Raw genomic sequence first — 288,358 nt, forward strand, 5'->3', positions numbered from 1 at the left:
TCTTACCCACCCCGGGGGCTAAGCTGGGATCAGCAGCAGAGCCCCACGTGCTTTGCCATCGGGGGCAGGGGTCAAAGGTCGCTTACCTTCTGGGGGGCATATCTTGGCCCCCAGGGTACCGATCTGCACCATTTTCACATCTTCTTGCTCCTGGTGGTGCTCCCCAGCCACTGAGAGTACTCTCCTTCACCCTCGGGGTCTCCAAGAGGGTGCATTCTGCAGGGAGCGGTCCTAACTGGCTCCCTGCACCACTCTTCTCCTTGCCCAGAGGCCTCTGCTTCTGCGCCCCGGTCCTGGGCTCTTCTTCTGGCGCTGTTAGGCAGTCAGGGGGACTCCCCTTCCAACGGCCCATTGCCAGGCTCCAGCACCTTTCGCCTCCACAGGCCACACCCCAGAGAGAGCTTCTCTTCCTGTGCAAGTACTTTTTAAAAGGTGAGTAGGGGGCTGGCAGGAAGTCTCTGTGGGTCGTATCAAACAGTGACACATCACTTAACTGCCCCTGCTCCCTCCTTCTTGTCCAGCTTCTGGGTTGTTCAAAATGGAGTCGTCCAGTGTCTCTGGCCACATGGCCCCCCTTCCCCCAGTGCTGCCTTCACCTTGGTTCAGCTTGGTGCCTGGCACCCAGCGACAGCAGTTTATGGATTGGCTTGTAGCTCCACCTATCTTTTCTCCTTGGAGGGCAGATCTCCGCTCTGGGAAAAAGGGTCATTAATCTAACCTGCCAGGACCACCCCCTGCCAAGGACTCAGAGAAATATGAAATTTCTGAACGACCTAAAAGCAGTACAAATATGACTTTGGACTCTGCAGAATACTTCTTTTCACATCCGCTACAATGGACGTTTGTGCATGTCTGGAATCTGTAGTCCTTGTGGAAGTCACTCTAACCATAGACCCCACATCCCCATAGGGGAATAATGAAGTGAAAACACAGTACACACTGCCTTTCTGTGGCATGCTTCTTTCCAGTGTATGAAGCCTATTTCATGTCACTATCCAATTCTGCAAAAACAACAGGTGATGGACCGAATGAGGATCAATGTCACACATTCAACCCAGTCAAAAGATCTGGGTCATAATCCATCGTTTTTTTGCACTCCACACCACCCTGGGTTAGACAATGGCGATATGCAAATCAGCTCTGACCCTGTGCCCCATGGGAACAGTCCAGTCCGAACTACAAAAGCCATGTCCTTCCCAGAACGGAATCAAGCATCCGAGGACCGGACCGGTTTCGAGGTAACACCTCTCATCAGCCCGGCTAGCTTGACTCCAGTGGTGTGGAGTGCCTGGGACCCACGTCTGGGCATCCCCAGTACACTTATAGCGGAATTGCAAAAACAACAGGTGATGGACCGAATGAGGATCAATGTCACACATTCAACCCAGTCAAAAGATCTGGGTCATAATCCATCGTTTTTTTGCACTCCACACCACCCTGGGTTAGACAATGGCGATATGCAAATCAGCTCTGACCCTGTGCCCCATGGGAACAGTCCAGTCCGAACTACAAAAGCCATGTCCTTCCCAGAACGGAATCAAGCATCCGAGGACCGGACCGGTTTCGAGGTAACACCTCTCATCAGCCCGGCTAGCTTGACTCCAGTGGTGTGGAGTGCCTGGGACCCACGTCTGGGCATCCCCAGTACACTTATAGCGGAATTGCAAAAACAACAGGTGATGGACCGAATGAGGATCAATGTCACACATTCAACCCAGTCAAAAGATCTGGGTCATAATCCATCGTTTTTTTGCACTCCACACCACCCTGGGTTAGACAATGGCGATATGCAAATCAGCTCTGACCCTGTGCCCCATGGGAACAGTCCAGTCCGAACTACAAAAGCCATGTCCTTCCCAGAACGGAATCAAGCATCCGAGGACCGGACCGGTTTCGAGGTAACACCTCTCATCAGCCCGGCTAGCTTGACTCCAGTGGTGTGGAGTGCCTGGGACCCACGTCTGGGCATCCCCAGTACACTTATAGCGGAATTGCAAAAACAACAGGTGATGGACCGAATGAGGATCAATGTCACACATTCAACCCAGTCAAAAGATCTGGGTCATAATCCATCGTTTTTTTGCACTCCACACCACGCTGGGTTAGACAATGGCGATATGCAAATCAGCTCTGACCCTGTGCCCCATGGGAACAGTCCAGTCCGAACTACAAAAGCCATGTCCTTCCCAGAACGGGATCAAGCATCCGAGGACCGGACCGGTTTCGAGGTAACACCTCTCATCAGCCCGGCTAGCTTGACTCCAGTGGTGTGGAGTGCCTGGGACCCACGTCTGGGCATCCCCAGTACACTTATAGCGGAATTGCAAAAACAACAGGTGATGGACCGAATGAGGATCAATGTCACACATTCAACCCAGTCAAAAGATCTGGGTCATAATCCATCGTTTTTTTGCACTCCACACCACCCTGGGTTAGACAATGGCGATATGCAAATCAGCTCTGACCCTGTGCCCCATGGGAACAGTCCAGTCCGAACTACAAAAGCCATGTCCTTCCCAGAACGGAATCAAGCATCCGAGGACCGGACCGGTTTCGAGGTAACACCTCTCATCAGCCCGGCTAGCTTGACTCCAGTGGTGTGGAGTGCCTGGGACCCACGTCTGGGCATCCCCAGTACACTTATACCGAAATTGCAAAAACAACAGGTGATGGACCGAATGAGGATCAATGTCACACATTCAACCCAGTCAAAAGATCTGGGTCATAATCCATCGTTTTTTTGCACTCCACACCACCCTGGGTTAGACAATGGCGATATGCAAATCAGCTCTGACCCTGTGCCCCATGGGAACAGTCCAGTCCGAACTACAAAAGCCATGTCCTTCCCAGAACGGAATTAAGCATCCGAGGACCGGACCGGTTTCGAGGTAACACCTCTCATCAGCCCGGCTAGCTTGACTCCAGTGGTGTGGAGTGCCTGGGACCCACGTCTGGGCATCCCCAGTACACTTATAGCGGAATTGCAAAAACAACAGGTGATGGACCGAATGAGGATCAATGTCACACATTCAACCCAGTCAAAAGATCTGGGTCATAATCCATCGTTTTTTTGCACTCCACACCACCCTGGGTTAGACAATGGCGATATGCAAATCAGCTCTGACCCTGTGCCCCATGGGAACAGTCCAGTCCGAACTACAAAAGCCATGTCCTTCCCAGAACGGAATCAAGCATCCGAGGACCGGACCGGTTTCGAGGTAACACCTCTCATCAGCCCGGCTAGCTTGACTCCAGTGGTGTGGAGTGCCTGGGACCCACGTCTGGGCATCCCCAGCACACTTATAGCGGAATTGCAAAAACAACAGGTGATGGACCGAATGAGGATCAATGTCACACATTCAACCCAGTCAAAAGATCTGGGTCATAATCCATCGTTTTTTTGCACTCCACACCACCCTGGGTTAGACAATGGCGATATGCAAATCAGCTCTGACCCTGTGCCCCATGGGAACAGTCCAGTCCGAACTACAAAAGCCATGTCCTTCCCAGAACGGAATCAAGCATCCGAGGACCGGACCGGTTTCGAGGTAACACCTCTCATCAGCCCGGCTAGCTTGACTCCAGTGGTGTGGAGTGCCTGGGACCCACGTCTGGGCATCCCCAGTACACTTATAGCGGAATTGCAAAAACAACAGGTGATGGACCGAATGAGGATCAATATCACACATTCAACCCAGTCAAAAGATCTGGGTCATAATCCATCGTTTTTTTGCACTCCACACCACCCTGGGTTAGACAATGGCGATATGCAAATCAGCTCTGACCCTGTGCCCCATGGGAACAGTCCAGTCCGAACTACAAAAGCCATGTCCTTCCCAGAACGGAATCAAGCATCCGAGGACCGGACCGGTTTCGAGGTAACACCTCTCATCAGCCCGGCTAGCTTGACTCCAGTGGTGTGGAGTGCCTGGGACCCACGTCTGGGCATCCCCAGTACACTTATAGCGGAATTGCAAAAACAACAGGTGATGGACCGAATGAGGATCAATGTCACACATTCAACCAGTCAAAAGATCTGGGTCATAATCCATCGTTTTTTTGCACTCCACACCACCCTGGGTTAGACAATGGCGATATGCAAATCAGCTCTGACCCTGTGCCCCATGGGAACAGTCAAGTCCAAACTACAAAAGCCATGTCCTTCCCAGAACGGAATCAAGCATCCGAGGACCGGACCGGTTTCGAGGTAACACCTCTCATCAGCCCGGCTAGCTTGACTCCAGTGGTGTGGAGTGCCTGGGACCCACGTCTGGGCATCCCCAGTACACTTATAGCGGAATTGCAAAAACAACAGGTGATGGACCGAATGAGGATCAATGTCACACATTCAACCCAGTCAAAAGATCTGGGTCATAATCCATCGTTTTTTTGCACTTTTTTTGTAGTTCGGACTGGACTGTTCCCATGGGGCACAGGGTCAGAGCTGATTTGCATATCGCCATTGTCTAACCCGGGGTGGTGTGGAGTGCAAAAAAACGATGGATTTGGGCCCAGATCTTTGGACTGGGTTGAGTGTGTGACATTGATCCACATTCGGTCCATCACCTGTTGTTTTTGCAAATTCCGCCCTAAGTGCGCTGGGGATGCCCAGACGTGGGTCCCAGGCACTCCACACCACTGGAATCAAGCTAGCCGGGCTGATGAGAGGTGTTACCTCGAAACCGGTCCGGTCCTCGGATGCTTGATTCCGTTCTGGGAAGGACATGGCTTTTGTAGTTCGGACTGGACTGTTCCCATGGGGCACAGGGTCAGAGCTGATTTGCATATCGCCATTGTCTAACCCGGGGTGGTGTGGAGTGCAAAAAAACGATGGATTTGGGCCCAGATCTTTGGACTGGGTTGAGTGTGTGACATTGATCCACATTCGGTCCATCACCTGTTGTTTTTGCAAATTCCGCCCTAAGTGCGCTGGGGATGCCCAGACGTGGGTCCCAGGCACTCCACACCACTGGAATCAAGCTAGCCGGGCTGATGAGAGGTGTTACCTCGAAACCGGTCCGGTCCTCGGATGCTTGATTCCGTTCTGGGAAGGACATGGCTTTTGTAGTTCGGACTGGACTGTTCCCATGGGGCACAGGGTCAGAGCTGATTTGCATATCGCCATTGTCTAACCCGGGGTGGTGTGGAGTGCAAAAAAACGATGGATTTGGGCCCAGATCTTTGGACTGGGTTGAGTGTGTGACATTGATCCACATTCGGTCCATCACCTGTTGTTTTTGCAAATTCCGCCCTAAGTGCGCTGGGGATGCCCAGACGTGGGTCCCAGGCACTACACACCACTGGAATCAAGCTAGCCGGGCTGATGAGAGGTGTTACCTCGAAACCGGTCCGGTCCTCGGATGCTTGATTCCGTTCTGGGAAGGACATGGCTTTTGTAGTTCGGACTGGACTGTTCCCATGGGGCACAGGGTCAGAGCTGATTTGCATATCGCCATTGTCTAACCCGGGGTGGTGTGGAGTGCAAAAAAACGATGGATTTGGGCCCAGATCTTTGGACTGGGTTGAGTTGTGTGACATTGATCCACATTCGGTCCATCACCTGTTGTTTTTGCAAATTCCGCCCTAAGTGCGCTGGGGATGCCCAGACGTGGGTCCCAGGCACTCCACACCACTGGAATCAAGCTAGCCGGGCTGATGAGAGGTGTTACCTCGAAACCGGTCCGGTCCTCGGATGCTTGATTCCGTTCTGGGAAGGACATGGCTTTTGTAGTTCGGACTGGACTGTTCCCATGGGGCACAGGGTCAGAGCTGATTTGCATATCGCCATTGTCTAACCCGGGGTGGTGTGGAGTGCAAAAAATGGATGGATTAGGGCCCAGATCTTTGGACTGGGTTGAGTGTGTGACATTGATCCACATTCGGTCCATCACCTGTTGTTTTTGCAAATTCCGCCCTAAGTGCGCTGGGGATGCCCAGACGTGGGTCCCAGGCACTCCACACCACTGGAATCAAGCTAGCCGGGCTGATGAGAGGTGTTACCTCGAAACCGGTCCGGTCCTCGAATGCTTGATTCCGTTCTGGGAAGGACATGGCTTTTGTAGTTCGGACTGGACTGTTCCCATGGGGCACAGGGTCAGAGCTGATTTGCATATCGCCATTGTCTAACCCGGGGTGGTGTGGAGTGCAAAAAAACGATGGATTTGGGCCCAGATCTTTGGACTGGGTTGAGTGTGTGACATTGATCCACATTCGGTCCATCACCTGTTGTTTTTGCAAATTCCGCCCTAAGTGCGCTGGGGATGCCCAGACGTGGGTCCCAGGCACTCCACACCACTGGAATCAAGCTAGCCGGGCTGATGAGAGGTGTTACCTCGAAACCGGTCCGGTCCTCGGATGCTTGATTCCGTTCTGGGAAGGACATGGCTTTTGTAGTTCGGACTGGACTGTTCCCATGGGGCACAGGGTCAGAGCTGATTTGCATATCGCCATTGTCTAACCCGGGGTGGTGTGGAGTGCAAAAAAACGATGGATTTGGGCCCAGATCTTTGGACTGGGTTGAGTGTGTGACATTGATCCACATTCGGTCCATCACCTGTTGTTTTTGCAAATTCCGCCCTAAGTGCGCTGGGGATGCCCAGACGTGGGTCCCAGGCACTCCACACCACTGGAATCAAGCTAGCCGGGCTGATGAGAGGTGTTACCTCGAAACCGGTCCGGTCCTCGGATGCTTGATTCCGTTCTGGGAAGGACATGGCTTTTGTAGTTCGGACTGGACTGTTCCCATGGGGCACAGGGTCAGAGCTGATTTGCATATCGCCATTGTCTAACCCGGGGTGGTGTGGAGTGCAAAAAAACGATGGATTTGGGCCCAGATCTTTGGACTGGGTTGAGTGTGTGACATTGATCCACATTCGGTCCATCACCTGTTGTTTTTGCAAATTCCGCCCTAAGTGCGCTGGGGATGCCCAGACGTGGGTCCCAGGCACTCCACACCACTGGAATCAAGCTAGCCGGGCTGATGAGAGGTGTTACCTCGAAACCGGTCCGGTCCTCGGATGCTTGATTCCGTTCTGGGAAGGACATGGCTTTTGTAGTTCGGACTGGACTGTTCCCATGGGGCACAGGGTCAGAGCTGATTTGCATATCGCCATTGTCTAACCCGGGGTGGTGTGGAGTGCAAAAAAACGATGGATTTGGGCCCAGATCTTTGGACTGGGTTGAGTGTGTGACATTGATCCACATTCGGTCCATCACCTGTTGTTTTTGCAAATTCCGCCCTTAGTGCGCTGGGGATGCCCAGACGTGGGTCCCAGGCACTCCACACCACTGGAATCAAGCTAGCCGGGCTGATGAGAGGTGTTACCTCGAAACCGGTCCGGTCCTCGGATGCTTGATTCCGTTCTGGGAAGGACATGGCTTTTGTAGTTCGGACTGGACTGTTCCCATGGGGCACAGGGTCAGAGCTGATTTGCATATCGCCATTGTCTAACCCGGGGTGGTGTGGAGTGCAAAAAAACGATGGATTTGGGCCCAGATCTTTGGACTGGGTTGAGTGTGTGACATTGATCCACATTCGGTCCATCACCTGTTGTTTTTGCAAATTCCGCCCTAAGTGCGCTGGGGATGCCCAGACGTGGGTCCCAGGCACTCCACACCACTGGAATCAAGCTAGCCGGGCTGATGAGAGGTGTTACCTCGAAACCGGTCCGGTCCTCGGATGCTTGATTCCGTTCTGGGAAGGACATGGCTTTTGTAGTTCGGACTGGACTGTTCCCATGGGGCACAGGGTCAGAGCTGATTTGCATATCGCCATTGTCTAACCCGGGGTGGTGTGGAGTGCAAAAAAACGATGGATTTGGGCCCAGATCTTTGGACTGGGTTGAGTGTGTGACATTGATCCACATTCGGTCCATCACCTGTTGTTTTTGCAAATTCCGCCCTAAGTGCGCTGGGGATGCCCAGACGTGGGTCCCAGGCACTCCACACCACTGGAATCAAGCTAGCCGGGCTGATGAGAGGTGTTACCTCGAAACCGGTCCGGTCCTCGAATGCTTGATTCCGTTCTGGGAAGGACATGGCTTTTGTAGTTCGGACTGGACTGTTCCCATGGGGCACAGGGTCAGAGCTGATTTGCATATCGCCATTGTCTAACCCGGGGTGGTGTGGAGTGCAAAAAAACGATGGATTTGGGCCCAGATCTTTGGACTGGGTTGAGTGTGTGACATTGATCCACATTCGGTCCATCACCTGTTGTTTTTGCAAATTCCGCCCTAAGTGCGCTGGGGATGCCCAGACGTGGGTCACAGGCACTCCTCACCACTGGAATCAAGCTAGCCGGGCTGATGAGAGGTGTTACCTCGAAACCGGTCCGGTCCTCGGATGCTTGATTCCGTTCTGGGAAGGACATGGCTTTTGTAGTTCGGACTGGACTGTTCCCATGGGGCACAGGGTCAGAGCTGATTTGCATATCGCCATTGTCTAACCCGGGGTGGTGTGGAGTGCAAAAAAACGATGGATTTGGGCCCAGATCTTTGGACTGGGTTGAGTGTGTGACATTGATCCACATTCGGTCCATCACCTGTTGTTTTTGCAAATTCCGCCCTAAGTGCGCTGGGGATGCCCAGACGTGGGTCCCAGGCACTCCACACCACTGGAATCAAGCTAGCCGGGCTGATGAGAGGTGTTACCTCGAAACCGGTCCGGTCCTCGGATGCTTGATTCCGTTCTGGGAAGGACATGGCTTTTGTAGTTCGGACTGGACTGTTCCCATGGGGCACAGGGTCAGAGCTGATTTGCATATCGCCATTGTCTAACCCGGGGTGGTGTGGAGTGCAAAAAAACGATGGATTTTGGCCCAGATCTTTGGACTGGGTTGAGTGTGTGACATTGATCCACATTCGGTCCATCACCTGTTGTTTTTGCAAATTCCGCCCTAAGTGCGCTGGGGATGCCCAGACGTGGGTCCCAGGCACTCCACACCACTGGAATCAAGCTAGCCGGGCTGATGAGAGGTGTTACCTCGAAACCGGTCCGGTCCTCGGATGCTTGATTCCGTTCTGGGAAGGACATGGCTTTTGTAGTTCGGACTGGACTGTTCCCATGGGGCACAGGGTCAGAGCTGATTTGCATATCGCCATTGTCTAACCCGGGGTGGTGTGGAGTGCAAAAAAACGATGGATTTGGGCCCAGATCTTTGGACTGGGTTGAGTGTGTGACATTGATCCACATTCGGTCCATCACCTGTTGTTTTTGCAAATTCCGCCCTAAGTGCGCTGGGGATGCCCAGACGTGGGTCCCAGGCACTCCACACCACTGGAATCAAGCTAGCCGGGCTGATGAGAGGTGTTACCTCGAAACCGGTCCGGTCCTCGGATGCTTGATTCCGTTCTGGGAAGGACATGGCTTTTGTAGTTCGGACTGGACTGTTCCCATGGGGCACAGGGTCAGAGCTGATTTGCATATCGCCATTGTCTAACCCGGGGTGGTGTGGAGTGCAAAAAAACGATGGATTCGGCCCAGATCTTTGGACTGGGTTGAGTGTGTGACATTGATCCACATTCGGTCCATCACCTGTTGTTTTTGCAAATTCCGCCCTAAGTGCGCTGGGGATGCCCAGACGTGGGTCCCAGGCACTCCACACCACTGGAATCAAGCTAGCCGGGCTGATGAGAGGTGTTACCTCGAAACCGGTCCGGTCCTCGGATGCTTGATTCCGTTCTGGGAAGGACATGGCTTTTGTAGTTCGGACTGGACTGTTCCCATGGGGCACAGGGTCAGAGCTGATTTGCATATCGCCATTGTCTAACCCGGGGTGGTGTGGAGTGCAAAAAAACGATGGATTTGGGCCCAGATCTTTGGACTGGGTTGAGTGTGTGACATTGATCCACATTCGGTCCATCACCTGTTGTTTTTGCAAATTCCGCCCTAAGTGCGCTGGGGATGCCCAGACGTGGGTCCCAGGCACTCCACACCACTGGAATCAAGCTAGCCGGGCTGATGAGAGGTGTTACCTCGAAACCGGTCCGGTCCTCGGATGCTTGATTCCGTTCTGGGAAGGACATGGCTTTTGTAGTTCGGACTGGACTGTTCCCATGGGGCACAGGGTCAGAGCTGATTTGCATATCGCCATTGTCTAACCCGGGGTGGTGTGGAGTGCAAAAAAACGATGGATTTGGGCCCAGATCTTTGGACTGGGTTGAGTGTGTGACATTGATCCACATTCGGTCCATCACCTGTTGTTTTTGCACTATCCAATTCTGCAACACCATTCAATTTGTAGCTGCTCCTGGACTGCGCACGCTAGGAATCTCCCCTGCGCAGCCCCTACACGTGTGTAGGGCTGGGCGTAGTTTACAAAGTAGCGCTTCGCGAAGCTATGCAAAGTGCACTTCGCGAGCTACGCGTAGCACTACGCGAACTGCGTAGTAGCATGTTCACACTGTGCAAGATGCCGTTTTCATTGATTGCACAGTGCGGACAAGCATCCGGCACTGTGCAATCATTGAAAACGGCATCTTGCACAGTGCAAGCTGTAGTTTTCTGCCACTCGAGTAGATTTTTCCTCGAGCCGCAGCTTTCTCAACGCGGACTGGTAGTTTCTCATCACGAGCGGTCGCAAACATACACGACCACTCGCTATGAGAAACCAGACGTCTCACGTTGAGAATCTCGCAGGGAGGTTTATTTTCCACGCATGTTGATAGGTCCAGGAGGATGAGGGCCGCTGTTTCTCCGTTGTCCAGCAGGGACTTGATGTCATCGGTGGCGGCGATGAGGGCAGTCTCGGTGCTGTGGTTGCTACGGAACCTGGACTGGGAAGGGTCCAGGATGTTGTTCTCCTCGAGGTAGCGAGTCAGTTGTTCTTCCTGAGATTCCGAATTTGTCCAAGTAGGAGGGGATGGCACAGATAACCCTTTGGTTGTTTTTGCATGCGATCCTGATTCCCGTGCAGCCCTTATATCTCTTCCATCTATTCTCGGGGAGTCCTGAGCTATTTGTCCAGTGCAGGACAGTCCGAGGGCCAATGTCCCCTTTGTCTTATGCTAAGATGTATGGGTATTTTGGGTTGGGTAAATTCTGGGCATCAATGCTTCACTCGGCGAGTTGTGTAGAATTGTTCAAGATGGCTTGTACGGTTTCATTGTTTTTTCTAGCCCAAAACTGTTGAATTGCCGTGTGTGTCCCCCTTCATGCTCAAGAATCTCTCCCATACTATATCCCCCGTTTGTAGCTGGTCTAGCGCAGCAAGGTGCTTAAAAAGGTGGAGAATGTTGCACCTGTTCAAAATGTCATGCTGTCCCGTGCTATAAAATCTCGGGGGGGAGGACTACCTCGTGAATAGTGGTAAGTGTTCCTGAGGAGTGGGTTGTTTTGTTCCTTCTTAGATCTTGTGCCGCCTTGGTTAGTCCAAGGGTTGGGCTTCCTTGTTTGCTTGTGGTTGGTCCTGCGTTGGGTTTCAGGCCCTGGCCATGTGTGTACCTGATGCTAAGCTGGTGCCCAGGGCTTTGCTGTAGTGGTTTTGGATCGTTCGGCTGTGGCGGTGCTGTTGACCTTGGTTGCGGTGTGGTTTTTCCAGCTGGTGCATGACTTGTGTCCTTTGTTGTTTGGCCCCCTGGAGGTTGTCCTGTTCTAGTTTGCGGCTTTTGACCTGTCACAGGTGGATCACTTAGTATGATTGGTTGTTTTTGTTGTTCTCTAGGGGGCGGGATCGTGTCAAGAGCCTTTTTGCCCCAATTTTTATTTATGAAGATTGAGTAGAGCTGACCCGCTTTGGTGTCCCCTTGTGAGGTTCTGCCATTGGTCTTCCTTGACTGCAATTGCCTTCCTCTTAGCTTAGATTTTTTTCTGTTGTTTCTTAATCTTCTTTTTTTCTCTTATTAATAACGGGCGATCGGACGAACACATTTTGCAGAGATTAGGTTCTTTTAAGTCAGTTTTTCATGATATCTGGGACTTCATTGCGCTCTGTTGGCATACTTTTGGGGTTTTGTATTCCTTGTGCCGTTTTGGCATTGTGGGCAGAGGCCTCGCTCCTTTGTGCTCCTCGATATGGCGATGCGGCATTATCGAGGTCCTTCAGGTTAAAGTCCTCAGCTAGAATTACCTGGTGAGTTTTATATTTATTTAGCAGGTGCATTATTTCCCACGTCAATGCCTCCAACTGATGTTTCATGATGGTTTGTGCCGGGTTGACGTAGCAGTTTATTATTAGGAGGTGCATTGGCTGTAAGATGTGTTTCAGCCTTCGATCTGTAGGGCTTGCAGCCTGGGTGAATTTTGGTTTATTCCTGTCACTACAAGGGAACTATCGTGTTTTATGTAAACTGATAGACCACCAGATGGGCGACCAAAAAGGTTCTTTTTTATTACAGGAACATAATGTTCGTTGATTCAGTCCTGGTGGTGTCATTCAGCCGAGATCGGTTACTTCCATTTGTCTCGCTGCCGGAAGATGGCCGCTTGCTGTAGTCCTGCTGTCTGTATTGCTCGGGAGCCGTGTTTCCCTGCTTCCTGTGACTGTCTTTACTATATAGGCTAGGATCTCGGGGATTAACACCCATTTTTCCATGAGAATTGAGCAGGAACAGGAACAGGAATATCCACCTCGTTTGGATAGCAAGTACTGGTCAATCCTATTTTCCCGCTCTTCCACTCTGGAGCTTATGTTGACTAGGCGGCCAGCAATCGATTTCAGAAGGTATATTTGGGCATCCATTTTGGTGGACTACCACAATAGAGCTTTATTGGTGTCCCTGTTTGATCCCGTCATCTGTGTTTTCCGGAAGTCTGCTTCTGGGCTGTCATAAAAGGTGTAATGATCTACTTTTGCATTGGTTGGCCCATTGAGGTCCTATTTGTCTTGTTTACCCCACCCCAGCAGGTTTGGGGTCAATTCTAATGTTCTCTCAATTTTTTCGCCTAGGTTTTGGAGAAACGAAGGTGTAAGCTCTCCTTCCTCTGAAGAGTCTAGGGGCTGAACAATTGGTTGCTGTCTGGTGCTTGTAGGCCATGGAGCTGGCGCTATGCTCTCCATGCTCTTGCTATCCGAGCTGTGATCGTGATCTGTTAACCAATGGACTTACACCCTTGTCGCTACTGCGTCAGCGGCTTTGTTTGGAGCAGTTGCGTGGTCCTGGTCATTGGTGGCGTCAATAGCTTTATCTGTAAGTGTAAAAAGGTTTTGTGCACTGGGTAGTCCATTTGTTGGTGTGCCTTTGAATTGTTAACAATCTAGGTTGTGTAATATTTATCAAGGACCCCCTGAGTACATGGAAATGAAGTTCCTAGACCAGGGAAAAGCAAATAATTTGATATGTATCAATCTAGGCAACAGAACGTAATAAGTGGTCGAAATGAACTGAGCTAAAACATAGGTTTTTTGTAAAAAAGGGGTAGTTCAATTTTATTCACAAATTTTTAAAAAAACACATTAAAATAATAATACAAATTCACAAATTTTATGCGACATAATAAATTCACAATACACAACAACACTGTTAAGAAGGAGGGACAAATAATCCAACAAATGAAGTTTATATAAAATGAACACAATTTTTAAGAGAGAAAAGTGTGGCTAAAATAATCTCTTCGCGCGTTTCGGCGAACCAGCGCCTTCTTCTGGAGCAGCCACGATAGTATCTAAAAAGGGAAAATTCCATAAACAAAAATATTATGTACAATAATGCATCACTTTTTATTATGTTACACAGAGAAAATTAAAACAAACCAATGTTGTGCTAATAGTCTCAGACTTTCCATTCTATTGTGACCAAACTTATTAATATTACAATATTACTTTAACGGATTTCTTTTCCTTGCCTTAATGATCATCAAGAAAACAATCAAGACGAATAAATTACATCAGTGACTATGGAATATCTATCTGCAAACCTTTATTAAAATAGGTAAAACATTAATATGGACTGTGTAGAAATCATATACTAGACTAAAATAACAATCAATGTTCATGAAATGCTTATGTACTGTTTTTTATGGTCTAGAATATCTTCGTCACATAACCAAAGAAAAGAAACTCTTTGTACAGATAATCCAGATTGAAAACATCAAATAGCATTAATACACTCCGTGTTTTTTAAGTAAGTGACCTTATCTATGATATAAATACATTGTATACCATCATTTAAGTCCCGCGTCGATAGCACGCTGCGAATTGCCACCATTTAGAATATTCCATATTTTCCATCACTAATATCAATTATTTGATTCTTCGCATTTTCCATCCAATGTAAGAACCCTGCTTCTTCACCACCAATACTTGGGAACAATCTACTCGGTATAAGGGTATCCACCCCTTCCCTCCTTTTTGGCCATTATCTCATATAAGAATATATGAGTTAAAAGGATTCACTCCATTTGCTGTTTTCTTGATGATCATTAAGGCAAGGAAAAGAAATCCGTCAAAGTAATATTGTAATATTAATAAGTTTGGTCACAATAGAATGGAAAGTCTGAGACTATTAGCACAACATTGGTTTGTTTTAATTTTCTCTGTGTAACATAATAAAAAGTGATGCATTATTGTACATAATATTTTTGTTTATGGAATTTTCCCTTTTTAGATACTATCGTGGCTGCTCCAGAAGAAGGCGCTGGTTCGCAGAAATGCGCGTAGAGATTATTTTAGCCACACTTTTCTCTCTTAAAAATTGTGTTCATTTTATATAAACTTCATTTGTTGGATTATTTGTCCCTCCTTCTTAACAGTGTTGTTGTGTATTGTGGATTTATTATGTCGCATAAAATTTGTGAATAGGTATTATTATTTTAATGTGTTTTTTTAAAAATTTGTGAATAAAATTGAACTACCCCTTTTTTACAAAAAACCTATGTTTTAGCTCAGTTCATTTCGACCACTTATTACGTTCTGTTGCCTAGATTGATACATATCAAATTAATTAACAATCTAGGTTGGCCATTTCCTGTTTATTACTGAACTCCAGTTGAGGTGGTGTGCCTCTGCTGGGTATGGCAGTGTGAAGTAAAGGTTGTACACTCGGCCTGTAGGGGTTTGTTCTTGCATAATGTACATGCCACCCCCTTCCGTGGTGTGTTCTCGGCTGCCTGCTCCTGCCTGCCCTTGGTAATGCCCTGGCCGATGTTGGCAGCACCCTTTGTCCTGAAGAAGTATCTAATCGACCCCCTTGTTTCTGCATCTTGGGGCATGTCCTTTAAACTTTCCATGAATGATTTGCTCCTGGTGATCCTTTGAATAGGTGGGCGCTTGTTGATAGGGTCCTCGGAGGTCGTGTGTTGTCGGACCTTAGTTTTGGGTCCCATTGTGCTAGGCTTTACTCAAGGAGAAGGTTGATGAAGCTGATGAGGCTTGGCTAGCTTGACTGTTATGTTTGTTCTAATTTGGGACTAGATGCCTAGTGTACAGTAGAACGGGTGATTGGGGAGAGGTGTGTTCGTTGGCTTTGCTTGCTGGATTTGCCCAAGTTTTGAGTCGTGGTCGTGGAGAGTTTTGACAGTCCCCCTCAACTTGTATCAGCTGTAATTGATCCCCTCTTGTTCTGGGCCCTGATAGTGCTTGTGGTTGAAGTTGTTAGCACGGCTGGGTCGAGCTGGGTTGGCTGGGGTGGGACCGATGCCTTAATTCTGTGGTCTAGACCTTGATATGCTTGAGGTGCCCCGGGGAGCCCCTCCAGCTGCCTCGCTAGTCCGCGCCGCCCTCTTCCTGCTTTTCTGCTTTGTGCTTTCCGCTGCCCGCTTCATGTGGCTTTATTTGAATCTGCTGCAGGGGGCCGTGAATAAAACTCTTCTCCACTATATTGTTACTGCTGGGTGTTAGAGGAAGAAGGTCTGTTCACTGTACTCTGCTCCCTATAGGTGTAAGAGGCTGTATCTTACTGGACAGTGGATATCGGATCCTTGGAATGCCTGGGGCAGGATGCGAGGAGCCGGGAGCTTGTGGGAGCTAGTGGGGCGAGCAGGGAGACATAAGGCACGCAGGGTAGTCATAGGCACACCTCCATTATCCCATTGAGGCAGGCCCGGTTCTAGAGGGTGAGCCGGGTGGGCCAGGCCCACCCAAACATGAGCCTGGCCCACCCAAACATGAGTCTTGGCCCGAGGCCTGATGTGAGCCGTTCCCCCTCCCCCCCCCGATTGGTGTTTGGGCTGGCTCTCCTGATCCGAAGTCAAGAGGCCGCTGCAGCCTCTGCGCAGCCCAGCACAGATTATCGCGGCCCATTGTCACATATAGAATGACAATGGACCAAAGCCAGCAGGCACAGCATGTGGTGGGAGCTCCGGCCCTGGCCTTAGGGCACAGGTCTTCAAACAGTGGTGCGCGCCTCCCTGGGAGCCCGTGACTGCATTCCCAGGAGTGCACAACTCCGTCTGCAAGGAAGGAATTGTAAATGAAGATAGCCTGGAAGGGTCGCCGTTTATCTGGTGAGTTCACAGGCTGTCTTCATTTATATGTAGAAGTTAAACAGCATAAAAAGTTTGCACCTGTAATCCTGAGTGTTTCCTGGGGCACTGTCAGTGAGTAGGGAGACGGGGCTCAAGGGTAAACACAATATGCTAATAACTATGTCATTTTTTCATTTTCATATAATTGCATATATAAAAAACGCGCACACACAGTAAATGAAAAAACAAAGCAAATGAAACGAATTTTGGGAAAATATACTCTCTTACGTTATAAACCTCCGTTATCTAAAGCAATCACTGCAGATTTCTGTGTCTGACCAGAGAGCCGCCGATTTGAATCCTGGTTTTCACAGTGGGAAATAGTAACTAGTGTATTTATAGAGCTACACGTTCCATGCCTGTGGTAAAAAGCACTTTGGCATCACATAACACATATATTAGCTCCTCGGCTGCATTTATGTGTGTTGCTTAACCAGTTGCATAGGATTCAGCGTCATGAAAGGCCTATTAAAGCCAGGGTCACATCACTGGAATTATGCGGCAGGGGAGGACCAAATCATGTGGCAGGGTTGACTAAATTATGTGGCAAGAAAAAGAAAATGATGTGGGGTTATACAGAACATTTTGTCATGCATCTACTTTGTTACTTTGTCATTTTTACATTTGGTAAAAACTATCTGGGCATTGATTTCACCTCATTAATGCTGGTTTAATACCCAAATATAGCAAAAAGCAAAAGAAAGGGGACCAGTCAAGCTTTGCGAAGTGCGTATCAATGAGAGATGAGAGCACCTTTACTGCGAAAAGGTGGGGGCAGCACGTTGGAGCTCATGATTTCTAAAAGGGAGGAGTTGTGTCCTAATGGCAAGAGCTTCCAACTTTGGAACCTAATTCAGGTCCTCCTGTCAGCTCAACTCAAATTACTTAACACCTTAGCTGCGTGTAAACATTTCTCCCCAGTGCTGCGCTGTCCATTAGAACTAGTGCTGAATGGACGTTCAATGGTCGTGCGCAGCACTGGGGAGGTAGCGCTGCTGACGACCATTGGCCGTCAGCAGCACTTAAGGGGTTAATAGTCCAGTGCCTAAAATAAAAAAAAATATAATAAATTAATATGAACTTGTATTTGTGTAATGTAAATGGTGTTTATTTAAAGTTTCCCAATGCCCTTGGGCCGGGTCCTCCTTACGTAAAACTAAACAAGGGATGGATAACCTGTTTCAAGATTGGAGAGATAGCCATGGGCGGTAAGTTGTGAAAGAGGCAGAGGAGGTAGGGGGTGACTTAGGGCCTCAGCTATCATTAGGGAAGAAAATAAAATTCCATTCAGGCCCAGGAGTGCGAGGGGCTCACAAGAACCAATTTATTGAGAGAACAGGTTTTTTGTCAATTTCTTGTTATTGTTGGATGATTTTCCCTATCGTATGTTTCACATTTACTGTGGATTATGAGCTACAAAAAAGTATCCATGATATGATCTCAAAAGCTCTGCCTTTGCGCTCAGCCCTGCCTCTCTTGTTTCCCGATCCTTGGAATAAAGTTTTGCAGGGGTCCCGACTTCAAAACATTTTGCTTTGGGGGCTCCATGCAAAAAACTTTGAAGACCACTGCCTTAGAGTATGACGTGAGGCCTCACCACAGGAGATGCTGCTACAGAGGGCCAGAGCTTTCACTCCCCTTGGAACAGGAAGTGATGGAGGCAATAAACAGGGTTTTGTTCCCTCCCTCCTCGCAGTGGATGGCTGGCCCGACTCCAACTCATTATGGCCAGGCAAGGCATCCTCACTGCTCTACCAATCTCCCATCCCAAACTCAGAATTTAACCAGAAACCAACCCCCACCTTACCTATCTCTTTGAGATGTGGCATTTAATGTATAGGCTTTGTAAGCAGATGCCCTTGGCAGCGAGTTTCCTGGGCCCTAGTGCCACCGCAGTGTAACTTTTAAGTTACCTCAGTCAAAGGAGGCCCACCACAGAAACTGTTATGGTTTTTCTGAGAGACCAAATGTTTGATCATGTACTCCTTCCTTGGGAAAAAAATAAAGCCCTTTCAATCAAAACCAGCGAAACTGAAAATGTTTAAGCCATAGTTTATTTGTTCAGACAGCACAGTCATTAACTGCTGCCTGCTGGGTGTATTGATATAACCAGGGCCACTGGAATTATGCACCATTGGGGAGGGAGCCTGGCTGCTTGCATCCTGGGCAGGAGCAGAGAAGACGTGGGACCCGGTAAGCTACATTAAAAAAATATATACTATTAAATTAACCCCCTGTGTGACCCCCCTGCCCCGTCTCCCAATCCCCGCGAGTCATGCCGGACGCAACTAACTCAATGGCCCACCCAAATAAAAATTCCTGGAGCCGGCCTTGCATTGAGGGCGCTGGCGCTTTTGCTTGTGTGTGCTGCTTCACCTGCTGAGAAAACAGGATCTCTAGGACCGGCTCACCCGTGCTCCACTGTGTGCTCCGTGATTGCTGCTCGATACTCCTTGGAGATGGGGGCGAGCTCTTAGGTTGTGGTGCCTTCCTCCGTACACAGTGCACCCTGCTCCGCCTGCTATGTGCTGTCGTTCGTGTGGAGGGGCGGCTGCTGTCCGGGTCGAGTTAGTTGGTGCTTTAGGAGCTTTAGGGCCACGCTGCACCAGACGCCACCGCTGCCCACCTCCCGTTTTTGCAGCTCATATGTGGGGAGGCAGGCGGGTCCGATAAAGCGGGATAAAGTGGGTAGTCTGATTTGCCTGGCTGATTGGGCAGAATAGGTGGAGGTAGCGGTGTCCACCCATAATAGCGGTCCCTCGGCTGAATCGTGGTTAGTACTCTGGTACGACCGTTCAAGCAGCCGTTCTGCCGTGGGAGCCCCGGTGCGCTGGGGGAGAGGGGTCGGAGCCATGGCAGTTTCGGCGTCCTCCTGCTCCGCTCCGCTGCGACCGGCCCAAAGACATGGCTTCTGGATTCTGGATTCACCTCTGCGGTCCGAGGGGAATGCTTGCTCGATCAAGCTCGCTCCTCCCTGATGGTCAGTGTTTACTGCTCGCCATAGATGCTGAGGAAGAGCCCTACCACCCCCACAACAGCATACAGGACAACAACACAATCACACCTATTATCACCACCACCTACACCAGCTGGCCAGATGAGCATGAGCTGAATGTGGCGAACACTTACACACACAAACTAAAGAGTAAGCAAAAAAACACAAACAATAAAAACATGTCATCACACAAAAGGAATGGGCGAAATACACCTGACTAAACATTCCCCAAACAAGGGCAAAGAGTGTGGCATGTAGAAAAAGGTGACTTACACCCCCAACAATCAACCCACATGTAAAGGAAAATAGCTACAAATTTAGAAATAGATGACTGCCACCCATACAGCCACTCCTCATGTAAGGGCAGCAAACTAAACGCATTGCACAGGGTGACTTGTCATACCTCATGTAAGGGTATGAAACGTAAAGTGTAAGGATGGGTGAGTAGCAACTCATACAGGCATCACTCTAGAAAGGGCACGTAACAACCAATGTAGATATGGGTGACGTCCACAGATAAAACCAACCCTCCTGTAAGGGCAGTAGCATGCAATGTAGATATGGGTGACTACCACCCGTATAACCTTCCCTCATTTAAGGGCCTGCGGCTCACAAATGTTGAAATGAGTGACTACTGTGCCTGGGCGGAGTAGACGGAGTTCCGCAACTCTGCCGCGCTACGTGGAGTTCGGCAAGCGGCAGAGTCCATTAGGTTTACGCTGTTCATGGTGATTTTCAGTGCCGGGTGATTGTCTCATGCTGGAAAATCATTGTGACCGACACCATGCGCAATGCAAGAGAGCGCTGCTTTCTTTCTGCTGCTCGGGTAGATCTACCCGAGCAGCAACTTTCTCAATGCGAACTGAAGGTTTCTGAACACAAGAGGTCACAAGCATATGTGAACACTCGCATTGAGAAATCCGCCCGCCCGCGTTGAGGAATCCCATCAGGAGGTTGATTTTCCTTGTTCGCGCTTATCAACTAGATGTTGACTAGCACAAGAGATGAAAAATCTCAGTGGGAAATTCCTCTTTCTCTGTGTGGTGTGCGTTGATGGCAGATTTGAGTGAGTTTCAGGGGTATTGTTGTGGCTCAATCTCATCTGCAGGTGCATCTGGACCAGTGGAAGGCGGGAGTGAACCAGTTGGCCTTCTTGGAGGGTTGTTGCCTGGTCTTTTTTTGAGGGGTGGCAGGGTTTTGGTGCAGTTGGAGATCAATCGGTGGAGGTTGCACGCTGTGGTGTTGGCGTCCCTAAGCGTTGGTGAAATGGTTCTTGGATAGCATTGATCCAGCTGCGTGGCGGGTGTGATGTATACAATGATTGTCGGTCCAGGAAAGTTCAGTTGTGCGGCTGTATCTTTAGTTCATACTGGCGTGGTCAAGCGTGTGTCCGGCCATGTGGGTTGGTGCAGTGACTAGCTGCTTGAGTCCGATGTTGGTGAGGTTCTCCAGGAGGTTCTCCAGGAGAGTGGTGGTGTTTTGGTCACTGGGGTTGTCCAGGTTGAAGTTGAGATCTCCAAGTAGGATGTAGTCAGTGGATATGAGAGCCTGGGGTGTGATGAGGTCTACGATGGCACCAGTGAATGGGGGTTGACGGGTCAGGTGGCCACGGAGAGTGGTGTTCGGGTTGGTCCAGATCTGGGAGTGGAGATTTCCATGGTTGCTGTTGGGTCATTGGAGTGCTTGGGCAGGTGGAGTGTGCCTTTGTAGATGATGGGCTGGGAGGCAAGAGGCGCTGGTGTGTTGATGTGGCAAAAGGTGCGTTTGCAGTTTCGGCAGGCACAGGGTGCAAGGATATTCCTCAGTGATGCTAGATGGCAGTCAGATGGGCATCCAGGGTTGAGTACGAGGAGGATGCTGGTGTTGTAGCGGTGGAGTGTCCGAGAGGCAGGGTTCCTGGTGCTGGGTGCGGTCCAGGGGCCGACGGACGCAGACGGGCTTGCCTGTGGCTTGACTTCGGAGCACCAGCGGTACGCCCGCTGCGCATGGCCACACAGCATCCACCATTAAGTAGTTCTGTGGGGGCCTGGACTGCTGGGAGGCGGGATACCCAGAAAAGGACACTGGAGAGAGCGGGCCACGGTAGATCGCAGTGGCAACAAAGTAGAGGACAGCAAAAAAGAACCTGAAAAAAAGAACAGGAAAAACAAAGCCAAATAAAGCAAAGATAAAAAAATGTAGAAAAGCAATGGTTGAGTGAGGAAGATGGACATGAACAGCAGAAAAAGGGACAGGAGGGCAGTCAAGCTGCATAACAGTGATGCTGTACCATTGGCCACCAGGGATGAGGCACAGGCAGGAGCCTGCAGGTAGAGCAAGGACTCGAACACCTGACCTTCGGGACAGAGGAACCAGCAGCAGCAGTTGGGGACAGCACAGTAGCATCCTCATTGCACAGAGCTGTGGGAAGAGAAAGCCAACGAGGGATAGCACCCTCTACAACCAACAGCAAACTAACAGGGGGCAAGGAAAGGCAGCACCACCCGGATGCCTCTTCCGTTATAACAGTGGTGACCAGATTCCATGTTCCCCTGCTCCCCAGCGAGTAAGGCAAATCAAGCTGCATTCCCAAGGGACTGGGCCCGAACTGGCCGGTGTGCCCCTGGCACCCGCTGCCACTAATGACCGGTCTCACGACTTGAGCCAGCTAGTGGAGTCCCCCACCAGTCTTGTGCAGTGTCCTCTGTGATGTAGGTCTGCCGCAGCGCAGGGATTGCTCAGGGCACGCTGTGCGTCACCCAAAGGCGCTAGGCCTGGGCCTGACCCGACCCCCGGGCCACCCCGCTACTCATCCCACCTTCTCCTCACCTGGACATTGACAGTGGGGCTCACTCCGCTGCCGTCTCTCCAAAATCTGTGCCTCAGGCAGCAGGAGCTTCAGCCAGGTGGGATTTCACAAGCCTAGGTACAGCAGTTGCAACCAAGTCAGCAGGGGACCCTCCCAATGCAGGTGATGCAACAGGGCCCCCTTAGGCGTGAAGTTGCAGCGCTCCTGCCACACAAGTTTGGCGCAGCTAAAGGGCCTCACCCTCCACAGCGTCAGGCCAGCACCACATCTTCTGGCCTGTAATGCAGAGAAGCGCGGCCCACCATTGGTAATCTCCTCCGTGCACCCCCGTGTAGTGGTGGCATGTGTTATGCAATGCAGACCTCCCTACGTTGGTGTGCAGGAGCTCTTCTACCGATCACAGCTCCAAGGGGATCCAGGTGGTCTTCTCACACAGGTCAGCATTGTGTCTCCATGTGACCTGCCAGACGTCACCACCAGGTGAAGACAATCGCTGACGCCTCAATGTCTACCACCAAGGCGCATTGACTCCACAGCAAGTCTGCCTCCCACTCCAGGTCTCAAACGCAGGCCCAGCGAGGACTCCGGGCCCCAGGTACTGTCCATGCTTTCAAGATTTTTGCTGCCATGGTGTTGAAAGGAGGATGCTAGAAAAATGATGCATCACTGGTTCTGACCAGCCTCTTTTAATAAATGTAGCCCTGAATCTGCATTTCCTCTTCCCCTAGGACTCTGACTGGTCATCCTGGCTGTTGGGGGTGTTGTTGGTCTGTGCTGCACTTGGCCCTGGCTGCTGCTTTCTGCATTCCATTATTTTCATTTTATTTTGTTCATTGGAGGTGAAGTTATAGGCTATTTTTGCCTCAAGAGGCAGAAAAGTGAAGGTAGGTTGACTAACGTTAGTTTTGTTGCCACTAATTGGCCTTTCGTCACTTTTCTCTTGCTAACATCAAATTGTTATCTCCCAGACGCTAGTGTTAGTGGCATTTTCACCGCAGCTAGAAGATCCTATCGCCATGTAGTGAGGTATTGTAAATATGTTGGTACCATGGCGATAGTTTTTGGCGATACACGGTGATAAGAACATTGCCTCTAACTGACACTTAAACTACCTAGCGGCAATTCTTGTAAATATATCCCAGAGTGTTTAACTTCCTGAACAGTCAGCCAGACACAGATTAGTAAAGAAAACGGGCAAAATAGCCCCCCAAAAGCACTGGTGCGACATCTCACCCACACTGAATATACGTCTTTGAACAACAGTAAAGTATAAACACACAATAAGCCAGCAAGATTGTAAGATACACAGCAGTAATGTATGACATTGCGAATAACTCTTACACAAATACCATTCATAACGCATATCTACATAGAAATTGTCTTGATGCATGGGATAACCTCAATAGATTTCCATATAATGTAAATATGCGCACTCAGAAAGCCAATGGTAAAATATGGCAGCAGCCCCTGGCACACACAGCAAATCTTTAAGCAGTGACTACCATGCAAAGGCAGAAAAGACATCATGATGAGAAAAAAACACTATTACTGCAAACTATATCCAGATAAGAAACCCCAAAACTCCAGACAGTGATATGTCACTCGAATTGGAGCATAACTTTACTGGTCCAGTCTTACCGGTATCCCCAGTTAGAAAGTTATTTTCGCAACAACTTGAAACAAATGGAGCCTTTAGCTGATCAAGACAAAATCGCCTTGTAAATGTAAATGTAAATGTATAGGCATTTATATAGCGCACTACTTACCCGTAGGGTCCCAAGGCGCTTCGACCGCTGCGAAACCCTTCCTGGTTTCCCTGAGAGATGGTCCCTTAATGGGTATCTCCAGGGTGAGACCAGGCATCCCCGGCGGTCTGGTGGGGCCGTTAGTGAAGATGAGGCAAGCTAATGCCCAGAGTTGCCGAGTGTGATCGCTGATCAGAGTGGGCACCGAGGCGAGAGAATGATCTAGTCCGCTGACCCTGGTCCAGAAACCTGCCGCGCCGGGAATCGAACCCTGGTCCCGGGCCGTCCTCTGCTCTCGGGTCTGCCGCCTCTAACCAGTGAGCCACACTACTTCACTGCAACCTATGATACCACGTGAGGAGAGCTCGCATCACGTCGAGAATACAAAATGCCGAGATATGTTCTTTTGTCTGCCTGCGTCTCTTCTTTGCATGTGCCCTCATGCATTTCCTGACAAGCAAGCACGAGACAGACTTTGTAAAATGACCAAACAACAGAACTTCTCGATGTTCCGCCGCACTGACCAAAGATGGCGGCACGTAAATGAGCCAGTGCCGGGTGGCTCCAGGCGTGTGCCGGCACAAAACGTTAATGTACAGCACGTGCTCCTGGCCTGAATCGCGAAAACCTCACATGGTTTCTTGCTGTACCTACATGTGGCTCCCAGTACACGGTAAGTGGAAGTGCTTGTTATGGCTCAACAACAACTGGCAAAAAAATACCCAACTGCCGCCAAGTCCATAGGAAAGCACATTGACCTTTCTGCGATTTGTGCTCCCCATGGGTGCCGGTCAAAAGTATTGTGATGTCCATATTGTGCCGTACCCACAGGGGGGAACACCAGGAGCTTTGCCAGCAGCGCAAGACGCCATAGAGCGGTGCCGTGAGGGGAACGGCTTGACACACACGGAGACGGGGGCGGACCGGCAGACCAGCTTACCGGACCACACTCCCCAGCAGCCTCTGGGACAGCGCGCCCGTGACGTGCCAGGAGCGCCAGGAGGCGCTAGAAAAAGGCTGACACCCCACTCGCCACGCAAGTCGTGCGCGGGAGCGACCGGGAGAAGCCCGGGACAAGGGCGGGCCCTCTTTGGCCCTCAGTGGCCGGAAGAGGACGGGACGGGCCACGGATCCTGGCCCCAAGGTCCTAGGACAATTAAGGACAACCAAGTAAGACTCTGCACTGTTCACTGTTTATAATTGACTATCGGTCACCCGTGTGTGGTTGGGTAACTGTTGTGGGATATTGGGAAAACACACCCTGTCTGACATTAGCCAACATGCCCACAATTATCACGGACCCAGCAGCATTGGGCATACGAACTATGGATAACTTTTTAGTTAAAAAAATTACGCAAATTAACAATGAGCGTAGGGCTTCATTAGGCAGCAAAAGTGTTCCCCCTGTCATGGATAGCGTGCCTAACAAAATCACGGAATGTCTGGATGGCACCCAAGAACATGCTACACGCTGCACTAAGGACCCCAGCATATCAGTACAGGCACAGGTTCACTCTAACAAGCCCGCGGACCTGTATGTTACCTCAGAGGAAGACTCAGCAGTAGAAGAGCTAGTGGAGGTCCCCTCCACACAAAGACCCGTGAGGAAATGCAGAAAGACCCAGGGGAGGCGTGGGGGGAAGTCTGTAAATACCAGATCTCACACTAATCCTCCGAATAACTTCAAAGGTACTATCAATAATAGCGCAGGTAATCAGGGGTTGGAAAAAACTAACAAAGATAGTAGTAACAACGGGGGAAGTGTGACTTTGTCTGATACAAATTTAGAAGCACTTATAAATACTATTGTGGGAAGACTGGAGGCAAAAATTGTAGATCTAATTACTCCTCTAATGACCAAACTTGATATAATAGCTACTGAGGTAGAAAGACTGGGCAGCTTGGTGACTGGATACATGGCCCCTGCCCCAAGTGCCCCAAGTATGATAACTCCTACAACCGTCCCTGTTGGGGGTGGAAATGAGGCTGTTTGCAGGGGAGAGAGTGGGCAGCAGACACGGCAGCTAAATTCTGGGGCAGTGTTACCTGTAGTGTTACCTGCTGCTCCAGTAAACCAGCCTGCCATACAGGCCCCGGTACCCCCAGATAGCTGTGCAGTGGCCCCACAGAGGCCTAGACTTAGGAATGTAAACCTCCCTCCTGACTGTGTCCCATACGTGGTAGTGCTAACTAATGTTCCACGTTATGAGGAAGTACCAGCCCAGCCATATGGAGAATCCCACGATTCTCTAAAAAACAAAACGGCGGCATGGCTAAACAAAAACTGTGGTTACCCATCCCACTATTATGATCAAATCATATCTACCGAAAGTGTCAATTGGGTGGGACCGTCAAGGAAATCAACCACGGGGGACTGTGTGATTGTCAACTTTCAGCACCCCCAACATGTCGCCACGGTCCTATTACGTGCATCCTCACTGGTTTATAATACAAAAAGTGTCTGTGTGCGACCTCTGGGTTACTTTTATGCGCCTGACCAGAACTCCCCTAAAAATCCCCCTAATAACTTTCGTGGGAACAGATTTATATCACAAGTTCAGATTCCAAGTCCGGGAGTATCTTACATGTACAACAATAATAATACTAATGGGCTGATTGGCTGGCAAACACCGGTAGTAAACGCCAACGGCTGGCGGACACCTGCAGTAAACTTTAATGCTGGTAACCAGATTACTAGAGGGTACAATGTCCCCATACAGAATCGCTTTGAGATGTTCTCAGGGTTGGACGCTTGCGACTGACTGAGGGCCCCGGAGGGGCAGAGTATTGTACAGCCTCCTGTTGTTCAACAGATAGAGGTGATTTCTCCAATTACGTCAAAAAATAATCTTATATGTTGGAAAGTGGCGGGCTTAGAAAATAAAATGCAGGATGAAAGCTGGTTAGCTTACATCAGGAACTTTCAAATCATATGTTTACAACAGACTTGGTCGGTAAAATGTGATATGTATATTGAAGGATATAAGGCATATTATGTACCTGCTATATCAGTAACCCGGGGAAGATCAAAGGGGGGTATGGTGATGTTCATATCAGTAGCATTGAAATGCACAATTGTTAGCAGGCCATCAAGTAATCTTGGCATACAAGGACTAGTTTTATCTGCAGGCAACTGTAAGGTTGGTCTAATCAATTTTTATAACTCTACTAGTGATGTCTCAAGTTACGGTAATTTAGAAACCTTGAGTGACTACATAGGTAGCTCTATGAGGGACTGCTCTCATAACTTGATGATCATGGGCGATTTTAACATTCACCCTTGTGGTGACCCCCTAGGGAAAAACCTTCAGGAAATGCTCTGTCCTAGATTAAACGGGTTACATATGGAACATACCGTGGAGGGGGACTGTTTTAATAACTTACTCAATGAACATGGTCTTACCATTGGAATGGCATTAAGCGATCCCTCAAAGCGTTTCCTTACCCCAACATTTAAAGGGCATGGGAAGGGGACGTTTATTGATTACATGTTACTAACAATGCCTATGCAGGTGTTTGTGCGCTCATTCTCCATAGAAAATAATTTACATAGTGACCATAATCCTCTGACCATACACCTAAGGGGACCCTGGGTGGCTAGAGAAAGTCATAACCTAGGGAAGGGTAAGGTAACACCAACTGACGGGAGACGCCGCCTAAAATGGTCTATGTGTACCCCGGCCCTTATATATCAGAACATTCAAGTTAATTGCAGCGACATCATCGATAGATGTATGCAGGCTGGTTCTGATCCAACCCAGGTTCTGTCGGATTTTCAGACTTTAACTGACAAGATAGCTGTTTCAATGACAGAACCTTCAACCCACAAAGGGAGGGCGGGCCCGAGGTGGTTCAACAAGGAATGCTCCAAGGCAGCTCGTGATCTCAGAGCGGTTTTGTTGCTAAAACCTCGAAATAAGGAATTAGTCCAGAGATCACGCAAAGAGTATAAATCAGTCATTGCTAAGAGAAAGGAGGCACTGAAGAATGATGCCTGGGCTGAGATTCTTGAACCACACACTCTGAACAACAGTGCTAGATTTTGGGCAGTGATTAAGAAACCCTTCCTGGTGAAAGACTCAGGGGAGGGGTTAGAATGTGTCATTACAAAAGAGGAGTGGGTAGCACATTTAAAAAAATTGTATGGGGGATCTGAATTAAGTGTAGTACCTTTTGAATGCACTATAGGGGATCCTAGTTTGAATGTTAGTATAGAAGAGGTGGTGGTAGGAATAGAGGGGCTCACAGGGGGCAAATCACCTGGACCGGATGGGATACCCCCGGATCTTTTAAAATCTGATCCTAATTTTTGGGCCCCGATTATTGTGGCAGTTATCAATGCAGCCGCAAAGGTGGGATGCCCGCTATTTTGGGGGCTCTCTACCATCGTGCCGATATTTAAAAAGGGGGATAGGGATAGTCCCCTTTGTTACAGGCCCATCTCCCTGATTAACTCCATGGCAAAACTTGTGGGGAGAATAGTATTGAGGCGACTTTTAGATTGGACATGGGACAATAACATCATGTCTATCGCCCAATACGGTTTTTGCAGCGTCCGCTCGACCACAACTCAGTGTTTGAACCTCTTCCTAATACTAACTAAATATACTGTTATTCAAAAAGGCACAGTCCACTTGGCCTTCATGGACCTTTCCTCAGCTTTCGTCTGTGTTAACAGGGGGAAGCTGTGGGGGTCCATGAGGGACAAGGGAGTGGACAAGGACATTATACATTTCCTGGTTGATCTCCATAACAACACGAGTGCAAATATAAGGTACTCTCAAGACCTGTCTGTGACTGACGATTTTAGAACTGGGAAGGGGGTACGGCAAGGCTGCATATTAGCCCCTTTCCTTTTTAACTTCTATATAAACGAGCTGGATGGTGTTTTGCGGGAGGTGAAAGCAGATAGTCCTAGAGTGGGGAATAGAAGCATCCCCGTTCTATTATACGCAGATGATGCGGTGTTGTTAGCAAGAACAGAAAAAGGCCTCCAAAAGTTACTTAATGCATTCAAAAAGTTTATGGAAGATAGAGATTTGTTAGTGAACAACTCAAAATCTTTCGTAATGCAGGTGGGGAAACAGCCAAAAAGACAATACACCTTCAAACTAGATAATGTAGCTATACCATTTTCCAGCACATTCTCTTATCTAGGCGTACTTTTTGACTCGAAATTATCTTGGGCCCCGCAACTTGTTAAAAAAAAGTGTGATGTGTCTAAGGTTAATGCCTCCATTTTTAATTTCGCGTCTAAGCTTGGCAAAAAACCCACGGCTGCTATGATCAAATTATATGACGCAAAATCTGTAGCAACCCGAGCATACGGGAGTGAGCTCTGGGGCTATATGGCCGGGGATCAACTTCAGATCACAGAAAATAAGTTTTATAAACGACTTCTGTGTGTTTCGGCCTCTACTTCTAACTTTATGGTACACGAGGAACTAGGAGTGGGGTATTTGAGCGATATCCTGTCCCTACGACCTCTATCATGTTGGCTGAAAATGTGGTTATGTGAAGAAATCCCCCTTACACATTCTGGGGCAGATTTATGTTAACTGGCGCATCCCGAAGGATGCGCCAGTTAACGTGCGCCACAATGCGCCACAGCTACGCCACCCATGGTGCGCCGCATTTATGATGCGGCGCACCATGGGGCAAACACGGCACAGATGCGTCACGCATCTGTGCCGTAAAAGTGACGCATTGCTGGAGTTGCGTCGCAAGCGCGACGCAGCTCCAGCAATGCTCTGGGGGGGGCCTATTCTTTCAATGCTGCCTCAAGCCTTACGCCTGCTTCAAGCAGGCGCAGGGTTTTGACGCAGCATTGCCCTAAAGGTGACTGAGTGAAATCTCATAGATTTCACTCAGCCACTTTCAGGAGGCGTTCCTGCGCAGGAACGCCCCCCTCCTGCGCAGGAACGCCTCCTCATGGCGCAGTGCTGTACAACGTGACGCATCTCCTAGATGCGTCACGTTGTAAATAGGGCGCAGGGATGCGCCACGTTTCCGCGCCGTTGCGTCACGCAACGGCGGCGTAAACGTGGCGCAAGCACTTCATAAATCTGCCCCTCAATTGTTAATGACTTCCTGGCCCTTGAGAACGCATTAGGCACTCCCTGGCTGAAGTACTTAAAAACATGTTTTTCTGAGTTGGGCCGCCCGGATCTATTTGAAAATCCATCAGGAATTGTGAAGGCGGACATTGACCTAGTGAAGCAGGTGTTTACACAGCGCAAGATGGCTGAGTGGGAGGGTGCTGAGATACAAAAAGTCAGCGCGAGGAAATTTATCATGGTCAAAACATGCTTGACAACTGAGCCTTACTTACTTGGCACTTTTAGCACCCATGACAAGTTCTTGCTTACAAGATTTAGATTCAACCAGTTTCAACATCCGATTATAAGATCCAAAAAGGAGAGCTTCTGGAAAAAACCTTCGTCCTGTGGCTGCGACGGAAAGTCTCCACAGGACATGATGCACTTTATGTTTTTTTGTAAATATTATGAATTCCCCCGCAAACGCTTTTTAATTGCCCTTTTAAAAAAAATGAATTTTAAACAGATACGACCAGCCTTTTTATATTTACAATTACTACATAGTGAAAGTGTCCTTCAAGTTCTTGAATTTTTAAAACTGGCTCTTAAACTGCGTCTCTGTCTGGATCAATGAATGAACTAATGTATGTAACTTTTTCCTTATCTGGACTTATAATGAAACTTGATGTATGTACTGTTTGTTTTTAATGTACTTTTATGGTTGAAATACACCGAATAAAGTTTCTTTGAATTTGAATTTACCCAACTGCCGCCAAGTCCATAGGAAAGCACATTGACCTTTCTGCGATTTGTGCTCCCCATGGGTGCCGGTCAAAAGTATCGTGATGTCCATATTGTGCCGTACCCACAGGGCTGTCCAACCTATAACGTAAAATCAGTTAACCCACATTGCCACCAAAGCTGCTGATGCGCCGTGATGAGTCTGCCGGTTAATACTAACCGCACTCACAGCTCTTCGAAGGTAGAGGGTTGTTGTAAACATGCAGCGCATCAGCGATTGGAATTATACGCATGAACTCCCGTTCAGGTTACTAAACAAAAACATGTCCTGGCTGGGCCTTCTGGTGTAGACGACAGTACTCTGTCACTGCACCAGCGCAACTCACCGCAAAGATCAGTCAGACTCGCCAGGTTAATAAACAACACCAGCCGGTTAACTCCAAGTGAAGACTGACAAATACTTCTGTGCTGCACACTGGTGGACATGCTCTGAGCACTGCAAGGTGACACTTACCACACAATTGATCATGAACTTAGCAGACATACACCCTAACTTGGGCCGTCCGATGAACTGGACACTGGTGGGGCTTCCAGGCGTAGTGCTTCAGTCTCACAGCATGTTGCTTGACCTCTAAAGTTTCTTCTGAGTAGTTCTTCAAATGGTTTCTTCGCACATGTAGTTTCTGTACATTCAAGCTCCAAATCATCGCCAAAATGTAATAATAAACATCAGGTAGCTGACATGAGTTTAAGATGATTTATTTAGTCTTAGTTGCAGGTTGGTAAATCCATGTACTGCAGCCCCTCCAGGAGCAGCCTGCCTGCTGCTCAGCCATACTCCAAACGACCTTCCTCACCTCCCAGCCACCCACACCTTCCATTGCATCTTCACCACACCACCGTCCCCCCCAGCACATTCACACTGGCCGAACAGCTAGGGTCAATGCAACAGGGGAGAAACATAAATACATATACAAGATATTACACCACTCAAAGAGCCAAAGAGGAAATTGTGCAAATAAAATACTCCTATGGGCTGATCCAAGATGTGATGACAGAGCCTCAAGCCAATCGCTCAAGGTTCCAGAGCAAAAGGAGGAGACTGACCCAAAGCCCGTTAAATGTTGTATGGATGTAGGTGATATTTGTATAACGTGGCATGCCAGGTGCAGTTTAGCTGGTTGGACCGCCACTGCCGCGTGATGCAATATGTTTGACGTGAACGGTGCAAACGTCAAGTATGTCATACCTAACAACATGGTCAAGTTCACAAACTAGCTTTTAAAACCTTTTTCGAGTAAACATTTTATCCACCTTTGAAAGAAAAATTCCCTATCATCACTGTATCTCTCTGGTAGAGTCATTGTGCACATTCTTCGCAGTTGTATGTTTTCTTTGTGAAGATCTGTTTCTACCTGGGAGGAGTGCATCTGAGACAAGAACACTGTCAGAGATCTATCTTATGCCATATGGAAATTTCTAAAAATCACACTAATAAACAAAGGAGACTCTGTTCTTCATTCATTTGCATCCAAGTGTATTTGTTCAAAGCCACTTCAAATAAAATAGGGCTGCCTACCATTTTCATTGACACCACTGTCCAGATTGGAAGACTCTTTTATGGCACAGAGGCTAAAGCCGGGGATGAGAAGAGAACATCTAACAACAAATTTAAGGCACGACTTGTGATGTAATGGCTTGCGTTGTAACAACGCGGTTGTCATAGCAACAGCGTTGTAAAATCATGCGATGTGACAGATGCAATATTATGGCTGTTTCCCCCTGCCACTAGAATGAATGAATGAATGAGTAAACACGTATAAAGCGCATAGCTACCCTAAGGCATCCCAGCTCTCACCACATCAGTAGACGTGACTCCTCAGGGCTTCCCACAAGGCCCCATGTGTGGGAGACTAGCCTATCTTCAAACTCTGCATGCTTGAGTGGTGTAACCTAAAATACTTATATATTATATCCCTGGTAATTATCCGTGTGTCAACAGGTTCAACAAGACCACATGCAGGTGCAGTTCAGATACGTCAGAATGGAAGCTACAGGCTACTTCAAAGCACACACCGCTCTGCGGTGCATCTCAGCCCTCGCTGCAGTACATTCATTTATTCCAAAAATGCCACATGCACACAGCTCTGCTAGTTCATTGTATCGATAGTGAACTGTGCAAAGAGTTCTGCCGACAGCTCTTTCATTACTAGATCACCCAAACAACTGTGACAGTGCACTCCACCCATGTCTGGAGCACACCCGTTGCACCTCTTTACTGCCAGCTTTGCTTCTTGTAAGCAATGACTATAAGTACAAAGTGCGTGTTTACACACTGCTTGCAGGATTTCAAAACACATAAATAAAAGGCATTACGGAGTCCCTCAGGGCTCGGCCCTGAGCCCTACGCTTTTTAACTTATACATAGCGCCCCTAGCATCTATTATAAAAGAAGCTGGCTTCTCCCCAGCATCATATGCGGATGACACCCAAATCGTGGTGTCCCTAACTAATAGAGTGACAAACCCAGGTGAGGCTTTTATTGCCTGTATGAAGACGGTGAGTGACTGGATGGACGGAAACTGCCTGAAATTGAATGCATCTAAAACTGAGGTTATTATCTCTGGAAAAAAAACATCCCTGTGGACGCCCGACTGGTGGCCGCCAGAACTGGACACAGTCCCGATACCTTCCGCCAAACTAAAGGATCTTGGTACCACCCTAGATAGGGGACTGAAATTTAAAGAACAAATCAGCAAAATAACCTCCGCTCCTTTTGGCTCTATAAAAGTAATCAACAAAGTTTTAAAATATATTCCTGTTGATCTTTTGAAAACAGTATCCATGGCATTGGTCCTAACACAAATTGACTATTGTAATATTCTTCACCTCACCCTCAACTCAGGGCTGGTTAACAGGCTCCAGACCTTGCAAAATGTGGCGGCCCGCCTCATTTTTAAAATTCCCAAAAACACTTCAGCAAGAGAAGCTATAAAAAATCTACATTGGTTGAGGGTCAGACAGAGACGTACGTTTAAAGCACTCTGTCTGCCTTCAAATCACTACAGGGAATTGGGCCAGTACGATTCAGGAATAAACTCAAGTACTACGTTCCAACAAGAACACTTCGGTCAGGCTTGGCCAAAAACCTAGTGGTCACCCCCTTTAAGAAGTCTTCTTGGGGTGGGAAGAGTTTCTTTAGAGCAACAGCACAACTTTGGAATGAATTACCTATTTCCTTACAAACGGCCCCCTCCCTGCTGAGTTTCAGAAAAAGCTTAAAAACCTGGCTATTTACACAAAATGCATAACTCATAAACTATAAACTATTCCTCTGCCGTCTGTCCGTCCTTTGGTGTCTCCTCTGTTATACCTGCCTCCACTCAAACAGTGCCAAGGCGCCTTTGGGCATTAGCTGCGCGTTACAAATCTTATTTACATTACATCAATCAATCAATCAATCAGAGGTTGGTAAAGCGCACTACTCACCCGTGAGGGTCTCAAGGTGCTGAGCGGTTTGGGGGGGGAGGGTAGGGCAGATCAGGTCAGTTGAAGAGTTAAGTGCTTTACATTACATGTAATTACATTACAATGCCAATAGCTCAAACTCTCGCTAATGCAAGACCTATTGCATTGGAAATGCTGGCTCTTCTTTGAATTCTGGGACGTGTAGTCTTTTTTATTCCCGTTTAAAACTAGGCCTACACTCTGCAGTCCCCGAATGGAAAGAAAAAAAAGCTTGACTGGAGCATGCATGGACCTGGGAGACGTGGCAGCTACGCCTCCCTACCCCGCTCCTCACTTCCAAGGTGAGCTTCATGCTGACAAAGAGGACTACCAAGGTGCCGCCGCCCAATGCCTGCAGACCGGTACTGATAGGCAAGAGATCACTGCTAGTGTCACACCATGTCCTCTACAACAACACACGAAGTTTAAATAGAGACAGTAATGCAGCCCCTGATTAAACCTCACTCCTTTATCAGCTCATAAAAAGCAAGGGAACTGAGGTCCTGACTACAATGTTGGTGGGGGTAGAGATGTGGAAAATAAATAACAGATATATAATAATTTTTCTGGAATTTGACTTACAGATAACTCATGAATACAGTTTTATTTTTGGACCCAGCTCACTTTATTCTAATGCCAAGGTTCTGTTTGTTTTCTGGTTTATTAAATATATAATAAATATATTCTGATTGAAACATTTTGAAGCCTAAGATCCCCCAAAAAATCCCTGAAAGAATCATGTTCATCCCTGATTTACATTCAGCGTGGCTTGTTTCAAGAAGCAGCTGCGAGAGGCTCCTAAGCCGGACGCGTGGTATGTGTGCGATCTACTAGGACAGCACTGTTAGAGGCGGAGTGGCATATGTCAATCAATCCACTCCCTGCAGCACAGTCCGGTTGAATGTCTAGTGGTAGGTTCTCCAGGGCTTCTCTCTTGAACCTTTATAGTTTGTTACTTTCCCACCAGCTGGTTTTTCCTGTTCTACATTTTCTCACATTTAGGGCCATATTTACAATGGGAGTTGCTTTGCTCTTGCACCAACCAACATGGTGCAGGCGCGACACAAGCCCAAGATGCGATTTGCGAAGCCCTGCAAGGCCCCCTTGTGAGGCCCTGAGTGGCTTCATAAATCTGGAGTGAGGCAAAAGTGGCGCAAATCGCTGTGTTGCCTTACTCTGCGCCAGGAAGGCATCCCATGGGCGTTACCCTGGTGTTCCCACGCAGGTCCATGGATTTTGATGCATTGCCAGATGGTAGACCTGGGATGCGCCAACAGGTGAGACGCAACAAGGAGAACTATTTTTATTTCTCCATGTTTTTTCCTGTTTCTATGTGGGCTGCCTTCTGCGGCACACAGGGAAAGAGGAAAACGTCTCAGGGGATTGTTTCTGTTCAAGAAAGTGCCCCTTCTTCAACAAACACTATCCTTACAATGCTGTCAGCCTTGGTGCATGATTCAGAAAAAGGGGGTGGTGATGAACAGAGTGTCTGAATTAAGCAGACCACTCTTACCCAGTCCAAAGATCAGGGCTTGATCCATCACCGTTTTTTAGCTCACTGCACCATCCCAGCTCAGAACTTGGCTATATGCAAATTAGTCTGACCCTGGCCCAGTGCATCATGGGAACAGGGCAGACCAAACTACCAAGCCAATTCTTATACTGGGAAGGAAACAAGCTTCCGGGGACCGGTTTCTGGCATTTCAGCCGTCTTCGGCCCGGCTTCCTTGAATCCTGATGGTGCAATGAGCAAGGGACTCACATCTGAGTATACCCTTCCACGCTTATGGTGGGCAAAAATGATTCAGAAAAAGGGGGTGGTGATGAACAGAGTGTCTGAATTAAGCATTGTGGTGCACATGTGCCTGCGTTGGTGCACGGCAGCCTTGCATCGTGGTGTACGTGTGCCTGCGTTGGTGCATGGCAGCCTTGCATTGTGGTGCACGTGTGCCTGCATTGGTGCATGGCAGCCTTGCATCGTGGTGCACGTGTGCCTGCGTTGGTGTATATTAGCCTTCCATTGGGGTGCACGTGTGCCTGCATTGGTGCATGGCAGCCTTGCATCGTGGTGCATGCGTGCCTGCGTTGGTGCATGGCAGCCTTGCATCGTGGTGCATGTGTGCCTGCGTTGGTGCATGGCAGCCTTGCATCATGGTGCACGTGTACCTGCGTTGGTGCATGGCAGCCTTGCATCGTGGTGCACGTGTGCCTGCGTTGGTGCATGGCAGCCTTGCATTGTGGTGCACGTGTGCCTGCGTTGGTGATATTAGCCTTCCATCGGGGTGTACGTGTGCCTGCGTTGGTGCATGGCAGCCTTGCATTGTGGTGCACATGTGCCTGCGTTGGTGCACGGCAGCCTTGCATCGTGGTGTACGTGTGCCTGCATTGGTGCATGGCAGCCTTGCATCGTGGTGCATGTGTGCCTGCGGTGGTGCATGGCAGCCTTGCATCGTGGTGCACGTGTGCCTGCGTTGGTGCATATTAGCCTTCCATTCGGGTGCACGTGTGCCTGCATTGGTGCATGGCAGCCTTGCATCGTGGTGCACGTGTGCCTGCGTTGGTGCATGGCAGCCTTGCATCGTGGTGCATGTGTGCCAGCGTTGGCGCATGGCAGCCTTGCATCGTGGTGCACGTGTACCTGCGTTGGTGCATGGCAGCCTTGCATCGTGGCGCATGTGTGCCTGCATTGGTGCATGGCAGCCTTGCATCGTGGTGCACGTGTGCCTGCGTTGGTGCATGGCAGCCTTGCATCGTGGTGCACGTGTGCCTGTGTTGGTGCATGGCAGCCTTGCATTGTGGTGCACATGTGCCTGTGTTGGTGCACGGCAGCCTTGCATCGTGGTGCACGTGTGCCTGCATTGGTGCATGGCAGCCTTGCATCGTGGTACACGTGTGCCTGCATTGGTGCATGGCAGCCTTGCATCCTGGTGTACATGTGCCTGCGTTGGTGCACGGCAGCCTTGCATCGTGGTGCAAGTGTACCTGCGTTGGTTCATGGCAGCCTTGCATCGTGGTGCATGTGTGCCTGCGTTGGTGCACGGCAGCCTTGCATCGTGGTGTACGTGTGCCTGCGTTGGTGCATGGCAGCCTTGCATTGTGGTGCACGTGTGCCTGCGTTGGTGCATATTAGCCTGCCATCGGGGTGCACGTGTGCCTGTGTTGGTACACTTCAGCCTTGCATCGTGGTGCACGTGTGCCTGCGTTGGTGCATGGCAGCCTTGCATTGTGGTGCACGTGTGCCTGCGTTGGTGTATATTAGCCTTCCATCGTGGCGCAGGTGTGCCTGTGTTGGCACACTTCAGCCTTGCATCGTGGTGCACGCGTGCCTGGTTTGGTGCATGGCAGCCTTGCATCGTGGCGCACGTGTGCCTGCTTTGGTGCATGGCAGCCTTGCATCGTGGTGCACGTGGGCCTGCGTTGGTGCATGGCAGCCTTGCATTGTGGTGCACGTGTGCCTGCGTTGGTGCATATTAGCCTTCCATCGTGGCGCAGGTGTGCCTGTGTTGGTACACTTCAGCCTTGCATCGTGGTGCACGTGTACCTGCGTTGGTGCATGGCAGCCTTGCATCGTGGCGCACGTGTGCCTGCATTGGTGCATGGCAGCCTTGCATCGTGTTGCACATGTGCCTGCGTTGGTGCACGGCAGCCTTGCATCGTGGTACACGTGTGCCTGCGTTGGTGCATGGCAGCCTTGCATTGTGGTGCACGTGTGCCTGCTTTGGTGCATGGCAGCCTTGCATCGTGGTGCACGTGTGCCTGCGTTGATGCATATTAGCCTTCCATCGGGGTGCACATGTGCCTGCGCTGGTGCATGGCAGTCTTCCATCGGGGTGCACGTGTGCCTGCGTTAGTGCATGGCAGCCATGCATCGTGGTGCACGTGTGCCTGCTTTGGTGCATGGCAGCCTTGCATCGTGGCGCACGTGTGCCTGCGTTGGTGCATGGCAGCCTTGCATCGTGTTGTACATGTGCCTGCGTTGGTGCACGGCAGCCTTGCATCGTGGTACACGTGTGCCTGCATTGGTGCATGGCAGCCTTGCATCGTGGCGCACATGTGCCTGCTTTGGTCCATGGCAACCTTGCATCGTGGTGCACGTGTGCCTGCGTTGATGCATATTAGCCTTCCATCAGGGTGCACATGTGCCTGCGCTGGTGCATGGCAGCCTTCCATCGGGGTGCACGTGTGCCTGCGTTAGTGCATGGCAGCCATGCATCGTGGTGCACGTGTGCCTGCGTTAGTGCATGGCAGCCATGCATCGTGGTGCATGTGTGCCTGCTTTGGTGCATGGTAGCCTTGCATCGTGGCGCACATGTGCCTGCTTTGGTGCATGGCAGCCTTGCATCGTGGCGCACATGTGCCTGCTTTGGTGCATGGCAGCCTTGCATCGTGGCGCACATGTGCCTGCTTTGGTGCATGGCAGCCTTGCATCGTGGCGCACATGTGCCTGCTTTGGTGCATGGCAGCCTTGCCTCTTGGTGCGAGGGTGCCTGTGTTGCTGCATGCAGCCCACTGTGCACCAGTGCAGGGAGAAAGGACAACAATGCTCCATATCGGGATAAATACAGCCAGTGGTAGAAGTGGGCGGGAACAGCAGGGCACAGCGTGCCCCTACTTTGACATTTTTTTACAGTCCGTTCCCCTACTTCTTTATTTTTTAAAAGCGTCCCAGGATGGCAGGAATGTTCCTAATTAAAAATGATAACGTTAGCATTCCGCTGTTTCCTCTGTGTGGTACTCATCGAGCAAAGCCTCTGCAGTGCCCACGGCCTCTCCCCCTTCCCCTCTGTATCTGGGGGCAGGGGCCTGCAAAGCAAGCTGAAAGGGCCATCAGTCTTGGTTTAGCACTCAAAAACGGCTACTTCTGATGGCCCTGCCGTGCAGTGATTTACAGCTCATTACTGCCAAGGCTACCTGCTTTCCCCTCACTGTGACCAATATACTGGTCACATCAGGATGCTTTGGTGGCCCCCGCCCTTGAACACCTCTGCCCTTTATTTTTGGGCTCACACAGACTGAGGGACACCTACTGGAAAAGAAGACAAGCATTGAAAATGCAATAGTTTGCGCCTTTGATTAAGTTAAAGCCATTTACCTTGCTAATGGTAATGTATAGCAAAGTAAATGGCTTTAACTTAATAAAAGGCGAACATATTGCATTTTTAATGCTTGTTCAAGGATGTTGTGTAAACTTATTTTTTTTTACAGGCAGCATATTGGTCTTGTGTAGTGCATGATTCGAATTGAGTTGCATCCAAGTGTTTATAACGGGCAAAATTGAATTGTGGCTGAAGGTAGTGTGCATTTCTCTGAATTCCTATCAGGGGCAAAACGGTGTTCAGAAATTGTGGTTGTTGATTCTTCAGCGCTGCTGCAAGGCACACAGAGCAATATTCCGGTATGCCGGTTGCCGTTGTGATTCTATGCAAATGTGTGGGATAGTGGTTCTGAGTACTGTAGAGGAATTTTAGTGTATATGTTTAAACAACGCCCTTAATTAATTTAGGCTTTGACATTTCAGGGACCCCCCCCCTAATTTTTTCTTCCACTTAATGCCCTGGGTGTAGGTGTGTAGTAGACAGACTGCAGAGTAAAGTAATGAGACTGGAACAAAGGGAATGTTTGAGACACTATGAAGACTACCACCCCGTCCGCAGATCTTCAAAGGTTTAATTCACTATATTTTCAAACCTGAACACATTTTCAGTTCTAATTATTCACAACAACATGAAATATCCAATACTGGTTACAAGCATTGGCAAAGCCAATAGGTTTCGCTTGGTTTAGGGGGATGTCTGTTACTGCGTGATAGGCCCTTGACAAAAGCTTAAGAGAAGCACCAAAAAAAATGGTGTGGTGGTAGTATGCCGAGCACATGATTTTACTTTACACGTTTTAGTACTGAGTACAGTAAAACTCAGACAGATACACTTGCCAAAAGACACAGATCCACTTGCCAAAAGCAGGAATTTGACCAAGTAATGGTGGGAAAGCAGTAGCAAGGGGTGCTGTAATTTCGCACTCAGTATGCTTTCCCCATTGTGAGCCAAAAAACGGTATATGCACAGAAGTCACAGGTCATACAAGCTGCAACTGTAATTTCAGGAGGGGTTGGCTTCCCCCCCCCACCATAACAGTGAAAGTCTTAATTAGACCCCTATTTTTCTATATCAGTGTGCACAATAGCACTCACCCCATGACATGCACATACTAACACCCATCAGAACACATCAGAGACACCCCCCACCCCGTCTGTTCAGCAGCAAACAGCGAAACACCCACAACAACAATAATAATGTTCAATAATAATGCCGGACCATTTATCCTCCAAATCAGGTATCTTGTCTCAATCAATCTCAACGAATACAAATGTATTTTCTATTATGTTCTGTTTTTTTCTGTGGCGGATTGTTGAACAAACAGTGAAGTAGTGTGGCTCACTGGTTAGAGGCGGCAGACCCGAGAGCAGAGGACTGCCCGGGACCAGGGTTCGATTCCCGGCGCGGCAGGTTTCTGGACCAGGGTCAGCGGACTCGATAATTCTCTCGCCTCGGTGCCCACTCTGATCAGCGATCACACTCGGCAACTCTGGGCATTAGCTTGCCTCATCTTCACTAACGGCCCCACCAGACCGCCGGGGATGCCTGGTCTCACCCTGGAGATACCCATTAAGAGACCATCTCTCAGGGAAGCCAGGAAGGGTTTCGCAGCGGTCGAAGCGCCTTGGGACCCTACGGGTAAAGTAGTGCGCTATATAAATGCCAATACATACAACAAACATTAAATTGCATAAAAAATAACACCTGCTATATTCCGTGCTTAGAAATGCGGAAGTGCGGTTTGAAGTGCTACCTAAAGACAAGTTATCTTTACTATAGGTCTTATCTGGATGTCCAGCAGTAATTGCCTGTTCTGCATCCGTGTAATGCTAACATGAGAACTTTTCTGTAAATGCTTTTATCAGCTCCGATCCCTCCTAAGAGAGGCAATGCTTAAATTTGCATCAATAAACAAACCCTTGGTTCCTGGCAGCGAACTGGTGGCAGCCAATGGCTTCCATACCACTATTCCCTCCGGTCCTCTGTGAATTTTGTTAATGAGAGAGAGCTCTGCTAATTACCATTAGCTGTAAAAACTCTGGCTAAAGGAAGGAGGTGGGTTGCAAAAGCATAAAACATTGGTTCTCTTAAAGAGATGTACTTGAAACGCGGTCTGGTGGCTCAGTGGGTTAATGCATCCTTTCCAGGGACCCTGGTGGGGCCTCACAGTCACAGGTTCAAATCTCTGACAGAGCCACTCACCCTTTCATCCTTCCTAGGGTGATAAAACGAGCACCACAGAGTTGGGTAAAAAGTGTATTATACTTGCAGGACTAGGTAAGGCATAATCTGACGGAAGAGCCCTATGGAGGAATGCACCCCCCCCCTCCCCCCCCCCCCCACCATGCTCTCTCCATGCTCTCTCCTCCTCCTCGGTTGGAGACAGGCGCCGGGAGGAGTGTAATGAATGATGTGCTCACACCACTGTGGAACAGAATATCAATCAATCGTCTGTCTTCTATAATGTTCATAAAATTGTGGGGCCTCCTGTCATAGAATTTAAACCCGCATTTTTTGTTCAGAAATTTTTAGAAAAAGGGAGTAGAAGTGCTGAAGAAAGAAACTGCGTGGCTCCAAGACAAATGGCTTATGATTCTACTTATAAGTGTATTCTGTGATAGGAAACAAGTCCCACATTACAAATGTATTTCAATGTAAATACCTTCTACATTAAACCTCAAATAAACATGTCTATCCTTTGTTTGAATTAAATAACATTATAAGCTGTAACTGGTCAGTGAAATGCCAAACGTACAAAAAATTGGTATGTTTTGCTATTTCTAGCCACACCCCTGACTTCACCCACTGATTCAATCTTCGGTTATTCCCGCCCCCTGATTCTCCGCCCACAGTTCCCCTACTTTTTTTCCCCACTTCGACCACTGAATACAGCTCATTCCTGCCTTTCCCTGTAACGCAGGGCAGCAAGGTGATAAACGAATCAGTGGAAATGCATTGTTCTGGTGATAAAGCATGTTTGTTTCAAATGATTTCTTCATAAATCTGTGTGTATGACCGGTCGATGCGCGAGGGACAAGTGACTCATGAGGTCCAGCCTGGGCGAGAGAGCGTGGCGAATACCTAGGTAGGTGAACCCATGTGTAAGGCGGGTCACTGTATGCAACAGGCACCGCAGACGGTGCAAAATGACTCAGAAGGAAACATACCAGCACTTTTCACTAGCTTTTCTTCACAAAAGTAGCACACTCGCAGGTAGAGGGCTGTGCTGGGATTTACCTGCCAGCACTAATCCTGATCTGCCTTGGAAAGTGGCCCGTGAGCTGCTTTGTGCCAAGGAGCTGTTTTATAGGTTGTACGTGAGCATTCCCAGGCAAACACCCACGGCTCTGATGCAAAGCCCAGCTACTAAAAAAAAGTAAACAGGACTTTGTGCCAATAAATCTACACTTTCTCGAAGCAGCGGAAACGTTTTGTGAAAATGTGAATGTGTACCTTTCCAATCCAAGCCTATGCTGGACATCAGACGTCCACCCTGGCATTATTACAGAATGAAAATAATATTAAAGCGTCCCTGCAGCCTGGGAGTGCGCCTGCCTTTCCTTTTTCGCTTCAGAGCTCTGCCAATGTGTGTGTTTCCATATATAGGACCCTGCTCGCCAGCAGCGGGCGCTTTGTGTCGGGTCAAAGGAAAGTCCCCAAGCCTGGCCCTGCCCTCCCCAGACATGTACTGTCGGCTGCACCCCTGCTCAGGGGGCACCCAAAGCTGGAGGTGCCCCCGGCTGTGGGCAGGAAGCCGGGCCCGGCTGAACGAGGGACAGTCCCTAAAGATCTGACCCTTGGCAGCGGGCGAGGGACGGGCAGGGCCGGAAACAAATGAGAAATTAATGTTAGCTCTTCAATTACACAGTAATCAGAGCCCCGCCTAAAGGACTTGAGCTGTCATTAAATTGTCCTCAGAGAGGTGAGAGGCGCAGCCGACGACAGCTGATGACACAAGAGGCCGAGCACTGTGTGATCTGAGCACAAGAGACGCAGGGTCTCCAGTGAACACAGGTGAGTGCATGGTGAGCAGAGAGTGAGGTGACTGAAGGGGTGGACAGTGAGTGAGGTGACTGAAGGGGTGAGGAGTGTGAGGTGACTGAAGGGGAGAGTGTGTGAGGTGACTGAAGGGGAGAGTGTGTGAGGTGACTGAAGGGGTGGAGAGTGTGTGAGGTGACTGAAGGGGTGGACAGTGAGTGAGGTGACTGAAGGGGTGGAGAGTGTGTGAGGTGACTCAATGGGGTGGACAGTGAGTGAGGTGACTGAAGGGGAGAGTGTGTGAGGTGACTGAAGGGGTGGAGAGTGTGTGAGGTGACTGAAGGGGTGGAGAGTGTGTGAGGTGACTGAAGGGGTGGACAGTGAGTGAGGTGACTGAAGGGGAGAGTGTGTGAGGTGACTGAAGGGGTGGAGAGTGTGTGAGGTGACTGAAGGGGTGGAGAGTGTGTGAGGTGACTGAAGGGGAGAGTGTGTGAGGTGACTGAAGGGGTGGAGAGTGTGTGAGGTGACTGAAGGGGTGGACAGTGAGTGAGGTGACTGAAGGGGTGGACAGTGAGTGAGGTGACTGAAGGGGAGAGTGTGTGAGGTGACTGAAGGGGTGGAGAGTGTGTGAGGTGACTGAAGGGGTGGACAGTGAGTGAGGTGACTGAAGGGGTGGACAGTGAGTGAGGTGACTGAAGGGGAGAGTGTGTGAGGTGACTGAAGGGGTGGAGAGTGTGTGAGGTGACTGAAGGGGTGGAGAGTGTGTGAGGTGACTGAAGGGGAGAGTGTGTGAGGTGACTGAAGGGGAGAGTGTGTGAGGTGACTGAAGGGGTGGAGAGTGTGAGGTGACTGAAGGGGAGAGTGTGTGAGGTGACTGAAGGGGTGGAGAGTGTGTGAGGTGACTGAAGGGGTGGACAGTGAGTGAGGTGACTGAAGGGGTGGACAGTGAGTGAGGTGACTGAAGGGGTGGAGAGTGTGTGAGGTGACTCAATGGGGTGGTGAGTGTGTGAGGTGAGTCGAGGGGTGAGCTGAGAGTGAGGTGACTGAGGGGGGAGAGTGTGTGAGGTGACTGAAGGGGTGGACAGTGTGTGAGGTGACCGAAGGGGTGGACAGTGTGTGAGGTGACCGAAGGGGTGGACAGTGTGTGAGGTGACTGAAGGGGTGGACAGTGTGTGAGGTGACCGAAGGGGTGGACAGTGTGTGAGGTGACCGAAGGGGTGGACAGTGTGTGAGGTGACCGAAGGGGTGGACAGTGTGTGAGGTGACTGAAGGGGTGGACAGTGTGTGAGGTGAGTCAAGGGGTGAGCAGAGAGTGAGGTGACTGAAGGGGTGGACAGTGTGTGAGGTGACCGAAGGGGTGGACAGTGTGTGAGGTGACTGAAGGGGTGGACAGTGTGTGAGGTGACCGAAGGGGTGGACAGTGTGTGAGGTGACCGAAGGGGTGGACAGTGTGTGAGGTGACCGAAGGGGTGGAGAGTGTGTGAGGTGACTGAAGGGGTGGACAGAGTGTGAGGTGACTGAAGGGGAGAATGTGTGAGGTGACTGAAGGGGTGGACAGTGAGTGAGGTGACTGAAGGGGAGAGTGTGTGAGGTGACTGAGGGGGGAGAGTGTGTGAGGTGAGTCAAGGGGTGAGCAGAGAGTGAGGTGACTGAAGGGGAGAGTGTGTGAGGTGACTGAGGGGGGAGAGTGTGTGAGGTGAGTCAAGGGGTGAGCAGAGAGTGAGGTGACTGAAGGGGAGAGTGTGTGAGGTGACTGAAGGTGTGGACAGAGTGTGAGGTGACTGAAGGGGAGAGTGTGTGAGGTGACTGAAGGGGTGGACAGTGAGTGAGGTGACTGAAGGGGAGAGTGTGTGAGGTGACTGAAGGGGTGGACAGTGAGTGAGGTGACTGAAGGGGAGAGTGTGTGAGGTGACTGAGGGGGGAGAGTGTGTGAGGTGAGTCAAGGGGTGAGCAGAGAGTGAGGTGACTGAAGGGGAGAGTGCGTGAGGTGACTGAAGGGGTGGACAGAGTGTGAGGTGACTGAAGGGGAGAGTGTGTGAGGTGACTGAAGGGGTGGACAGAGTGTGAGGTGACTGAAGGGGAGAGTGTGTGAGGTGACTGAAGGGGTGGACAGTGAGTGAGGTGACTTAAGGGGAGAGTGTGTGAGGTGACTGAAGGGGTGGACAGTGAGTGAGGTGACTGAAGGGGAGAGTGTGTGAGGTGACTGAAGGGGTGGACAGTGAGTGAGGTGACTGAAGGGGAGAGTGTGTGAGGTGACTGAAGGGGTGGACAGAGTGTGAGGTGACTGAAGGGGAGAGTGTGTGAGGTGACTGAAGGGGTGGACAGAGTGTGAGGTGACTGAAGGGGAGAGTGTGTGAGGTGACTGAAGGGGTGGACAGAGTGTGAGGTGACTGAAGGGGAGAGTGAGTGAGGTGACTGAAGGGGTGGACAGTGTGTGAGGTGAGTCAAGGGGTGAGCAGAGAGTGAGGTGACTGAGGGGGTGGACAGTGTGTGAGGTGACTCAATGGGGTGGTGAGTGTGAGGCGAGTCAAGGGGTGAGGAGTGTGTGAAAATGGAGAGGGGGAGTACTATGTGAAGTGAGGGCAGAAGAAGGGTGTATCAGGTGAGTACAGAGGACAGTAGTGTGTGAGGTGAGTGAGGAGGGCAAAGGGTGTATGAAGTGAGTCCAGAGGACAGTAGTATGTGAGGTGAGTAAAGAGGTAAGGAGTGTACGAGGTGGGTCCAGAGGATGAGGAGTGAGGAAGGTGAATGCAGAGGATGAGGTGTGTCAGGAGTGAGTGCAGGAGGTGATGAGTATGTGAAGTGACGGCAAAGGTGGAGTTGTGTGTGAGCCTGAAGGTTATGAGTGAAGGGGTTGAGGAGTGTGTGAACTGAAATCAGTTGGTAAGCAGTTTATGAGGTGAGGGAGACGGTAGGGAGTGTCAAAGTTGAGTGAAAAGGTTGAAGAGTGTGTGGTTAATGCAGCAAGGCAGACAATTGTGAATATGTGAGGTGAGCACAGAGCTGAGCGGTGTGTGGGATGGAACAATGAGAAGAAAAGAGAATTAATACACTGGGTAGAAGGGTGTCAGGTGAAATCAGGGGTGAGAGGATGTGTGAGGTGAGTGCAGAGGTTGATGAGTGTTTGAAAAAGAGTGCTGAGAGTTTGGAAGGTGTGACCTGAATGTTGAGGGTAAGGAGAGTGAGTGCAAACGGTGTGGAGTACATCAGCTGAGTACAGAGGATGAAGAGTGTGTCCAATGACAGCAGAGGACATGAGATTGTGCGGTGAGGCAAGAGGGGGATGGGATGAGTGTGAGTGAACAGGCCGAGGAGCGTGAGGTGAGTGCGGGAGAAGGGTATGTGGGAAGAGTGCAAAAGGTGATGAATGTGCAGCATACGATCAGAGGCTGATGCATGTGTGAGAAGGGAGTGCAGAGTGCCCGGGTGTCTGAGTGGGTACATAGGGTTAGAATAGGGCATTAGTGCAGATGGTGGGGTGTTTGAAGGGTAGGAGGTTTGTGAGGTAAGTATAGTGGATGAGAAATGTTTGAGGTGAGTTCAGAGAGTGAGGAGTGTTTGAGATGAGTGCAGATTGTGAGGAAAACGGTGAGTGCAGAAAGTCATTTGTGCAGAAACGTATTTGTGTGAACTGAGTGCAGAGGCAGATGAGCAATTGAGGTGGGAGCAAAGTGCTGAGGAGGGCCTCATCTTGGTTCAGGGGGTAAGTAGAGGGTTTGAGTTCAGGGTGAAGTTTGAATTTGAGTGAGGAAAGTCTGAGGTGAGGACAGAGGGCTGAGGAGAGTCTCATCTGAGTGCAGAGAGTGCAGAGAGGAGAGGGTTTGTGGTCAGGGTGAAGTTTGAGTTGAGCCCTGAGGATGAGTGTTTGAGGAGAATGCATAAGATGAAGTGTGTTTAAGGTGAGTGCACAGGGTGGGGATTGTATGATCTCATTACAGAGGGTGAGGAGAGGGAGTGAGTGAGGAAAGTGAGAATTGTTTAGGGTGAGTACAAATGTTGAGGATTGTGTGAGGTCAGTTTAGAGACAGGAGGTGAGTGCAGAGGGTCAGCTGTGTGAGTTAAGTGCAAAGTGTCAAGAGAGTGGGTGAGTGGAGAGAGTGAGGAGTGTGAGGTAAGTACACAAGATGTGGGTGGGGGTGAGTGCAGAGGGTGAGCTGTGTGAGCTGAGTGCCAAGTGTGAGGAGAGTAGGTGAGTGCATAGAGTGAAGAGTGTGTTAGGTGAGGGCAGAGAGTAGTGATGAGTGTAAAGGGCAAGTTGTGTGAGCTAAGTACTGAGTATGAGGAGGATGGATGAGTGCACAGAATGAGGAGTGTGTGAGATGAGTGCAGAGGATGGGGATGAGAACAGAGAGAGAACATAGGGGTATAATATCAAGAATGGCGTTAAAATTATCGCCGGTTTTGGGGCAGAAAACTGCAGGTAAAGCTGCGATAATGGGCTTGATAATATGCCCTTGACAATTACAATAGAGCCCATGTTCACACCAGAACATGGGCTCTATTGTAATTCTCAAGGGCATATTATCAAGCCCATTATCGCAGCTTTAGCTGCAGTTTCTTGCCGCTAAACCGACGATAATTTTTAACTCCGTTCTTGATAATATTCCACTGGGTGAGTGAGTTAAGTGTTGAGTATGAGGATAGTGGGTGAGTGCACGGAGGGAGGAGTGTTTGAGGTGAGGGCTGAGGAGGGTCTGATCTAAGTGCAGTGGTTAAAGAGTTCAAGTTCAGTGTGAAGTGGGAGTTAAGTGCGGAGGATGAGGAGCGTTTGAGGTGGGTGCAGAGGCTTTGGCTTGTATGATCTGAGTGCAGAGGTTGAGCTGAGGGAGTAACTGCAGAAGGTGAGAAATGTTTGGGGTGAGTATATTTGGTGAGGAGTGTGTGAGGTGAGTGTAGAGGGTGGGGGTGTGAGTGTGAGTGCAATTGATGAGTTGTATGAGTTAGGTGCTGAGTGTAAGGAGGGTTGGTGAATGTAGTGTGAGCAGAGTATACCATGAGTGCAGGGTCTCAGGGCTCTCCTCAGAGGGGCCTGGTGTTGTTTACCGTGCAAAGAACTAGAGATGTAAGGCACGTGCCCCATCAGGTTTGAATTGAAATCTTTGAAGGATGGGAAGAGAGGTAAAAGGGGCATATTTACAAGCCCCTTTCACGACCAAAATGTCATCCTTTTGGATATTGTGGTGGTGAAAGGCGCTTCACCTTATTTAAAAGGCAGCGTTAAGACACAAAGGTGACTTAACTCTGCCTTGTAAATAAGGCGCCCTTTCACGCTTTATTTAGCGGAAAAGGGGAGGGAAATGGGTGTTGTGTTGGGCGTTACACCGCATCACCCATTGATTTTGACACTGCCCTATATTTACAAGGGTGGAGTGAATATGAGGCAGCGCCAAATTTAAGACCAGGGAAAACCTGGTCTTACCCTGGCTAAACAAGGAGAACTGTTTAACTTCTCCTTGTTTTTGCTGTTTGTACATGTGCTGCGTTGGGAAGCACACATGGAAACATTGAAACTCCATTGGTCGTTCAAGTGCAGAAAGTCCCTGTCTGAACATAAACAATAATTCTTTTTAAAAATGACATTTTGCAACTTCTATGTGTGCTGTAAATGCACGCGACAATGAGAATGCTCTGATTGGCTGGACGCAACCTGAATTGAAAGTTGCGCCTGCCATTTCATCTATCGGGAACAGTTACCGGCTGAAAATCTGAAAGCCCACATAAGACGTCAGAGTAGAGATACTCTAATCCCATGGTAGAGAAATGGAGGTGTTGGTGATAGAAGTTATATGTCTAAAATTGATTTTTTTAACAGCGCAGGATATTTGCGACAAGGCCACAACTGCCTGCGCGGGCCCCCATGTACCATCGCGGGGACATTGCGACTATTAACGTCATTGCAACTATTGGTGAAAATACAAAAAAAATCAATGAATCATCATTAGTACGTATTGTTATAGAGATATTGATAAATGTTTTTGTAGAGTTATTTATATAGTGAGTTCTCTACTGTGTTGGATAGAATTAATTATATAGCTATAATTTTTTAATGTGGTGGTGGCTATTGAATTCCTGCTTTTGCTCTCCGCTTTTACAACATAACCGTGAGGATCTCCGGTCTCACTAGGAAAACAGAAACTAGGTTTTAGAGATGGTTGTTCTAGAAATACACTAGAAAAACATGAGCTTGAAGTGAACAGTAATAAACTTCTAGTGTGTAAAATACTGTAGTGTGTGTGCATTTATGTGTTTTCACTTTATGGAAAAGGCTCAATCATTGCGTTTAACAACGTCATTGTGACGTCCTGAATAACTGCAAAAATTAATAATAGGTCTGCAAGATGGGTTTTAAAGAAACGTAGTGCAAAAATATGAATTTAAACATGATTTTAAGAAGTATGGGGCCGATTTACAAGCCCCATATGCCACATTTGCGCCGCCGTTGCGTCACTTTTGTGACGCAGCGGCGGCGCAAAGCCAGTGCCATGCTGTGGGGTATTTATAACGTGACACATCTAGGGAGATCTGTCACATTGTAAAGCCCTGCGCCGCATGTGGGCGTTCCGGCATGGGGGGGTGTTCCGGCGCTGGAACGTCTCGGAAAAGTGGCTGAGTGAAATCTACAAGATTTCACTCAGTCACTTTTCCGACCCTGCTGCGTCAAAACCTACGCCTGCTTGAAGCAGGAATAAGGAATGACGCAGCACGGCTAGTATAGGGCCCCACGAGCAGTGCTGGAGTTTCATCGCGCTTGCGTCACAACTCCAGCACTGCGTCAACTTTCCGGCATCAGATGCGTCACGCATCTGTTGATACGCTAGGCCCACTCCCACTTCCCAAAGTCCTTTAATAATGATTTAAAAAGGCACTTACCTGTTATTTGCCGCCACTCCTGCCTTTGCGCTCCCCGTACTGCGTCTTGCATCTTCAATAATAGAACAAAACTACAAAATGAGCAGCGACAATTATCCCTCTGGAGTGGCCGGATGACGAAGGGGAGAGGATCTTCCAGGATTTGGTCCAATGCGATTAGTACGTTGAAGGTTAAGAGTAGTGCTTTCCTTAACCCCTTTGCCGTGGCGCAAATTCTGCCACAGTGCAGGGGGGGCGTGGCGCTGTGGTGCTCATGACCGCTTCCGGCCATCATAAATCACGGTTGGCGTGTGCTCATGATGGCCATGAGCCGTCAGTACTCCGCCCACTGATTAATTCTCCAGCACAGGGGGGGAATTAACACCGCATGGGAGGAGCAGCAACGTTCTGATGGCTCCCAGCCGCCATGAGTACACGCCTACCGTGACTCATGATGGCCGGGATCCGTCATGAGCACCGAAGAGGTTAAGACCAACCAGTTTAGGAATATGAATTTAGAGTAACGCAAGCATGTCAGATCCCTCCTCCCCTTCACGGATACCATAAATTCTAAGGTTATTGCACCTAATGGGATTTTCCAAGTCCTCCGTTTGCTGTTTAAGGAGAGCTATTTCCTTGGACATAGCGTCGACCTTAGGAGTCTCATCTTGTACATTGCTAATATTTTGCTCCACCACCGACAATCTAGCCTCAAGACTGGACCATTTCTCCTCTAATCTCTGAAGAGTAGCATTAATGTCAATGACAAAAGGCTTCAAAAGTTTTAACTCCATGAGGTCTTCTATCGTTAAAGGTAAAGGAGATTTTGTGGGAGAGCAAGGCTCCTTCTTTTGTCTTTTGGCGGGAGTATTGGTGGAGTCTTTGCGGAGGGAAGAGATGTTCTCAGAGGTACGCTTTAAAGATCAATCAATCAATCAATCAATCAATCAATCAATCAATCAATCAGTCATTGTTAAGTGCACTACATACCCGCGAGGGTCTCAAGGTGCTGGGGGGGGCAGGTGGGGGCCGCTACTGATCGAACAGCCAGGTCTTTAGTATCCTCCTGAAGGTCAGCTGGTCTTGGGTCTGTTGTAAGCATGGGCTGAAAATCCGTTCCGTTCGCAGAATTTGCGGATTTTCCGCGATTTCGCGAATCTCGCGAAATTGCGGTAAAATCCGCGAATCAGCAGGGACGAATTTTCAGCCAAGCACTTACAGGGTTACAGCAGCAGGTCCAAAAGTTGAAGCAAATTTTTTGTAACCTTTTACAAAAGGGTTACAAAGAAATTAACTTCAACTTGGGCACCTGCTGCTGTAAGCCTGTAAGTGCTTCCTGGCGCCTCGTTGCCTACTTGCAACTATTCTCTGACCCTGCTCTGACCCTTGAAGCAAGGTCAGAGAATAGTTACAAGTAGGCAATGAGGCGCCTGTCACGAAAATTAAACCTCAACAGGAAGCACTGACAGATATAAAAACAAGCATTTGCAATGCAATAGGTCTCACATTAGGAAAGTTTGAGCTATTGGTCTTGTAAATGACAATTTTTTTTATTAATGTGTTGGTTTTGAAAATAGCTAAATTAATAGCTTTGTCATTTACAATGCCAATAGTTATAACTTTCGCAAACGTGACACCTATAGCATTTGTAATGCAACATGTTTTGCATTTACATGACTTAGCTGTATTGATATTACAAATTACAATGGCTTTTAATTTTTTTTAAATAATTAATACTTAAATAAAAGTGATTTTAATTTATAATGGCAATAGGTTAAACTTTTGCAAATAACTTTTGTGAAGATTATGTTCAGTGTATTTTATTGTGATGAAAATCCAAGAACAGAAGTGAAATATTAACATCTTTTTGTGACATTTGTAACAAAGTTTGAAACATTGAAAGAACATATTTGAACCAGTTGTTGAATGGTTGCGCAGATTGATGCTGGGGTGGTGCTGAGTGGTGCTGTGGTGGTGCTGAGTGGTGCTGTGGTGATGCTGAGTGATACTGGGATGGTGCTGAGTGATGCTGGGGTGGTGCTGAGTGGTGCTGTGGTGGTGCTGAGTCAATCAATCAATCAATCATAGCACTTGTATAGCGCGCTACTCACCCGGATGGGTCTCAAGGCGCTTGGGGAAGGGGGACGCTACTGCTCGAGCAACCAGGTCTTGAGTTGTCTCCTGAAGGCGAGGTGGTCCTAGGTCATCCGAAGGTGGATGGGGAGGGAGTTCCATGTCTTGGCTGCCAGGTAGGAGAAGGATCTGCCTCCGGCGGTGGCTCTTCGGATGCGTGGAATGGCGGCGAGGGCGAGGCTAGCTGAACGTAGCTGGCGGGTGGGCGCGTGGAAGGTCAGGCGGTCGTTGAGGTACTTGGGGCCCAGGTTGTGGAGAGACTTGTGTGCGTGGGTGAGGAGCCTGAACGTGATCCTCTTGTTGACGGGGAGCCAGTGCAGGTTCCTCAGGTGGCCGGAGATGTGGCTGCGTCGAGGGATGTCCAGGGTGAGTCGGGCGGAGGCGTTCTGGATGCGTTGTAGTCTTTTCTGTAGCTTGGCTGTGGTTCCGGCGTAGAGGGTGTTTCCGTAGTCCAGCCGGCTGGTGACGAGGGCCTGGGTGACCGTCTTCCTGGTTTCGATCAGGATCCATTGGAAGATCTTGCGGAGCATGCAGAGGGTGTGGAAGCATGAAGAGGAGACGGCGTTGACTTGTCTGGTCATGGAGAGGGAGGACTCTAGGATGAAGCCCAGGTTGTGTGCGTGGTCTGTCGGCTTGGGGCGGTGCCCAGGGCAGGGGGCCACCAGGAGTCGTCCAAGGCGGAGGGTGATGGTCCAAGGATGAGGACTTCCGTCTTGTCTGAGTTCAGTTTCAAGCGGCTGTTCTTCATCCACTCGGCGATGTCTTTCATCCCTTTGTGGAGGCTAGCTCTGGCGGTGTCGGGGTCTCTGGAGAGGGAGAGGATCAGCTGGGGGTTGTCGGTGTAGGAGATGATGTTGAGGTTGTGTTGGCGAGCGATGGCTGCGAGGGGTCTCATGTAGACGTTGAAGAGGGTGGGGCTGAGTGATGATCCTTGCGGGATGCCGCAGATGACTTCGGTGGCCTCAAAACGAAACGGGGGGAGGCGGACTCTCTGTGTTCTTCCCATTAGGAACGAGACGATCCACTTTAGTGCCTTCTTATGGATGCCGGTGTTGCTGAGGCGTTGGACTAGGGTGCGGTGGCAGACAGTGTCGAACGCGGCGGAGAGGTCCAGGAGGATGAGTGCCGCTGTTTCCCCGTTGGGGGCAGGGGTCAGTCGGAGATCCGGAGTGGATGGTGTTCATCGTGCGGGCTGTGTCTTCGGTGGTCACTGCGGTTCAGGTGCGGAGGGTGGCAGTGGGGTGCGTTGGTTCGACGGTAGGGTGCGAGGATGGTGTGTCGAAGCTGTTGTGGATGTCGGCGATGTTGCGGTGGAAGAACGAGGCGAGGGAGTCGCAGAGATCTTGTGAAGGGGTGATGTCGTTGTTGCCGGTGCTGGGGTTGGAGAACTCCTTGACGATGCTGAAGAGTTCCTTGCTGTCGTGGGCGTTGTTGTCCAGACGGTCCTTCAGTGATTTCTTCTTGGTGGTGCGGATGAGCTGGTGGTGCTTGCGGGTCGCGTGTTTGAGGGCGGTCATGTTGTCAGTGGTCCGGTCGAGGAGCCAGGCTTTCTCGAGGGTGCGGCAGGTCTTCTTGGAGTCCTTGAGTTCTTCTGTGAACCAGGGGGCCTTCTTGCTTCTGGGTTTGCTGGGGGGGTTCTTCAGTGGTGCGAGGTCGTCGGCGTAGGCGGTCAGCCAATGCGTGAAGTTGCGGGCTGCTTCGTTGGGGTCCGGTGTGTTGGCAGGTGGGTTCTGGCTGAGGGAGGCGGTGAGCTGGTCGGCGGTGATCTTGTTCCAGCTCCTGTGAGGAACCTGTTGCGGGTGGTGGATTTTCTGAAGCTGAAGTGGACGCAGCTGTGGTCGGTCCAGCGGAGTCCGGTGGAGTGGCTGAAGGTGATGTGCTTGCTGGATGAGAAGACGGGATCAAGCGTGTGGCCGGCGTAGTGAGTGGGGGTGGTGACCAGTTGCTCGAGTCCGAGGTTGGCGAGGTTGTCCAGCAGGGTGACGGTGTTGCAGTCCTTGTTGTTCTCCAGGTGTAAGTTGAGGTCCCCTAGGAGGATGTAGTCGGCGGGGCGGAGGGCGTGTGGGCTGATGAAGTCCATGATGTCTTCGCTGAATTGTGTGCATGGTCCCGGGGGTCTGTAGATGAGGGTTCCTCTGAGGGTCGTCTTTGGGTCGGTGAGGATCTGGAAGTGGAGGTGTTCGGCGGTGGTGTAGGTGTCGTCGGCGTCGGTCGTGATGCGGATGGTGTTCTTGTGGACGATGGCGATGCTTCCTCCGGTCTGGTTGACGCGGTCCTTCCTGATGATCTTGTATCCATCTGGGATGGTGATGGTGATCACCATCCCAGATGTATACAAGATCATCGGGGTCGGGGCTGAGGAGGCGTTCATCCATGTTTCAGTGAGGAAGGCGACGTCTGGGGATGTTGTGTCGAGGAGGTTCCAGAGTTCGACGGCATGTCTGTGGACGAAGCGGGTGTTGAGCAGGATGCACTTGAGGTCGCTGCTGGGATTTGGCTTGGAGGGTGCGGTCCATGTTCGGAGGCAGGTGAACTTGCAGGATGTGCAGGTGAAGGGTCTGTGGAAGCGTTTCGGTGTGGCCTGGCAGCAGGCGGGGTTACGGTCGGCGTTGAGTGCGTGGAGGGCGGCGGCGTCGTAGGTCTGTCAGGTCATCTTGCATCGGTGAGGGCCAGGGGTCCTGGCACTGGACACGGTCCAGGCGCGGACGGGCGCAGACGGGCTTGCCTTTGGCGCGCCTTCGGCACACAATCGGCACGCCCGCTGCGCATGACCGCTTTGCGTACGCGCGGTCGCCATTTATGGCGAAGTGGGAGGGAGGGAGGAGCAGCTGGGAGGCGAGAGCGGGGAGGGCACAAAACAAAGAGGGGGCGTGTCCATTTGCACGGCGGCAGGAAGCGGGGAGCGGGGCGAGAAGGTACAGGGGGGCTGGGAGGCAACACCTAACAACAGCAACGTGCAGGGGGGTACCAGGGACAACAGTACGGGGCAAGGAACACATCGGAGGCAAAACTATTAAACCAGGGACAATAGTGCAGGCAAGAAAACAAAATAGGAGGCAAAAAAGCGATTAGACAGTCAGACAGTCACAATGGAGACATGCAATATGGCGGAGGGGCGAGGCAGGCACAACGAGGTTTCAGACAGCAGCGAGGCGGGGGCACACACACAGCTGGTGGCCGTGCGGCACGGGGGTGTCCTGCGAGCAGGTCATGCTGTGGTGGTGCTGAGTGATGCTGTGGTGGTGCTGAGTGATAATGTGGTGGTGCTGATTGATGCTGTGGTGGTGCTGAGTGATGCTGTGGTGGCGCTGAGTGGTGCTGTGGTGGTGCTGATTGGTGCTGTGGTGGTGCTGAGTGATGCTGTGGTGGTGCTGAGTGATGCTGTGGTGGTGCTGAGTGGTGCTGTGGTGGTGCTCAGTGATAATGTGGTGGCGCTGAGTAATGCTGTGGTGGCACTGAGTGATGCTGTGGTGGTGCTGAGTGGTGCTGTGGTGGTGCTGAGTGGGGCTGAGTGATGCTGTGGTGGGGCTGAGTGATGCTGTGGTGGTGCTGAATGATGCTGTGGTGGTGCTGAGTGGTGCTGTGGCGGTGCTGATTGATAATGTGGTGGCACTGAGTGGTGCTGTGGTGGTGCTGTGGTGGTACTGAGTGATGCTGTGGTGGTGCTGAGTGATGCTTTGGTGGTGCTGAGTGGTGCTGAATGATAATGTGGTGGTGCTGAGTGATGCTGGGGTAGGGCTGAGTGATGATGTGGTGATGCAGAGGGCAGAAAGGCACAAAAAGCAGTCTAACAAAGGGGAGAAGGGCAGAACAACAAGGGAAAAACGAGTCTAACAGAGGGCAGAAGGGCACAAAAAAACAGTCTACCAGAGGACAGAAGGGCAGAAAAACAAGGGAAAAATGAGTCCAACAGAGGGCAGAAGGGCACAAAAAACGAGTCTAACGGGGCAGAAAGGCACAAAAACGAGTCTAACAGAGGGTAGAAGCACAAAAAACGAGTCTAACAGAGGGCAGAAGGGCACAAAAACAAGGGAATAATAGAGGGCAGAAGGGCACAAAAAACGAGTCTAACAGAGGGCAGAAGGGCAGAAAAACAAGGGAAAAATGAGTCTAACAGAGGGCAGAAGGGCACAAAAAACGAGTCTAACTGGGGGCAGAAGGGCAGAAAAATAAGGGAAAAACGAGTCTAACAGAGGGCAGAAGGGCACAAAAAACGAGTCTAATAGGGGGCAGAATGAATCCCGCCCTGCGTGTTTGTCCACGAAGATGCCACCTTTTTGTGCAATACCTCTACTCAACTGGAGTACTTTCTACTGTCTAATCAGTAAGTGCTCCCTCGTTGGCTAAATGTATAGGGGCAGATTTACAATAACTGGCACATCCCCAGGGATGCGCCAGTTATTGTGCGCCGCAGCTCCGCCACCCATGGTGCGCCGCATTTACAATGCAGCGCACCATGTGGCAGAAACGGCACAGATGCGTCACGCATCTGTGCCGTAAAAGCAGCGCATTGCTGGAGCTGCGTCGCGCTTGCAGATTTCACTCAGCCACTTTTAGGAGGCGTTCCTGCGCAGGAACGCCCTCCCCTGTGCCGGAACGCCTCCTGATGGCGCAGGGCTTTACAACGTGACGCATCTCTCAGATGCGTCATGTTGTTAACACCCAGCACCATGGCGCATCTTTTGTGCTGCTGCTGCGTCTCAAAAGGTCTCGGTAGAGGGTGGCAGTGGTGAACCAGAGGGTGGCAGTGATGAACCAGAGCGTGACAGTGATGAACTAGAGGATGGCAGGGGTGAACCAGAGAGTGACAGTGCTGAACCAAAGGGTTGCAGTGCTGAACCAGAGGGTGGCAGGGGTGAACCAGAGGGTGGCAGTGATGAACCAGATGGTGGCAGGGGTGAACCAGAGGGTGGCAGTGGTGAACCAGAGGGTGGCATGGGTGAACCAGAGGGTGGCAGTGGTGAACCAGAGAGTGGCAGTGGTTAACCAGAGGGAGGCAGTGCTGAACCAGAGGGTGACAGTGGTTAACCAGAGGGTGGCAGTCGTGAACCAGAGGGTGGCAGTGATGAACCAGAGGGTGACAGTGCTGAACCAGAGGGTGGCAGGGGTGAACCAGAGGGTGCTGTGATGAACCAGAGGGTGGCAGTGGTGAACCAGAGGGTGCAGGGGTGAACCAGAGGGTGGCAGTGGTGAACCAGAGGGTGGCAGTGGTGAACCAGAGGGTGGCAGTGCTGAACCAGAGGGTGACAGTGGTTAACCAGAGGGTGGCAGTGGTGAACCAGAGGTGCTGTGATGAACCAGAGGGTGACAGGGGTGAACCAGAGAGTGGCAGGAGTGAACCAGAGAGGGGCAGTGCTGAGCCAGAGGGTGGCAGGGGTGAACCAGAGGGTGGCAGGGGTGAACCAGAAGGTGGCAGTGATGAACCAGAAGGTGGCAGTGATGAACCAGAGGGTGGCAGTGATGAACCAGAGGGTGGTAGTGGTGAACCAGAGGGTGACAGTGCTGAACCAGAGGGTGGCAGGGGTGAACCAGAGAGTGGCAGTGCTGAACCAGAGGGTGGCAGTGGTGAACCAGAGGGTGGCAGGGGTGAACCAGAGGGGGGCAGGGGTGAACCAGAGGGTGGCAGTGATGAACCAGAGGGTGGCAGTGGTGAACCAGAGGGTGCTGTGCCCATACACGACCGCATGGGTAACTTCGCCATGCAAGCGGCCCGCGAACACGCAAAAAGCCCCGCGAACACGCAAAAACCCCGCGAACACGCAAAAAAACCTGCAAACACGCAAAAAACTAAAAATCCGCAAATTCGCACTAATTCGCGGATTTTGCGGATTGCAAATTCGATTTCGCACGAATTCGCGGAACGCGAATTCGCAAATTTCGCCCATACTTAGTCTGTTGTAGGCTCAGTGGGAGGGTGTTTCATGTCTTGGCAGCGAGATGGGAGAAGGATCTCCCGCCGGTGGTTGTTCTTTGGATGCGCGGGACAGTGGTGAGTGAGAGGTCGGCAGAGCGAAGCTGGCATAGAAGGATAGCCGTCTGTTGAGGTAGGCTGGGCCAGTCTTGTGGAGTGCCTTGTGTGCTTGCATTAGGAGCTTGAAGGATATCCTCTTGTTGACGGGGAGCCAGTGCAGGTTTCTCAGGTGGGGGGTGATGTGTCCGTGTTGTGGTACATCGAGGATCAGTTGTGCCGAGGCATTTTGGATGAGTTGTAGTCGATTGATCAGCTTGGTCGGGGCTCTCACATAGAGGGTGTTTCCGTAGTCGAGTCTGCTGCTGACGAGGGCCTGGGTGACTGTCTTTCTTGTATCTGTCGGTATCCATCTGTAGATCTTGCGGAGCATGCGGAGGGTGTTGAAGTAGGAGGAGGAGACGGCGTTGACTTGCTTGGTCATTGAGAGCGTTGAGTCGAGGATGATTCCCAGGTTGGGTACATGGTCAGTGGGGGGTCGGGGCTGCCCCTAGTGGATGTATGACGGTACAATGCGTGGTATTACCACACGTACCATTACAATGCAGGTTTTACAACGCAAGTCGTACCGGAGAGGAAGGAGGTGGTCCATTCCAGAGCCGTGCGCGTAGTGTGCGGTCGCAGACGGTGTCGAAGGCAGTGGGGAGGTCTAGGAGGATGAGTGCTGCAGTCTCCCCGTTGTCTAGCAGGGTCCTGATGTCATCGGTGGTGGAGATGAAGGCGGTCTCGGTGCTGTGATTGCTGCGGAACCCTGACTGGGAATGGTCCAGTATTCTGTTCTCTTCGAGGTATCGGGTTAGCTATCTGGTAATGATTTTCTCGATGACCTTGGCCCGGAAGGGGAGCAGAGAGATGGGTCGGAAGTTCTTGATGTCTCTTGGGTCTGCCTTGGGTTTTTTGAGTAGGGCGTTGATCTCGGCGTGTTTCCAGCTCTCTGGGAAGGTCGCGGTCTCAAGGGAGAGATTGATGACGTTGCGTAGGTGGGGTGCGATGGAGCTGCTTGCTTTGTTGAAGACGTGGTGCGGGAATGGGTCTGACGGAGAGCCGGAGTGGATTGTGCTCATGGTCTTGATGGTGTCATCGATGCTCACGCTGGTCCAGGCTAGCAAGGGGACGTGGTCGATGGTGTGCGGAGGGTCTGTTTTCTTGCTGTCTGTTGGGGGTGTCTGGGTGTTGACGCTGTCATGGATGTCTGCTATCTTGCGGTGGAAGAAGGTGCTGAGGGAGTCGCACAGGGCTTGCGACGGCGGGATGTCGTTGGTGTTGGAGCTGGGGTTGGAGAGTTCCTTCACGATGTTGAAGAGCTCCTTGCTGTCATGCGCGTTGTTGTTGAGGCGGTCTTTGAAGGAGGTCTTCTTGGCAGCCCTGATGAGGTGGTGGTGGTTGCGGACGGCATCCTTGTGTGCTGCGTGGCTGCCCGAAGTTTGTTCACTGTGCCATTTCTTCTTGAGTTTCCGGCAGGCTTGCTTGGAATCTAGGAGTTCTGAGGTGAACCAGCTGGCCCTCTTGCTGGTGTCTCTGTGGGGGGTTTCTTTAGCGGGGCGAGGGTGTTGGCGCAGTCCTCAATCCAGCGTTTGAAGTTGTGGGCAGCGTCGTCGGTGTTGGAGGGTTCGGTGGGTGGGCTAAGAGCGAGGTTTGCATGTAATTGGTCTTCGGTGATTTTGCTCCAGCGACGGCGGGGGATCTGTTGGGTGCGGTGGTGTGTGGTGGGTTTCTGGAAGGTGAAGTGGATGCAGCGGTGGTCGGTCCAGAGGAGTTTGGTGGTGTGGCTGACAGAGACGTGTGGGCTTGAGGAGAAGACGGGGTCGAGCTTGTGGCCGACGGAGTGGGTTGGCGTTGTGACGAGTTGTCTCAGTCAGAGGTTGGTGAGGTTATCGATCAGGGTTGTGGAGTTGTTGTCGTTGTTGTTCTCAAGGTGAAAGTCAGGTGTCTGAGGAGGATGTAGTCGTTGGAGGTCAGGGCGTGCGTGCTGGTGAAGTCGGTGATGGAGTCGCTGAACTGGGGGCGGGGTCCGATGGAGGGAGACTCCATGTAAAATGAACACAGGATATGTTGCGTAAAATACCACAGTTACAGAAGAAAAACAGATTTCCAGTGCATATCATAGTACCGAAGAACCAAAGAAAAAAACTGAATCTGAAGAGAAAGCAGCTAAAAACCAATCTAGCAACTATTGTAGAGAAATAGTACATTTGAAAACACTGAGCTGCAAAGAAAAATCAAAAGCAGATGAAGCCCATGAGGGTAACTCATCTAATGGAGCCGCAGGTTGCCAAAATACTAGAAGAGGCAATGCAGGGGTTCAGTTAGCCAGAGGGCTTTTAGAAAGGTAGTGAAAGCCCACTTAAAAACAATTTTATGCCAGAAAAAATAGCCATTGAGGCCCGTGAGCGCCATTCAATGAAGTTCATCACCACATTTCTGTTCAGAGAGCCTAAAATGGCAACTGCAACAGGCAATTAAGAGGTGAGCATTCAAGGGGGGAACAGGTTCAAAAACAGGTTTAATTGAAGCCAAAAAAGCACGCTACCTGAGCCCCTGCGTCTGCGCGTTCAGGAACTCTGCTGCTTAAAGAGTATTGGAAAGAATTGCCGCTCCAAAGAAACAAAGGTCTTTGTCATGGTACGGAGCTTCACCGTGATGAGGCCATCTTGCGGCATGTTAAGCCACACCCCCCGAAAGGGTCCTTTTTCTTCTAACAGACTGCAACTGCGACATACCCATTGAACTGCATTGATTACACGGACATGTATGCTTTTAGCACACGGCTGTCATGGGGTTCCTAGACTCTCACTTGGGGTGGTATTTTGGGTCCCCAACACTTCTGCATCCAATGGACCTGGTCTTGACTAGGGTGGTGGTTCACATTCCACTAATTTTAGGTCTCGTAGCGAAAACACAGCGCGTCAGCGCTGTGTCTCGCTAGAGATCTATTGTTGCCGACTGTGCTTCCCAGGAGACAGTCCCGGCCGCGCGCATCGCCTTGGAGGCGATTTGAAACTGGAACGCGCGCTGTGGCCAGGCGCTGTCTCCTGGGAAGCTCAAGCACCACACACGCATGCGCATACACACACACAAGCACCCATGCACGCATGCACATACATACATACAGAGACACCCCCCCCTCACACATACACACACACGCGCGCACACACACACACAAGTGCACCGAGGCCCCCCCTCCCCCGCCGTCACCGTCGCACACATACATACACACACGAGCATACACGCACACACACACACACAAGTGCACCAAGCCCCTCCAGCCTTTTGGAACTTACCTGGCCAATGTCGGGGACTCTGCTCTCAGCACGCGGCGCCCAACCTCCTGCTGGCGCGGCCCCGGGGCTCCACACCGCTCACAGGAGCCCCGGGCCGCGAGACGCATTGACTCCGCCTGCCTCCTCTTCCGGTCTGGACGTGGCCCCGCCCCCGTCACAGGCGACCGTGCCTGACTTCCGGGGCGGCCGCGGCGGGATTCCGGGGTGTACGGAGAGGTTTTCTGTTTGGCAGGTGTTTGTATTTCCAACAGATACCTCTTTGTTGGACGCCACAGCATTTGCACAGCAGGAGTTCGCATTGGATCAGGACTTTGTGTACAACTTACATCAACTGGAAAACTTGAGGGGCTCCGGCTCTCAGAAATGCTGCCGTTTGTACTCGCGCTGTTTGAAGCCTTAGCCTGTACTTCCTGTTGGGTTAACAATGTCTCACTCTCCGTTCCACAAAAGAACCAAGTCAACATTAAATACGACGATTTCATTGAAGCGCAAGCCTCTCCATGTCAAGTAAACATAAAAAGTGGCGCGCGTCCGGTATCTGTTCTTCAGATACGGCACTTTGTTGGCCCTTTGCACATGGACACTGGGGGTCCGCAAAGAATAGGGCTGCGAAAGAGGGGGCGAAAGGTGTTGTCTAAGAAGGATATAAGGAGAGGAAATTAAGGAGAAACCTTAAGCAGTTTAGAGAAGTAATCGCACCAGATAATGGAGTGTCACACATAGATGCCACGCACCTCACAGGAGATTGCATCACGCAGTCACTTGGGCTGATCCAGTAGGTCAGAGAGCTCCCAGATTCCTTGGGCAGGTTAGTTCATTAAATGTCACCATTAAGAATTCTATAGTGGAACCCCATGTTTTGTCAAAGCACAGTAGTGTATTTGTAATACTCTCTTTTCCATACCTAGCCCCTCCCACATCTTGTGCAGCCAATCCAGTCAAGTCGGGACACTCTCAGCTCCCCATCTGGAAAGCAGAACCTGCTTGGCGGCCCCAGATGGCTGGCTCTCCCTCGGAAGGTTTGAGAGGATAGATTAAGGCATTCGGAATCTCTTATAGTATATAGCTTGGGATCCTAATCTGTGTCATAGGTGTTGTTTATGTCAGACAACATGGCCTCTCAAAACTGTTGAATTTTCGGACAGTGCCAAAACACGCGTGTGCCCTTTTAACCACAGCGGCAGCAGCTCTGTGTGCCCCCCTTCGTTCCAGCAGGCCACCCTAGCCGGGATATAGTACCAATTGAGTGTTATTTTAAGAAACATTCCTTTACCGGCGGGTGCTGCAAAAAGAGGCTCTGGGCCTGTGTACAATATCCTGCCATTCCTTAAAGGAACATTCTTGCTCAAATTCGGACTCCCATCTACGCTGTGCTGGGGATTTGGTGTGGTGTGAGGAGGAAAGAATACATATCGGAGAGCAGGCATTTGTCTGAGTGGCAGGTTATGAACCATTTTTCAAAGTTTGTTAGAGGGAGGCCATTGTGTATGTGGCTGTGGGGCATGTGAGACCCAGTGCCTCCGGGCAATATATTGCCAATAAGCCTCACTAGGGAAACTATAACCAGTCCATCACCCCTTCGGCATCAAAGAAGTCTCCAATTTTCTTACAATTAGCTTCCGGACACTTAATGTAGCAATCGCCGTCTTTAGCCGGTGGGAAGTCCGGGTGGCCTATAAAAGAGGTGAAAGGGGATGTGTGAGTGGAGAGGTGTCGGGACTCCTGCACCGTGTTCCATATTCCCACCGTAGCCTTAAGAATTGGCGAGATATATACCACAGCAGGTCGATTTTTTTTTTTGTACCCAGGGCACCTTCCAGATATGGGTTCCTGTGACTACTCAGTCAATGAAACACTAAGGTTTCCCAGAAGTGAGCCTGTACCATTCAATCATTTAACACAGCTGGACAGCTTGGTAGTATCTCTCTAGGTGTGGGATTCCCAGATCTCCGTCCTTCTGCTGAAAGTCAAATACCAGTTTTTGGCAAAACACGAACCCAGTGAAAGTGTATGTGATAGGGACATGCAGCATTAATTAAATCCCATGGGCCATCAGGCTGTGAAAGCATCTTGGTTGCTTTAGTTTTTTGCAGGGCGTGGGTTCCCTGGCTCCTCCATCTTGGGGGCCTACCACTCGCTGTACCCAAACTATTACCCGAAGTTCCTTGTTGTTGGGGCAGAATGCAAAGACTAATTACCTTTTCACCCCAGACCGTCAACAACTCAATGCTCATCCAGCAAGAGTAATAACAATGATTTTGGTGTAGGGCTGTAAATACCTTCTTTTGATAAAAATACAATCTCTGAATGGGCACTATTCACAAGATCCAAGCTAAAGAAGATATACTATTGTCGGCTTCCCATTCAGAACCACACAGTCTCAACAATCACAAATCACAGTCTTCGATTAAAAAAACTTCCGTTCGGAAAAGTGCACCTTGAAGTTCATTTGGACACCACCACTGCCATGCACACACAGACACCACCACTGCCATGCACACACGGACACCACCACTGCCATGCACACACAGACACCACCACTGCCATGCACACACGGACACCACCACTGCCATGCACACACGGACACCACCACTGGCATGCACACACGGACACCACCCCTGCCATGCACACACGGACACCACCACTGCCATGCACACACGGACACCACCACTGGCATGCAGACACGGACACCACCACTGCCATGCACACACAGACACCACCACTGCCATGCACACACGGACACCACCACTGCCATGCACACACGGACACCACCACTGGCATGCACACACGGACACCACCACTGCCATGCACACACGGACACCACCACTGCCATGCACACACAGACACCACCACTGCCATGCACACACAGACACCACCACTGCCATGCACACACAGACACCACAACTGCCATGCACACACGGACACCACCACTGCCATGCACACACGGACACCACCACTGTCATTCACACATGGACACCATCACTGCCATGCATACACAGACACCACCACTGCCATGCACACACGGACACCACCACTGCCATGCACACACGGACACCACCACTGCCATGCACACACAGACACCACCACTGCCATGCACACACGGACACCACCACTGCCATGCACACACAGACACCACCACTGCCATGCACACACGGACACCACCACTGCCATGCACACACGGACACCACCACTGCCATGCACACACAGACACCACCACTGCCATGCACACACAGACACCACCACTGCCATGCACACACGGACACCACCACTGCCATGCACACACGGACACCACCACTGCCATGCACACACAGACACCACCACTGCCATGCACACACGGACACCACCACTGCCATGCACACACGGACACCACCACTGCCATGCACACACGGACACCACCACTGCCATGCACACACAGACACCACCACTGCCATGCACACACGGACACCACCACTGCCATGCACACACGGACACCACCACTGTCATTCACACATGGACACCATCGCTGCCATGCATACACAGACACCACCACTGCCATGCACACACGGACACCACCATTGCCATGCACACACGGACACCACCGCTGCCATGCACACACAGACACCACCACTGCCATGCACACACAGACACCACCACTGCCATGCACACACGGACACCACCACTGCCATGCACACACGGACACCACCACTGGCATGCACACACAGACACCACCACTGCCATGCACACACAGACACCACCACTGCCATGCACACACAGACACCACCACTGCCATGCACACACGGACACCACCACTGCCATGCACACAGAGACACCACCACTGCCATGCACACACGGACACCACCACTGCCATGCACACACGGACACCACCACTGCCATGCACACACGGACACCACCACTGGCATGCACACACGGACACCACCCCTGCCATGCACACACGGACACCACCACTGTCATTCACACACGGACACCATCACTGCCATGCACACACGGACACCACCACTGCCAAGCACACACAGACACCACCACTGCCATGCACACACGGACACCACCACTGCTATGCACACACAGACACCACCACTGCCATGCACACACGGACACCACCACTGCCATGCACACACGGACACCACCACTGCCATGCACACACAGACACCACCACTGCCATGCACACACAGACACCACCACTGCCATGCACACATGGACACCACCACTGCCATGCACACACGGACACCACCACTGCCATGCACACACAGACACCACCACTGCCATGCACACACGGACACCACCACTGCAATGCACACACAGACACCACCACTGCCATGCACACACGGACACCACCACTGCCATGCACACACGGACACCACCACTGCCATGCACACATGGACACCACCACTGCTATGCACACACAGACACCACCACTGCCATGCACACACGGACACCACCACTGCCATGCACACACGGACACCACCACTGCCATGCACACACAGACACCACCACTGCCATGCACACACAGACACCACCACTGCCATGCACACACAGACACCACCACTGCCATGCACACACGGACACCACCACTGCCATGCACACACAGACACCACCACTGCCATGCACCACATCACTCAGGGGCACCGCCACATCACTCAGGGGCACCGCCACATCACTCAGGGACACCGCCACATCACTCTGGGGGCACCACCACATCACTCTGGGGGCACCACCACATCACTCTGGGGGCACCACCACATCACTCAGGGACACCACCACATCACTCTGGGGACACCACCACATCACTCTGGGACACCACCACATCACTCAGGGACACCACCACATCACTCTGGGGACACCACCACATCACTCGGGAACACCGCCACATCACTCGGGGACACCACCACATCACTTGGGGACACACCACTTCACTCTTGGACACCACCACATCACTCAGGGACACCACCACATCACTCAGGGACACCACCACATCACTCGGGGACACCACCACATCACTCGGGGACACCACCACATCACTCTGGGACACCACCACATCACTTGGGGACACCACCACATCACTCGGGGACACCACCACACCACTCTGGGTCACCACCACATCACTCAGGGGCACCACTCGTCACTCGGGGACACCACCACATCACTCGGGGGCATCACTCGGGGACACCACCACATCACTCGGGACACCACCACATCACTCGGGGACACGACCCACTTCACCCTTCCACCAACTCAATTACAATACCTTTTATTTAAGTATTAAAAAAATGAAAAGCCATTGTTATTTGTAATATCAATACATCTAAGCCATGTAAATTCAACTCATATTGCATTACAAATGCTATAGGTGTCACATTTGCAAATGTTATAGCTATTGGCATTGTCATACACAATGCCAATAACTCAAACTTTAATGCTGCGAGACCTATTGCATTGCAAATGCTTGTTGAAATATGGTTTGGTCTCGCCCTGGGGACTACTGAGTATTGGTGATATTTTACATAGTCTCTAATTGAAGTATTGTGGGCACTGGTTATTGTTAGTAAGTACTGTCATAAATATCTAATTTTTTAAGTACACTGTGTGGCTCTTTTTCTCTTAGCCTCCACTGAAGGGTTAGCCTCTGGCAATCTGAGCTGCTTTGCACTCCTCCTAGAGTAAGCCTGAAGGCTGCTCCCTACAGCTACCACTTGGAGAGCTTTCCAGTGTTATCTAAACCACAGAAATCCCCATAAGGTTTGCCTGGATTGGTAACGTTCTTTTGAACTTGCAGATTGGTTGCCATGGGCTTAGCACACCCTTTCTCCAATCTTAGAAAGTTTAGTTCCCACTTGGTAAGGTAGGTGCCACACCACACTACACCTCGTATGTCGTTAGTTGGAGAAGCCAGTAACTCTCTGTCTTCTAGAAACAGTGCCTTCTAGATACACTGGGTGCCTAGAGCCCTGTTTTCATCTAGAAAACTCAAGAAAGGGGAAAGCGCTAGCACTCAGTGCCTCATAGAGGTTCTGCTGCAGGATGACCTCCAGAAAGCTGGTAGGTCAGGAGAGCTGGAACGTGTGGGTGGGCAGGGGTCAGAAGAAAAGACAGGAGGGGCCCTCCTCCTTGACCTCCATTCCAACCTTGACCAGCAGGAGTCTAACAACTCCCCCCTGGAGACCTCTGATCCCCCTCAGGAAAGTGGAGATGGTACAGATAAGGCCCCTAGAAGTAGGTCCCCCTTTATGCCAGATGGGAGGGTACAGAGTAGACAGAGGAGGGCTAAGTCTGTTTTGACTGACGGACACAGCGCTAATGAAAAGCTTGGCAATAGGAGCGTGTGTACTTAACCATGCAATCCACCTCCCATAGGCAATAATGGTAAGTCTGGTTTTATTCAGGCTTTAGGATCACATGTTAATGGGGGCTTAGCGCGCCTTTTCTCATCGCTACGTGGGTCCGGGGCAGCGTTGATAATACAGCAAAGTTTTTCAATGCAGTAATTGTAAGAAATGCCTACTTTGCATCTCATTAGCGATGTATATCGCTAAGATGCGTAACACTAGAAAACCTGCTGCTAACATGCGCTGATGCATGTTAGCTCCACCTTGTTAATAGGTCGATAATAATATCGCCGCTTTAGCGGCAAAAAGTTCTGCTAAAGCGGCGATACTGCCCTTGATAATATGCCCCATGGTCTCAAGGTGGAGGTGACCAGAAGAAAGATTCTTCCAAGACCCAAGAGAAAGGTGGGAATAAGTCTAAAGAGAAGTCCTCTGAAGGTCCCCAAAGGACTTCCTCTGGGGGTGGGTCCCAGTCCTCTTCATCCCCTGGTAAGAAACCTTACTGCTTCCTCTGCAAGCAGAATGTTCCAAGGAAATTGGATGCTGTTCAAAATGGGATCTCTGGTTGGCTGAGGCTTGCGCCAAAGCCAGGCAGAGACCACTACTCTAGTTAGGGCTTGGGAGTTACCCGTCAAAGATAACCCCTGCTCACCCCCTTGTTGGTTGGCATGAGCAGTCAAGCTTATCCCAGAGGCAATGTGTAAAGCGTTTGCGCAACACACACACACAGCAGCAACACACTAGGCACACCACAAAAAGGAACTCCCCACAAGGTTATATATAAAAATAGCCTTTGTATTACCATAAACACATCAGATCATAATCAAACATATACACTGTGTCAACTGTCACTGGGCAGCATTTACAGGGGATTATTTACACCTGACAGGGTCACGTGGGCCACTGTCAAACTCTTAGTACAAATAGTAGATGTAGCACATGTAATAACTGAAGCACAAAATAATAATTGTAGAGCACAACCAGTAACCACTGGTAACAGGCAGGAACGCACTAAGCAATACTAATCACGATAGTCATAAGTCACGCAGTGAAACATAAACTGACTAGCATAAACCATACTAGGCAAAACAACCTCCTAATCATAAAATACATTTAGAGGTATAGAACAGGCATAAAGGCATTGCACATTACGCATAAATCACATTAGGCATTAGGTAATTCCTGTCATGAACACAGTATGCAATCACCCTGCACAAGAATTTACATTAGATACTGACCCCAGGCCAGCTGGCCTTCCATGGGGCTCAAACGCCCTTTGTCCCAAAAGTCAGGGCTGGCTGCGCACGCAGCAACAAGCAACAACCCAAAAGAACAGGCCTGAACATGGCAGCTGCCCACTACTTGCTGGGCAGCTGTATAATCACCAAGTAGGGCACTGGCACCCTCTGTCCATTGTGGTAAAATCGATTACCAATACATAATTTATAATCAATAATCAATAAGAATAACTCAGAGAAATAAGAGGCAAAATCCGGGATATTGAGGTTAACTCAAAAGGGTTTTATTCCTGTAAAAGGAATTGGGTTATTGGCTCGAGCCAAGGTGGCATAACCATTCCATCACCACGCAGGTTCAGGAAGGGGCAGACAGACAACATATTGTTTACAGAAGTACATATATATAGTCAATGCATTACAATGTATGAGCATGTAGTAGGCGTAACAGCTGGAAAAGAAGAGATAAAACATGGAAACGTCATGAAAAAGGCGTTACAATAGGCGTTACAATAGGCGTGCATGAAGGCGTGTACTAGAAACGTCACTTGTCATGAGGTCACAAGTAGGTGGATCCATAAGAGAATCCTGCAATGTCAGCAGAAATATATGGCAGAGATGCGCGCGCAGCAGCTTGACGTGAGTATGACGTATAACTGGAGGGCGAAGGGGACTTGACATTTAGCACTACAGGGGTAGACATAAGTCGTGTAAGTGTAGACATAAGTCTAGGATGTCAGGTCAACCTAATCCCAAATCATATCTGATAACATATGTTTAAGGAACTGTAATATCTGGAAGGGAAAAGGTCTCTCGGGCGGAGACTACACTATACTGGTTGTGAGTGCGTGTACATGTGTCTACATGTCGGCATGCGGGGTGAGGGGGCATGGACCTACCATGGCAACGGAGTCTATGAATTACTTGCACGGAGACAGAAGACTGGGCCCTCTGCTCCTGCAGCTGGGAGTATGTTTACTTAAGCTACGAGACAGGAATGTATTTTCGAGGAGTGGAGCAGATAATTCGAAGGTTGAATGCAGTCTTGGCAGGCAGAGGCTAGGCTATGCGCCGGAGCCGCGCAAGGAGTAAGGTGGGGGTCACTGGTACAGAGGTAGCCTGGGCTGAGGCCCTCGCAGTCAGGGAGCAGGAAAGAACTCGGAAAAGGCTCAATGGCATAATCTGGGCCTACTTCGCCAGAGCTGAAAAACGTGCAAAGTGCACCACAAAAAGACGGTGGCACGGCATATATAGGAACTGAATATTTAATCCGTTCATGGCGGATCTGAAAGAGGACATTTTAAAGATGGACGCAAATGTATTTGCGTCTTCATAGTTGGCACAGGAGGGAAATTACATGCACTGTAAGCTAGTACATGGAGACGGTGGGGTACTCGCTGGGGAACACTACTCGATCAAAAATTATATTTCCTCATTCCCTCCTTGTTCCCCACGGACCCTTCATGATACATCGATTCTCATTAATTGATCAACTTGTTCACTTAACATCATTTGCTCTTCTTTTACGCGCTTTGAATGGGAACTTGGATGCGGGACACAGGAAGTGGCACACAGGCCGCAAATCGCCGGACCACATTGGAGACACAGGCAACAACTGAATACTACGAGAAAGCCAATACCTAGGAGGGATAGGATCTTCCACCCCCAGGCTGATAACGTTGTCCAGAACCAACCGGACCAAGTCCAGGTGCCTGGAGTCTGATGAATTAAACTTGCAATTTTATGGAGACGTGTAATAGCTTTATACACGGTTGGCGCGTTATTAGGAATGAAAATACAGCAGCTTGACCCGATGACCTTACAAGCTCCACCCCTATCTGCCAAGATGACGTCAATAACAAGACGATTTTGAAGAACAACAACCCGCATAGCGGACTGTTCCTCCGTTAAGTTACCTAGAGCTGAAGTGGTCTCAAGTACCACTGCTTCGAGGGTTCTGGTTAATCTACGAATTAGTTTACTATTTGAAACAGTACCTAGGTAGGGGAAGAAACCTTTATTGAAATCTGTATATTGTTCCCATGTAGTTTCAGTATAATCGACAAGCGGGAGATCTCTTTTGTATCTATGCTTAACCAAGTTGGTGTTTCTATGGTAGTCAGGAGGGGCTAGGAAAACAGGTGGCAGAAGGAATGCAATGTAACAGGTACCATCCCAATCTAGAGGCAAACGGACATATGCAGTATGACCACAAACAAAATAGGAGTGACGTAAGGCCCTAAACGTGGATCTACCATGATCAGTGAAATCGACTACAGTGGTACATTTACTATGACCTAAGTGTACGGAACCATTCTTGCGAACGCAGAGTTCACCAGTAACGGGCAATACTTCCATAGCAGGTAGAACAGGAGCAGCTTCGGATTCAACAGACAAAATCATAAATGTAACTGTGTAATTACCTAATCCATATACTTCATTTTCTAGATCAGTTCCAGTATCTACGGGGAGTCCCTCCTTGTCAGGGTAGCATACCTTAAGCAGGACTAAGTTCAGGTTTCCCCAAACCCAGTTACCTTTGTAAATAGAAGCAGTAGAAACTAGGGAATTGAGCATTTTAAACCATGCACCACACGTGCCATTGTGAGTGAACGGGTATGGGAAAAGGGGCAAAACACCCTTGTTTTCTTGGTAAGGAGGGAGACGACCACATATCCAACAATTAGTAGCATTGGTAGTCTGATGGGAGTGATGTAACATACTAATAAAAGTGTTATTGCGCAGCGCAAGTCTGTAGGACAATTCGTGAGGCGGTAATTCACTAAAAGAATGTTCAGCAGTAACATTATAGGCAGATTGTGCACGCTTGAATATAGGATAGTATATGTGCAGCAGAACACTAGCAGTAATAACCAGCAAACTTAAAAAAAAACATAACAAGTAGTGTCACTATACAGCGACTACGAAGTGATTTGCAATATGCATTTTTCTTATGTTGTCTTTGTCTATCTCTCTCTCTATCTCGATCTAGGGGATACATGTCAGAAACTAATTTAACCGATTCACCTAGGGGAGGACTTAAACAATTAAACTGTCTGACTTGCTAGATCGTAATTTCAGTCTGTAATTTTCTGAAGCAGTTTTCTCAACCAAAGGGAGTTTCGTGTCAGTTTGTGGAGGAGGGCAGGGCTTAGAGTCCAAGTCCGAAGGAAGTCCGAAATATTTTTTAATATGGCTGGAATGCAGCCATCCCTTCCTGCCCTCTATTTTCACAGCTGTCCTCGTCGTGAGCAGAACCAACTTCGGGGATTGCCAGCGGGGCTCCAATGGGCTCTTCCGATCAAAATTCCTGACGAAAACGTAGTCACCAGGAACCACCTCATGGGGCTTCGTCTCGGTGTTGTCGGGAAAGGCTGCAGCTACCTGTGAACGACAAGATTGTAGTGCAGACATCAAGGAGGCAAGGTAATCTGTCAGCATAAGACAATCAACATCAGTTATTTTACGTGGAATAGGCGTCCCCCACATATTCGGTGGCCTACCAAAGACCACTTCGTACGGGGATAGCCCAGAACGGGAATGGACCACCATCCTCATATAGAAGAGGGCGACCGGCAAGGCAACTATCCAGTCTATACCTTTGTCTCTACAGATCTTAGAAAGTCGGATTTTCAGTGTCTGATTATGACGCTCCACGAGACCTGCTGCCTCGGGATGCCGAACACAATGGAACTTCCACTGGTAACCTAACAGGAGTGTAATGTTTTCCACAAGTGCGGATGAGAACGGCTGGCCATTATCTGAGTACACGATACGGGGCAAACCATACCGTGGGAAGTATTCACGAACCAGTTGCTTGGCAGTGGTCGGGGCAGTATAATCGGGAACTGGGTATGCCTCTATCCATCGGGAAAGAGCACACACGACTACGAGGACATACTTAAATCCTCGACAACGTTCCATCTGGATATAATCCATCTGGAGGACTTCAAAAGGGTGATCGGGAGGCTGAAATCCACCTTGCTCTACGGGGATGCTTTTACCTGGATTGAACTGACCACAAATCATGCAAGTACGCACTTTCTGTTTGGCTGCTGCCCGTAAGTTTTTATTGGACCATATGTGTTGAATACTGTCTAGCATTGCCTTCTCTCCTAGGTGTGCTGGACTATGTATTGTGTTAATAATGACTTGTACCATAGAATCGGGGAGAAACCATGTAGATTTTCCCTTCGTCATCCATCCCTGATCTGTTTGGACCCCTCCTAGTTTAGTCCATTCCTTAATTTCATCTGGTGTTGCATGTGACTGTATGTCGATCACATCATGTGCGGGATCCCTAACTGTCATACAATGTGATGGTACCACTATTTGTGTCTGGTCAGTTACATGAGTTCGGTTCTGAGCAATTTGCTTTGCTGTTCGATCTGCCAGGTCGTTACCCTGGGAAATGGTGTCAGTAACCTTGGTATGTGCCTTACATTTCATGATAGAGATTGCAGTGGGTAGATGTATCGCGTCTAATAAAGCTTGAATGAGGGGGCCGTGTTGAATGTTGGCACCGTGAGAAGTTAAGTAACCTCTCTCTCGCCAGAGGACTCCAAAGTCGTGAACGACTCCGAATGCATAACGTGAATCAGTATATATGTTGACTCTCTTATTTTTGGCTTGAATACATGCTTGTGTCAGAGCAATAAGCTCTGCTGCTTGAGCTGACAAAGTGTCAATACAACTAGTTTCAATAACTTCCGTGTCTGTCGTGACAGCGTAAGCCGCCACTAATTCACCGGTCCTTGTTCTCATACATGAACCATCCACATACAGTGTCAGGTCTGGATCCGGTAACGGAACATCTGTCAAGTCTTGTCTAGGCTTTGTTGTGATAGTGATAACTTCAATGCAATCATGTGCCAATGGATCTACCCCATTTACTGGTAATAACGTGGCAGGATTCAATGTGCTGCAGCATCTGATTTCAATATGTGGTTGAAACAATGTCAGTTCGTAACCTGTCAATCTTGCTATAGTCAGGTGTTGGGTCTGAGTGCGATTTAAAAGAACTTCTACAGAATGTGGAACCTGTACTGTCAATGGATGTCCTAACACGATAGAATCACTCTGTCTGATAGCTAAAGCTGTTGCTGCAACTGACTTCAAACATGCTGGAAGGGCTTGGGCTACTGGATCTAATGTGCTAGAAAAGTAAGCACAAGGCTTGTGTGAACCTGCTTGTTCCTGAGTGAGGACTGACAAGGCAGTACCCTCACGTTCTGTGACAAAAAGTGTAAAAGGCTTACTGTAACATGGTGTTGCTAAAACAGGTGCTTGACATAAGGCTTTCTTCAAGTCTTCAAAAGCTTGTGTATGTTCCTGAGTCCAAGGGAGGACGGACGAAGTCGCTGCCTCCTGTGTTGTTAACTGAATGAGTGGCTTTGCTAGAAATGCATATTGGGGAATCCATTGTCTGCAGTATGAAGTGAGGCCTATGAAAGCCCGCACTTCCTTTTGTGTTCTGGGTGGTAACATGTTTACAATTAACTGAATGCGATCGGGTGTGAGCTGTCTCCCCACTTTGGACAGCAAGTGACCCAGGTACACAACTTGCTGAACACAGAATTGTAGCTTCGAAGGAGACACCTTGTGTCCTTTGTCAGCCAGGAAGTTCAAAACAGTCAGTGACGCATTTTCACATTCGGGTTCGCTTCGAGCGGTGATCAGCAGATCATCGACATATTGAAGCAGAGCAGTGTGTACTGGCATGTGGATGCTATCGAGTTGTTTTTTCAGTGCTTGACTATAGATGCTGGGGCTTTCTGTGAACCCTTGAGGTGCACGGGCAAATTTGAAAGATCGTCCATTTAAACTGAATCCGAACAAATATTGGCTTTCCGGATCAATGGGGACACTGAAGAAGGCGTTCTTGAGGTCAATTACAGTGAAGAACGTCGCTTCTGAGTCAATAGCAGTTAGTAATGAAGAGATATCTGGGACCACAGGGTATTGTGGTACAATGCATTTATTCAATTCGCGTAGATCAATAACTAATCGATAAACAGGTGGAGCATTTGGGTCAGTACGTTTAAGAACAGGAATGATAGGAGAATTACACACGTTGGAGTCAGTTTCCACAACCACTCCTTGTGCAATCAGCTCGTCAATGATTCTCAGTAAAGCCACTACAGCATCTGGGGGTAACTTGTATTGTCGGATTCGTGGTAATACCACTCCTGCCTTGAGTGTGACTCGATACGGGGTAATGTGCATGCAACCTACATCAGTGGGGCCCTGCGCCCACAAGTGTGCAGGGACGTTCTGTAACCGGGGATCCATATCTCTCAATACATAATGACCTTTGAAGTCTCGCAAGAATAATCGTACTCCCTCAGGAGAACAACAAATAATAGCTCCTAGAGCTTTCAGTGTTTTTATGCCTAACAGGTTTTCCGGACATGATTTCGTAAGCAATAAATCTGTAGTCCGTGTCAGAGGACCTACTGCAAGAGGGAGGGGTTGTGATACTTCGTTAATAATGGGTTTTCCTGAAAATCCAAGGGACACGTTCTGGGAGCCTGAGAGGGGTGCCCCTGGTACTTCGTTGTGGCTTATCGTGGTTCTGCTTGCCCCTGTATCAATGAGGAACTTTCTGTCTTTCCCTAATACTTGACTATGTACGTAGGGACCATTCTGATCTACAGGAACTTCAATAAGAGGCAAGCGGAATTCCCTCTCTAGGCTGTTTCATGTGTATCGCTGGTAATCAGGGTAATCGTTCTGTGCATACTGATACATTTGCTGTGTTGTGTTTTGTGTTGCGGTAATGGGCTGTTGCTGGGGTATCGCTACGGTCTGTGTGGAGGCTGGCATGGGTGCAATATGTTGTATATTCTGCGGTACCTGTTGTGAAGTCTGGTCTTGTCTAGGAGGACGCGGTCTCTCTTTAGTCTTACCCGTGGCGATATTATGTTTCAAAACTGCACAATCGTTTATATAATGACCTGGCTGTTTGCAATAATTACATACACCCTTTACAGGAACTGTTGAATTCCCGGGATGGGTCGCACCCTTTTTCTGACCGTCGGCAGGAACCGACTGAGCAACTAACATTTTCATTTTTGTATCTTTCATACGTCTTTGTTCATGTTCTTGTTCTTCTCTAAGTCTATTCTGGTGGTACTGTAACATTTGTAACATTTGTGCAGGGGTGTTAGCTTGCCAAGTGCTTTCTACTTTCAATACTCTATTCTTAACTTGGGGTAAGGAATTCTCGACTAGTTTTGTTACAAAAAGATGTGGATATGACTCGCTACTTGCTTTCAAACCGCTATTAATACCAAAACATTTCTCAAATCGTGTATAAAAATCACTAGTATCTTCATCGGGTTTCTGTTTACATGCTGAAATTGCACCCCAATCCTCCTTTTTCGTACTCAATAAGCGTGGCAACACTTGTACTAATAAACCTGGTAACGCTTTAACTTTATCTCCAAGCCCTAGGCCTGGAACTTGGGTATCTTCTTCATTTTGTAATCCAGCCCAATCAATCTTTGCATTTCCCACCTCCCACTCTTTTTCTTTGAGTTTCTCGTATATGCCTGGAGGTAGTAGTACTTTCAGTATTTTCATAAGGTCGGGATAAGTGTAATCGCCCATTAATAACATGTCTTTTATTTCACGGTGAAAACCTGCAGGGTCTTTATCATGACTGGGTACTAGTTTGTTCATCTCTAACAATTCAATTTTAGTTATAGGTGTATACACAAACACGCGTCTAAGCGTGTTGTCTGCGTTCTGTACGGGGTGCACTTCTCGCAACGGATTCTGTCTATCCATGTAATACATGGTCCTTCGTTCCATAACGGGTGCTGAGTTGATCTGCGGACATAGGAACGCACTATACTTGTGACGGTGTTCTAGAATTACTTTAATGAGGTCAGTACTTAGACCTATCCATCTGTTCGTGACCAGTTCAATTAGTATATCAGGCAGTGGGCCTGGATCAGAATGTTGGCTTTTATACAATAAGAGCAGATGCTGTATCATGTACATACCAGCTAAACGCTGTTCACTCGGTGTCAAGTTCAAGAACGTATGTGCTAGCGCATCATCACCATATTTCTCAGAGCTGTCAGCCCATTGCACGGCTGACCTGGCTAATTCTTGTTCATCCATGGAATCGAGTACATGGTACCCCATGCGCTCTTGAAGTACTCTGTCAGTAGCTTGGAATAAGTGTTCGGGGGTTCTAGGATTACACATGGCTTCCTGATATATTCTTTTACTTTCCGGGCGCACTGGGCGCATTGAATTATTAAATGGTCTTCCTTTACCTACGTAAGCCACCATTTCTCTAGCTGGCAACTGGGTTTGTTCTGGTGTCTCGGCTTCCTCCTCCGCCTCCTCCTCCGTGGATTCCTGTTTGTCTGAATCTATTTCCGGTACGGGCTGCCTTTTCTCATGCATCTTAATTATTGACTTTCTGATTCTTCGGTACATATTATCTATACAGGCATCTTTGTCATGCTGTCCATCCGCTATATGCTGACCCCATTTGTGGAGTGCTTTTACGTCCTCCGGGTTCATACCCGGCCTATCCACTTCTCTAATAAAGCAGTTTATAAGAAACCGCAATAACTTGCCTTTAGTATCCACTTTCTGATAGGCCATGGCCTCTTTAATACTTTCAGGCCCTACTCCTGTCTGAACAAACGTATATATTCTATCTAAGTGATCTGTCATTCCAGGTAACGTCATCAGGAAGTTCGTGACTCGCCGTAAACGTACTGATGCGAGTAACATTCTCTCGTCGTTCTTTCTACCAGGTACTGGATCATATCTACAGTCTGCAAGGCGATCTCCATAAATTGTAATGTCTGTTCTAGGTGTACGCTGTTGCGCTATTTCTCTAAAGCTCAGACGTTGGGCTTGGGGCGGAGTCTGGAAACCTATCCCTCCGGACGCGCCTCCTGAGGCACCAGCTCCGAAAGGGTTAGTCGGGTTCGTATCAAGGGAAGTAGGAGGAGGTGGAAGAGGAGGAGGAGGGATCCGGGGAGGAGTAGCCTGCCGAGGAGGAAGAGCATAATTGTCCTGACCGTCCTGACCGTCAGGTGCAGGCACTGGTGGCAATGCGGTATTAACATATGTGGGAGCCACATCGTCTAAATAGGAAGAAAGGAAAATGTCCTTTGCTGTCCTCTGGTGTGTTTTAGTCGAGAGCAATGGGGGTGGTAGGTCCTTCGGTACTTCTGGAGAGGCCTTAGGCAGGCCTTTTGACAAGATAGGGTACATGCCATTCATAAGTGTATTTCGCTGTCTGTCTACTTGTTCTAATTTTACTCTGATACCTTCCTCAACTAATGCGTTTTCTTGGGCCTTGTCAGGCTCCTCCTTACTCTTTTCTTCTAGTCTGTGAGCTTTTTCTGTGCGTCTATGTGACTCTTTACGCCATAACTCGATGGCATCTTTCTGTGACTGTCTGGCTTTCTTTTTCCATAATGCTTCTTCTACTCTCATGATGCAATCTGCATCCCATGTCCCTGCAGCGGGCCATCTCTGATTCTCTGACAAGTCTTTAGTGTAGTCTACCCATAAGTCGAGAAATAAAACAGCATCTAGGCCGTGTTTATGGTACATAAAGTACCCTGGAGTGTCCCTAGGTGGAATGGGAACAGCTTCTTCTAGAACCCCTTTACGGGTTTTTATTTGTCTTAGTTTGGAAAACAACGGCATTCTGAAATCTGGCTACTTGGTTCTTCCTTCAGATATGAACATGAACACATAAGACACGTTTAAGCACAGTAATGAAGATCGAACATTCACTCATACCACGACATTTGAATGACACATCAAAACATTTCAAAAACGAACCACATTAATTACAATGACAAACCTACCAACCTAGTGCAACAGGATGTACCGCTAAACGGCACAGATACACCTTTTACAGGTGCAAACTAGATATACTGCTATACAGTACAGATACACTGCTGAACAGTGCAGAACAGGCTCGTGTACCCGAACCCGTCTTGACCGGCACAAACTAATGCGCACGTCAGGATGCGTCCCTAGCAACGGTACTCACCAGGAAGCACGGAAACAGAAGGCCTCGGAAACCCTGGACTGGACTGGGCTCGGACTGGATTCGGACTCGACGCAGATACTTCGGAATCTGGTGGGCCTCGGTATACCACGGATCTTGCTCTCTCAGCTAGGCTCAGGCCGGGATCCTCCGCACTCCTCACCGCCTCGTCTGGGTGTCGATCGCAGCCTCAGTCACCTCCGTTGGCCTGAGGGAGATACGGGAAATCCTGCGGGTACGCGTGATTGTCCGTCCGGCTGTGGCAGGGGGCTAGGCCTGCAACGCACCTCCGGCGCGTGGGGTGGGGGAGGGGTCCCTATTCGGGCGCCAAAAACTGTGGTAAAATCGATTACCAATACATAATTTATAATCAATAATCAATAAGAATAACTCAGAGAAATAAGAGGCAAAATCCGGGATATTGAGGTTAACTCAAAAGGGTTTTATTCCTGTAAAAGGAATTGGGTTATTGGCTCGAGCCAAGGTGGCATAACCATTCCATCACCACGCAGGTTCAGGAAGGGGCAGACAGACAACATATTGTTTACAGAAGTACATATATATAGTCAATGCATTACAATGTATGAGCATGTAGTAGGCGTAACAGCTGGAAAAGAAGAGATAAAACATGGAAACGTCATGAAAAAGGCGTTACAATAGGCGTTACAATAGGCGTGCATGAAGGCGTGTACTAGAAACGTCACTTGTCATGAGGTCACAAGTAGGTGGATCCATAAGAGAATCCTGCAATGTCAGCAGAAATATATGGCAGAGATGCGCGCGCAGCAGCTTGACGTGAGTATGACGTATAACTGGAGGGCGAAGGGGACTTGACATTTAGCACTACAGGGGTAGACATAAGTCGTGTAAGTGTAGACATAAGTCTAGGATGTCAGGTCAACCTAATCCCAAATCATATCTGATATCATATGTTTAAGGAACTGTAATATCTGGAAGGGAAAAGGTCTCTCGGGCGGAGACTACACTATACTGGTTGTGAGTGCGTGTACATGTGTCTACATGTCGGCATGCGGGGTGAGGGGGCATGGACCTACCATGGCAACGGAGTCTATGAATTACTTGCACGGAGACAGAAGACTGGGCCCTCTGCTCCTGCAGCTGGGAGTATGTTTACTTAAGCTACGAGACAGGAATGTATTTTCGAGGAGTGGAGCAGATAATTCGAAGGTTGAATGCAGTCTTGGCAGGCAGAGGCTAGGCTATGCGCCGGAGCCGCGCAAGGAGTAAGGTGGGGGTCACTGGTACAGAGGTAGCCTGGGCTGAGGCCCTCGCAGTCAGGGAGCAGGAAAGAACTCGGAAAAGGCTCAATGGCATAATCTGGGCCTACTTCGCCAGAGCTGAAAAACGTGCAAAGTGCACCACAAAAAGACGGTGGCACGGCATATATAGGAACTGAATATTTAATCCGTTCATGGCGGATCTGAAAGAGGACATGTTAAAGATGGACGCAAATGTATTTGCGTCTTCATAGTTGGCACAGGAGGGAAATTACATGCACTGTAAGCTAGTACATGGAGACGGTGGGGTACTCGCTGGGGAACACTACTCGATCAAAAATTATATTTCCTCACCATCAACAGTCAGGGTGCGCTGCCTAGGCAGCTAAAGGAAAGAGGACAGGTGCACAGCCTAAACGTTGTAGCTGCCCACTAAGTGCTGGGCAGCTGTGGCAGGGAGCATGGGCACCAGCGTGCCCCCCTGACCCTCTGGCTGGGACTCAAAATAAGCAAAAGCCTCCCACGTCCACCTCTGGGACTGTAAAACCTAGGGCCTCTCAACTGGCCCTAAGGCAGACTTGGCAGCACTCCTACTACACGTTAATGCGCTGGGGCTTGGGGGAGTGTAACTCACCTCCCTCCTCATCAGGAAACCGACCTGATGCTCCGGAGCCCCGCTCTAGGGCTCTTCCACCCGAATTTTCCCCCAACGTCACTCTGAGGTGGAAGAATGCGGGGAGAAGAGTTGGCTCCCATTAGGCACCCTTGTGGACAACTTTACAATACATCCCCTGGCCGTAAAACCCAGAGCGTGGCCGGGACACTCCATCCACAAAAATCACTTACCCGCTGTCACTGGGGTGTTCTCTTCTTGGATGGGAGAGTGTAGAGCACTGCTTTCCCTCATCCGGTGGAGCAACCCAGAAGCTCCTCATGGTTTTGGCTGGGAATGGCTCCCCTCGCTTACATGGGAGCCCTGATTTGAGGCGGGCAATCGTTTTTTGTGTCACGCTCTTCTCTGGGCACCACGGGGCTCTCCCTCGCTCTCGGGGACCCCGGGTGAAGGCGCAGCCTTCTTTCCTCAGAGCCGGGCACCTCCTTTAGTGTACAGGAGCACGGGTGGGCTCCCGTCCGCTTCCTGTTTCTCCCCTTTACTTCTGGGTCGCCGAAGGCAGAGCGGCGGCCCTCAGGGTTTCACTGCTTGGTGTCTGCAGTCGGTAATACGGGGTAGGCTCCCATTTTTCAAGACACGGTCCCTGGCGGGGTGGACACCCGCTAGGGGTATTCACGAAGTGCAAAGACCCTGGTGGGGTGGGCACCCGCTAGGGATATTAAAAAGGCAAATATGCGGGGTGGGCACCCGCGCCAAAACCAGCAGATTGCGGGGGGGAATCTCCACGCTGGGGGTTTCCTCTCCCAAAATGATCGCAGCCTCATACTGCTGGGGAGATTAGGAGCGCTACTCCTCTGGGGTAGCCCAAACACAGCGCTCCTCAAATAAAACACTCACAGGCTCTCGAAGTCCCAAGTCCAGGGACACAAATGGAGAGCTCTCCTCAGCAATAAAGAGCACAGCGCTTCTTCCAGATAAGGCAAAGTCCAGAGATATTTATTTATTTATTTTATTTTCATAATTTTTATAGCGCAACAAATACTCTGGGGTGTCTCGGCGCTGTGGAACTACTGGAGTCAGCCATCCTCTTACTGGTTAAACAACCATGTTTTTAAGAGCCTGCGGAAGCTCATCAGGTTCGGGGCAATTTTGATGGCCAGTGGCAAAAGATTCCAAAGTTTTGGAGTGGCCACAAGGAAGCGCCTGTCTCCCCAGGTGGCCGTTCTTGTGCGTGGCACAGGGAGGAGACTGGTGTTGGCCGATCTTAATTGCCTTCTGGGAGTATACAGCTGAAAAGCTTCGGTCAGGAACCTGGGTCCTATGCCATGTACTGCCTTATATGCAATTCAGAGGGCCTTAAATTTAATGCGGCTCTCAACTCTCAGACAGTGGAGCTGACGAATGCCAAGAGTGGTAGATTTGCGGCGAGGAATGTTTAGAAGGATCCTGGCAGCCGCATTCTGGATGGATTGCAGCTTAGTTATGACACGCTTCTGGGTATGAAGAAAGAGAGCGTTCCCATAATCTATTTTTGAGAAGACTAAGGTGGAGACCAGAGTCTTCCCAGCTGAGGGAGGGAGATAAGGTAGTAGTTTCTTAATCTTTTTCAAAATAAAGAATGATGACGAGACAACCTTATTAGTGTGGAGGTCAAAAGCCAGCTTGCTGTCAAAAATCACTCCCAGATTTCTGGCTTTTTCCACTGGGACAGGTGGTTGGCCGAGCTTTTCCGGCCACCAACTAGGGGACCATTCAGGGGAGAGTTTTCCGAAGGTCATAATCTCGGTCTTGTCCGAGTTGAGCCTAAGACAATTCGAGGCCATCCAGGTACTGACCTCAAGCATAGCTCTCTGGAAGTTGGCTGCCACAGTGAGGCCGTCCCTGTGGATACCCAGAACCAGCTGGGTATCATCTGCGTAGGATGTAAGCCGTACCCCATGGGCCTTTATTACCCTCGCTAAGTCCGCCACATAGATGTTGAATAGCATAGGACTTAGCGAGGAGCCTTGTGGGACTCCACAAGGGAGTGCAGAGATAGGAGAGTAGAAGTCTCCCAGCCTCACTGTCTGGGTAAGGTTTGCCAGGAAAGATGAGATGAGATAGTCTTAAGAATGTAGGGGGGCAAAGGCTGGGCCCAGGGGCAGCTCACAGGGCCCTCCAGCAGGGAGGCAGTCCCCAGTGGCGGTTCCTCCTGGCGCCCAGCAGCAGCAGCAGGCCCCCCTTTAGTCAGGATCAGGAGAGAACAACCTTGTACATGGGGTCACAGCCCCTTCTTAAACACACATTTCCTTTGTCACCTAGCACAGGGTTTAGGGAAAACCAGATGCAACTGGTTTGGGAGCACTTGAGCACTTTGTTTTGCTCACAGAATTTGTAGGATTGGCCAGGGTCATCAGACGCACCACAGGGGGCGTAGCCAGCATTGTGGAGGGAAGGCACAGCCCTATTCAGGTTCCAGGTGCAAGTCCTCCCTCCCATCTACATGCAGCTCTCCCTATTCACCACCGGGCAGACCCATCCTGGCTCCTGGAGCCAAGCACACCAGCCAGCTCCAGCCAATCACAAGCCAGACAAGCAATTCACATTCACTGCACACAGAAATGCCAACTCCTAAAAGTGGCACTTCCCCACTAGTCACATTCAATCTGCGCACACCACTGCGCAGCATTTATTCTCACGAGTTTGCACATACCAAACTCGCTGCTGCACTCCACTCACACCAGGAATTACCATGTACACATATATCCCCTATGCATTCCCATGGGAGGGCAGGCCAATCTCACCACACGCACTCAGACTGCACACGCACTTTACACTGGGACACAGTGCTAAAGTGCGCAGAGGCCAAAAACAACTAACATCAGGTCATATTTAAAAGCAAAAAGTTTAGGGGTGAACCTGCCAAAAGGGCCAAGTGCAACAGATGCCAATTGCCCCAAGGCGCAACAAGGAAACAGCTACTACAACTCCTACTACTATCACACACTGATGTGCCCCTAGTAGTAGCACTCCAAGTAGTAGTAGTGCCAGCCTTCCAGAATCCCCTGACCAATCACAACGCTGCCTTAACAGCATTGTGATTGGTCTGAGCGCCGTGGTTCGTCACTCAGACAGGGCCAGGCAGGCTGTGCATGTTCTTCACCAAGGCTGTAATACAGCCTGATTGGCGAACATGCAGAGTGCGCATGACGCTTTGGCTGGCCCGAGACGGCTGGCCAAAGCGCCACTCCTCCCCCTGTGATGCAGGGAGCCCAGACCCGCTCGCCTGGCTTCAGATGCAAAACAAAACGATAATAACAGACGGTTTTATGTATTAATCTTGCAGCTGAAGCAGTGGAGCGACGCTCCTCCACCTTAGCGGAGGAGCCGCCACTGCAAAGATCACATCGTAGCAAACCATCTGTGTAGAAAAAGGGCCCTTTTTGACATGGTTACCCCCTACTTTTTGCCTGGTATCTGATGCAACTTTGATTGAAAGTGTGCTGGGGTCCTTCTACCCAGGTCCCAGGTCCCAGTGTCCTTTCCCTAAACGTTACCATTGTTCCACAATTGGCACCCCTTTAGGCTTCCTGTAAGTCTCTAGGGCCTTAGACCTAAAGAGGACCCCTACGGGCTGCAGCATGAATTGTAACATCCTAAGGGATCACTCACCAAGCTCATGGAAAACTGTCACAGCAGCCTGCATGTCTTGGTGCATAGAAAAGGAAGAGTTGTCATGGCACACACCTGTGTGCCATGCCAGCAGAGCAATGCATGTGGTGTAAGTAGGTCACCCCTACAGCAGGGCTTACAACCCTAAGGCATGGTGCACTAGACTACATGTGTGGACATATCTGCGTTAGTGGATGTCTCTCTGAGATATCTAAGCACAACCTTAGATATCCCAAGTGCACAGGGAAGCCATAACAAGTACCTGGGCTGGACACTCATGGTGTCAGGATTTCTGCCACAGTCCACCGCTCTTGACTATCACAATACACTGGCATGGCTCAGATCATTCCTCCCAACACGTATGAATGAATAAACATCTTGTACCATGACTATTGACCATATTACATGCTGTTGTTAATAGCTAGCTGCAGCTGGTGCTTGACAATGCAAATGCATGGTCAGTTCTCAGGCGCCATGGAAACACCCAGAAAATTCACCAAAATAAGCATTAAGCAACCGGCATGGATGACCCCAATGCAAACATTCTGGAAGACAGCCCTCATCAAATTATTCAGCTGCACCTGTTCTCTGCTATAAGCAATTAGAATGCAACCTTTGTGAACATTCTAAAACACCTTCTTCTAGAAGGCAGCCTCATCAAGTTAATTATCTGCACCTGTTCATTGTTACAGACAATTAGAATGTGACCTTTATGAACGTTCTGAGGCAGTCTTATTTAAAGACCGTCCACACTCCTCCCCTTCGCTTAGCCTATTCGCCTGCCACTTAGCTGTTTCCCGGCTTCCAGGACTCATGATCCTCCTGCTTTGACCTCATCGCGCCGAACGTCTTGAATTAGTCTGGCACCTGGATGGAAAAAAAGAACAACAAGAAAAGGAGAGACACATCAACAGGCATTATTTTACTACGTGCTGAGCTCAGTCGCACGTTCGTGCTGCAAACAAAAGGGAACCAGTATTTTTGTTCAACTTGTACATACTATTGGCAGGCCTCTGCCAGAAAGAACTTGGCTGAAGCTAACTCCATCCAAAATTGCTTGTGGGTTTGATGCTGAACTCATACTCACTACAGTTTTAAAAAATCTGATAAAGGAGCCTCTTCTGACAATCAAAATGAAAACAAAAAACCAACAAAACTAAAGATTGGTTGAGTTTTTAAAAGCTTTCAGGAGGTGATACCTTAAGAAATAGGTGGGCATTTTACCAACGAGTAGAAATATTTATCGCTAACGATGCTTAGCAACACATTTTTTAACGCTAAGCATCGACGGAAATTACCGCAGAGATAACTTGCTATTTGCAACATTTATCTCAGAAGTGATAAAAATCCTCACGCTAACTGCCAATTGAGAGATTATCGCTGGAAAACCAACAATAATCTCTCAAAGTTTGGCGTTAGCTTGATGATAGGGGCTCACAAACTTAGCCATGATATCCACCTTCCATAGGATATCATGGCTAAGTCAGGAAAATACCAGGTGTAGAAAAAGCAGCGCTAACCGCGGTTAGCGCTGCTTTATTTATCACTAACAGGGTTAGCGAAATCCTTGATAATAGGAGAAATGTCGCTTAACAACATTTCTCCTATTATTTTTCTCTGGATCGCCCCCTTTGCATCTCATTAGAGATGCAAGGGGAAGCATAGAGAAATCGGGTGCTAACATGCAAATTTGCGTGTTAGCACCCTGTTGCTGATATGGAGATAATTTTATCTCCGCTTTCTTGGCTTTTAAAGCCAAAAAATCAGAGATAAATCCCTTGATAATATGCTCCCTTTGTTAATACTAGACTAAAGCCTTATTATTTGTTTGTTTATAGGGACCATAACTGCCGGTACCATTCATCAGACTGTTGTGAATGCATGCTGCAGTGTTGCTGTTGAGTAGATGAGCCACAGAATCTTTGACTTTACACGCTCTCTCTTTCCCAAACCCATTCGCCGGGGGATTTGCCACCGGAGGAATGTTTCCTCTTATAAACCAAGGGCAAGTCTGGGGGGGAATCGGGAACTATTGACGGCGCCCCATTGGAATCATCTGGGATCCAGATAGGTGGCTTATGACATGTGGTTATGAGTTCCCCAGCTCCATGATGGCTTCACTGTACCCACTGATGTTTGATGCTGAACATCTCATCTTTACAAACCTGCACTGATGCCAATTTTGGATTAATTGATACATGCACCCAGCGGACACCTTAGAGGTGATCCCTGAAAACCTACCGACTCCCAGTGTATCGACTGACTGGTCTCGACAAGCCAGGCACCATACACAGGTTCCTGACCTTTTAAGGTAAGAACATTCGCTCTCAGAGGTCGGGACCAAAACCTGCTCTGGGTGGAGGTGTTTACACCTCCTCCTTGCAGAATATGCATTCCAGGGTGGGAAGCTTCAAAGACTCTGCCACCTTCATTATGCGGAGCAGGCCTCTCCAGATAGTGGAAATGCCGGCACCCCTGTCCTGATCCTACTTTTTGGTGACATGACTGGCGGGAAATTAGTAAGATTAGGTGTGTCCACATCCAACCAGCTCCCTAAGGTATACTAGCTGATGTGGGCTCCACTTCCAGATTCCTCCATATTGTTTGGGCGAAATTAGCATCTAGGGTCAAGGTTATGCCCACTTGACCCTAGGAAGTGGTCATATTGAGGGTGTAAACACTCTAAAGGTAGGCAGCCCATTGGATACTACCTGTCACTCCCCTTCAAACCCCTAAATTGAGTATTTAGGGCGCAACCCTGAACCTAAGAACTCAGATTTGATGGATCAAGAGAAGAAGTATGAAAAAGAGTCACTGCCTGGTGCCGTGTAGTTCCTAGGACTCCCCAGGACCTACACGTTTTGGATGACCTAAACTGAGGGCTTGGTGTGCAGACAGACTCTGGACACCCCCACAGGATGAGTCAGCCGTTAGACCAGCTATCTCTACGATGCCACTACCAATCCCCTCTATTCTACAGTGGTGTATGTAGTTTCCGGCAACCACTGTACAGGACAACCCTGATTCCTCAGGTATCATGGAAAACAATACGGTATCTTTTGTTCAGTCACTCGTGCTTGCTTTTCTCAGATTACATATGGAATGACGATTAGAAAGGTTTCAATAATTATTTATTGGTCAAGCGTCAGTCTAGTGTGAAACATATTTGCTGCGACTATCAAAAGACAGGAGCATACAAATGTAATCGCGAGCACCAATATTGTAAATAGAAGATACATTGCTACCACAGTGCTAATAAGAGGAATATAAACAGATAATATAAAACAATAGCATTGGAATACTCCTACAGCGCGTAGCCTACCTAATGTACTAAACCTAGATATGTAGGTGATGCATGTGTATGTGAATGATAGAATATATCCTAATGGAGCCAAGAATCCAGGGGAAGTGCTAACCCCTCACCTGATGGTTCTGAATGAAGGACCCCGTCTCTGCGCCGAGGATGGCACTCAGCAAGGGATGTCAGGTGTCTGCCTGTCGAAGGATCATCCTGCAGAGTCTTGGTCGAGCCTGGATGGAATTCTCCTCTGCCTTCCATGGGGGAGTGAGAATCTTTTATACTAAAGGGGTCTTTCCAGGGTTTCTTCTAGGATCAATATGTTTTGGAAAAAAACACTAATCCTTTGCTAATCCTTTTCTAAACAAACTAATCATGCACAGCTGGCTGTTGGCCTTGCATGAACAAAGTGGTGAACCTTGTACAGAATAAATCTGCTGTGCATGGGGACATGTTTATGTACGTCAGGTACAGGGATTATGATATTGTACCGAGAGCTCTGTGCCGAAGAGACAGAAGCAAGCTAGTAAGTAAAAGGTCACCTATGCAAAACCGTTATGATCAAGTGGATGGGACAAAAGTGTATATGGTTGATATGTACATGGTGGGACTTTCCTAAGAGACATGACACCCACTCCTCATCGAAAGGTCTACAAGGTTAGCTAGGTAATGACAGTCATTGGTCTAAAACGGCATAAAATCAGTTGTACTAAAACATAATAAAAGCACTTAAAATGTCTTTAAAATGTCCATAAAAGCAAGGTTTCTATGAAAGTCATTTTTCCCTAAAAGGCATTTTAAAAAAAGTCTTCCATATTTTTGAATATATGTTCTTTGTTTCTCTGAGCACCTTGAAAGCCAATGTGCTCAGACAGAGCAGAGCGAAAAATAAAACAAAGTCAGCTCGACCTTTTAATTTGGTGTTTTGTTTAAAAGTTGCCAAACGGGTCCCAGCACAGGAAAGGCCGGATTGTTGTAAGAATCCTGCTCTGAAGTCTCAACATCACTGAACATGGCAGTCCCTGTAATCATTCCAGTATGATGTCAAGGGAGCAAAGGTGATCATCTCCCGTTCACACAGCAGCCACAGAGGCCGAGGACTGCATAGTTGTTGTAGAGCCGATCTTCGTCCCAACAGGACTTGAAGCGTCCAGTGGAGACTCTAGGAACGCCATCATCAACATGGGAATACACTGTGGACAACTGTGCATATGGACCCGCAAAGGTGCCAGGAGCATGTCTATGTCCGGCAATGCAGCCAATGGAATTGTCAGACAGAGGTCCTACATGCGTTCAGATCCTCAAAATAGGCAGCTGAATACAGGCAGAATGCAGTCGAGCCAGGCTGCTCTGAACGAAAGGAACCAATGCTCATTCAACTCTCGAAGCTGAGATGTTCCCAGGAAGAACACCAATCGCTCACGACAACGTCGCTCCAGCCGCGTGCACTCCGTGACTCTAGTGATGTTGCCATCCATTGGTATGCAATAGGATTAAAATCAGAATGCCCGCCACGGAAATCAGGACCAAAGGAAGCCCTCCAAAAATGCTTCCAAGTACGGAGTGTATGAATGATCGAAATACTCCGAAAAAAGTTTGAAAAGTTGTTAAAAGCACTGATCAAATAAGTGTACTATCCCCCGCATATCAGACATGTTAAAGATACGATGGACCACTTCTCCCAAATGGAGTGGGAAGTTTGTACGGACGAGAGCCTGTATCTCTGCTGAAGACCTTGCAACCTGGAGATCAAAGATCTCTCGGGCTGAAGTTAAGGCAACATTTTGCTGAAACAGCAGGGCTTCTAGTCTGCTCAGAGAATCAAGCCCTATGTTGGAAATATTTAGTGAAGGCCACAGTGGTGCCTCCCCAACTGTTTGAGCTGGGGTAAACAATACTTGCTTACAACAAATAATCCTGTGGTTAACGGCCACCATATAAGCAATGCCGGGCATCATACCACTAGGGATAATGGGGTAACCCTGTGTCCCTCAGAACTTGGGTGTTGATAATGTAATCCACAGTTGGTTCTGTTGGGTGGCTAAATTGCTTTGCTTTGAGTAATTAATACTCTACAACAGATCAATCAAAGTCAAATTCAACAAACAAAAAGATATGTAATGGAACACACCACCCACAAAACACTATAACGTTAGTTGAGTAGCAGTGTTTTACTCTTGTCTTATTCAAGAAGAAGTATATATGGCTGTCACATGAGCAATTTCATATCTGTGAAATGGAGAAGGTGACTCTCATGAGTTTAAGTGCAATGAAAGTGACAAAGTGAAGTCATAAGTGAGCTATATACATGAAATATACAAGTGACATGAATAAATAGATCTTATTTGATAAGATGGTTCAGTCTTATATATCATTTTATCGCATGGATTCCTACGACCATGAGGGATTTTTATAGAATAGGGTCAAGAAAACTACTTGGACATGAACATAAATAGCATTGACGTTTCGACCCAAAGATATGCGCAGTTCGACATGCGTCACAGCGGGTCTTCTTCAGGACTGTAAATATAGATGTGGGCAGCCAATTGATTGTGTAGGTATCGAACAATAAAGTTACAGATACTGGGATTGCGTCACTGAATGTTTTCGTGAATGATGCGGTCAAACAGGTTGGTAAACACCTTTTGGTAAAAATCTTAGCAGTGTGGTTTTATCTTGAAGTACAAAGGTAAGTAAGAATCCACAATCCTGTGGGAGTCTTGTAGAAGATGTGAAGAAAATAGAATGAATCTTTTATTAGTGAAACCACCGAACGGTTGGAGTCTCAAGCGAAGCAATGAATGCAGTGAATACAGGAACTTCGTCATACCACAGCAGCCTTGGTCTTCAGCATTAAGTAACTCTCATTAGAAAGTAACTCAAAAACTGGATGGATTACAGCAGCTGGGGACCCCTTCAGGAAGCAGGCCAAATTACATATTGATGCATTACAAGTGCCATGAAGGGACACCTCTTTTCACACCAAAGACTCACTTAAGGCCTTTTCGCAGTTGGAACCACTCAAGAAAACTTCCTTCTCCTTGTTCCTGCACCTGTATGTGTATGGCAACTCCCAGGTTTCTCATATGTACCCTTTGCCCAACGCTTCATACCTGCCTACTGGTTGATATTTCAGGCAGTACTGGAATTGGAATGTTGTGATTGGCAGTATGATATAGCCTTGAATTAACCATTCCGTGGTTGGTGACTCTGCTACAGTAAAAGATAGCTTCTCTAGTTTTCAATGAGCAGCAAGGTGTACTTCGCATTTCTGCGTGCCATGGTCATTTGTGTGTCGGTCAGATTTTAAGCTGAAAACAGATGTGTGTCTTTAATGTATCGCCATGGAACATAGCCAGAACGCAATGATTGAAGCATCCAGCTTAAAAGCATGATAACGCGCAGCTGACATTGCCCATGTTGTAAAATAGGCAAATCTTGTTCCAGTATGTCGATAGCTGAGGACATAATGTTGCACCGTGAATAAATATGAGACGATAGTGTGGTCATGCCATTGTCTACCACAGCTAAAGCCTTTTCTATGTTAATTCTATCAATTTCACGAAGTCTCTCCGCAGCTTCTTGTTGACGGCGTACAAAAATAGTTTACTACGTGGTTTCTTGGGACCTAGCAAGATATTCCTAAGATCCATGTTGTCTGACAGAAGGGGCAAGTGGTGTTTCACCTGTGATAGCGTCATAGTCTTTAGCCTTTCTAGGCACAACTTCCCAACACTATAGGAAGCCACTACCCTTGGGTCATCTGTGTGTACATATCGTGGGTCAGGCCTATGGATACTGAACCATTTGGTGGTACTCTTGAATCTTGAGTTACACATATTTGTGTTTAGAGGCCAAACCAACCAACCCTTCCAATCGGAGATGATGAATTGTATGTACTTGTTCATCCGTCCCCTCACTTGTTAGTGTGTTATTTGCGATACCCTTAATAGGTGTGGGTAGATGGTCAAAATATCAATTTTTAAATATTGAAGCACATTTATATTGAGTTTTAAAAATCGTAGGGACAAAATATCGAAATCAAGAATATCGACAATCAGAATATCGAAGTTAAGGTAAAAAATATCGATGTTGCAAATATCGATGTTAGTAATATCGATAGTGAAATTATTGATGTAAATAATATTAATATTTATATTAGTGTTATGTATTTTAGTATGTATTTTATATGTATGTGTTCTATATTTGTTGCTAAGTATTGTACTGTTTTTTAAATATAAATATACATTTTGTAGAAATTAGTAATTTTTTAACCACATGGATGCTGCACATCATTCTCTGCGGTGCTGGGCCATAATGTTAGTGGGTGTGGTCATGAGCACAGGAGCACTGTGCCTCATGACGAGCGGAGCTCGTCATGAGCATCGAAGGGGATAACAGTAAATTTTGGCTTTAGTACCATAGCGGGTGGTGGGTTTATAGCGGGATAGGGTTGGGAGTACTTTAATTTTAATTAAGTAATTTTTTCATTTTTAATTATTGTTATTAATAATTAATGTATTGTTAATTAATTATTAATTGGTAATTAATTATTATTATTCATTGATAATTATTTTATTTGTATTTATTTAATATTGGAGTGGGTTGTGAGTTTATAGGGGAAAGGGCGGGAAGTAAATTATTTGTAATTAAGTAATTAATTAGGAAACATTGAGTATTGATAATTCATTTTTTGTTAATTAATTATTAATTGGTTATTGATGTTGATTACATATTCTTTATTGTTATTGATATATATATATATTGTTAATTAATTATGAATTTGTTATCAATTAGTTATTACATATTATTTATTTGTATTGATAATACAATGTTAATTATTAATTGGGTATTACTTTTTCTCACATATTTATTGGTATTGATAATTCATTTTTTATTTAATTATGAATTGCAAATACATTTTTATGAATTGATTAATTGAAAATTAATGTAATTGTGTGAAAATGTATGTGGAGTGTGTTGTATGTTTATTGGGGAATAGGGTGGGAAATGTTTAAGTAATTATTATTTTTGATATCTTTGTAACTTTTTTCTTTCTAAATTTATTAATAAATCATTATTTAATTACGACATTCATTTCATTTATATATATGTTCTTTTAACATCTACTCTGTCCAACGCTTTCCCTACTGTTAAACTCACTGGAGTGGGAATAGTAATTTTTACCCCTATGCTATCCAGCACTTTCCCTACTGTTGCACTCTCTGGAGTGAGAATAGCAATTTTTACCCCTCCGCTATCCAGCACTTTCCCTACTGTTGCACTCCCTGGAGTGGGAATAGAAATTTTTACCCCTACACTATCCAGCGCTTTCCCTACTTTTGCTCCCACTGGAGTTGGAATAGGCATGTTTACCCCTATGCTATCAAGCGCTTTCCCTACTGTTGCACTCTCTGGAGTGGGAATAGTAATGTTTACCCCTACGCCATCTAACGCTTTCCCTACTATTGCACGGACTGGAATGCGAATAGTAATTTTTACCCCTACGCTACCCAGCGCTTTCCCTACTGTTGCACTCTCTGGAGTGGGAATAGTAACTTTAAATCCTACACCATCCAACGCTTTCCCCAATGTTGCACTAGTTGGAGTAAGTATATATATTAATTTATATGTATATGTTTAATTTATTTTAACATTATATGTATTCATTATTATTTTTAAATATATTTTAATATTTTTAACTATATATTTTTTTATTATATGTACGATTTACTTAATTTTACATTATTATTAAAACATATTTAAAAAACGATGTTTTTAACATCGATATTTTTTACAACAATATTTTTTTCTCGATATTTTTGTACTTACCTTTATGTAGATGGGACTTCAATATTTTTGAATTCGATATTTCTGTGTCAATATTTTTGTAGGTCGATTTTCTGCCCGTCAATATTCTGTCAGACATTTGTGGGTGAGGGGATTCTCTATGTTTTCAGGTCTTTGACTTTTGCTAACCCATAACAGGTAGTCTGTTGCACTGTTCTGTTCAGGAAAATCATCTGTAATGGTATGAGGCAAACTGTAAATAAAGCCTCAGTTCCCTGAACATGCCACTCTCTTGTTCCCCCAGATGGATTTTTTGTCCACGGTATCTCTCGAAATCCTGTATAGACAGTTGGGAGATAAAAGGTGCTGAATATATCAGCTTAGTATTTGTTAGCATAATTTTCTTCATTGTTGCATTATTTTGTGCAAGTTTGTAGTAAAATGATTCTGGGTCTGATGTATTGAACCCTGAAAAGTATGCAAATTTCTGTGTGAATGTGGCAGAACTACCCTTTGGTGGAGTTGGGCAATCTTCCCATTAATGGTAAGTGTTAGCAGTGCGTGGTACACTCGCTCCATGCCAAAAATTATGACCATAATGCTGGTAACAAAACATGTTATCATAATCAGTTGTATCTTCATACAATTCCCTGTAAGAAAATGCAGTAGACTGTTCTAAATCTGAAAGCATAGTATTTACAGTTTCAATGTCCCAATCATCAGAAAGTGTACTGGGGTAATGACATAATTTACAGATATTTAAAATACATGTGGAATTTTCAAATGTTCAGTAGGACTAAATACATCATATGAAACTTTATCCCAAACTATACCATCAGGTATTGGAATTGCTGTAATGTTCACTAGTAACAAGTCTCTTTGTTCAGGGTGTGATGAGGTATGTGGTTTCAGGACCAAGTTCACAGATTGCACTGCAGAGCGTTTTGGGAGATAATGTCCGTTCAGAAATAGAAAAAGACAGTAACTGTGCAAACCAAATTAACAGGTATGCTACCCCTATTGCAAACCAAATATGCAACCAAGGTGACACTATAAGTCTCTTTGAGCAAATGACAGAATTGTAGAAGTTTTTCTTTCTTTGAAATGGGTGGCAATTGATAAGGTTCACTTGGATCTGAAGAGAAATCTTTGAAGTTGATGAAGTAGCCAGACACAGTTCGATACATCTTTTGTAGCTCTGCAGGTTTCGTAGATGTGTTGTTTGAAGGCCCATTAATGTAGACATCATTGTTGGGCCGAATTGCAACTACTTGCATTGTTGTTTCTTCTTGATGCTTCTCGATTCAACTGGAATGTTTTGTGCTCCATTATTTAGTACTCCTTCATTTTGTGTAGTGGAGTCTTGAAAAGTTATTAGTCTTTCCATCTGAACTTCCTGTATAGTAGCAAGAGGGGATCTGCGGATATTCAGGACCTCACGCGGCCTACTTTTAAGAATCGGCTTAATGGAGACAAATCTTTTTTTCTTTTTAGCATGCAAGAGGCGGAAGAAGTACTTTTCTTGTTCATTCTACCTCCAGGACAGGTAAGATGGCCTAAACTCTATTCTGTCCAAGATCTTTTTCCTGACCAAGTCCCCAATCGGCGGGACCCAGGCCGGTCTTGCCGGAACCAGGTTCACTTCCTCAGTGGTAATGCGTTTGACTTGTAGGTTACTTTGTAACGCCTGGAATTCATTGAGTTCTTGTAAGACAACTAAAATGTAATTCAGTTCAAATGGTGTTTCAATCCACCACTGTGTACCCACATTCTGGTCCCAAACAGAATTTTATAAGGGGTACGGGCTCCCAAGGATTTTCATGGCATGTTATTTAGCGCCCTCTGGACCCCGCAAAGTTGATTGACAAAACTGTCACCCGCACCTAACACCCTTGCTGTTAAGGATTGCTTAAGGTCCCAGTTTTTCCTCTCCACCACCGAATTTCCCTCTGGATGGTAGGGGGAGAAGTACTGCTAGGCCACACCCATTCTTTCCATGGCTTCCTTGTAAGCCCTAGAGCTAAACGCAGGGTCACGGTTGCAATGTAATGTGCCAATTGTATGTCCAGATGAAGAGTCGCAAATCCTTTATAACAGTTCGAACTTCAGCCAAGCTCTGGGGCCAAACCCATAGGAATCCAGAGCATGAATTCACTGCCACCAAGATGTACTTATAAGCCAGTCTAAATTTAAGGGGTCGCATTGGTCCAAATAGACACATGCGAGAGGTCTGTCTGAAATCAGTAATGGTGTCTGTGGTGGCCTGTGAATGGTGAAACCCTTCATCAGCAGGCAAATAGCGCCCTTCAGGACATAGTCCTTTGTTTGTTTTGTCAGCCCTGACCACCAGTAACGCTGCTTCAATAATGAAATTGTTGCAGTGACTCCTGCGTGTGCTGAGCCCAGACCCTCATGTACAGCTAGTATTAAACCTAGTCTGCGATCTTTGTTTGGTATTACTCTATCCCCTACTCCTGGAGTTTGAGCATACAGTGTGCTTTGTGCATCTAACTTGGAGGAGTACTTGAGTGGAAAGCCTTTTGGCAGGACTGCAGAGCCGTTCTTTGTAGCATTGATAGCTACTAGTATATCTCCGTCTATTCTCGTGTGTGAAGGAGTGATTGCGGCAACGGCAGCAGTTCGCTCTGTCGCCTTGGCGGCTTCATCAGCCAGTGAATTCCCGTGTATGCCGACACGCTGATGACTCAAGGTGTAAATAACTTAAGCCCGTGGCAGGCATGATTTCAGCTTTGCCAATTGTTCCCGTAACAATTTGTGTTTTTATTTTTTTTAAATATTTTTATTGGTATTTGCAGGTTACATGGTACATCTACTAACAAACATATAATTTCACTACTTGGTTACGTTCACGTCGTTGTCAATAAACAAAAAGAACATGTAACAAACATATAACATAAAACCCAAAGCGTCTGGTGGTCGCGGTTGGTGTGGACAGAAACTGTAGGTCTATTATGTGGGTAAGTGGAGCTTTGATCTCGTTGTGGTCCGTTGCTGGAACGGAGACCCTTGTGTCTATGGTGGTTTAAGGTGTGCATGTGATTGTCAAGTTTGGACCACATCGCTCTGCCTTGATGTCTACCTGGCGTGTTCTGAGGGTGGTTGTGTCAGCCCCTCTTAGGAAGATCACCCAGTTGAGCTTGCTTTTGAAGGTGGCCTTGGAGGTGTCCTTCCAGTTTGTCAGAATTGTTTTTGTTGCCAACGTGAGGAGTAAGTCCAGTAGGTTCTTATCTTCTTGGGTCACCACTTCCTGTGATATCTGCGCTGTCAGTATAGTTGCAAATGATTCCTTGAGGGTGCAGTTGAGCATTTTGTTGGTGAAATCTAGCACTTGTTTCCAGAATTTTTTGACTTTGGAGCAGCTGCAGATGAGGTGTTCCTTTCCCTGATCCGCAGTTCCAGTAGGTGTAATTGTCTATTAGACTAACTGATGCCAGGGGTCCAGTAGGCTCGGTGTAGTATCCAGAATTTGGTTTGTGCGAGTACTGCAGATATCATGTTCTTGGATGGGGACTCCCAGAGCTTTTGTATTTCCTGTTCGGATAGTTTCGCCTCCGTTAGGCTTTCCCAGTGGGCTATCTTATTATCGTTGAGCTTAGACATGGTCGGTCGGAATATTTTGTACAGCAGTGAGACTTGGTGGCCTGTCTTGTTTATGGTCTCCATGAGCTGGAAGATCGAGGGGGTTGTCTGTGTAACTTTGTTTTTGTTAGGGCTGTTTTTATGGCAAGGAAGTTGTAGAGTTCTATGTCTGGTACGTTGTGCTCTCTTTGGAGGTTGTTGAAGGTGTTTGGCATCCCTTCGTGTTCTAATTGTATTGGGAAGTGTATCCCCTTCGTTTTCCATGTGCACATGTCTAAAGTTTTCCCTCTGTATTTAATCTTGTGGTTCCCACATAGTGTCTCCCACTGAGAGTTTTTGATGTTGACCTCTAGGTTGCGGTCTATCTTCAGCAGTGCTTGTTTCGTGAACTTTAGGATCGGATTGTTGTTGAGTGATTTTTTGTTAGCCGTGAGTAGTGTGAGTTGGGTGGTGTTGTTTAGCATTGCTTTCTCTATGGCTAGCCATGTTGGTGTGTACTTTTGTTTCGGTAGTAACCAATGTATTCCTTGTCTGGCAATGAATGCTAGTTGGAAAGTTTTCGGGTCTACTAGATTGAGATCGCCTAGTCTTTTCCTGAGTCTCAGCTTGCGGAGTCCTATCCTCGCCTTCTTGGCCTGCCATATGAATTTGTTGATCATTAAGTCTAGTCTTTTGTGGAAGTCTCCTGTCAACGGCAGGGGGAGCATGTTCGCAAGATAATTGATTATTGGTGTTATTATCATTTTGATAGTGCCTATGTGGCCCCACCATGTGATGAAGTTGGGAGACCATGAGTCTAGTGGGTCTTTTACCTTTTTTAGCGTGTTAGACTCGTTTAGTTCTAGAGTGCCCCTTAGGTTTCTTTTGAATTGGATACCTAGGTGTTTGATGGCCTTTGGCTGACAAGCTAGACCTATGTTCCCTATATCCTCTCTGGTTGTGTGGACATTTAATGGCATGCAGTCTGATTTTTCCTGTTGAGTTTGTAGCCTGAATGTTTGGTGTATGTTTCTATAGTATTCATGAGTGCTGGTAAGGATTCGGAGGGGTTGTCTGTCAGAATTAGGAGGTCGTCTGCGTAGGCTGCTATCTTTGCTGTTGTGGTATTTATTGTTATTCCCATGATGTTTCTGTTTGCCAGCGTGACCGTGATCAAAGGCTCCAGTGCTAGCAGGAATAATAGAGGCGATAGTGGGCACCCCTGTCTCGTGCCTCTTTCGAATGTGAACGGAGCAGATGAACCTCCGTTTATGGCAATTTTTGTGGTTGGTTTTTTAGAAAGTGCCTTGACTTTCTTCGTTATTCATTCCCTATGTTGTATTCTTGCATGCACTTTTCGAGGAAGTGCCAAGAGACTCTGTCAAACGCTTTTTCGGCGTCTAGCGTGATGGCGACGGTTGGGTTGGATGAGTTAGAGCAGTGTTCGATCATTTGGCAAAGGAGTCTGGTGTTATCATGTGACATGCGGATTTTCATGTACCCTACATGGGTGTTTCTGATCAGCTGAGGTAGTATTGTGTTGAGTCTGGTGGCTAGAACTTTTGCATAGAGCTTGCAGTCAAGGTTGATTAGCGAAATTGGGTGGTAGTTTTTGGCCCATTGTGTATCTTTGCCTTATTTCGGGATGACTATGATATCGGCTTGTGTCATTGTTTCTGTTACTGTGCCTTTCTTTGAGCATTGATTGAAAGCTTTTGTTAGGACTGGGCTTAGGAGTTCTTTGAATTTTTTGTAGAAGGGTGCTGTGTAGTCATCTGGTCCAGGAGCCTTGTTGTCTTTTAGTGCATTGATGGCGTTTGCTATTTCGGATTCCTTGAAGTCTTGGCCTAGTTGTCTCGCTTCCTCATCTAGTAGCTTGGGTAGATTGAGTCTTTTTAGGTAGTCTGTAGTTCCTGTCTCGTCTATGTTGTAGTCCTTTGTGTAGAGTTCCTCGTAGAACTCTCTGAAGGTTTGTAGAATTTCTGGGTGGCTTGTGCGTGTTTTGTTTTGTTTGTCCGTGACGTTTGCTATGGAGTGCTGTCTTTGTTTGCGCTTGAGGTATGACGCCAGTATTTTCCTCGCTTTGTTGGCCTCACACAGATTGATTTCTTTGTACTTCCTGATTCACATACTTGCTCTCTCGCTGAGGGTTCTATTGTACTCGTATTTCTTGCTTGTGAGCGTTAGGTGGAGGTCTGAATTTGTGGTGTCTTCTATGTGTGTTGGTTCAGTACTTTTATGTCTATTTCTAGTCTGCTCAGCTGTGAATTAGCTTCTCTGTCTCTTCTGGCCTTAATTTCAATCAGGTTCCCTCTTATGGTCGCCTTCAGGGCCTCCCACAGGCATTTCGGATTCATTCCATTTGTGTCGTTTTCCGTTATGTAGTTTTTGATTGCGTTCTCTATTGTATCTCTGTCCTCTTTCTTTGCTAGCGTTATGCTGTTGAACCGCCACTTGCGGGTAGTCTGGTCGTTATGTCTCCCTGACATGTGTGTAGGCTAATGCAGGAGTGGTCTGAGACCGTTCTGGCTGCTATATCTGTGTGTTCCGTCAGGTGTGTGTGTGATTTAGAGATGAGAATGTAGTCGATTCTACTGTAGGTGTTTTGCGGGGTGGAGTAAAAGGTATAGTCTCTGGTGGCTGGGTGCTGTTGTCTCCATGGGTCTTGTAACTGAAGTCTGTTGCACATGTTTTTCAGGATGTTGTGGGTGGCGTGTGGTCTTGTCCTGGATTGTGTCTGTCTGTCTAGTGTATGGCCCAGGACTAGATTGAAGTCACCTGCGACTATGTTTAAGCTGTTTGTGTGGTACTTTTCTAGTTTCCTTGTTACCCACTCCCAGAACTCTGTGTCCTCTGTGTTCGGTGCATAGATATTAGTTACTGAAATAGTTTCTTCTCCTCTTTTCAATCTTGTGTGCAGGAGTCTGCCTTCATCGTCGTGTTCTACTTTCTCCATTGTTATTTTTGACTTAGAGCTTACTAGGGTGATTATCCCCCTCTTTTTCCCTATTGCCGGTGAGCTGGCTGTGTGGCCAATCCAGCGCGCTTTGATCTTGTTCGCTTCTTCCGCTGATAGTTTGGTTTCTTGTAGGAGGATGATGTCTCCTTTCATTTTTGCTGAGTAGTCTAGGACCTTCTTTCTTTTGTCAGGATGGTTCAGTCCCTTTACATTCAGTGATATGACCTTGAGGTCGGATTGTATTGTCGCTTTACTGTTTATTGCGTTGTTGTGGAGGTCGCTGTACTGACGGTTTCTGGGCACATGGAAAGAGTTTGCTGTGTCCACTCTTGTTGGATGGCCAAAGATCATTCTCTGCTGTGTTTGGTCTTGGTTTCTGTCTGAGGTGTCGCTTGGGGTGTGGGTATGACTTACATGACTGACGGGACATTTCCACTGTCCCTTGTCTTTCCCTCCCTTCCCTCCCCCTTCCCCTTTCTTGGTTGTATTGGAAGCGTGCAACAACAATGCCCTCTGCCCCCACCTTCCCGGGACTTTGTTTAGTTTGGTTGTTGATCTTGTTGAGAGAAAAAAGACACTTGTGCCCTATTTCTCCTTTCCTTAGTTCGTAGTAGCTGGCGGTACAGGCATTCCCCTTAAACTTATCACTTATATGCATTTCAAAGGATATGTTAGTCTTTGTTTACACTTATTTTCGCTTTGCATACTGTACGGGATTCTGTTCGCCAGTCGCTTCTTGTTCGTTCGGTGTAGCTGACAGATATGTTCTGAGGGCACATTGCTTCTATTGAGATAGATTTGTATGTTGGTATTCTCTGTGCTTAGTGTTCTAGATCCGGTTCTTTGACTGAGGTAGATATGTTTGCTAGTTCATATTTGTTGTAGGCTCGACTCTGCTTGAGGTAGACAGAACAGTTGGTATGACGCTTGCTCATTTTGTATTTTCGTGCATTCTTGAGAGCTTTTGCGTGAGCCTATTATGAGGTAGGAGTGTTGATTGTTTGGTTCAATAATGGGTGCCGTTTCTATTCTGTTTCATTGTCCTGCAAAGCCCTTCTTTTCGATGATGTGGTCGCTAGTTCCATTTCCTGTGGTACGGTTCCCCTCAGGTAGCGTGACAGTATGTTGGGTCTTCAAAGATTAGTGTTTTGCCATTGTTTGTTATTCTGAATCTTGCGGGTCCGACGAAGGAGTAGGTGATGTTTTTCTTTCTTAGATCTTCTCTTTGTGCAAGGAAGCCTTTTCTGATGTCTACAGTGTTTTTGGAGTGGTCCTGCGTTAGGATGATCTTATTGCCCCGCCACAACAAGTTTGTGTTCTTTCTTGCTACTCCGAATATGGCCTCTGTGTGGTGCGATCGCAGGGGCTTACATATTATCGGTCTTGGTGATTGTCTGTTACTCTGTCTATGTGCTGGAATTCTGTATACTTTTTTCCAGCTCGAAGGGGTTGTCAAACTTTAGATTCGTTAGTTTCGGTATGAGGTCTTGCAGTATAGCCACGCAACTGCCCGCTCTGTCTTCTTCTCCTTCAGGTATTCCGAGGATCCTTATGTTCCCTTTCCTCTGTCGGTCTTCGAAGTCTGTCGCTTGTTTTTGTAGATCTGTTGTTGCTTTGGCAATCTGCCCCATTGTCCTGCTTGCTAATTGGGACTTGTCTTCGATGTCGCTCGCTCTCTGTTCGACTGTGGATAGTCTGTTGTTGGCCGTGTGGATGTCTGCTTTACATGCCGCATGCTCTAGCTGAATGGCGTCGGTGGTCTTTTTGGTTGATTTTGCTAGGTCGTGGACTTCGGCTAATTTTTTTTAGAATACTTTCTAGTGTGGCGCTGATGACCCCCTTCTGCTTGAAGGGTGATTCTGGGGTGATGTCTGCTTTTGGTTTCTTTTGTTGTTGGGGCCCTTTCCCGTCGCTCCCTGCCATGTTGCGTAGCCCTCTTTTGGTCTGCATGATCACAAACCTTTTTTCGTTGCCAATTGTGGTCTTGGGTGTTGGACTCTTGTTTTGGTCGCCTTAACCCGTTGCTCTTGTTGTCTTTGTACACGTTGTGGTTGCTCTTGCTCTGTCTGGTCTTGGGTCTTTGTCCGTTTTGACAGCAGTTTTTGAGGCTGGACACCCTGCCGCTAGTGTCTTGTCGTCTGTTTTGCAGGCACTGGCATGGTCGTGATCTTGGCCCTTGTGGCGCTGAGCCGGTCCATGTGGGCGGTCTCCATTTTGTCCGCTTGTTTCCTATTGCCTTGGTCTCTTTCCAAATGGCTGCCTCACTCAAGCTGTCTGCAGTTTGGTTTGCAGGTCTCTTTGTGGTAGCAACCGTTCTGGATAGGGTTTTTAGCCTTCTGTATGTGGCGCAGTACCTGTCTGTGTGTCTGGGGGGGTGTTCGTGTTATGCACGCTGGTTTGTTGCGCCTTCGTGTCTCCCCCTTTGGTAGCCTCAGTGTGTGTTCTTCTGCCCCTCTCAAAATGTCCGCCGTCTGGTTTGTATATTTTATGCGTGCTCTCTTATGTACGCTGATTTCTTGTGCTTTTGCCTTTTCGCCTGTGGTTGCCTCAGTGTTTGTTTCTCTGCCCACCTCAAGATGGCCGCTGTTTGCAGGTTTTATGCGCGCCCTCTTTGCGCTAGCGATCGGTCTTAGCGAGGCAGCCGGTCTCGTGTCCGTGGTGCTGTGCTTGTCTGTGTGCCCGCGGGGGGCTCCCGTTATGTTCGCTTTACACTGTAAGTTTGTGCCAGCGTGTCTCCCCTTAATGCCGCCTCTACGTCTGTACTCACGTTTTCTGTGTTATTCTCTGCTTTCTAAGATGGCCGCCCCCTGTGCTCTTTGCTTTCGCTTCCATTTCTCTTGCGCGAAAGTCTGCTGGTGATAGCTTGATATTCTGTTTAAATCAGGTGAGAGATCAGTGTGGGCTGTTCTGGATTGCTGGGAATTGTGCGGCACTAACCTTGTGTTTTGCTCGCAGTCCCACCGCAGGGTTGGTCTTTAGCGTCCCCTCAGTGCCTTCGCTGACTTTTCACGTCCGCCATATTTCTGGTTTTGGTATACCTCGTTCCGTTATTTTCTTTTGGATGTAGCTTCGTCTGGATGGTCCGTTTTGTACGGACTCCTTACCGCTCTGTGCCTTGCGGGTTCCGGCAGCGTTTTCTCTGTTTTGGTGTCCTCTGGGTTTAAATCTTAGCACTGATTTTCTTGGCTTGGTCCCGGGGTGCTGAGGAGCTCCGGACTCACTCGCCTCCTCTCATTGCTGTCCAAGCCACACCCCACAATTTGTGTTTTATTGTGCAACCCTTGGTGTCTTTAGCCATTCTGGTCCCAGTAGTGAAGATATTCATTGTAAGATTTCACACAATAAAACGAATTGCACACAATCAGTGTGGGGAATACCAGATCCGTGTACTGTAGTGCTAGTATCAGTGCTTTCAGTTCTGCCAGCTGCGCTGTACAATCTCCTAGAGATTGCCTAGGCATATTGCTGGAATTGAACTCACCATCCTGCATCCGACCTTTCACTATAGCACACGCAGTGCTATATTGCTGTTTACTTCCAATGGCAGGCGGGGCAGAACCATCAGTGTAAATGATGTGTTCATATTGATCTAGAGACAAGATTTCATTCGGGAGAGGGTATTCTTGTTTGTACTGCAGGAATGCTTGAGTTCTTAGTGTAGGATCATATCTGCACTCTACATCTGTTGCAGTGAGAGAATAAGCCCATTGTATCCAACGTGGATACAACGCCTGTGCATTTGGAATGCTGACTTTTGTAACCACTTCTAAAGTTGGTATCAGGGTTACGACAATGATGCGTTTCCCATGTGCGAGTGCTCTTTCTCTCCCTACAGCAGTCTGTACTGCCGTCAGTATTGTTTCTGTTGCTGCAGATCGATTTTCAGCATTCGTGTACAAATTAGATTTATATGGAATTGGAACTGTCTCACCTTCATTGAACGTGATGTAGATATACCCTGATAACCCAGGGACGACCTGCATTACCAGGTTGCGGACATTTACTTGTGTCTATAAGTGTTTTGATGCTATGATGTCAGCTTGAACTGAACTTAGAGTGTCTGTATGTTTCTGAGTACACTTCTTTGCTTTGAAATCTGGTCTGATTAGGTTGTAGAAAGGTTTTACTCTTTCTGCGTAGTCTTGAATGTATGTTCTGCCAAAATTTAGAAATCCCAAAACGGATTGCAAACCCTTCAGTCTTAGGAGGCTGGATTCAAGTGCATTTTTCTAAAAAGTTTGTGGCAAGGCTTTTGCCTTCACTTGACAGCTCATATCCCAAAAATAGGACACTGAGATGGGCAATTTTTTATTTCTTGAAATAAATTTGTAGCCCAAGTTGGCGAGTACAGCAATTATGTTGTTTGCCTTTCACCCTTTTTTCCTTTAGTCTGTTTTCAGCCTTTTTTTCTGACCGTCCGTCCCTCTCCGAGCTTTTTGATGAAACCTGAAAGGAACGAAAGGAACGTGTATCAGTATCCTGATACCTTCACGTTTTCTAATGTTTTCACGATTCCTAAGGTTGTACCTCTTTTTAGAGGACTCCCATTGGGGAGATCCACCTCTTGATCATGAAGTGTTCACTTTATTATTATTATTTTTAGATTGATTATGATCCCATTTCTTTTTAGAAGAAGTGTGCTTGCTTTGAGTTATCCATGTCAGAGTTACTTGCCATTTGTGGTTTCCCTGGTTTGGCTCCCAAACTATTACTACCCAGTGAAACATAGGTTTTGTTGATCATTTTAGGTAGTGCACGCTCCTGATTTGTAGGAGCTGTTTCCCTTAAGCCTTGGCATATAGCCACAGCTGCTGCTTCCCCCTTGTTATTGTTCAGCATAATTGCCAAGACTTGGTCAAAATTACTCAATAGTGTCATCTCTAAGTCAAGGGAATGTCCTGCCCCGTACTCATTCTGTATCTGTTTCAATACTTCAGGAATAACTGCCATTGACGGGGTACCCTGTATTCTAATATAAACTACAGCAAAGATTGTTCCCCATGTGGTACTATCCTCAAGTTAGGGAAACATTCCCATTGGCAAGCAAATTGTTAACATTCTGTGTTTTTCCTGTGGACCCGTTGGGGAAATACGCATATTCATAAATGCCATGACCACAGACACTGCATGGAATATAGGTATGACATCTCTCTAGCATGCCTTAGCCCCAAGACAGGATGCACTATATCTCCTGTGAGGGCATATCTGCATGAGAAGATATGCCCCTGCAATATCAATGTCGATTCCTGGATATTGTAAGTGACCAGGGAAGCCATAGTAATACATGGGATGGACACTCGTGATTACGAGTTTTCCAGCTCCATGGTGGTTTCACTGAAGTATGGGATGTTTGGTACCAAACATCTCATCATAATAATCCTGCACTGCTTCCACTGTTACATTTATTAAAAGTTGGACATGGAGGACCCCTTAGAGGAGTTCCCTAAAAACCTACCAGCCCTTAGTGTGGTCACAGACTGGCCTAAGACAGCCTGCTACCACCAGACAATGTTCTTACCCTAAAAGGTGAGCATCTTTGCACTCAAAGGTCAAGAACAGTTCCTCGGTGGAGGTGTTCACCCCTGGTCAGGAAAAGCCATCTGTGTGGGGAGCTTCAAAGGCCTTGCTGCCTTTGTAACATGACCACAGCCTCTCCTGTTAGAAGGAGCAGGCCACGTTCTGGTCCTCATGCCCCAAAAGGTTAACTTGACAGTAAGCTGTCAAAAGGCTTTTGACACCCTGAAGGAAGTCATGTGCTCAGCACCCTTTCTGAAAGCTCCAGATTATAACAAGCAGTTATTGTGCAGCCAGATGCTTCTGAACATGGGATAGGAGCGGTCCTATCCCAGACCATTGATGATGGCCCCAAACAACCAGTTGCTTTTATTAGCGGGAGGCTTATTCCCAGAAAGCAGCGCTGGCATGCCATCGAGAGGGAAGTCTTTGCTGTGGTTTGGTCCCTGAATAAGCTGGAACCATACTTGTTTGGTTCTCACTCCCTAGTTCACACTGACTACAGGCCTCTCGGATGGCTCATGCAACAGAAACATGAAATCCCCAAACTGTTAAGGTGGTCCATATCTATATAGTTAATGAACTTTACAGTGGAACACAGACGTGGGACTGACCATGCCAGTGCAGATGGCCTTTCCAGGTTCTTCCACTGAAGATGAAACTTTTCTAGGGAAAGGTTAGTTTCTTCCTCTTTCATTTGGGGGGTGTCATGTAGGAAAGTGCCTCTTTTTTTTATTTTTTTTATTTTTGAAAACCTTTATTGTGCGAAAAGACAGTACAAATACGGGCCCACAACCATCCGGCCGGCCACGGTCAAACATTTAGCACTGGTGCATACAATACGACGCCATGGTGATGCGGCACGACAATGGTTGCAATACAAGAGTAGACTGGAAAGCGCCGTCATACCTAGGCACAAGAGCAATGTAGGTTAATTTTCAAAGTCTTTTTTTTGCGCCAAGAATAAGGTCAGGTCATACTGCTCCGAACTCAAGCAACGAAAAAGAAAAAGCAAGGTCCATGTAGGCGGGACTCGACAAAAACATCCATGGCTAGCTGAGCAATTCACAACATGCAAGTCCCGACCAGAGGATGGCAACAGGATAGTAAGACCACAGGAAGCTGACCCAACTACCCATCTCCAATGGCGCCACCACCCATCCCCCAGCATACCAACACGGGCCTAAGAAAGAAGGGAAAATCAAAAAGAGCAAAAATGGAACCATAGAAAGAAAAAACTCAACTAATAATTAAACCCCCCACCCTACACACATGCAGAGGCTATGGCTGACCCCCCCCTAGCAGAGTGTCTGTCGCCCCGTAAACCCGAAATATAGGAAGAAAGGAGAAAAGAGGAAGAAGAGAAAGCGAAAGTGAAAGTAAGAGTAAAGAACTAATTCCAGTGACATAGGGAGTGAGAACAGGAACCCCGTCCCTGAACGTCCCTAAGAAAGATCCGGGAGGAGGGTCAATTAAACATGCGCGCAAGCTCCGCCAGTCCAATAATCAATCCCCACCCCAATAACAACATCAATAAAGCTGCAGCAAGCAATACAGTGGGGAGTGAATCAATACGTAATAAGCAATAAAGCAAGCCAAGTTCAGGGTCCACCCTACCTCCACACACCCGCCCGGGAATTAAGCAAAGAAAGTCCCTCATCCCTGGCCAGTTCTGGGGCTCAGTCTCACACCCCCTCCGCTCGCTAGTCCGGTGCAGTGCAGGAGAACAAAGGAAGACCGCTCGAGGGAGGGGGGAGGCGCACGGTCGAAGGAAGAATGGCGTCCGATCACAGGAAAAGAGCCCACCGCAGTCCCAGTCCGCTCTGACATAGTCCAGCCGTACCAGTCGCAAAGCAGTACAAAGCAAATCCAAGGCAAGCATGCCGGTGGTGAGGCAGGAGAACAAAACACTGGTAGCCCAGGCCATGATCTCTCACACTGCTGCACACGGTTTTGCGTGGAGCAAGGGAGATACACTGTGTCATTGTTGGTAACAATGAGAGGCAACAGACCATTATCGGCTCCCGCGATGGCTACAATATCTTCCACTGCAACCTCACGAAACAATGTTGCGGCTTCGGGCTGTAACAACTCCCGTCCGGAGTCTTGTCGGAGACAATGCCCCTGCTCCAGGCTGGAATCTCGGGAGCAGGCATCGAGTCGTGCCCCCAGCGCGTTACCGATGTCCCACATCTCCATTTGCACCTCACCCAGGGCTGCAACGACGTCGGCAAGGGTGAATGTGGGCTGCAAAGACCCCATGTTCGCAGACTCGTGGGGAGGTGCTGCTACGATCCCTTTCACGCCGGAGAGCTCGCTGCTGTGACGGGGGGCTGTGTAGACTGCGTTGCAGCAGGCAGCCATCTGCTGCGCCATCGTAAATTCTGTCCAGCCCAGTGCAAGGAGAGGCAGGGGGGAAAGCAGTGGGACGCGGTCAGGCGGTTGCCGATCACCCAGCGGTCAGCAAAAGGCCGCCCTTCTCCGAGGATAATCCGGGGGCCGACAATTGCTCGGGGGGGTCCGCAGATCAGGGCTGGGGCAGCCGTCGTCAGCCAGAGGGACCCGGAGCAAGGAGCAATAAAATGGCGGCCAAGAACAAAGGTCCCACTGGCGAGGCGCCCAAGCCGACCAGCACCATGGAGCCCGGAAAGTGTGCTGCGGTCCCCGTCGGCAGGCAGTACGCTGGTCGCAATCACCCAAGGAAGCTCCGTCCAGCCGTTTCACCCACCGTCACAGAGCTGCTGCAGGAGGGGGCGCGAGGGCAGCAGGGCGCCGCGGAAGAAGCTGGGTCTCGGGCCAGGGCACGTCCGTCCACAGCATCCGAACCCGGGCGGGTGGAGAGGCCGGCGAAGCACCGGCAGCAGCAGCTCCGTCTCCCGCACCTTTTAGCATCAAAACTGGGTAGCCGGGCAAGCAGGATCGTGGTGCCGGATTCCGGGGCCGGCGGAGCCGAAGGCTGCGCGTCCGTTCAGGTCGCCATCTTGGCTCCTCCCCCGAAAGTGCCTCTTTTGATATGGATAGCCACCATTTTTGCCAGGAAGATGTAGTGATTTCAAATGAAAGTGCACTGGGTCCATGCTAACTAGGTTCCTAGCGCCAGAGCTCTTTTCCCAAAACTGTACCATGATTGGCACACCTTCAACTACCCCTGTAAGTTTCTAGTGGATGGTGCCCCTGGTACTTAGGGCTTTGGGACTGAAGAGGGTCCACTAGGCTGCAGCACCAACTACGCCACCCTCCGTACCCCTCACCAAAACCATTCAAACTGCCATTGCAGACTGCGTGTCTTGGTGCAGAGAACACTGAAAAGTCGACATGGCACACATCCTTGTGTTAATATATGTGTGTTGCGCACACCTATTTATATGTTCACTCTAGAAAAAATGTTTACCCTGAAGTTTTAATATTTAGCTTGCTGGTCAGGAATGTCTTCCTGGCTCACTTGTAACCTGTGAAACAAAAAACAATATCTCACCAGGTGTTATTTGATAGGCTAGTAAATAAACATGTAAATTTATTTGAACAATGAACAAGCAGGGAGACTCAAAGTTTCAAGGATGTGCCAAAGGCACATTATATTTAGAACAAGTAACGTGAAAACAGTAGTATCAGCACTATTAACGAGTGTGGGAGTAACCAGAAAAAGCTTTGTGCACATAAGTGCTCGTAACACACAGGGTGGACGGCGAAAGTGACACAGCGATGAATGGCGCAAGGTGAGCAATAGTGATAGTATTTACATAGTACTTGTGGTTCACAGGTAATTTTTTACAAAGGTTTACAGAGCGCTTAACATTTTTGTGAACCAGAGCTTAGCGCCAAAAGTTGTGCTGGAAAGTCAACGGCGTTTCAATCCGTCACAAGTTAGGGTCATCTTCAGGAAAATGTAACCTTTTAGATAGTGCTGATGTGGCAAAAGAAACTTGATTATAAAATCACACGTTGAAGGCGGAGGATCTGGGGTGTCCAAGGGCCCTGTTGAGGGACCAACAGGAGGTAAACAAAGGTGTGCGCGGTAGGCTGCCAGGGTATGTGAATCTGTGGTAGGACTCTGTCCCGAGGGTATAGGAGGATCGGTGTCAACATGCAGTTGTCCTCTGTCAAGAAAATAAGTTGGCCAACCACCAGGGGTGGCAGTAAGCATCCTGCGGCCCTAAGTATTCTGCAGTTCGAGTCCATGGGGGTGATCAGAGGCTGGCGTAGTTGGGAAACATCCAGGAGCCGGGGAGTTAAATTTGTGTGGAGAAATAAATGTGAACAGAGGTCTAGGAAACAATCCTCTGTGGGCCGTCCGTCGGGATCATCTTGAGTCCCCCCCGATTCAGACTTGTGCCGATCCCGATGGACGCCCCATAGTTGGTCTGGGGGGAAGTGCTTCAGTATTTAGGTGTCACCCCTCGGATTAGAACTTTAGATCCTGCCAATCTAATAAGAAAAAGGACAGAGAAGAGCTGCAAAGAGCTGGGAGAAGAGGACATGTGTCTAACCTGGCGCCAAGACTGCCGGCCTGGCTGCTGACTCCGATCCCTTCACCAAAGTGGTCTCGTCCTCAAGCTGTGCTCCAAGAACCCAGGAGGCCTGCCTGCCTTTGACAAAGAACTAGGAACTCCCTTGGATTGGTGAAACCAAGCTCACTTTAGGTCCACTGATATCTGAAGTTGTGAAGAAAGTGCTCGCCACTGGGACCGTTGAACGTGTGGTCCTCCAGAAACATGGCTAGAGTCCCGAAGTATGGTAGCTGGCTCTCACCAATGTTCCAATCCCCTACTGCACTCCTGATGACCTCTAGCTTGTGAGGTCAGTTTGTTTGGCCTTTGCCACAACCAAGGATTATTGGTAGCTCGTCAGGCCACCGACCCCTCCAGACTTAACTTCAGCAAGAGGGCACTCCACAGCATCAGTGACCAGCGTCGGAAATGACCCCCCCTCCTGTGTTTTTGCATCTCCTGTGGGTTAGCGTTGACTGTGGCAGAAACCATCTTGGCACGACCACCTTTCCACTGACGGATCAATAGATGCAAATCTTTTGTGCACCTGCTGCTGGTGACTGCTGCTGGTGACAGACATTTCCATGTGCCCATGGATCCAGCATCCCAGGGCAAGGAAATTAAGAACCGCCTGTTCCCCAAGTGGCCATGGGCACAAGCGTTGCAGAAGCACGAGTGCTTTAACCTGGACCCCGACAGTCTTTGCTCGATGGCCCTCCTATCCCCCATTGCCTGCAATATTAAAACTGTGTGACAGAGACGCAAGTTACTGCTGTGTATTATACATCCACTATCACAGAAATACTTGACGGTTTTAAAGTATTTTATTTTGCAACTGTGCTGCAACCATATTTTCTAAACTTGCCTAATCATATTGATTTTAGTGCCTAAAACATATATAAAATAAGAGTTATATCTTCAAATTGGTCTAAGATTTATTCTTTAGTGTGCATCTCATTTATGGCCTCTGTCAGTACAACAAATGTTTAGCACTACTCTCCGATAAGCCTAACTTGCCGCCCACACTACCACAATTAGAGCGATATCATTCTCTTCTTTTGCCTCTGTATACCAATCTGGATCTCAATGGACTCTCTGCACAGTGTACTTCCTTTTAGTACTCTATATAGAGAGCCAGCTTCCTACATCCTCCCTTCCCAGCCCTGTCTCCAGAATCACTCGAGTGGGGTAATAAATCCTATTTGTGGGGAAAGGACACTGCCTATTCAGGCCCACAAAGAACCATCAGGAGGCTCATGGGCCCTTAGTCACACCTATCCTTCCTTTGTGTGTCTGTAGTTTCTAGAGGGAATGCACAAAGGCCAGCTGTCACCGACCCCAACGTGTATTGAAAACAGGCTGAAGGCACACAAAGATTTAAGAGCAGAGAAATGCCATCTTTCAAAAAGTTGCATTTCTAAAATAGTAATGTTAAATCCAACTTTGGAAGCAAAGAGGATTTATAATTACCATTCCAGTGATATAAACATGGCAGAGCCACTCCTTCTCAATCAGAAATTACAGCTTAAAAGTGTAATAAGGAATTCCTAATGATAACCTATGAACGGGTAGGCCTCACAGCAGTGAAAATTTTGTTTTGATATTTTTTACTACCAGGACATGGAAAACTTGAAAGTACATGTCCTACCTTTTGTTTACACAGCACCCTGCCTTATGGCTATCCAGGGCCTACCTTAGGACCGATTTATATGTATTATAAGGGGAGTTTAAGGCTTGGCAAGGGGTATAAATTGCCAAGTCGACATAGCAGTGTAAACTGCACACACAGGCTGTATAGTAGCAGGCCTAAGACATGTTTAAAGGGCTACTTGTGTGGGTGGCCCAATCAGTGCTGCAGGCTCACTAGTAGCATTTAACTAACAGGCCTTGGGCACCGGTAGGACACACTATGAGGGACTTACAGATAAATTAAATACACCAATTGTGGGTAAGTCCATGAAACCAGATTTAGGGAATAAGCACATGCACCTTAGCACTGATTAACAGTGGTAAAGTGCTCAGAGTCCTAAGGCCAACAAAAGAATACAGCAAAAAGAGGAGGTAAATAGGCAAATAGTTTAGGGAAGACCACCCTAAGGCTGTCAGGTCTAAGATAAACTGATTAGAGTAACTATTTGAACCTTTGAATTTATAGGGATATTATTGCCCGTGATACCAGTTTTTCTATGCATGAACTTACCCAGGGTCCCATGCGACTCTTGGGTTCCCTTGTTAGCTGAAACTCTGATAGTGCTGCTCAGACCATTTCCCTGGCATCGTTTTTAGCTTGATGTTGAAAGATCAGAAGAGATCCCAATCCATATTATGTAATACTTTGTTGTTCTTTGTTTTCCTCCACAGGGGCACCAAGATGTTCATACCAATGACAAGGAACTTAAAGAGAGGCGTGTTCTTGACAGTTTCTATCGTACTAATTCTCTCTTTTTGGATTAATCGTAGGCTGCTACAGGTAGGACACACATGGTCATGGGACAGATTTCAGACTGAGGAATTTGCTTTTGACGTAACTAGGGCTCAGCATGGCTTGCGGAGGTGCTATGGGCAGAATGAGGGTGTATGACTGGATACATGAGCGGGAGGCTGAAAGGAACTGTCTCTCCCCGGAGTGATAGCTCCTCTTATAAGTAAAGAGGTGATTTTGAGGGAAGGGTTAAATGTTCATCCAAATCACTTTACAAGAAGAATGTATCCAGAGTCAGTCTGAGTATGTAACCCTTTGGCTGGGACGGGTGACTCAGGAGTCGGGTGTGCTGGTGTAAGCCATCGCCTGGTCATGCTTCTCTTGTGGCCCACTTCTCCTGAGAGGTGCTGATGCCAGATCCATCAACTGCGATGGTTCCCTTGTGGTTGGCTTCTGAGGTGAGGTGATGGTTTCAGACACAATTCCCACCCATGTTTATCCGGCGAGGTGCTCTTGTCAGACCGATTCAGACCGATTTCCTGATCATGCTTCACCTGGAAGTGGCAGAAATTACAATGCTCTGCACTGAGGCCTATCCTGTGGAGGTTTTTTTCTTGTCATTTGCAAATTACAGCTTCTTTTCTAACACATTCTTTGCAATGTTTCGCTTCTTCCATGGGGTGCTGATGTCCAGGTTTCCTAATATTCATGCGTGACCTCTGTTTGGTTTCTCCCGCGTGGCGCACATGCCAGAGCTGCTTCCTATCCTTGCTTTGCCTGTGGTTTGCTCCTTCTATCAGATGCTGTTATTGCCTTTGCCTCAGGTTTATATTTCACCGGGAGCTGACTTCTGCTGTGAGGCGCTGATGGCAACCACAAGCCGCTCATGCTTCACATGTGGATGGCTTCTCCTGCAATTTGAAAAGGTCGGAGTTAGTTCTCACTCATCTATCAATCAGTCAATCAATCATAACACTTGTATAGCGCACCACTCACCCGGAAGGGTCTCAAGGCGCTTGGGGGAAGGGGTCCGCTACTGCTCGAACAGCCAGGTCTTGAGTTGTCTCCTGAAGGCGAGGTGGTCTTGGGTCAGCCGAAGGTGGATGGGGAGGGAGTTCCATGTCTTGGCCGCCAGGTAGGAGAAGGATCTGCCTCCGGCGGTGGCTCTTCGGATGGGTGGTACGGCAGCGAGGGCGAGGCTAGTAGACCGTAGCTGGCGGTTGGGCGTGTAGAAGGTCAGGCGGTCGTTGAGGTACTTGGGGCCCCATCTCTGCCCCTGGTTGTCTTCTCCTGTGAGGTGGAGAGGTTAGACCCAGTTCCTGTGAGCTGAAGAAGTCAGAGTCTGAGAGAGTCTGCCTCCAGGGGGTGATGTGGAGGGAGTGTGGCAGCATTGGCCATCGCCATGGGATGCAACGGTTGAGACACAGCTAGCTCTTCATGATTTGTGGCCATTATTGACATATTTCTAGCTCTCCTGATGCAGTGCGGCTGAAAACCTTCCTCCCATTAGATGAACACCCTGCTTCTTGCTTGTTCTGGTGGATGGGCGTGAACAGCTGGAGCTGCTCTGTTTTGCTGTTGTACCTGTGAGTTGTAGGAGAGAATAGTAAACCTTTCTCTGAGGGCCCATACCTACTGACTGGAATTGAAAATTTGTGATTTTAGGGTATAAATGCTGAGATGTGCTGAGATGTGGGACACCCCCGCGCCGCACGGCCACCAGCTGCTGCGTGTGCACCCTGCCTCGCTCACTGCCCGCCTCGCTGCCGGCTGCCGGCTGACTCCGCTGTCGATTGTTTTTCTTTCCCTTGTTTTGACCGTAATTTGTGCTTGCTGTCTAAATTCTGTGCCCGTGTTAACTCTTTATCCCCATTGGTTTGTGATTGTATTTTGCGTTGCCGTATCAGTGTTTCCTTCCTGGTTGCCCGCCTACCGCGCCGCCCTCCGTCCTCCCTCCCCGCTCCCCGCTTCCCGCCACCACCGCAGACCCCGCCCCTTTTTGCCTTCTGTTCCCTCCCCGCTCCCGCCTCCCAGCTGCTCCGCCCACCCGCGCACTTCGCCTTAAATGGCGACCGTGCGAACGCGCAGCGGCCACGCGCAGCGGGTGCGCCGATTGTGCGCCGAAGGCGCGCCAAAGGTAAGCCCGTCTGCGCCCGTCCGCGACCGGATCGCGACCAGCGCCAGGACCCCTGGCCCACGAAGACCCCGACCTACCCGCCTGACGTACTCAGCCGCCACCCTCAGCGCTCTCAACACCGGCCGACTCCCTGAATGCCATCAAGCCACTCCAAGACGTACCAACGGACCTTTCAGCTGCCACGCCTGCAAGTTCTCATGCATCCGGTCCAGCCCCGCACCCGCCAAGTCGAACACCAGCAGCACCCACCTCAAGTGCATCCTGCTCAACACCCGCTCCGTCCACAGACACACCATCGAACTCTGGAACCTTCTAGACGCCACAGCCCCTGACGTTGCCTTCCTCACGGAGACCTGGATGAACGCCTCTTCAGCTCCCGACATCGCCATCGCTATCCCAGAGGGCTACAAGATCGTCCGGAGGGACCGCAACGCCAACCAGATGGGAGGAGGCATCGCCATCATCCACAGGAACACCATCCGTCTCACGACCAGCACCGACAACACCCTGACCAGCGCCGAACACCTGCATTTCCAGATCCACACCAACCCGAACACCACCCTCAGAGGCACCCTGATCTACCGACCCCCGGGACCACGCACACAATTCAGCGAGGACATCGCCGACTTTGTCAGCCCGCAGGCCCTCCCCTCCGCTGACTACATCCTCCTGGGAGACCTCAACTTCCACCTGGAGAACAACAACGACCGCAACACCAGCACCCTGCTCGACAACCTCGCCAACCTGGGACTCAAGCAACTGGTGTCCACCCCCACCCACCTTGCCGGACACACACTCGACGCCGTCTTCTCATCCAGCACAGACATCGACTTCAGCCACGCCACAGAGCTTCATTGGACGGACCACAGCTGCGTCCACTTCACCTTCAAGAGAACGACGACCCACCATCACCAGCAACAGGCCGCCCGCAGAGGCTGGAACAAGATCACAGCAGACCAGCTCGCCACCTCCCTGAGCCAGCACCCTCCTGCCAGCTCAGCGAACCCCAGCCAGGCCGCCGACAACCTCACGAAGTGGATCAGCAACTGCGCGGACGAACTCGCCCCACTGAGGACCCCGCCCAGCAGACCCGGCAGCAAGAAGGCCCCATGGTTCACCGACGAACTCAAGAGCTCCAAGAAGAACTGCCGAGCCCTCGAGAAAGTCTGGAAAAGGGAACCGACACCGGACAACAGGACCTCCCTCAAGCTTGCCACCCGGAAGCACCACCAGCTGATCCGCGCCGCCAAGAAAACAGCATTCAAGGACCGGTTGGACAACAACGCACACAACTGCAAGGAACTCTTCAACATCGTGAAAGAGCTTTCCAACCCCAGCGCAGGAAACAACGACATCACCCCATCGCAAGACCTCTGCTACTCCCTCGCTTCATACTTCCACAACAAGATCACAGACATACACAGCAGCTTCGACAACCAACCAACGCACACCATGACCGAACAACCACCCCCCACCACCACCCTCCACGCCTGGACCCCGATCAGCACCGAAGACACCATCCGCACGATGAACTCCATCCACTCCGGATCACCGACCGACCCCTGCCCTCACCACGTCTTCAACAAGGCCGACGCGGTCATCGCACCCCACCTGCGAGACATCATCAACACATCCTTCAACACCGCCACCTTCCCGGAGAGCTGGAAGCACGCCGAACTCAGCTCTCTACTCAAGAAACCAACAGCGGACCCCACCGACCTCAAGAATTACCGCCCCATCTCGCTTCTCCCGTTTCCAGCCAAAGTCATCGAGAAGACCGTCAACAAGCAGATGGCCGCCTTCCTCGAGACGAACGGATCCCTCGACCCCTCACAGTCCGGCTTCCGAGCCAATCACAGCACCGAGACCGCCCTCATCGCCGCCACCGATGACATCCGTGCCCTGATGGACAATGGAGAAACAGCGGCCCTCATCCTCCTAGACCTCTCCGCGGCTTTCGACACGGTCTGCCACCGCACCCTAGTACGGCGCCTCAGCAACGTCGGAATCCAGGACAAGGCGCTGGAATGGATCATCTCCTTCCTCGACGGAAGAACACAGAGAGTCCGCCTACCACCATACAAGTCAGAGGCCTCCGAAGTCATCTGCGGCGTCCCCCAAGGATCATCTCTGAGCCCCACCCTCTTCAACGTCTACATGAGCCCCCTCGCGGCCATCGTACGCAAACACAACCTCAGCATAATCTCCTACGCCGACGACACCCAGCTGATCCTCTCCCTGACCAACAACCCCGCCGCCGCCAGAGCCAACCTGCACGAAGGGATGAAAGAGGTAGCCGAGTGGATGACGACCAGCCGCCTGAAACTGAACTCGGACAAGACGGAGGTCCTCATCCTGGGCTCCTCACCCTCCGCCTGGGACGACTCCTGGTGGCCTCCCGCCCTGGGCACCGCACCCAAACCGACAGACCATGCACGAAACCTGGGCTTCATCCTGGACTCCTCCCTCTCCATGACCAGGCAAGTCAACAACGTCTCCTCGGCGTGCTTCAACATCCTACGCATGCTACGGAAGATCTTCTGGTGGATCCCCACAGAGACCAGGAAGACCGTCACCCAGGCCCTCGTCACCAGCCGACTGGACTACGGCAACGCCCTCTACGCCGGCACCACCGCCAAGCTCCAGAAGAGACTCCAGCGGATCCAAAACGCCTCAGCCAGACTCATCCTCGACATCCCACGAACCAGCCACATCTCCGGACATCTGAGAGACCTCCACTGGCTCCCCGTCAGCAAGAGAGTCACCTTCCGCCTCCTCACCCACGCACACAAAGCCCTACACGACCAAGGCCCGAGCTACCTCAACAGCCGAGTCAACTTCTACGCTCCCAAACGCCACCTCCGATCAGCCAACCACGCCCTCGCCACCGTCCCCCGCATCCGAAGAGCAACTACAGGAGGAAGGTCCTTCTCCTACCTAGCCGCCAAGACCTGGAACTCCCTCCCGACCGACCTGCGCCTGACCCAAGACCACCCCCCCCCCCCCCCCCCCCCCCAGCGCCTTGAGACCCTACGGGTATGTAGCGCGCTTTATAAATGTCACTGATTGATTGATTGATTGAGATGGGCTTATTCAATGAAACTGCAATTTTGGTATTTCTACATTTTTGGGTGGACTACGATGGCGGGGAGACCGCCCCCGACAGGCAGTCTCCCCACCATCATTACCAGGTTTACCGCCCGCCGCATTGGGATGGCGGGCAGTGGCGGGCAAAAAGACCGGCCTCCATGCACCTCACGGGCTCCTTGAGTCCACCGGTGCAGTGGAGTTAATTGCAATCCTTACAATGGTGGCCGTATCTGCCAGGCACTGCCATAGGGATTACAGTGCCCCTTTCTGACAGCCTTTTCATGGCGGGTAACCGGCTCTCAAAAGGCCGGCAGAAAGGGACTCTGGAGGAACATTGCGGGTCCCCCTTCACCCTTCTACCTGCCCCCATCCCTGCACCATGGGGCAGGCACCGCATGGTGCCTGACATGTAGTGCAGGGATATTTGCAGTGTCCCATTTTTGTCTTGAGGTGTGTGCTGCAGCCAGCCGCACCCCCCGCAATACAAAACATAAGCATTGCGACCGCCGTATTGTAATGCCTACTGTGGGACCAACAACAGCATGACCGGCGGTATCAATCCCCGAAACGGTGGCGGGCAGACATAAGTCTGCGCCATTGTAATCAGCCCCTAAATGTTTGCATTTTCAGAAACCAGCAAGCTGATGTCATAGACACATTTATTGCATTTTATAATTACATTTTACAATTATATTTAAAGTTGATAATTATGGGATATTTCATGAAGAGTTTCTGAAGATAAATGCTCATTTCGACTGCTTGGTTCCTCTCATTTCATGATTTCTGTGAAGATATTTCATTATCTCTATTGGAAAAAAAATCCTTCAGTGATATCACTATTGCTGTCTGGCACCGGAACACATAGGGTTGGTGTAAACTGTATGCTCTCTTAGATCACTGACAGAATATCGACGGACCAAATATTGACCTACAAGTTTATCGAGTCTAGAATAGTGGAGCTATGCCTAATGACGAGCTGGTCTCATCACGAGCACCGGAGCGCCGCGCTCACCCCTCCCACCCCCGCACCATGGGGGAATTACCCCTGCAGCGAAGGGGTTAAAATATCGTTGTATAACATATCTTTTTTTAAACTGTCTTAAAAATATTAGCAAATTAACTAAATACTAAATATAATTCATAAAAACATAGTTAGAATTTTGTTTAAATGTTAAAAATGAATAATAATAAATGTAACATAAAATAAAAATAAACAAACATATTAAAAAATATATATATACTAACTTATTAATATTAATACATAATTATGTTATTTAATTATAAAATGTTAGAAACGTAATAAAAATGGTATATATACATAAGCCTGTCATATAAATATAAAATAAATATATTAAAAAAAATATATATAATAAGTAAAAATATTTAAATTAATAATTATTTGTAAAAAAAGATATTTTACACTACATTAACTATAACAGTAAATAAAACGTTGGATAGTGTAGGGAATACAATTACTATTCCTACTCCAGAGAGTGCAACAGTAGGAAAATTGTTGGATAGCGAAGGGGAATAATTTACTGTTCCCATTTCAGCAATTGCAACAGTAGGGAAAGTGTTGGATAGCGCAGGGGAATAATTTACTATTCCCACTCCACGGAGTGTAACAGTATAGAAAGTGTTGGATAGCAGAGGGGTTAAAATTACTATTCCCACTCCAGTAATTGCAACAGTAGGGAAAGTGTTGGATAGCGGGTGGGTAAAGATTACTATTCCCGCTCCACTGAGTGCACCAGTAGTAAAAGTGTTGGATAGCGGGTGGGTAAAAATTACTATTCCCACTCCAACTGGTGGACTCCACGAGTCCACCAGTAGGGAAAGTGTTGGATAGCGGGGGAAGTGTTGTTAAGTGCTACTTAAGTGGGTGGCATAATACGTGGTGCATATCCACTGGTAGCATTTAATTTACAGGCTCTGGGTATATTGTAGACCACTCTACAAGGGACTTACAAGTAAAACAAACATGCCAATTCAGAATTAACCAATTTAACCATATTAAGGGGAGAGAGCACTTTAGCACTGGTTAACAGTGGTAAAGTGCAATGAGTCCTTGAGGCCAACAAAAAGATATTCAGCAAAAAGTGCAGGGTAAATGGCAAAAGTTTTGGGGGTGATCCTGCAGTGGTGTACTCCTATTTCTTGTTCCTTTTTAAGTGAAGCTTAGTGTTCATATTACATCATATTAGAGGTAAAAAGAAGACAATTCTCCAGGTATTCCTCAAGCTAACAAGCTCATGGGCAAGTAGACTTTGTTGTGACCCAATGGCCACCACAAATTTAAAGTGCTGCCCATTGACCTTAAAAGTAAGGGTGGGCGTAAACCCCACACCGTCAGAGAAGTTCACAGAGTTTTTGTCGGTCCGCAATCCGCTTGGAGACTGTCCCGCGTGGCGGAGTTTACCGGTCCTCACTAGCCACCACTAGCCTCTAAGCAGCTTGGGCACTCTTGCGAGAGGCCAGTAAACTTGTGAGCTATATTGTTTCATAGCAGTCCATTCATGACGCTCCCTCAGGGTTCTTGATGTTTCACATAAGAGAATTCTGGAGATGGGTGCCCCACCCAGTTGACGGGTGGACACTGCCTCACTGCCAGTAGCAGACTAGCGGTCAGCAGAGCGAGACTGCTTTCAGAGGGTCATTCGTAAACGAGCCGCAAGTATGTGCCTTCGAGGGCGGGACGCAGCAAGGCTTTGGCTCACCTTCAGGGTGTTCGCTTGATTTGATTCTTGCTCAAGTGCCGCACCAGCTCAGAAGGACCCTGCGGCCCTGATGGCATTCCTGCAACTGCTGCCCTCCCCATGCCCATCGTAGAGAACTGGCACATCAGGCAAGAGTATATGGCTGGGGTCTCACTGGGGAGCCGGACACCGGATGCGTTGCGGTCCGTCCGTCCATACTTGCAAAACGCTTTTCAGAAGATTGCGGCATCACTATTGGCATTTTAGTGAAGGCCCCTTGAGGTTTCTCAGAGTGGCTTTCTTATATTGCCTTCTCTAAGTATATCTGTGGATGTTGTTTTCAGGAGATCGCTGTACCTCTCTTGGTATTTTGGTTAAGGCACATTGCAATTTCACCTTGAGACACAAGCGCACACATCTTCTGTAACTGGACAAGTGAGGTTGATATTGACGAATGGGGGTGCTCTTCCGTATTACGACATTTGCGTTGGTACTGCCAAGGCGGGCGTCATTCGTTGACTTGCAGAGTCGTGTTTTTCAGTACTGGTAGGTGGGGCACATTCTGAGATTAGAGAAGCTTGTTTTAATTATTCGGCACTCGTTCTTTATATGAGTTTGCTTACATTGTGTTTATTTGGGGTGGCCGCTTGCGGAACTCCGTGGAACTCTGCAGAATTCCATTACTGCTACTCTGCGAGCTCTGCCCACCCCGACTTAAAAGTGCCTTAAGAGCCTTCCAATATTTAACTTACCAAGTCATAACTTAGCAGAGTGATATGAGTGCCACCTTTCTGAGTAACTGAGCTCTCTGGAGCTTCAAATAGAAAGAACCTTAACCAATATTGCTGTAATAATTGCAGAATTACACATTGACCAAAGAGGGTAAACTTCTGTACTGCATCTGTGGCAAAAGATGTGCAGAGGGAGTGTACAAACTCTCTGGGCCAAGATCTTGACTGAGATGGTTTGATGGTTTGATGATGCACTTCCTGACCACAGGTGAGAAGAATCCTTGAGCTCAGTTTCTACTATATCACTTTTGTAGCCAAATATGGGACCTTACAAATCATGGGCATTAAGAACGTTCAGACACTACTTTTCCAACCAGATGAACCACGTAGTGCTGTGAAAATGTAAAGGCTGCAGGGTTCTGGGGTTGTTCATTTCTTGGAAGGATTGCATTTCAAGCTGGAGGAGGGAAATCACATGGGAATTCTGATGGATGCACAAGAAGGATGTTACAATCATATGAACGGGTAACTCTAGGAATTGTGTATTTACAATAGAAGTGACGGAGCGCTGCGTTATCCTTCTTGACTCCGCCACTACTGAAACGCAGGGCTGCTCTGTATGTACAACAATACGGTGCATCCCTGCGTTTCCCCCTGCGCTGGCGCTACCATTTAGTTGCCTAGTGCGAAAGCAGGCTCCCTTGCATCATAGTGCACCATAGTGCAAGGCTGTCTGCTCTGCAGGGGAATATTGTTTATGTGCTGGAAGGTGGCCCTTCCTGCACATAAACAATCTTTAAATTGCATTTTCTGACTTCTTTGTGTGATGCTTAATGCAGCGCACATAGAAGTTGCAAAACGTCATTTTTTTATCGATTGTTCATGTGCTTCAGGGGCACCTTCCTGCACAACTCAGCACACATGGAAACAGCAAAAACGAGGAGAAATTAAAGGCTTCTCGTTGCGCCAGGGTAAGGCCAGGTTTTCCCTGGTCTTAATTTTGGCGCTCTTTCATGTTTACGCCACCCTTGTACATATGGGGCAGCATCAAAATCTGTGGGTGTCAAAGTGGAATGCCCACCGTAACACCCCTTCCCCCCATTTTACGCTAAGCATACCATGAAAGGATGCCATTTTTACAAGGCAGCGTTAAGCCACGTTAAGTGGCTTAACACCGCCTTGAGAATAAGGCGAAGCCCCTATCGCCAACAGAACATTGGGAAATGTGAGGCTGTGGTGGCAACAGGGGCTTGTAAATATGCCCCTCAGTCTTAACTGATCTGGAAGGGCTTTCTGTAGGGATGAACGTCTTTATTCTGGGTGTAAAGCAGTGTCCTGATCGCGATAATACAGCTAAGATTATCCTTTTTCTTCACTAATATTGAACATTTCAAACCCCCAGAGGATCTCTCATTTTCATTGCTCCACGTTAGACCACCAGGCACTAATGGAATGGAGGTACAGGCAGCTGCACTTCCACCCAGAGTGGAGGGTGGTAACTTCCCCACCCCATTCTTCTTGGACTCTGAGGGGGATATGTACAAGGAAGTGTTGGAGAGAGGTGTTAGCCTTCCTGGCTTAACGCCTCTGTCCGCCACTTTTGAAACGCAAGACTCCACCATAGTTACAAGAATCGCCCCCTGTGATGGTGATAAGTTTAGCAACTTAGCGCCAACGCAGACACCCTTGTGCAAGGGTGTCTATGTGCAGGCAAGGATTGTTTATGTGTAGGAAGGTGTCCCTTGCTGCACATAAATAATCCTGAAATGCCATTCTCTCACTGTAATGTGTGCTGCTTTGTGCAGCTCACATGAAAGTCACAAAATTGCATTTTTTTTAAAAGATTGTTTATGTGCAGGAAGTGACACCTTCCTGAACATAAACAATCCAAGGCATTTTGCTTTTTCCATGTGTGCTGCACAAGGGAGCACACATGGAAAAAACAAAAACGAGGAGAAATAAGGCATTTCTCCTCGTTTCGCCAACTTAATACCAGGTTTTCCCAGGTCTTAATTTTGGCGCTGCCCCCTATATACGCCACCTTTGTACATAGAGGGCAGGGTCAAAATCAATGGGTGTTGTGGTGGATCGCCTTCTGCAACACCAACTGCCCACCCCTCCCACGCTAACCATAGCGTGAAAGGGGGCCTGATTTACAAGGCAGCATGAAGCCACATAAAGAGGCTTAACGCTGCTTTGTAAATAAAGCACAGCTCCTATCGCCACCACAACGTCCTGTTAGCAATCAGTAGATGCTGTGAAAACTGCCAGTAACACTAGCGTGAAGACGCTACAAATTCTGACGCTAGTGGGCGAAAACTGATGAAAGGCCTATTAGCCGCAAAACAACTCATATTGGTCCGCCCAACATGACTGTTTTTTGGCTCTAGAGGCAAAAATAGCCTGTAAGTCCACGTCCAATGAAAAATAGAAAATAAAACCAATGGAATGCAGAATGGAGCAGCCAGGGCTAAGGGCAGCACAGATCAACTCCCCTTTAAGCCTCCCAACAGCAAGGATGACAAGCTAGAGCCCCATTGGAAGAGAAAATTCAGGCTACAGCTATGAAAAGATGCGCATCGCTGTGAAAAACCAGTGATCATCACTTTTCATTGCGCACTCCTTGCAACACCGCGGTATCCAAAACCTGGAAAGAGCGGCCAGTCCCCGGGGCCCGGAGACCTCGTTGGGGCTGCGTCTGAGACATGGAGTGTGATGCGGAGGTGCTGTGGAGTCGCTGGGCCGTGGCAGTGGAACATTGAGGTGCGGCGATCGCCCTTACCTGGTGGTGACATCTGGCAGGTCGCATGGAGACACGTTGCTGACCTGTGTGAGAAGACCGCTTTGCACCCCTTGGAACCGTGAACGGTAGAGGCGCTCCTGCGCACCAACGAAGGGAGGTCTGCATTGCATACTACGATCCACCGCTACCCCGGGGTGCACGGAGGAGATTATCAATGGTGTGCTGTGCCTCTCTGCATCACAGGACGTTGCATGTTGTTCTGGCCGGATGCTGGGGAGGTGAGACCCCTGAGCTGTACCAAACATTTGTGGTGGGAGCGCTGCAACTTTGCGCATAAGGGGGCCCTGTTGCCACACCTGCATCGGGATGTTCCCCAGCAGATTTGACGGTGACTGCTGTACCCAGTCTTGTGAAATCCCAACTGGCGAATTCTCCTGCTGGCTGAGTCACAGATTTGGAGAGAGTGCAGTGCATTGAGCCCCTGTGACTATGTCCAGGTGAGGAGAAGGTGGGACGCATGTCGGAGAAGGCCAGGGGGCGAGTCGGGCCCAGGCCTAGCGCCTTTGGGTGACACACATCATGCCCTGAGCAATCCCTGCGATGCGGCTGATCTACTTCACTAAGGGCGCTGCACAAGACTGGTGGGGGACTCCAATAACTCGCTCAATAAGCTGAGAACGCCCATTGGTGGCAGTGGGTGCCTCGGGCACGGGGCCGGTTCTGGTCCAGGCCCTTGAGTATGCAGCTTGATCCTCTGTTACTCACTGGGTAATTGGGGAACACAGAATATGGTCACCACTGTCACATCAAAAGAGGCAACTGGGTGGTGCTGCCTTTCCTTGCCCCCTGTTGCTTTTGGGTCTATGGGGGACTAAACCTTAGTAGACCTCCTCTTTCCACAGAGCTGTGCCGTCAGGTTGCTGCTACTGCTTTCCGCATCTGCTGCTGCTGGTTCCTCTGATGCAGAGGTCAGCTGTCCAAGTCCCTCCTCCACCCGCAGACTCCTGCCTGCACCTCTTCCCTGGTGGTCCAGTGGTAGAGCGTCACTGCTCAGCAGCTTGACTGCCCTCCTGTCCCTCTCGGCTGCTGTTCCTGTTCATCTTTCTGCTCTTCTCTGTGCCAACGCTTACAGAAAACACTGCAGAGCGCCACCTCAACCTATGGTTCTCCAACTGCGCCGACACCCTGGAACCCCACAAAAAAGACCAGGCAAACAACACTCCAAGAAGGCCAACTAGTTAACTCCCGCCCTCCACTAGTCCAGCCCCACCTGCATCCATCTCGAGAAGTGATGGCGCCACCACATTAATCAACTCCGCAACACAGTGACCCTTGCACCATGGCGCAAGGGTGGCTGCGTTGGCGCGTGGCAGCCAACGTGCGCCAAGGTAGGGGAAAAAGACAGGGGGGCTTATTCATGAGGCCCTTCTGACAGTTTCACCCCGCCAGTGTATCCTTTTCTTAACATGCTTGCAGCGTGATTCTTGCACCACGTTGAGAGGTATTTGCAAAGTGACACATCTAGGCATATGTGATACCTCATAAAGCCCTGTGCCACATTATACCTGCATCAGGTATGATGTATGCAGGGTGGGCATTCTCACGCAACAAAGCCTCATAAGAGAGGCACCGTGAAATCCATCAGATTTCACTGCAACATTTGTAGGATGCCACTGAGTCAGTACCTTATGCCTGCCTCATGGCAGGCATAAGTGCGACGCAGTCCACAGGGATAGCCTGGCCCTATGCATTGCTGGAGTTGTATCATGCTTGTGACACAACTGTAGCAATGCGTGACTTTAGCGCTGACAGATACACCAGGATTCCAGATGTATCTGTCATTAATTGCGACATGGAACGCTGTCCAATGAATACAAGGCATCCATGGTGTTGCAAGAAGGGCTTAGTGAAAAGTGTTGCAACGCTGTTTTGTTGCAGCAATGCAATACTTTTCATGAATGAGGCCCAGGAATGGGCCCTATCTTATTGATAGGACGCATTCCTGTCCAGCAGTTTGGTCGCAGGGCAGCGCAACAACATACTTTGCAGCGCTGTCCATCACCAAAACCTTCTGAAATGAGGCCGCAAAAGTTTGCACCATTGTTAAGACCAGCTATTTTCTGTTCTTAAAAAACTGCCTCTAACTGCAGTTATAGGCAGTTTTTTCGGTTTTGCACCATACAAGGAATTCCTTGTAAATATCGCATATTGGGGTTAGCTGCAGTTTTTGCATGGGAAAGCCTACCTTGCATCTCATTTCCGTTAACTCCTGCTAGCAGAAGTGGCAATCTTAAAAATGCACGTTTTCGCCATAAAACTGCCGCTAACTGAGGTTAGCGGCAACTTGTAAATAAGGGGATAAAAAAAAGCCGTCGTAATGTCAAAATATTGATGCTACGGCAGTGTTAACTCCTTGGACATAAGCCCCACAGTTGTCTCAACAGTGGCTGACATCTATGCATCAACATACATGCAGGCAGAGATTGTCCCAGCAACGATGCCAATATCTGTCTAGTTTCAAAAGAGCAGGCTCTTTTGCATCCATCAGTTTCACCTCACTTGTGGTGGCCAGATCGGTGACTTACAAGTCCACGTGCCATTAAACGTTCATTTTTCTTTTACTGCTCTATGAAGTGAAGAGTGAAGTGCAGGAGTATGGATCCTGTTAATTGTTGCTGAGGCGCTGGTATCTGAAGTTGACATACTTCATCGGGCCTGGCTTTCACCAATGCTGGTGGCTTACCAATGGTTTGGACCCTCGGTGCCAGTACCTTGTCTTCATTTCGACCCACTGGTTGAAGCTCTGCAGCTTCCACGTCAGAAAAGAAACTGCCAGAAACAGATTTGTTCAGTCTCCTGTGCCTTTGAAGCGGTAGTTAAGCCTTGCACAGGATGGAACGACTACAGCTGCTTCCCCTGGAGGAAAAGGTGAGGTGGACCAGTTCGGCAGGCAGAATAGCTGCTGTGAATAAGAGGGAACAGAACCAAGGCCCATTTCACTAAGACCAGCAGGGAATATTGGCTCAAGGAGAAGCTTCCTCAGGAGTCACTAACGTTTGCTGCTCAGCACCTTTACCAAATCTCAGTCAAAATGATCCTCATCACAAAACAGTCAAGTGCATCCCAGACACACTGAAGCTTTGCACCTGCTGGTGAACCTGCAACAACCCTCAACGCGACCCTTATACGCCTGCTGTATTTTATGATAGCGTGTGCCTGCAACAGTGACTTAGCGGTGGCCAGAGATTGCTGCATGGTTAAGGGACTTTAACAACCTCTGTAACTTTGTGTTTGATGTAGAGCTTGGAGCGACAGGTCACTCCATCACAAATGTGATGGATATATTGTCCTCTGGATTACAAGTGCCCTTGAATATAAGGGAGTTGTAATACAGCAGGCGGAATATCCATCACATTTGTGTCCCAGTAACCCGGTCCCCTAAATTATAAATCAGGCCTTTGTTGGGACCTGAGTGCCATGTTCTTATGCTGTAAAGCATTGTGGGGTTCCCAAATACAAGCTTTAGGTGTCTCCTACCAATCACTTAGGATTTCCCTCCTTCAGTACTTCCTTAAAAAGCAAACCCCAAAGTTTCTACCTCTCTTGAGCACTAACTGCAAAGTGGCGTCCCATTTCAGAAATATCCGGGAGCATTCTACTTTTCCTTTTAAACGCCAGTCCATGCTGGAGGCTTGAGGTTTGCATCTTAGGGTAAGATTACGATGTCATCTGGAAATTAAACTGATTTAATCGGGTCCGGACTAGTGTCCAAATGAATCTGGTCCTGCGAGTCTGACCTACCTATTATGATGCTTCCCAACATCGTTCAGTCGAACTTGCATTGACTTCAACAGTAACTCTGCGAAGGAACTGTTTAAGATAGTGAAGGAACTGAGCAAACCTGCCAGTATCTCGCAAACACTCACCCCTACGGTCGATGCTTGTAATCGCATTAGCACCTTTTTCTCTGACAAAATTAAGAAAATGTACTCAAACTTTTCCCCTCAATCAACCAACACCAACACAGTTAAATCCCCCAACACTATGCTTGACTTGGAAACCTCAGACGACGAAATTACACCCGGTTTAGCTGATTTTGAACCACTCTCAGTGGAGGATGTTCTAACAGCTATGCAATCAGTTAAATCTGGCTCCCCTGCGGACCCATGTCCTCACTTTGTGTTCTCCAAGATTGCACCTACGCTCTGTCCTCTAATCACCCAAATTTTAAACAAATCACTCAGAACCGCCACCTTTCCTCACGTCTGGAAGCATGCTGCAGTGATCCCTCTCCTAAAGAAAGTGGGTTCGAATATTCTCAATCCTGAGAATTACAGACCCATCTCCCAGCTTCCTTATCTCTCTAAAGTCTTAGAGAAACTGGTCAATGTTCAACTGACCAAATACCTGGAAACTAATCTTCTTCTGGACCCCTCTCAGACGGGCTTCAGAGCCAATAACAACACCGAGGCTACGTTGCTGGCAGTGTCGGACAGTATCAGATCCCCCATAGATCAAGGAGGGGCGGTGGCACTGATACTGCTCGACCTGTCAGCAGCGTTTGACACGGTCTCCCACCATTGCCTGCTGAACATACTTCGGCACAAAGGAGTTCAATCTAATGCCCTGAATTGGCTACACTCTTTTCTGCGTAATCGCAGTCAGGCCGTTCATATGGGCCAGTTCCAGTCTAGATCCACCTCCATCGACAGCGGGGTCCCGCAGGGCGCCTCGCTGAGCCCCACCCTTTTCAATGTATATATGTCATCCCTAGCCAACATTGGAAGGAAGTGGGCATTGGCATGTGCTCATATGCGGATGACACGCAGCTGATGGTGGCCCTGGATGAGAAGCCTGAGATCATTAAAACCAAACTACAGGGTTGCCTCTCAGAAATGGCTCAGTGGATGCATTCCCACTGTTTAAAACTAAATGCAGGGAAATCCGAAATCCTTTTGTTTGATGGTGCCAAACAAGTGTGGGATGCTTCGTGGTGGCCGCCCTCATTGGGTCTTGCCCCCACTCCCAAACAACATGCTAGGAATTTGGGGATTATCATGGACAACGAACTGTCCATGAAAGACCATGTGCGATCCCTCTCTGGCAAGGGTTTCGCCATCCTGAAACTCCTAGCTAGGTTGTTCCCCTGGATACCACTGGACTGCAGACGCTCAGTTACACAGGCCTTACTGGTTAGTCGTCTAGACTACGGCAACGCGCTGTTTGTAGGGATGAACGAACACCTGTTGTCTCGTCTACAGTTACTGCAGAACTCGGATGCCAAACTCATCTGTGATAAAGGCAGGTTAGACTCGGCATCGGAATGTCTGAAGACACTCCATTGGCTGCCGATGCGTCAGAGGGCCGCCTTCAAACTACTCTGCCATGCCCACAGGGCCTTACACAAGACAGGCCCTATCATTCTTCAAGGAAAGATTGAATTCTATGTCCCTACTAGGAACCTACGATCAAGCCAATTAGCATTAGCAGGGACAAAACGTATCTACAGAGTCAGAACCGGCGGCCGTTCATTCTCTTACCTAGCGGCCAGGAGGTGGAACGAGCTTCCAGATGACCTTAGACATACCACAAATTATCTCCTGTTCCGAAAAAAATTGAAAACCCACCTTTTTCCCATTTCTCAATAGGCCCCTCAGCTTCAGTTTCAGTAGTGTTCACCTGGTATTAGCGCCGTGATATCCCTTGGGATGAGTGATGCGCTTTACAAAAACCACAAATAAATAAAAAATAAAAGGGTGTGTTCTGAACGAGATCACAGGCTCCCATTGAAAAAAGGTGTGGTTGGACTCTCTACGACAACTTTGACGAATATAACCAAGGCACCAACTCAACACCACCCACCAGCAACTCCACTTAGCCGGCCATCCTCACGTGGACCCCCATCACCACAGAAGACCCCGCAAAGACCATGAGGTGCACACACTCTAGAGCACCCACCAACCACTGCCCACTACACATCTTCCACAGGGCCACCTCTGACATCGCACCAGAACTACGACGGACAATCAACTGCACCCTTGAAACAGGCACCTTCCCCGACTACTGAAAACACGTAGAAGTCAAACCCCTCCTCAAGAAGCCCTCCTCAGACCTGATTGACCTCAAGAACTACAGGCCCATCCCACTCTTCCCCATTGCCACCAAAGTCACCTAGAAGATCGTCAACATCCAGCTAACGAACTTCATAGAATCGATCAACATCCTCGACACATCTCAATCCGGCTCCTGCTGCGACCACTTTCCTAGTACACTTCTCGACCAAGGCCACACTGCAGCCCCCATTCTATTAGACCCCTCAGCAGCCTTTTGATACTGTTTCCCACTGCACACTAGCCACCAGACTCCACAACTCTGGCATATAGGGAAATGCCCTAGACTGTATCCACTTCTTCCTCGCCAAACGAACTCAAAGAATCAGCCCCCCCTTCCTCTCCGAACCAACAGAGATCCGATGCAGAGTACCCCAAGGATCCTCCCTCAGCCGCACGCTCTTCAACATCTACATGGCCCGCCTTGCAACCATCGTCAGAAAACACGGACTCAGCGTAGTATTGTGTGCCAACGACATCCAGCTCATACTCTCCCTCACCAAGGAACTCGACATCAGCAGGCACAACTTCCAGGAAGGAATGAAGAAGGTTGCATTCTAAAATATAAATGTAAAAATGTAAATCTGTATTTATAAAGTGCAAAAAACTCACCCTTACGGGTCTCAAGGTGCTGCAGGCCGTCGTGGAAATTAAGTGAGCTATTGCCCAGATTCACATGGTGCTGAGCTGAGCTGCCACCAGAGCCGGGGATCAAACCGCAAACCCTGTGCTCTGAATTCAACTGCCCTGGCTGCTGCACCACCCCTCTCCATATTCTAGGTGAACAGCAGCTGCCTAAAGCTCAACTTGTTGAAAACAGAAGTCCTCATTCTCGGACCCACCCCCTCCGTGTGAGACGACACCTGATGGCCCCCTGCCGTAGGTAACCCTCCCATACCCATGGACCATGACCGCCACCTCGGCATTAACTCTGGGCCTAGTACTACGCTACGCTAACGGAGCATGCAAAGTTTGTACAAATTCACACTCCGCAAATTGCAAGTAGCACAGTACATAAACTTTGCTTAATCACGTAGCGTAGCAACTAATTCAACAACATCCTCAGATGTTTTCATAAAGCAATTTTACATGCTTAAAAGCATATAACCAAATCACAAAAGTGAACCTTTTCAATGAAAACATTAGGCAATGAGAGAGGTGATGATTTTGGGGTCCCCCTAACATAGGGGGAGGACCAAGCAGATGCCTTGAACACAAAGAGCATAAACAAAAAGCACATCTTGTTGAACTTCGGTGGTGGTCCCATCCTCTTAGGACCACCCCAAGCACAGTTATTGGCAAAAGAAAATCCCAACCAAAGGCCTTGCAAAGCATTATGGGATGAGATTAGCAGTGGGCAGTTAATATTATAGTATCCAATATCAAAATAATTCTACAAAGAGCTGCAGTTCAACTAGTCGTTACTAGATGTCCTCACGAGTCAAATACAAAGCATTTAAATTATTCTTACATCAAGCTGCAGTTCCACTAGTCGTTACTAGACGTCCCTCACGAGTCAAATGCAAAACTATTGAAACCCTTTCATCAAGCATTTGCATTTGACGTGTGAGGGACATCTAGTAACCACCAGTTGAAATGCAGCTATTTGTAGAATTATTTTGATATTGAATACTATATACGATTCTCTGTCCACTGCTAATCTCATCCCATAATGCTTTGCAGGGCCTTTGGTTAGGATTGTTTTTTTGCCAATAACTGTGCATGGGGTGGTCCTAAGAGGATGGGGCCACCACCAAATTGTTCAATAAGATGTTCTTTTTGTTTACAAGGCATCTGCTTGGAACTCTCCCTAGGTTAGGGAGGATCCTAAAATCATCACCTCTCTTACTGCTTGCTAATTTTTCAGTTTCACTTTTGTGAAAGTGCTTTATGCATTTTAGCATATAAAGATAGAGATACGGGGCCCGATTCACAGAATGAACTTAACCGCATTGCTGCTGCGCGAGTTTTTTGCGCTGTGCGGCCTTTTTTCAAAAGCCGCGTTACATGACGAGCTCAGCTCGTCATCAGCACACGCCACCCGTGGCTGATGACGAGCTGAGCTCGTCATCAGCATCGAAAGGGTTAAGACTTAATCCTAAACTTACTACTATTTTGGTATTCACAGAATGCACTTACTACTTTTGGCATTCACAGAATGTACTTACTACTTTTGGTATTCACAGAATTTAGGATTTTGTCTTAAGTTTGTCTTAAGACAGACTTAAGACAGACTTAAGACAAAATCCTGACTTCTGTGAATACCAAAAGTAGTAAGTACATTCTGTGAATACCAAAATAGTAGTAATTTTAGGTTTGAATCTTAAGTTCATTCTGTGAATTGGGCCCCCTTATTTTATCATAACTGCACTGTGCAGGATGCCATTTGCAATTATTTCAAAGTGCAGACAAGTACACAGTGCTATCAGCTACGCTACGCAGTACTACGTGTAGTTCAAAGTATAGTACGTGTAGCTACATGTAGTGCTGCTATGCAAACTACGCCCAGGGTTACTCAGCATCATACTCAACTTCTCTCTCACTATGAAATGAGAGATCAATGCAGTATCTTCCACATGCTTCAACACCCTCTGCAAACTCCTAAAGATCTTCAAATGGATCCCCCTGAATCCAGGAAGACCATCACCCCACGCACATCACTTGTAGGCTGCACTACAGGAACGCCCTCCACGCCAGAATCAACAAATCACTACTCCACAAACTCCAGACTGTCCAGAATGCCACAGTTAGACTCGTCCACAGCATCCCACAACAAGAACCCAGCACCTACGAGATCTCCACTGGCTCCACGTCGAAATAAGAGTGACCTTGAAGCTGCTCACACACACCTACAAACCCTCCACAACACCGGACCCCAGTACCTCCATTACCCCAAGACAAAACCTCTGCTCTGCTGACCTAGCCTTGGCCGAAATCCCCCACATCTTCAGAGCACGAACTGGAAGCAGATTCTTCTCCTACATCATGACCATGACCTGGAATGAACTCCTCCTCATTATGAGACGATGCCCCACACTGCAAGCATTTAGGAGGAGCCTGAAGACATGACTCTTCAGATGACCAGAGCTGCCAGAAACCCCCCCTCGCCCTCCAGTACCTTGAGACCCTCACGGGTGAGTAGTGCGCTCTTCAAATCCCTGATTGATTATTGGGGAAAACCTTGCACCCTGTAATCTACCAGGTGTTCTCGGGATCGAGGAAGGACAGGAAGAAACACAATATTAAGGCTCCACCACCGGTTGCTTTCTCAGTAGAGATTTATTGGTACGAAGGCAAGCGGAAAGTTAAGGCAAAAAAGAAAGAAACAGTCCGACTGCTTTGTGGTAACCTCACGACCAATTGTTCACTAAGAAAGAAGAAATAAAGTAAAAGAAACAATACCCATTAGCAGCCCTGGTCCACTGGTAGGGCTTTTGCTCCAACCGTCCTCCGCATGAATACCAGTCCTGGTATTCTCCAACGGAGGGCACCGTGCAAAGCAATAGCCGAAAATGCCGTTCGAATGTGGCTAATGGGTCTTAACTTTATGGCCTGTGTACTGCGCTTGTGGACGAGGCTCCAGCGCTGATAATACGAACTCGGGAATGCCCAGCCTGGCACCCTACCGTTCTCTTCGAGAGGGCGTATAAGGGAGCAGCCGCTCAACCTTCAATGCCCTTAATGCCAGGAAGCAGGACGCCAGAAGACAGGTCCAGTGTAGCGTGCGTGGTGTCCGCCGCACTACACTCTCTGATTCCACTCAGGGCAACAGTCACAGTACAACCCAAGCAGAGACGCGGCAAACACCTCCGTGGTGTGCGTCTCTGCCCTTTCCCAACTCAGGAGTGTGCGACTTGACACTCGACCAAGACAAGGTAAAACAATTGTATACCAAAACCAAGGAGTATCTTATATTGGAAATGCAATCTATCAAAAGTCATATGTAGACATAAATCATGAAACAGAAAAAGAAACTCTTTATAGCATGCTTGCTTCTTCTTTTGGGTTTTTATTTTTATTTCCACTTCAGGTATTATTTTTCAAAGATGCTTCACAAAACAAGATGATCAAATGAATCCAATTCAATTGATGGTCAAATATATCACAATACAGCCTACTCGTTTACGCGTTTCGTCCTCAATGGGGTATCATCAGGGCTGTAGGATTAAATAAGAAAAACAAATGTAACTAACTATTGAAAGATACTTCAATTATCCAATCTACAATCCTACCTATATAACAATCTAAGGCAATATTGAACTCAGCCTGCCTATTTAACATTCTACCAAATAATATCATTGGATTACGCATTTATTTTAAAAAACAGAACAACTCTTCCTAAGTGTGACATATAACCTGTTCACCCTTCTTTTGGTTTACCAAGGCAATAACCATTTTACCACTAAGTAATTCATTTCATGTCAAGGTGCACCTTGTAATTAACAATTTACCTCTAATTATGTATCAATATTTAATGATCGCTCACCTAGATTTCTAAAGCCAACGGGAGAAATTCCTTCGTAAAAATATGAATGGTTACGTATATATTTAAAAATAATTTGGGAGACAAGTTCCAATAAAAAATCTTCTTCATCGATCTTATTAGTATGAATATTACACCACTACTTAGTGAAAACATATGGTCATCCTAAATCCAATACTCGGTGACAAATTTTAGATTCTAAATAAAACACTGTGTCTATTCAACACAAGAGTTCAATTTTTTATAACTCCTACCCTTCAAAACTTGCTTGAGCTGGTTTGTTCAATCAATGTGTCACAAAATGCATCTTCTATACGATGTTTCGCAATTCTAAGGGTTTCCTAAAAGAAAATAAATAACACGAGCAAACATGGAGACAAAGTGATTAATAGTCTCCTTTTAGAATAACCTAATCGATTTTATACTAAAAGAGAGGCAACCAGGTGAGCCTCCTGTCCCTCAAGCGCCTACCTCCATCGGTAAAGATCTGCTTCTCCCGCTTCTTACATCCTCGGCGACCCGCATGGTAAAGAGTCGACAATTCACTATTACTTCCTGCTTCTATTTCAATCCTCTATTGGCCAATGAAAATGTTTCAAAATGCGCGCCAACACTTGCCTCTAATCTTAGGATTGAAGTTTCCTATTGCGTCTGCTACCGCACGTGACCGGAAATGTTACAACATTAAAACGCTGTAGCCGCGTCTTTAGCGGGACACGGTGTGCACCAAAAGGAATCAATGGAGTATTTCCGGTTTGTTTCTCCTGTTCAGTGATAGGTGCAAATACGGATCTTTTATTGGTCAATTCTAATCACCAGAAATACTTAGTTTCTATATATGAAAGCGTCACTACAAAACACGATATGTACCCATGGAAACCACTATAGTATATCGGGTTGTGACACTATTCAATAATAAGTTCAAAAACACAGTCGTCGCTTCACCAATAAGTGATTCGAAACTGTCGTACATTGGAAAATTCCCTATGATTTTTTGCATAAATCAATGCAAATTATCGCTGCTATTTGTTAGTTTATATTATTTCATCAGTCCGTGTTTTTGTACAGCAGAAAATACTAACGTTTACCACAATAGAAAATTCAATAGAAAAAGTGTGCCTGGTTGCTCCCAACCCATCAAAAGAAAGTTTAGACCCCTCTCATTTCTTGACCCTATTTATGTGGAGAAAAGACTTAAACAGAAAAGAGCAGCGCCCCAATTAATTGTATGGCTTTGGTAATTTAAATTTAGTTGTCTGCTCGAAATTTTATCATATCTCAACAATGTGTATAGTCTATCATATCTAGAGTAGGTGCATACGTACCGTGACCTCATAAAGCGCAAATTTAAATTTATTTTATAACTTTATACGTTTATTTTCTCATAACCAAAATTCTAACGACTAGTGTCACTTAAGAAAAGACAGCAATAGTTTCATCTTGTCTTATTAAATCTTTGTTAACCAGGGAGAACAAGTGATCTTCAATTTGATTGTGATAAGGACCAGTCAATGACCTTATGCTTAACTGAACATGATAAAAAATGTAGCACACGTTCTGTATGTGCAATATTCATGTCACTACGTGCGTAGAAAAATATTAAAAATACTAGAGATACTCATTTTGCGTATTTATAGAAAATAGTGCATTTCTGAATCACTATTTCACCGTTCTACAACAACTTATCCATCTGGCTTCCTCCTTCCTGATACATAGTTCCCAGTCTGCACCTCTCATATTGGGTACTATTTTTTGGAGACCATGAAATTTAAATTCTGTTAATATTTAATGGAATCTTCTTATGTGTACAAATATGGGTGATTTGTGGTCTTCATTTAGAATGGCCCTTCTGTGTTCTTGCATGCGAATCTTGAGATCTCTCTTCGTGCTCCCAATATAAACTTTATTGCCTGCACAGATCAATGCATATACCAGTCCAGTACTATTACAGTTAACCCTTTCGCTGCTGATGACGAGCTCAGCTCGTCATCACCCACGGGTGTCGTGTGCTGATGACGAGCTGAGCTCGTCATGAATAATGGTATTAAAGGATCTGCAGCACAGGGCAAAAATCCCCGCAGCAGCCATGTGGTTAATGAACTGTTTGATCTGATAAGTCTGTGTGCTCTTGTACCGAAATTATTCAGACTTGTTCAAACCCCAGGGGCACATGTTGCAACCGCCACATGTGAAGAACCCATTAGGTGTTACTGGCATCCACCCCTGTCTAACTCGTTGGATGGGTTGAATATAATTTCTAGTGATGAGGTTACTTATAGTAGGGCTTCGTCTTTAAACTACTGTAGGAGTTTCTCCAATTTGTCCTGATAGACCAGGTACACCCATTAGCAAATGCCAATTCCTTTTAAGAATCCTAAAGATTTTATCTTTGTCTGTGTTGTACGTTGTTATAAATGCTAAGGGTCTGTTTGACTCTTTTCTGTCTTTTGATTTTGGTGTCAAAGTTGTATGTCTTGCTATTTGAATTACTTTCCCACGTGCAGAGTTCAATTATTTTCTAGAGTAACCCCGATTTTTTAACCTATGACAGAGCTTATTAATTTCTTCCTTAAAATCTCCATCCTCACTGCAGATTCTTCTGATTCTAACCATTTCACCAAATGGTATACCCTAATCACTGACGCTGGGTGTGAGCTCTCTGCCCTCAAAATAGAGTTGGTTGCGGTCTCTTTTCTGTATAATTTACTTTTGATTGAATCTCCCTCTACAAATAATTCCACGTCCAGATATTCAATTCTTTCAAATTGAAAATTCATAGTCAAAGTCACGTTGAACAAATTATTGTTCAAGAATAATAGGTATTCTTCCATCTGTTTCTTAGAACCTCTCCAAAGAATTAAAATGTCATCTATAAAGCAACCCTAGAACAGTATGTAATCTGTCCAGTTTGCTGCTCTTCGGCTCCAGGCATGCTCCCTCTCATACCAACCCATGAATAGGTTGGCATAAGAGGGGGCAAACCTGGAGCCCATTGCCGTACCCCTGATTTGATGGTACCATTCATTTTGAAAGAGAAAAAAATTATTGTTCAGTATGAGAGAGCTCATGGCCACAAGCATTTCAGAGTGTTCCACCAAACTAGCACTTCTCTTGTTTAAAAAATGTTTCAAAGCTGCTTCCCCTATGTCATGGTTAATGCATGTATACAGTCCTACTACGTCCAAGGTCACAAAACTCATGCCCTCCTCCCGGACAACGTTTTCCAATTTATTTAGAATGTCCATGGTGTCCCTGACATAAGAGGGTAAGTTATCTACTAATGGCTTTAGAAATCCGTCAACAAATTCAGACAGATGTTCTGTCAGGCTTCCTATGCTCGAAACAATTGGTCTCCCTGGCGGGTTAGTTCTTGATTTATGTATTTTTGGCAGGGTATATAAAAGGATAAATGTTGTAACATTTCCGGTCACGTGCGGTAGCGGTAGCGGACGCAATAGGAAACTTCAATCCTAAGATTAGAGGCAAGTGTTGGCGCGCATTCTGAAACATTTTCATTGGCCAATAGAGGATTGAAATAGAAGCAGGAAGTAATAGTGAATTGTCGACTCTTTACAATGCGGGTCGCCGAGGTTGTAAGAAGCGGGAGAAGCAGATCTTTACCGATGGAGGTAGGCGCTTGAGGGACAGGAGGCTCACCTGGTTGCCTCTCATATAAAATCGATTAGGTTATTCTAAAAGGAGACTATTAATCACTTTGTCTCCATGTTTGCTCGTGTTATTTATTTTCTTTTAGGAAACCCTTAGAATTGCGAAACATCGTATAGAAGATACATTTTGTGACACATTGATTGAACAAATCAGCTCAAGCAAGTTTTGAAGGGTAGGAGTTATATAAAATTGAACTCTTGTGTTGAATAGACACAGTGTTTTATTTAGAATCTAAAATTTCTCACTGAGTATTGGATTTAGGGTGACCATATGTTTTCACTAAGTAGTGGTGTAATATTCATACTAATAAGATCGATGAAGAACATTTTTTATTGGAACTTGTCTCCCAAATTATTTTTAAATATATACATTCTCTTTTTGTCTTATATCAGTGGATCATAAGAGACGTGTTCTTAAATTAGGAGACTTCTCAACCGCCTTATTGAAAACCATTCATATTTTTACGAAGGAATTTCTCCTGTTGGCTTTAGAAATTTAGGTGAGCGATCATTTAATATTGATGCATAAATAGAGGTAAATTGTTAATTATAAGGTGCACATTGACATGAAATGAATTACTTAGTGGTAAAATGGTTTTTGCCTTGGTAAACCAAAAGAAGGGTGAACAGGTTATTGTCACACTCAGGAAGAGTCGTTCTGTTTTTTAAAATAAATGCGTAATCCAATGATATTATTTGGGGGGTGTGGCTTGGATGCCGAGGAGGTAGGCTGCGTGAGCCCGGAGCTCCGCGCCCGATCCTGAATATCATCCTGATTATCCGCGCAAATTCCAGTAAAAATTGGATAATCTGCAATCTAAAGTCGTCACGGAAGCTGCGGCGTTCAGAGTGGACGGCCTGGAGCTGTTCCTCGTCCTGAAACTCGACTTTGAAGACCAGCACCGGGTGTGATGCCGTCGATTCTAAGATGGCGCCCTGAGGCCTGGACAAAACAGCGACGGGGGCACGAGGCCTGATTCTTCTGCTGATCCAACACTGGCAGTGATTACTGGACCGGAGAGCCCCTCCTAACCTTCTGGGCCGGCACAGGTGGCCTTTTCACGTTCTGGTGCAAGCTACTGGGACACGCGACTATAAGTACAGACGCAGAGGAAGCCCCAAAATGGCGGCAGCCTTGTGACGATGGTACCGATTTTCCGAGCACGATCTGGCACCTTGAGACCCCGCTGCAGCAGAGGACTCCCGGGAACTGAACCCACTAATGTGATCAGAGCAGAGTCCAGTGCTCTACGGGTGTCCTAGTTACCTGATCCTATTGCCCGTGGGGCTATCCGGTGGCAGGGCTCTGCAGGGCGGAGACAACGAGGGGAACAAAGGGATCCTAGGGGCCGGTGCCGGCCGCAGCCAAGATGGTGAAACCGAAAGGGAAGGGGGATGGAGCGGCTGACTCAGAGGTGGTGGATGGAGCGGATCGTGACCAGTCTGCCCTCCAGCGCATGCAGGACCGTATACTGGAGGCCATCGCGACCACGAAAGATGCCCTGCAACAGGACATCGCCCAGGTGGCGACGGGCTTGGGTCTCCTGAAAGCGGATCATGACAAACTTAAAGACAGAGTCAAGTCTATGGAGGTCACTATTCAGGAATTGACCCCGGACCACGCAGCGGTGAAAGCTCAGATGGCGGATGCTCTGGACAGGCTGAAGGTGTTGGAGAGGAGGGCCGAGGATGCGGAAAATGGGAGCAGGCGCAATAATATTCGCCTCGTGGGCCTACCGGAAAAAATTGAGGGTGATGACATGGTGGGCTACCTCGATAACTGGCTACGCACTGAGGTGGTGCCAGAGGGACTGTCTCCTTTCTTTTCCCTGGAACGGGCCCACAGAGTCCCGGCTCGACCTCCGGCCCCGGGCTTGCCGCCTCGCCCGGTGGTGATCAGGCTGCTCCACTATAGGGATCGGGACTGGCTACTACAGAGCGCGAGGGAAGCAGGACCCTTCCAAGTTGACAACAACAGAGTCACCCTGTTCCCGGACTACACTTTTGAGACCCAAAGACTCAGGGCCAACTTCTTGTCCCTCAAGCGTGAGCTCCGTGGGGAGGGCATAAAATACTCCCTTCTCTTCCCAGCGAAGCTGAGAGTTGTGGTAGACAAGTCGCTTTTTTTCACTACCTCGGCGGACGCTTGGGCCTGGTGGGACACGTACAAAGCTGGAACGGACGGAGCTAAGGCCAGGGTGGAGGAGGCTAGAGAGGCACAGCCGATCAGGAAGTCGCAACGGATTCGTAAGAATCGTCGGAGAACTGGAAAACCATCGGTGTCACAGACGGAAACAGAGAGAAAGGCAGCCCTACAGGCGGTGGTGGACCTCTCTGGCACGACAAGAAGCCAGTCCGGGAAGGGCACGGACTCTGACGAGCAGGGCACGGGATCTGAGACGGGACTCTCGGAATATGGAGGAGCCAGGGGCCCCATAGTCACACCTCAGACGTCTGGGGAAATAGTCGAAGCATGAACCACTGGACTTGAGGAGCGACCTGCTGGTCAGACACTGGGGCGCTGTGCCCGTGTGCGCAGTTTACTACTGTATCGGACTTCGTGAGTCTGCTATGGGGGGATTGTGGGGCGGGATATGCGGGATTGATTTGTTCTAATGTACTCACTCGGCATCGGTCCGCGCCCTACAGGCCCTTACGGTCATCGCAGTGGAGACTGCGAGTATTAGTGCCTTTCATTGAGTGGATAGCTGGTTGTGATAGTTTGGATGGGTTCACTTCCAATTGCGGGGGGCCTGTCCTGGGGGGGTGGGAACCGAGAGTAGTTGGGGACGCTCAGGTTGGTTTTTGGGGATTGAGGGGTTCACTTGTTTGGAGTGGGAGGGGGGGCAGCACGTTGTTGGCAAAAGCACATGGTCGATGGCTATTATTGTTCTGTCTGCGGGTGCAGGAAGCTATGGCTAATACGGGGGCTTTGAAATGTGTGACCTGGAATGTGCGGGGTCTCCATACTATGGTGCGTAGACACAAGGTCCATGCGTATCTGAAGCGTAGGGGTATGCATATTGCTTTTCTTCAAGAGACGCACCTCACCAAACAAGAGTGAGTAGCGCTGCAGAGGAGGTGGAGGGGGCAGCTCTTTAACACAACGTATTCGGCCTTTGCGAGGGGGGCATTGATTTGGATACGGGCAGGGGTTCCTTTGCAGGTCACTAAAACGGTGGTGGACCCAGAGGGCAGATTTGTGGCTGTAGAGGGGAGACTCAGGCGCCGGGTGGTATCTCTTTGTAGTGTATATGCCCCAAATGTAGATTTGCCCGCTTTCCTGACAGCTCTTTCGGGCAAACTGGCGAGTTTGTTGGCAGGGCCGATGCTCATGGGGGGGGGATTTTAACTCGGTGGTGGATACTGATTTAGATAGATCTCATCCCCCACTGCACGCCTCCCCAGTACACAGGGTAGCGAAGCGCCGATTAGATTGGCAGGAGAGCTGGGACCTGGGGGACGCCTGGAGAGTACTACACCCCACCACGAGGGATTACTCCTTTCATTCAGCTTTATATGACCTGCATGTTAGATTAGATGTATTTCTGTGCTCATCGCACATGCTTTCAACAGTGGGTAGCGCAGAGTATTTGGCCGGCACGCTGTCGGACCACAACCCTCTGTTGTTGTCCCTGAACTGGATGGTGGAAATCAACTGTGTCCCAACATGGCGGCTGCAACCTGATACACTGGATGATTTGCTCTTTAGGGAGGCCTTGGGGGAGCGAGTGGCACGTTACTTTGAGGAGAATAGCGGCTCCGCCTCTACCAGAGCTGTGGAGTGGGACGCATTTAAGGTGGTGGTCAGGGGTCACTGTATTGGGAATACTGCAGGGGCTCGTAAAACTTTGCTAGATGATCTCTAGAGAGCGGAGAGATGATTGAGGGAGAAGGAGAAGGAACGCCCAAATCGCCCTGAGCTCCAGGAGGGGGTTAATGGCGCCAGGGAAGCGCTAGCGGTGGAGTTAGAGCGGTTGCGCAGCTTCGACCACAAGACGTATATGACGAAGGCGCATGCGGAGGGTGATAAGGCGGGGTCGATGCTGGCGTGGCTTGCCAACCCGATCAGGCGGGGAGCTCCGATCAAGGCGATTCAGGCGGAGGGGGGCTTTGCCACACCCAAGCCGGGATCCTGGATAGGTTCAGGGCGTACTACGAGGGTTTATATGAGAGCGGACTGACGGGCGAAGCGGAAGAATTGGGCACCTTCCTCGAAGGGTTGCAGCTACCACAATTAGAGGAATCGGAAGCGGCGGAGCTGGGTCGGCCAATAACGATCGGGGAGATAGGGAGTGCGGTGAAGCATATGGCTAGAAATAAAACTCCAGGGCTTGACGGTCTCCCGATAGAGTTTTATAGCAAATACTTGGAGTATCTGGCTCCACAACTGCAATTGGTCTATAATGAGGCGCAATCACGAGGTAGACTCCCGAGCTCCATGTGCGAGGCCCTTATGATCCCGTTGCTAAAACCTGGCAGAGCGAGTGATGCCCTTTCGTCATACCGTCCATTGTCTATGCTCACGACGGATTACAAGATCCTGAGCAAAATCCTAACGAATAGGTTGTTGACTCGCATGACGGGTCTGATTCATAAAGATCAATGCGGCTTCATCCCGACACGAAACACTACCCATAATATCCACAGGCTGACGAGGCTGATGGGGGCTCGGTTGTCGGAAGACACTACTCCATTCGTGCTCTCTATAGATATCGAGAAGGCCTTTGATAGTCTTGAATGGGACTATTTGTATGAGGTGATGAGGCGTTTCGGGCTGGGGACGGTTATATCAACTGGACCAAAGTCCTATACACAGAAGCCACGGCTAGAGTCAGAGTGGGTTCATTGATCTCGAGGCAATATCCGGTTCGACGCGGCACTAGGCAGGGGTGCTCCCTTTCTCCCCTCTTGTTCGCTTTAGCAATGGAGCCTTTTGCAGCGGAAGCCAGGTCCGGCCGCCATTATAAGGGGTTGGTCTACAGGGCCAGGCCGCATGTCATCTCATTATATGCGGACGACCTGCTGATGTTCTTGGCTGACGCTGTAAATGTAAATGTAAATGTATTGGCATTTATATAGCGCACTACTTACCCGTAGGGTCCCAAGGCGCTTCGACCGCTGCGAAACCCTTCCTGGCTTCCCTGAGAGATGGTCCCTTAATGGGTATCTCCAGGATGAGACCAGGCATCCCCGGCGGTCTGGTGGGGCCGTTAGTGAAGATGAGGCAAGCTAATGCCCAGAGTTGCCGAGTGTGATCGCTGATCAGAGTGGGCACCGAGGCGAGAGAATTATCGAGTCCGCTGACCCTGGTCCAGAAACCTGCCGCGCCGGGAATCGAACCCTGGTCCCGGGCCGTCCTCTGCTCTCGGGTCTGCCGCCTCTAACCAGTGAGCCACACTACTTCACTGTTGCGGAGTTGTCGGGGGCGAGACGTCTGCTAGAGTTGTTCGGGCGGCTGTCGGGCTTGAAGGTCAATTGGCCCAAATCTTGTCTATACCCGTTGTGACAGGGAGAGCCGTGCCCTCTCACGGCGCAGGAACTCCGATGGGAACCTCATTGTCTGCACTATCTCGGCGTTTATATCTACCACACCCCGGCGGACATGCTGGATGGTAATATCAATCGCTGTATTACTGCCCTGAGAGGATGTATGACCTTCTGGGCCACCCTCCCACTCTCACTAGCTGGTCGAGTCTCCTTGCTTAAGATGGTGGCTCTGCCTAGGTTATTGTATTACTTTAGGACTCTTCCAATATGGGTTCCGGGCTCCGTTTTTCGTCGCCTGAGATCGTTGACCATAGCATTCTTATGGGGCACGGGCAGGCGACGAATCGCGCTAGATACCCTCTTGCGACCCAAGGATGAGGGAGGCATGGCGGTGCCTGATTTCGAAGGCTATTATCTGGCGGCTCAACTGCAGACTTTCACTCAGGAGGTCGCGAGGGTATATCGAGGCCCGGAGCATTCTAGAGATGAGGGCACTCCGCGGCATGTGTTGGCATACATCACGCTGCATCAGAAGCTGTTGCTTAGAGATTTGACGGTGGAGGAACAGACGTTCCGACTTTGCTGGAACCGGGCGCGCAAACGAGCGGGCATCCGTCGCATGTATGCTCCGGAGATCCCGCTGGGAATGGTCACAGCCCTGCCTCATGGTGGGGATTGGTCGAGATTGCTAGGCTGGGAAGAGGCTGGGGTTCAAATGCTAGGCGACTTGTATGAGGATGGTGTATTGCTTCCGTTTCAAGAGTTGCAGGAGCGGTTTGACCTCCCGCGAGGTGATTACTTGTTACATGCGGCAATAACGGGCGCCATGCAAGATCACTGGGGAGAGGGATTGCAGGAACCTGCGACCTCCATGGCGTGCCAATACACAATGATTTACAACAAGGGGTGGTGAGGGACAGAGTCTCTGAATTAAGCAGAAAGCTCTCACCCAGTCAAGAGATCAGGGCTAGATCCAACACCGTTTTTTAGCTCACTGCACCATCCCAGTTTCAGAACCTGGCTGTATGCAAATTAGTCTGTTCCTGTCCCAGTGCATGATGGGAACAGGGCAAACCAAACTACAAAAGCCAATTCTTACACTGGGAAGGAAACAAGCTCCCGGGGACCGGTTTCTGGCATTACAGCCGTCTTCGGCCCGGTTTGCTTGAATCCTGATGGTGCAATGAGCAAGGGTCTCACATCTGAGAATACCCTTCCACGCTTGGGGTGGACAAAAATATTTACAACAAGGGGTGGTGAGGGACAGAGTCTCTGAATTAAGCAGAAAGCTCTCACCCAGTCAAGAGATCAGGGCTAGATCCAACACCGTTTTTTAGCTCACTGCACCATCCCAGTTTCAGAACCTGGCTGTATGCAAATTAGTCTGTTCCTGTCCCAGTGCATGATGGGAACAGGGCAAACCAAACTACAAAAGCCAATTTTTACACTGGGAAGGAAACAAGCTCCCGGGGACCGGTTTCTGGCATTACAGCCGTCTTCGGCCCGGTTTGCTTGAATCCTGATGGTGCAATGAGCAAGGGTCTCACATCTGAGAATACCCTTCCACGCTTGGGGTGGACAAAAATATTTACAACAAGGGGTGGTGAGGGACAGAGTCTCTGAATTAAGCAGAAAGCTCTCACCCAGTCAAGAGATCAGGGCTAGATCCAACACCGTTTTTTAGCTCACTGCACCATCCCAGTTTCAGAACCTGGCTGTATGCAAATTAGTCTGTTCCTGTCCCAGTGCATGATGGGAACAGGGCAAACCAAACTACAAAAGCCAATTCTTACACTGGGAAGGAAACAAGCTCCCGGGGACCGGTTTCTGGCATTACAGCCGTCTTCGGCCCGGTTTGCTTGAATCCTGATGGTGCAATGAGCAAGGGTCTCACATCTGAGAATACCCTTCCACGCTTGGGGTGGACAAAAATATTTACATCACCACCCCCTTTTCTGAATCGATTTTGGCCACAATAGGTGTGGCAGGGTATACTCAGACATGAGTCCCTTTCTCACTGCTCCATCAGGATTCAAGCAAGCCGGGCCGAAGATGGCTGAAATGCCAGAAACCGGTCCCCGGTAGCTTGTTTCCTTTCTGGTGAAGAATTGGCTTGGTAGTTTAGTCTGCCCTGTTCCCATGATGCACTGGGCCAGGGACAGACTGATTTGCATATAGCCAGGTTCTGAGCTGGGATGGGGCAGTGAGATAAATAACGGTGATGGATCAAGCCCTGATCTTTGGACTGGGTAAGAGTGGTCTGCTCAATTCAGACACTCTGTTCATCACCACCCCCTTTTCTGAATCGATTTTGGCCACCATAGGTGTGGCAGGGTATACTCAGACATGAGTCCCTTTCTCACTGCTCCATCAGGATTCAAGCAAGCCGGGCCGAAGATGGCTGAAATGCCAGAAACCGGTCCCCGGTAGCTTGTTTCCTTTCTGGTGAAGAATTGGCTTGGTAGTTTAGTCTGCCCTGTTCCCATGATGCACTGGGCCAGGGACAGACTGATTTGCATATAGCCAGGTTCTGAGCTGGGATGGGGCAGTGAGATAAATAACGGTGATGGATCAAGCCCTGATCTTTGGACTGGGTAAGAGTGGTCTGCTCAATTCAGACACTCTGTTCATCACCACCCCCTTTTCTGAATCGATTTTGGCCACCATAGGTGTGGCAGGGTATACTCAGACATGAGTCCCTTTCTCACTGCTCCATCAGGATTCAAGCAAGCCGGGCCGAAGATGGCTGAAATGCCAGAAACCGGTCCCCGGTAGCTTGTTTCCTTTCTGGTGAAGAATTGGCTTGGTAGTTTAGTCTGCCCTGTTCCCATGATGCACTGGGCCAGGGACAGACTGATTTGCATATAGCCAGGTTCTGAGCTGGGATGGGGCAGTGAGATAAATAACGGTGATGGATCAAGCCCTGATCTTTGGACTGGGTAAGAGTGGTCTGCTCAATTCAGACACTCCGTTCATCACCACCCCCTTTTCTGTATCAATACACAATGATGGCGGCCGGGACCTTTAAGGCGGTAACCTGTCTGTACTCCAGAATGTTGCGGGAGGCTTTGCAGCCGCTCACAGCTTTAAAAGCTAAGTGGGAATTGGACCTCCAAATGGAGATTCCTGATGCAACTTGGGGCCATTTATTGCGGAGGGCGCGGAAGAGCTCAAGGAACGCTAGGTTCCAACTCATACACTTTTATATTATTCATCGGGCATACCTCACGCCAGGGAAACTACGGCAGTACTTTGGGGTGGAACAGGCGGCCTGTCCCAGATGTAACACACTTGGGGCGGATCTGGGACACATGCTGTGGGATTGCCCTGCTTTGGGGGAATACTGGCAGGAGGTTGGGAGGGCCCTGAATAATGCTACCGATAGGGAAATACAGTACACCAAGGCAGTGGGGGTGTTACACTGGTTCCCACTTACGTCCAAAAATAATAATACCAGCCGATTTATAGATTTGGGGCTGATCCTGGCAAAGAGGGAAATAACACGAAATTGGAAATCGAAAGTGGGACCCACGTATAAACGATGGTATGGCGAGTGTCTGAGGTGGGCAGCCTGTGAAAGCACTTTGAAGTACCAGATGGCTAGGAGGACCGATGATGAGAAAGCCATGGAGAGGGCGACAGCGTGGGAGATGATGGTACAGGCACTCCGGGATGATAATGATGAGGAGGAAGGAGAGGATGCGGACTCTGTAGCAGCCGACCCCATTAGCGCACCTAGGAATACACCTTAGCGAATACATAAGTCCTTCTTATACACACCAGACCTTCTTCTCACTGAGATTCTAATTCAGCGCTGCCACGGGGGGGGAGTTTGGAATTGGGGAAAGTTGGGGGGGGGTTGATGGGGGTGGGGGAGGGGCGAAAATTTCAAAAGCAGTCCACGTCCTCCTGTGAATATGACTATGGACATTGAATTATGAAGCGGGGAAGGGACTCAGTGCGATGGTTGCTCTGTCTTCTGCCTGGAGACGTGATGGGGAAATCGAATTTATCATGTACCTTCCTGCTACGTTTACTGGATATGCCATAACGATACTGTCTGTACAATTATTTTGGTGCTGCAATAAAAACGATGTTACAAAAAAAAAATCCAATGATATTATTTGGTAGAATGTTAAATAGGCGGGCTGAGTTCCATATTGCCTTAGATTGTTATATAGGTAGGATTGTAGATTGGATAATTGAAGTATCTTTCAATAGTTAGTTACATTTGTTTTTCTTATTTAATCCTACAGCCCTGATGATACCCCATTGAGGACGAAACGCGTAAACGAGTAGGCTGTATTGTGATATATTTGACCATCAATTGAATTGGATTCATTTGATGATCTTGTTTTGTGAAGCATCTTTGAAAAATAATACCTGAAGTGGAAAGAAAAATAAAAACCCAAAAGAAGAAGCAAGCCTGCTATAAAGAGTTTCTTTTTCTGTTTCATGATTTATGTCTACATATGACTTTTGATAGATTGCATTTCCAATATAAGATACTCCTTGGTTTTGGTATACAATTGTTTATTCTAGTGGCCTTTTGTGGTGGGCCATTCCAAGTAGAGTGTCTAAAAATATTTGTAACTAGATTGTGTTAAGAATTGGATTTCACAAAGTGCTCAGAATAGGGTAATCCTCACCACATAGCACAGTTGTTTCAAGACAAGGTAAAACCGGGAGGGAAGAGCGCAGCCGCTCTGTCTTACCTCCACAACTCCGATATGCTCCAACCAAGGTCCGCGGTAGCAAAAGCGAACTAGTACGGGTCCGCGGTCTCAGGATACCAGGAAGGCCGGCAAGGATCTCAATATCCAACGCCTTTCCTTGGCCGTGTACGCTATTTATGGACGTTTCCGGTTCTTGCGCTGATCGCGCTAGGCATGCTGGTGCTTGTAGTCTTTACACGCCAGCTGGTTACGATGTTCCCGTGACTGGTTTGTGCTGTTGTCACTGAGCTGCCGGGGTGCAAAGGGGGGTGGTTCATGACACACCCTCCGACAGCCATTTCCGGGCAAACCAAATTGGAACAGCTGTTCGAATCGGTCATCATAATCGGTCATTCGGAAACCGTGTCCATAGAGCTGTACGAATCAGCTCTGAAAGGCTCGGGCTGTGCAAATACCTTTCGGACCTGATTCAGACTGCTCGTATGATTTCCAGACATCATAATCGTTGGAAAGCTGTACGATTCAGTCAGAAACAAGGGTTCCAAATCTGATTCTGTAACACCGAATCCCATCCAGAGCCCTTCCAAACGATATCGTAATCTGGACCTTAGTTGCAAACTTCTTCTTCACTTAGTTTCTGTGCTCCACCCTGTGGAGTTTCCAGCTTACAGTTCTGAGGTTCTCCTACTCTTAAGTTTCCTGTGACATCTTGGGGCATATTATCAAGGACCGGTGTTAAAATTATCGCTGTTTTATTGGCAGGAAACTGCCGATAAAATGGTGATAATGGGCTTGATAATATGCCCTTGTTAATTCCCATAGAAGCCCATGTTAACACCAGAACATGGGCTTCTATGGGAATTAACAAGGGCGTATTATTAAGGCCATTATCGCCATTTTATCGGCAGTTTCTTGCCGATAAAACGGCGATAATTTTAACACCGGTCCTTGATAATATGTCCCCTTGACTCTTGATACAACAACTGAGGTCCTATGGCCCGTCTGTCTCGGTGTTCAAATGCTTTGTTCAAAGGGGTGGTTTGTTGTATAGGTAGATATCATTACCTTTTTCTTGGACGTCATTGCTACATTAAAAAAGGGTATACATTATGTCAATTTGTGAGACTTCTGTGTATAATGCAGTATAATCATATGATTTGTTCTTGTTGTTGCCAGTTTCCTACTCTAAGCCATTTTTGCCAAATGACGTCTGTCTCAGAACCCGTCTTGGAGAAGATGAAAGACACCCTGGAAGACAAATCAAAGTTCACGTTGATGAACTTTCCAAAGGTTCCCATGAGGGCTGTAAATGAGTCACAGAGGAGGACTCCATCGAAAGACGTTGACCTGCAAGTAAAAACTATCATGAGAAAAATAGATCAACGGATACCCAAAGTAAGCTTCACCCACCCGGATAACACAACGTGTGCGGCAAAGAGCAAGGTGTCCATCATAAACCCCAGAGATAGCTACTGCGAAGGGGACAATGTGACCATTCAGATTGACGTGTTCGATTACTTGGGCAACAGGAAGAAATATGGAGGCGACTTCCTACGAGCGAGGATCTACTCGCCAGATCTCGGGGCAGGGGCTTCTGGGAAGATTGTGGACTTCCACAATGGATCATATCGTGTGCAGTTTATCTTATTCTGGGAAGGAAAAGTGAAAGTGTCGCTGTTTGTGATCCACTCCAGTGAAGCGGTGGCAGCTCTATGGAGGGGACGCAATACTGGTTATAACTACATAGACCATAAGGTGAAATATACCAACGCAACGCATGAGGTTGAGGCCAAGTGTGGGTATGACCTGGACACTGAGGAGGAAGTCTGCAACTTGATGGAGGCGTTGGATGAGTATCCCTTCTACTGCATCAGACCTGCGCACATGTCCTGCAGCTCGATAACTAAAACGACCAGCTACTACACCGGGCGCTCATACTTCACCGAGCTGGAGCGGCCACTCTTTGACAAGTAAGTGCCTCGCCTTAGGCAATAGATGTTCACAGGGTCCATGTTCTAGCTCTGTTGGCAACAGCTTTTGTGTATTTGTGCACCATGTCTCCAAGTTGATGACTCTGGGGTACCCATGAAGAAAGATGGGTGCTTAGTAAGAAGATGCTGCTTAAAAGAGGGGGGTTAAGGTCTTAGCCTATCAGCAGGGCAGAGACAGTTGCCCATCAGTACACGTAGATCACGTATTTGTGCACCACACTTACTCTAAAAGGGGCAGAAAGCTGAGGAGGCGTGAAGTCCATCTGTGTCCTTCAGATTCCACTCAGATCTCAGGATGCGCTGGACCACGTCACCTGATGAAATGGACAAGTCCCTTGTACAACACTCACTAATGACGTCATCATATACATGTGGGTATGATTGGGCTTTATATATCATACAAGTATCGACAAAGCAACTGAACATTCTACAAGAGAAGCTTCCAGTAGGGTTACCCTGGGGGGAGGGGATATGTGAAATGTACCCTGGGGGAGGGGCTGTGTGAAATGTACCCTGGGGGAGGGGCTGTGCGAAAGGTTCCCTGGTGGGAGGGGCTGTGTGAAAGCTACCCTGGGGGAGGTGCTGTGTGAAAGGTACTCTGGGGGGAGGGGCTGTGTGAAAAGTACCCTGGGGGAGGGGCTGCGTGAAAGGTACACTGGGGGGGAGGGGCTGTGTGAAAAGTACCCTGGGGGAAGGGGCTGTGTGAAAGGTACCCTGGGGGAGGGTATGTGTGAAAGGTACCCTGGGGGAGGGTATGTGTGAAAGGTACCTTGGGGGAGGGGCTGTGTGAAAGGTACCCTGGTGGGAGGGCCTGTGTGAAAGGTACCCTGGGGAGGTGCTGTGTGAAAAGTACCCTGGGGGAAGGGGCTGTGTGAAAGGTACCCTGGGGGAGGGTATGTGTGAAAGGTACCCTGGGGGAGGGTATGTGTGAAAGGTACCTTGGGGGAGGTGCTGTGTGAAAGGTACCCTGGGGAGGTGCTGTGTGAAAGGTACCCTGGGGGGAGGGGCTGTGTGAAAAGTACCCTGGGGGAAGGGGCTGTGTGAAAGGTACCCTGGGGGAGGGTATGTGTGAAAGGTACCCTGGGGGAGGGTATGTGTGAAAGGTACCCTGGGGGAGGGTATGTGTGAAAGGTACCTTGGGGGAGGGTATGTGTGAAAGGTACCCTGGGGGAGGGGATGTGTAATAATTAAGAGTGACAAAAGAGAGTGCACTGGAGAGGAGCAGATCGATTTTATGTATTATTATTTCAACTTTTATACAGTGCAGGCTGGACCCAAATGGTGTCAATGCACTTTACAAAAGAACCAAGACAATACAAAAGAACTTTAGTTTTGTTGCATTGCAGTTTTCGGCAGCCAAGTTTCAAGATGAAAATGACAAGCAAACACAACCCTATTCTTTTGGTGATTTCCATGTAGTCTTCAAATCCTTGCCCTGACTTGAGTAACTGAATTTACATATTTTTTAACCATATTTTGTTGAATTCACAGTCACATCTAATTCCACATTGCATTACAGCAATATATCAAGTTCTTCTTATCTTACAGTAGAACAATATGTGAGCTCGGAATTACATACATATGCATATCTGTCAGATGAACCGGGGTCAATGAAGTCTCCCCCCCACCCCCCCGCCCCTTGCAGATCCCCCCCCAGGCCTCACCTGAGCTCAATGTTCTATCACAGTGTAAGGTTGATGTGTGCCCTATCTTAACCCTTCCCCTTCTATTGTGCAGTTAATTAGTTGTGTTCTACTTTATTCCGAGGTGTTGAAGTTCGAATCCTCCTGCTTCCTGTCCTATCAGACTTCCTCTGGGCGTCGGTCCTGTGGCGCTTGATTCGCTGAGGCGGGTTCTGGATTCTGGGGGCCACATGTGCAAAGAGGTGGCGGAGCGAGGCGATAGCCGTCACGGTTTAATGCCTCTCTCCGCCACTTCAGAAACGCAAGACTGCACCATATTTACAAGAACATGGTGCAGCCTTGCGATTCCCCCTGCGATGGCGCAGAACTTAGCAGTGTAGCGCCAACACAGGCACCCTTGCCCCAGAGTGCACGGGTGTCTACATGCAGAGGAGGATTGTTTATGTGTAGGAAGCTGTCCCTTCCTGCACATAAACAATCCTGAAATGCCATTTTGTCACTTTCTTGTGTGCTGCTTCGTGCAGCACACATGAAAGTCACAAAAAGGCATTTATTTTAAGGATTGTTTATGTACAGGAAGGGGCACCTCCCTGTACATAAACAATCCATGGCATTTTGCTTTTTCCATGTATGCTACAAAAAGGTAGCACACAGGGAAAACGGAAAAACAAGGAGAAATGAAGCATTTCTCCTCGTTTCGCCAACTTAAGACCAGTTTTACCTAGCCCTAATTTTGGCGCTGCCTCCTATGTAAACTGCCCTTGTACATATGGGGCAGCGTCAAAATCAATGGGTGTTGTGGTGGATGGCCCACAGCAACACCCACTGCCCACCCCCCTCATGGTAACCACAGCTTGAAAGGAGGCCTTATTTACAAGGCAGCGTTAAGCCACGTTAAGTGGCCTAATGCTGCCTTGTAAATAAGGCTAAGCCCCTGCCGCCCCCACAACGTCAATAAAAGTGATGTTCCCATGGCGATAGGGGCTTGTACATAAGCCCCTCTGCGCCTTCTACTGAAGCCTCTCATGCACTTGCTCTTTCAATAGAACCAATGCCCCACCGTGCATTTCTAAGGAGAACCCTCCCTTCAGAGCTCGCCCATTGTTTTAGTTATTTTTTCCACGGTAACAATCGGGGTCCCTCCTGCGGCTTCCAGTGCCTTGTTATTACTCTTTTGGCCAAAAAACAATGTCAGGTCTTGAAACCTTCTGGTGACCCATGTTTTAGAGGTATGGGGAAATAAGCCCAGTAGGCAGTGCGCAGGGTCCTCTGGTATAGGGCGGTCTATAGTCTCCTGAAGTGTGTCAGTCCCCTATCTCCATTAATCCCGCAGCACTGAGCATGTCCGGAGCATGTGTAGGATATCTGCTCCCACTTCTCTGCATCTTGGGTTCCTTGCCGGAAGAACCCAGAGAGTCCGCCTTCCACCATTCAAGTCAGAGGCCACAAGGATCTTCACTCAGCCCCACCCTCTTCAACGTATACATGAGCCCCCTCGCGGCCATCGCACGCCAACACAACCTCAACATCATCTCCTACGCTGATGACACTCAACTGATCCTCTCACTCACCAAAGACCCTAACACCGCCAAAACAAACTTACATAAAGGAATGAGAGAAGTAGCCAAGTGGATGAAGCTCAGCCGTCTGAAACTGAATTCCGACAAAACAGAAGTCCATATCCTAGGTACCCCCCCCTCCGCCTGGGACGACTCGTGGTGGCCAGAGTCCCTTGGAAAAGCACCCATCCCGAAGGACCACGCACGGAACCTGGGCGTCATTCTGGACTCCTCACTCTCGATGACCAGACAGGTCAACGCCTTTTCATCATCTTGCTTCAACATCCTTCGCATGCTCAAAAAAACATTTCGCTGGATCCCCACCGAAACTAGAAAAACGGTCACCCACGCACTGGTTACAAGCCGCTTGGACTACGAAAACACCCTATACGCCGGTACCACCGCAAAACTTCAGAAAAAACTCCAACGCATCCAGAACGCATCAGCCAGACTCATACTAGACATTCCGCGTAAAGACCACATTTCTGGTCACCTGAAAAACCTCCACTGGCTCCCCGTCAATAAGAGGATAACATTCCGCCTCCTAACCCACGCACACAAAGCACTTTACGAACTTGGACCCGAATGCCTCAACACACGACTTTCCTTCTACACCCCCTCCCGCCAGCTACGCTCCTCCCACCAAGCCCTTGCTGCTGTACCTCGCATCAACAAAACCACCATGGGAGGAAGATCCTTCTCCTACCTGGCAGCCAAAACCTGGAACTCACTTCCCACTCACCTTTGCCTCACTCAGAACCACCTAGCATTCAGAAAACAACTTAAAACCTGGATATTCGACAAGTAATTCCCCACCCTTCTCCAAGCGCCTTGAGACCCTCTGGGTATGTAGCGCGCTATATAAATCATTTGAATTGAATTGAATTGAATATATAGAAATATTTATTGATCCGGCCCGGGGTAAGATATGCCCTATGCAGTATGAAATAATGAATTAGGCAGAAACGGGTGTTCCTCAACACTCTAGGAGTCCCAGTTTTTATGTTTTCCAGGCTTTGTTCTCTAAGGTGATATTTAGGTCCTCTTCCCATCTATCTCGGAGGGTGGTCAGCGGTTGAAGGGTGTCCCCGCCTAGTGCTCTATAAAGGCCTTAATCCTACCCTCTACCTATGTATCTCCAGGTTTCATGGTGTTCCAGTAGTCCCTACCCCCCAATATTCCAGGATTGTCGACGCCACCCCTCCTGTGCAGTAGGAATTGCTGTGGGGAATGTCACAGCTCTCCCAGAATTCTTCAAATTGGAGTAGCACCCCATCCCTAAATAACTCCCCCAGTTGGGATGCCCCCGCCTCCCAGTCCTTCCCATTGCCCCCCATGTGGTAACAGGTGCAAAAATGTTATGGGGAGGTCAGGAGAATAAAGGACCAGGGCACATGTCTTCTGGAGGCATTGTCTGGAAAATCGCTGAACTACTTGCAGCTACCCGCTCCCTCCTTTTGGAACCCTGCGCATTCGTACCAGCATTCTCAGTAATGTGTTGAGGTCTGGTATAAATGGCCTCGCATCACATTCCGGCATATGTTGCTCTCCAATCATAAAGGTGAACCAATATACTTGGCCTGTGTGGTAGTATCTTTCAAAGTCAGGAACCGCTAGGCCCCCCTCCGCTGCTGGTCACTGCAATGTTTTCACTGCCACCCGTTTGAGCCCCATACCGCAGAGGAAACACACCACTAAAGAATGTAACTCCGAATGCCTTCTAGGGGGTAGCCATATTGGAAGTGTAGTAAAAAAGTACAATAATTGCGGCAATGTCACAATTTTTTAAAGAGTCACCTTCCCCCAGTTATAAAGGGAGCCCTTCCAAAATGTAATTCTGGTTTTCAAAGATCTTATAGCTGTCCAGATATTTACCTCAAACATGTCACGGTCCGTGGTGTGGTATATCTTTACTGCTAAGTACTCTAAGCACCTAAGTTCCCATTGTAGATTTCCTAGCTCAGGTGGGGGGTTCCCTATTTTTTGTTCGGGGAAACAATCTGGACTTTGGCAGTTAATGTGTGGGCCTGACATTTCCCCAAATTGCGTCATTAAGTCCCTAGCTCCCATCAAATTGTTGCCTGTGTTTCCCAGGAAGTCATCTGCATATAATGCTGTATGATGAACACTAGCCCCAGGTGTATCCTCTATACTTCATATTAGCTCTTGTCAGGCAGGCCAGAGGCTCCATAGCCAAGGCAGAGAACAATTGGGCGAGGGGGCACCCCTGTCTCGTACCATGCTGCACGTGGCATTGCTCCAATATGGTCTTAGCTGTTCTAATTCCAGCTAATGGGCCCATGTAGAGCAGCTTCACCGATGTCAGAAAACCTTGTCCCATTATTTGTATGACACTGTATAGAAATTCCAACTCTAGACTATCAAATGCCTTTTCGATATCTACGGCAAAGACAACTGCCTCTCCCCCCATCCTGCCACATGCTTCCCTGATTGCCAGCAGGTGTCTTATATTGAGCGCTGCAGTCCTACCCGGGATAAATCCAGCCTGATATGGATGTATGAGTTCTGTCATGAACGGCTGCAGTCTTGTTGACAATATCCTGCTGAGAATCTTGAAGTCTAAGTTGATCATGGATAGAGGTCTATCGGCTCCACAATCCCGCAGAGATTTGCCTCGCTTGACGAGGGGGACTATCAACGCCTCTCGAGTAATCCTATGGAGAAGGCCTGAAGGAAACAAATTTCTGATAGTCCGGACTATAGTTACCACTAGCCCGCATATAAAATAAACGAACAACAAAGTAGTTGGCAATGGAGAAGGTCGAATCGTTTATTCAAATCAATGCAAACCCTGACAGGGGAGCCTCGGTCTACACGACCCTTCGGAGGTGCGCAGAGGAGACTGACTAGTACAAGTGATACAAAGCATATATACGTTTTCACACATTCAGGTTAACGCCCTACAAGGAAAAACACAAGTTGTCAGTAAGCCAGCAGGAAGACCCATATAAGGCACCACTAAATGTTGGTAGCTAAGCTGAAGCTATTCCGGGGGTAGGTCAATGAGGTGCCTTCTTGTCTATCTGGAGCCCGGGGAGTACAGCAACAGGCTCTGCTGAAATGCACGCATCCCACGAGAAAGGCAGGTGTGACCTTGAGTTTCCCTGAGCTACACACTAAAGATCAGAGAGGGAAACTAAGCATGGCAACATGGTTTCGTGGCGAGGGCTAACTCACGAGACTTCTGGGAAATGGTACATGAACACGGGGAAACGAAAGAACTGGCCGTGGTTATATCAATAGGCCTGCATGAATAATGCAACAAGCATACGCATATCTACATGATATTATATGGTTATTCTTATGTATACACAGTTATATGATACATAGTGGGCCAATCATGTATATATATAATTTTATAACCCAACAGACTGCCCTTTTGGCCTACTATGGCCAATATAACTGTTCTACTCTACAAACACCCCTTCACCAATCTGCATGAGGTCTGCTACCTCCTACTGAATCATTTGCGTCTCTATCTTTTCCTGTCGGGAATTGGTTAGGGCTGAGGTTATTTTGGTGGCACAAAAGGTGCAACACGCTGGGCCACATTGAAGACATATGCAACAGATAAAAAGCACCCCAAAGGCTCCTGCTAAGATCATAAATATTTTCCAACCCCAGGTTGCGAGGAGGCCCCAGAACCATCCACTAAGGGACCAAGTGCCGTTCTCTTCATGAAGTTCACTAGCTAATCGATGTAGTTTCTTAATTGCAAGGTGTATGGTAGGGGCCGAATCAGGAATAAACACGTAACAAGAGCAGCCAATCACGCGACAAGCTCCAACCCTGTCTGCCAGGATGACATCTAAAACCATCCGATTTTGAAGAGAAACAAGCCTCGTAGCCTGAAGTTCAATAGTAAGGTTGGTTAAAATTTCGGTCGTGGTCTGAACCACATTTTCCACTATTCTGGACAGGCGTCTTATGTTCCGACTATTAAAGATCGGACCCCAAAATGGAACCAGGCCCTTTGAGATATCTTCAAATTGCTGCAGTGAGGTATCTGTTTGATCTGTACTGTCAGTATCATAACTTCTAATGGTTCTATTATATTCTACCTTTCTTTTTACCAACCGATGGGTCCTGTGATAATCCGAAGGGGCAATAGAGACAGGGGGATAAAGAAAAGACAGATAGCACAGCCCGGACCATCCTCGAGGGAGCCAGGTATAAGCATTTTCCCCACATACAAAATATACATTAGGAGGTGTGATCATTGGGGGAGCACTGTCAGTCTGCAATGTATAGGTGTAATTACAGGTACTACTCCCGACCTTAACGTGACCCCGCCCCCTAATACAGATCAAGGAGGTGGCATTGATTATGGGGATCGGGAATGCTTTGTCATTTGTAACATTTCATTCCTGAAAATGCTGGAAATACAAAGTAGAATTGAAAAGTTCAAAATCCTGCATTTCATCCTGTAACCAGGTATCATTAGCATTATCGGTATATACATTCATACACGCATTTGGATCTAAGGAACCCTGACCTCCATCCCCTTCAGCATCAAATCCTTGGTGTCGCTCTATATATTTCAAAATAGCTTCATAGTCTTTCTCGGAAAATATTTTAGGATTTTCAACATAGTGTGAATACATTAATGACAACAATTGCCACCAGGCTTCGCAACTGGCTAGATAAGACAAAGGAAGGGAGAAAAATAACTCATGCTGATGCATGACTGACGGTAATAATCCACAAACCCAACAGTTCGTTTGTTCGTAGTGCTGTGGGTTTGATGCAACATTTCTATGAAAACATTTTTTGAATAAGTCTCCCTATGTCTAGCCTTATGTGGAGGCAAAGAATAAAAGAGATGTTCTTCTGGAGCAGGAGTAGTTTTAAAAAATGTCAGCACTGGATGCTGAAATTCTAAGTATATAAACACACACATCATTATTACAGTAATTATAACAATACAAGCAACAAATGCCACCTTCACTCTAGTGGGCCATCCGGAAAACAATTGCATATCATGAATAGAACGCCGAGGGGCAAGTGGTCTTTCATCTTCCATCACAAATCGATCAAAGGGAAACATGCTTGCTAAAAGTCCATATCTATCTCGGTCCCTTGCTAAAAGTCCAAAAATCTAAACTTTGTATCCACAGAGGACGCACACCACCAGAGGGTTTCTTCTTCCCACAAAGGGATCTTCTTCCTGTGTCCGTATTAGAGCCTCACAGGCAGACCCTTATCACTTCCAAGGAAAACAACAGACTTTCAGATTCCAGAAGTACGATCGTGGCCCTTAACTCAGTCTTTCTTTCTGAACAGAGCCTATTACACAATGTTCCAAGCTCTCTGCGAGTTCAGTCCAGTGTCTCGCTCAGCACCCCAATCACTCTACTCGACGTTTTTTATCACAAAGTCTTGGTCTAATTTCTTCCATGAGAGAGTGGGGTGCCACGCTGTTTTCGGGGCCGCAGATCGTATCGACAACGGCCAGGTTGCTCTTGGTCAGAAAATAATTCAGTGGCATTGGTAACAGACTCGGTCACCTCTCGTGCTGCCTCGGGACTGGCAATTGCTTCTGATTGAGCAATCTCACCTCCCCCTTCAGGCAACACTGCACTTGGTTGCCCTTTTTCTTGAGCATCCGAAACGGGCACAAAGCTTTGAATCAATTCTCCTTCCTGACTCGGCACTCCGTCTTTGTTTTGTCGGTCAGAGGGCAGGGGCAGCGGGAGGCGCTTGACGTTGCTCGCATGTATCCAGTGTTTGCGGCCATGCACCTTCACCGCCGTCCTCGTCAACAAGAGAATTTGATAGGGATCAGACTATCTGGGCTCCAAACTCGATGTTTGTTGATAATTCTTCACTAGTATCCACTGGCCAGGCTCCAATCGATGTCCAGGACCCTCCGGTAGTGGCTGCAATGTGTTCGATACCTTCTGGTGAATAGAACGCAGATCTTTAGTCAAAGCATAAAGGCAGTCTGTCATCAATGGATAATCAATATCTCTAAAAGATCTGGGCCTAGGGACTCCCCAAACATTGGCGGGACGGCCAAATATGACTTCATATGGGGACAGACCAGTCTTAGAATGAGGATTCGTTCTAAGGGATAGCAAAGCTAATGGGAGGGCATCTGGCCACTTTAATCCAGTATCTGCACAGATTTTGGCCATTTTAAGCTTTAATATGCCATTATATTTTTTGACCAGGCCCGCTGATTGGGGATGTTTAGCGGCATGGAATTTTAGTCTAATTTTTAGTCCATCACAAACACTTTGTACAAGTGTGGCATTGAAGTGGGGCCCGTTGTCCGACCAGATAATTCGGGGCAAACAATATCTAGGGAAAAACTCCTTGATCAGAACTTTGGCAGTGGTATTTGCAGTGGCATCTTTGGTGGGGTAGGCCTCGACCCATTTACTAAAAGCACATACCACCCCCAATACATCCTTCAAATTATTCACACGTTCCATTTGTATGAAATCTATCTGTAGGACTTCAAAGGGCAAAGATGGCGGGGCAAAATTGATACTCAAAACAGATTATCTACCTCCAGGGTTATATCGTAAACACACCGGGCCATATTTGACAATGTGTGCTGCTATTTTGAAAATGCTGGGGTTATTCCATACCGGGTCTAATACTGTGCTAATTCCTTTAGCACTGATATGGGCCGGGCCATGCGCCATGGTGACTACTGCATACACCAGTGCATTAGGGAGCAACCATCGCTGCTTCTCAGATCGGTCTATCCAACATCCATTCTCATCTAGTTTCCCAATCTCCCGTTCCCACTTCTGCATTTCTTCAACAGTCGCTTCTTTCTGTAATTCTTTCACACTTTCAAGGGCAGTAGCAGCACCCCTCCCCCCCACCCCCCCCCAAGCGCCTTTAGACCCTCCGGTAAGTAGTGCGCTCTATAAATGTCTGTGATTGATTGATTGATATTATCAAAAAGAGATGTTTCGGTGGGCCATCGGGCAGATGTACTGAGAAACATGGGACTTCCTTTTTCCTGAGACCTTTCTTTTGCTACTGAATCGGCAAAGGCGTTCCCCTTTCCAGTAGAATCTACAACCTTCTTGTGTGCACTGCATTTAATAATGGCTAACTTCTTCGGTAAGGTTAGGGCAAATAACAATCGATCAATCAAGGGACCATGCTGAATTTTCTGGCCATATGCAGTAAAGAAACCTCTCTCCCTCCAAAGCCTCCCAAAGCTATGGGCAAAGCCAAAGGCGTACTGGCTGTCTGTAAAAATATTCACCTTCTGTCCCTCACTCAATTCACATGCTCTTATCAAAGCTATTAGTTCAGCTGCCTGAGCTGAGTGGTGTGAAATCCTTGCGGTTTCTACCACTGTCTTCAAAGTCGTAATGGCATATGCAGCTGTCGCAGTGCCATCTGGTAATTTAAAACAAGAACCGTCTACATATAATTCTCCCTCTGCTTCGAGTAAAGGGGTGTCAGTTAAATCCACACGTCCCTTTGTTTCCTCCTCTGTTCTAAATATACAATCATGCACATCATCTTTTTTGTCATTCTCAGGAAGAGGTAACAATGTAGCTGGGTTCAAAGTAGCACATCTCTTGATGGTAATGTGTGGGGCAAACAGTGTCAATTCATATCCTGTTAATCTAGCGCTCGTCAGGTGTTGGGTTTTTGTCCTATTTAAGAGAATGTCCACAGCATGCGGTACCATAACTGTGTGATCAGTATTTAGGACTATTCCTTCCGATTGTCGGATGGCCAATGCTACTGCAGCCGTGGCCCTCAAACAACTTGGGAGGGCTCGAGCAACGATGTCTAAAACTGAAGAGAAAAATGCACAAGGTCTCTGTTTCCCACCAAAAGTCTGAGTTAATACTGATAATGAACAACCGTCCACCTCGTGCACATAATGTGAAAAAGGCTTCCGGTAATCTAGAGTACCCAACACAGGTGCTGAACAAAGAGCAGATTTTAAAGATTCAAAGGCTTCTTGGCATTCATCTGTCCAGGGCAAGGGTTCATGCACATCTTTGGTTGTCAAATGCAACAAGGTTTTAGAGAGAAGTGAATAGTTAGGTATCCATTGGCGACAGTAAGAAGTTATGGCAAGAAAAGCACGAACATCACGCTGCGTACGAGGTACAGACATGCTAGTTATAACAGATATTCGTTCAGGAGTTAGTCGCCTCCCCGCTTCCGACAGGAAATGGCCTAGATAGGTCACTTCCGGTCGACAATATTGAAATTTAGAAAGCGACACTTTATTTCCCTTATCAGCCAAATGATGTAATAATTTTACAGTAGCCTCTTTGCATCCCTCTTTTGTATCAGAGGCTACGAAAATGTCATCAACATATTGAATAATCGTATTCCCAGCGGGCAAAATCAATTCATCCAGAATTGCCTTCAAGGCTTGACTATAAATACTGGGTCTTTCAGTATAGCCTTGGGGGGCGCGTGTAAATCTAAAACTTCGCCAGCCAATGAGAATCCGAAGAAATGCCTACTATTGGGATGAATCGGGATGCTGGAAAAGGCATTCTTCAGATCAATTAAAGAAAAGTACTGGGCCGTGGGAGGAATTATGGTCAAAATAGCAGTTATATCGGGTACCACCGGATACTGTGGGACCAATATTTTATTAACCTCTGGGAGGTCAATCACAAAACGATATGTATTCTTATAATCTGGAGCACCATCAACTGGTGCTTTCTTCAAAATCGGTAAAATTGGGCTGTTACATGTATTTGCTGCTGTTTCTTCTACCACCCCCTTTTGAATAAAGTCCCGAATAATGTGCAACAGAGCTCGTTCACCTTCTGGTGAAATTTTATACCGAGGAATGCGAGGCAGCTGTGCATTAGGTTTCAAAGTAATGGACACTGGGGCTATTCTTAACAGGCCAACATCAGTGTCTCCAATAGCCCACAGGGTCTGAGGAATCGTAGAAAATTCGGGAGGAAGACGTTCAGTTTTTGCAAAGTAGTGTGTGTCTGACGGGGAAGGTTTCTGCATGGTCAAATACACTCCATCGGGCGAACAATAAATTTGTGCATGTAACTTCTTTAAAATATCCAATCCCAAAAGGTTCTCACCGCAGTTGGATGTCAACAGAAAGGGTGACTGTATAGAAATAGGACCAACAGTAAAAGGCAAGGGCTTAGAAACGGGGCTTACCACAGGTATTCCAGAGAATCCCACTGATACATTATTTTGGCCAGACAGAGCAGCCCCTGCGACCATGGTATGAGCAACAGAACTATTCATTGCTCCAGTATCCAATAAATCCTTCGTTTTCTTTTCAGTTTTTTCCTTACTCTCGTTCTCTCTGTGCTCATAGTATTGAGCCATACTGAGGATCACGGACGGGGTGGCCGTAGTCCAAGTACTTTCTGCTGCTTGGTGGCGAGACATGATTTACGGGAGCAGATTTGTAACGAATCTGTTCACAAACAATCAAATCCCTCCATCTGTGGACAAATCTTGTCCACTAAAATATATGAACGTTTTCTCAAACCTGGTAAAAAAGTCAGACACACTTTCATCCTTTTTTTGTTTACAAGCCGTTAATTTATCCCAATCTATTTTCTTAGGAGGGAGGAGGGTCTGCATAAATGTGATGATTTTACCCGGCAACGCTAAAATTTCATCTCGAGGTTTCTCACCAGGTTTTTGTTCCTTATCCCAATTCTTCAGCTGATCCCAGGTTCCCCCTAACTCGGGGGCATGATCTGTATCATGTATCTGCCTCCAGATATCAACCGGGATCAGAAGACCGAAAAATAACTCAATGTTGGGGACTGTCATAATAGTGGAATTGGCAGCCTTTGCCAATTCCTTATAATAAGCTGTGGGATTCTTACGGGGATCAGGAAGCTGAGCTTTTAATGTGAGTACCTCACTTCGCTTCTAAGGGGTGTAAACCCATTGTTCCTGGAGCCTTGCGTCTACCCTTGCTCTAGTGACGGTGCCCCCATCGTCTTTTATTTCAGCTAATTTGGGAAAGAAAAGAGGGTGTGCCTCCCTAATAGGATTCTGTGTTCCCAATCGGCACATTTCCGATGCATTCGTTCTCGATATTGTAACAGAACCGCTACATTCTGATACACTTCATCAGCCTGCAACTGAAACTTATGGGCTCGTTCTCTTATATCCCTCAATATTTGAGGAGCGATCCCTTCCCCAAAACACTGTTTCCAGAGCGAAATTAATCGAATCGCCATATTTTCTAAAGCCAGTTGCTGAGCAACCGGTTCGAAATCTTTCATAGTACTCCAAATATCCTCCATTGTATAAATGGCATTCCGCATCCACTGGGACGCCTGATTTACTATTGTCTTTCTTTCCTCCATTCCTAACGCGGATCTAGTAAAGATTCATTGATCACTGGAATCGGATCCAAGGCGTTTAGGCGTGGTACCTAAGTGTGAGCGCAAAATCCGTTCCGCTCGCGGATTTCGCGGATTTTCGGTAAATCCGCAATCCGCGAACTCCCGCGAATTTACCGAAAATCCGCGAATCCGCGAGCGGCGGATTCGGGGGGCAAAAGTTCAAGCCTTCAAGCTTGAAGTTGTAACTATTTTAGGATGGCGCCGGCAAGCTGCCAGCGCCATCCTAAAATAGTTACTAAGTTAGCTTCAACAGGAAGCACTAATAGATAAAATAAAGCAGGAGCTCAAAATGTATCAAAAAAGCCACATTTTCCTCACATTTCCCTGGTGAAAAGTTCTGGAATCTGCGTGGATCCACATAATTCCACCCAACCCGCATTCCCAAAAGTCTTCTGAGAAAAATGATACCTCTCATGTGTGGGTAGGCCTAGAGCCCACCACAGGAAACGGCCCAGTTCTGGAATCTACGTGGATCCACAAATTTCCTACCACCCAGAGTTCCCCCAGGTCTCCCAATAAAAATGATGCCTTACTCGTGTGGGTGGGTCAAGTATCCGTGACAGGCGAGGGCCTAAAAACGTGTTGAAGAGACATCAAAATGACCTATCACAAAACAACCTGGTTTTGCAAGAGGGGTCAACTGGGTTTTTGGCCCCGGGCTCGGTGGCCATCTTCGAAAACTACCAAACCCACACATTTTGTAAAACTAGACACCCGGGGGAGTCCAGCGAGGTATGGCTTGCATGGGTCCCTAAACATTTTCCTACCCAGAATCCCCTGCAAACCTCAAATTTAGCTGAAACAATCACTTTTTTTCAAAGTTCTGTGTGGGAAAGTTCTGGAATCCACGAGGATCCACAAATTTCCTAACACCCAGCTTTCCCTCAGATCTCCTGATAAAAATGAGAGGGTGATTCCATCCTAAAGTCACAAGCCTTTTTGTCGGAGGGGATAAGGCTGGAGCGTCCCTCCATCTTAGAAATTCCAGTCTCAGCCTGCAAAAGTTACTATTCCTGCTCTGCATCTCCCCATACCCCCTTACCCCAAAATCTGTAACAACTGAAGTAAAAAGGCCATTCGTCAAGGTAAGGTTACAAATGAAGACAAGGCGGTACTAAGGAGGGACTAACAAGCCTATTTACGAATCAGAAGCCAGCATTTATGAAGGGCAATGACAAATATGGGCTGAGAGTGGGCGTGGCTTCCATTCCATATTCCAGTATAACAAGACTCGCAGTGCGGCGCACTCTGGGCTCGACCTAAAAAGGAGGTTGATTCTGCAATGGCCGAACCCAGAGAAAGAGCTCTAAAGAGCAAGATGATGGATGATTTTTAAAAGGACCAAAAGTGTAAATATATGTAAGGCTCTCTGTTGCGATAATTATTGTTCTCCATCAGAGAAACCCTGGGTTTTCAAGGCAAAGACCGAAAGGAAGAGGGGTTTTATTTACAATATATGAGTCATGATGCAGGTGAACTGAGATTCTCCACGATGTCAAAGGAAATTTTATATAAACAGTGGAAAGATCCAGATAATTCTGACATTCTGCGATTCTCGAACAAGAGATATTAGGTCAGAGATTTTGAAAGAGATTTTCTTCAAACTCCTAAGGTTTTTTTTTACAACCAAATGTTATTGATTTTCAATGAAACTAGTCACAGTCATATGTCCTCTGTACTTCCAGTCTATTACACAGGACATGCCATTAGCAATCTCGGTACATTTATTAACATGAGCACTAAAAAAAACTTTCCCCCACCCCCCTTGAGTTGCGCCTATGTGTGCTCAGCCTAATCTCTGGAAATTCATGGGTTCTTAGCCGTCAGTAGTTGTCTTAGTCTCTTAGTACCCTTGTCAGCCTTGTTCTTGGTGTTCTCGTCTATTCAGTTCCTGCTCTGGTGGTAGGGAGGCTGCCTCATCATTGTCTGGCTCATCTACTGCCAGTGCACTGACTATATTCTCCGAAGCTCTGGCCCTGTCTATCTTCCCTACCCCTTGGTTAGCTCCCTAAATAGCAGTCTGACTTCCGCCCCCCCATTTCTTCAACTCTCTTTTCCAGGAAGGAATTCTATGCCCCCCGGTGACTTCCAGTTTCTGGCTATCTCTCATTTGGCCAAGAGATGTGCCATGTCCTGAAATCTCCCAGTCGTTTTGTTTTTGGCCGTCTGCGTGAACCATCCTAATAGGAAATATTCTGGGGTGTGCAGGACTCAAACACAGAATGTTAACATTATTTTGGTTTCAATGTCAACGGCATCTAAGCTTTTATCAGAGAATTCCAACCTGCCCAATGTTGTGGAAGCTTCGCTTAATAGGTCTGATGTTGCTTCTAATTTTTCATTGAAGCATATGCCACGCCCAAGTGTTACTTAAACACTTTCAATACCTATATGTTGGACTTGGCCCTTCTGGCAGGTTCACCCCTAAACTTTTTGCTTTTAATGGTGACCTGGTGATGGTGATTTTTTGGGTTGTGCGCACTTTCACTGTGTCCCAGTGGAAAGTGGAGCGCGTGGAGTAAGGTTGGCATGCCCTCCCATAGGAATGCATGGGAATGTCTGTGTCCCTGGTAGTTCCTGAGGCGTGAGGTGTGCATGCTCGAGTTTGGTATGTGTAAACTCAAGTGATTGAATGCTTCGCAATGATGTATGTGGCATGATTGCGTCTTGTGCGGAAGTGCCACTTCTAGTAGATGGCATATTAGTGTAAAATGTGCCTGGCGTGTGGTTGGCTGGAGCTGGCTGGTGAGCCTGGCTCCAGGAAGTCTGTGTGGGTCTGCCCCGGTGGTGAATGGAGAGATTAGCATGCTGATGTGAGGGAGGGGCTGCACCTGGTTCCTGAATGGGGCTGGGCTTTCCCCACACACTGCTGGCTCCGCCCCCTGTGGTGCGTCTAACGACCCTAGCCTCCCTAGTGAATGAAAGGGGTGCTTGAGCCATCAAGGGTTCTCCCACACCCTGCACCTACAGACAAAGGATTGTACAGTATAAGAAGGGGCTGTGTCCCCTTACAATTTGTTCTCTTCCAGGATCCTGAGGGGGCTGCTGCTGTTGCTGGGCAGGAGGACCGCCACTTGGATTGTCTCCCTGCCTGGAGACCCAGTGAGCTGGCTCTGTGCCCAGCCTTGCCCCCCTGCCTACCTAGGAACTTTGCTGGAATCTTGCTGGGCTTATAGCGCCTGGGAGCGCTATACTTGTCTTATAGCGCTTGAGAGCGCTGTGCCTTCACCCCAGTGCTGGGAGCTCTTTACTTTTCCTTTTGCGGCTGCACACGCCGATTTTAACGTCCCCTGGCAGGTGCTCACCCTGCCAGGGACGTTGCGCTGTGTTTGGCCCGAGCGAGTGCCCACCTCGCCTTATAGTTAAATTAGAGGGACCAACGTATTCACCGCCGCAGCCCAGGAGAATTTTGAAACGTTGCCGGGCTGCTGCCTAGTGCGACCCGGAAGTGCCCGCCTCCATGCTCGGGCCGCGCTGTCATTGGCGGACACCCGAGGCAGGAAGCCAGGCAAAACCAGAGAAGACGCCCGGACGAGGGCGGGACCGGGGAGTCTCCCTTCCGCTTCCCCCGGTCTGGGGAAGCCTAGGAGTGTCTCCGGGAAAGACAGAGGTTTGCCGGCACAGGAGGGGCTCCCGTAGTGCAGGGAGAGGCCCGCAGGTAGCAAGGAGTCTCCGCCAAGAGCGCCCAGCATGCCGCCAGCAGACGGAGCCCCGGGAGACACTGCAAAGGAGCCGCGCTGAGGAGGAGCCCCTGCCCTCCAGAGTCCCGGTGAGTGCTGCTCCGTGTCTCCGGTGCTGGGGGTCGTCATCTGTATTTCGAGTCCCTTAAAGGAGGGACTCCATTGTTCGGGGGCATTTTTACAGAGCCCACGGAGGGCTCCGGGAGCATTGTTGGTGATACGAGCCCTGGGAGGGCTTATGGGGCATTTCTGGTGGTTGCACACCCACGAGGGCGGGACCCCCACGGCCACATTCTTGTACGAAGCCCACGAGGGCTCCAGGGGCCATTGTCCTTCTTGAGTCCCTAGGAGGGGGACTCCAGCCAAGCAGGCGTCTAATTTTGAAGAGCCCCGAGAAGCTCAAGCCAGGGGCCACATTCATTTCACGAGCCCTGAGAGGCTCTAGGTGCCCCAATTTTACTTCGAGTCCCCAGGAAAGGGACTCCAACGGTGGGGGCCGTTTTGTATCCAGAGCCTACGAGGGCTCAAGGGGCACATCTTTATTTCAGAGCCCAGAGAGGCTCCCTGCCCAAGTTGTCGTTTCACAGCCTGTGAGGCTCCCACGTTGGCCCCCATCATTGCCACACAGCTGCCCAGCCCTTCGTGGGCAGCTGCCACATTTAGGCACCCTTGACACTGGGACACAGGGCGTCCCAGCCCTAGAGAGGCCAGTTGTCCTAGGGACTGCCACAGGATGTGGCTAATGTGAATTTTGCGCAATTGTGTTCTTTTCCTTACACCTCTGAATGTTTTTAGGCATCATGTGTTTTCCTTCCCTGCACCTCTGAATGTGTTGTTTATGCATCATGTGCCTTGTTCCTTACACCTCTGAATGTATGTTATGCACATGTGTTATGTGCTTATACCCCTACAGGTATTGTGATACTTAGGTGGTTGTTCTTGCTAGTACAGGTGGTGCTAGTGAGGTCCTGGTTCCCTGTGTGACCTGTTCCTAGGGTGGTTAGGGTTGCGTAGGTGGTACTTACCTGGTTACCAGTAGTTACTGGTTGTATGCTTTATGTTCTATTTTGTGCTACAGTGATTTATATTCTATGTTCTAAGTGCTAATTCTACCCAGTACTAAGTTCTAAAAGTGCCTATTCCTGACAGTGGTCCATGTGGCCCTGTCTTGTACATATCCCCTGTAAATTCTGCCCGTGCCTGTTGGCACATTGTAAAGTGTGTGTGTTGGACCTGGCCTCGTGGCGCGGTTCCCCCCGCTACTTAGCTCCCCGTCAGCCCAGCCCTGTACCTAGAAACCCCTGGTCGTCCTGCCCCTGTCCGTCCAAACGCCAATGACCAGTCTCGGCCTGTCCCAGGCCACCTTCCCAGCCCTGCGCGCCCCGAACCCTCAAGGCCCCATAGGGCCACTGGCAGCCATTTTCCCTTCCCGAGGTCCCTGACTCCGTGGGCCTAACGTGACCCCAGCCCGAGCACATCTTAGGCTCCAGACGCGCCAGCCCCCGTTGGGAGGGTGAGGGCCACCCTAGTGAGAGAAGACAAGGAGTTTCGATGGCACCTCCGGCCTCCCCTGAGAGACTGGTTTCGATCACACCTCTGTTCTACCCCTGGGGGCCAGTTTCGATCGCACCTCTGGTTTCCCCTAAGTGCTGGCTCCAGACCTGCTGGCATCTGGGAATTCGCATCCTCAAAAGGATCAAAGGACCAACCGCCGGACTTCATCCACGGGCTGCCCCCAAAGCCTCGGACCTCCGCCTGCGAGGGTCCGGACATCAAAGGGCCACTGGACTATATCAAGGCCCGCCCCTGAACTAGCGGGCAGTTGTATCTTGGACAAGGAAGCCCTGCTGATATGAAGACCTACACCGAACCTTCTGAGCCCTGCTGAAATGGTCGCGGCTCCCCCAGAACTTCCTCGAGAGTGAGCCCTGCTGACTCCGTCGCTCCTTGAGGAACATTCTAGTCCGGCTGGACTATCGACGCTACCAACACGAGTGGAAACATCTCCAAGTGAGTAGGATCACCAGTGCGCCAACCATCTTCCGTATCCCCCCGGCTCGAGGATTGAGAGCTGTGTGCAGGGTATGCTACGTACTGGCCTATGAGACTAAGACTGTCCCGCCACCCCCTCCCTGAAGACTTGTGACTTTTTACGATCCCTTGATCGTTGTATTTATAGAGTGATAATCCTTTCTACGTGATTATAAAGAAGTTGATAATGAAACCCAAGGTGTGGTGTCTGTTCATAAGTGTAGTGTGGTCCTCGTGTGTACGATTCGCTACTTGAGGTCTTCCCCGGTGGAGATCTCTCATAAGGCTCGGCATTATTGGTGGGAGAGGCGGGTCACGGAGGAGTCGGGTAGACATAACCTGGCCTCTGGGATCGCCCCTTCTAACAGTGTGTTTTATGTAATGTGTTTTGGTATAATACAAAGGCTATTTTTATATATAATCTTGTGTGGAGTTTCCTTTGTGGTGGGTCTTGGGTGTTGTTGCTGGGGCGCTTGCGCAAATACTTAACTCACACCGCCTCCAAGTTTAGCCTTGCTGCTCGCGCCACGTTACCTAGAGGGTGAGCAGGGGTTATCTTGGCGTGTAACTCCTTTGCCCTGACTTAGGAGTGGTGGTCTCTGACTGACTTTGGCGCAAGCCCTGGCCAGCCAGGGATCCCAATTCTAACACTATTTGACTGCCTATAGGAAATGAAAACCCCCCACTAATATTCTAGCAAGCATGAAACTGGTATTCAAATGAATCTCGGATGTCACATTTGGCAGCTTGTGGCAGCCGCAGCATCGGTTGGGGCTTCAATAGCTGGCCATAGACTGCTTTGGATAAACTCATGGAACCTAGATTCCCTGAAAGAGGTCTAATTACAAAATTACATGAATAAATACAGCTCCTTCCTACGAGGTTAGTACTGGAGCTGTGCTTCTGTAGAGCTGCAGACACTTTAAAGGTGCCTATTTCAAAGTGGATTACTCTGCTAAAACAGTTTTCATTCATTTGTGGCTGAAATGAATGATTATGAATGAAATAAAAACAGGTGAGCCACTCCTGCCTAAGGAGCCGCTCCCTGCCATGCCCATAAACATATCTCTGGTGTTTAGTGGGCTTTCTGCCCATTTGGCCCCAGGGACGCAGGAAGACTGTGGTTATGTTTCACTTCACTTCACGCGGTAAAATGAAATGTGGCACATACCAAGAACCAATTTTCCAATTATCCGGTAGACTGGGACAGTAGACCTTGCGGAAAAATAAAGGGAAATAGTGCTATGAGGTAACTGAGTGGGCGAAGGGAAACACCCCTTGCGTGTTCGGTTTGCAATGCACTCAAAACTTTGTAAATGCTGCATTAACTGAAGGAGACACACATTGCACAAACAACACTACTAAAGTCATGTGACATCACAAATTGAACCACCCTGCACCTCAGGTAGCGAAATACCATGGGTGGGGAGGGGTAGTGATGAATGATGAGTGGGATATTCTGGCTCACCAAACAAACACAGTGAGTCGAGAGAGCAGAACATAAAATACAAAATACCCCCACTTTGAACCATAGCTTCCATCAACCCTACATAAACAAAGTAAGTGAAGTAGGTGAGCACCCCTCTCTGTAGAAAGATCTGCCTTGCTTTTTCACCAAAACAATGCAAATATTCATTCATCCTTTCATTCTAATTCACCAATAGCCACCAGGATTAAGCTTTACTTTACCTCATCCAGTCTTTCACCAACATTTCCAAAGTGTTATCCATCCATTCAATATCCACCCTTTCTTCCAGTCATCCTTTTGCCCATCCATCCCTTTATCCATCCATGCACGCTTTCACCCACCCACCCTTTCTCCAATATACCATTTACCTTTCTTTCAACCTTCTTTATTTCACGTTTCCCTCAAGCCGCCAACGCTCGTTGTTTGAGCTTTTGGTGAGGTGCAGATAGAAGAGGCCAACATAACTCAACTACCACCGCAGCTGACAAAGCTGGGGGGGATCACGATCACGAGTTGACGACACCCTGGGAGGTAGTGAGTATCATTGTCATTAAGCAATTATGTGACTTACCAGTGCCCGTCCCAACCTCCACCTCTCCCCCTCCAACTGAATCGCCTCCTTCAGCTGCACTGGAGCCGGCGTCACTGGTGGTCTCTGTGGCCAAAATAAATATTTTAGATGCCAGATATGCCACCCTTTATTTTTTCAGTCAAAAAATACAACAGCAATACTGCACTACAGCTCGGTTACCACTGCAGTATCGTATATCACTCTGGGCATTGGGTTGGTTCACACAATATTATTCAAGCCAGGCAGGGGTTAATGCTCATTGAAAGACTGTGTTGTAGGTTGGTAAATGCACTGGGAGTGGGACCTCATACTTTTTTCCAGCCTTGCTGCACTGTCATGGGAAACTGCTGATAAACCGTACAAATGACAATGAATGAGACAGCACACAACATGGGGGGGGGTCTATGAGACCATGGCCACTCTCTCGTGAACTCGACTGTTGCAGAATGAGCAGGGATGAGGAAGCCTTCTCAGCAGACATACATAGTGAAGATTATTTATAATGCAAGCTTACGTGGGCTTTCAGTCTTCGTGGTAGATAGTAGAGTACCAACAAATGTGTTATTCCTAGCCTTACTCTTACAGTGAGATAAGATACATGTAAGAGAAAGGGAAAGATAACCAGCAAAGCCGAAGATAACTAAGTGACTGGAGGCCGGAAAAAGTCAGCTACCAAAAGAAAACATATAATATAAAGGAAAAAAGTTCATGCAGGGATAGCAGGAATGAAGCAAAAGGCGGATCCATTGTACTTTGCACAAGTGAGTTTGTACCCCATTCTCGTTGCCATGGAAGGAAGATGGCAGGTAAAGGTGTCAGAGAAGCGGTATTTCTCACCAGCAACACCAGCCTCCAGGTAGAATCTCTGATCCTGGAACCCAGTGCCAACATTCCAATGTACCCCAAGATTCTACCCTAAGCCCACAACAATCATAACAAAACCCAGGATAAGGAAAATAATAAATAAATATTAGGGTTCACTAGGGTTAGAAGAGCCCTCAGCAGCGTCGCTGGTGGTCTGCGCCTCCTGACCAGCTTCTCCCACACCCTCAACAACATCCCTCTTCTTGCCCTTCGGTGCAGATGTAAGAAATGGATAATATAAAAAAAAACTGTTACCTCGGGACTGTACAGACTACATTAACAAAGTCACAGAGAGAACGCCGACTCATTGTTATCACTGATTCACTATGGTGACGGGAGGACAGTCTGCAATGCTTCTTACTTAATCAGCCAAAGTGAGCGCCAATGATGAGTATGATTAGGGAGTGCTGCTGTGACCCTGCCCATCAGAAACTAGAAACTGGATCCCATTATAATATTCCAAAGTAAACTAAAGGTATCTTCCCTCTGAGTGTGAGCAGCATGATATTCAGAATTTGTTTAGCTTTGTAGAACACAAACACAGCAAATAATTATTACTTACAAGCCCCAAAATCTCAACACCTAGTAGGTTGAACAGGTCCTGTTCGTGTTCCAGGATATGTGGCAAGCGGTGCGTCAGCTTCTGGACGGTCCGCTGAACCTGGCTGGCACACTTCATGCACTGGCGCACCCGCCCACAGCGCAGCCAACGCTCCCCCAGTGGGTATCCGCTGTTGGTCCTGCAGTCTGCTAACAGCATAAAGGGATGTGACGCTGCACAAAAAAGCGAGTGCTGCCACCTCCTCCTCACAAAAGATTGCCCAGGAATGCACACCTGGAAGGCTGCCCACAAATGTGACTGTCCTCCCTCCGTCATGGCGCTGGAAGGGTTAGAAAAAAAAGGAAAAGGAAAGAAGAAGAAAGTAAGGAGAAATAGCAAAATACAGAAAGTCATGAAAAACATGAAAGAAATTTCCCTAAAATGTAAAATACAAAAACACAAAGACACACACTAACATAAAAAATAAACATGAGGGGTAGATACATTTCAAAGGGTGAAGAATAAAGAGATAAAAGTGAGATTAACATTTAGGGCCAGCACCATAACAGAGAGCGGAAGAACAAGATGGTCACGCCCATATGGACCGAGCGGTGCCATTTACGTGTGATTTGGAACGCAAGGACGCACAAGAGAACCGTGGGGCGCTGTTTGTGTGAGATTTGGACATCAAGAAAGCACACCCCGTTTCCATCACAACGTGAATGGGTGCGCCAGAAAACTCTGCCCGCAAGCGAAACTCTACATTGAGTTTTTGTGCAACTTCACGGAGTTTCGCGGAGCCCAACTCCGCAAACTGTGCCAGTACCTACTTTTAGGCAGATTGACTGTGCCAGACTGTGGCAATTTTGAGGGGTGCCATGCCACGCCCATCCAACACGTCTTCTTGCTGCAACAGTACAAATCAGAGAAAGATAGAGAAGGAGAGTGAGAGGTGGCGGGCGAGGGTAATGGAGTATAAGAAAGGAGTGATGATAGAGCAGCAAGTAGGCGAGGTAGAGAAAGAAAGACATAAAGGTGGAGAGTGGTGATTCATGCTGGATAGAGAGAGACAAAATAAGAAGCAGCAGCAGGCTGAGAAAGGCTGTAATCAAGAGACACAGAAGAGATAAAGAGAGACATTTCTTCAACAGGAGCCTCTTGGGAGGTGGGTCCCTGGCCAATTTCCCTTTTGCCTGAGCTTACAATTACTCTGCACTCAGTCACCTGATTCTAAGGGCTGCACCCTCAGGTGTTACTGTTAACCAATGCAATGACATCAGGAGCAGTAAAGGCTGAGTTTACTAGAGTGCTTTGAGTTGTGACATGCAAGCCCCCCCAGACCTCGCTGAGCCATCCTTTCCATGCTTTGAGGTGTGACATGCAAGCCCCCCAGAGCTTGCTGAGCCATCCTTTCCATGCTTTGAGGTGTGACATGCCCCCCCAGACCTCGCTGAGCCATCCTTTCCATGCTTTGAGGTGTGACACGCAAGCCCCCCAGACCTCGCTGAGCCCTCCTTTCCATGCTTTGAGGTGTGACACGCAAGCCCCCCAGACCTCGCTGAGCCATCCTTTCCATGCTTTGAGGTGTGACATGCCTCCCAGAGCTCGTTGAGCCATCCTTTCCATGCTTTGAGGTGTGACACACAAGCCCCCCAGACCTCTCTGAGCCATCCTTTCCATGCTTTGAGGTGTGACATGCCCCCCCAGACCTCGCTGAGCCATCCTTTCCATGCCTTGAGGTGTGACATGCCTCCCAGAACTCGTTGAGCCATCCTTTCCATGCTTTGAGGTGTGACACGCAAGCCCCCCAGAGCTCGCTGAGCCATCCTTTCCATGCTTTGAGGTGTGACATGCCCCCCCAGAGCTCGTTGAGCCATCCTTTCCATGCTTTGAGGTGTGACATGCCTCCCAGAGCTCGTTGAGCCATCCTTTCCATGCTTTGAGGTGTGACACGCAAGCCCCCCAGAGCTCGCTGAGCCATCCTTTCCATGCTTTGAGGTGTGACATGCCCCCCCAGAGCTCGCTGAGCCATCCTTTCCATGCTTTGAGGTGTGACATACCCCCCCCAGACCTCGCTGAGCCATCCTTTCCATGCTTTGAGGTGTGACATGCCCCCAGACCTCGCTGAGCCATCCTTTCCATGCTTTGAGGCGTGACATGCCCCCAGAGCTCGCTGAGCCATCCTTTCCATGCTTTGAGGTGTGACATGCCCCCAGACCTCGCTGAGCCATCCTTTCCATGCTTTGAGGTGTGACATGCCCCCCCCCAGAGCTCGCTGAGCCATCCTTTCCATGCTTTGAGGTGTGACATGCCTCCCAGAGCTCGCTGAGCCATCCTTTCCATGCTTTGAGGTGTGACATGCCCCCCAGAGCTCGCTGAGCCATCCTTTCCATGCTTTGAGGTGTGACATGCCCCCCAGACCTCGCTGAGCCATCCTTTCCATGCTTTGAGGTGTGACATGCAACCCCCCCAGACCTCGCTGAGCCATCCTTTCCATGCTTTGAGGTGTGACATGCCCCCAGACCTCGCTGAGCCATCCTTTCCATGCTTTGAGGTGTGACATACCCCCCCCGTAGCTCGCTGAGCCATCCTTTCCATGCTTTGTGGTGTGACATGCCTCCCAGAGCTCGCTGAGCCATCCTTTCCATGCTTTGAGGTGTGACATGCCCCCAGACCTCGCTGATCCATCCTTTCCATGCTTTGAGGTGTGACATATCCTCCCCATAGCTCGCTGAGCCATCCTTTCCATGCTTTGTGGTGTGACATGCCTCCCAGAGCTCGATGAGCCATCCTTTCCATGCTTTGAGGTGTGACATGCAACCCCCCAGACCTCGCTGAGCCATCCTTTCCATGCTTTGAGGTGTGACATACCCCCCCCATAGCTCGCTGAGCCATCCTTTTCATGCTTTGTGGTGTGACATGCCTCCCAGAGCTCGCTGAGCCATCCTTTCCATGCTTTCAGGTGTGACATGCAACCCCCCAGACCTCGATGAGCCATTCTTTCCAGGCTTTGAGGTGTGACATGCATGCCCCCCCAGACCTCGCTGAGCCATCCTTTCCATGCTTTGAGGTGTGATATGCCCCCCAGACCTCGCTGAGCCATCCTTTCCATGCTTTGAGGTGTGACATGCCCCCCCAGACCTCGCTGAGCCATCCTTTCCATGCTTTGAGGTGTGACATGCAACGCCCCCCCCGACCTCGCTTAGCCATCCTTTACATGCTTTGAGGTGTGACATGCAACCCCCCCAGACCTCGCTGAGCCATCCTTTCCATGCTTTGAGGTGTGACATGCCCCCCCAGACCTCGCTGAGCCATTTTCCATGCTTTGAGGTGTGACATGCAAGCCCCCCAGAGCTCGCTGAGCCAAACTTTCCATGCTTTGAGGTGTGACATGCAAGCCCCCCAGACCTCTCTGAGCCATCCTTTCCATGCTTTGAGGTGTGACATGCAAGCCCCCCAGACCTCTCTGAGCCATCCTTTCCATGCTTTGAGGTGTGACATGCCCCCAGACCTCGCTGAGCCATCCTTTCCATGCTTTGAGGTGTGACATGCCCCCCCAGACCTCGCTGAGCCATTTTCCATGCTTTGAGGTGTGACATGCCCCCAGAGCTCGCTGAGCCATCCTTTCCAAGCTTTGAGGTGTGACATGCACGCCCCCCCAAGACCTCGCTGAGCCATTCTTTCCATGCTTTGAGGTGTGACATGCAGCCCCCCAGACCTCGCTGTGCCATCCTTTCCATGCTTTGAGGTGTGACATGCCACCCCCAGACCTCGCTGAGCCATCCTTTCCATGCTTTGAGGTGTGACATGCCCCCCAGACCTCGCTGAGCCATCCTTTCCATGCTTTGAGGTGTGACATGCCCCCAGACCTTGCTGAGCCATCCTTTCCATGCTTTGAGGTGTGACATGCCCCCAGAGCTCGCTGAGCCATCCTTTCCATGCTTTGAGGTGTGACATGCCCCCCCAGACCTCGCTGAGCCATTTTCCATGCTTTGAGGTGTGACATGCCCCCAGAGCTCGCTGAGCCATCCTTTCCAAGCTTTGAGGTGTGACATGCACGCCCCCCAAGACCTCGCTGAGCCATCCTTTCCATGCTTTGAGGTGTGACATGCAACCCCCCCAGACCTCGCTGTGCCATCCTTTCCATGCTTTGAGGTGTGACATGCCCCCCCAGACCTCGCTGAGCCATCCTTTCCATGCTTTGAGGTGTGACATGCCCCCCCCAGACCTCGCTGAGCCATCCTTTCCATGCTTTGAGGTGTGACATGCCCCCCAGACCTCGCTGAGCCATCCTTTCCATGCTTTGAGGTGTGACATGCCCCCAGACCTTGCTGAGCCATCCTTTCCATGCTTTGAGGTGTGACATGCCCCCAGAGCTCGCTGAGCCATCCTTTCCATGCTTTGAGGTGTGACATGCCCCCCCAGACCTCGCTGAGCCATTTTCCATGCTTTGAGGTGTGACATGCCCCCAGAGCTCGCTGAGCCATCCTTTCCAAGCTTTGAGGTGTGACATGCACGCCCCCCAAGACCTCGCTGAGCCATCCTTTCCATGCTTTGAGGTGTGACATGCAACCCCCCCAGACCTCGCTGTGCCATCCTTTCCATGCTTTGAGGTGTGACATGCCCCCCCAGACCTCGCTGAGCCATCCTTTCCATGCTTTGAGGTGTGACATGCCCCCCCCAGACCTCGCTGAGCCATCCTTTCCATGCTTTGAGGTGTGACATGCCCCCAGACCTTGCTGAGCCATCCTTTCGATGCTTGGAGGTGTGACATGCCCCCAGAGCTCGCTGAGCCATCCTTTCTATGCTTTGAGGTGTGACATGCCTCCCAGAGCTCGCTGAGCCATCCTTTCTATGCTTTGAGGTGTGACATGCCTCCCAGAGCTCGCTGAGCCATCCTTTCTATGCTTTGAGGTGTGACATGCCCCCCAGAACTCGCTGAACCATCCTTTCCATGCTTTGAGGTCTGACATGCCCCCCAGACCTCTCTGAACCATCCTTTCCATGCTTTGAGGTGTGACATGCAACCGCCCCAGACATCGCTGAGCCATTTTCCATGCTTTGAGGTGTGACATGCCCCCAGAGCTCGCTGAGCCATCCTTTCCAAGCTTTGAGGTGTGACATGCACGCCCCTAAGACCTCGCTGAGCCATCCTTTCCATGCTTTGAGGTGTGACATGCCCCCCCAGACCTCGCTGAGCCATTTTCCATGCTTTGAGGTGTGACATGCCCCCAGAGCTTGCTGAGCCATCCTTTCCAAGCTTTGAGGTGTGACATGCACGCCCCCCCAGACCTCGCTGTGCCATCCTTTCCATGCTTTGAGGTGTGACATGCCCCCCCAGACCTCGCTGAGCCATCCTTTCCATGCTTTGAGGTGTGACATGCCCCCCCAGACCTCGCTGAGCCATCCTTTCCATGCTTTGAGGTGTGACATGCCCCCAGACCTTGCTGAGCCATCCTTTCGATGCTTGGAGGTGTGACATGCCCCCAGAGCTCGCTGAGCCATCCTTTCTATGCTTTGAGGTGTGATATGCCTCCCAGAGCTCGCTGAGCCATCCTTTCTATGCTTTGAGGTGTGACATGCCTCCCAGAGCTCGCTGAGCCATCCTTTCTATGCTTTGAGGTGTGACATGCCCCCCAGAACTCGCTGAACCAATTTTTCCATGCTTTGAGGTCTGACATGCCCCCCAGACCTCTCTGAACCATCCTTTCCATGCTTTGAGGTGTGACATGCAACCCCCCCAGACCTCGCTGAGCCATCCTTTCCATGCTTTGAGGTGTGACACGCAAGCCCCCCAGACCTCGCTGAGCCATCCTTTCCATGCTTTGAGGTGTGACATGCCCCCCAGAGCTCGCTGAGCCATCCTTTCCATGCTTTGAGGTGTGACATGCCAGCCCCCCAGAGCTCACTGAGCCATCCTTCCCATGCTTTGAGGTGTGACACGCAAGCCCCCCAGACCTTGCTGAGCCATCCTTTCCATGCTTTGAGGTGTGACATGCCAGCCCCCCAGAGCTCACTGAGGCATCCTTTCCATGCTTTGAGGTGTGACACGCAAGCCCCCCAGACCTTGCTGAGCCATCCTTTCCATGCTTTGAGGTGTGACATGCCTGCCCCCCAGAGCTTACTGAGCCATCCTTTCCATGCTTTGAGGTGTGACATACAAGCCCCCCCAGACCTCACTGAGCCATCCTTTCCATGCTTTAAGGTGTGACACGCAAGCCCCCCAGACCTCGCTGAGCCATCCTTTCCATGCTTTAAGGTGTGACACGCAAGCCCCCCAGACCTCGCTGAGCCATCCTTTCCATGCTTTGAGGTGTGACATGCCCCCCAGAGCTCGCTGAACCATCCTTTCCATGCTTTGAGGTGTGACATGCCCCCCCAGAGCTCGCTGAGTCATCCTTTCCATGCTTTGAGGTGTGACATGCATGCCCCCCAGACCTCGCTGAGCCATCCTTTCCATGCTTTGAGGTGTGACATACCCCCCCAGACCTCTCTGAGCCATCTGTTCCATGCTTTGAGGTGTGACATGCCCCCAGAGCTCGCTGAGCCATCCTTTCCATGCTTTGAGGTGTGACATGCCCCCCCCAGACCTCGCTGAGCCATCCTTTCCATGCTTTGAGGTGTGACATGCAACCCCCCCAGACCTCGCTGAGCCATCCTTTCCATGCTTTGAGGTGTGACATGCCCCCCAGACCTCGCTGAGCCATCCTTTCCATGCTTTGAGGTGTGACATATCCCCCCCCCACCCACCCAGAGCTCGCTGACCCATCCTTTCCATGCTTTGAGGTGTGACATGCAACTCCCCCAGACCTCGCTGAGCCATCCTTTACATGCTTTGAGGTGTGACATACCCCCCCAGACCTCTCTGAGCCCTCCTTTCCATGCTTTGAGGTGTGACATGCCCCCCCCCCAGACCTCGCTGAGCCATCCTTTCATGCTTTGAGGTGTGACATGCCCCCAGACTTCGCTGAGCCATCCTTTCCATGCTTTGAGGTGTGACATGCAAGCCCCCCAGACCTCTCTGAGCCATCCTTTCCATGCTTTGAGGTGTGACATGCAAGCCCCCCCAGAGCTCGCTGAGTCTTCCTTTCCATGCTTTGAGGTGTGACATGCATGCCCCCCCAGACCTCGCTGAGCCATCCTTTCCATGCTTTGAAGTGTGACATGCAAGCCCCCCAGAGCTCGCTGAGCCATCCTTTCCATGCTTTGAGGTGTGACATGCAAGCCCCCCAGAGCTCACTGAGGCATCCTTTCCATGCTTTGAGGTGTGACATGCAACCCCCCCAGAGCTCGCTGAGCCATCCTTTCCATGCTTTGAGGTGTGACATGCAACCCCCCAGACCTCGCTGAGCCATCCTTTTCATGCTTTGAGGTGTGACATACCCCCCCAGACCTCGCTGAGCCATCCTTTCCATGCTTTGAGGTGTGACATGCACCCCCCCAGAGCTCGCTGAGCCATCCTTTCCATGCTTTGAGGTGTGACATGCCCCCCCAGAGCTGGCTGAGCCATCCTTTCCATGCTTTGAGGTGTGACATGCCCCCCCAGACCTCGCTGAGCCATCCTTTCCATGCTTTGAGGTGTGACATGCCCCCCAGAGCTCGCTGAGCCATCCTTTCCATGCTTTGAGGTGTGACATACCCCCCCCCCCAGAACTCGCTGAGCCATCCTTCCCATGCTTTGAGGTATGACATGCCCCCAGACCTCGCTGAGCCATCCTTTCCATGCTTTGAGGTGTGACATGCAACCCCCCAGACCTCGCTGAGCCATCCTTTCCATGCTTTGTGGTGTGACATGCAACCCCCCCAGAGCTTGCTGAGCCATCCTTTCCATGCTTTGAGGCCTCTCATGTTCATAGTAATCATTCTTTTCTCTAACTTTCCAGGTCTCGTATCCGGGCAGTGATCCCTCACGGCTTACAAGACCTCAGTGTTCTGAAGTGCTCAAGTGAGTCTTCTTTCTAAAAACTTCTTGAGCAGCTGTAAGTATTTGATACATTTATCTCACCAGTGATGTGAGGGAGGAATGCGAGGCTAAAAGAGAGAGCTCTGATGTGAATGAATGAATCAGTGAATGAATGAGTGAATGAACAGTTGTATTTGGCATTTGAGTAAATGTAATGAGTTATTTAGTCGGTGTTACATTGAATTACATTGCCTCCAGTGGTTTATGGCATGTCTGAATATGTGCTGCTGACATTGGAACACAGAAGGCAACGGTTGAGGCTCTAAGACAGAACAACAGTCCCCACACAGCTCACCTAGGGGGCGGTGAGAAACCCCATTACTTCAGCATCACTGATACTGCTTCTATGAGCTGCAGACTCCCTGCACAGCTCACCTGGGGCCAAGGAGGAGCCCCATGACCTCAGCATCACTGATACTGCTTCGCTGATTTTTCTGATTTCAATTGGAAGGCTGTTATAGAGGCGGGCCGCTGCTACGCTAAAAGCTCTGCCACCCTGGGTCGCTTTTCTAATCCTAGGTATTCTGACAAGGTTAGTGGAAGAGGAGAGGAGGGCCCGTGTGGGCTCGTACCACTGGAACTTTTCCTGGAGTGACTTAGGGTCCTGACCATGTACTGCTTTGAAGACGGTGCATAGGGACTCGAAAATGATCCTCTGAGGCACTGGGAGCCAGTGCAGGTCAGCCAACGCTAGAGATGTAGAGGATCTGCGGGCTCGTGAGAGTGCCAGCTTAGCTGCTGCTGCCTGGATACTCTGTAGTCTGGTAATCAGATAGCCAGGTGATTCCAGTAACAAGCGCCTAGAGACCTGACAGTGATTTGGCGCTATATAAGTCCCAGTTAACAATAACAATAAAAATAACAAGGCGTTGCAGTAGTCCAGGCGGCTGAGGATGGTACTCCTGTCTACAGTTGTTCTTGCCTGTATCGGTAGAAAAGGTAGCAGCTTCCGGAGACCTCGCATTCCAAGCTATGTAATGTATCCGCCTGAGCACCATTAAGGGAGATCATTAGCTGTGTGTCATCAGCGTAGTTGATCACGCTGATGTCATAAGCCTTGATGATACCCAACAGGGATTGCATGTAAGCATTAAACAGAATGGGATTGATGGAAGATCCCTGTGGAACCCCGTGTGGAACTTTGGCAAATTCAGATTGGTACGTAGGGAGTGCCACTGCCTGCCACCTGTCGGACAGATACAACCGTAGCCAGTTAAGCACCATTCTTTTCACTCCAAGGGTCTCCAGCCTTGTCAGCAGAATGTTGTGGTTCACTGTATCGAATGCGGCGGACAGGTCCAGCAGGATTAGAATTGCTGACTCGCCCCTGTCCGCCCTCATTCATAGGTTGTCCAGTACCATCACCAGTTTTGACTCAGTCCCATGGGCTGGTCTAAACCCAAACTGTTCCTCCTCTAGAATGTTATTCGTCTCCAGAAAGAGGGACAGGGACTTGCTAACCAGGCGTTCCGTGATCTTAATTGGATAGGGCAGGAGCGAAATTGGTCGATAGTTCTTGTAGCAGCTATGGTCAAGAGTTGGTTTCTTCAGAAGAGGTGTGATAACGGCCTGCTTCCATCTAACCGGTAAAGTGGCTGTACTGAGGGATTGACCACATAGCTGTCGAAGAATAGGAAAGAATTCGGACCCGAATGCCTTCACAATTTTGTGGGGCAGAGGATCCAGCGGTGATCCCGAGGAGATGCTAAGGGCTACTTGAGTGAACTCTTTCTCAGAAGGAATTGCAATGTTGTCCAGGGAGGCCCTGGAGGGTGGATACTTGGCCATTCCATCTTCACCCTTCCTACTGGTCCCTGTGCTCTGATGTAGTGGTATGAGCGAAGGAGAGTCCTCCATACTCGTTGGGGGGCAGGGAGTCACCCCATGACCTCAGCATCACTGATGCTGCTTCTATGAGCTGCAGACTCCCTGCACAGCTCACCTGGGGGCAGGGGTGAGCGCCATGACCTCAGCATCACTGATTCTGCTTCTATGAGCTGCAGACTCCTTGCACAGCTCCTCTGGGCTCTGTGGATTCACTGCTGCAGCTGTCCTGCAGCTCCTGTGAGTGTCCAGTGCCTTTGAACTCCAGACGGCTAAGCAAGGGTCGCTGGCTGCACAGCTCAAATGGTCTCCATGGATGGACCTCGGGGCTGCCCCTGAAATCAGTCCCAATCAATCAATCAATGCACAGCTCCTGTGAGTGTCAGACCCCCCAGGGCTGCCCTGGACACACAGCTCCACCCAGCAGGCCCCTCTGCTGCAGATGTGGGTCCACCAGGCTGCTCTTGTGTCCCTGCTGGGACCTTGTCGTACAGGAAGCAAACTTTGGGAACGCCTCACTGACTGTGTTTAATTGTTTTTAAATCACGAGTTCGAAGTAGCTCCTTAACTGAGCATATTGAGTGACGTGTCTATCGGCTGCGGTTCACGCCGGAATGGCTGCCAGATTAAATGTCAAAGGGGCATATTAGCAAGGGCAATATCGCAGCTTTAGCTGGACTTTTTCCCGCTAAAGCAGCGATATTTTTATCGCCCTATTAGCAAGCTGTCACTAACAGCAAATAGAGACAGCTTTGAGGCGATAGCTACAAGTTTGGGGCCCGCTTTGCATGTCAGCGATATTTATCGCTAATGACATGCAAAGTGGGCGTACCCAACCTGTTAGCGACTGAATGCAGCCGCTAACACAGCTATCGCCTATCAGCATGGCAGGCGTAGCGGTAAAAAAAATCGTGTTAAGCACGATTATCACTAGAACCTAACGCCTGCTCAGACCATGACTTAACCTGTATATCCAGTGGGAGGTGGATATTCAGGTTAAGTCCTATTAGCGATAATGCCTGAATATCGCTGGATTTCCAGCAATATTCATGCATTGAGCCGCTAACGCCGGATATTTTATCGCATTAGAGATAAACGTTGCTAATAGCACGTCATCTCTGCGATAATGTCCGGCGATAAAAAGAAATGCGCTAAGCACATTTAGTGATAATTATCGCTATTTGTTGCTAATATGCCCCAGAGTCCTACCTCGGCTGTTTGTCGACAATTGATGGTGACAATGTCCGGTCTTGGTTGGTTGAGAAGCTTGATTGTGGCTCAGAGAAACCTGATGAATGTTCACTGAAACATGGGACCCGCAGGTCAAGACCTCTGACTGCCTCCCGCTCCTTTCATTCAATGTCATCACTGTAAAGGATTTTAATATTAAATCAGCCAATTCTCACTGGATGCCGAAGTGTTACTCTGTTGCTTATTTCCAGAGCTGGAATTGGATAAAAATGGCTCTGAGAACCCACGCATCTTGGGTCAAACCATGGCAGCGAAAAGGGAATTATACATTTTCCAGAACAGTCTAGAAGAAGAGGATTCGATGTTTTGCCCCCCGCCCCTTCCCTCACGACCCCGCTGCTCCCTGCGCTCCGACCAGTCCCGGCCGCTCTTTCATGCAGAGGTCTGCGATGCGTGACCTTTCCAAGGTCATCTCCAAGCAGACGGTTCTAAAATGACTCCTGCACCAGAAACCGGTCTTATTTGTGGCCTGATCTTGTTTTCGAAGCAGCCCAGAGGTCCGCGCTTCCGACAGTCACAGGAAGGAAACACTGTGGGCCTCATTAATGAAAAGTGACGCATCACTGCGTGAAAACAGCGATGCGTCACTTTTCACTGCGCACTCCTTGCGACACCAATGATGCGTCATATTTAATGTATGACGCATCATGTCGCAAGGACTTACAGATACGTCAGTATTTCTGACTCATCTGTAAGCGCAAAAGTGACGCATTGCTGGAGTGTGTCACAAAAGTGACGCAACTCCAGCAATGCGTCCTTTCACATGGGGAAAGCCCCTTGAGAAAGGGCTTGCGTCAGTCTTACGCCTACTGTGAGGCAGGCGCAAGATTTTGACGCAACAGCGTCCTAAAAGTGACGCAGTGAAATCTCATAGATTTCACTGCGTCACTATTACGAGGCTTTTTGCGGGGGAACGCCCCCTCTGCATACATTATACCTGACCCAGGTATAATGTGGCGCAGGAGTTTAAAAAGTGATGCATCTATCTTAGTGGAGAAGTGTGGCTCAGGGGTTAGAGGCGGCAGACCCGGAAGCTGAGATCGGCCCTGGACCAGGGTTCAATTCCCCGCCTCGACGGGGGTTGGGCTCAATAATTCCACGGACTCGATAATTCTCACTCCGGTGCCTACTCAACTCACGGGTTCACACTCTGCGACTCTGGGCAATAGCTTGCTTAATCTCCACAACGGCCCCTCGCGGCGGGATGCCTGGCTTTCACCTTGTGTGGATACCCTGGTGGGGCTATCTCACAGGGGAATAACAGGACGGGTTCCCTAAGCAAGCGCATAGATGCCTGCGATGTGAGTGATTTGCGCTATATAAATACATGTACATTTACATTTACATTTACCTAGATGCGTCACTTTTTAAATATGGCGCAACAAGGTGCATTTTGTACGCCGCTAGTGCGTCACAAAAAGTGACGCACCGGCGGCGCAAAACTGACGCAAGGCCTCATAAATAATGGCCTGTGAATGGTGGGGTTTACCCCATGCAGGAACCCTGTGATCACGGGTCTTCCATCACAGGCAGCGGGGCGGTCTCAGTGCTTCAAGGAGCTCAGGGCGCCTCTTTCTGAGCCGTCATTGTTTGGGTGAAGGTCAGATGAAAGGGTCCAAACCTGGCGCTGTTCATGAGCTGCTGAGACACTTTGCTAGATTCCAGCTTGTAATGCCCACATGTGTCTCAGAGCTCGCATCAAGGCTTATCCTTGTGGCAAAATATTTTAATTTTCTTTCAGAAGGTGAAGGGTAGATGACGTTATAGTTCTGATAATGTTCACTCATTTTGAGTGTTTAGAAGCCAGTGTCAATAACTTTGAATGTGATCTGTATTACTTATCGATCTGCTGGTCTAATCCTTTCTGCGGCTTCTCTTTCTGAATAATCCCGCTCTCTTCTTTAATAAGGGCATCATAAGATGTTTGGTTTTCACTGGATGTGAACTCAGGAGAAAATCATTAAAATCCATTTCCTAATGAATTGTGGCCAGATGCTCATTCTCAGCAGCTGGAAGGGGCTTGCTTTGCTGGCAACGTTTGCCCAAAACCAATATGGAGACTGTTGTGAGAGTTTATCCAGGATACTTGGGGTCTGGCTGATTTGCTAAATGACCGGGAGCTTTTGAAAAAACCTGTTCATGTTCATGGAAACATCAGCATCTAAAGGCCACGTGGCAACTCTATTAGAATCAAATACAGCCAATGTATAGGTTCCATTCTGAATCATTTCATTCAAGTCATTTTCAGTCATATTTTCTTACCAATGCTAAACTGAAAGCTGTGATGAATTTCCTTCTGGAATAGGCAGTGTTTTCAAATCTCCACTGAGGCAGGTGGTCTGCTGGATGGGTTTGATCAGAAACAATTTCTCTGTGTATCATGCATGCTTGACATAAAGCATCCATACCATTAACTTGTAAACATGTGGTACCCCAAATGCTTTTCTCGTTTATATGATCATTCTAATATTGATAACCGTGGACAGTCAGCGATTCACTGAACCGTGCAGATTATACAAACCTGTAGTTGGTCATCAGATTTTTCCAGGGTTTCTCAGGTTTCTGAGGATGAAGAGCTGACGTGTCTGACCCATCATCACTATTGAAACAGGGGAATTTCTCCTAAAAACATTTTGGGGTATTTATGGTGGATCTCTGCAATGCTCCCATTGTGTTTGATTATATATTTCTCGCAGACTACTCGTTCCGTGTATGCAGAGATCAACATATTGAGGGAAACTAAATTAACCCTGATGAATTTCAGCATTCAAATATGGATCTTCACTGCCTAATGAAGTTTATGAATGCAAATCAGTCAGCAACTGTTCAACAGCGTCTACGTCCCATGCGTCTACAAAGCGACCCGTAATTATAACATCATCTAAAGACACTTTTTAATCATATGGTATGTGAATTGGTTCTATTTGCCGTATAACCTTATAGAGGACTTTTCCCAAACTATTCAGTCCAGCATAGGATATTGGGGGACATATTATCAAGCATGTTATGGCGACTTTAGCCTTTCTGGCGCTAAAGCGGCACATTTTTTAACGGACTATCAACAAGGCCAGGCTAACACGCATTAGCGCATGTTAACCTGCGATAGCAACCTATCTTGAAACACAGCGATAAATATCGCTAATTATATGCATAGTAGGCACTCCCTACATGAACTGCATTCAGAAAGTCGCTAGCACAACTGCGCCTTATAAGCAACATGGCCGGGACCCGCGAAGCGATCTAAAAAGCTGCGATAGGCGCGGTTATCGCTGGAATCTAGCACCTATTTCAAATCTGACTTAACCATCCTGTGAATGGGAGTTGGATTGGGTGGTTAAGTCCACACATGACTGTCATCAAGCTGTTCATTATCGCCGCATGATTATCGCTGGAATTCCAACATTAATGGAGCTTATCCCCGTCTATCGCTGGTTTTGGCATTGCCTGTCAGCAAAGCGTTGCTAATACGCCGCTAACACGGTGATGTAAACCAGCGATAAGAGAAAACGCGCTAAGTGCGCATTGCGATAATTATTGCAATCTGTTGTTAATTTGCCCCTCAGTGATGTTCACAGCCTTATGATCTTGACGTGCTCTTTGAGAACAAGAATGTGGTTGCAATTCCTGGACCACAGTAAATGGCACCGTTTTATCAGGAATATAGTTCGCATTTATTAAGAGCAAAATAGTAATCAGCAAGATATTCCACTTCAAAAGGAGAAATACTCCAGTAACAATCCAGAAATAAGACCTTGATGGTAAAAATCATCTGTTTCAAAACCGACAGCAAGCAAGAAGCCATCTGTAATGTTGAGCGTCTGTACAACTGATTGTTTATTTGAAAATCTGCATTAGAATGATTTTCATACAGCACAATATCTTGTAGCGGCACACGCTCAATCCATTTTGGCTCCGTTGGAGGTTCATGGTAAGCTATTGCAGTAGTTTCAATTGTATGGAATGTTTTAATTGCAGAACCAGGTTCTTCCAAGGAAACTGGTGCTTGGTGAAAACCAGGGACAGAGCATGTTTCTCGATCTCTGGAATGGGGCTCCGGATTTCAACATAGCTGTACTCTTCTATTAATATTATTATTATTACAAACTTGTACCGCGCTGGGAATCGACTCCCGAAGGAGTATCTCCGCGCCCCTGGCGTCATCTTTGAACAGAGCAGGTCCTACAATGTAGCATTATTTCCCTTTGTCGGATAAACTAGTATTGGAAAAGGAAAGTTTTTAGTTTCTTCCTAAAAGGAAGATGTTCCCTACATTGTCTGATCTCTCTGGGGAGATTGTTCCACAGCTTTGGGCCAGCCACAGACAGAGCCCTACCCCCTTGCCTTGCCTTCTTAATCCTAGGAACACATAGGAGTTCTTGATCTCCCGATCTAAGAGATCGGGAGGGAGCGTACGCATTAAATTTTTTGGTCCGATATTCGGGGCCTTTCCCTGTAAGGCACTTATGGATGACACAACATGTCTTAAACAATACCCTCTATTTCACTGAAAGCCAGTGAAGCTTAATTAACAGGGGTTTAGATGGAGTACGTGCAGGGGCATTGAGGACGAGATCGAGCCTAGCGCTGCAGCGCATGCGCTGCTCAGTTTGCGAGCCATGCAGTATTCAGTATAGCGTGGAAGCTTCGTGGAAGCTCCGCCCACTCTTCGCCCATCTTTTTCATTGGCTTAGGTCCTAAATGCTGCCTTCTGATTGGTTTTAGACTTGTTAGTCCTTCCTCATGTCGGGCATGTCCTCATTTGTATCATTCCATAGCTACTGGCCCCTTTACTCAAAACACTCTTTTCTTCCCTGGCTCCCTCCACCCACCCCTTCCTGCAGTCCTTGACTTCTTGCCGCCCTGCCTCGATCCCCCACTCCTGTTTGTGCCTTCTTGCCCACCCACACTCCTGTTTCCAATGCAATAGGTCTCACGTAAATGCAAGTCCTATTGCATTGCAAAAGCTTGTTTATACAGCAAAAAAAAACGGAATGTTGCTAAGATTATTCTTTCGTGGGCTACCAAGTACTTTTAGTTTTTAACTTTCGGGGCTTCAATTCGTCAGGTGGTTTACAGAGCGAAGAGAAAGCCTGTGTCAGATGCTGAGAGGGGCGTGATCGGCCCAGGGTTGGTTGCTTGCTCCTGCCTACAGTGTCCGCATAGGTCGAAGGGACGGGACGGTACAGGACTCCCTCTCAGTGCTACTCGCTCTCTGCCTCATACAGAGCTTGTGCTCGCGCCTGCACTGGACACCAGTCGGATGCCCCACTAAAGGTCAGTCCTTGTTATTCGTTTTTACTCTGTTTAATAAGCCATGCTTGTTTTTTTTTAATCACATCTGTCGAAAGTGCACGGTTACATTTATAAACTGCTTCTTTTTAGGAGACAAAGGTCCCCTGTGGGAAACTCAATATAGAGACCACTAGATTTAGTTTTCAGCAGTGGATTTCATGAGGAAACTTGTTCTGAAATAGGTGGCAACATTGCAGGAGAGGAAAGTGGGAGATTGCTTTAAAAAATCAATAGGGAGACTGTATCCTCAACCCCCAAATTGTCTTCTGTTGAGCGAGAGACAATTTCAGGGGATAAACAGCCAAAATAAAGCCATTTTGTACTTCTCAAATCAGGGAGGGGAAGGTGGGGCCTTCCCCTCCCAAATAGAGTCTGTTGACATGTATGTACTGAGTACCTGCACTTCTTTAATTTAAATAGGAGAGTACCTGCACTTCTTATTACTGCTCAATACTTTTCATGGGAGATTCTCAGGAGCAAGCAGGTATCTGCACTTCAATATTTCCATTTAAAGCACTGATACCGTGCTTACTTCCCCCTCTGCCTAAACCCCAGAAGTTGTTTGAGATTACAGCTCTTTAAAGAGCAAACACTGTATCATTTACTCTCTCATCTCATAAATAAGGATGTGAAATGTCTTCAGGGAGATGCTTTTCTACTTAAATAAAAACAGATGGCAGTCCTCAAAAGCTTTAAGCCAAACCAATAGCTCTTTAAATAATTGCAGCACATTTTATGTACTCCGATAAAAGGCAGTTTTTTAATGGATTTCCACCCCAAGTACCATTTCTTGTTAAAATTTGATATCCCCTATGTTGGCACTGCCCCTTCAGTGTTCATTAGGCATACAGCCTCAAACCTTAGGGCATTCCACAAAATATCTGGCCCAAAGTTAGCAGAGGCTCTACATCGCTCCACTCCGATGTTGTCAAGTACTGCGGATCTGGAGGCCCTTCGAATTTATTCGTGGCTACGTATTAACATCGAGGCTGCTATCTTTATAAGCAGGAAGGCTTATAGAGATAGCCAAAAAATCATCCTACACTTATAAAAAAAGCTCAAATCAACTTCTTTCAATCTAAGATTGATACTTCCCAAAATAAGAGTAAAAATGTTTTTAAGATAGCCAAATCTTTTATCTCACCGACCGCCTGTTCTAAGATAGGGACTTGCTCAGAGAAATGGTCAATGCAGATTGCTCAATTCTTCCATGGGAAAATCTCTCTGATCCAACATGCTTTTTGTATCATATCTGAGAATGAGTTGACTTTTTATAATAGTGTCAATAGCACATTTCATATTTTGGATCCTCCACCTCTTTTTGTTTTCCCAGAGCTTCAGCTGGATGAATCATTGTCCCTCGCTCAAAACATTAAGTTGGGTTCCCCTACCGACCCCTGTCCAGTTAATATTTTGTCTCCGGTTGCCCCCTCAATAAACCCAATTGTTCACCAACTCTTTAATACTTCCCTCTCCATGGGCATTTTCCCAAGCTGTGGAAGCCTGCTAAGATTCTCCCTCTGATAAAAAAATGAACGTTGATCCTATGGGTGCAGCTAATTATAGGCTGAACTCCTTGCTTCTAGCTCTCTCAAAAGCTTTAGAGAAGCACGTCAGCAAAAGTTCTTCAAACTCATATTGAAGATGGGAAGCTTCTCCATAATTCCCAGTCTGGCTTTAGGGCCAATTTCAGCACTGTCTTTGCGCTGCTGGAAGTGACAGAATTCATCAAGGGCAAATTAGACCGGGGAGGTAAGGCTGTTTTGATATTACTTGATTTATCGGCGGCCTTTGATACAGTCCCACACGAGAGGCTCTTAAACAGACTTAAAAATATTGGCCTGGGTGGGACTGTCCTCTCATCTGGAAAACAGATCCCAGGACATCTGGCTTCCACCTTTTTCCTCCCCGGTCCCTGCCATCAATGTAGGTATCCCCCAGGGTCCATTCTCAGCCCTACTCCTTTTTTTAAATTTATCTTTCTCCATTGGTCTCCTTGGTTCAGGAAGTGGGCGCTAAGATCACCTCTTAGGCTGACGACACTCAGCTTACTTTCTCGTGTGACAGAGGCTCCGACTTTGACGGAGTAAAGATCAACTCCTGTCTCTCGAAGGTTTTTAATTGGCTGAGGGTCAATCAACCTAAGTGTAATCTGGATAAGACAGAAGTGGTTTTCTTCTGAAAACTAATAACACCCGATTGGAGGGCCTGGTGGCCCAAGGATCTTCGGCTCCCGCCCGCTGATAAATAGAAAGTAAATAATCTGGAAATGATCGTAGACAAACTATTGTCGTTGCACTCTCAGATCTAACATCTTTCCGGTGCATGCTTCGGCATCCTACGTATGCTAAAAAAAGTGGAGGGGCCACTGAAGCGGAAGAAGGAAGAGAGTAGTAGCGATCAAGGATTAAAGCCATGAGTAATGTGAATCTCTGTAAAAAAGAGCAAGGGCAACGGAAACAGAGTTGAAACCGGGGAAAAGAGCATGGTGATACGCCATCAAAAAGATGATTAACCCAAATAATACCCTTAGACCTCCAAGATGCCCAACAAATAGGTCTAATATTTAAAAGAGGGAGTGAGTTATACCATATGGGGGTGTGTAAAGAAGAATCATGTGATATGTCAGAGGGGAGGACGAAAGGTTTCAATAGAGAAGAAGTATGCTTAAACAAAGGAAGGGAGGTATAGGAAGACTTGGCTGAAAAACGCAAAACTTCCTCAAAAGAGAAAGGTTGTAATAAGGATTGTTCGATGTGAAGTTAAAGAGGAGAGAAGGGAGAAGGGTTTGACGAAAGCCAGCGTGCGGCTTGTAGACTTTTTGTTCTTCCAAAGGAACTTTGAGAGAGAGGAGTCAATGCGTTTGAAATAAAGGGCTGGAATATGGAGCGGTAACATGGAAAGTATGTAGATAAGAATGGGAAAGATCATCATCTTGATAGAGTCAAGTCGACCCCACCAAGAGAGAAAGAAAGGATTCCAAAAAGAGAGCAACTGATCAATACGGGAAAGAACAGCAGACATTCAATTTATTAGAAGTAGCGATAGAATAGGAGAACCAAATACCAAGATATTTAATCTTCCCACTATTCCAAGCAAAACCAGTCGCGGAAAAGAGGTGTGGAAGACAAGAATTGGTCAAGGGGAGGATTTCCGTTTTATAGGAATTCATTTTGTATCCTGAGACAAGGGAGAATTCCGTGAACTCAGACAGTAAAGGGGGAATAGAAACTTCAGGATGTGAGATAAACAATAGAATGTCATCTGCATACGCAGAAAGCTTTAATTGATGATCACCGTAAGGAAAACCAGAAATAGAGGCATTATTGCCAATGGAGGAGAGAAATGGTTCACGAGCTAAGGCAAAGAGAATAGGGGAAAGGGGACAACCTTGACGCACCCCCCTTTGGAGAGAAAAGGGAGAAGAAAGCTGACCATTAACAAGAACTGAAGCTTTGGGAGATGAATACAACAAGGAAATGAGAGAAATAAAGTTGGGACCAAATCCATGCCATTTTAGGGAAGCCAACAAAAAAGACCAATCTACACGATCAAAAGCCTTCTCAGCATCTACCGAGATGGCGGCTAAGGGAAATAAGAAAGAAGAAGCCTTATTGAGAACATTTAAGAAGAGTCGAGAGTGGTCAGAAGTAAGCCTTCCCTTAATAAAACCACATTGCTCTTTACTCACAAGGTGGGGCATAAACGGATCCAAATGCAGATCAAGTAATTTCGCAAAAAGTTTGTAGTCAACATTAACCAGTGAAATTGGGCGATAATTTTTACAATGTGTGGGGTCGCGACCGTCTTTAGGAATAAGGCAAATAGTAGCATCCTGAAAAGCACCATCAGATTTGCCAGAACAGTAGAATGATTGAAAGAGGGTTAAAAGTTTGGGTAATAAGAGGTCGGGAAAATGCAGATAAAATTCAACCCGAAAACCATCGGGACCAGGAGTTTTGCCCTTAGTAAGAGAGGATAAGGCTGAAGAGAGTTCATGCAGGGAGAGTTCAATTTCAAGGTCCGGAAGATTAAGGTGAGAGTTAGAAGGTGAAGGTAACCTATCAAGGTAAGCTTGAATAAGAGAGGGGGCAGGAGGCAATTCTGGGGTATATAACTGTCAATAGAACGATTGAAATTGATCGAGTATATCTTTGTTTGAGTAAAGAAGGAAGTTATGAGGGGAATAGACAGCTTCAATAAGGGTACGCTCTTTGCGAGATTTAAGATAGTTAGCAAGAAGTTTTCCAGATTTGTTGCGTCCACCGTAATAGCGCGCACTACTACGGAGGAGGATGGAAGATGCAGTGTCAGTGGTAAGTTTATTGAAGGCAAATTTTGCTCGTAAAAGATTAGGGGACATGCATTTATCAGAAGAAGTATAAAATTGATGTTCCAAATCTTTAATGTGGGAAATAGAAAGCTTACGTTTTTGAAGGAATTGCTTCTTTTTTTTTAGAAACATAGTCAATAATAAAGCCCCTTGCAGTAGCCTTAAAGGAGTTCCATAAAATGTGCGAAGGAGTAGAAGGATCTGAATTAAATTGAAAAAAATCATTAGTAAAAGAACGGAATGAAGAGGAGAAATTAGGATCAGTGAGAAGGGCAGAATTAAAACACCAGCAAGAAGATTTAGGATGAGGAGGGAGTAAATCAAGATCAGTTACAATAGGAGCATGATCTGAGATAACTATGGGTTCAATAGAGGAAGACAGCAAGTTTTGAGATAGAGACTGAGAGAGAAAAATATAGTCAAGACGAGAGAAAGAGAAGTGGGGAGGAGAGAAAAAAGAACAATCCAGAGTGTCAGGGTGTGTGAGTCTCCATGAATCAATGAAATGCAATTGAGAGATATTGTCTAAAAATTGTTTATGGGGTTTGTGTGGGATAAAGCGGGCTGTAGATTTGCGGTCAAGGAATGGGTCTATAATCTAATTACAGTCCCCACCAAAAAGGAAAGATTCATCTCTATGTTGAATGCCTTTGCTCAAGATTAGGGGCCAAAAAGAAGAGTCAGGTTGAGTAGGACCATAAACCTTAAAGATAGTTAAAGGAATTGAGTCAATTAAAAGTTTAGCCAAAATCCATCTGCCCTCATCATCCTTTTCTTCTAACTGAACTTTGCATTTCAATTTCTTATGAATTAAAATAGCAACACCGTTTTTCTTGTTGACAGAGGGGGAAAACAAAACTGATCCTACCCATGCTCTTTTCAACTTAAGGGATTCAAGCTCAGTAAGGTGAGTTTCCTGTAAAAGGACAATATCAGGGGAATAGGACGATAAATGAGAGAGTACTCTCTGCCGCTTAATGGGGTTAATAAAACCTTTTACATTCCAGGAAACAACTCTGAATGTACAAATGAAACAAATTTAGTAACTTCAAACTGTGCTGAACAATATACAAACATCAGGCAGCCGAAAAAAGAAAGGAGGGAAAAAGGAAGGAAAAAGTGAGGGAAGCCCTCCAACCATGACCTCCCACTTGCAGAAATCTCTCAGCAGGTACCTCTGGCAACCAGGAATCATGCTAGGGGATTCCACAACTCCCTCGTGCCTGTCATCGTGCTGCTTGAATTTCAAAAAATCCCACCACGCAGTGATTAGTGAAATTTGGGGGGAACTCAGTGTTACAAGAGTAACGCGGAGTCACCAAATTGCTCCAATTACACTTGTGGAATTAAAATTCCACCGGGCCAAGCCTCCATTCTGTTTTTGTGACTGAGGACATGTCATCATTAGGATGTCTGCAAAGTTTATTGACATTGTTAATTTGTATTACACTGTTTAGTCTATGCTTAGGCTGAACAGGTTTGTATCACTCACACTGTGTGCACAGTTTGAAGTCATTGTTCTGTGCTTACTTTAAAGATCCATATCCCTGTCCTCTTTTTATCTTGTCTTGATATTTATGCAGCCCACCATTTTGCTTTGCAGATAGGAGTGAACCTGTGAAGCAAAAGTGCAAGACAGGAATGAAGCATCAGTTCCCCAGTGGTTACTTCCTCCAGAACATCTGGCACCCTGCCTCCTGCAGCCTGACCAAGTTATATACTCAGGATGAGATTAATAGCTGTCTAAAAGGAAACTTCCTCCACTTTATCGGAGACTCCACTATGATGCAGTGGTACGTTCACCTCACTGGCCTTCTTAAAGGTAAGTCAACATCAGAACATCAGCAGCATGTACTAAATTAACCTGTATAATAATATCATCATCTATACATTCCATATCAGAATATCAGCTGCTGTATGCTCCATATTGGCATTTACTGGGGCTACTATTATATGTACACCATATACCAGACTAGACTAATTGCAGATCTACCTCAGCCCGCACTGAATTACAACACCTGCATGCACATGCATCCTGCAATGATAGACTGTCAGCAGGTGTGTGTCACATGAGGATGAATTAGATTATTAGCAGCTGTAGAGCTTCAAAAAAGTGTGGAGGCAGCACCAGGGATGGAGTCACAGATCAGCCAATGTATTCTGTTTCAATATTCTTTATCTTTCTTTATATATTCAAATAGGACAACAGCCAACGCGTTTCGTAACTGTTATGGGAACTTCATCAGGGCGAATAGATTTATTGATGGAACCAAATTTCAGATGATATAAAAGTCAAATCCGACGGGACCAAGTGAAATCCAATTTCTAGGGTGCGTCTACGTAGAGTTACTCCAGGTCAATCAACTTGATATTCCTATAAGGGTATGAGCACAATTCTTTCCACATCAAAGGATCCAATGAGGTTCCACTTGTATGTATAGTGCGACCAACTAAAGACCACACTTCTGTAAAACGATAGATCAATTTGTGCCGGGCCAGTCAGTATGATAATAACAACCCTGTATGTCCCAAATTTGAACGATATCAAGGTGGGTTTCATTGGTAATCAGTATAAATGGACCGTCTTCCAATATAAATGAGGCTATGATAAGCCACTAGTGTCAAGGTCGAAAAAGTCTGCACCCGAAACAGCGCCCGTATCCACGATAAGGAAATAGAACACTGTCTCCAGCACAGGGCTATCAGCCCCTGTGTGTCAGATGTCAGTCTGCACCCAACCACCAGCAGCTGTATTTCTCAACTTCAAGTGAAGAAGAGAAAACAAGAGGAAGTGACAGCAAAATGACAGGATGTGGGAAGCACCAGATGTGTCTGGAAGAGGTGTGGCGCAGCGGCCAGGGCGACTGACGCTGGAATCTGGGGCTTAAGGTTCGATCCCCGGCACCGGCGGCAGGTCTGCCCAGCACCATGTGACTCTGGGCAATAGCTCGCTTAATCTTCCCGAGGGCCCCCAGCACCGGGACACCACTTCGGAGGTAGCTGTGCGCTTTACAAATACTAGTATTTCAGAATGAATCTGGAGTGAGGCAGAAGCTGTGTTGCATTGTCACAGTGTGTTTTGAGTCTCAGAAAGCAGAGTCTTTCTTTGCAGGCGTTTCCGATCTTTTCTTATTTCTTATTCTTATTTCACCTCAGGTGGTGGTCTGAGGTGGGCACAGTGACTTTGGAGGCTTCTTTAGAGATCATGAGTCCTCTCTCCTGGGGTCTTGGGAGGATATGGAATGGAGAATACTTAGCACCTGGATGAGAGGGATCTGAAGACGTCACCTTCTTCCCTCTGAGGGTGCACAGTGATGGAAGACCAGAGGTGAAGGTGTCACCTTCACATCTCCGGATGCACAGTGGGGGGAGACACCATATGAAGAGGCCAATGGCATTTCTCCTGGGGCATGGATAGTGTAGAGTGATGGTAGACAAGAGATATGACAAGGTTGCCTTTATCTCACCTATGGCCTCGTGTACATTGTTGGGAGAAGAGATATAAAGAGGTCACCACGTTCTCTCATAGGCCGGGTCAGTGTACGTGGATGGAGCCGAGAGATGTGACAAGGTTATGTTATGTTATGTTATTTGTACACTTCTATAGCGCACGGCCACTCCACTGGAGTATCCCGGCGCTTTGACGAAGACACCTCCATCTCTGCCAGGGCCTGGTACAGGAGTGGAAAGAAGCGATACGAAGAGGCCCCTTCATGGCTCCTAGTCCTGGTTAGTGCACACTGGTGAAGAGACACGACATGACAGAGACATGAGAGGGGAAAGAGTAATCAGGACTCTTTTCACCACGAAACACAAGAGGGTAGAGGGGACTCATGACTCTATTCTCCCAGGGACACGAGAGGGTACAGGGGACTCATGACTCTATTCTCCCAGGGACACGAGAGGGTACAGGGGATTCATGACTCTATTCTATAAGTACAAATAACATTAACATTAACATTAACATTAACATGATGCCCTTTTCTATCCAGTTCTCGAAACAGAGCTTTTTCCCCTTGTATTTTATGGCGCTATTTGCCCATAGAGATTCAGCTTTGGAGCCATTAATACTGACCTCCATTTTTTTGTCTAGCTTCAGGAGTGCTGTCTTAGTGTTTTTCAAATTCGTGTTGTTCGCAAGGGTGTGTGTGTTGGCGGTGAGGACAGCTAGTGGGTTGAGATTTTTTAATATTGCCTTCTCTAGCTGTAGCCAAACTGGTGCGTATTCTTTCGGCTGCTCTAACCAATGTGTGCCCTGTTTGGCAAGGAATGCAAGTTAAAAGGTTCTGAAGTCCGCTATGTTTACCCCTCCCTGACTTTTGGGCCTTCTCAGTTTCTTCAGACTTATCCTAGCCTTTTTGTCTCGCCAGAGATAGTTGCTGCACATTTTGTCTAGTTTGTTATGAAAATCATCAGAGAGGAAGAGTGGGAGCATGCTTGTGAGGTAGTTTACTGGGGGGTGATCATCATTTTTATTGTTTCTATTCCCCCCCACCAGGTCATGAACTTGGGTGACCAGGCCTCCAACTGGCTCTTAATTTTGTCCAGTATGAGTTTCTGATTGTGTATTAGGGGGGAGGTCGGGAATGTGCTGAAGTAGATACCCAGGTATTTAATGTGACCTGTCTGCCACTTGATTCCTGAGAATCCCAGAACCTCTTTGGTGGAGTGGATGTTTAGTGGCTTACGTTCTGACTTGTCGTTGTTGAGTTTGTACCCTGATAGCTCAGCATAGTCGCTGATTGAAGTTTGTCCGTATTTTTCAAAAAACGATCATTTGATAGCTAATTAAAAGATTCTTTATTAAAAATTGTTTTCAATAGAAGTGTTGTTTAATTTAATCACATTTTTTTTGTTTGTGTTTCAAACGTGTTGTATTGAACGTAGTGGTAGATTCGGATTAGATGTCAATAGATTCATTTTTGTGGTTTAGTAAGTCGTGGTTCAATACATAGGGGTTTGGTTTTGGTCGTTGATTAGCCTTCGTGGTTTAGGCACTCGTTATTTAAGTGGTAGTTGTTTAATCATACATTTGCTATAGAGCTTTCATGACTCTTTGCTCAATGGGGCATGAGAGGGTATGAAGTTGTCATGACTCTTTTCTCCCAGGTACATGAGAGAATATAAAGGTGTCATAGCTTTTGTCATAGCTTATATAGAGGTTTTTTTACTATTCTCCCAGGTAGATGTAATTCCTGCTTTGAAGGGAGTAGCTCTGTCATGTTTTAGATATTTGGAATAGTAATGATAAATCCCCTTTACTGGTAAAGTTGGATATAGCAATATATTTTAGAAATGCTCGTTTTAGAAAGTGGATATTTCTCTGCTATTAAAGCTCTGTGTGCCTGCAGCCTGTCTCCAATACATGTCTAGGGCGAGTGACAGCTTCAATTTGTGAAATCCCTCCAGACTAGGCCGGTGAGGAGTTCGGATTGTTCTGCAATGCAGAACTCTGCATAGTTTAAAAAGAAACTCCATCACACTATGCAAAGTTCTGCAAGCGGCAGAGTGTGACGCGTTGCGCTGCTCGCGCTGACTTTTAGCTCCAAGTGTTTGTCCCGCACTGTAAAATCAGCGCTACTGGCACCAGGCACAGTTCAAGAGGGTGCTGTTTCTTTCTGCCACTGAAGTAGATGTTCTACTCGAGTGGCAGCTTCCACAATGTAAGTGGAGGGTTTCTTAATGTGAGTGGTAGCAACATGTCGTGACCCCATGTGTTGAGAAATCTTTCCAGGAGGTGCGCTGGAGTAAGATAGATAGAGGAGATCAGGACTTCCCGGCAGACACACTGACCCAAGATGCTGAGCTTACTGCATACAGACACTCCAGCTTGAAGTGGTCTAACATCCCTCGCGGGGTGTCCAACCCGAGACCATGACGGCCGTTGTGGAGATTAAGCAAGCTATTGCCAGAGTTGCAGCGTGGGACCCATGGTTAGAGAGGCACCGAGGCGAGATTTATCGAGCCCGCTGACATTGGTTCCGTACCCTGCCGCGCCAGGAATTGAACCCTGGTCCCGGGCCGACCTCTGCTTCTGGGTCTGCCGCCTCTAACCGGTGAGCCACACTTCTCCACTAGATGGATTCTTGGCTTAACACCTACACACATGCTAGGTACACTTATGTTCATCTAGTTAGGAAGGCATCGTAGGAGTATGCATCTTTTTAGTGTCATGTCTTTTATATACTCGTATGTATTCATGATTACTGCAAGATGGTAGAACTATACCATCCGTTTACTTTCATAGTACTGTTAATCATTTATATCTTTTACTGTCTAATGGTTGCTGCAGCTCATCTATCTATCTTACATCAGAACAACAACTGTTCAATAAATACTTATTGAAAAGGCCCAGCATGTTTATCGGAGCATCTCTCTAAGACAGTCTAAGTAAGCACGAGTGACTGAGCGAAAAGTGGTATATTGTTTCCACGGTCCTGAGGGATCAGGGTTGTCATGTTCGATGTTTGCCAAGAACTATTCTCTGATTGATAAGAGGAGATTCTAGTTGCAATGTGAGCTAGCTGATACAGAAGGCCAACTTACTCGGTGGGGGTGTTCAGAATTAGTCCAACACGGATCCTACAGTGTATGCTGTCCGAACGCGCAGATCCTGTAAAGGTTTTATAGAAACTAAACAACAATACTCAATTTAGGGGAATTTATGGGAGTATGAGGTAGTAGCCTATGGGCTATCTACCCCTGGGGTGAGTACACCCCCTATATGACCACTTCCTGCGAGGAGTGGGAATGATCTTGAGCCAGAATTGTCTATTTTTACTAAAAGCATGTCGGTGAAACCTCTCTGTTGCTATCTACTTAAGGTAGCCCTCCTTATGGATGTGCCCAACCTGAAAGTGGAACACGCTTCCAAGCTATCTAATTTCCCACCTACTCTGGTGCTAAATGGGCCGCAGGGGACGGGGTGCCATTCCCCAGGCATGAGGAAGCCAGGGTCGCATATCAAAGGCAACAGAGGCTTTGAAGCCTCTGGCCTTAATATGCAAATATATACCTGTACAGCGCATACATTTACAACGCATGCGATTACAACGCGGTTGTTACAATGACCGCGTTGTTACATCGCAGTACCATTACAACGCAAGTCTTACAACCACTTGCTGTAGCAGCGCTGGATGTTGGAATAGTATAATTTACTATTCCAACTCCAGTGTGTGCAAGAGTAGGGAAGGTGTTGGATAATATTCCTTAGCTTAGAGCTCAGAGTGCCCCCTACAGCAAGTCGTTGTAACGATTTGCGTTGTAATTGTACTGCAATGTAACAACACGGTCATTGTGACGACCTCGTTGTAATTGCTTGCGTTGTTATGCATGCGATGTAATGGCTGTTTCCCTTAATATGCTAAATTACTAGCCATCCTTCAAGAGGAGGTGTGAACACCTTTGGCCAGAGCAGGCATTTTTTCCAGCCTGTGAGAGCATGGGCTCTCCCATGCAGGGGGCCAGAAACCCATCTGTGGTGGCAGGGTGGATGATACCTGTCAGCCAACACACCACATGACTAGTAGGATTACAGGGGGCACCTCTAATGTGCCCTCTGCATGCATGTCATGATAGATCTGATACTGGAATCAGTACAGATTTAATAAGATAAGGTGTTTGATACCAAACACTGTCAGTTTCAGTGAAGCCATCATTTAGCCGTGTAACTCGTCATAATGGCCAGTGCCAAGTACATGTCTTTAAGATGGCTTCCTGATCACTTTCACTGATTAGCAATGGAACTAAAGGGGGTGGTAATGGATGGAGCATCTGAACCAATCAAACGCTCACACCCAGTCAAAAGATCTGGGTTTAATCCATCACCGTTATTTAGCCCACTCTGCCAGTTCAGACATGGCTATATGCAAATCAGTCTGACCCTGTGCCTCATGGGAACAGTCCAGCCCAAACTGCCAAGACATGCCTTCCCTGGACCGGAAACAAGCTTCCGAGGATGTTTCTGGCATTCCAGCTGTCTTCAGCCCGGCTTGCTTGAATCCAGTGGCAAAGTGAGCAAGGGACTCACGTCTGAGCATACCCTGCCACACTTATGGCGGCAAAAAGCGGTACAAAAGGGGGTGGTGATGGACGGAGCATCTGAATCAATCAAACACTGACACCCAGTCAAAAGATCTGGGTTTAATCCATCACCGGTCTTTAGCCCACTCTGCCACCCCAGTTCAGACATGGCTATATGCAAATCAGTCTGACCCTGTGCCTCATGGGAACAGTCCAGCCCGAACTGCCAAGACATGCCTTCCCTGGACCGGAAACAAGCTTCCGAGGACCGGTTTCTGGCATTCCAGCCGTCTTCAGCTCGGCTTGCTTGAATCCAGTGGCAAAGTGAGCAAGGGACTCACGTCTGAGCATACCCTGCCACACTTATGGCGGCCAAAAGCGGTACAAAAGGGGGTGGTAATGGACGGAGCATCTGAACCAATCAAACACTCACACCCAGTCAAAAGATCTGGGTTTAATCCATCACCGTTCTTTAGCCCACTCTGCCACCCCAGTTCAGACATGGCTATATGCAAATCAGTCTGACCCTGTGCCTCATGGGAACAGTCCAGCCCGAACTGCCAAGACATGCCTTCCCTGGACCGGAAACAAGCTTCCGAGGACCGGTTTCTGGCATTCCAGCCGTCTTCAGCCCGGCTTGCCTGAATCCAGTGGCAAAGGGAGCAAGGGGCTTTCGTCTGAGCATACCCTGCCACACTTATGGCGGCCAAAAGCGGTACAAAAGCGGGTTGTAATGGATGGAGCATCTGAACCAATCAAACACTCACACCCAGTCAAAAGATCTGGGTTTAATCCATCACCGTTCTTTAGCCCACTCTGCCACCCCAGTTCAGACATGGCTATATGCAAATCAGTCTGACCCTGTGCCTCATGGGAACAGTCCAGGCCGAACTGCCAAGACATGCCTTCCCTGGACCGGAAACAAGCTTCCGAGGACCGGTTTCTGGCATTCCAGCCGTCTTCAGCCCGGCTTGCTTGAATCCAGTGGCAAAGTGAGCAAGGGACTCACGTCTAAGCATACCCTGCCACACTTATGGCGGCAAAAAGCGGTACAAAAGGGGGTGGTAATGGACGGAGCATCTGAACCAATCAAACACTCACACCCAGTCAAAAGATCTGGGTTTAATCCATCACCGTTCTTTAGCCCACTCTGCCACCCCAGTTCAGACATGGCTATATGCAAATCAGTCTGACCCTATGCCTCATGGGAACAGTCCAGCCCGAACTGCCAAGACATGCCTTCCCTGGACCGGAAACAAGCTACCGAAGACCGGTTTCTGGCATTCCAGCAGTCTTCAGCCCGGCATGCTTGAATCCAGTGGCAAAGTGAGCAAGGGACTCACGTCTGAGCATACCCTGCCACACTTATGGCGGCCAAAAGCGGTACAAAAGGGCGTGGTAATGGACGGAGCATCTGAACCAATCAAACACTCACACCCAGTCAAAAGATCTGGGTTTAATCCATCACCGTTCTTTAGCCCACTCTGCCACCCCAGTTCAGACATGGCTATATGCAAATCAGTCTGACCCTGTGCCTCATGGGAACAGTCCAGCCCGAACTGCCAAGACATGCCTTCCCTGGACCGGAAACAAGCTTCCGAGGACCGGTTTCTGGCATTACAGCCGTCTTCAGCCCGGCTTGCTTGAATCCAGTGGCAAAGTGAGCAAGGGGCTCTCGTCTGAGCATACCCTGCCACACTTATGGCAGCCAAAAGCGGTACAAAAGGGGGTGGTAATGGATCGAGCATCTGAACCAATCAAACACTCACACCCAGTCAAAAGATCTGGGTTTAATCCATCATTTCTTTAGCCCACTCTGCCACCCCAGTTCAGACATGGCTATATGCAAATCAGTCTGACCCTGTGCCTCATGGAAACAGTCCAGCACGAACTGCCAAGACATGCCTTCCCTGGACCGGAAACAAGCTTCCGAGGACCGGTTTCTGGCATTCCAGCCGTCTTCAGCCCGGCTTGCTTAAATCCAGTGGCAAAGTGAGCAAGGGACTCACGTCTAAGCATACCCTGCCACACTTATGGCGGCCAAAAGCGGTACAAAAGGGGGTGGTAATGGACGGAGCATCTGAACCAATCAAACACTCACACCCAGTCAAAAGATCTGGGTTTAATCCATCACCGTTCTTTAGCCCACTCTGCCACCCCAGTTCAGACATGGCTATATGCAAATCAGTCTGACCCTGTGCCTCATGGGAACAGTCCAGCCCGAACTGCCAAGACATGCCTTCCCTGGACCGGAAACAAGCTACCGAGGACCGGTTTCTGGCATTCCAGCCGTCTTCAGCCCGGCTTGCTTGAATCCAGTGGCAAAGTCAGCAAGGGACTCACGTCTGAGCATACCCTGCCACACTTATGGCGGCCAAAAGCGGTACAAAAGGGGGTGGTAATGGACGGAGCATCTGAACCAATCAAACACTCACACCCAGTCAAAAGATCTGGGTTTAATCCATCACCCTTCTTTAGCCCACTCTGCCACCCCAGTTCAGACATGGCTATATGCAAATCAGTCTGACCCTATGCCTCATGGGAACAGTCCAGCCCGAACTGCCAAGACATACCTTCACTGGACCGGAAACAAGCTACCGAAGACCGGTTTCTGGCATTCCAGCCGTCTTCAGCCCGGCATGCTTGAATCCAGTGGCAAAGTGAGCAAGGGACTCACGTCTGAGCATACCCTGCCACACTTATGGCGGCCAAAAGCGGTACAAAAGGGGGTGGTAATGGACGGAGCATCTGAACCAATCAAACACTCACACCCAGTCAAAAGATCTGGGTTTAATCCATCACCGTTATTTAGCCCACCCCCTTTTGTACCGCTTTTAGCAATGGAACTAAGCATCACAGGGGCATATGTGCTCATGCAGATATGTCCTCACATGTAATGTAATGCACCCTGCCTTAGGGCTCTAAGGCCTGCTGTAGGGGTGGCTTCCATATAGTACATGGAGTGTACATGGGCATGGCACACAATGATTGTGCTATGTCATGTTTTAGAAATGTTTTACACCATTTCAAGCAGCCTGCTCTGGCAGTCTGCATGGAATTTGAGATTGGGTCAATTTAGATGGCACAATACATGCCAGGGGCATCATTTACCAGAGACTTACAAGGGTGCTAAAGTCCTTGCTAATTGCGTTGCAATTAAGCATTTGTGCATTTTTAGGGAATGACTACTGGCTCTAGGGCCTGGTCAGCAGGGACCTAGTGAACCTCCAGTCAATAACATCAGTATCAGTGAGCAACAAATGGGGGTGCCTACACACTGCACTTCAAAAACACTTCTTTGAAGTCAACCCCCCCCCTTTCAGAGGCACAAATGGGTATATGTATTGGGTCTCTGACCCCACCAAATCAGACACTTCTGGACATGTAAAGAACCTCTGTCAGAAGAACTGCTGTGCTGCTACAGGGAATGACCCTCTGTGTGACTGCTGATCTGGAAGTCCTGCTTTTTTAGTGTGCTGCCTTGCTGCATGCTGCTCTCGGACCATGCTGAAGCAGAGCTGGACTCTGCCTTGCAACCAAAGTGATCTCCAAGTGCTTGTTGGCTTGCCTCCTCCTGCTTGAGACTCAGGTGTTACAGCAAACAAATGATGGATGGAATGCTGACAATGCAAACATTCTCCCCCAGTCAAAAGATATGGGTTAAATCCATCGTTTTTTGCCACTACGCCACCGCAGTTTGGACCCAGCCAGATGCAAATCAGTCTTGACCCTGTGCCTCATGGGAACAGTCCATACCAGACTGCCAGGCCAGATCTGCCCTGGACTGGAAACAAACATCCTGGGACAAGTTTCAGGGTATGTCACCCTTCTTCAACCGGGCTAGCTTGAATCCAATGGCACAGTGAGCAAGGGACCCACGTCTGGGAATACCCATCCCACTTAGGGCGAAAAGTGTTACAGAAAACAAATGATGGATAGAAGGCTGACAATAAACATTCTCCAAAACACAAAATAGAGCAGAACAGGTCTGGAAATGGTGTGTAACTGAACCAGTGACTATGAAGCAACAGGATGCATAGGTGAACCAATGCTGTTGGAAAATGTTGGAAACCAAGAGGCTAGTACAAAACCCATCAGCCCACCCTTACGGTGGAGTTTACGTCACGTGGGAATTGCTGATCAAACCAAACCACATCCAGCCAATCAGTGCCGGTGTGGGAATGGATGTCAGAAATCTAGCCATAATGTTTACCATGAAGTGGACTTAATAATGTGCAGTGCTTCGGTGGTAGTGATAAATAAAATTGGCTACATAGATACTGAAGGAACGTGTATACAGAAATCTATGTGTCAAGGTTTAAAAACACGCCTGGTAGTAAGACTACCTCATGGCGCTGTGCAGAGTGGTCGACATGTTTCAGCTTACGGGGAATTCCCCAGCTTTCTTCAGGACCTTAGGTATAGACTAGCTACTGCAACTATAACTACTAGGTGGTATATTAGGTGAAAAAACGACAGTAAGTGTTACTAATAGATACATTCATAGATACATATCTACCAGGAGTCTCAGTGCTTGAACGTCCACTGGCGGGAAAGAAGCATGTCTTCTTCCTATCAAAAAACAAAGATAATTGTACAACAACACTAGTTCACGCATACACCACCATTAACGTCCAAAGAGACCGTAAAGAAAAACACACCTGCATGAATAATTGACATTCTGCATATATAGAAGAAGCGTAATAGCTTAATCACTTAGAGGCATTTCCTCTTAGTGATACTCACCCAGCCTTGTGTGGGTGAAGACCTCACCTCACCCGGCAACCGCTCGGGAGTATGAGGCCCCGCTCTACGGTGTAGAAAAAAAGGGAACAGTGAGAAACTCTACCATGCCCAAGCCAATTGCTCTACACACATAACCCAGAGAACGTGTGGAGGCGCCCGTCTGACAAGGCAACAACCGCACACACCATCCTGTATGACACATTATAAATAGCATGTTTGATATCTAACCTCACTTTACAAAGTCTGAATATTTAAGATTGCTGGCAAAATAAGAGTGCCTCTAGGTAGCCTTATGTGAGGTTTTCATACAGTTATATGGACCATGGGCTACTATACAACCCAGTCAACGGAGGGGCATAGGTGAGAGGAATAAATGACTTCCAAAAACTGCTAGACAACAGAGTCCCCTCTCGTGAACACGACGTGTCAAGGTAAAAAACCCATCCAAGCCACCTCTGATGGTATGTGGTCAGCATAAGCTGACTAGTATTGCCAAATTTAACGAAACTACTGAAAAGAGGAGAGTCCATTCGGACACTCACCTGTCCGTCGGTGCCCCTGCTCGTTAGCCAAGCGGAAGTGGAGGTAATTGTGAAACCGCCATTCTTGCTTAAGTAACCGCCGATAAGGTAGAAGGGGCGTTCACTCTACATAACTCTCGAAATTGACGCGGAAGGAGACACTACTATGCCGCGCAGGCGCAACTGACGCGGAGGGAGACACTACTGTGCCGCGCATGCGCAACCATTTGGACAATCGCGGCGCTGGTTTAGACACAGTTCATTGTTTTACAAGAAGGAATCTGCTATAATCAAGCGCTGATGTGGACAAAGTCCCACACGCCTGTAAATAGAATGGTGTTCAAATTTGAACTGGTATCTGCCTCTGAGCTCGCGCGTATAGCCACACCGGGTAACACTAGTCCCGTGAGCATGCGCCTAGCGGAAAGCGCTAAACTGAGCTTGTAATACACTGAAAATTGTGTTGGCGAATACGAGTCACCAAAGACCTACAGACCAGGTGGCCTTATTACGGCATACAGACTTACATTGCTGTTCACTTTCATCGTGGCAATGTCCACACTACGTCCAGAATAAGTATATTTATTTTACTCAGAATGCATATTCAGCAAAGATTTTCCAATCCACACCGAGATATTTATGGAGAGAAAAGTGCAAGTTATTCCAAAATAAGGTCATTAATGGTCCAATGGGCGTGTGGACCAAACAGGAATCACTCTGTGATGGAGCGTCACTCAACCTCATGGGGGTTTGTATATGTAAACAGTAAATATCATGAAGTTTATGCACATGTACGAAGTACTGTGGATGTTATTAAAGTGTCTTAAAAGAGGGATAGCGGCTGTGACCGGGCAGACAGAGGCGACACACACAATTTATCTGGGTGAGCTATAGAGGTGCAAATAAAGTTTGTTCGCAACCAAATTTCATGGACCCGCAACTGAAAAGTTGCTCTAAATACAAAAAACAAACGTTGTGGAGGGTCAAGGGGAATATATTTACTGACCTGTCTGCTCGCACCCCTACTATCAGAATACAAAACACAAAATAGAGCAGAACAGGTCTGGAAATGGTGTGTAACTGAACCAGTGACTATGAAGCAACAGGATGCATAGGTGAACCAATGCTGTTGGAAAATGTTGGAAACCAAGAGGCTAGTACAAAACCCATCAGCCCACCCTTGCGGTGGAGTTTACGTCACGTGGGAATTGCTGATCAAACCAAACCACATCCAGCCAATCAGTGCCGGTGTGGGAATGGATGTCAGAAATCTAGCCATAATGTTTACCATGAAGTGGACTTAATAATGTGCAGTGCTTCGGTGGTAGTGATAAATAAAATTGGCTACATAGATACTGAAGGAACGTGTATACAGAAATCTATGTGTCAAGGTTTAAAAACACGCCTGGTAGTAAGACTACCTCATGGCGCTGTGCAGAGTGGTCGACATGTTTCAGCTTACGGGGAATTCCCCAGCTTTCTTCAGGACCTTAGGTATAGACTAGCTACTGCAACTATAACTACTAGGTGGTATATTAGGTGAAAAAACGACAGTAAGTGTTACTAATAGATACATTCATAGATACATATCTACCAGGAGTCTCAGTGCTTGAACGTCCACTGGCGGGAAAGAAGCATGTCTTCTTCCTATCAAAAAACAAAGATAATTGTACAACAACACTAGTTCACGCATACACCACCATTAACGTCCAAAGAGACCGTAAAGAAAAACACACCTGCATGAATAATTGACATTCTGCATATATAGAAGAAGCGTAATAGCTTAATCACTTAGAGGCATTTCCTCTTAGTGATACTCACCCAGCCTTGTGTGGGTGAAGACCTCACCTCACCCGGCAACCGCTCGGGAGTATGAGGCCCCGCTCTACGGTGTAGAAAAAAAGGGAACAGTGAGAAACTCTACCATGCCCAAGCCAATTGCTCTACACACATAACCCAGAGAACGTGTGGAGGCGCCCGTCTGACAAGGCAACAACCGCACACACCATCCTGTATGACACATTATAAATAGCATGTTTGATATCTAACCTCACTTTACAAAGTCTGAATATTTAAGATTGCTGGCAAAATAAGAGTGCCTCTAGGTAGCCTTATGTGAGGTTTTCATACAGTTATATGGACCATGGGCTACTATACAACCCAGTCAACGGAGGGGCATAGGTGAGAGGAATAAATGACTTCCAAAAACTGCTAGACAACAGAGTCCCCTCTCGTGAACACGACGTGTCAAGGTAAAAAACCCATCCAAGCCACCTCTGATGGTATGTGGTCAGCATAAGCTGACTAGTATTGCCAAATTTAACGAAACTACTGAAAAGAGGAGAGTCCATTCGGACACTCACCTGTCCGTCGGTGCCCCTGCTCGTTAGCCAAGCGGAAGTGGAGGTAATTGTGAAACCGCCATTCTTGCTTAAGTAACCGCCGATAAGGTAGAAGGGGCGTTCACTCTACATAACTCTCGAAATTGACGCGGAAGGAGACACTACTATGCCGCGCAGGCGCAACTGACGCGGAGGGAGACACTACTGTGCCGCGCATGCGCAACCATTTGGACAATCGCGGCGCTGGTTTAGACACAGTTCATTGTTTTACAAGAAGGAATCTGCTATAATCAAGCGCTGATGTGGACAAAGTCCCACACGCCTGTAAATAGAATGGTGTTCAAATTTGAACTGGTATCTGCCTCTGAGCTCGCGCGTATAGCCACACCGGGTAACACTAGTCCCGTGAGCATGCGCCTAGCGGAAAGCGCTAAACTGAGCTTGTAATACACTGAAAATTGTGTTGGCGAATACGAGTCACCAAAGACCTACAGACCAGGTGGCCTTATTACGGCATACAGACTTACATTGCTGTTCACTTTCATCGTGGCAATGTCCACACTACGTCCAGAATAAGTATATTTATTTTACTCAGAATGCATATTCAGCAAAGATTTTCCAATCCACACCGAGATATTTATGGAGAGAAAAGTGCAAGTTATTCCAAAATAAGGTCATTAATGGTCCAATGGGCGTGTGGACCAAACAGGAATCACTCTGTGATGGAGCGTCACTCAACCTCATGGGGGTTTGTATATGTAAACAGTAAATATCATGAAGTTTATGCACATGTACGAAGTACTGTGGATGTTATTAAAGTGTCTTAAAAGAGGGATAGCGGCTGTGACCGGGCAGACAGAGGCGACACACACAATTTATCTGGGTGAGCTATAGAGGTGCAAATAAAGTTTGTTCGCAACCAAATTTCATGGACCCGCAACTGAAAAGTTGCTCTAAATACAAAAAACAAACGTTGTGGAGGGTCAAGGGGAATATATTTACTGACCTGTCTGCTCGCACCCCTACTATCAGAATACAAAACACAAAATAGAGCAGAACAGACCTGTTCTGCTCTATTTTGTGTTTTGTATTCTGATAGTAGGGGTGCGAGCAGACAGGTCAGTAAATATATTCCCCTTGACCCTCCACAACGTTTGTTTTTTGTAATAAACATTCTCCCCCAGTCAGAAGATCGGGGTTAAATCCATCGTTCTTTTGCCCACTGGGGTGAATAAACAACATTGTTCTGCATTCTGTCCATCAATTGTTCCTTTTACATTTGTCACCCCGAGTGGGACGGGTATGCCCAGACTTGGGTCCCGTGCTCTCCATGCCACTGGAGTCAAGCTTTCCTGGCTGATGAGCGCTGAAAGTTGAAAAAAAGGTACTAGGATGCTTGTTTCCAGTCCAGGGAAGACCTGGCCAGCCAGTTCGGGCTGGACTGTTCCCATTGGGCGCAAGGTCAAGACTGACTTGCATATGGCTGGGTCTAAACTGGAATGGCATACTGAGAAAAAAACAATGGATTTAGGCCCGAGTCTCTGTACTGGGGTGAATGTATGACATTGTTCTGCATTCTGTCCATCAATTGTTCTTTTTGCATTTGTCACCCCGAGTGGGACGTGTATGCCCAGATGTGGGTCTCGTGCTCTCCATGCCACTGGAGTCATGTTATTCTGGCTGATGAGGGCTGAAAGCCCAAAACCGGTGCTAGGATGCTTGTTTCCAGTCCAGGGAGGACCTGGCCTGGCAGTTTGGGTTGGACTGTTCCCATTGGGCACAGGGTCAAGACTGATTTGCATATGGCTGGGTCCAAACTGGAATGGCATGGTGAGCAAAAAAACAATGGATTTAGGCCCTGATCTCTGTATTGGGGTGAATGTACAACATTGTTCTGCATTCTGTCCATCAATTGTTCTTTTAGCATTTGTCACCCCGAGGGGGACAGGTATGCCCAGACGTGGGTCCCGTGCTCTCCATGACACTGGAGTCAAGCTATCCAGGCTGATGAGGGCTGAAAGCCCGAAACCGTTCCTGGGATGCTTGTTTCCAGTCCAGGGAGGACCTGGCCTGTCAGTTCAGGCTGGACTAATTCCATTGGGCGCAGGGTCAAGACTGATTTACATATGGCTGGGTCCAAACTGGAATGGCATGGTGAGCAAAAAAACGATGGATTTAGGCCCTGATCTCTGTATTGGGGTGAATGTACAACATTGTTCTGCATTCTGTCCATCAATTATTCTTGTTGGATTTGTCATTCTTCTTTAGGGGAGGTACGGAATTTGTGTAGTCGTGCTACGCAAAGCTCTGCGAAACGGTAAAAAATCTCAGCGAGCACGCAAAAGTTCTGCGAACACGCAGAATTGCTTATTCCGCCTGTTCACAATGCTTTTTTCCTGTTTGTGAACGCTGTTTGCGTGCTCGGGGAGAAATATCTTAAGAATACACATTTTGAAAGCGCGAACAAGCAAAAAATTCAGCGGATCACAGAATTTTTGGCAATTCTGCGTTCTCTGCAAAACGTGAAATTTCTCAAATTCCGCACATTTTGTGAACGGAATTTGCTGCCCACTCCTACTCTCCATGCCACTGGATTCAAGATGTCCTGGCTGATGAGGGCTGAAAGCCCAAAACCGATCCTAGGATGCTTGTTTCCAGTCCAGGGAAGACCTGGCCTGCCTGTGCAGGCTGGACTGTTCCCATTGGGTGCAGGGTCAAGACTGATTTGCATATGGCTGGGTCCAAACTGGAATGGCATAATGAGCAAAAAAACGACGGATTTAGGCCCTGATCTCTGTATTGGGGTGAATGTACAACATTGTTCTGCATTCTGTCCATCAATTGTTCTTTTTGCATTTGTCACCCTGAGTGGGACAGGTATGCCCAGACATGAGTCCTGTGCTCTCCATGCCACTGGAGTCAAGCTATCCTGGCTGATGAGGGATGAAGGCACGAAACCGGTCCTAGCATGCTTGTTTCCAGTCCATGGAGGACCTGGCCTGGCATTTCTGGCTGGGCTGTTCCCATTGGGCGCAGGGTCAAGGCTGATTTGCATATGGCTTGGTCCAAACTGGAATGGCAAGGCAATCATAAAAACAATGGATTTAGGCACAGATTTCTGTACAGGGGTGAATGTATGACACAGTTCTGCATTATGTCCATCAATTGTTCTTTTTGCATTTGTCACCTCTAGTGGGACGGGTATGCCCAGACGTGGGTCCCGTGCTCTTTATGGCACTGGAATCAAGCTATCCTGGCTAATCAGGGCTGAAAGCCCCAAACGGGTCAATTGTTCTTTTTGCAGTTGTACCCCGAGTGAGACTCAGGGCTGTCAAAGTCTATACACCTGTTCCTGTGCCTGGTTCACTGGAAGTGGATGCAGATCCATGCACCAGAGGAATCGATGCATCTCCATTCTGCTTGAAGCAGAATTGGCGCATCGACCCGGTTACAGGAATAGGATCTGCGCATTGCACTTGCAACAAGTGCATCGCCTCCAGAACTCAGCGCATCAGAATTGCGCATCGCCATTGCTGCAGTGTGGAGAGATCGACACATCCCTTGACTGTATGGAGAAACCCAGCACATTGCATTGGAACCAATGCCCCTTAGCTTTGGCGCTTCATCTTCAGAACCAGTACAACACTACCACTGCGGAATCGACAAAGACGCATTGCTCAACTGTGCCCCGCATCTTGCTGTTTTGAACAGGATCAAGGTACTCTGTTCATCGGGCCTGAGTGGCTCCTATACGGCCTGAGCTCCATCGTGGTTTGCCTGAACTGTTGACTTGCCCCGGTTCAGGTGATCAGATAACCCCGAATTGTGCGTATTGCTTCTAAGCGCTATAACACTTTTTAATCTTTAAAAATTAATAACTCCACTTGCACTTATTGTATTTGTGTCGCTCTGTTCTTGATTTCTTAAAAAAATATTGTCCGTTTTTTAAAAACTAGTGTGGATTCTTTTTTGTGGCATTTTCATTGTGTTACAGTGTGTTTTGTTGCACAGATAATTTACACATTGCCTCTTTAGATTCGCCTGACTGCTGTGTGTCACGCTACCAGAGGGTGACCCTTGACCATGCTTCAGGGCCGATCGCTCCACACACTGCGCGACTCCCCGTGAGTGTGCCAGGCTCCCCGCTGCTGCCTCGAGTTCGCCGCTGCCCTGCAGCTGTGCTTTTGGTTTTCCTTCGGCGGTCTCCGACCATGTTTTGTCGCCGCCCCTGCTAATTATTGTATTTTGTATTGTATTTTGTATTCTGTTCCTGTATTTTGTATCTTGCCTTGTCTCTGTGCTCATTGTACTGCCCATTTCTCTTGTCCTCTTGTAGTGTAGTTCCTATTTTCCCAAAAGGCCCTGCGCATTGGAATAACATAAACAGTAGTATCGACGTAGAAGTGCGGATCTTCCAGGCCTCCACTGACTATGCTAAACTTAATTGGGTTTGTTACCAACTAGCTCAGAGGTCACTGGAAACTTTCTTCTCTGAATAGGAAGTGATCAGCTTCCTTGGTACAGACAAGAAGGGATTCAGTTTTCCAACAACCGTGCAACATGACAACTTTGCTCCTCAGATAAGAGTCAATCTCTAGAGTCGTGTGAACAATAGACAGTTATTTTACTCAGTCAGTGGTTGTGCAGTTTACTTTCACAATATGTAGAGAATAGAGAGACGGGCGTTTTCAATAAAGGGTAACATTTATTGAACAGTCTTTCTTCTCGTACAAGAGAAATGAATTGCCACAATTGCAAGACTTGTTATTATAAAAAGTACGTACAGTAAGATGAGTATTGCGAAATAATACTGTAAAAGCATTGATATGGTTTCTTAGCCATACAATGGTTTAAAATGAATAAAACATATATATACATTCATATATACATTAGGCTAAAATACTCAACTGGTGCTTCTAACTACGCCTACCCCAGTGTACCTGACCTAAGCCTAATACTTGGGAGGGGAGTAAGTAAGTAGCTTTAAGTTAAGTTGGTTTTGCCAAGGTTTGCTTCAAGAATTCTCTCTAAGGGTTTAGTCAACACCATACCTCTGGAATAGAATGATGGAGGTCTGGTATCTCCTTCAGGGGGTCGATATCCCAGTCACCCGCAAGGGTAGCCTGGAAACGCCGGAGCTGGATTTCTCTGCAGGAGAAAAGACAGCGTCTCTCTCAGCGCGTCGAGGAAGAGGAGGAGGGGCAGCGTCCGCGGGCAGCTTGCATCTGCTGGGCTCTTGCAGGGGGACGGCTGTTCAGCTCCTAAGTTCACCACACCATCGTTCGCTCGTTAGCAACGATAGCAGGAGCGATAGCAGCTATGGTATCATCAGCATAACAGCAGCTTCTTCAGCAGCGATGGTGTTGAGGCAGCTAGCTTTTGCTTAAGGCAACGTTGGTAATATTTATACCTGAAAGGTGCCTTGTTTGACGTAAGTTTTTGGACATAAGACGTCAATAAAGATGTCACTAGGAAGTGATCGTCTATCAGTGCTCATTAGAGTTCTATTACTAATCAAAACATAGCAAGCGGGGCTTTCCCAGGTTGCTGAGTTTTTATCTTGTTGAAGAACTCGGAGTGTTAATCTAGGAATCTTAGATAGTAACTTCTGCTATGTCATTGCACTAATTGGCTGCAAAGGAAGTGGCAGAGAAAGCGATTCTGAAATGTGGCTCTGTTCGTGTGAGGCCAGAGACGAGTTTCTGAATATTGCATTTGATCAGTTATGCCAATATAGGGAATAAATAGATTTATAGCCGTATAGGGGCATAAGGTCACAGTATCGATCAGGGTCCTAGATTAGAACGCGACACCCACTCCACGAATTCATGTCCATCAAATTACTAAAACTAGAGCAATAAGATGCATGTGTAACATTGCCCACCCCAAAATACATATATGCATTCGAAATAGGCGTATTTGTAATACGTGAAAATTTAGGTACTGTACGTTTTTGAAGTATAGAAATCATTCAAAAATTATAGCATATGAAATAAATGAACGATTTTGCAAAAAGAATTACACATGAAAATATCTCTGAATACAGAAAGGAAGGGCGAGATAATTTCATCACATATAAATGCATTGCAGTAAAATGTGCTAGAGGCTGGTGTAATGTTATTAAGTCTCTAGATGTATTTAAAAATAGAAATAGAAGTAGAAGCTTCTGTTCTCTATGAATAGTTCTACTTTAAGCAAAGAATTTTTCGTGCCAGAAAAAGGGTGAATATTTAAAAAGTGTTCAATTCAAAAGAATTATTGCTTGAACGGGGAAAATAGAGTTCCAACGCTTTTAGCAGTTTTTGTTGTTCAAAACTGAAGGCCGAATTCAGAGTTCATGGGAACGCTGTGTGTCGGAATGCTTCTCTAAAGTTATTGTTTCTGTTCGGGTGAGAACATCATATCAGACAGGCTCTCAAAGAATTGGTCTACAAAATCAGGTGACAGTTCGACCAAATTTGATAGTGCTGTAACTTGGCAGGTGTGAGAATGATTGCTGTCATCAAAGGCTGGATCAGCACTGCTCACAGAAGGTCGTACCTGGGTGATGTTGCTTTTGTCACTCGCTCCACTGTTACCACCTAGTCGTAGCACAGGAGTCTCAACGAATGCCGTCATCAGGATTGGTAGCCGCTGGGGACAATACAATGCGTGAGCCGTTATCGGACTGAGCAAAGTATCGATATCCATTGGTACTGCTGATGGAAGTGCAAGACAGGTGTCCAACACGCACTCATCTCCGCATAGCATACATCGAAGTACAGGTAGGATGCAATTTTGCCATATCGGTCTGAATGAAAGGAACCAGGTCATGTTTAGATCTCTCAGCCTGGCCAATCCAAGGACTCTAGTTATTCTGTCCCGGTAGCGCACTGCTAGGATTGTTTCTTCCATTCCCATAGGAGTCATGTCTGAGCTGTGGCTTGCCATATCGAAGCAGGAGGGTCAGAAATAAAATCCCTGCTACAAGTCCCAAAAATAGGGGTATGCCGCCAAAAACAGAGTGGACAAAATTTGGAACGATTCCCAGAATTTCTTGAAAAGGTGTTAGCAGTCCCGTAAAAATCGTCTTAAATATGCCTGGGATGCCTGTGGCACTAGACATGTTAAGGAGTTGGCTCAACATTTCTACGAAATGCACGGGGCAATTTGTTGATAAAAGGTCATGAACCTCCGTAGCTGTCCTTGCAACTAGGAGATCATACGTCTCTTTTGATGACGTGATGGGCACTGTTGTCTGCAAAAGCACAGACTTCATTTTGCTTAAAGTATCAATTCGTATAGAAGAGAAATGCAGACGAGGCCAGATGGGAGTCTCTATGTCTCCAGGGCCGCTCGGAAACAATGCTTGCATACAGCATTTGACCATGGAAGTTACGCTTACGAGATACGCTTTTCCTGGCAAAAGGCCACAACATCTGTGATCCGTTCTTAGAATGTAACTCCCATTCGCGAGTTGCATAAAGAAGGGCTCTATCTGCGTTGCAGGTGTGACAAGCTGGTGGCATGAAAGGTTGTTAGAATTACCTTCAAAGGCTCTGTGTAAATTAATACCCTGGCACAAAAGTATACCGCTTAGTGAACGTTTACAGTTTTCACCACTAAGAAATACATTTTTGACGCTGTCACTATAGCATGAATGTGTGTATGGTAATTTCCATGCTGACTTAACATATCCTTTACCTAGTCGTTCATACTGGCCAGTAGGTATGTATTCAAGGCATTTTTTAAATCGGAAAGTTGTTATCGGAATAGTGATAATTCCGTGTATTATCCATTCAATGACAGGACTTTCTGACATTGTCAATGGTAATCTCTCAAGTTTTTCGATGCTTAGAATTGTATAGTCTGCTCCTTTCTGTGCCAAGCTGATTTGTTTATCAGTAAGGTTAAAAATGGAAAACAATGACATTGTGTTGATTAAACGCCAAGGCACATAGTCTGAACGAAGATTTTGCAGCGTCCAGCCTAATTGTACAATAGAACGTAATTGCGACTGGCCATGCTATAACATTAGCAAGTCTCTGTCTATTATATCAAAGGCAGAGGATACAATATTGTCCAACGAATATATTCTGGAGGACAGAGTCATTAACCCATTGTCCACTACAGAAAGTGATTTTTCCAAATTAATACGATCAATTTCTCGTATTTCTTTCTGCTGCTTCAATTTGTGTGACTTTCCAAGCCTCGTTGTATGCAGCATAGATACTGGTCGCTATGAAACGCTTTTGACGCTGTTTGCGTGGTCCAAGAATGAAATCGCGCAAATCAGCACCATCTTTAAGTAAAGATAAGTGTTGCTTAATTTCAGCCAGTGTGGATGATCCTAGCCATTCGAGGCAGAGTTTTCCTACACTGTATGTTGTTACTATCCCTGGATGTTGTCTCTGGGAGTATCTAGGGTCTTGTCTGGTCATTTTTAACCCCTGTGTTTTGTTCAGGAATCTATCTTGACAGTTGTTTGTGTCAGTAGGCCAGATTAACCACTTTTTCCAATCAGGATGTGTTCTGTTAAAATGTAAAATTTTAGTTACGTCTATCTCAATATCTGTCGTTACATTTTCAGGTATTGGCTTTGGAATAGACGGTTTGTTAAGGTCTTTGATCTTAGCTAGGCCAAGACAGGATGTTTGGTGAATTGTGTCATTTAAAAACATCATTTGTTCTGGTATCATGCAGGTTCTGAATAGTGCTTCTAGACCTTGTACCTGCCAATCTTTCGTACCCCAAATGGTTTTTGTTTCAATGTTATTTTTCCAATAATCAAAACCAAATGTCATCATTTTTTCATAAAATGCTTCTGAATATATCAATTTAGTGTTTGTCAGCATTGTTTTCAATCCTGCTTTATCTAACAGTTTGTAATAAAACGTTTCTGCATTACTGGTGTTAAACCCTGAGAAGTACTTGAATTTCTCATAGAATGTTTTAGAACTGCTTTTAGGTGGTGTAGCACAATGTTCCCATTGATTATACTTAAAAACATTTCTAGGCTGTGCAGATTTATGCAAATAATGATCGCCATAATGTGTAAAACAGAACATTTGTTCATAACTAGACAAACCTTGTAAATAATCATGTTTGTGAATTTAGCTGACATTACTAAATCAGACATCATGTCATTAATACTGTTAAAGTCCCAATCATCAGAGAATGTACTAGGTTTTACAAAGTCACTCAAGGAAACCTTCAGTTGATGAGGATACTTCAGGATCTCGACCGGACCATAGATCTCATAGTCAGTTTTCTCCCATACTACCCCACCGGGTATTGGAATGGCTGTGACATTTACTGTTGACAGTTCTCTTTTCTTCATGTGGGATGATCTGTGTGGTTTGAGGACTACATTGATGTTCTGACTTGCTGTGTCCATTGTACTATATTTTCCCTCAATGAATTTTCCCAAACAAAGTACCATGATGAGCCAAAGTAGGAGGAACAATACACCTAGACCGAACCAGAACTCTAACCAAGGGGAAATAAGGTAGATTTCCTTCAGTTGATGAAAGAGTTCTGTTGCTTTTTCTTTAAAAGTCTTTTTTGTTTCTGGCATCACTTCGGGGTTACTTTGATCCTCGGAAAAGTTGTCGAAGTCGATGAAATAACCAGAGGCAGTTCTGTCAATTGTTGGGATTGTTCTTTCAATCTGTCTTTCGGTAGCACTTTCTGATGCCACATTATTGTAGACTGGTGTTTCTTGATGAACTGTTTCAATCTGTGTCTCAAGAGGCACGAGTTCCATGGCATTATTGCATAGTCCTTCTCTGTGCACTGCAGGCTGATCGAATGTGATTAGTCTTTCAGTTTGAACCTCTTGGATTGTTGCAAGTTTGGGTATTCTATTGTTTCTCGGGAGTCCACTGGGCCTACTGTTGATTATAGGCCACATGCTTGTGGTTTTACCAGGTCGATAGATACAACTCTGTTCTCCTTTTTACCAGCAAGGGGCGGTAGTACTACTGATCTTGTTCCGGTGACTGCTAAGACAGGTACTGCTTTTCTGTAAGAAGGCCCAAATTCCTTCTTCACCGCTATTTTTTCTCTGACTAGATCCCCAATCTTTGGAATCCAGACAGGCCTTGCTGGGGCTGTTGCTTGTGGTGCCTCGTCAGTGGTATCTGGCTGTTGCTTTAACTTTATGCTGCTTAAGCATTTTCTTGTTTCATTCAAGTCCTGTAAAACAGCCAAACGATCTTTGATGTCAAAGTCTGTTTTCTTATCTTGTACCACTGATACTTGACTATCTAAGTCCTGAACTCTCATTCTAGTTCCGAACAATAGTTCGTATGGGCTGAAACCTTTTAGAGAATTTCTTGGCAAGTTATTAAGACTGATTTGGACACTTATTAGATGTTTGACCCACCCAGCACCCGAACCTAATACCTTCGCTGTTATTGATCGCTTTATGTCCCGGTTTTTTCTTTCTACCACACTATTCCCTTCGGGGTGTGACGGACAAGAATACCGCAACCCAACTCCCATGCTGGCCATGGCCTCCTTATAAGCTCGAGAGCTAAAAGCAGGACCCTCGTCAGAATGGAACATGGTAATTGCGTATGTGCCGATAAAGACTTGCAGATCTTTTATAACCGTTCTGGCGTCAGCGAGTGCTGGGGCCACATTTTTTAAGTGTGTTTAGCCTTAATGATTAATAGGACGCAGGATGGGATGTAGACAGCGTTACGCTGTTTCTGATTGGTAGCCGGTAGCTTAGTTCACTACTGCGATCCCTGTTGCAGTTTTCACAGTTGTTTGCATATATCTGGTGTTGCACACTCATTCCCGGCCACCAGTATACTGATTGTAATTCAGTCAGGGATTCCTTGATTATTCTGTGCCTTAGACCCAAACCCATGTGTGCGTCTGCTATTAAAAATATTCTCCTGTTCATGTTTGGAATTACCCTATCCCCCACTCCAGGGATTCGAGCAAAAGGAACGGAGTTTGCATCGATTACGTATGCATAATTCAGTGGATAGTTCACGGGTAGTGCTGCACAGTCGCCTTTTACGGTCGTTTTTACTGCCAGCATGGTTTCCCCGTCTATGTATTTTTCCGCATGCTTTTTTGTGGCTACGGAAGCCGGTTTAGTTGCTTCCGCTGTGGCTGTGTTAGCCAATGAATTCCCTGCAACGTGAACGCCATCACGTTGAAGACTCTGTGCGTGTATCACGTGAGTCTTTTGTAGTTCTTTCCGTAAAAGAGCTACCTGTTTCCATAGCAATTTATGCTTTATTGTGGCACCTGTGGCATCTTTGTAATCGTTTTCAATCCAGCTCTGCAGTTTATTATTGTAAGAGTTAACGCATAAATGAGAATCGCACACGATTAGTGTGGGGAATTCACGTTCTGCATTTTCAAGCGCCATCTTTAAAGATCTGATTTCAGCTCTCTGAGCCGAACAGTTTCTTACTGATTCAGTTTTCGTTACTTTCGGTCTGAATTTACCGCACAGCCAACGACCTTTAACAATCGCACAGGCTGCATCGTAGGATTTGCTCTCTACGTTGAAATGCTGTACAAATCTATCTGTATAGATTATACAGGTGTACTGTGAGAGAGGCAGAAGTTCGATTGGCAGAGGATATTCTTCTTCATATTCTAAATCATTCAGTTCTTCGAATTGCGGGGCGAAATAGTATTTCACATCTTCCGCTCCTAGAGAATATACATACTGTATCCATTTCGGATCCAGTGACACTGTAGGCAGGTTTACTGGGCTGAATAGCGCCTCGAAGGCGGATTCCGCTGTGAGGATATTAATCCGTTTACCATGTGCTAATTCTCGTTCATTTGCTAATGCAATTTGCACTGCTTTCACAGTTCTTTCTGTGTGACTGAATGTTTTTTCTACTTGTGTGTACAAGTGAGATTTAATTGAAATTGGTACCTTTTCTCCCTCATTAGAGGTTAGGTACGTGAATCCGCATCTTCCTGGGATGACTCGGATTACAAGATCGCGTGTGTTGTCACGTGCATCTAATTGTGTTTTAGCTAACATGTCTGTTTGCAGTGATCTAAAAATTTCTGTGTGTTTTTGAGTCCAATTGATTTGTTTAAAATCAGGTTTCATTAGTTCGTAGAGAGGTTTAACCCTCTCTGCGTAATTTAGAATGTAAGTTCTTCCGAAATTCAGAAAACTTAGTATGGATTGTAAATTCTTCAGCGTTTTTGGAGCTTGGATTACAGCGCACTTCTCTAAGAAGTTGTCTGCTAGGCTTTTCCCTTCACTTGATAATTCGTATTCTAAAAATAATACTGTCAGATGGGCAATTCGAGACTTTTTAAAGTTGAATTTGTAACCCTCTGCTGCGAACCCAAGTATAATGCTGTTCACTCTTTTCAAGTGAATCTCCAAGTCGTCATCTGTGAGATAGATATCATCTACGTAAGATAATGCCTCATCATCATATATTTGTAGCAACTCCGTTACTCTAGCTGAGAATAGTCCTGGGCTGTTCTTGAACCCTTGTGGGAGCCTACAGAAATTTTCTGAGACCCCATTACGGAGAAAGCGGTCAAATACCTGCTTTCTGGTGCAATGTTTTGACAAAAGAAACCATTAGATATATCTAATGTCGTTTTATATTTTTTCCTAACTATGTGGTTCATTAGTGCAGCACTATGCGAATTTTGTACTGCAAATGTTTTGCAACATGCATTAAGGTGTCTGTAGTCCAAAACTAGACGATATGAATTGTCTGGTTTGGAGACAGGAAACAAAGGATTGTTCATTTGAGAGGTGCATGTTTCAATCACCCCCTGGTACTCAAGTTGATCTAAGATCTCCCTGACTTGTTTTTTAGCGTCTTGCTTAATGGGATACTGCCGTTGGGCAGTTGGTTCACTTTTTAACTGGATTTTGTGAGGAGGTGAGTCCTCATCCCATCCTACATGATTTTTATATAATGCCGGTGCCTGGGCTACTGCCCATTTCCTTGCATAAGTATATTTTTTGTGAATCGGAATGTTATTCGAGAAGGCAGGCATAATAATTTCTTCACCACGAGGGCACTCCCTGACAAACTCTGGGGGCCAATCCTTTTCAGCTAACAGAATATCATAGCCTTTTGAGAGTTTATCCCAAAATAGACCCTTTATTTTCCTAGTCTTATCACCCTCTATACCCAATGTTATTTCGTATATCCTATGGGGCTCGCTAAGTCTGGTGTCGGCAGTTTCAACCTGAATGTATTCATTCGTGTCCACTGTCTCCAGATGACTCATCAAGATCTTGCGGGCTATACTGATTTCTGCTGCACTGTCTAACATTGTCTGTGCCCACTCCCCGTTTTTCAACTGTGTCCTCAGTATTCTCTGCATGGTTGATTACTCTAATACTGGCTACCTTCTTTTTTGGAAATTGAGATTTTTTACTCTGAGCAGGTTCCTTGTCTTTGGACTTGGCGTGCTCTCCTGGGTCTGACCGTCCTCTTCTTTCCGATTTCTGCGAAAAAGATCGAGAGGGACGTGTATCAATACTTTGATATCTATCAGGTTTTTTCAAATTATCCCTATTTCTAAGGTTGTATCTTTTTTCAGAGGGCTCCCTTTGGGGAGACTGGTGTTCTCGAGTCGGAGTTCTTTCCCTCCGTCGAGGAGACCTTCCTCTGGACTGGAAATTTTTTTCCTTGGGAGTGGATTGTTTATTTCCATCCCAGCTCTTTTTAGGAGTGTTTGAATTATTTTTAATAAATAATTTTTCAGGGTTTTCGAGCAGTTGGGGCTTTACTGGTTTTCCACCCAAGCTGTCTCTACCTAATTCTTCATAGCATTTCTCTATGATTCTGGCAAGCTCAATTGGCTGATCTGTTATATCTGTTTCCCTCAACTTCTGGCGGATCGCCACAGATGCTGCTTCTCCCTTTATATTGGCTAATATTATAGCCGAGACCTGCTTGAAGTCTTTCAGTAATTTCATACCAAGAGTTAAAGCAGGTTCAGGACCGTATTCATTTTGAATCTGTCTTAGTACATCTGGTATTACCGCCATAGACGGAACACCATGTGTTTTTGTGTAAATGGAAGCAAAGACTGTACCCCAAGTGTCACAGTCCTCCACGTGTGGTGCGATTCCCATAGGAAGGCAGATGGTCAAGATTCTGTGTTTCTCAATAGGGGTAGTATCCGGAAATACTGCCTCTATTTGAGTGATTTTTTGCGCTAACCAGAAAGGAATTTGTCCCCTTTTTATGGGTGTTTTACCAAGACATGACTGTATGTTCTGTGGTGTGATTGTATTAGTGTTCCCCTGATGAGGGGTCAGCTGTGGTACATTAACAGCTGGTTGGACTGTTGCAGTCCGCATTACATATTGGACTAATTGCCTATGTATTTTAATTAATGTTTTTAGCTGTACTAACAGCTCTTCTTTTGACATTTTCTCAATGTCCGGATGTGGTGTGTAGCTGGCTAGAACCGGCCACGTTGCTCCTGGTCTACCTAGTAGACCGAGCCTGGTAATATGATCATTATGTTTTAGGGCGCCTTTAAACCAAAGTAAATGTTCTTGGTATTTTAGTGGGATTTCAGTCTCCTCGAAAGGAGCGTACTCATCCGGTGGAACTCCTACTACATAGTAGTGGAATTCATTTGTTGCGGCGTTTGCCGCTGGAAATTTTATCCATGAATAGAATACCTCTGTCTGCCGATATTCGTGTGCCTCTATCACGAAGACGACTGTGCCACCTTGTGTGGTCAGTCCATTTTCTATAAGTTTTAAAGTTATAGATTTTCTTAAGTGTGCTGGGATGATTATTGCACCCGGTTCAGTAGTCCCGTCGGGACCCTGCTGAGTCGCATCTGCTGCGGCATCAGTTCCGTTGTTTAACACTGACATTTTATAAATGCAGGTTTTGCAGAGCAGGTCTCCAAGGAGACAAAGATTAGGTGCACAATATTTTGGAACACTGTATCCTTCAACGTTGAATAAACCAGAGCTTTACATAGGAATCTCTTCCTACTGAGTTCGGGCGGATTTTAACCTTTCACCCACTCCAGACGTCTATTGGAGTATTTACGGGAGAAAGGGGTCTGTGTGAAATATGCACGACTGAGTTACTCTAACGTCTTGCGTTAGTTTATCGCCTTACCAAACGTTGGGCGCCATGTAGTGTAGTTCCTATTTTCCCAATAGGCCCTGCGCATTGGAATAACATAAACAGTAGTATCGACGTAGAAGTGCGTATCTTCCAGGCCTCCACTGACTATGCTAAACTTAATTGGGTTTGTTACCAACTAGCTCAGAGGTCACTGGAAACTTTCTTCTCTGAATAGGAAGTGATCAGCTTCCTTGGTACAGACAAGAAGGGATTCAGTTTTCCAACAACCGTGCAACATGACAACTTTGCTCCTCAGATAAGAGTCAATCTCTAGAGTCGTGTGAACAATAGACAGTTATTTTACTCAGTCAGTGGTTGTGCAGTTTACTTTCACAATATGTAGAGAATAGAGAGACGGGCGTTTTCAATAAAGGGTAACATTTATTGAACAGTCTTTCTTCTCGTACAAGAGAAATGAATTGCCACAATTGCAAGACTTGTTATTATAAAAAGTACGTACAGTAAGATGAGTATTGCGAAATAATACTGTAAAAGCATTGATATGGTTTCCTAGCCATACAATGGTTTAAAATGAATAAAACATATATATACATTCATATATACATTAGGCTAAAATACTCAACTGGTGCTTCTAACTACGCCTACCCCAGTGTACCTTACCTAAGCCTAATACTTGGGAGGGGAGTAAGTAAGTAGCTTTAAGTTAAGTTGGTTTTGCCAAGGTTTGCTTCAAGAATTCTCTCTAAGGGTTTAGTCAACACCATACCTCTGGAATAGAATGATGGAGGTCTGGTATCTGCTTCAGGGGGTCGATATCCCAGTCACCCGCAAGGGTAGCCTGGAAACTCCGGAGCTGGATTTCTCTGCAGGAGAAAAGACAGCGTCTCTCTCAGCGCGTCGAGGAAGAGGAGGAGGGGCAGCGTCCGCGGGCAGCTTGCATCTGCTGGGCTCTTGCAGGGGGACGGCTGTTCAGCTCCTAAGTTCACCACACCATCGTTCGCTCGTTAGCAGCGATAGCAGTAGCAATAGCAGCTATGGTATCATCAGCATAACAGCAGCTTCTTCAGCAGCGATGGTATTGAGGCAGCTAGCGTTTGCTTAAGGCAACGTTGGTAATATTTATACCTGAAAGGTGCCTTGTTTGACGTACGTTTTTGGACATAAGACGTCAATAAAGATGTCACTAGGAAGTGATCGTCTATCAGTGCTCATTAGAGTTCTATTACTAAGCAAAACATAGCAAGCGGGGCTTTCCCAGGTTGCTGAGTTTTTATCTTGTTGAAGAACTCCGAGTGTTAATCTAGGAATCTTAGATAGTAACTTCTGCTATGTCATTGCACTAATTGGCTGCAAAGGAAGTGGCAGAGAAAGCAATTCTGAAATGTGGCTCTGTTCCTGTGAGGCCAGAGACAAGTTTCTGAATATTGCATTTGATCAGTTATGCCAATATAGGGAATAAATGGATTTATAGCCGTATAGGGGCATAAGGTCACAGTATCGATCAGGGTCCTAGATTAGAACGCGACACTCTGTACCTGCCCCCTTGCCCGCTTTTCCCGCTCTCCGCTCCCACCGCTCCCTGCCGCTGCTCCCCTGTGGCCCGCCCCTTTTTCTTTCTCTACCCTCATTCGCTGCCCAACTCCCGCCTCCCAGCTGCTCCTCCCTCCCACTTCACTATTTATGGCGGAGTCAACGCGTACGCGCAGTGAGCACGCGCAGCGAGCGCGCCGATTGTGCGCCAAAGGCAAGCCCGTCTGCGCCCCTCCGCGCCTGGAACGTGCCCAGCGCCCGGACCCCTGGCCCCCGCGGATGCCAGCCCACATGACGGACCTACGACGCCGCCGCCCTCTACGCACTCAATCCCGACCGGAAGCCCGCCTGCTACCGAGCAACCCCGAAATGCACCCACGGACCCTTCACCTGCCAAGCCTGCAAGTTCTCCCGCTTCCGGACCTGCACCACACCCGCCAAGCCGAGCACCAGCAGCAACCACCTCAAGTGCATCCTGCTCAACACCCGCTCCATCCAGAGGCACGCCGTCGAACTCTGGAACCTGCTCGACACAACATCACCAGACGTCGCCTTCTTCACGGAAACCTGGATGAACGCCTCCTCAGTGCCCGACATCGCCATTGCCATCCCGAACGGATACAAGATCACCCAGAGGGACCGCGTCAACCAGACTGGAGGAGGCATCGCCATCGCACACAAGAACACCATCCGCATCACGACCAACTTCGAGGACACCTTCACCGCCGCCGAACACCTCCACTTCCAGATACACACCGACCCCCAGACCACACTCAGAGGCACCCTCATCTACAGACCCCCGGCACTACGCACACGATTCAGCGAAGACAACGCAGACTTCATCAGCCCGCATGCCCTCAGCTCCTCAGACTACATCCTCAAAGGGGACCTCAACTTCCACCTGGAGAACAACAAGGACAGCAACACCTCCACCCTGCTGGACAACCTCGTCAAGCAACTGGTGAAAACCCCCACCCACTACGCCGGTCACACGCTTGACCCAGTCTTCTCCTCCAGCAAGTATATCTCCTTCAGCCACTCCACCGGACTTCATTGGACTGATCACAGCTGCGTCTACTTCAGCTTCCGAAAAACCACGACCCACCACCACTCACAACAGGTTCCTCGCAGGAGCTGGAACAAGATCACCGCCGACCAGCTCACCGCCTCCCTCAGCCAAAACCCTCCCGCCAGCACAACGGACCCCAACGAAGCAGCCAGCAACCTCACACAGTGGCCACCAACTGCACAGACGACCTCGCACCACTAAAGACCCCTCACAGCAGACCCGGCAGCAAGAAAGCCTCTTGGTTCACCAACGAACTTAAGAACTCCAAGAAGAACTGCCGCACCCTCGAGAAAGCCTGGCGCAATGACCAGACCACAGACAACATGACTGCCCTCAAGAACGCCACCCGCAAACACCACCAGCTGATCTGCACCACCAAGAAGACAGCATTCAAAGAACGACTGGACAACAACGCCCACAACAGCAAGGAACTCTTCAGCATCGTCAAAGAGCTCTCCAACCCCAGCGCCGGAAACAACAACATCACTCCCTCGCAAGACCTCTGCGACTCTCTCACCTCGTTCTTCCACCGCAAGATCGCCGAAATACACAACAGCTTTGGCGCACATACCACGCACCCAACCCCCGAACCAACTCCCCCCACCACCACCCTCTGCGCCTGGACCCCGGTCAGCACCGAAGACACCATCCGCACGATGAACACCATCCACTCCGGATCCCCTACAGACCCCTGCCCCCACCACGTCTTCAACAAGGCCGACTCCATCATCGCACCCCAACTCCGGGACATCATTAACACCTCCTTCAACACCGCCACCTTCCCGGAGAGCTGTAAGCACGCCGAGCTCAGCGCCCTCCTGAAGAAACCAATAGGGGACCCCACCGACCTCAAGAACTTCCACCCCATCTCGCTCCTCCCTTTTCCTGCCAAAGTCATCGAGAAGATCGTCAACAGACAGCTGGCCGCCTTCCTCGAGACGAACGGATCCCTCGACCACTCACAGTCCGGCTTCCGAGCCAACCACAGCACCGAGACCGCCCTCATCGCAGCCACTGACGACATCAGATCCCTGCTGGACAACAGGGAAACAGCGGCCCTCATCCTCCTGGATCTCTCTGCAGCGTTCAACACTGTCTGCCACCGCACCCTAGTGCAGCGCCTCAGCAACATCGGAATCCGAGAGAAGGCACAGGAGTGGATCATCTTGTTCCTCGCCGGAAGAACTCAGAGAGTCTGCCTCCCCCCATTCAGATACGAGGCCACCAAAGTCATCTGCGGCATACCACAAGGATCATCACTCAGCCCCACCCTTTTCAACGTCTACATGAGTCCCCTCGCAGCCATCGCACGCCAACACAACCTCAACATCATCTCCTACGCCGACGACACCCAGCTGATCCTCTCCCTCACCAACGACCCCGCCACCGCCAGAACCAGCCTACACGAAGGGATGAAATACGTCGCCGAGTGAATGCAGAACAGCCGCCTAAAACCGAACTCAGACAAGACGGAAGTCCTCATCCTGGGATTATCGCCCTCCGCCTGGGATGACTCCCGGTGCCCCCCTGCCCTGGGCACCACTCCCAAGCCAACGGACCACGCACGTAACTTGGGCTTCATCCTGGACTCCTCCCTGTTGATGACCAGACAAGTCAACGCCGTCTCATCATCGTGCTTCAACACTCTGCGCATGCTCCGAAAGATCTTCCGATGGATCCCCACCGAAACCATGAAGACGGTCACCCAGGCACTTGTCACCAGCCGACTGGACTACGGAAACATCCTCCACGCCAGGACCAAGGCCAAACTTCAGAAAAGACTCCAACGCATCCAGAACGCCTCCGCACGACTCGTCCTGGACGTCCCCCGACACAGCCACATCTCCGGCCACCTGAGAGACCTACACTGGCTCCCCGTCAGCAAGAGGATCACGTTCAGACTCCTCACCCACGCACACAAGGCTCTCCACGACCTGGGCCCCAAGTACCTCAACAGCCGCCTGACCTTCTACACGCCCACCCGCCAGCTACGATCGGCCAGCCTCGCCCTCGCCGCCGTACCACGCATCCGCAGAGCCACCGCCGGAGGAAGATCCTTTTCCTACCTGGCAGCCAAGACATGGAACTCCCTCCCCAGCCACCTTCGGCTGACCCAGGACCATCTGTCCTTCAGGAAGCAACTCAAGACCTGGCTTTTCGAGCAGTAACGAACCCCTCTCCCCCAGCACCTTGAGACCCTTCCGGGTTAGTAGCGCGCTATACAAATGCTATGATTGATTGATTGATTGATTAGTGTTTATCTGACTTACCCTGACTGAGATTGTGGTTCCTGCTTGGACAGGGTGCCTGCCTCTGACAACCAGAAACCCTGGGGCTTATTTACGGGATTATTGCTGCACTGCCCCATGAGCAGGAATGCACTGGATTTAACCAATATGGTGCATTCCTCTCCTTTCTTCCTAAGCTGGGAGGATTGTTTATGTTCAGGAAGGGGAACCTTCCTGATCAATAATAATCCCAGGAAGTGTGTTCCTCCTTTTTAGTGTGCTGCATCACGCAGGAAACATAGAAAGAGGAGCAAGTGAGGATAAATAAACATATTTCTCCGTGTTACGCCTCACCTACGAACGTACTTCCCCAGATTGACATGATTTTGCAAATCTGGGGCAGCTTTAAATTCCATGGGTGATGCGTGAGAAACCAGCTGCAATGCACATGGGATATCTCGCAGGAACAGAGTAAGGAGATGCAGCCATTTGCGCCGCGTTGCCGTACTCATGATTCCTGAGGCCACTCAAAGCCACGCAGGGCGGCTTTGAGCGGCATCATAAATCGAAATGAGAGGCCCGCGTCACATATGTACCACTTTACGTGGTGCAAAAGTGATGCAGGGCTCTTATAAATCAGCCCCCAATTTCTAACAGTGCATAAGAAGATTTAAAGATGTCATGAGAAGACACGACTAGGCCAGTGTTCCTTGATTTGAGGGAGTGTATGAAAGGGGTACATCTCTTTATTTCAGAGACCTGGGAAGGCATAGCCGCATATTAGCAACAAATAGCGATAATTATCGCTAAATGTGCTTAGCGCATTTTTCTTATCGCCGGCTAACGCCGGATATTATCGCAGAGATGACGTGCTATTAGCAACGTTTATCTCCAAAGCGATAAAATATCCGGCAATAGCGGCTCAATGGGTGAATATCGCTGGAAATCCAGCGATATTCAGGCATCATCGCTAATGGGGACTTAACCTGAATATCCACCTGACATTGGATATACAGGTTAAGAAGTGGTCTGAGCAGGCGTTAGGTTTTGGCGATAATCGCGCTTTGTGTGAGTTTTTTTATCGCTGCGCCTGCCTTGCTAATAGGCGATAGCTATGTTAGCGACTGCTTTCAGTCGCTAACAGGTTGGGTACGCCCAATTTGCATGTCATTAGCGATAAATATCGCTGATATGCAAAGCGGGCCCCAAACCTGTAGCTATCTCCTACAAGCTGTTGCTAACTGCTGTTAGCGACAGCTTGCTAATAGGGCGATAAAAATATCACCGCTTTTGTGGGAAAAAGTCCAGCTAAAGCGGCGATATCGCCCTTGCTAATATGCCCCATAGTTCGGTCAGTGTTCCTTGATGTAAAGGAGGGTATGAAAAGGGTACGTGCTTTTTCACTTATGTTCATGAGATATCATAGTTTGGTGGGTGATTGAGTGCACAGTGCTGTGGGATAATGGACATGAACTAATCATAGCTCTGCTTATGATTGAGTATGGCCAGGTGGAGGCGCATGGTTTATAAAAGGGTGTGAAGTAGTTACTGCTTTTTTCTCACATGGTCACCAAAGGCCATTGCTCTGTGAGGGCAAAAGGTGTGTTTGATGGGAGAAGGTTTTGTGTTGGCTACATGATCATACTGTTTGAACTCTCAGTTATTTGAATAGGACTTAACGAATAGCTTGTGACTCCGGAATCGATTATTGCTGTTTGCACAAAGTACCCCAATGTGACTTATAGAAACCTATGCGGGGACTAGAGATAGACACATCCTTCAGGGCTATGAAGGCACTAAAGATAGACACATCCTTCAGGGCTATGAGGGGACTAGAGATAGACACATCCTTCAGGGCTATGAGGGGACTTGAGAAAGACACATCCTTCAGGGCTATGAGGGGACTAGAGAAAGACACATCCTTCAGGACTATGAGGGGACTAGAGATAGACACATCCTTCAGGGCTATGAGGGGACTAGAGATAGACGCATCCTTCAGGGCTATGAGGGGACTAGAGATAGACTCATCCTTCAGGGCTATGAGGGGACTAGAGATAGACACATCCTTAGAAACCTATGGGGGCACTAGAGATAGACTCATCCTTCAGGGCTATGAGGGGACTAGAGATAGACACATCCTTTAGGGCTATGAGGGGACTAGAGATAGACTCATCCTTCAGGGCTATGAGGGGACTAGAGATAGACTCATCCTTCAGGGCTATGAGGGGACTAGAGATAGACTCATCCTTCAGGGCTATGAGGGGACTAGAGATAGACACATCCTTCAGGGCTATGAGGGGACTAGAGATAGACACATCCTTCATGGCTATGAGGGGACTAGAGATAGACACATCCTTCTGGGCTATGAGTGGACTAGAGATAGACACATCCTTCAGGGCTATGAGGGGACTAGAGATAGACACATCCTTCAGGGCTATGAGGGGACTAGAGATAGACACATCCTTCAGGACTATGAGGGGACTAGAGATAGACACATCCTTCAGGGCTATGAGGGGACTAGAGATAGACTCATCCTTCAGGGCTATGATGGGACTCGAGATAGACACATCCTTCAGGGCTATGAGGGGACTAGAGATAGGCACATCCTTCAGGGCTATGAGGGGACTAGAGAAAGACTCATCTTTCAGGGCTATGAGGGGACTAGAGATAGACACATCCTTAGAAACCTATGAGGGGACTAGAGATAGACACATCCTTCAGGGCTATGAGGGGACTAGAGATAGACACATCCTTCAGGGCTATGAGGGGACTAGAGATAGACTCATCCTTCAGGGCTATGAGGGGACTAGAGAAAGACACATCCTTCAGGGCAATGAGGGGACTAGAGAAAGACACATCCTTCAGGCCTATGCGGGGACTAGAGATAGACACATCCTTCAGGGCTATGCGGGGACTAGAGATAGACACATCCTTCAGGGCTATGAGGGGACTAGAGATAGACACATCCTTCAGGGCTATGAGGGGACTAGTGAAAGACACATCCTTCAGGACTATGAGGGGACTAGAGATAGACACATCCTTCAGGGCTATGAGGGGACTAGAGAAAGACACATCCTTCAGGGCTATGAGGGGACTAGAGATAGACACATCCTTCAGGGCTATGAGGGGACTAGAGATAGACACATCCTTCAGGCTATGAGGGGACTAGAGATAGACACATCCTTCAGGGCTATGCTTCCCAATCTCTGACCTGTTTTATGTTTATTGACCTCTGTGTATCACACACGGATGTTAATTTCAAGCAAATAAGTGAAAATATAGATTATAATGATGTCACAATCTGACAGTATAGCTCAGTGAGCTAAACAATTGCTGCTGCCAAAACGCAGCATGCCCGAGGTCATGAATTCGAAGCTAGGAAGCGGTCTCTGAATTCCTTCCTTCTGTAGGTAGATAAGTAAAATACCATAACTCAAGTAATGTTAACATCTATTACTGACAGTGCTTAGAAAAGGCCGAAGTATGGTAGGTATCACTACATGAAATCCCCTTTATATTACTTATAATATATAAAATAATTATTTAATAGCCTTGAATTCATACTTTCCGAAAGCCTTCGGTCCCACATAGTTAACGGTCTGTACCAGCTTGCTTTCTTCCTTTAGGCATCTTTCTTTCTAAATGCCTAAGACCTTGTTTTCTCATTCCAGGTGGAATTTCAGTCTATAGGTTCCAACTTGTATTAATGCCTTGTTTTCACATTTCAGATCTGAAGGATCTTGATCTCTACGGCGACGGATGGCTCAAGACATATCTAAGGGTGGACACCTCCAGGAACATAAAACTCAACTTCCGCGTCCATGGGCTTCCATTCCTGTATCTAGAGTTCCATAAATGTGCGGGTGACAAGGCCATCCCTGAACATATTGATCATATTGGAGGAAATAAGCAAACAGTGCTCACCCTTTCATTTGGCGCACATTTCAGAGCCTTCCCTCTGCACATCTTCATCGCGCGAGCCATCGGCGTCCGTAAAGCCATAGAGCAACTACTTCTAAGAAGCCCGGAGACAAAAATCGTCCTCAAAACTGAGAATACTGCTTCTAAACCAGTTTATTTTGAATGTCTGAGTGACTTCCATGGCTACATTCAATCCAAAATCCTGAACAACCTGTTGCAGGATCTGAACATTGCGACGGTGGACGCGTGGGACATGACTATAGCGGCCGCGTCGAATGATATGCATCCCCCGCCAATGGTCATCCAGAATGAAGTCAACCAGTTCCTTGCATACATCTGTTGAAAGACAGACAGAAGAGCAGGGCCTACATATGTTTACAGTCTGCCTAGACCACTTTGTAATGTACATAACACAAGGATGAAGGACTAGCACACCAGGAAAACCAGGAGATCAAAAACATTGGGTCACTGGGTAAATTATTCATATTTATTGTAGATTTGTGGGTGAAGACTTTTGGTCCATTACAGAGTCGACATGTCACTGTACTATGGATAACCATCATGCAGCAGAGTTCTATCGCGATTCCCTTTTGAACCTACGTCGGTTCTCTCTTGGTTTCATGTTTTAGACATGAGTAGGCAGCCGGTGCTTTGCAAAGTTATACATTGTACATTTGCTTTTACAACCATATTCTAGGCGCACGCTGTAGATGTTTCTTTTTATTCATTAGCTTGTCTTTGGATTTAGTCTGCACATTTAGCACATGTTTAGACAGAGTACATGACATGAGAATGCACTGTTTTCATTGTTCATTCAGCAACAACCTTCTAACATCAGACTCAACATCCTCTCCGGGCTGCATTTTCTAACATGGTTGTTTTTACCATATAAAACAAGCATCGTGCCCTTGATGGGCAGTGAGGTGCATTCAAGAGGTGGAGACTGTCCTGGGACAATCATGGATTCAAGCATGCAGCTCTGTGCCTTCCATCTTGCCAAGAAGGACTGCTAACCTACAGCAGGCTGAGGCCTAACTATAGCATTGATGTATGCGGTGCAATGCCCTCAGGGATCACGGAATAACATTTTCACTGACACCAGGTCACAGAGAATGGTCCACAATGGTTGGAATATGTATTCTTTTTACTATGATCATAATGCTGGTTATAATATTCTGTGTCATTTGCCCAATTATGGCTGCATGTATGCTTCATGCAAGACTATGATCGTTTTCAATAAATGTATTGTAAACTCTCTTCGTGTCATACTTGTGTCTGCCATTGGCGTGCATGAGTAAACAGCGAAAGGGGAAAGACCTGTTTCCATGACTCCCTGGGGAACCTGAGGGGGATATTCACAAGGACTCAACTCCGATTTATCCCCACCCTAGCGCAACAAATGTGGAGATAGAATTAACACCCCATTCACAAGCTGGTGCAAGCTGCAGACATCGCCCATATACCCACGATAACTACCCCAAAATGTATCTACACGGTGGACACCAACAACTAACCCTAATGAGATGCAGAGTAGGCGTTCCCGTGCAAAAACACATGACAAAACCACAATACCACTTTCATAACGAACTGCCAGATCTGCAAAGTGAAACAAAAACATGCGATAAGCCGCAGTAGCAGCAGGGAATTAACACCTGCCTACTGCTGGTGTTAAGCAGGATGACTACCTGCAGCATGAAAGGGAGCCCAGCCAAGAGCCACCCCTGAAGACCCACAGATGGAGGCCCCATGAAGGCCACAACAACCCCGGCAACCACCCCAGGCCCTCCCAATCAATCAATTATTGTACTTATAGAGCACACTACTTAGCCGTGAGGGTCCCAAGGCGCTGTGGGGGGGGGGGCTGCTACTGCTCGAAGAGCTATGTCTTGAGGAGTCTTCTGAAGGTGAGCAGGTCCTGGGTCAGTCGTAGGTGGGTGGGGAGGGTGTTCCAGGTCTTGGCGGCGAGGAAGGAGAAGGATCTGCCGCCGGAGGTTGTACTTGGATGCTGGGACAGCGGCGAGGGCAAGGCTGGCGGAGCGGAGCTGTCGAATGGGGGTGTAGAAGCTGAGTCGGCCGTTGAGGTAGGCTGGTCTGGTGTTGTGGAGGGATTTGTGTGCGTGGGTGAGTAGCTTGAAGGTGATCCTCTTTTCGATAGGGAGCCAGTGTAGGTTTTTCAGATGGGGGTTGATGTGGCTGTGGCGAGGGACGTTGAGGATCAGTCGGGCAGGTGCGTTTTGAATGCGTTGCAATCGTCGTAGGTGTTTGGCCAGGATACCTGCGTAGAGTGAGTTGCCGTAGTCCAGCCTGCTACTGACGAGGGCCTGGGTTACTGTTTTTCTTGTTTTGGTGGGGATCCACTTGTAGAATCTGCCGAGCATGTGGAGGATGTTGTAGCAGGAGGAGGAGACGGCGTTGTCCTGCTTCGACATGGAGAGGGAGGAGTCGATGATGATCCCAGGTTGCGTGCGTGGTCGGTGGGTGTCGGTGCAGTTCCCAGCGTGGTTGGACACCAGGAGTCGTCTCAGGCTGAGGGGGTGGATCCGATGATGAGGACCATGTTTTGTCTGAGTTCAACTTCAGTCGGCTGTTCTTCATCCATTCGGCGAATGCCTTCATTCCATCGAGGAGGTTGGTTTTGGTGGTGTGCGGGTCTTTGGTGAGGGAGAGGATCAGCTGGGTGTTGTTGGCATATGATATGATGTTGAGATTGTGCTGGCGGGAAACGTGGGCGAGGGGGACCATGTAGACGTTGAACAGTGTCGGGCCGAGGGTAGAGCCCTGGGGAACACCGCAAATGATGTCCGTGGCTTTGGAGCGGAAGGGGAGGAGGCGGACACTCTGGGTTCTGCCGGACAGGAAGGAGATGGTCCAGTTTAGGGCCTTCTCTTGGATTCCGGCTTCTTGGAGGCGTGTCTTTAGTGTGCGGTGGCAGACCGTGTCGAAGGCAGCTGACAGGTCCAGGAGGATGAGGGCTGATGTTTCACCGTTGTCTAGTTGGATTCTGATGTCGTCCATGGCGGCAATAAGTGCTGTCTCTGTGCTGTGTTTTCTTCGGAATCTGGACTGGGAAGAGTCTAGGAAGTTGTTGTCCTCGAGGTAGCGGGTCAGTTGTGTGTTGACGACTTTCTCTATGACCTTCGCCGGGTATGGGAGCAGGGAGATGGGCCGGAAGTTCTTGAGGTCCTTGGGGTCCGCCTTGGGTTTCTTGAGAAGGGTGTTGATCTCTGCGTGCTTCCAGCTTTCCGGGAATGTGGCTGTCTCAAGGGAGATGTTGATTACTTTCCGTAGTTGGGGTGCGATGGCTGCATCTGCTTTGTTGAGTATGTGGTGCGGGCAGGGGTCTGAAGGAGATCCTGAGTGGATGGAGTTCATGATCTTGCGTGTTTCGTCGTCGTTGCCGTAGGCCCAGGAGGTCAGGCGGGTTGGTGCGGGAGGTGTTTGCACGGTTGGTGGAGTCTGGCGTTGTTGCGGCGGTCGTGGTGTTGAAGCTGTTGTGGATGTCAGTGATCTTGCGGTGGAAGAAGGTGGCCAGCGAGTCGCACAGTTCTTGTGAGGGAGGTATGTTGTTGGTGTTGGCGCTGGGGTTGGAGAGTTCCTTCACGATGCTGAAGAGCTCTTTGCTTTCGTGTGCGTTGTTGTCCAGGTGGTTTTTGAAGGAAGATCTCTTGGCTAATCTGATGAGGTGGTGATGTCTGCGGGTGGTGTCCTTGTGGGCTTTGTGGCCGTCCAGTGTTCGTTCGTGTAGCCAGTTCTTCTCCATTTTCTGGCATGCTCTCTTGGAGGTTTGGAGCTCTTCGGTGAACCAGGTGACTTTCTTGCTGGTGCGGTTGTTGCGTGGTTTCTTGAGCGGGGCGAGGGTGTTGGCGCAGTCGTTGATCCATTGTCTGAAGTTGCGGGCGGCGGAGTTCGGTCGGTGGGGTCGGTGGGTGGGTTCTGAGCGAGGGTGGTGACCAGCTGGTCTGCAGTGATTTTGCTACAGTTGCGGCAGGGCAGCTGTTGGGTGCGGTGGTGCATGGTGGGCTTCTTGTAGGTGAAGTGGATGCGGCGGTGGTCGGTCCAGTGGAGTTCGGTGGTGTAGTCAAAGGAGACGTGGGGGCTAGCTGAGAAGATGGGGTCAAGCCTGAGGCCGGCGGTGTGGGTGGATGTGGTGATGAGTTGTCAGAGGCCGAGGTTGGTGAGGTTGTCCATCAGGGTGGCGGAGTTGGTGTTGTTGTTGTTCTTGAGGTGGAAGTCCAGGTCCCCGAGGAGGATGTAGTCCGTGGAGGCAAGAGCGTGGGTGCTGACGAGGTCAGCGATGGAGTCGCTGAACTGTAGTCGGGGTCCGGGAGGTCTGTAGACAAGAGTTCCTCTGAGGGTAGTGTTGGGGTTGGTGTGGATCCGGAAGTGCAGGTGTTCGGTGGTGCTGATGGTGTCATCGTGTGAGTGGGTGGAGACCTTGAGGGAGAATTTGTGGACGATGGCTATTCCTCCTCCAATTCTGTTGGGGCGGTTTCTGCGGGAGATCTTGGTGCCGACAGGGATGGTTATGGCAATGTCGGGTGCCGAGGAGTTGTTCCACCAAGTCTCGGTCAGTAAGGCGACATCTGGGGCAGAGGTGTCGAGCAGGTCCCAGAGCTCGAAGGCGTGTCTGCGTGCAGAGCGGGTGTTCAGGAGTATGCAACGGAGGTGGCTGTGTCAAGTCCTTGGTGGTTTGGCAGCTCTGTGGCAGGTGCAACAAAATCAGGACGTGTGTCGAATGATGTGTTCGCGATCTCACAATCTCGCGGGATCACACGGCTGGCTATCAAAATCCCGTGGCGCACGCGTACGGATAGTAAAACTCATTGGCGAATCAGGGATCCCGGTAAGTCGCTACCGTGCCAGTGAAAATGTAAATGTAAATGTAAATGTACATGTATTTATATAGCGCAAATCGCCCACATCTCAGGCATCTATGCGCTTGCTTAGAGAACCCGTCCTGGTATTCCCCTGTGAGATACCCCGGCAGGGTATCCACAAGGTGAAAGCCAGGCATCCCGCCGCGAGGGGCCGTTGTGGAGATTAAGCAAGCTATTGCCCAGAGTCGCAGAGTGTGAACCCGTGAGTCGAGTAGGCACCGGAGTGAGAATTATCGAGTCCGTGGAATTATTGAGCCCAACCCCCGTCGGGGCGGGGAATTGAACCCTGGTCCAGGGCCGATCTCAGCTTCCGGGTATGCCGCCTCTAACCCCTGAGCCACACTTCTCCACCAAAATGCATTTTTAAAGCGCAAGCAGGTAAATAATTCCATGACACCGCAGCTCACGGATTTTCCAGTAATTCCGCATTCTCTGAGGAACGCGGAATTGCCGAAATTCCACAAACTCCGCGAGCGGAGCAGATTTTACTGCCCAAGGTTAGTTTTATGATAAGCACATAGGCCCTGGGTACCTGATTAGCAGGAGCCCAGGGCACCCTCAGTCAAAGCACAGCAGCAATTCAGCAAAAAGTGGTGTCAACCAGGCAGAAAGAGGGCACTTTCTCACACAACCCCACCTCCCCCTCCCTCCCAAATGAAAGAGGATGAGACTAACCTTTCCCTAGAGAGTCCACATTTTCTAACTGGAAGAACCTGGAAGTCCATCTGCATTGGCACGGTCAGTCCCAGGTCTGTGTTACACCACAAAGTACATTCCCTCTAGGGAGATGGACCACCTCAACAGCTTAAGATTTTCACCTTTCATTTGCATTAGCCATCTGAGAGGGCTGTGGACAGTTTGAACTAGGAAGTGAGTACCAAAAAAATATCGTCTCGTCTTCTTCAGGGACCAAACCACAGCAAAGGCCTCCCTCTCAATGGCACTCCAACGCTGCTCCCTGGGGAGAAGCCTTCTGCTTATAAAAGCAACAGGTTGGTCTTGGCCTTCATCACTGGTTTGGGATAGGACCGCTTCTATCCCTAGCTCAGAGGCATCAGCCTGCACAAAGAACTGCTTTTCAGTCTGGAACTTTGAGAATTGGTGCTGAGCACATTGCTTCTTTCAGGGTGTCAAAAGCCTTTTGACAAGAAACTGTCCAGTTCACCTTTTTGGGCATCTTTTTGGAGGTTAGTCCTGTGAGGGGAGTCACAATGTACCCATTTCAATCAATCAATCAGGACATTTATTAAGCGTGCTACATACCGGTGAGGGTCTCAAGGCCCTGGGGTGGGGGCGGGTGGGGAGGTCGTTGTTGCAACTGATCGAAGAGCCAGGTCTTGAGAAGTCTTCTGAAGGGCAGTAGATCTTGGGTCTTCCATAGGCTGGTGGGGAGGGTTTTCCAGGTCTTGGCGGCGAGGTGGGAGAAGAATCTGCCGCCGGCGGTTGTTCTTCGGATGCGGGGGACTGCGGCACAGCAAGGCCGGCGGAGCGGAGCTTGCGGGTAGGGATGCAGAAGCTGAGTCGTCTGTTGAGGTACGCTGGGCCGGCGTTGTGGAAGGCCTTGTGTGCGTGGATAAGGAGCTTGAAGGTTATCCTTTTGTCTTGTTGACCGGAGCCAATGAAGGTCTCTCAGGTGGGGTGTGAGGTGGCTGCGGCGGGGGATGTCGAGGATCAGTCGTGCCGAGGCATTCTGGTTCGTTGAAGCCGTCTCAGGAGCTAGGTTGACGTTCCTGCGTAGAGGGCACTTCTGTAGTCGAGCCTGCTGGAGTGAGGGCCTGGGTGACTGTTCTTCTCGTTTCGGTGGGGATCCACTTGAAGATCCTGCGGAGCATTCATAAGGTGTTGTCATAGGATGAGGAGACAGCATTGACCTGCTTAGTCATGGAGAGGGTGGAGTCGAGGATGACCCCCAGGTTGCGTGCGTGGTCGGTGGGTGTCGGGGCTATTCCCAATGAGGTCGGCCACCAGGAGTCGTCCCAGGCTGAAGGGGTGGAGCTGAGGATGAGGACCTCTGTCTTGTCCGAGTTCAGCTTCAGTCGGCTGTTCTTCATCCATTCGGCGACGGCCTTCATTCTTTCATGGAGGTTGGTTTTGGCGGTGTGAGGGTCTTTGGTGTGGGAGATGATCAGCTGGGCTTCGTCGACGTAGGATATGTTGTTGAGGTTGTGCTGTAGGGTGACGTGGGCGAGGGGTGCCATGTAGATGTTGAATAGCATTGGGCTGAGGGAAGAGCCCTGGGGTACACTGCAGAGGATCTCTGGGGCGGTGGAGCGGAAGGGTGTGAGGCTGACGCTCTGAGTACTGCCGGAGAGGAAGCATATGGTCCAGTCCAGGGCCTTCTCTTGGATCACGGTGTCATGCAGGCTTGTTCGTAGTGTGCGGTGGCAGACCGTGTCGAAGGCGGCTGACAGGTCCAGGAGGATGAGGGCTGCTGTTTCTCCATTGTCGAGCAGAGTCCTGATGTCGTCGGTGGGGGCGATGAGGGTGGTTTCGGTGCTGTGGTTGCTTTGGAAACCGGACTGGGATGGGTCCAGGATGTTGTTGTCCTCGAGGTGGCGGGTCAGTTGTTTGTTGACGATTTTCAAGGTGACCTTCGCCGGGAACGGGAGCAGGGAGATGAGGCGGAGGTTCTTGAGGTCCTTGGGGTTCGCCTTGGGCTTTTTGAGTAAGGTGTTGATCTCGGCGTGCTTCCAGCTCTCCGGGAAGGTTGTTGTCTCGAAGGGGATGTTGATAACTTTCTGGAGATGGGGGGCGATGATTGTGCTGGCTTTGTTGAAGACGTGGTGAGGGCATGGGTCAGACGGGGATCCCGAGTGGACGAAGTTCCTGATCTTGATGGTGTCGTCATCGTTGATGTTGGACTAGGCGATCAGGCGGCTGGTGGTCATGGGGGTGGAGGTCTCGGTAGTCGGCGGGCGGTCGTGCCGTTGAAGCTGTCGTGGATGTCGGCGATCTTGTGGTGGAAAAAGGTGGCCAGTGAGTCGCACAGGTCCTGCGAAGGGGGGATGTCGTTGGTGTTGGAGCTGGAGTTGGAGAGATCATTCACAATGCTGACGAGCTCTTTGCTCTTGTGTGTGTTGTTATCCAGGCGGTCCTTGAATGTGGTCCTCTTGGCGGTTCTGATGAGTTGATGGTGTCTGCGGGTGGTATTCTTGAGGGCTGTGTGATTGTCTGGTGATTGTTCGCGTAGCCAGTTCTTCTCCAGTTTCCGGCAAGTACGCTTGGAGGCCTGGAGGTCATCAGTGAACCAGGTGGCATTCTTCCTGGTGTGCCTGTTGGAGGGTGTCTTGAGCGGGGCGAGAGTGTTGGCACAGTCGTCGATCCACTGTCGGAGGTTGAGGGCAGTGGTGTCAGTTCCTTGGGGTCGGCTGGTGGGCTATGGGCGAGGGTGGTGGCTAGCTGCTCTTCGGTGACTTTGCCCTAGCAGCGACGAGGCATATGTTGGGTGCGGTGGTGTGTGGTGGACTTTTTGAAGGTGAAATGGACACAGTGGTGGTCGGTCCAGTGGGGTTCGGTGGTGTGGTTGAAGGAGACGTTTGGGAGAAGATGGGGTCAAGCGTGTGACCGGTGACGTGGGTGGGTGTTGTCACCAGCTGTCTGAGTCAGAGGTTGGTGAGGTTGTCGATCAGGGTGGCAGAATTGATGTCGTTGTTGTTCTCGAGGTGGAAGTTCTGGTCCCCAAGGAGGATGTAGTCTGTGGAGGCGATGGAGTCACTGAACTGTGGTCTCGGTCCAGGGGATCTGTAGATGAGGGTTCCTCTGAGGGTGGTGTTGGGGTCGGTGTGGATCTGGAAGTGCAGGTTTTCGGCGGTGCTGAGGGTGTCGTCGGTGTTGGTCGAGACTCTGAGGGTGTTCTTGTGGACGATGGCAATTCCACCTCCTACTCTGTTGGTGCGGTCTCTGCGGGAGATCTTGTAGCCTTCCGGGATGGCGATGGCGATGTTGAGTGCTGAGGCGGGGTTCAGCCAGGTCTCCGTCAGGAAGGCGACGTCTGGGGCTGTTGAGTCGAGGAGGTCCCAGAGTTCAACGGTGTGTTTGCGGGTGGAGCGAGTCTTGAGGAGGATGCACCTCAGGTAGTTGGGTTCGTTGGTTGGTGGTTTTGCGGGTCGGATGCTGGTGAAGGTGCAGTACCGGCAGGTGAAGGGCCCTTGGGTGCGCTTCGGGTGGCCCGGTTGCTGGTGTGTTCTCGTCCAGGGTTGAGTGCGTGGAGGGTGCTTGCGGCGTAGTGATGATGGGTATCGTGGTGTCTTCAGGGTCCAGGGGTTCTGGTGCTGGGCGCGGTCCAGGCGTGGACGGGTGCAGACGGGCTTGCCTTAGGCACGCCTTTGGCGTAGCGGCCGCCATAAGAAGGGGAGGTGGGAGGGGTGAGCAGCCGGGTGGGGGGAATGGACGATTGGGGCAGGGGGCGGGGTTGCAGGGGACACAGCGGCGGGAAGCAGGACTGGCAAAGGGGTAAACAAGCACAGGCAAAGGCAGGGGACCAGCGAGGTAACAAGGCAAGAAACAAGGCAGAGAGCAACAGGCACAATCAGGACCAATACAAAGTACAGTACAGAATTAAAACAGTAGGGCACAAAAACAACAGCGCGGGCAGAAACAAACCTACGGGCCTACCACTGGCCACCAGGGATGAGGCACAGGTGGCAGCCTGCGGGTGGAGGAGTGCCTCGAACTTAGCACTCAGCAGCCGCTGGGTCAAGGGCAGGCGCAGTCCGGTGGAGCAGCGTGTCGTGGGGAGCGACCTCCCACCAACAGGGTCAAGGGTCGTCCAATACCTTAATTAGGAGACTCTTGTGGCTCCTTCTCGGAAGGGAGGGAGGTTTCGCAACCCTTGGGTGCCGCTCCACAAAATCCCTTCACAAAACTCCTGTAGTATCCAGTCAAGCCAAGGAATGCCCTGACTTGGGTCTGGGTTATGAGAGCTACCCAGTCCAGGATTGCCTGGATCTTGGGCTGTAAGGGCTGTACCTGGCCTCACCGACAAGGTGGCCCAAGTACACCATAGTACCCTGCCCTATATGGCATTTGGATGCCTTGATAGTTAGGCCTGCAGTTTGCAGGGCATTTAAAACATTACCCAGGTGGATCAGGTGATCCTGCCAGGTGGAGCTAAAGGCAGCACTATCATCTAGATAAGCTGCAATAAAAGACTCCAATCCAGCATGGACTTGATTCACCAGCCTCTGCTCCCACCACGCTCCCAAGGCTTGCTGGCTTAGAGAAAATAAAGCGCCTGATTGCTGCCTGCTGACCAGCGGTATCGTAGCGCCTAGAGGCTTAATCCCAGCGCGACCTTCCCCCACATCACTGGCGCAGCCTGCACTGTTCATTCCTATCTCGTGTGTAATTGTAGCATTGTAATTTTCTTTTTACCTATCGATATTGCGCTGTAAAGGCTGCGCATCGGTGGCTGAAGAGCATTGTAGTACTGTACCCGATTGTGCCTCTGTTTTCCCCAGGCTCACCCAGTTTCGTCGTTCCCCTTCCTACAGCCATTTTGTTGTTTGTTGTGCCTACTTGGCCGTAGCTCTACCCCGCGCCCGCCTCCCAGCTGACCCTGCCTCCCACAGATAGCAACAGACCTGCCTCTCCTCTCCCTCGCCGTGACTCTCCTGACCTGCTGCAGAAGAGGTCGCTCCCACCACGCTCCCAAGGCTTGCTGGCTTAGAGAAAATAAAGCGCCTGATTGCTGCCTGCTGATCAGCGGTATCGTAGCGCCTAGAGGCTTAATCCCAGCGCGACCTTCCCCCACATCACTGGCGCAGCCTGAACTGTTCGTTCCTATCTCGTGTGTAATTGTAGCATTGTAATTTTCTTTTTACATATCGATATTGCGCTGTAAAGGCTGCGCATCGGTGGCTGAAGAGCATTGTAGTACTGTACCCGATTGTGCCTCTGTTTTCCCCAGGCTCACCCAGTTTCATCGTTCCCCTTCCTACAGCCATTTTGTTGTTTGTTGTGCCTACTTGGCCGTAGCTCCACCCCGCGCCCGCCTCCCAGCTGACCCTGCCTCGCCCCTCCCCCTCCACTATCCTTACATGACAGATGCATTTGCGCGCAGCGTTCACGCGCAGCGGTCGCGCCGAAGGTGTGCCAAAGGTAAGCCCGTCTACGCCCGTCCGCGCATGGACCGTGCCCAGTGCCAGACCCCCTGGCCCCCACTCCACCCGCATTATATACGACGCCTCCACCCTCGTAGCACTTAACACCGACCGACTCCCTAACTGCGCCCAAGCAGCACCAGGACACACCATGGACCCTTCACCTGCAACTCCTGCAAATTCACCTGCATCAAGACCCACACCAAACCCACAAACACCAAACAGAGATCCAACACCAATCACCTTAAATGCATCCTTCTCAACACCCGCTCGGTTCACAAACACGCAATCGACCTTTGGAATCTACTAGACACCATCTCTCCAGACGTCGCCTTCCTAACAGAAACCTGGATGAATGCCTCTTCAGCTCCAGACATCACCATAGCCATCCCGGACGGCTACAAGATCATCCGTAAGGACCGCACCATCCAAACAGGAGGAGGCATCGCCATCGTCCACAAGAACACCATCTGCGTCTCAACCAGCTCAGAAGACAACCTCGCTATCGCCGAACACCTTCACTTCCAGATCCACACCGACCCCAAGACCACACTCAGAGGCACCCTCCTCCACAGGCCACCAGGACCCCGTACCAAATTCAGCGAGGACATCACTGACTTCATCAGCCCACACGCCCTCCCCTCCGAGGACTACATTCTACTGGGAGACCTCAATTTCCATCTGGAAAAGAGCAACAACAGTAATACTACCACCCTTCTGGACAATCTCGCCAATCTCGGACTCAAACAACTTGTTAACACCCCCACACACTATGCAGGACACACACTCGACCCTATCTTCACTTCCAGCAAGCATATCTCCTTCACTCACACCACACCCCTCCACTGGACGGACCACAGTTGCATCCACTTCATTTACAATAATACCACGATCCACAACCACCCTCAACCAACTCTGCGAAGAAATTGGAACAAAATCACCACCGACCAGATCTCCACATCGCTTCTTCAAAAACCCCCTGCCTATTCAACGAACCCTAACCAAGCCGCCATCAACCTCACACAATGGTTAACCCAAACCACCGACAAACTAGCACCCTTGAAAAAACATCTAATCAAGCAAGGAAGCAAGAACGCCCCCTGGTTCAACGATGACCTTAAGAAATCCAAGAAGCTCTGTCGTTCCCTTGAGAAAACTTGGAAAAAAGACCCAAACACTATCACCCAAGCCGCCTTCAAAAACGCCACCCGCAAACACCACCAACTAATCCGGACAGCCAAGAAATCAGCACTCAAAGACCGACTAGACAACAACGCCCACAACAGTAAGGAACTTTTCAACATCATCAAAGAATTCACCAACCCCACCGCCAGCTCAAACGACATCACCCCCTCTCAAGGCCTCTGCGACTCCCTCGCCTCATTCTTCCATGACAAAATCGCCGACATTCATAACAGCTTTGACAACCAACCCGTAAACCAGTCCACCCCACTCACCTCCGAACCTGTACCGCCTCCGAACAACCTTTTCGACTGGAACCCAATCACCACAGAAGACACCATTCGCCTGATGAACTCCATCCACTAAGGATCCCTTACAGACCCATGCCCCCATCACATCTTCAACAAAGCAGACATTATCGCACCCCATCTCCGAGACGTCATCAACTGCTCCCTCAACTCCGCCACATTCCCAGAAAGCTGGAAACACGCCGAACTCAGCGCTCTTCTGAAGAAACCCACAGCTGACCCCACCGAACTCAAAAACTACCGCCCCATCTCGCTCCTCCCATTCCCTGCCAAAGTCATTGAGAAAGCCATCAACAATCAGCTCGCCGCCTTCCTCGAAACCAACAAATCACTCAACTCCTCACAGTCTGGCTTCCGAGCCAAACACAGCACAGAGACCGCCCTCATTGCAGCAACAGACAACATTCGAACACTACTGGACAACGGAGACACAGTCGCCCTCATCCTCCTTGACCTCTCCGCAGCCTTCGACACAGTCTGCCATAGCACCCTGATACAACGCCTCAGAAACATCGGAATTCAAGGAAAAGCATTGGACTGGATCATCTCGTTCCTCGCTGGAAGAACTCAGAGAGTCCGACTCCCCGCTTTCAAGTCAGAGGCTACCGAAGTCATCTGCGGCGTCCCGCAAGGATCTTCACTCAGCCCCACCCTCTTCAACGTCTACATGAGCCCCTTCGCAACCATCGCACGGCAACACAACCTCAACATCATCTCCTACGCTGATGACACTCAGCTGATCCTCTCACTCACCAAAGACCCAACCACCGCCAAAACCAACCAACCTACATGAAGGGATGAAAGAAGTAGCCGAGTGGATGAAGCACAGCCGGCTGAAACTGAATTCGGACAAAACGGAAGTCCTCATCTTAGGTGCATCCCCTGCCGCCTGGGACGACTCTTGGTGGCCAACGGCCCTAGGAAAAGCCCCCATACCGACGGACCACGCAAGGAACCTGGGCATCATCCTGGACTCCTCACTCTCGATGACCAGACAAGACAACGCCGTCTCATCATCATGCTTCAACATCCTACTCATGCTCAAAAAAACATTTCGCTGGATACCCACCGAAACAAGAAAAACGGTCACCCACGCACTGGTTACAAGCCGTCTGGACTACGGGAACACCCTCTACGCCGGTACCACCGCAAAACTGCAGAAAAAACTCCAACGCATCCAAAATGCTTCAGCCAGACTCATACTAGACATCCCCCGCACAGACCACATTTCCGTCCACCTGAAAGACCTTCACTGGCTCCCAGTCAACAAGAGGATAACGTTCCGCCTACTTACCACGCACACAAAGCCCTATACGAACTTGGACCTGATTGTCTCAACACGCGCCTTTCCTTTTACACCCCCAGTCGCCAGCTGCGTTCGTCCAACCAAGCCCTCGCGGCTGTTCCGCGCATCCACAAAACCACCATGGGGGGAAGATCCTTCTCCTACTTAGCGGCCAAAACTTGGAATTCCCTTCCCATCCACCTCCGCCTCACTCAAAACCACCTAGCCTTCAGAAAACAACTTAAAACCTGGCTATTCGATAAGTAAACCTCCCCCCCTTCCTAAAGCGCCTTGAGACCCTCTGGGTATGTAGTGCGCTATATAAATTCTGACTTGACTTGACTTGACTTGGAGGGGCATTCTTTAAAGCAAAGGGCATAACAGTAAACTGCTAGTGCCCATCAGGTGTGGAGAATGCTGTCTTTTCTTTTGCTCCTGGGGCCATGTCAATTTGCCAGTACCCTGCAGTTAAGTCAAAGGTACATAGAAATTTGGCTGCACCCAATTTGTCTATCAACTCATCTGCTCTTCGGATAGGGTGAGCATCTGTCTTGGTGACAGAGTTGAGCCCTCTATAATCCACACAGAACCTCATTTCTCAATTTCCACCCTGCGGATGAGGTTTGGGGACTAAAACCAATGGCTTGCCCGGGGGCTCTCAGAGGGTTCAATAACCCCTAACTCCAGCATCTTGCTGACTTCAGCTCTGATGTTTTCCTTGACTTGATCAGACTGTCAATAGATTTTGTTTTTGACAGGTGCACTGTCACCGGTGTCCACATCATGGGTACACCAGTCTGTCTGACCAGGGGTCAAGGAAAAGAGCTTGGCATACTACTGCAAGACTTGCTTGCAATCGGTCTGCTGTTGAGCAGAAAGGGTGTCTGAAAAGACAACTCCATTCCCTGACCCATCTTTTGGGCTGTAGGAGAAGAGGCCTGGGAGAGGTTCACTCTCTGTCTCCTGATCCTAATCAGTCACTATCAGCATGGTGATGTCAGCCCTGTCATTGTAGAGTTTTAGGTGGTTCACATGGATAACCATTTGGGTGTCGTACTTGTGCCCAGGTCAACCAAGTAGGTGTCCTCACTCTTTTTTTCTGGGATAGGGTAAGGGCCACTCCATCTATCTCAGGTGCCACTGGCTCCAAAACCCACACCTTTTGCCCAGGTTGAAATTGAACCAGTGCAGCTTTTTGGTCAGACCAGTGCTTCCGAAGCTCCTGGCTGGCCTCCATATTTCTGGATGCTTTTTCCAAGTACTCAGCCATTCTCGACCTTAGGCCAAGCACAAAGTCCACAATATCTTGTTTTGGTTCTTGGGGCACCTTCTCCCAACCCTCTTTTACAAGACAGAGTGGTCCCCTCACAGGATGACCAAACAGAAGTTAAAGGGGGAAAACCCTACTCCGTTCTGCGGCTCCTCTCTGTAAGCGAAAAGCAGGCATGGTAAGAGGACATCCCATCTCTTTTTGAGTTTTTCAGGGAGCCCCATAATCATGCCTTTCATGTCTTGTTGAATATCTCAACAAGGCCATAGGTTTGTGGGTGGTAGGGTGTAGTAAACTTGTACTGCACTCCACACTCTTTCCACATGTGTTTTAGGTAAGCAGACATGAAGTTAGAACATCTATCTGAAATAACCTCCTTAGGAAACCCTACTCTGGTGAAGACACCTGTTAGATTTGGGGGTCTCAGGTTGGCACAGGTAAGAACTTGTGACAAGCAGGGACCTTCTCCTCTAGTCAGGATAAGGGGATCACCCTTTAGAATAACCCCTGCTCACCCTCTAGGTAGTGTGGCGCAAGCAGACCAGGCTAATCCTAGGGCGTCAGTTAGTTAAGCATTTATGACCACATACAGCAATATAAAGACCCACCACAAATAGACACCAGGCGTAGTTATGTAAAAATACGTCTCCTTTATAAAAATATGGACGTAGATAATTGCAGGCTTAATACAAGACCGGTATAACGTTTAAATGAGGTCACAGTACTTTCGTTGTAAAGAGTTCTGTCAAGTTCTTTAAAAAAAGGGCTTAGTTCACGAGTTCTCTAAACTTTTAAACAGGTTACACAATTTTTAAGGCAATGTTCAGTTCTGTTTGGCAGGCTTTTCTCTGCTGTGCGCTTCGTAGCCAGTCTCCCGGATCAGAGACAGTCGTTCCTCCTTCAGCTTCTCCTGGTCCTTCTAGTCGGGCAGAGGTTCTTCGTGGTCGAAACAGGATCTGATTTGTCCGGAGCGGTCGAAACAGGATCTGATTTATCCGGAGCGGAGCTCCTCTTTTTATACCCAGTTCCTTTTGTTCTTTCAGGCCAGGGGGGCCTTTGCATAGTCCATCTCAGCACTTGAGCACTTTGTTTTGCAGAGTCTGGTTTCTCCCTTCAGTGAACAGGGCAGGCCCCGCAGACAGTCCGCAGGAGGTGGAGCCACCATTGTGGTGACAAGTACAGTCCAGGAGTACTCTGTTGACGGTCTTCCCCTCTCTCCTTACAAGGTGCAGGGCAGAGTCGTCAGCCGCTCCCAAGGGGGTGAAGTTGGCATTGAGGTGGAAGAGCACAGTCCTATTCAAAGTCAAGGGGCACTCCCCCCACCCATCCTGGTGTAATCTTTCTATTCACTACCTGTCTTCCCCAGCCCTGTCACTCACAGGAACCAGATAGCAGATACACATAAGAGCAGAGGCGGGCTGAAATGGTTAGGCAAGCAAATGCTAACTTTCTAAAAGTAGCATTTGCAAACACAGGATATTAAAATAAACTTTACTAAAAGAAGTATTTTATTATTCTAAGTTCAGGCATACTAAACTTGTCTTCCAACCATGTTCCCTGAGTCTACTGGGACTATAGAGTGTAATAATTCCAGCAGCCCCTTCTGGCCTATGAGAACAGGTAGCCTTACAATAGTGAAAAACGAGAATGGCTGTAATTTACTATTAGGACATGCCACACACATCAGGGCTTGTCCTACCTTATGCTTACAATGCACCCTGCCCTTGGGCCTACCATAGGGGTGACTCACATGAAGTAAAGGGAAGGGTTAGAGGCTGGCAAGTGTGTACACTTGCCCATCCAGCATGACAGTACCAGACTGCACGCAGGTTCTTCAGGGGCAGACCTTAGACACATATTAAAAGGTGGCTTCTGTGGGTGGCGCAACCAGCGCTGCAGGCCCACTAGCCACATCGGTATTTACAAGCCTGGGCACTCCGGGTGTACTTTACTGGGGACTGATAGTAAAACCAATAAGCCAATCATGGAAATCAATTACATGTATACACTTGTCATAGGGAGCACTTGCACTGTGGCACTGGTTGGCAGTGTCACAGTGCCCTGAGCAGCTAACACCAGCAAAACATCTGAGGCACATCAGCAAAAAAGTGGAAGGGAGACTCACGCCAAGGTGCCAGGTCTAACACGTGTCCCCTCCAGCTGAAATGTGGGGAGAACTACCCAACCCCAGGGAGTTCCTCATCACTAAGGCGGAAAAATCTGGATAGACCGTCAGCGTTGGCGTGATCTATGCCAGGGCGATGTTCCACCATGCCCTGTAGGGAAATGGACCACCTCAACAGCTTTGGGTTCTCACCCCTCATTTGCATCTACCATCTGAGGGGCCTGTGGTCTGTCTGAACTTGGAAGTGAGACCCAACCAAGTAGGGTCTTAGCTTCTTCAAGGCCCAGACCACAGCAAATGCTTCTCGCTCGATTGCACTCCACCTTTATTCCCGTGGAAGAAACCTCCTACTGATGAAGGTTACAGGTTGGTCCCAGCCCTCCTCAGTCATCTGTGAGAGAACAGCCCCTACACCATGCTCTGAAGCGTCTGTTTGCACTAGGAACTCTTTAGAGAAATCAGGGGCCAAGAGCACGGGCGCCATGCACATGGCAGTTTTCAGGGTGTCAAAAGCTTTCTGACAGGTGTCAGTCGAGATCACATTCTTGGGCTGCTTTTTCGAAGTCAGCTCGGTCAAGGGTGCAACAATGCTGCCATACCCCTTGATGAACCTCCTGTAGTACCCTGTGAGTCCTAGGAAGGCTCTCACCGCAGTTTGGGTCTTGGGGGGCTCCCAAGCCAGGATGGTTTCGATCTTGGGTTGCAGGAGCGCCACCTTGCCGCTCCCCACTTGGTGTCCCAAGTACACCACTGAACCCTGCCCGATCTGACACATGCTTGCCTTGATCGTGAGGCCTACCTTGCGCAGTGCCATCAACACTTCCCAGAGGTGATGCAGGTGTTCTTTTCAGGTGCTACTGAACACTGCAATGTCATCCAGGTAGGCGGCGCAGAACTCAGCCAGCCCAGCCAACACCTGGTTGACCAATCTCTGGAAGGTGGCAGGGGCATTCTTCATCCTAAAGGGCATAACCCGGAATTGGAAATGCCCATCTGGTGTGGAGAATGCTGACCTCTCTTTGGCCCCATCAGTCAAGATGATCTGCCAGTACCCAGACGTCAAATCAAACGTGCTGAGGTACCGGGCAGCCCCTAACCGATCTATCAGCTCATCAGCTCTGGGGATGGGGTGCGCGTCAGTCTTGGTTACTGAATTGAGTCCTCGGTAGTCCACACAGAACTGGAGTTTGGGTGTGGCTCTCGGTGCTGCAGCCTTTGGGACCAAGACCACTGGGCTGGCCCAAGGACTGCTGGAAGACTCAACCACCCCAAGAGCAAGCATCTTTGAGACCTCCTCTTTGATGCAGTAAGCCTTATGCTTAACAGGCAAGCTGCCTCCTGTGTCCACATCATGGACGCTCCAATCTGTGATACCAGGAACCAGGGAGAACAGATCTGAAATCTGCCCCAGTAATTGGCGGCAGTCATCCCGTTGTTCAGGCGTCAGGGTGGGTGAGAGGTTAACTCCATCCACTGACCCATTTCGCTCTGAGGCTACCAGGAGGTCAGGAAGAGGCTCGGTTTCCTCCTCCATCCCATCATCTGTGGCCAAGAGCATGCCCACTTCGGACCTCTCCAAGTGGGGCTTAAGGCGGTTAACATGTAGGACCCTCAGGGGGTTCCTGTGAGACTGCAAGTCCACCAAGTAGGTGACAGGACTCTTGCGCTCCACAACCTCAAATGGACCTGTCCACTTATCCTGAAGTGCACAAGGCTCCACTGGGGCCAAGACCCACACCTTTTGTCCAGGTTGAAGCTCTACCAGAGTGGCATTCTGGTCGTACCACCGCTTCATCTCTTCCTGGCTGGCTTCCAGATTTGCCTCAGCAAGTTGCCTGAATCGTCTGGTCTGGTTTCTGAAGGCCAGCATGTAACTGTATACATTCTGGGGAGGTTTCCTGGGAGATTGCTCCCAGCCTTCCTTAACCAAACTCAGAGGTCCTCTTACTGGGTGGCCTTACAGAAGCTCAAAGAGGCTGAACACTAGAGACTTCTGTGGCACCTCACGGTATGCAAAGAGAAGGAATGGAAAGAGGACGTCCCACTTACGCCTCATGGGTTCTTCCAGACCCATAATCATGCCTTTCAGGGTTCGGTTAAATCTCTCAACCAACCCATTTCCTTGGGGGTGGTAAGGGGTGGTGAACTTGTAGGTGACACCACACTCTTGCCAAAGGGATTTCATGTACTTGGAAATAAAATTGGTGCCCCTGTCAGACACCACCTCTAGAGGGAATCCCACTAGGGAGAAAATTCCCATCAGTGCTCATCTCACCACGGGCCGTCACTGTCCTCAGAGGGATGGCTTCAGGGTACAGGGTGGCATGATCCACCAGGATAAACTTGTTGCCCATAGCTGTCCTGGGGTCCAGTGGCACCACAATGTCAATTACCACTCGCTGGAATGGGGTACTGACGACTGGGAATGGCTGGAGAGGAGCCTTTTGATTCCTCCCACTCTTACCACTTGCCTGGCAAGTTTGGCAGGTCCTACAATGAGCATCTGAGCTCCTATGCATTTGAGGCCAATAAAAGTGGGTGACAAGCCTTTCATAGGTCTTGTCCTGCCCCAAATGTCCAAGGGCACATCATGAGCCAGCCCCAGTAGGAAGGCTCTGAACTTCTGTGGTACCACCAGCGCACAGGCTGACCCAGGTTCATCAACCTTAGGCTCTGAATACAGGAGGTCATTCTCCCAGTAAATTAAATGTATACCGGACTGATCAACATTGGCCTGGTCTGCAGCCTGCTGCCACACACCCACGAGAGAAGGGCATTCTCTCTGCTCCCTGCAGAATTCCTCCCTGGAGGGCCCTCCTTCCTGCTGCCAATGGGTCAGCTCAGGTAGGTCCCCAGTTCGGCTATCTGTTCCCCGGTAGGCTCCAGGGCATCCCCCTCAAGGTCTGCTTCCTCCTGGGCCATGGGAACTTCAGGGGCCGGTTTCCCGTGCCTCCTGCGCCCTCCCTCTAAGGCCGGTTCCTGGGCCTCTCCCTCAGGCTCCAGGACCTCTTGAACACCCCTACTGGCTGCCATTGGCCGGGTGGTCACGCACGCCCAGTCGGGTAAACCGCCCATCCTCAGGTGAGTTGTCTTCTCCACCTTTTCCCAAGGGGAGCTCTCCAAATCATTCCCTAGCAAACAGTCTACAGCATGGCAGTCCTCACAGCAACCTGCAGAGTACCAGAGACCCCCCCCACTCAAAGGGAACCGGAGCCATTGGAAAACGACTCTCTGTGTTGTCAGCATTGACAACACAGCAGTAGGCATGGGGTACAACCTGCTCTTGAGACACCAGGTGCTGCCGGACTGCAGTCAAACTGGCTCCTGTGTCTCTAAGAGCCTCAAACCTCTTTCCACTAACGGTCACTACTTGCCCATATTTCTTAGTGTTGGAGGGCAAGTAGTTCTCAGGGACCATCTCACTGTCTCCTAGAGAGACTAATAAGCATGGGCGAATTTTGCGAATCTGGCGTTCGCGAATTTTGCGAATTTGCGAACTCGCAATCCGCAAAATCCGCGAATTCTCGCGAATTTTTTTTTTTTGTGTTCGCAAGGGTTTCTGCCAGTTCGCGAGTGTTTGGTACTAGTTCGCAATTGCGAACTTACTTGTCGGCTCGCAACAGTCGCGACTATGTTGTTTCTACATCTGGTTCATCATCACAGCCTCCCAGCACCCTCTGTTTCACCACTGCCACCCTCTGTTTCACCCATGCCACCCTCTGTTACATCAATGCCACCCTCTGGTTCATCATCACTGTAGATTATGGGGGGGAAAAGCAAGCACACCTGCCCTGCTTCAACTGACATGAATTAATTTGGGGTTAGTTTATTAATGTGTCACTGTTTTAAAATTCCAGGTCTGGCACTTGCTTCCTTATCAGTAATTTGCTTTCTGTTGCAGTGCAAATTTTTTTTCCATGACCTTTGTGGCCTACTTGTAGCTATTCTATGAGCCTGCTGTGAGGGTCAGAGCAGGGTCATACAATTGTTGCAACTAGCAACTGAACTCTGGAGGGGCCCCAGTCAGGAAGCACTACAGGGAAGGGTTACTAATGATGAGTTTGAACTCTTGCACCTGCTGAGTGCTTTCAGTTTTGCAAAACTAGTTTTTCTGCAATTTCGCGGGATTCGCGGGGCGCGAACATGCGCGAGATCGGATTCGGAAGTCTCGAATTCGTGCGAATATGCGATTTCTTTTTTTGCGGCGTGTTAGTTCGCAAGGTTTTGTGCGTGTTCGCGAGCCGCTTGTAGCGCAAGGCGCGAAGTTACCCTCGCGGTTGTTCAAGGGCGCGGCCATCTTGTTTGCATGACGTATTTCCGTTTCCGGGCGCGAAGTGTAATCTCGCAAAGTGTGCGGTTCGCCAGTACAATTTCGCGAGTGTTCGCGAGGAACATCTCGCGCGAACTTACCCGCGCGGTCGTGAACGGGCGCGGCCATCTTGTTTCTCATTCATTGCTATGGTTCTGGGCATACTTCTTGTATCCTCTCTAAATCTCTGCCATCCTTTGCTTGTTTGAAGTTTTTTTTGATTTATTTTACTTATTATCTATCCCTCTATTTTTGTAGCCCTATATTTTTGTGTTTACTGCTACTTTTTGTTAATTTTAAACTACTTTTTTAAACTCTTTTCTTTTCTTCTCTTCCCTATTCTATTTTCTTTATTCCTTTCCACATAGACCATGGTGAAGGGAGCCAGGAAGCATCCCGAGAAGGGGAAGGGTCCCGCACCCCGTGCCCGGCTCCCGTGCGGGCGTCTGAGGGGGGAGCTAGTGATGCCACGGGAGATCTTTAGAGCGGAGGAGGTGGGCGCACTAGTGTTCTATGTACAGCGCCACCTCCCCAGGACCATCATGGCAGGCGGCAAGATCGGAGGCGGGTACGGGATGCGGGTGCGCCGGAAGCGGTGGGATAAGGTGTGCCGGGCCATGTACCACCACTCTCGGGTCCGGCGCACCTACAACCAGGCCACCCACCGCTGGACGGATGTCCTGACCCGTGAACGGGATCTGCTCAACCTGCTTGGCCTCGAGATCCCCGGGCTTGGTGAGTAGTAGTAGTAGCTATTTCTTTACTACTCTGTTTTCTCCTGCTGTGTTATTATATTGCATTTTTTTTTTTTTACCAAGAGCAATAATGCTGCTCATTACATTGTAGGTAAATTATATTTCAAAATCTTCTGTGCATTTCAGGTGCACTGCTCTCCTTCTCAGTAATGTTGCTACTATGCTTATTTGTTTTCGATTTTGTGTTCATTTCATTGGCCTGTGAAATTATGTATGAGTGTAGTTTAAAGAACTGCGTAATGCTACACACTAAGGTTCAGATTTTTAATTACCGGCGCATTCCTGCAAAGTAGCAGGGATGCGCCAGTAATTGTGCGCCACGCCACTATCACCCATGGTGCACCGTATTTACAATGCGGCGCACCATGGGCCCAAAACGTCACCAAAGCGTTTCGCATCTGTGCCATAAAGGCGGCGCATTGATGGAGTTCCGTCGCAACGATGGCGCAGCTCCATCAATGCTCTGGGGTGCCCTATCTCCCCAATGCTGCGTCAAGCCGTACGTCTGCTTGAAGCAGGCGCAGGGTTTGAGTCACGCATCATTGTCATTAAAGTGAGTGATTGAAATCTTGTAGATTTCCCTCAGCCACTTTTAGGATGCGTTCCTGCGCAGGAACGCCTTTCCTTGCGCTGGAACGCCCCCTGTTGGCGCAGGGCTTTACAACGTGATGCATCTCCCATATGCGTCACGTTGTTAATATACGCCGCACCATTGCGCCTCTTTTGTGCTGCCGCTGCGTCACAAAAGTCACGCAACAATGGAGCAAAAGAGCCGGAAGGGGCTTCTAAATCAGCCCCTACAGACTCAAGTCCAGTCCTTCCTTTGTACACATGGCGATAAGAAGAAATAGTGGTGGTGGATTGATAGTTTGAGTATTTTAATGACTGGTTAATGTAGTAGGAAACTTTAGTGTTGTCGCTGATCTGCAATCACGATGGACTTTGGCTGTCACTTCGCATGCTGCGGACTGCTGCCTGCCAATCCTAGGCAAACCTTTTTAGTACTTTGTGTAGTGAGTTACATAAGAAGTTTCCAATTCGATGGTCCGCAAATCAAGCAATACTAATAACGTAGTAGACCACATGAGATTGGTCAATAATATATCCCGTGGAATAGTTGTCTATTTGCTATTTCGCCAAAATATTTTGTTAGTTCTTTTGAAATGTTTGATTTGGTTGACAAATATCATCCATGTTTTCTGTTTTTCTTTCTTTCATGTTGTACATCAGCTTCCCCCAGGGGCAAGAGGAGAACACAGGAGGAGGAGGAGGGTGCTGTTGAGGATGCAGGCCAGGATCGGGCAGGCGAGGGCTCCTTTGCTGGCCCCAGTAAGTTTTAATTTTAATATAGAGTACTTATTTTTTCCCAGCATTCCTCATTCCATTTTTTCTAAATCGTCTTCAATATTCTTGTAGACTGGATCTAAATTCTTATCCTGCCTCGACTATGACTCCGTGTGGTATTACTAGATTATTCTTATTAGTCTGTCTGTGTAGCTAACTAAGATTGCACATTTGGCAATTCCATTGGACTCCCATTCTAGTCAGCAATAGCTCTATGCCCAGAGTGCAGTCCTCTGGGATTGTCCATAATGTCTTTTCAAGTCTTCTAAATGTTTATGCTTTGACAATTGCCAACAATAAAAAGGTGAATGACCACAGAGAAAGAATAAGATACTACTTTACTTTTGGTTTGGATAGGAGGACAATCCATTCTACTACTGTTGCAGGGACAAATCTGCACAAACAGAACTATGGATACTAAATAATGCATTGCTTAGCTTATCAATTATAATAGGTGCTGTTAGACTTTCCACATACCTCAGTGATAACAGACTTTGTAGTAGAACCCCCAATCTCCTTACTGACTAGATAGTGTGGCAGAGTCATTTAGCTCCCAAAGTCACCGATGATTATTTCCCAATGATGTCAGAGGATCGGACTCATACTTGCAAAAATTGCAAAACCTTTAGCTCATCCACTCTTGCCTGGAGGACCAAAAACCACAGAGTCTATTTAAGTTTAAAAGCTTTATTAAAAGTAAAAACATTTATTAAAATCAAGTTTGTCATAAAAGTAAACGTTTAACTGAAAATGGTATGGTGCATGGCTGGGTGAATGATGAAGCAAGGATGGGTGGAAGGAGAACAGCCTGGGTGGGTTAAACAGAAACTGTATGTGTGCATATACTTTGAATGGATGGATGCCTGGATCATGGTACTATCTGACTCTTAGATAGCATATGTGTATCTAGAGAGAGTAGACGGTCACTGGATGTACTAAGTGTTACTTTGAAGAGCACGTAACACCGCACCCGCACGTCCATTCCAGTGTAGGAAAGGCAAGGAAAAGAAGTTGTAATTTTGTCCAAATACTACCATGAATAGTAGCAGTAGTTTGTATTGCAACTGCAAGCACAGCATATATCTGGTTATTACGGTGGACACTCCCTACCTCTCTTAATAACTTTAGTTTGGTAGTAGTACGTCATTCATGTGTGGGTGTATCACTGTTCACTCAATAATAAGCAAAGCACCTAAAGTCATCCCATATGTCATCAAATACATCCCATGTGAAGTGATAGATAATCAGATTATTAAGCTTCTTCATTTTCCTTTTCTAATACTCATTTGCACTGTAGGGTGAAAGCTAAATTAATTAAGCAGTAGCCCTTTTAACAGAGTATTCTCAGTGCCACACGTAATAGAAAAGTAAGAGCTTCTCCACCTGCATGTACTGGACCGGTACAGTAACGCAAGTCTGTCTCACTCACCATGGTGTGCGTCTGTTTTTCTCGGGTGCAAGTTCACTGCGCTGGCATTATGCCGGCTTGCATAAGATAACGTACCAATTTTCCTAAACAAGAGAGAAGAATAAGACTGGTGTACTGTCATAGTCGACTGTAATGGAAGTCCATAGTGCTCGTAGAATTTGTTCCTTAAACTCCCACTAATGTCAGAGCAAGGATGAAGAAGTCGGAGGTTACATAGATACTGTCCTCAATAGTTATGTACTGTGCTTTCAATTTGCTACTTGTACTGTGACACAACTTTCTGCTCAATCATTTAGTGTTAATCTTAAGGAGCATTGGTTACAGACTATGTCTTTCCTTCTTCATATAGTTGCTCCTTCCAAATCCAAGAGACCATCAAGGAGGAGGGAGCTGGCTCGAATGGCCCGGCAACGGAGGCTGGATGCCACTGTCGCTGAATATCGGCGGCTGGTGGCCCTGGAGGAGGAGGAGGAGACGCAGTCTGGTACTACAACAACATCTACTGGGACAGCTGCATCCTCCTCCGTACGGGCTGCCAGCCAGCGCAGTGCTCCAGCGGTACGGAGCTGGGCTACCAAAGCCAAACGCCACCGCCGAGCAGCAAAGACAGCAGCTGCCCCCCACAGGATTTGCAAGGCACGCCGGCGCCGCTTATCCCTCAGACTGTCCTACCTGGAGCAGGAGTTCCTAAGCTATAAGAACTTGGTGGAGGGCCTCCGCTTCGAACATGCCACCCTCCGCAAGGAGCATGATGCCCTGGCTGCTAAAGTCAACAGCCCCCTGCCGTAGTGTCCCTTGCCCCTTTTTTAGAGACTTTTGGGGGTGGGAATTGGGAGTTGGGTTTTTTGGGGACTTTTGAAGGACAATCATTGGGGTTAGGGAGGGACTTGCGGGAGATTATTTTGTTAGGGCTATAAAAATATACTTTTTGAAACTTTATCTGACCATACATGTTTTTTACTGCTTTTGAGTCTGGTGGGTGGGGGTTTAACAGTAAGTTTGTTTTCCTGAATAATCCTAGGACTTTAGTAGTACTACCGTCAATCTCTCGTCTCTCCTAATACTCCATTATACTACCTCGGCTCCAACCAAACGCTTATCTTACCTGTAATTTCTGTTTGAAAGTAGGGCTAGGCCCAGGGCTGGCTCCACGGGAAATGGTGATTAAGGTTGCAATCCAGGGCGGATGAAATTTCCTCCTCATTGCGGTGGTACTAGTGGTGTGACACAGTGGGAGTTGCATGGCTATGGAAAAAAAGAAAATGAAACCTGGTTTGTCCTTACTGTAGCATTACAACGGTACGATAGAGAATATAGAAGGTGACAGTACACTAGACTACAACAGTGCCACAATGTAGCCTAACAAATGGTAAAGTATTGATAGTATAACTTTTACTTGTGTAGGATTTCTTTGACATTGGCTACTACTAGAAGAAATAGTACTGAAGCTGAGTAAGTCTGGAATATATCCTCGGATTCCTTCACCAGCCTGTTGCTATGACCTTATCCTCCCCAGCAAGTGTGTGGAATTATTGATGTCATTTAGTCACACATCAAGCAAAACCACACAGCACGGGGGAAGAGGGTTAGGGTTTGTAAAATGGATGGGAATGGGGGTTTCTTTTTGGGTAGGTTTTGTTGAGAGAAAAAAAAAGCACAGCATGGACAAACAATAATTGAACATAAAGACATTTTTGGGTACAAAGCTAACCATAAATCTTTTACGTGACATAAAGGAAGTGCATGCACTAATGAATGCATTGTTACTGAAAAGTAAGTAGTACTTTCGACAACCGTGAATGACAGAATGCGACAGTACAGGGCTACATTAAATTAGGTTTAAAAAAAAGCAGAGAGAGATCCAAGAAATGCAGTCACACTCATAGAAGAAAAAAATGGATACTGTATCTGTCTGTATGTTGTTGTAGTTGTCCTCCTGTTGAATTTGGTAAGTAAGTTGCATGCAGCAAACAATTCCTGTTATTAGCGGCACTCCTCCATTCCAGCTGACGCTTCGTCCATCAATGTTGGTGACCAGAAGACACCCTGTCCACTGCCTGCCTGGCGGATGCTGAATTGCGGCTCGCTAATGTGAAGCCTGACTCCATCCTTTTTTCCCCCATTGCACAGACTGAAACCCAGCCTGTAATTATTGAACGAAAAACAGCACTGATAAATAAATATAAGGTATGTACGCTGTGTAGTGCAAAAAGTCACACTTTGATTTTCCTAATAGACAGTACAATATTTTTTGAAAGTGCGTACTCTGTCTGAGTCACCTTTTGAAGGATAAATAAGAATGGGCAAATTAATTTAGCGGATCTTTCCCCTCAAGCTAGGTGTACTGTAAACTGTGTTTTAGAACAAAATTAGACCTTCCCAGCAGTGCTCCCACCCAGACCCTTACTAAAGCCAGTCGCAAAAATGTAGAAGACCCCCAATCAGATCTCAAAAAATGAGGCCTAGCAGAAAACTGGTGACAAAACGTACTTCGAAAGTAAAAGTAGGCCCAAATATCCCCCTTACCCACCGTGGATTGTATTCAAACCACTTGCAAGCAAGCAAAATTATCCATAGCCAGCATCGCTCCAAGACTCGAAAACCCCCCCACCCAAACACATGCAATAGAAATAGTGCTAACCCTAACGAGCCCTAAGTTAAGAATAGTGGCAGAGGCTTTCTTTAACTATGCCAAATCCCCCCTTTCCCACCATGGATTTTCTTCAAATGACTTGCAACCAAAATTACACATTCTCACGAGTGCTCTAAGACCCCAGGACTCAGTTGCAAAAATCTAGAACACCCCGAAACACATGCAATCCTGCTGCTAGGGCTAACCCTAACGAACCCTAAGGTACAAAAAGTGCCAAAAGGCTTTTACTTATGGATTTTGTCCCAACCACTTCTATTCGGTATAAGACCTTCCCAGGAATGCCCCAAGACCCGCTAACCCACCTGCCAAAAAGCACAACACCCCCAAACAGCCCAAAAGGAAAATCTCATACTTACAATATTTCTCGGCCTTCGGTCCAAACGCGCTGTGCAGCTAGGCCATAACTCCAGTTTTCCACCACGGATTTCCTGAAAAGCAAATGCAATCAAGATTAGAGTGTCCCAGCAGTGCTCCCAGACCCCGAAACCCACCCACAAACACCAGGAAGCCCCCCAAACAGGCCCCCGAAAACGCTACATTGAGCAAAATGTCAGAAATAGCAAAAAAAAATTCTGCGTGGATTTTGTCCCAAACAATTCTATCCGGTATTAGACCTTCCCAGGAATGCCCCAAGACCCGCCAACCCACCCGCCAAAAAGCACAACACCCCCAAACAGCCCAAAAGGAAAATCTCATACTTACAATATTTCTCGGCTTTCGGTCCAAACGCGCTGTGCAGCTAGGCCATAACTCCAGTTTTCCACCACGGATTTCCTGAAAAGCAAATGCAATCAAGATTAGAGTGTCCCAGCAGTGCTCCCAGACCCCAAAACTCAGCCACAAACACCCGGAACCCCCCCAAAGAGCACCTAAAAGGCGAGCAAGTCAGCAAAAACACACAAATATTTCCGCCTCCGATTTGGTCCAAATCACTTTTATCCGGTATTAGAGCTTCCCAGCAATGGCCCCAGAGCCGTCAACTCACCCACAAAGAAGTAGAACCCCCCCCACAAGTGCTGAGTCTTTCTTCATTGGGCGTAATCCAGCCCTCTGCTTTGATGGAAATAGGAGTCTGGAGGAGGAGGATAGAGGAGCATGTTCTTCTGAACTTGTGAACCTGAGGAATGCAGACTGCGGCACCTTCAAATCAATAAGTAAACAAGTGAAGACAGTTCTGCTGATGGGCTTGTTTTTGTGATTAGGTGATTAAAGTTTGAATTATATTAACTGTGCACAACAAAGAAAGACAGACACACAGGAATAAAAGTGAAGAAGGACGAAAAAGAAATGTATTGATTCATTGTCTCATTTTCAGGGCTCAGTGTCAGGGTCCAGGAATAAGAATAAGTCTTCGTCATCATACTCTGCGAATTCAGGCAGGGTGAGCTCAGTGTCACCGAACAGAGAAGAAATTCCCTCATCTACGTTGCTGTCCACCTCGTCTTCATCCGGCGTGCTTTGTCGTACTTTGTAATCTGGTGGTATGAGGTGCTGATTCATCTTGATCATTGTTAACCTCTCCACATTTCTGGGTGAGAGGCGGCTCCGTTTGGGAGTTACAATGCCACCAGCAGCACTAAAAACACGTTCAGAAGACACACTTGTGAGTGGGCAAGACAAGTAGTTGAAAGCCAGGTTGGAGAGCTGTGGCCACAATTCTTTTTTCCCATGCCAATACGCCAATGGGTCAGCATTAAGATAGACCTCTGTTGAGTCATTCAGATAGTCCTGCACCATCGACTCAAGGTCCTCCTCCAAGGTTCCTCCACTTTGCTTAGCTGTTGCTGTGACCTTTTGAGAACCAAACCCAAGCAGAGCTAGCCAATCCTCTTCAGCCTCCAATGTTACTGTTGTGTCTGGTGCAGATGATCCGGTTGCCGGTGTCTTTAACGGCTGAGAGGTCACTTGTGCCACAGCCACAGGTGCAGAAGTGGATTGTTTTGACTGGGGATGGCCTGCTGATGCTGATGTACTGCCTTTTCCTTCAATGAGCTACCGTTCTCTTTCAAACCTCTTGGCTGACAAGACTAGCCAACGTTTGTAATTTATAACATCTTCATCATCAAAAGGAAAGAATGCTCTGCCTGCCAGCGCCTTTTTGTAGCGTGGATCCAGAATAGTAGCACAAATGTAATGCTGTTGTGAGTGGATCATTTTAAGACGTTCATCACCTTGTAGGCGCTCTAATAATTTCTCCGCCAAAACAAAAGGGTCTTGGTTTTTTTCATTGTTTTGAAACACAGAAGACACCTTCTTCAGTTGGTGCTCCAGCATGTACAACAATGGGATAGCTTTTCCCAAATTACAGTCCTCCTTGCTGACTGCACGCGTGAAGAACTCAAAAGGACGAAGCTTTTAACTATTTCCCATTGTGCCGCATCCATCCTCAGGTCCTTGTGAGCTGTACCCTGTTTTAAGAAATAGTGATCGAGTACCGTATACTGCTCATACAGACGCTCAAGCATGTAGAAGGTTGAGTTCCAACGTGTTACCACCTCCTGGATGAGAGCTTTCACTGGCATTCGACGTTCATGTAGCAGGCTCCTCAGATGCTTCCGGGCCTTAAAAGAATGGCTGAAATGGTTGCACATTTTTCGGCAGGTGTCGACTACCTTGTACGCTGGACTGTCTTTATCACTCAAGAATTTTTTGACAACAAGGTTTATACAGTGCGCCAAACACGGCACTCTGAAATAGCGACCCAGCTCCATGGCCTTAACTACATTGGCGCCATTATCCGTGGAAACATAACCAATCTGGCGTTTTTTTGGGGACAGCCAGTGAAGGACCTTTGTGTTAAACTCATCCAAAATGTTTTGTGCTGTGTGACGTTTCTCCAAACCAAACATGGCTAGTGTTGCATGTTTCCGAGCAGCTTTAAAAACTTGGTCCGGGTCAACACCTGCGTTTAGCTTTGCTTTAACCCCTGAAAAAGAGACCCAGTGTGCAGTGATGCACATGTAATCAGCGCCTGCGCCACTGGTCCCTATGTCTGTTGTCAGATGTATAGTGTGAACAGCACTCTTCTGCAAAGCTGCCCCAATCACCTTATTATTATTATTATTATTATTATTTATTTTTATAAAGCGCATAGTCACCCGGAAGTATCCCAGCGCTGAGGAACCTAAGAGACATGACTGAGGACTGAGTTAACGGGAGGAGCATAAGGGCTAGGGGAAAAGATGTGTTTTTAATCGTTTCCTGAAACGGAGGTAGTGGGGTTCCAGACGAAGATCTCGTGGGAGGGAGTTCCAAAGACGGGCCGCATGAACCGCGAACCGTCTTCCTCCTGATCGTGCTTTCCTAAACCTTGGGGCATTGATAAGGTTTTCTGCATTAGAGCGAAGGGTTCTTGTGGCTATGTAAGGGGTAATGAAGTTTCGGAGAATTGGAGGGCCTTGGTTATTCAGGGTTTTGTGCACCAAACACAGGGCTTTAAATTTAATTCTCTCCCTTATGGGGAGCCAATGCAGGAGTTTGAGGGCAGGCTTGGCCGAAGATCTGGCCGGGGTGTTGGTAATGATCCGAGCAGCGGTGTTCTGGATCCTCTGCAATTTAGTCAATGTTGCTTCCGGTGCACCCAAATAGATCGCATTACTATAGTCCAGTCTAGATATAATAAGACCCTGGACTAAAAGTTTTTGCGATTTCGGAGGAAGAAGGGGCAGGACTTTCCTCAAGGATTTAAGCAGACCGAAACAGGTCCCTACGACCTTTTTTGCTTGTGGGGCGAAAGAGAGCTCCGAGTCGATCCAGACACCCAAGCTTTTTACCTCTGTCTTTGGGTCTGGGGGGGGACCTAGACATGTTGGCCACATGTCCAACGGAAATGAGGTTCCTTTTGGGCCGAGTACAAGGACCTCGGTTTTTGCCCCGTTTAATTTTAGCGCTGATGTATTCATCCAGTGATGGACCTGCGTGAGGCAGTTAAGGAGATCGGCTTTCTGTTGTTGAGGGTGGGACAACGACACCACTAATTGGGTGTCATCAGCGTAGTTGATGACACTCACTCCGAAAGGGGTAATGACTTCCTCCAATGTGGACATATATATGTTAAATAATGTAGGGCTCAGGGAGGAGCCCTGAGGCACACCACATTGGAGGGGCATTTCGGAGGAGCGGGCGTCTTTCTCCCAGATCTGATAGGATCGTTGTGTCAAGAAGGATGAGAGCCAGGATATGGCTGTGCCTTCTAGACCAACTTTTGCCAGCCTTTCGATGAGGAGCTGGTGGTCCACGGTGTCGAACGCTGCACTAAGGTCGAGGAGGATCACTGCCACTGATCCTCCACCATCTAGCAGCGTTCTGGCTTCCTCTACCGCCGCCAGGAGGGCGATGTCCGTGCCCTGTCCTGGTCGAAAGCCCGTCTGGGAGTTTTTTAGCTTGTTGTTGGCTTCTAAATACTCTGAGAGTTTCTTATTGATGAGTTTTTCCGCAATTTTGCTTACTCCTGGGAGTAAGGAAATGGGCCGATAATTTGCCAGGTTATCAGGGTCCAGAGTGGGTTTCTTTAATAAGGCCTTTACCACTGCCTTCTTCCAACTCTGGGGCACAACTCCCTGTTGAAGTGACGTATTGATCAACTGGGTGAGGGCGGGGATGATGGAAGGGGCTACCTCTTTAAGCATCCGAAGAGGAGCAGGGTCTCTAGGGGAGCCACTTTTCATAGAGTTAAGCGTTGTTTGCACTTCATCTGAGGTGACCTGGCCCCATGTGGATAGGCCGGTGAGAGAAGTCGAATGAGGAGAAACGGTTTCTTCCCTCGGGTGCAAGGGGGGAATTGAATCCAGGATTAATTGTATTTTGTCCTGAAAAAAGTTAGCCAGTTGTTGGCATCTCTCTTGATCGGCTATAGGGTCAGAGGGGGGTCCATGATCTTGTACTGGTGGTTTTGAAAGTTCTTTCAGGATAGCGAATGATTCCTTCCCGGAGCCACCTGCTCTCTCTATTCTCTCCTGGAAGAACACGCTTTTGGTAATCCGGATAGCGGTTTTATAATTGAGAAGAGAAATGGAGTAGATTTTTTTATTCGCTCCTGTTTTCTCACGTCTCCATGAACGTTCGGTCTTTTTACATTCTTGCCGTAAGATTTTAAGTTCCGGAGTGTACCACGGAGCAGGGGATATCTTTTTTGGTTGCTTGAAAGTGGTGATTTTTGGAAGCAGAGTGTCCAGAGACGACGTAATCCAGTCACTGAATTGTTTATCTGCCAAATTTGGGTCCGAGGAAAGCTTAGGAGTGGACTCGGTCAGAGAACGGGCCCAAATATCCAGTGGCAATTTATGCCATTGGCGATCAGTAACCTGGGTTTTAGGCATAGAGTAATTAGACCTGGGGGTTTCCCAGAAAAAGGGGACGAGGAAATGGTCAGTCCATGGAAGGGTCACCGGAGGCTCGGTGGTCATCGTTGGAATATTGGAAAAGATAGGATCCAATAAATGGCCCTTCTCGTGGGTGGGCTCGTTGTTCATCAGACCTACCTCTAAGGCTGTGAGGTCATGTCTAATGTCCGCGGCCACACGATCCGTTGGGTCAAGGAAGTGGAAATTGAGATCACCTAATAACAGGAAGTTGGAAGTGGAGGAGGCTAGTTGAGAGATGGCTTCAACTAAGGAGTTGGGGAAATTGCCTGGGGCCCCCGGGGGGCGATAGGTCAAAAGTCCCGCTACAGTGAGGGCTGGAGTGATTTGAATGGAAAACTGGCCGCACTCACAATCTTCAATGTCAGCGTTCGTCATCCTGCAAACGTATCGTTGCCTGTGGATTATGGCTATCCCGCCTCCCCTCCCTTTAGGTCTATTTAACCTCCAGCACATCTTCATGTAGTGCTGGAACCGCAACTCTGGCAAAATAGAACCGGCTAGGAACCTTCCATTTAGGGCAGAGCGCTGCCACTAATTCTAGAAAACCAACCCCTTCTACAAAAGAAAAAGGGAGAAGGTCCAGAGCTAGCATTTTAGCCAGCTTAGTGTTATACAGACGTGTCAGTGGGTGGTTGCGTTCATATTGCGCTTCTGTAAACAACATCTTTTTAATGTTGCCCTGGACCAAGCATTTACGGGATGATGATGATATCAGTTACGCTCGCTGATGAACTTTTGCGCATTGGTGTCTCACTCTCTCCCACACTCTTAGTGTGGCTCACATGGGGTGTGCTGCTGACAGGGGTACTGGGTGTAAGTGAAGTGTTTGACAAGTCTTCTTCCTCCTCGTCATCATCAGATGAAACATCATTACGTGCAATTCGGCCTTCCTTGATCGCCTGTAGGTGCGCAAACCATTGGACAGCGTGCTTTCTTTCAAGATGACCTCTCTGGCCTCCGGTACCATAGTTGGAACCAAACTTACCACGACTAACTGCCAACTTACAAATGCTACAAATGGCGAGGTTTTCCTTTTTTGGGCAAACACTAAAGAAGTCCCAAACTGCGGACTTGAAATGTCTATGGGGGCCGGAGGAGGCGGCGATACTGGTGGTGGTGGTCCTGCTGCTAATGCCAGATGAAGTGGAGGATGTGGATTGCCGAACTTCAGTACGTTTTGCACTTTCACCACCACTAATTGAGGTCGAGGTGGATGGAGGTCCCTTCTGGCGAGTAAGAAATATGGAAGCGGTAGGAATTGGTGTACTAGTTAACTCCAATGATTGTGGTGTTTCTTCCATTGCCTCCTCGTCGACAACATCATCACGCTCAGCAGCTTCTCGGGCTAGGGTCAAAATGTCTTTTTGCTGCATGCCCGCTGGGGCTGCAGTGACCTTTATGATGACTGCGTCATCGTCGTGAGAGTCTTCATCAGCAGGAGTATCCGCCACTTCTTGTTGAGCCTCATCACACTCCATAAGTATGAGACTTGGGACACGCTTTCTTTTACGCTTAACTACCTTTGTCAGATCATGGTGTGCCTCACTCTCAGACGGCAGTGATGGTTCCCAATTTAGATCCGTCTCATCAGAAGGAGGTGGGCTTGAAGAAGATGTAGACACCACCCTTGATCTTTTCCTTGCTAGGGATGTGGAAGACAATGAATGATCATCAGGAGCAGTGGCTTCCTCAAATGATACCTCCTCGGCTTGATTGTCGATTTCCTGATGTGCCCCTACATCGGGAGGAACAACTATTGTGGGCACTTGTGACCCTCTATGCACCTCTGCTTGCGCATCTCCTTGCGCTGCCTCTCCTTCCACATGTACTTGGGCTTGTACTTGCACATGTGGTTGTTGTTGCGGCTGTGGTTGTTCAACACACGTCAGATGAGTTACAACAACCTGTGTTGATTCAGGGACATTGCTGCTACTTTCTTGCGATGAGCCAACATCACTGGTCGATGGTGATTGAAGAAGTACACTGACTGCCTCTGCAGCACTCAAGGGCTTGGACTTAAGTTCGCGTGGTGGTGGTGGTGGCGGCACTGAGCACAATGGAGCGGGGGTGCTGCTCCCAGCTTGGTCCCCAGCAGATCCCGCTGCTGCTGCAGGCGTACTTTTTTTTTTACTCCCAAAAAACATGGCGGGCGGCACACCAGCCTCCTTGGCAACTTGCTTCTTCTGCTCCTTACTGGCAACTTTCTTGCTAGAGGAGCTACGGGGAACTTTTTTTGGGGCCATCTTCTTCAGAGCAGGTCAAAACAGCAGGCCGCAGTTGCACGAATTGCAGAGTTGTCTGTGGCCAGACGTGACGTCGCGTGACGTTATGCTGCACACACACACCGCTGCAGGACTTCTTCTTGGCACTGGTGGTTCTCTTGAGTCTTGTGCACCTAAAAGCAATGGAAGACAGAGGAACATCAGTTCAGTTATACACCCCAAAAAAATCGAAAAAACACAGAAAAATCAGCACAATCCCATGCCCTCCATGATGTTTAAATTCAAGACACCCCACAGAAAGACTAGGCCCATGCAACACTCACGACCCCTGGTGAAAAGGCCACAACAACAGGCCAAAAAAACGAAAATCACAGAAAAATCAGCACAATCCCAAACCATCCAGGCCCTCCATGATGTTTAAATTCAAGACACCCCACAGAAAGACTAGGCCCATGCAACACTCACTACCCCTGGTGAAAAGGCCATAACAACAGGCCAAAAAAACGAAAATCACAGAAAAATCAGCACAATCCCAAACCATCCAGGCCCTCCATGATGTTAAAATTCAAGACACCCCACAGAAAGACTAGGCCCATGCAACACTCACTACCCCTGGGCATAAAGGTTGAAAACTAGGCAAAATGGTTGCAGGCCTGCATTCAAAATGGCCACTTGCCTCCCAGCACATGGCCTGCCTGTACCAGCACTCAAAATGGACCCCACCCACATGGCCTGTCCCCATGAACACCCCAAAAAATCGAAAAACACAGAAAAATCAGCACAATCCCAAACCATCCAGGCCCTCCATGATGTTTAAATTCAAGACTCCCCACAGAAAGACTAGGCCCATGCAACACTCACTACCCCTGGTGAAAAGGCCACAACAACAGGCCAAAAAAACGAAAATCATAGAAAAATCAGCACAATCCCAAACCATCCAGGCCCTCCATGATGTTTACATTCAAGACACCCCACAGAAAGACTAGGCCCATGCAACACTCACTACCCCTGGTGAAAAGGCCATAACAACAGGCCAAAAAAACGAAAATCACAGAAAAATCAGCACAATCCCAAGCCATCCAGCCCCTCCATGATGTTTAAATTCAAGACACCCCACAGAAAGACTAGGCCCATGCAACACTCACTACCCCTGGGCATAAAGGTTGAAAACTAGGCAAAATGGTTGCAGGCCTAACAACACTGCCTGCATTCAAAATGGCCACTTACCTCCCAGCACATGGCCTGCCTGTACCAGCACTCAAAATGGCCCCACCCACATGGCCTGTCCCCATGAACACCCCCAAAAATCGAAAAACACAGAAAAATCAGCACAATCCCAAACCATCCAGGCCCTCCATGATGTTTAAATTCAAGACACCCCACAGAAAGACTAGGCCCATGCAACACTCACTACCCCTGGTGAAAAGGCCACAACAACAGGCCAAAAAAACGAAAATCACAGAAAAATCAGCACAATCCCAAGCCATCCAGCCCCTCCATGATGTTTAAATTCAAAACACCCCACAGAAAGATTCAGTCCACCCACCACTGAGTACCCCTGGGCAAAAGGCCCCAAAACAGCCCAAAAATCGAAAATTCCAAAATTGTAGTTGCAGCAACTGTATTGCCCCAAACAAACTTACTTGTGAAATTTCTAATCCAAAAGTGATCCAAAGAAAGTCAAAAAGGCCTCAAATCCAAATATCCAGCAGCATCCACAAAAAGTAATCCTTCTAGCTCCAGATCCAAATGAGAAGTGACTAGGAGATGGACAAAGCACTGGGAGGAGCCTGCTGGACAGGAACAGGAAGTTGAAGACTGTGGGGCACTTCCTTCCTCCCACCCCCCCCTCCCCAAAATGGACTCCTCGCAAAAAAAGTGCAGGCAAATGTCAACCTGAGGAGTTATTCAGATAAAAATCATCATTTCCAGAAGGTTTATGCTGCTTGCTGGTGGATTTCTTGTGCAGAATTGCAAATTTTGTATTTTCGCGAGTGCGAGATTGTTGCTGCTCGCCGCATCTACAAGGTCGCAATTGCAAAGTCCCGCGATACGTGATCACGGCGTACTCGCGTTGACAAACTCTCGCTGTGCAAGTTGGCAAGGCGCGATGACGTAATCGCGCTCGCCAAATTCCCGTGGGATCTCGCAGCAAGATCCAAAATGGCGCAGCACCCGCAAAATATCGAGAAAAACATCTCTGCAAACGCTGAATGACGGTAAGTAAACGCCGCGCGCCGCAAAATTGTATCACCAAGAAAAAAAAATCTGCTGCGTGCGAATTTGCGGATTTTCGGTAAATTCGCGAGCGTTCGCGGATTGCGAATTTACCGAAAATCCCAAAATCCGCGAGCGTAACGGATTTTCCGCCCATGCTTAGAGACTAAGCTCATCTGAACGGGGTCCCACCCACCTTGGACTTCTGCCTCCTCCCCAAAGGCTACACTAGCCATCTGCCGGGGTGGAGCACCAGTGGGTGCTGGTTTTCCAAATAGGCGACACTTGGGATCAGTGGCAAAATGACCCAGTTCACCACACTTGTAACACTTTATGGGCCCTCTTTGAACAAGGGTACCTGTCAGGGCCCGGGTCTGCTTCGGGGGTGGGGGAGGCTGAGAACCTTTCCCTTGGTTCCCATGGGGATTACTTTGGGGCCCTCTTTGGAACTCCTTTTGTTTACCCCTGTCCCCCCCACTCCTCTGCTGGGGACCCTGCCCACCCTTGGCGAAGTCTCCCACTTGACCCTTGTGGACCCTCCCTCCTTGTGGTCCGCCTCCTCAGCAAGCTTCCTAGGGTTAGTCAGCTTACTATCAATCAGGTGTTGGCGTAGCTCAGGAAAACAATTACTAGACAAGTGCTCCCATGCAATTAAATCAAAGAGACCTTGATAATCATCAACTTTGCTACCCTTCACCCAACCATCCAGTTTTCTGCAGAAAAAAGTTACATATTCAACATAGGTACTTCCAGGAATCTTTGTACACCCCCTGAACCTCTGTCTATATAATTCAGGGGTCAACCCATACCTGGTCATCAAAGCTTCCTTCATGTGGGGATAAGAATTATAAACTTCAGAGAGCAAATCTAGGAGTGTCTCCCGCCCCTCACTAAGGAACGGCCCCCCCAACCCCGCTCCCCAATCTCTCTCAGGGACCCGGTGGGAAGACATGGCTACCTCATAGGCTCTGAACCACTGCCCTATGTCATCATTCTTAACATATTATCTCACCACATCCTTTGGCATGTACACCCTTGACTCCACCTGCACTGGTGATGCGCTGCCACCAGAGGGAGTAGTTTCCAAACTTTTCGCTTTCAGCTCCAGCTCCCTCAACTTCATGTCATGGTCCAATTGGATCTTTTTCTCTTCCATTGCCATCCTTTGGCTTACCACTGCTATTCTTTCTTTTTCCATTTCCATCTGTCCATTGAGTTTTGCCATCTCCACTTCATGTGCCCTGGTTGCTGCCCTGTCTGCCAGCTCCACTGGTGACAGGACTCTTCTAAAATCAACAATGCCTTCTGGTGGTTCTACTTCTACCGGATTCTCTGGTGCCCTTGATTCCTTCCAGGACCTCAGGGCCTTTATGAAGTGGGGCTTCTTTTTACATCCAGATTGGGAAACTCTGAACTTCCTGCAGAAGCCTTTCATTTGCTCCACTGCGTAGTCATCAAGTCCTTCCCGATCTATGTCATCAATTCCAGAAAATATAGAGGCTGCCCTTTCCGCAGGGAGTGAACCAGGCATGATTTCTTAAAAAAATAAAGTGGAGCTTTCTCAGAAGAAAAAAAAATAATCAATAATTCTGTGGCTGTGTTATAGGTCTGCACTCACTATGTGGTGATCAATAATTACTGTATATGTATCATAAATGCAAATTCGTAAACCCCACCGCTGCCACCAGTGTTAGATTTGGGGGTCTCTGGTTGGCACAGGTAAGAACTTGTGACAAGCAGGGACCCTCTCCTCTAGTCAGGATAAGGAGCTCACCCTTTAGAATAACCTCTGCTCACCCTCTAGGTAGTGTGGCGCAAGCAGACCAGGCTAATCCTAGGGCGTCAGTTAGTTAAGCATTTATGACCAAGTTTCAAGTTTTTATTAATTTAATACAGTTACTAAAAACCATTGCTATACATAATCTACTTTAGCACAAGTATAAAATTTAGCTTTCAGCACATTTCTCAAGTAAAAACAAGGCTAAAGAACAGTTTTCAAGGCTTAGAGAGCAATATGCTTATTGAAGAGCAGCATTATAGTTCCCTATGTAAGCGTTTTGCTATGCTTGGCCGGATAAAATAGTTAAGACAGAGATTACTGGGCCAAAGGACGAAAAAAGTCTGTAATGAGTCTTTGAGGGGGAGGTGGAGGGGGAGGAAGCATGGCAACCAGGGGCGGTAATAGAAGATTGTCCAAAAGTCTCACAAATTTTCCAAACCTAGCGAGCACTTGAATGTCAGTAGATGTAAAACACAAGGCAGAGGCCTCCCAGCACGTCCTGGCGCCCCATTTTAAGAACAAGGGTTTCAAAAGGGACCTTCTGGGGGCTGCTAGTGCCGGGCAGTAGCACCGGAGATGCAGCCATGATTCGGAGTGGTATTTACACAGCCTGCAAGCCCCCCCCCTCGCTTTTTGAGGCCCATTTGTTGAAGGCCGTCGAGCGCAAGCCTAGAAGTCGCATAAACATTATGTTCTTCCGAGCCACTATGCTTAAGTTTTCCTGGCAGTATGCTTGTGGACGCCCAAGAAGATACGAAGAGTTCAAGGGGAGCAGAATGGTTGATGTCTTTAGAGCCTGCAGATCCATGAACTGAGAAATAAGTTTGACTTGCTTATTGATGGTGCTTTTCCAGGCCGAGTATGGGATAGTGACTGAGGGGAGAGATGACTTGTCAATCTCTAACACTCTTATGGCCTTTATAATCTGGGTATTCCAGGGATTGCCAGGGCTAGACAGGATTCCTTTTAGCTGGAATTTAAGAGTGTTATCACCTGCTTTTAGGGTCCTAATAAAATATTTCAGGATATCGGCCTTGCAGTGAAGAGATTGTCTTTGTAGGCCCAGCTCCAATCGTAGTCTTGCCCGCTGAATAAAACTTGGCAGATGGAAAAGTTTTTTGTAGGTGGAGATTTGGGCGAGCTCAAGACTGGAGGAGCATGCTCCAGGAAAAGCCTGGTGTCCGTAAGTTAATGCAGGAAGTAAAGTAGCTTTAGCCACCTTCAGCATGGCTTCTGCAGAGGGGCTGCTCAAAGTTTGGTTCAGCCGGGTCAGGGAGTATGTAATTGCGCCTGCTCTCTTTTGCAAAGCTGCTAGGTGAGCTGTAAGCCTGGACGTCTCGTTGAACCAGACTCCCAGGTCATTATATTTTACTGTTGTGTTAATCCTGGCGGGCCCGATGTTCCATGCCAGCCATTTCTTGTTCTTACATCTGCCAAATACCAGTACCTTCGTCTTTGCCTGGTTGATTTTCAGGGCATTGGCAGAGTTATATGTCTGAAGCATACTTAATGCCCGTTGGAGACCCGATTTTGCTTGGTCCATTATTACAATATCATCTGCATATTGTAATATGTGAAGAGGCTTTTTAGCGGGTCCCAGTTTTGGCAGGAGAAGGTTACTATTCTCCAAGAATGTACCGAGGTCGGCTGTGTAGAGATTGAACAGCAGCGGGGCAAGAACACAGCCTTGCTTTAGCCCATCTTCGATGGCAATTCTTGAAGAAAGTGTCTTTGGGCTGGTTTTAATTCGCACCCATGTGTTCTTATGCAGGGAAATTAGTGCACCTAGTAGGTCATACGGAATCCCCCATTTGTTCCGCTTCCTCCACAAGATGTTCCGAGACACTTTATCAAAAGCCGCGCTGTAGTCTATAAAGCAGCAATATAGTGGAAGATGGTTTTTTAGTGCTGCTTTTTGACTCAGAGCGGCTAGAGTAATGATGTTGCCTATTGTGGAGGCCGATGCCCGGAACCCAGTTTGGTAGTATGGTATTATGTTATTTTCTTCGACCCATTTTTCAAGCAACCGGAAAAGACATTGAGCGGATGCCTTTGCCTCCAGGTCTAATAGGGCAATAAGGCGATAGTTAGCCGGTGACGCAGGGTCACCTTTCTTGAATATGGGGCATAGAGTCCAACCTAACCAAGAGTCTGGGTGCTGGCCTGTCGCGAAAGCGTTGTTAAATAGGGGAGTCAGAAGGTCTGTGTCACGATTCGCTCCCTGTGCTCTCGTGCCCACCACCAGAGGGCTGAATTGTGGGGCTTTCCAGTGTTCTAATAGGCCTCCAGATACTCCCCTGTATGCATATCCTGACTTCCAGGCATTTGGACATCATTTAGGAATTGACATCCATTCCCAATCCATGCCGGGTTTTGTGAAAGCCAGCCTGCTTAGACTTGAAGCCAGCCTACTCATGCCTGAAACTCCAATACCCAGAATTCCCTGCTCACTGCTTTGTCTCCACCCCTGCAGGCCAAGGAAGGGTGGAGGAATTCAGCTCACCTGTGGCTGGCTGCTGCTAGCCTGCTCACACCTGATGCATATGATTACTGTGAGCTCTTGTAAGCCCACGCTCCCTTCAGGCAAAGGTTGGTCATTGTAGCTGTTTACCGGTGAGACCGATCCTTGGTTCCAGAGTTCCCTGAGCTTTTGCTATTCTTGTTTCCAGTGCTTCCTGAGCTTTAATTATGCCTTGTTCCTGACCTGCTGCTGTTTTCCCTGTTCCTGAACTAGCACTGCCTGCAGTGCTACCCTGACCCCATAGCCTTATTATTCCTTGTTCCTGAACTGCAGCAGTTTCCCTTCTCCTGAATTAGCATTGCTTGCAGTGCTACCCTGTTTCCTGAGCTATAGTTATTCTTTGTTCCTGGGCTTAGCTATTTCTTGTTCCTGATTTGCACTGCTTGCAGTGCTCTCTTGACTCCGTGTTTCCTGAGCTGTAGCTATGTCCTGTTTCCTTGAACCAGTATTCCCTGCAGTGCTACCTTGACTCCTAAGCTCTGGTAATTTCCCTGTTCCTGAATTAGCATTGCTTGCAGTGCTACCCTGTTTCCTGAGCTATAGTTATTCTTTGTTCCTGGGCGTAGCTATTTCTTGTTCCTGATTTGCACTGCTTGCAGTGCTCTCTTGACTCCTTGTTTCCTGAGCTGTAGCTATGTCCTGTTTCCTTGAACCAGTATTGCCTGCAGTGCTACCTTGACTCCTAAGCTCTAGTAATTTCCCTGTTCATGAACTAACACTGCCAGCAGTGCTGCTTTGACTCCTGAGCCTTCGCTCACTTCTTGTTCCTGCCCCAGCACTGCCTTCTATGCTAGTTTGTTTTCTTGATTCCTTAACCTGCACTATTCTAATGTACCCTTGTAGCATCCCCTTCTGTATATCTGTTTCCAGTCCCTGCCTTGCTTCCCATTTCCTTGGTTCCAGTTCGTAGTCTGCTGCCTTTCAATTCTGATGTCTTACTTTTGTTACCTTGTATGTTTGTTACCTGCTTTCTGCCAAGTGTGCCCTGTCATTTCCTTCCTTTCCTGTTAAGCACTCCTCCTTGCTAGCTCATTGTCTATTGTGCTTGTGTTTAGTTCTACCCCTTTGCTGTTACTGCCTTGTGCGTTCCTGTTATATCGCCAGGATCCGTGGGCTCAGCTGACTACCTAGGGGGTGTTTCTTGTTCACTGTGAGTTTTGTCTTTGAGTTACATTTATAACATCACTATAGGTATAAGCTCCACAGACCCTGCCTTTGCATGCATATCCTACGAATGTCTGACAAAATATCGAAAACTAGAATATCGAAGTACAAAAATATCGGAACAAAATTATCGATGTCAAAAATATCGGGATCCTATACTTAACTATATATCTACACAAATATCGATTTTTTAATATCGACATACAAAAATATCGTTTACTTTGATATCGACCACATTTATATCGGAAAACAAAAATATCGCAATCTGCAAAATGTAATGACACTTACAAAAATATCGAAATCAAAAATATCGTGAACATAAATATCGGATTTAAAAATATATCGACTTTTGTAAACCTTTTCTTTACATAATTAATGAACGCTTGATATGTTTTCACATCAAAAATAACATACAACACTTTTATTTCTACTATACAAACACCATAAAATCAAATATTTTTTTAATTCATTTAAAAATATGTCACCTACACATATAAAATTATTCTATGGTACTGTGTATACTTTTCTAATTATTCTTTGATTTTATATTCTAATACTAATTAATGTCAACAGAAATTCAAATCTACTAACTAACCAATCACAAGCCTAATTTTTTAAATGAACCAATAGTAAAGTAATTACTACTGACACTCCCCTATATAAGCAATGAAAACGTAAGCACAAACTACTTGCCAAAAGTCACAGAAGGAGATTCATCTCTATCAGAATTGCTGCACAACAAGTAGAAGAACGAGAGTGAAAACCTACTATTACATCTACTAAGTAAGTAAATAAAATATATCCTACATTATTTTCTATTTGTATTTACTTACCTGCTAAATACCCAGTGGCCCTTTGCTATTCATACTACTTAACATTCTAAATAATGATATAAAATTATTTTTTTTAGATACTACCACTACTGATAATTGTACTCCAAATAATTGTGAACAAAAGATAGGAATACAGAATCAGAAAATTATGTAAGTAATTTGACATTGTTTCGTTTTATGCACATTAATCAAAAAACCCAGAAATAATGACTTTTGCACACCATCTGTTTATTTTTCTATAGATTCTGCTACAGAAAACTGCACTAATACAGAACTAAGGCTACAGTACTACATCTATAATCCTTTATATTAAGTAAGTACATAAAATAGAAAGTGCTTCATTTGCTAGTAATACTTAATTACCTGCTAAATACCCAGTACCCATTTGCTATTCATTGCAGTTAACATGCTAATAAATTATCTGCTAGTATTTGTTTAAGAGACCACGAGGACTGAATATTTTACTCTAAATAACTGTGAACAAAGCATAGGAATACTGAAGCCAAAATATATTTAAAGAATGGCACATTGTTTCATTATGTCCACATAAATCTAAACACAATGAAATAATCATTTTTCTCCCACATATTTATTTTTCTATATAGATTATACTACTGAAATCTGCTTTACTACAGAACTAAAAACATCAGAACTATATCTAAAATACTTTGTCATAAGTAAGTACATGAAATAGAAACTGCATATTTACTACTCCTAATTATTTTCATGCTAAATACCCGGTGGCTCTTTGCTATTCATAGTACTTAACATCCAAAATAATAACATATTATTATTTTTTTAGATACTACAACAACTGAATTTTCTTCTCAAACTAAGTGTGAAAAAGCATAGGAACACAGAATCGAATAACTATGTAAGTTAAGTTACATTGTGTAATTTTGTGGTCAAAATATCTAAAAACTTACAAAATAACAGTTTTCCTCAACATATATTTTTTTCTCTGTAGATTCGACTTCTGAAAACTACACTCCTCATTAACTAAGTACCCCAGTAGTATTTCTAAAATACATTTTAGTAAGTAAGTATTATGCAAATGCAATAAATGTGTGAAAACAATTCTAACATTTCTAACTGTTTTAATAATTTTCTATCACATATTCTTTATTTACAGAGCAAACACAGTGAATAGATATACAGACAACATACAGAACTTCACATTCTAAACAGCAGTAAAACTAATAACTAAGTAAGTATATTAAATAACATATTTACCACATGTTTCAAAAAACCTACCAACATGGTGATTAAAGTAACTCATATGTTCCTTATTTTTTATAGATAACACTACAAAGTATTCTACAGAAGTTGAAGAAAGAATTAGACCTGCCAAATACCAACAACAAAAATTATGTAAGTATCTTCACAATGTGAATAATGAAGACACATCTTTGTAGTAAAAATGAGCTTTATAATTGCTAATTTACCTAAACATTAATAAATAATATACTACTTTCATATTTCTCTGAACAGCTACAACAACATCAAAAATATTTATCCTCAACTAAAGAAACAAGAAAGTCCAAAGTTTAGCTGTACATTGTAAAACACGTAAGTATAAACATTCCTACTTATCACTAACATAGATTATTGATCACATTTAAATTGATATTAACTATTATATATATTTTATAGATATACACAGTACAAAATGACCGAAGGAGCCGAGTTTGTGACCAGCCAAAAAGGAAAATTATTGTTATGCTACATGGGTTACACGTACACACAGGAAAAACAATATGGCATGAAAGTGAATTGGAAATGTAGCAAATATTATTCCAACAAGTGCTACGGCAGAGCAACAACAAAAGAAGCTACAGTACTATATACTAGGGAACATAATCATCCACCTAATATTACAGAAATAGAAGTCAGAACAGCCATGGAAAGTATAAAAGAAGCTAGTACTGGATCCCAAAAGCAAACTAATGTAATTTTGAAAGAAGCCATTCCAAAAATTCCCAAAACAGCCTCAACCCAAATGCCAAACATCCTATCATTAAAAAGAACAATAGCACGGACCAAAAAAGCGACAACTTCTTCAACACCATGTCCTAGAACATATCAGGATATTAGTTTTAGTGCTAACGAAATAATAACTTTAAATAAACAACCCTTTATAATTTATGACAACGAAAGCAATGAAAATAGACTAATAATTTTTGGTACCAGTATGAATTTAGTGAAACTGCAGCAAAGCCAATATTGGATGATGGATGGGACATTTAACATCTGTCCCAAACCATTCTTCCAATTATACACCATACATGGCCTCTATCACAACTGCAATATCCCTTTGTTATATGCACTATTGCCTAACAAAAACAATTCTACTTAAATGGAATTATTAAATGTCATAAAACAAAAAACCAATGATTTCTCTCCGGACAAAATCATTCTTGATTTTGAGCATGCAATGCTCTCCACTATTCTAAAGATCCACCCACATACCTCCATTCAAGGGTGCTATTATCATTTCAACCAGTGTTTATGGCGACACCTTCAAAAAACTACCCTAAGTGTCGAATATGCTACAAATTCTTCATTTGCTTTTCAAATAAAAAAACTTATAGCACTTGCCTATGTCCCTACAACAGATGTAGCTGAACATTACAATATTATCATAGACAGTCCATTTTATAAACAAAACGAGGCTAGATTAACTCCTTTTCTTGATTACTTCGAGGACACCTGGGTAGGCAGACTCCACAGATCTGGGCACAGGAGAAATCCAAAATTCCTTATTCCCTGGTGGAATGTGTACCATAGTACCCTTAACGGGGAGTCAAAAACTAACAATGCCGTTGAAGGTTGGCACAATGCATTTGTCCAATCAACTGGCAGAAGCAAACCTAGTCTCGAAAAATTCATAAAATGCCTACAAAAAGAACAGAGCTATCAAGAATTCCGAATGGACCAATCTGTTACCGAAATTGTCCCTAAAACATCCAAGCAAAATAAACAAATGCACAAGTACCTGGAAGAGCAGGTTAAACTGTACCCTAATACGAAAGGCATAGAATACCTAAACATCATAGCCAAAACACTACTGTAAATAAAGCCGAAACTGTCATAAAACACCAAATGTAGCACCTAAGTATGTGAAAAAATGTAACGTGAGCTTTTAAAGTATTTAATGTATGCAATATATAATGATATTATTTTAATATATGCACACATTAAAACAAAATAATAAGTTAAAATCAATTCCGTAATAAATATGACATTACCCACCCACAAAAAAAATAGAAAGCAAACACTTACCAATTTAGTTGTCTATCCAAGAACGTCCATTACCACCAAAGTAATCCAGGTAGAGCAAAAGTAACCCAAAAAAAAATGTAAAAATACAACTGTTCCACAATTAGGAATTCCACGCGGTCCTTAGCCATCGAACTACCATAAAAAACCCGAAAAAGTGGAAAAAAAGAAAGAATCGCTCCGGAAAACCCGAAAAACTGTAAAGAAGTGTTTGTAAATCACTGTAGGATTAGAAAAACTAACACTTCCTTTAGAAAAAAAACGGAACTTCCGATGTTGCGAACACCTAGGAAAAAACATAGAAAACAGACATTCCCACCCACAATATTTAACAAATAATGACAGAGTAACATATTAACATTGATGAGTTAATGTTCGATATACCCTAAAATACTTAAATGAAGTCTATAAATAATTAGTAAACTAACTAACACGACGTGTATATACCATACGTAAATATGTTATTTCTAAATGTGAAACATAGCTCCCTCACATTCAACAGCACTAAATATAAGCTCACTAGTGTCAAACCATAATATTAATACACATATAATATATAAAATGAAGCTTACCTGCAGCGACGTGAAGTGTCTCCCAACCGCGATCAGCCCTTCTTCAAAATAACCCAAAACGACCAAACCCGGTTACAAAAGAAAGCACCAAAAACTAAATAAAATAGTCCCATTTGTAAAATATAATATCTATACAGAACTAAATGTGTTAAAAATTAAGTATTAATTTATGTTATGTAGAAAAAAATATATTTTTTTTTCCTACAAAGAAATCATGATAAAAATGTACATTAATATAATAATGTAATATGATGAAAAAAATGATGTTTATGTTAACAATGTTAAAAATTGTAAGTACATTGTCACAAAAAGAAAAAATTTATTTTGTAAAAATGTAAAATGTTTATTTATATTGTACAAATGTTATCTTCACAAATGAAGGTGAGAAAAGCTTTACAGAAAAATATTATTGTTATTAGCAATTTTTTCCTGACAAAACAATATGTGAAAGAGATAATAAAGAATGTTAATGTCATATGAAAATGAAGATAAATAATAATGGTTCTGTATAGTTGTTATTAATTGTGCTTATAAAAGTTTATTTCGAAAGAAATGTCAATAAAAAGATATTATTATGCATTTATGTTATTTGTTAAAATGTAAATAAATTAAAGTTAATAAAATCATGCTGAATATTGTATTTTATTATCTTACTAAAAAGTTTAAATGTAATAAAAAATAAATATCTGCATATTACAAATTAGTATATGTTGGACTATAATAATGTAATGAAGAATATACAACATCCAGTGTACATTAAATTACAATACATGTAGCACAGTAATAACATAAATATTAATATTCCTACTATACTCTACAGCAAATGTTAATATGTACTATACACTAATTAATTTCAATAGATTATTCCAACAGTAATGTACAGTAAATTAAACTTGATGTAATATTATATATGTTACAAATCCTGTAATTGATTAAATGACAAATACATATATATTTATCCTGTAGAACTAGGTACCAAAATAAATAAATTAACCTTGAACTCTACAAATACTCCTTTACCCTAAAAACAGAACACTGACCCTGAACCCCAAAAATAGACCTTAACCTAAAAACTTAAAACTGACCCAGAACACAACAATAACCCCTTGACCCAAAAACTAAAAACTGACCCTGAACCCTAAAATTAGCCCTTTACCCAAAAACTTAAAACTGACCCAGAACCCTAAAATTAGCCCTTTACCCAAAAACTAAAAACTGACCCTGAACCCTAAAATTAGCCCTTTACCCAAAAACTTAATACTGACCCTGAACCCTAAAATTAGCCCTTTACCCAAAAACTAAAAACTGACCCTGAACCCTAAAATTAGCCCTTTACCCAAAAACTAAAAACTGACCCTGAACCCAACAAATACCCCTTTCTCCACAAACTGAAAACTGACCCAGAACCCTAAAATTAGCCCTGTACCCAAAAACTGAAAACTGACCCTGAACCCAACAAATACCCCTTTCTCCACAAACTGAAAACTGACCCTGAACCCAACAAATACCCCTTTCTCCACAAACTGAAAACTGACCCTGAACCCTACAAATACCCCTTTCTCCACAAACTGAAAACTGACCCTGAACCCAACAAATACCCCTTTCTCCACAAACTGAAAACTGACCCTGAACCCAACAAATACCCCTTTCTCCACAAACTGAAAACTGACCCTGAACCCAACAAATACCCCTTTCTCCACAAACAGAAAACTGACCCTGAACCCAACAAATACCCCTTTCTCCACAAACAGAAAACTGACCCTGAACCCAACAAATACCCCTTTCTCAACAAACTGAAAACTGACCATGAACCCAACAAATACCCCTTTCTCCACAAACTGAAAACTGACCCTGAACCCAACAAATACCCCTTTCTCCACAAACTGAAAACTGACCCAAAACTCAACTAATACCCCTTAAATAAAAGATAATTAAGTCCAAAAAAAAAAAAAATAACCAATACAAAATAATTTTTCTCAACGAATTGAGTACATAACAAATGAGACTATATAATATTAATTACTGAACTAATTATTATTAATTAATTGCCAATTAGGTGTAATGTAGGGAAAAATATGTACATTTATTAATTATTGTTTTAATTATTAATAAATTACTTCCCACCCTTATCCCCTATAAACCCAATAACACGCTCCTAAACCTAAAAAATTATTTATTAATAATGTATTTTCCTACTTGTAGTAAAACAAAATAAACAAATATCTACATATATAGTTTGAAATATATATTTGTTAATTAATAATTATTATTTATTAATTATCAATTAATAATTAATTAATAATATAGACTATATGATCTTAATTAATTAACTAATTAATTATAATCAATTAAATAATATGTATAATTTAGTATTTGCTATTAACATATATTAATTACTTATTTATAAATTACTTCCCACCCTTATCCCCTATAAACCCAATAACCCGCTCCTAAAACTACAAAAAAAAATTTTCTAACTTTTATTTTACTAAATGTATATATACAAAATTATCAATTATCTACATATAATGTTTAAGATATATAATTCAAATTTCATAATTAATATTTATTAATTATCAATTAATTATTAATTAATAATATACACTATATGATCTTAATTAATTAACTAATTAATTATAATTAATTAAATTATATTTATAATTTAGTATTTGTTATTAACATATATTAATTAATTATTAATAAATTACTTCCCACCCTTATCCCCTATAAACCCAATAACCCGCTCCTAAAACAGAAATAAAATTATTGTAATTTTTTATTTTACTAAATATATAAATACTAAATTAACAATTATCTACATATAATGTTTAAAATATATAATTCTAATTTCATAATTAATATTTATTATTTATCAATTAATTATTAATTAATAATATAGACTATATGATCTTAATTAATTAACTAATTAATTATAATTAATTAAATAATACGTATAATTTAGTATTTGTTATTAACATATATTAATTAATTATTAATAAATTACTTCCCACCCTTATCCCCTATAAACCCAATAACCCGCTCCTAAACATAAATATGTATTTTTAAATATTTTATTATTTTTTGTTTTATTTATTATAAATCAGCTTTTTTATAACTTTCCCATACCATTATTTTGATTTTTCCTATACTATAGATTATTTCCATTACTACACGATATTTTTGTTTTACGATATTTTGACACTCGATATTTTTGTTGTCGATATTTTTGCATACTCTTCTATTTCGATATTTTTGTATCCGAAATTTTTGCATACCTATATTTTTGTCCTACGATATTTTTACTTCGATATTTTGTCTTTCCGATATTTTTTTTTCGATATTTTGTCTGATTACCATATCCTACATGTGGGTATTTGCAGTCAGTATCTGTAACAGCAATTGCGGGTAAGAAACGTACTGAGCTTCAGTCTTACCATGCTGAGCTCCTGAGTGCTTTACCCCACACCCCCCTTTATTGGTAATGTTGTATTATATATATATGTCTTGCACGTCCGTCCTGGGTGTAGTTAGTCTGAATGCTAAATTGCCTTGTGAGTGCCCTTCCTTTCTGAGTCTTACCCATCTTGTTCACTTGTACGGGCTTCCCCTTTGGATCCCTCTTTCTCCTCTGACTCCCTGTATGATCCTGTGCAGGGCTGTTCTCCTCCTTTCTGTGTTCATCTTCTACCCAGTTACTAGTCCTTGTCCAAGTCCCTGACTGTGTTCCCCACATAGTCCCTGACAGAATGACCAACCCACATTTCCAGGGTCACTTGTGAGGTTTCTTTGCATTCAGTTAGCTACCTTTTTCTGTTTCATGTGTGTGTGCAAATATTAAGTGTGTCATAATGAGAGGTTTAAGAAAGAGACACACCAGTGCATCATTTAAGTTTGTTCAGGGCAGTTCCCCAGTGTTCACCAACAAGAGACATTTAGTGTCTACTTTCCAGTTTGAAAATGTTCACCCTAGTCCTGAAACAATTAATCCTCTTATGAAAAATGGACATTTACGTTCTGAATATTTTACTCATTGGCTCTTAAACACCTCTTTGCCAGATCCTGACTTGCTCTTCTGTTCTGATCCAGATTCAATGTCTGTGTCAGAATTGCAAAAGGAAAATAATACCTTACTCAGTTTGCTGAACAAGAATTCGGATTCTCGCATGTCTGCTGACAGTGGTTGTAAAATACAATGTTCAACCCCACAACCAAAGAAAGAGCAGATCCATTTCATAACCTCCGTTTTCCATTCACATAATTTTACCCAGTCTTGTAGTCCAGTAAAAATCACAGTCCCAGATACTAAAGGGACCTTGTTAAATACCACATTCAAAGTAAACAATAATCAGTTAAAAAAAAGAGATAAAATACCTACTAGAACACAGGAGGCTAATAGCCACTTTGAACAAAATCCAAGGTATAGCTCTGTTGCTTATGAAGTTGCCAAGTCTGCCACTGTCCTTATAGAGAAAGATCTGCAGTCCTCGCAGGATATGCTTTCATCTAAGATTCTTGAATTACAACAAGAGAAGAAAATGTTTCAGACTCTGTTAAAAAATTATAACCCAGAGTTCCAGTGGGAATTTAAAACCCCTGTAGAAAACAACTCTTCCACCTCTATGTTAGCCTCCTTAGAAATGGAGAATGAAGCCTTGCGCTCTCTTTTGCGTTCTCCTCTGAGCAGGTCCAGCAATTGTGTTAATAATTCTGTGGCTCATCACTCAGATACCATTCAGAACAACCATAGTACCTTGTCTCACAGTCCAGCTAAAGAAGTATTTGTTTGAATCCTGAAATGTCTAACTCCTCTGTTTTGTCTTCTAGTACTAAATTACATCCAGGCGCTACATCTGAGATGTGTCCCTCCACTTTTCAGGAACCCCAAATGCCAGGCAAGACAAAACACATCTCTTTGCTTTCTTTTCCTGGCAATGAGGTCAGTTCTATCTCAGAGATAAGCCAGGGACAGGTCATTGACATAAAGACAAAACCTGAACCGGGGATCCACATAATCCCTGCTGTGACAATGTCCTGTGACTCAGACCATGCTCTAGATTTAACTACTACAACTGAAGACAACCTCACTGAGAAGGAACAAAATCCTGACCCCTTGTTTGCTCTTCCACCTTCAAGCTTGCCACATATTGAAAAGTCAGGAAATATTACTCTATGCTCTGATGCATCTGTACCACCTTACAATGCAGAAGGAATTAAACAAATCTCTCATGACCATGAAGTCTCCGACCTACTTCCTCTGACTAAGAGATGTGAAGTGCTAAAACGTAAAGGAAGTCTGATCTACAGAGACTCTAAAATAAGCCGTATTCTTAGCCATCCCGAAGAAAGCACTTCAGTATGTGTTAATGGGCCAAGGAACTGTGAAGATTTCACTATTGACAATAGGGATGTTCATGGGCAATCGCCATTTTCAGAATTTAAAGACTGTCATCCTTGTGCCTCTCTGCCATCAGCTTGTCGGCTTTCAGAGTCTTCAGAGTCCTCAGCCGGCCTGCTGCCTCCTGCACCAGAGCTTCCAGACTCCCTGCCTTCGCTCCCTGCCTTCGCTCCCTGCCTTCGCTCCCTGCCTTCTACACCAGAGCTTCCAGGCTCCCTGCCTCCTGCACCAGAGCTTCCAGGCTCCCTGCCTTCAGCACCAGAGCTTCCAGGCTCCCTGCCTCCTGCACCAGAGCTTCCAGGCTCCCTGCCTCCTGCACCAGAGCTTCCAGGCTCCCTGCCTCCTGCACCAGAGCTTCCAGGCTCCCTGCCTTCAGCACCAGAGCTTCCAGGCTCCCTGCCTCCTGTACCAGAGCTTCCAGGCTCCCTGCCTTCAGCACCAGAGCTTCCAGGCTCCCTGCCTTCTGCACCAGAGCTTGCAGGCTTCCTGCCTTCAGCGCCAGAGCTTGCAGGCTCCCTGCCTTCAGCGCCAGAGCTTCCAGGCTCCCTGCCTTCTGCACCAGAGCTTGCAGGCTTCCTGCCTTCTGCAGCAGAGCTTCCAGGCTCCCTGTCTTCTGCACCAGAGCTTGCAGGCTTCCTGCCTTCAGCGCCAGAGCTTGCAGGCTCCCTGCCTTCAGTGTCAGAGCTTCCAGGCTCCCTGCCTTCTGCACCAGAGCTTGCAGGCTTCCTGCCTTCAGCGCCAGAGCTTGCAGGCTCCCTGCCTTCAGCGCCAGAGCTTCCAGGCTCCCTGCCTTCTGCACCAGAGCTTGCAGGCTTCCTGCCTTCAGCGCCAGAGTTTGCAGGCTCCCTGCCTTCAGCACCGGAGCTTGCAGGCTCCCTGCCTTCAGCACCGGAGCTTGCAGGCTCCCTGCCTTCAGCACCGGAGCTTCCAGGCTCCCTGCCTTCTGCACCAGAACTTGTGGAGTTCTGGACTTTTTGGTTCCGTCCAGAGGTGTCAGGGAACAACACCCAAAGACCCCGGAGTTCCACCTGCCTTGGTGCGCAAATGAACAGAAACACGGGCTTCTCGATGGTGGCGTCAAAGACCAAAGGTTTATTACTGCAGGGACACAGAAGTCACAGAATCTACACACGGGCAGAGACTAGGAGCCTGTTCGATTTGTACATTGAGGGTTGCTCCTTATATACTAAAAATTGTGCTTCAGGCAAATATTTCACATGCTAGTACATTCCTAAACCTTTGTGTTTTAAACAATAAATATTTGGCGTTACACAGGAACTGTCGATAATATCTGATGCCAAACATCACGAAGAGGGGTTCCCACTAGTCCATCACAATCCCTTGTCAATATTGCATTCAAGAGCCGGACCGCCTCATCGTAAAGTTCGTTACCTCCCCCTAATAAAGGCCCAGGAGGAAAGGAGCAGAGCCAGGTGCAGGAGATAGAAAAGCGGGATAAGAGATGTTTGTGGGTTGTAAATGGGCAAGGCTACCGGCTTCGGCCGCCTAATCATGATCGGAACAATGGACACGAGAACCAGTTCAGGTGGGCTGGCCTCGGGCAGAGGAGGCAGCCTTTGTCGATTCATGCAGCTACAGCGTGATCTGGTTTAAGGCACACGTGTCATGAAAAGAGGTGAATCTCCGGCTAAGGCTACGTGTCCTTAATCGAAATCAAGTGATCAGAGGTTATTGCATATGTGAGGGCAAGAAACACAAAATGGCGGACATGATCTAAGATGGATGCCGTGGGTAGATCAGAAATGTGTTCATAACAGGAGTGCTCTTGCTCGTATCGTAGCGAAAACACCAGGATATGCTAAATGGATCATTTGCGGTTCGCTGATACTAATATTATGTATTTCCGACAAACTTGAAAACACGGGTTCAAATTGTCACGGAACCTCAGACCCTCCTTTTGCCCTTACATAGGCAATTACTCAGTCTATATCAGAGTCTAGTTCTATACTCATCAGGTCAGTGACATGTTGTTGTATCATCATCCTTTCTCGTGCCTTTTCTCCAAACGCAGGTGGTTTTCTTAGACAAGTTGCAGCGCAAAGACTACA

At 47.7% G+C, this 288,358-nt stretch overlaps 1 protein-coding gene across 1 annotated transcript; it reads left to right on the top strand.

Moving 5' to 3' along the window:
* Positions 1–43,242: 43,242 nt before the first annotated feature.
* On the top strand, positions 43,243–234,560 carry LOC147736751 (NXPE family member 1-like). The gene is made up of 6 exons (XM_086953818.1): positions 43,243–43,322; positions 112,599–112,707; positions 149,660–150,453; positions 181,082–181,143; positions 195,465–195,683; positions 233,113–234,560. Exons 2-6 carry the CDS (start codon positions 112,609–112,611, stop codon positions 233,646–233,648), a joined length of 1,710 nt encoding a protein of 569 aa, XP_086809944.1. The 5' UTR covers positions 43,243–43,322; positions 112,599–112,608; the 3' UTR covers positions 233,649–234,560.
* Positions 234,561–288,358: the final 53,798 nt, after the last annotated feature.

This window comes from Lissotriton vulgaris, chromosome 1_2 (assembly GCF_964263255.1).
Source record: "Lissotriton vulgaris chromosome 1_2, aLisVul1.2, whole genome shotgun sequence".
In the NCBI taxonomy this organism is placed as follows: Eukaryota; Metazoa; Chordata; class Amphibia; order Caudata; family Salamandridae; genus Lissotriton; species Lissotriton vulgaris.

What these genes read in the sequence shown, in the direction of transcription:
- LOC147736751 (XM_086953818.1), top strand. Translation starts at nt 112,609, where the DNA reads ATGTTCATACCAATGACAAGGAACTTAAAGAGAGGCGTGTTCTTGACA. An exon ending in CAGTGTTCTGAAGTGCTCAA is followed by an intron (nt 181,144 to 195,464) that starts GTGAGTCTTCTT and finishes TTTGCTTTGCAG; the next exon opens with ATAGGAGTGAACCTGTGAAG. An exon ending in CCTCACTGGCCTTCTTAAAG is followed by an intron (nt 195,684 to 233,112) that starts GTAAGTCAACAT and finishes TTCACATTTCAG; the next exon opens with ATCTGAAGGATCTTGATCTC.